The sequence below is a fragment of the Canis lupus genome, chromosome 4, assembly GCF_011100685.1.
Source record: "Canis lupus familiaris isolate Mischka breed German Shepherd chromosome 4, alternate assembly UU_Cfam_GSD_1.0, whole genome shotgun sequence".
NCBI classification, from domain to species: domain Eukaryota; kingdom Metazoa; phylum Chordata; class Mammalia; order Carnivora; family Canidae; genus Canis; species Canis lupus.
In genome coordinates this window covers 21,523,931-21,753,408 of record NC_049225.1, presented here as the reverse complement: position 1 = coordinate 21,753,408, position 229,478 = coordinate 21,523,931, and the positions used below count along the sequence as shown (strand labels likewise).

Here is a 229,478-nt window from a genome sequence, read left to right as displayed (position 1 = left end):
CGTAACTGCCAGATAGTAAGTATTGTAGGCTTCTGCATCAAAAGGCAAAACGGAGGTTAATATGTAGGTACTCATATAACAAGAGAAAAAGAAATTTCCATGACTGTTTTATTGATAAGCTTTTGACTATAATAGCAGTAGGATACAATTTTTTTGTTATACAAGTCTCCGAATGAGAAGAATAGAATTCTGCCTTAGGGGTGGTAACATTTCTCGTAACAGGGGTTCAAAGTTAGTGTTCCCCATCATCAAAGCCGGTTGCAAACGTTCATCTGTTAATATATCCTGACTAATCCACTGCATGTGTTCAAACTGACATATTTAACCGGAGGAGACCCTTCATTACATGTAGAAGCGATTTCTTTTCTTTTTCACATAAGGGGAACAAATGGCTCAGGGATGGTCAGCGGTTGGAGGAAGAAACACATCTCTCAGTTGGGCGAGGAGATGAACTGTTGGCATACCACCACACTTCCAACTTATTTTATTTGTGTCCACATCATTCATGGAAGGAAAATGAGCTTAGAGATGAAAGCTTTGGCCCAGTCCTAGCTCCTCCACTGTGTGACGCTGGGCAAGTGATAGAATGTCTTTGAGTCTTAGTTTCCTCATCTATAAAATGATAATAGCAGTTAATAATGGGGAGGGAGGGATGTGTTACCAAATTCTGCTTTTGTAATGATGTCTTTAAATATTTGCTCTAAAGTGAACTTGAGGGGCAGCCCGGATAGCTCAGTGGTTTGGCGCCTGCCTTTGGCCCAGGGCCTGATCCTGGACCCGGGATCGAGTCCCACATCGGGCTCCCTGCATGGAGCCTGCTTCTCCCTCTGCCTGTGTCTCTGCCTCTCTCTCTCTGTGTCTCTATGAATAAATAAATAAAATCTTTAAAAAAAAATAAAGTGAACTTGAGGATGAATCCTTAAAATGTTACTTAATGCGTAAGTGTAATGAATTATAATATCAATAGCTTTTATTTATTGAACACTTTCCACAGGCCTGGGACTGCGAAGCACTTCAATAATGGTAATGATGTTAATACTAATAAACCCGACTGCACGCTTATGATGCACCATGTACTACACTCACCGCTTTATGTGCACAGCTCATATAATAAACAGGACAGTTCCATGACCAGCCCACTTTACAGATGAGGACAGTGAGACGTGGGTGGTACCACAACTTGCCTAAGGCAACGGTTTAGGTCCATCTCTACTTGGACTCTGAAGTCTTTGCTTTTTGCTGTTTTTCATTCCTTTCCACCTTTTCATAAAATGTTATATTTGATTTTTAAAAAGATTTTATTTATTTATTTGACAGAGAGAGAGAACACAAGCAGGGGGAGGGACAGGCAGAGGGAGAAGGAGAAGCAGGGTCCTCACTGAGAAAGGATCCCTGATGGGGGGCTTGATTCCAGGACCCTGGGATGATGACCTGAGCCAAAGGCAGATGCTCAACCAGCTGAGCCACCCAGGCACCCCATTATATGAAAATTTTTTTTTAAGTAAGCTCTATGCCCAACCTGGGGCTTCAACTCACAACCCCGGTCATCAAGAGTCACGTGCTCCTCCAGCCGAGCCATCCTGGCGCACCCCCTGTGTCTGGGTTTTTAAACAAAAAATTAAAACCAAGCAGATGAGATTAGAGAACCACAACTGGACCTTAAGCAAAACCGGTCTCTAACTTGAAACTTAACTGGCTTGAACCCATGGCCACAACGCGGTTTAGGGTCACAGAAGAGGACTTGAGGTCATGCAGTCCAACCTCCCGCCCAGCATAGGAACTCCCAGTGTGACAGACGGGGCAGATGGTCACTCAGCCTCTGTTGTAACACCTCACTGGCTGAACTTTTACCGCTTCATGAGGCTGCCTCTGCCAGTGTTCAAGAATCTCAACAATGCGAGTTTGCATATGCTTGCCTTTGCAATGCTAAAGCCATCGAGTGCTGGCCATCTCTCTCTGGCTCTCATCTCCCTCCCTTCCCCTTTCCTCCAACAGCTTTGGTAAAGAATTTCATGAAAATGGCATTTGAGCTGAGTGAGAAGGGTTGTATGGGATGTCACCCGGTAGAGCTGAGGGGCAGAGGATCAGAGGCCGCTGGAGGTAAATGGGCCAGGTGGGATGTGGCCAGCGTCCCAGCTGGTGGGTCATTGGGTGTTCTCTCACAGCTTCACCAGAAGGGATCTCTGGATTGGCAGGTGGAGGCTCTAATATAGGGAGCCTTGGACACCGGGGGGAGGGCTTGGTCTTACTGTGCTAAGCAGTGAGATCCTGAAGCTTCTTATGAATAAGGGAATGGACGGTCTGAGAGCCATGCTTTGGGGATATCCCCCCCCCACCACCACCACAGTGGATGTCCTGGTGGGGAGACTCTGGAGCCAAGACAGGCCCTTCCTGGCATGCTGCAGCAGGTGCCACCCCCACCCTCTCACCTCTTTTTGCACAGCAGAATTTTCTACACCCTCCCTCCCACCTTATAGGACAGCTTATTACATTTTTAAAAACGAAGGGTGTACATTAAAGCAAGCATTTTGAATGAAAGAAGAGCAGCCTTTTCAACAACTCATTGCAGTTTATCTCCGGTACTTTCTTCCTTTCATCTTCCAGCCTTGCCTTCTCTGAGAATCTCTCTGGCAAGAGGCACGCTGAGTTCGTAGCCTCGGAGAGGATCTGTCTTCTAACCTTGTCTTGTGGTCCAAAGTCACACAGCCAGATAGTGGTCCAGCAGGCGCCAGAACTGGGGCTTTCTGATAGATTCCCAGGTTCTTTCCACTCCACCTAATGCCCCGCTTAATCTCACCAGCCATCATGATCTGCGTGTGTGTACGACATGTACCGAGTATCTTCTTACCACATCAAAGGCTAGAACAGACTCAAAATAATTCAACATAAGAATTTCTGCAGTTGGGTTTTATGCGGAGGAATGAAAACAGCCCAATCTCTTTACTCCTGCTTATTTTCACAAAAAGGGATTTTTCAAAGCAGCAGACAATAGATCTGAGACTCTTCTAGGATGGTCACAGACATAGGCTGACAGGTGCGTTGTCACCCATTTTCCCGAAGAAATGATCTTACCTGCACGTGGTTTCGCAGCAGCCTGGCCTTTGAGCCCAGTTTTGTCGGGAGGACCAGTTTTCCTTCCAGCACACCGCGCTGGCCCTCTGTCTGGTGGTGGTTCCTTGCATCTGGCTCATTAGATGGGGAGCATTCTCTATGTTCTGTTTGATGATCATGAAATTGAGTGCTCCCAAATAATATGACAAATGACTAGGAAGAGCCTTATTTGGAGCCAGAGGGGATGGTCACAATTAAGATCTTTAAGAACTTTCAAAAAAGACGTCCCTGCAGAGTGGATTTGACAGCTGCTGCTGGTTGAGATGAGAAACCATTGGCGCAGAACCAGCCAGTTCCGAACAGCAGGGTTTCCTGCTCTATTCCAAAATGTTTATTTCTTTCCACGGTGGCTGCTGAAATGCAGGCTCTAGGAATCCTGCTTTAAATGTGCCACCGGGGACCCTGGGTTATTAAGGGTTATTGCTAGTGGTCCTCTGTCTAGGAAATGACTCCAGTTCTACATTATGCATTTTTGAGTTTGCTCAAAGGACTGCATGTGTTACCATAGAGTGATGTGTATGTTTGCTCTGGTAACCCATATAGTCCTTTGTAATGAGAATTATGTTGAGGACATCGTTGTACATAACCCAAGGAAGCAAACGTTCAGGCACCAGATGCTCTTAGGTTTTTTTCTTAGAATAAATTCTATAGACTAAACCAAAAAAGCCAATGTTTCTACTTTCCCAGCAGAACAAGTGTGCAGATCACCTTAGCTCACGCTTTTAGACCCTTCAAAGGGTTACGTGTATTAATGATTCAATTGAATGTGTAGCCCCCAATGCCTCTTTGAGAACTATTTAAAGATTTCTTATATTGTCCAAGGTTAGATAAAAATCCCAATTAAAAAATATTTTATTTATTTATTTATTTGAGAGAGAGAGAGAGAGAGAAAGTCAAGCAAGGGGCGGGTCAGAGGAAGAAGCAAGCTCCTCACTCAGCAGGGAGCCCCATATGGGGTTTGATCTCAGGACCTTGAGATCATGACCCGAGCCAAAGGCAGACCCTTGACCGACTGAGCCAGGCGCCCCCAAATCCCAATTTTTGAAACAAATTCTGTGTTATGTGTAGTGAGAGCACATGACAACCCATGTGGCATCCCACATTCCTCTTCACAATTTGTGAACGTCTTTCTCTTTTTTAAATCCATAATCAAACTGGGCATCGTTTAAAAACAAAGTGCACTGTAGTCCCTTTGCTGGTCTTTTGAATGCGTGAGGAGTTTCCCTGGGAAATGCTATGAGGCTGATATTTTATGTGGCTAATCTTACTTGACTCAACCCTAGTCATTCACAAACAACAGATGTTCATGGTATATTTTTCACTTTCCTGCTTGCTCTGTGAGCAATTAAGTTTATAGTAGGCTGTGCCTTTGTCAGGTCCTCAGATTTCTAGACAAACCTGGTATTTTCCTCTTGCTGATTTTTTCCTCCCTCAGGATACAGTGTTTTGCTGAGGTTAGAGGCTTGCGGTAGTCTTCCTTTAGGTTTGTTCTTATTTTGGGGTACAACTAAGTCAGGCATTAGGTTTCTGTCAGGCGAAATTTAAAGGCACCCTGTATTTCTGTTTAAAATGCCGAAAACGCAGAATCTTTCCAGAGAATTTGTAAATGTGATATGCAGTCTCCTTGTTCACCACACCACCACAAGAGCTTTCACCACAAGATCAATGCCAGCACCTCCCAGAGAACCCTCGCCCGCCCGCCCACCCCAGGGAACTGATGGTCAACTCTGGTTTTGGAATAACTGTCCCTCATCCCTTGTCTCTCAGCCAAATACTATTATTAATTAGAATAACAGATTCATAAACATGTGATTTTTAACTATCTTTAATTCAGTTCTGTCCCTGAACGGTTTGGAAAGCCTACCTTTCACTAGATTCTGGTTGTTAGCACACAGCACAGTGCAGTCTGGGTAGGAATGGGGAGGGCTGATGTAATTTAAACAAAGAAGCAAAGATAGCGAAGGGAGTCTGAAGGTATGAATCTTGGTCCTAAGGACAATATACATAATTTGCGGATTAAGGATTTCCATTCTAAGTGTTTATTAATTTTATTTTTTTCCTTTTTAAAAAAAGATTTTATTTATTTATTTTGAGAGAGAGAGAGAGAGCACAAGCAGAGGGGAAGGGTAGAAGGAGAGGTAGATTCCCCACTGAGCAGAGAGCCCAACATGGGGCTCGATCCCAGGACCCTGGGATCATGACCAGAGCCTAAGGCAGTCGTTTACCTGACTGAGCCACCCAGGCACCCCAGTTTTTTCCCCCAATTACAAAGGTAAATCATATTTATTTTCAGCATTTTGGAAAAAACAGAAAAATAGTCATAATCTTTCATCTTAACATTCATAAAACAACCATCGCTGACACATTATTTCCTATCTTTCCTGTCTTTTTTCTAAGCATGTTTATATCGTTTATTAAAAAATTTACTTTAGGGGCACCCGGGTGGCTCAGTTGGTTGAGTATCTGACTCTTGGTTTCAGCTCAGGTCACGATCTCATGGGTTGTGGGACTGAGCCCATCGTGGGGGCCGTGCCCTCAGTGGGGAGCCTGCTTGAGATTCTCTCCCTCTGTACCCCCACCAGCTCGCTCTCTCTCAAATAAATAAATATATCTTTAAAAAAATAAAAAAATTATGTTGTTTTAAAAAACGTCTTGTTATAACAGAAAACCGATATTTAGAAGATGACACGAATGTATAGGTTCAGTATCAGTTATCACAAGGTGAACATTCTTGGAACCAGTATCCAATAAAGAAATAGACCTTTGCCCACACCGCCAGGAGTCCCTATCTCCACCCTATCACCATCTTAATCCTCTCACTTGCTAAAGTAACTACTATTCTAGTTTTTATCATGTATGACATTTTACCATTTATAGCTTGTACATATGTTATAAGCCCCATAATATATTGTTACTATTTTTCCATCAAACGCTCAATGATCTCTTTAAGAGATTTTAAAAAGGAAGAAAAAAACACTTCTTTTTGCCTAGGTATTTTACCATGTCTGGCGCTCTTCATTCCTTTGTCTTGAGGCAGATTTCCATCTGTTGTAATCGTCCTTCAGTCTGCAGAACTTCCTTAAACACTTCCTCAAGTGCACGTCTGTAGCCAATGCATTCTTTTAATCATTTTACGTTTGAAAATATCTTTACTTCACTTTTGTTTTTGAAAGACTTTTTTTTTTTTTTTTCTGGGTGCGATTTTATAGGATGATGACTGATGTTTAAAAGTGTTGCTCCATTTTTCTCTGGCTTGCATTGTTTTCATTCAGGAGTCAGTTTTGTTCTTATCTTCATTCTTCTGGCTGTTTATAAGATTTTTATCTTAATCACTGGTTTTAAGCAATTTGATTATGATATGCTTTGGTAATTTTCTTCTTGTTGCTTGAGTTTAAGTTCATTGAATTTCTTGGATCTACGGGTTTAATAATTCTGATAAAATTTGGAAAAAACTTCAGCCATATTTCTTCAATTACTTTTTGTTCCCCTCCTCCTTTAGGGGCTTCAATGGCTTATTTTATGCTGTGGGAAGTCGTCCCACTGCTCACTGATGCTCTGGAGTTTTTTTTTTTTATCAGTCTTTTCTTTACATGTTTCATTTTGGGTAATTTCTTTTCTTTTTTAAAGGATTTTATTTATTTATTCATGAAAGACACAAAGAGAGAGAGGCAGAGACACAGGCGGAGGGAGAAGCAGGCTCCATGCTGGGAGCCCGACGTGGGACTCGATCCTGGATCCCCAGGATCACACCCTGGGCTGAAGGTGGCGCTAAACCGCTGGGCCACCGGGGCTGCCCTCATTTTGGATAATTTCTATTGCTATGACTTGAAGCTCTTTTTTTCCTGCAATGTCTAATCTGCTGTTCCTCCTGTCCGGTGTGTTTTTAAAAATGTCTGATGTTGCAGTTTTCATCTCTAGAAGTTCATTTGGGTCTTTATGCTACTTTACTGAACAGAAGGGCTGTAATTATAATTGCTTTATGGTCTCGTCTACAAATTCTACTTGTATCATTGCTGCATCTCCATCATGGGTCATATTTTCCTGTCCCTTTTCATGCCTGGTAATTTTTTTTTTTTTTTATTTGCTGCGGAAACTGGCTCCAGACATTTTAGCATGTGGGGTGCTGGACATTTTGCATGCCTGCAAATATTCTTGAGTTTACTTGTGCGATCCAGTAAAGTTACTTGGAAACAGTTTGATCACTTTGAGGCTTGCTTTTAAGTGTTGTCAGGTGGGATCAGAGCAGCTTTTGTTTTAGGGCTGATCTTAGGGTGCTACTTAACGCCTCGTGAATTCCAGGGTTTTTCCACGCTGTTTGGTAAGACCATGGACTTTTTTTCCTATGTGAGCTCCAGAAATTGTTCACCTTGGTACTTTTGAGTGATTCTTTCACCAGATTTGGGTAGTTTCCTATGTCCATGTGCTGATCAGTTCACAAAGGTTGCCTCTGCAGACTTCTGGAGCTCTCTCTGGGTGTTCCTCTCTTCCCCTGCACTTTCCACCTGGCCTCCTTGAACTTCTCGCTTGGTCTGCTCAACTCAGGAAGACTGACTGGGGCTCCTCCTCTTTGCATTCTGGACTGGATCTTTTCTCCAGGCAGGAGGCTGGGGAATGGTAAAGCTCATCTCATTTGTTTCCCTCTCTCAGGGAATCACTGTTGTGCAGCCAGACAGCTGATGTCTAAAACCAGGTTTTTCTCTATATTTTGTCTCATATTTTAGTTATTTCAGGCAGGAGGGTAAATCTAGTCCCTGTGACTTCAGCTTGATGGGAAGCAGAAGTCCCTATCCTGACTTGCACAGTGATTGCTTCCTTATGCTACTTTGTAGTTTTATCACTCGTGTATATCTCTAGAAACTATACGCTAGTCTTCCTCATCAAAAAATTATCAGATATCTTTTAAGTCTCTTTTAATATAGAGAACCTTTCTCCATGCCTTTTTCTTCCCCCTTTCATTTTATCTGTGGAAGAACTGGACTATTTGACCTATACTGTCTCATGCTGTGGATGTTACTGGTGCTTAATGGTGGTGCAGTTCAACACATCGCTCTGGTCTTTTGCATTTCCTGCAAATGGGCAGCAGATCCAGAGGTCTGGTCAGATTTGAGCTCAGTGCCTTTGGCAAGATCACAGTGCCACTCTCTTTCACCAGGAGGTACATAATGTCTGGTTGTCTCTCTTTTTGTGATGTTACATTAATGCTTAATGCCTGAATTTATTCACTCACTGAGGATTGCAAAATGGTGATATTCTAATTCTTTAATTTCTTTTTCATTTTTTAGATGGAGTACCTTTATGAAGAGACTCATAGCCTCATTACTATTTGATTACCCATGGTACAGTTTATACGGGAAGGCTGAATAAATGATTCATTTAGGATAATGAATTGGTTTCATATCATTCTCTCAAGATGACCCATTAGTTTTTTAAAAATCATTTTTAATAACATTATTAACTCATTGATTGATGGGTTTTAATCAATTGCAATTATTATCCTTTCTGAAGCTTAAATTGTCCCATCTTTTGCCAGGGGAAGCCTCTTCAAGTTGGCTCTCAGGCCTTTTAACACCTTAGTAGCCTGGAAACCGCCTCACCAGTGAGTGTGAGGAGATGTTCGGGCCAAATCTTGCCCCAAACCAAGAAAAGCAACCCAAGAAGTACATACTTCTTTTTGTGGAAAATGGTGTTTCCAACAATCTGGGTGTAGGGATGGTCATTGCTATTAGGTCATTGTTTTTAAGCTTCTTTAGTGAATAGAGCTAAATTGTGTGTGTGTGTGTGTGTGTGTGTGTGTGTATGCCTTTAGGAGATTTAGATTGTTTCCAAACATCTCCCGGATTCCTACTGATACTTCTAGTTCATAACCACAGGGTTGTGAAATTTAACCTCTTCTGCATTACATCTGTTTCTCCTCTTTTTCACACCATGGATCCTGATTCTCAAGGACACAAGAGGTGATAGAATTAGAACATTCCACAATTACTCATTTGTTTTATCCTGCACTCAAACCAAACATCTTCAGAAAAGTGATTGTGATGCTTTTATAGACACTAGTGTTATTACCAAACGTAGCAAAAATACTTTTTTTTTGCCCAGTCTCGCCATTCTACCTGCATTTAAAAATAATTAATTGTATCTTGTTTGAACTTCAGCCACTGCATACTATAAACCTCTCTCTTTTAGGCCTCATTTAGTGTTATGTTTACAAATAACTACATGTTTACTATGATCACCATTCCTTATGTTCAATGTTTCTTTTGTCATTTTGCTGGACTAAAGTTGATTCATTTTTCTTATTTTATTTCTGTACATTGGTGTTACCTGAAGTTCATTCTTTAGTATATTTTTCAGGGAGGGCTTATGGGACCTGTATCCTCATGTTTTTGCACGTTGATAACATTTTTTTGCCCCTTTACACTTGAATGTCACTTTTGCTGACTCTCAGATCTTTGACTCATCTTTTCTTTCTCTGAGTATCTTAAAATTATCCTACGTTTGCTTCTGGAGAATTATTAGTGTAGAAGTGTTTCATGATAATCTAATTTTCTTTCTCTTATAATTCATCTGCTGTTTTGACTAGATGCCCAAAATAGTTTTTCTTTTTCTTTAAAGTTTAGTAATTGCATTACAGTATTTTGTGATCTGGGTCATTCTGAGTCAATAATCTTAGGTACATGGAATATGTTCTTTTCAAATGTAGTTTTGGAATCTTTTTTTATTTCAAGAAATTTTACTCTAGTCCCTTGTTTTAGTTTTCTTCCTTGGAGACTTCTATTATTCACATACTGAATCTTCTTTACCTATACAACATTCACCTCTTATCCACAGAGGATATGTTCCAAGACCCCCAGTGTATGTCTGAAACCATGGATAGTATCACACCCTATCTATACTATGTTTTTTCCTGTGTATACATACTTATGATAAGGTGTAATTTATAAATTAGGCACAGAAAGAGGTTAACAACAATAATTAATAATAAAATAGAACAATTGTAACAGAGTTACAATTTAGCTCTATTCACTAAAGAAGCTTAAAAACAACAATGTTACATGAATGTGGTCTCTCTCTCAAAAGATCTTATTGTACTATACTCATTCTTCTTGTGATGATGTGAGATGATAAAATGCCCATGTGATGAAATGATGTGAAGTGAATGACGTAGGCATTGTGACATAGTGGCAGGCTACTATGCTATAGCTTTAAAAAATTCCTTGTTTGATAATTCCAACAGTTCCTGTCCTATCTGATTCTGGTTCTGATGCTTGCTCAATCTCTTTATTGTTTAAATATTTTATTTAAATTCAATTTGCCAACATATAGTATAACACCCAGTGCTCATCCCATCAAGTGCCATCCCAGTGCCTGTCACCCAGTTACCCTATCCCCACCAAACTCCCCTTCTGCAACCCTTTGTTCATTTCCCAGAGTTTGGAGTCTCTCATGGTTTGTCTCCCTCTCTAATTTTTCCCCACTCAGTTTCCCTCCTTTCCCTTATGGTCCCTTTCACTGTTTCTTATATTCTACATATGAGTGAAACCATATGGTAATTGTCTTTCTCTGATTGACTTATTTTACTCAGCATAACACCCTCTGGTTCTATCCATATGGAAGCAAATGGTAGGTATTCATCCTTTCTGATGGGTGAGTAATATTTCATTGTGATCTTTATCCATTCATCAGTCGAAGGACATTGTGGCTCCTTCCATAGTTTGGCTACTGTGGACATTGCTGCTATGAACATTGGGGTGCAGACACAATCTCTTTAAACCAAGTGTTTTACCTTTTAATATGGCTTGCAGTTTTTTGCTGTAAAGGGAACATGATGTACTATTGAGTAAAAGAAAGTGCATTAAGAGGGTCTTTACTGATTTGGTGGGGAGATGGAGCAGGAAGGGAAGTGTTCTCTCATCTTATGACTAAGTCCCAGTCCTTTGGTGAGCGATGTCCCTGAACTGTGAACTTTACTAGTGCTCCTTGGTAACCTCATCCCCTCTAGGTGGGACAGGATGGCTGGACAGGGCTGGGAGTTGGGTATTTCCTTTCCTCCAGGCTGGTTTGGTGTTATAAAACTCCAGTTAGTTAGGCTTTGGCAGAGTGCTTTCTCCTGAGGGCGGGCCTTATTAAGAACAGAGTGCTCTGGCATATTTTAAAATGATTCTTTTCCAGGGTGCCTGGGTGGCTTAGTGGTTGAGCGTCTGCCTTTGGCTCAGGTCATGATCCCAGGGTCCTGGAATCGGGTCCCATATCGGGGTCCCCAGAGGGAGCCTGCTTCTCCCTCTGCCTATGTCTCTGCATCTCTCATGAATCAATCAATCAATCAATCAATCAATCAATCAATCTTTTTAAAAAAAGGTTCTTTGCCCCCTCCCCTGCCAGAAGCATGAAGGGGCTTTTCCCTGATATTCACTTTGAGGAGCTTCTCAGGCTCCTGGAGGAGGTAAAATGCACAAATGTGTAGGGGTTGCTCTGTGACCGGGTCCCCCTGGGGTTACTAATTCTCAGATTTGTCCACCCTGAGCCTTCACCAATTTATCAGTCATCGTTCACACTTTCCTGCCCTGGCTGGTTTCCACAGAAGTTTCTGCTCTGGTACATTTTGATTCTCTGTATCCACTTGTCTGTATTTTCAGTTTTGGGGGTTTGCTCTTCCATTGGCACCTTAGAGTCTCATTTGAAAGGTCTTATTTCCTTGGTGGGCCTGAAAACTCTGCTCCAATTCTCAGCTACTGTTTTCAAATCGGTAAATATGGAAGTGGGGAAAGATGGGCCCCAGGGTCATATTTCCCTTTCTGGGCTTTCCTTTGTTCTGAGTTGTTGGCTCTGTAAGTGCTGATATTTTAAAAAAGATTTTATTTTATTTTTTAAAGATTTTATTTATTTATTTGTCAGAGACACACACACACACACACAGACAGAGACAGATACATAGGCAGAGGGAGAAGCAGGCTCTCTGCAGGGAGCCTGATGCAGGACTCGATCCCAGGATTCTGGGATCATGACTTGAGCCAAAGGCAGACACTCAACCACTGAGCCACCCAGGTGCTCTAGGTGCTGACAACTTTGATAGCTCTCCAACACCTTCAAGTAGATTAAAAAATATTAGGCTAGCTTTTTTTTTTTTTGTAAAAAAGATTTATTTATTTGAGAGAGAAAAAGAGAAAGAGAGCATGAGTAAGCATGAGTTAGGGGGAGGGGCAGAGGGAGAGGGAGGGAGAGAATTCTAAGCAGACTCTTCGCTGAGCGAGGGGCCCAATGCAGGGTGAGATCGCACCATCGTGAGATCACAACCTGAGCGGAAATCAAGAGTTGGAGCTTACCCCACTGTGCCACCCAGGTGCCCCAGCCTCGCTTTCATAGCTGTTTTCAGTAGAAGAAAACAAGATAGCTTATTATTTTCAGAACAGAACCCACTTTTCTGAGTTGGAATTTTGGTGAATCTTTAAACTACATTTATAGTATTTCTAACGGCTTATTTGAAAAAAATAGTCTGATTTGTTTCGTAGTGTCTTATACTTTCACCATACTTTCTGCACTTAAAAATATCTAAGCATTTGAAGCCTATGCTTTTGTTTCACCTTTCAGTGACCTTGTGTCTTTGGTTCTTAGGATATTCTTTCTCCTTTATGGAGCTCTCTGCCTCACATGTTCTGTATTTTTTGATTGTGAGCTAATCTCCACCAAGAGTCATTTCTATTGGAGTTCTGGTAAGGTTTGCAGTAGTTTCCTCATGGAAAAGCTTGCATTATACTCTAGGGGTTTCATAATCTCTGGTCAATTATAATGTTAATTTTAGGTTTATAGGTGGAAGGGGGAATGGGAATTACTACTTCTAATAAAGGGGTGTCTTTTTGGGTGGCAGAAATGTTCTGGAAGAGAAAGTGATGATATTTACATAACTTTGTGAATACATGAAAGCCACTGAGCTGTATACTATAAAGTGGTGTGAATTTTACTCATGTGAAATGTACAACAAAAACGTGCAAAAAAATCCAAATTTCAGGGGCACCTGGGTGGCTCAGTTGGTTAAGCATCTGCCTTTGGCTGGGGTCGTGGTCCTGGAATCCTGGGATTGAGCCCCATGTCAAGGTCCCTGCTCAGCGAGGAATCTGCTTCTCCCTCTCCCTCTGCCCCTCCTCCTGCTTGTACTCTCTCTCCCAAATAAATAAATAAATAAACATCTACTTCTAAAAAAATCCACATTTTTGTACATGCAAGTAATATAAATTCAGACTACACATTCCCACTGAGGTCCAGGTAGACAAGAAATTTTGCTGCATCCTTGGGCCTATGAAGAGTGTTTTTTTAGTCTTTATTTAAAGACAGAGCAGCAGTTCAAGGGGTTTTTATTCTAGCTGTTGCCTCATATAAGCCTTAGGCCTTGTTCCTGCCTCTGGTGGGTATTAAAATCCCAACCTCAAACTTTTATGTCTTAAATTTAATACCTCTGTAAGTCACCAGGATTTTCTTTCTTCTTACCATTCTAATTTGAATTCTTTTTTCATTTTTGGGCCTGGGGATTTTTTTTTTCTCCTGCTTTAGGTTAGCTAATTATTTTGAAAAGTTGGTTAATGTATTGTCATGTCACTATAAAACATGGCTTTTAGCACTAGCCCCATTTTTGCTGCTATGTATAACACTCCAAGAAGCATTCTTGTATGTATATTCTTATGAGGTGATTCTTTTAGTTTATGTAAGGTGATAAGGAGCTGTTGCCTTTGTTGGGGAGGAAGATTTTCTTTGCTATTTAAAGTTCTCCTAGCCAGACTAAGAATTAAATTGACACGAGACAGATTAATAGGAGAAAAATCAAAATTTAATTTTGTACATATGAGGAATCCACATAGGCAGTCTTTGGAAAATTTGGAAATTCCAAAGAGTCAGGCGAAATGGGGTATATGTGTCATTCTGAACTAAGGAGAAGGGGTAAGGTCCTGGGACTTCAAAGGGAAGAAATGCAGTTCTCAAGAAGATGAAAAAGGGTATGTGTTTGGTAAACAAATATTTCCTGCCCCCTTTCCCTGAGAACAATGAGACATAGAGGACTTGGCTCAAACAGGTCTCTCTCTGTGGCCTCCCTTTCTGCCATACATACTTGATATTATAATGTAATTATCTATGGTGATAGCTTCTTCCTGGAGCAGATTCTCCATCTAAATTCTGTTTAGGAGGTTGAAGGAAAGGTAATGAGTTTTTCCTGAATATGCTGAGTTTTGATGCTTTCTAATTTGAAATAATCCCCATGCCAAAATGGCCCACACTGGGGGTGGTCCGCCCTTACATGTCAAGTGTATGTTCATTTTGAATATCCATAGCTACTGCCAGATAACTTTTAAGGGATGCTGGAGAATCTCCACTCCCACCAGTGATGTGTAAGACCACCCTAGCTAGGGCTGCAGAAGGCACAGCAGCCTCCCCAGCTTGGCATGAAAAGGAGCTTTGAGGAACCTTAACCGAAGTAAGCTTCCATGGAGTGTATGGGAGGCGGAGGTGGAGGAGATGGAGAGGATGCCTCTATCTTTGGAAGGATATGTTGGATGGCTTTTAACAGGGCAGGTGCTTGTTTGAATAATTAATTTTGCAAAGAGAGAGAGAGAAAATGTGTGAAGTGTATGAAGCAGATCTTATCAGTTGTGGAAGGTATAATTCATACTAAAGATTAAGCATGTCCGGGATCCCTGGGTGGCTCAGAGGTTTAGCGCCTGCCTTTGGCCCAGGGCGCGATCCTGGAGTCCCGGGATCGAGTCCCACTTCGGGCTCCCCGCATGGAGCCTGCTTCTCCCTCCTCCTGTGTCTCTGCCTCTCTCTCTCTCTCTCTCTCTCTCTCTCTATGTCTATCATAAATAAATAAATAAATAAATCTTTAAAAAAAGATTAAGCATGTCCATCTTTTAAATCATAAGCTTTTAAATCATACACCAAGCACCAACTGGCCCATAAAGACAATTCCCACGCTCCTGATAAAGTGGTTCTAGCATCTGCTCACTTGGACTGGAGTTACTGAAACTTCAGTTTTGTTCAGTCTTACTTTTTGGGTTCACCTCTCAATTTTTATGCCCTAAGGGATTCACTTTGGCAGTTGTTCTTTCTGACTTAGGCTTAAGACTCTCTCTTCCAGGATGCTGGCTTTCTTCTTCTCTCCCAGATTTTGACCCTCTTGACTGTATCTGCATATCCTCCCTCAGCCACTCCTAAGATCCACCCGTGGCCCACCTGTGATGGGCTGAAGTTGGAATAAAATAGCCATCTAGTCACTGAAACTTGGACTTCTTTTGCTATCATGGAAGATAGCATTGGGAGTTATGGAGAAGATGAATGCTATCTTAATAATCATATATACAACTGACGCTGACATTTTAATTTATTTTTTTCTAAAGATTTATTTATTTATTTATTTATTTATTTATTTATTTAGAAAGCAGGGGTGGGGAGAGACAGGGAGAGGAGAGAGAAAATCTCAATCCCTACTAAGCTCAGAGCCTGATGCGGGGCTTCATCTCATAACCCTGAAGATCATGACCTGAGCCAAAATCAAGAGTCAGACACTCAACCGACTGAGCCACTCAGGTGCCCCTGACTTTGGTAGTTTTATATGAATGGCAAGGAAATAGAACTGGCTGATGACCAGTATGATAGTAAAGCTGTGAGTTTTAAGCACAAAGGGTTTATTAGGAAAAAAAAGTTTTATCGGGCAACATTTTGCAGCTTATTTTGATAGTTTTTAAACTAGAAGAGATGCAGTAGATGTTATATGCATAAATGTTAGCAACACATTTCAGTGTTTGAAAATTTTGCTAGTAAAATTTAAGATGCCTTGGAATGAGAAACACAGTCACGTGGCTTGCAATCTGCTTGAAAGACTGTAAATTACAAATGGTATTGTTTAGTAGTTGGTTGGGAAGTCTAACAGAGGTTATAGAGTCTGAAAATTATTGCTGGAAACTCTAATTCTTAAAAATAATGTCAAGGAATTTCTGAAGTTTGGAGCAGGATATGAAGAGGAGGTCATTTCAATTCTCCCCCCTTACTGGAAGAATTGACTTTTCAACAAGGTGACAAGGATGTACAGCACCTTTTGGAAATAGGCATTTTATGTTGACTGGCTGTGGCAACGCACGTGGCCCAAGAATTTATTCTCTTTGTGGTGGTGGATGTTTTCTGCTCTAAGTGTTGTAGGGATTCAGAAAGATTTTTCTATAAGTTCCAAATCCTTATGGTTTATTTTATAAAATTTATTACATCCATTTTCTTGGATAACCTTTGGGATTGTTTGCCTGTTGTACTGATGTTATTTTCAAGGATTAAAAAAAAATGAGATTTTTGGGCACCTGGGTGGCTCAGTCAGTTAGTTAAGTATATGCTTTCTGTTCAGGTCATGGTCCCAGGGTCCTGGGATCAATCTCCACATTGGGGTCCCTGCTCAGCTGGGAGTCTGCTTCTCCTTCTTCCTCGGCCCCTCCCCGCCACTCATGCTCTCTCTTTCTCAAATAAATAAATAAATAAATAAATAAATAAATAAATAAAATCTTTTAAAAACTGAGATTTTGTTATTCAGGAGTGGACTGTCTTCTGTTTGTAATTTCTCCTGGAAATGGAAATGCAGGTTCCTTTTGGGAATGCAAATATCTAGTTAATCTTAGTGTGTTATAGAAGGAGATTACAAAGCTTTTTTAGATCTTTGTCTTGGGCTACTGTAACAAAATGCCATAGACTGGCTGCCTTAAATAATAGATTTTTATTTCTCATAGTCTGAAGGCTGGAAAGCCAAGATCAACATAATGGCAGATTTAGTTCCTGGTAGGAACCTCTTCCTGACTTGCGGTCAGCTTCCTTCTTGGAGGGTCCTTACATGGCAGAAGACAGAGTGGAGAGAGAGCTCTCTTCTTTTTGCAAGAACCCCCACCCCTGTCATGGGGGTCCCACCCTCATGACTTAATCTAAACCTTATTACCTCCCAAGGCCCTACCTCCAATACCATCACGTTCTTTTTTTTTTTTTTTTTTTAATACCGTCACATTCTAGGATAGAGCTTCAATCTAAGAATTTTGAGATGACACAAACATTCAGTCCATAACAGATCTCATGCCTCTAAATTTTATTCCAAGAAAGTGCCTCCCAACTCCACATTTCTGATAAAAATAATTATATATCTCGTATATACACACATATATAAGATATACAGAGTATATTGAAAAATATTTTCAAGTTGTGCAAAGGGCAATTTCTGGAACCACTGAAGTTTTTGTGTTTACTTGTAATAGACAATACTTGTCTTTCAGAAAAATGGTTTCCCATTGATTTTCTTCCTGTTTCCTTTTCTTCTCTTTGGTTTTTATCTATTGATAGAACAATTTTATTTTTTAACTTTTGTTTTTATTTTTTAAGATATATTTATTTATTTGAGAGAGAGAGTGTGTGTGAGTGGAGGGAGGGGCAGAAGGAGAGGGAGAAGCAGACACCAGCTGAGTGCAGAGCCTGAGGCAGGGCTGATGCTGAGACCTGGTCATAACCTGCAGAAACCAAGAGCCAGACGCTCAAGCTCAACCCACTGAGCCACCCAGGTGCACTTTCACAGAATGATTTTAAAAGAAATATTGAAAAAAAATCCAATCTTATCACCCTACAGAAGGTACTTTTTTTGTGTGAGTTTCATTTGTTAGTTTTGTCCTTACTTAATTAGAGTTTACAGTCTTGTTTTCTGCATATTTTTATTCCACTTACAACTGTCAAACACATTTCCCTAGTTACATCATGATCTTTATCATGTAGTTTTATGATTGCATGATAATGTGAAAAGATGAAATAGCACTTTACTGAACTGTTTTGATGGAAAGGTGCAATAGATTTAGTTCCTGTTGCAATAGAGAGAGTCCTCCCTCTCCCTTCAAAGATGCCAGGGTTTTTGGCCTGCATTCAGAAGTGCTAGGTTATTTTGGGGATCCCAGTCAGAGAAATTCCAGATACTCAGGTAATCTACAGTCCAGCTCAGAAACAAGTTTTTAAAAGTTTTTCATTATGTGGTGGTGATCTCAGGGTCATGAGAGCCAGCTGGCCTCCCGGTCCCCACTTAGCGGGGAGTCTGCTTGATTCTCTCTCCCTCTCCCTCTGTCCCTGGCTCTGGCTGACATGATTGCAAGAGCGTGGGCAGCTGTGCAAGCTCTCTCTCAAAAATAAACAAATAAATCTTAAAAAGTTTTACATTACAAAAGCAAATCGATCTTGTACAAAAAACTTAGAAAGGGAAAAAAGAAAACGAAAAACCAGCCTTAATTCCATCATTGATACTACCAGAGTAGTATTTCCTTCCATTTTTGTTTTGTATTAGTACATTCTCTGCCCCCCAATTTTTTTTTCATTCTTTGTCTTTTGCCTTAAAAAAGAAATACAGAATATATGAGTACATTCTTACTGTAAAAGATGAAAATAATTATTAAGTGGAGAGGAAGTTCCCTTTCATTCTAACATTCTAATCTCCCCTCCTTTTGGAGGTAAATTTCTATTCAGTATTTGGTGAGCCTGATTCCGGTTTTATTCTGTTGTAGCTGCATATACACAAGTCTATATACAGCTATTACTTTGTATCTTGCTTTTTCAGTTTACAAGGTATCTTAGAATTAGTTTCACATTATTCTTCTATATTCTCTTTAACAGCTGTTTCATATTCTATAGAAGGGATTATATCAGAATTTTAAAATGTTGCTTTTATTGATGGACATATAGGTTTGTTCAATTTTCTTCTGTAACAAAGTTACAGTGGATATTCTTGTACCTTTTTTTGGAACAATGTGTGAGAATTTCTTTGTGTGTGTGTGTGTGTGTGTGAGAATTTCTATGTGGTGGATTCCTTTAAGTTGAGTTTCAGCTTCACAAAGCAGACACATTAAAATTTTGAGAGTTTTGCCAAACTGAGTTGAATTTACACCTTTCTAATAGTATACTGAGGTGTCTGTTTCTTTTATTCTTATCAAATTTCACATTATAAAACAATTTTTTCATAACTTGGGAATGCTTTATATTGTCTTAATTTGTATTTCTTTGTATTATGATAGATTAGGCTTCTTTGATTTAGTGTAATGTTTTCCATATTCATTGATACTCTAACATGGACCAGTAATTTATTTCTTTTTTTGTTTTGTTTTTTGGCTGGATAGTGTTCTAGTGTATGGATATACTATATTTTATTTATCCATTATTCATCAGTTGATGGACATTTGGGTTGGTTATCCTTTTTTACTGTTATGAATAACGCTGCTATGAATATTAACATATGAGTGTTTGTGTGATATTTTCAGTTTTTTTTTAAAGATTTTATTTATTTATTCACGAGAGACCCACAGAGAGAGGCAGAGACACAGGCAGAGGGAGAAGCAGGCTCCATGCAGGGAGCCCGACATGGGACTCGATCTCGGGTCTCCAGGATCATGCCCCCGGCCCAAAGGCAGGTGCTAAACTGCTGATCCACCCAGGGATCCCCATATTTGCAGTTTTCTTGGTTATGATCCTGGGAGTGGAATTGCTGGGTCTATGGAAACTCTATGCTTAAATTTTTCAGCAAAACTGTATTACTAAGTGATGATACCATTTTACATTCCCATCAGCAGTTTATTAGGGATTCAGTGTTTCCACATCCTTGTCAACACTTATAATTATCTTTTTCTTTTTTTTTTTGTCTTTTTCATTATAGCTACCCTGGTGGATGTGAACTGCTATCTCACCGTTGATCATCTTTTTTGTCATAACTTGTTGATCATCTTTTTGTGCTGATTGGCCATTTGTATATCATCTTTGGAGTAATGTCTATTAAAATTCTATAACCATTTTTATTTTTTTGTAATTTATTTTTTTATAACCATTTTTAAACTGGGTTATTTGTCTTTTTATTGTGGAGATACAAGTCCTTTATCAGATGTATAATTTGCAAATATTTCCTTCCATTCTGTTGGTTGCCCTTTAACTTTCTTGATGGGGATGTTTGAAGCACAAAAGTTTTCAATTTTGTTAGAGTCCAATATATCTATTTTAAAAATTGTGTTGCTTGTGCTTTTAGATAGGAATCTAAAAGGTTTTACTTAACCCAAAGTCATGATGATTTAATCCTATATTTTCTTCTAAGAGATTTATATTCTATGATCCATTTTTCTTTTTTTATGATCCATTTTTCAATTAAATTTTGTAGATGGTGTGAAGTAGATGTTCAAATTCATTTTTCATGTGTATATATCCATTATTGCCACATTATTTGTTAAAAAAGATTATTTTCCCCATGGAATTGCCTTGATATCTTTGCTGAAAATCAGTTTATGTGAGGTTTTATTTCTGACTCTTACACTGATATGTCAATCTTTATGCCAGTACCATATAGTCTTTATTATTTTAGTTTTGTGGTGAATTCTGAAATTAGAAGGATGAGTTCAACTTTGTTCAACCAATTTTTTTTTGTTATTCTGTATCCCTTGGATTTCCATATGAATTTTAGTATCCATTTCTGAATTTCTGTAAAAGAAAAGCAACTGAAATTTTGACAAAGATTACACTGAATACACTGATCAATTTGGGGGGAGTATTGCTATTTTGACAATATTAAGGCTTCTAATCTATGAACATGGGATACTTTTCCATTTATGTAGGTCTTTAATTTTTTTCAATGATATTTTGCAGTTTTCTTTTCTTTTCTTTTTTTTTTTTTTTTTTAAAGATTTTACTTATTTATTTGAGAGAGAGAGAGCACAAGCAAGGGAGAAGGGCAGAGGAAGGGGGAGAAGCAGACATCCCACTGAGCAGGGAGCCCAATGTGGGGATGGAGTCCAGGACTCAGGATCATGACTCGAGCCGAAGGCAGATGTTTAACTGACTGAGCCACTCAGGCATCTTGTTTTGCAGTTTTCAACGCACAAATCTTGCATTTCTTTTTTTTTTAAGTTTTTTATTTATTTATGATAGACATAGGAGAGAGAGAGGCAGAGACAAGCAGAGGGAGAAGCAGAAATCTTGCATTTCTTTTGTTATATTTATTCCTAAGTATTTTATTGTTTTTAAGGGTATTGTAAATGTAGTTGTTTTCTTAATTTTATTTTTTGGGATGTATTCATTGCTAGTGTATAGAAATACAATTGATATTTTATATCTGTCTTGAACAAACTCAATGAACTCGTTTTTTTTTTTTTAAGATTTTATTTATTTATTCATGAGATACACAGAGAAAGAGAGACAGAGACATAGGCAGAGAGAGAAGCAGGCTCCATGCAGGGAGCCTGATGTGGGACTCCATGGATCCAGGATCGCGCTCTGGGGCTGAAGGCAGGCGCTGAAACGCTGAGCCACCCAGGTGTCCCTGAACTTATTTTTAAGTCAGTTTTTAACTCTAATAACTATTTTCTGAATATAAGTCATTTCCTCTTACACTTCTTCCCTTTCATTTCTTTTCCTGTCTAGCTGTTCTGGCAAGAACTCCCACAATAATGTTGAATAGAGGTGGTGAGAGCAGTAATCTTTGTTCTTGATCTTAGGGAGAAAGCTTTCAGTCTTTCATCATTAAGTATGATTTAACTGTGAGCTTTTCATAGAAGCTCTTTATTAGATTGAGGAAGTTCCCTTCTTATTAGGTTTTGAGTGTTTTTACCATGGAAAGGTGTTGGGCTTTGTAAATTGCTTTTTCTGTGTCTATTGAGATGCTCATTTTTTTTCTTTTTTGGTCTTTATCTATATTAACATAGTGTATTACATTGATTGATTTTCATATGTTAAACCAACCTTGTATTTCTGGGATAAATCCTCCCTGGTCATGTTATATAGTCCTTTTCACATGTTGCTGGATTCATTTTGCTAGTATCTTGTTGAGGATTTTTACATCAATATTTATAAGGGATATTGGTTTTCTTTTCCAGTGATATTTCTGTTGGATTTAGGTATCAGGGTAATACTGGTGTCATAAAATGAGCTTGGGAAGTGTTCCTTCTTCTTCTATGTCTCAGAAGGAAGAGTTTCTTAAGGATTGGTGTCAGTTTTAGTTGAAAAATCTGATAGAGGGATGCCTGGATAGCTCAGTCGGTTGAGCGTGTGACTCTTGATCTCAGGATTGTGAGTTTCAGCCCTACATTGATTGGGCGGAGAGCTTAATTTAAAAAACAGGGTTGGAGAAAAATAAAATAAAAATCTGATAGAATACACCAGTGAAGCTGTCTGGTTCTGGACTGTTCCTTGTGGGTAGTTTTAAAATTACTAATTTACTCTCTTGTAAGTATATTCAGATTTTTTATTTCTTATTTTGTCAGTTTTGATAGTTTATGCTTCTAGATTTGTCCATTTAATTTAGGGAATCTAATTTGTTGGCATACAATAGCTCATAAATATTCCTTTTATGTTGTGATCCCTTTTCTTTTTGATAATCTCTTATTTCTATAAGGTTGTTAATAATACCCCCTTTCATTCTGATTTTGCTAATTTTAGTTGTCTTTCTTTTTCAGTCTAGTCAAATCAATTTAAATTTTTTTAAAGGAACAGAATTTTGTTTTCAATGATTTTATCAATTTTGTCTTCTCTGTTGCATTGATTTTGTACTGAGTGTTTATTATTTCCTTTCTTCTGCTTTCTTGGGGTTTCATTTGTCTTCTTGTTCTATTTTCTTAATGCAAAATTTAGGTTAATATTTTGAGATTTTTTCCTTTTCTGTTTTTCTTTCTTTTCTCTCTCTCCTTCCCTCCCTCCCTCTTTTCCTTCTTTCCTTCCTTCTTTCCCTTCTTTAAAGTATAGGCATTTTCAACTATACATTTTTCTTCAAGCACTGCTTTAGCTGTTATGTTGTGTTTTCATTTTCATTCACTCAAAGTATTTTCTAATTTTCTTATAATTTCTTCTTTGATGCATTGTTTATTGAAGAGTGTGTTGTTTAATTACCTCATATTTGTGAATTTTCCAAATTTCCTTCTGTTATTCATCTCTAATTTAATTTCATTACAGTCAGAGAACATAATTTGTATCATTTCAATTTTTTTTTAAGTTTACTGATTCTTGTTTTCATTTTATGGTCTCACGGTCTATTCTCAAGAATGTTTCATGTGCATTGGAGAAGAATGTGCATTCTATTGGTTTTGGATAGAGTTTTCCATAGGCATCTGTCAGATCTAATTTGTTTATAGTATTGTTCAAGTCTTCTATTTTCTTATTGACCAGTTACCTTGTTTTAAGCATTATTGAAAGAGGGTGTTGATGTATCCAACTATTACTTTTTAATAGTCTGTTTTTCTCTTCAGTTCTGTCAGGTTTTACTTTATATATTCTGGGATCTGTTTTAGGGGCATACATGTTTATAATTTTTATATCTTCTTGATGAATTGACCCTTTTGTCATTATAAAATGTCCTTTTCTGGGGCACCTGGGTGGTTCACTGGTTGAGTGTCATCTCAGGGCATGATTCTGGGGTCCTGGGATCGAGTCCTGCATCAGGCTCCCCTCAGGGAGCCTGCTTTTCTCCCTCTGCTTATGTCTCTGCCTCTCTATGTCTCTCGTGAATAAATAAAAGCTTTAAAAAATGTCCTTTTCTGTTTCTAGTAGCAATTTTTGTCTTAAAATTAATTTTGTCTGATATTAGTATAGTCACTCCAGTACTCTTGATTACTGTTTGCATAGTATATTTTTTCCATTTTTTTTTACTTTCAATGTATTTATGTCTTTGTTTTTTTTTTTTTTGTATTTATGTCTTTGAATTGAAAAATGTGTCTCTTATAGATAGCATATATTTAGATCATTCTTTCTTTTCATTCATTCATTCTGGCAACTTTTGTATTTTGAATGGTAAGTTTAATTAACATTTAATAAAATTATTGGTAAGGTACTATTTATGTCTGCTCATTTGTCAATATTTCTTTAAATATTCTTTCTGTCCCTTTCACTCTGTCTTCTCCTTCTGAGACTCCTATTATGCACATGTTAGTATGGTAGATGGTATCACACATGTCCCTGAGGCTTGTTTACTTTATTCCTTGTTTTTCTTTTCTGTTTTTCATATGGGATAATCTCAATGGAACTATCTTCACATTGGCTAATTCTATTTTCTGTATGTTCAAATCTACTACTGAATCACTCTAGTGAATTTTTCATTTTGGTTGTATTTTTTAACCCCAGGATTTGTATTTGCTCTGTGTAGCTACTGAAGTCTGTGCTCAATTAGCTTAGACATCAGCTAATGATTAGACAGAGATTGCTCAAATGGCTAGAACCAATTCGTCTTTTATTCTTTGCCAAAAGTCCCTGTGTATGTGTTGGAGCATGCGTTTAACGCTGGGCCAGGTACTTTGCAACTCTGCCCTAGACCTCACTTACTGCTTATACAGGGTCTCATGGTCAACCAGAGGTAACAGCCAATACCTTCTCAGCTCTTTCCTAAGCATATGCACAGCCCCATGCACGCATTTGGCTTTTTAGATTACTAGAAATATGTTGGAGCTTTTAAAAGTCCCCCATGGACATTTCATTTCCCAATTTTTCCTTTCAAACTTTTTGGTTAGACTGTTGTTTGTCCTGACTGTTATCCACAGTCTTGCAGCCACAATGTTAAACAACCACCGCCAATGGTTTTTGAAAAAAAGCCCCTTGAGAAGAGATTGCAAACATTGGGATAACTCTGAACCATGTCAATTAAAGATAAATCTGTGAATAGGGGCTTCTTGAGAATACCAGGCAGGTCGGTAATGACAAGTCTCTCGAAATGTGGCCTTGAATGATTTCCAGTCTGGTTCTGTCTGCCAATCTCCCAACCTCACCCCAAATTTCTACTAGGCTTCTGGTTTTCACTAATTTCAGGCCGTCCACTGATGAGCTGTGGAGGGATGTATGGAAACAAGGCAAATCAAATGTAAGCCAGTTTTCTTGAATAAATGCTTTCTAGATTGCTGCAAACATATCATTAATTTCTAGAGTTCTGAAAAAGTTGATTCTGACATTTTTGCCATTGTTCTAGTTGCTTTTATGGGGGAGAGGATTTTCAGAACTTCTTAGTCTACCATTCTTACTGGTGGTCCCTGGGCATCGGATAACTTTCAGTTTTTAGCATTCCACATCTCCTTTGTATGTCCACGGTTTATTAGTATTTTTATTTTCCTCTTATTCAGGATAAAGAATAACGTGGAGATGAGTTTATTTCCTCTCTCCCCCGGTCTCTACCATTTTCTTTGTTGAGAGAGAAACTCTCAAAATTGAGAATTTCCTTTGTTCCAGATTGCTATCCATAAAACAACAACAACTATTTTGGCTTAACTATACATTTTCCTGATTTCTATGCACATACCAGTTTCTTATATCCCATGGTTTCCTTTTTACTGGAGTACAGTTTTTAGTAACAATTTTGGTGAGAATTCACAGTCTAAGAAAGATTGAGTCCTGCATATCTGAATATATCTTTATTTTGTATTAATAATTGGACACTAATTAGATATAGAATTTAGTTTCATAATTATTTTGTCTCAACTTTGAAGTTATTTTTACATTACTTTTAAATGTAAATGTATTTTTAAAAATAATTTCAAACAAAGAAAAATTATAATAGTATAAAGAACTCCTGCCTAATCTTCACCCAGATTTACCAATTGTTCACATTTTGTCACATATGTTTTATTATCTTATTTTTGTCTTTATGTCTTTCTACTTTTTTCTGAACTATTTGAGAGCAAGTTGTAGATATCCAAACCCTTTACTTCTAAATACTTAAGTGTGTATTTTCTAAGGGCAAGAACATTCATATATATATAGCTATAATACCATTATAAATGTGGGAAATCTAATATTGGCACAATCGTACTGGCTAATCCTCAAACTATACTCAAGTGTTTCCAGTTGCCTTATCATAAACTTGATAGTATTGTTTATGGCCCAGTATCCTGGCCCAGGATTCATTTAGTTCTCATGTCTCTTTAATATTTATTCTTTGTTAATCTGGATCAGTTCCTCAGTCTTTCTTTGTCTTTTCTGACATTGATATTTTAGAAGAGCACAGGCCAGTGTTTTTGTTGAATCTCCCTCCATTACATTGTATTCTTACACCCAATCTTACTAGAATTTGGAGGTAGAGAAACTGTTTTGCTACTTTTTTTTTTTTTTTTTTTTAAGTAAGTTCCATGCCCAGGACAGAGCTCAATATGGGGCTTGAACTCATGACCCCGAGATCAAGAGTAGGACACTTTACTGACTGAGCCACCCAGGCACCTGGAGGTAGAGAACCTGAATGAGAGTGTATTTAACTCAGCATAACTCACCCTTACTCTTGAAAAGCTAGGGAGATGCATAGTCTATTTTGGAAATATTCAATACCCAAACTACCCAAACTCCTCAAGGCCTATTAAAGCTCAGAATACCTGCAGATGCCATCTAATAGCTCATTTTTGGGAATTTACTGCTCTCTGAAATGGAGCATGAGTTGGAGAAGAGATCTCTGTAGGTTGGCAGTATCCAAACCAATGTCTCGCCAGTTTCCACATTACAAATCTACTCTCCAGGAGGCTGTACACTGACTTTGTTCAAGCACATGTACAGCTGTCAACAGCAGCTTTAGCCATATTGTATTGAAAATACCAATGGTTACAATGTATCTCCAGCTGTCACTATAGGCTGTGATAGTATCAGAAGAGATTTAGAGTCCAATGACATCATTTTATGAAGAAGTAGGGCCTTGGGAGATGAAGCACTGGGGATGGCCACATAGCTTGTTAGTGCCACAGCCACATCTTGAGTTAATATTCTGATTTATTATTTAAACTTGAAATGACCCAGCAATCCTAAGGAAACCACTGTTCAGCAGCGGCAAGAATACAGTGGCCACATTAATTGCATGAATACTGGGAAGAAGGGGGGTGGATATAGTTCATAACTCCAGGACTAATATGCTGTGCATTTGCCAGCCCGATTAAAAAGGTCAGGTGGATAATATGCATAAAGTGTCATTGGATGGGGCTCTATGAAGTCAAAAAGGAGAGACTGTGATTCATTATTCTAAGAGCATCTTCACTGTCAGCACATTGAATTAAAGAGGGCGCTAGCAAAGAGGTCCTTCCCAGTTAACAGCCACACATGTGAAGGGTCAGGGGTCTTTAATTCAGAGGAAAGACTCCAGCCGTATAAACGTGGAGATTTATTGCTCACCCAGCGATGAGTGTTATGAGATACAGGGTCAAAATCCTTCCCTACATCTGCTTTTGATAAGCTCTGCAGAGTTAGTTATTTATGTCAAGAGTTCTTAGCCCCAAGCAGAGTGGGGGTGGGGTGGGATGGAGAGACAGTGAGCAGAGGAGAGGAAGGGCACAGAACTCACAGGGATCAGAAGGTTAATACTCAAATACTGGGCTCCATCAGGATGTGCTCAAGGGTTTTCCTGATTATGCGCTTACCAGTGTCATGTAGGAGTTGAAAATGATGATAGGTTTTAATGACCGTGAAATAGGTGTGAGCAGGAAATAAAGCAAATATTTTTTTAAAGAAAAAATTTTAAAGAAAACATTTTTGTGTTTCAACAAAAAGGTGTGCTCCATCTGCGGTATATCCTTCCTAGGTTAGCGGATTCTAGATCTTTACATGTGTCTTCGAGCCATATATAAATTCTGTTGTGTCTGATAGTGAAAATTGGCCACCACCTCTTTACAATTCATCTCAGCATTTCAATACTCCATATAAATTTATGCTTTTTTGACTTTTATGCTGGGCTGGTTAAAACACTGTCTTGTTTCCTAATCACATGGGTCAACATCCTTAACAGGCATTCATTTTTACATCTATATGAGAATCATGATTTTATCTTTTTCTGAATATTGTCTTTTAACACAAAATCCTTCTGGAGGCTGATGGCTTGTGAAGAAGTTCAGTGACTCTCCTCTTCCCTGGCTCTCTAAGATTTGGTTATGCAGACCAGGTCTCTGGAGACTTCTTTACTGGAAATTTTAAACATCAGTATTTTATTTATTTTAAAGATTGTATTTATTTATTCATGAGAGACACACAGAGAGAGGCAGAGACATAGGCAGAGGGAGAGAGGCAGGCTCCCTGCAGGGATCCCAATGTGGAACTCGATCCCAGGGCCCCAGGATTACGACCTGAGCCAAGGCAGACACTCAACCACTGAGCCATCCAGGTGCCCCTGAAAATCAGTATTTTAAAACAACACACAGCTGAAATCAGAAAACTATGTATCTAAAATACTTATCTGTTTTACCAATTTTGCTTCAAAGCAGCTGAAAGAAGTTGATGGAGAATTGGGGAGGACAGTGGGAAAGGAAATGTCAAGAAACAGAAAACAGAAGAGATGCTTTTATATGCTTCATCCCAGTGCTATCATTTTAGAGCAGGAAGGGCTTCTGGTCACATCTAACAACAGACCCAGATCTGGAACCTGTTATCTCCTTGCAGGTCTGCACTGTTCTTTAGAAAAAGAGAAGTGGAAGCTTGTATTTCTAGAAGCCCCCTCCTCCCACACTCAGACCTGCACACTGTACAATGCAATGACTGGATTTCTGATGCCCCAATCTGAAGACAGAGGGCCCATGGATAACTGAAAAGTGAACACAGCAAGTTCCCCTCTGCTTGCCCTTCTTGAACAGCAGGCAGAGAGGGAAGGACCACAGCTCTGGAGAAGGGTCTTGATGGTTCCCTTATCCCTAGCTATTTTTCTCAAGAGCTGGAAAGACCATGGTGTCCAGTGGCTTTGGAGGGGTCACAAATATTCTCAGTCCCTCTTGTAGAGACAAGTGGGATGCTGATGATCTCGAAGGCTCATTTCTACTCTGACATGGTAGGAAGCCAAGGTCAAGCCTTGCGGTCTATTGAAGAGGGAAGCAACCTGCTATTCATCAAGGCTTTCTCTTGAATTCCATAGCTTCATATTGGTCATCCAGAAAGGATAAAATGGCATTTCTCAGTTCAGTGGGGTTACTGCAGGATTTCTTTGGCTCCACGGTGGAGCCTGCCTGAGATATTCCTTGTGATTCCTGCCCACTTTGGATGGATTGTCAGCTCCGGGTCATTTGATTACATTTCTGTCTCAGTACAAATTTTCTTCATGGGATGTTAGACACCAATGAAGAAATTTTGGTCAAACCAAGAACATATTCAAAGTATTTCATTAAAAATTATTGAAAATTGAGGCTCCTGGGTGGCTCAGGCCATTAAGTGTCCGACTCTTGATGTCAGCTCAGGTCATGATCTCAGGGTTGTGAGTCTGAGCCCCTCCTCAGACTCTGCACTGAGCATGGAGCCTGCTTAAGATCCTCTCTCTCCCTCTGCCCCTTCCCCCAACTCCTCCCCCTGCTCTCATTCTAAAAAAAAAAAAAAACTGTTGAAAACAATTTCTTCCCTCGATACTCTTGAAGCTAATACGATAATTACGGTTATTAATCATGGGTCTTTAGAAGTCTCAGTGGGAGAAGTTAACTTCACACTCAATTTCTTTTTGGTTTTATTCTAAAGTAGAATTCAAGCAAAATGAAATATCAAACAGAAGTTTCCCTTACATAAAATGTCCATCCTCCAACTAATCAACATAATGAAAATTAAAACTTAAGTCATTCTATGTGCATCTTTTGAATTTTAAGACAACTGTGGCAGCTGTTTTTATGTGTAGTTGAAGCTCTGGTCTTAAGTAACTTAGTCTCACATCTGTTAACAACAGAGTGAGAACTAAAACCCACTCTCCTGACCCCTAATCTTCCTTTTTGTGCAGCACCATCTTCCTTTCATTAGTTAGGAATGAAGGCTCCCTTTCATCATGAAACTCTCTTTTCCTTCTGAAAGTTATTAAAGTAAAGGTATATAATTTCTAAAAGAAAAAAGATAAAATACCATGACATACATGATTTATAATTTATTACTTAGATCAACTTCCATTTTAGAAAAGACAGAAATAAAATATATAATTTATATTTACATTTTTTACAGCAGAAAGTATTTACACCTTAGACATCAAGTACAAAATGATATAGAAAATCCAGGATGATACAGACAGTCAAGACCATAGTTTCAGGAGAGAATTTTCTGGCTACTTTTTTCCTTAACAAGAGGAAGTATTAAGCTAACTGTTGCCTAACTCTTTTGCTAATTTAGCCAGTTACTATTTTGCCTGTGGGTTTTTTTGTTTTTGTTTTTGTTTTTTTTTTTGTAGCTTGGTAGCCTCTCCTAAACAGCCTTTTCCCAGCGCAGTTAAACAGAGTCTCCGCACCACTCTTTTGGGTTTCATCCTTAGGATACCTATTCTATCACTGTGGTTCCGGCCACTGGCTTCTTGTGGGGTTCCCAAGGGCATAGAGCTTTCCACTTAAAACAGCAGCTATACCCATTTGCTAAACTTCTCCCCATCTGAGAGGAACAGGCTATTTTTCAAGGAATAGTCATTTTTTTTTTCAGCTATGTCTTCTACAGAATATTCACATTTCAAAAAAAATGTCCATCCCTATATTTTATGGGGCTGAGCACTATAAGGGACTGTCATTTAGTGCACCAGCGGCAGAAATGAGACTCGAGCCTGGGTCTTCTGACCCCCACGCAGCGCCCTGGTCACACTGTCACACTGGCTGGGGTAGAGTTCTTCAGTATTCCAGATTGTAGTCTACCTAGATGTGTTGAAGTAGGGGGCCAGAAGTTTCAAAGAGATGTGGGTATGGGTTAGCTCTGAGCTCTGCGTCTACCTCAGAAACACTTAAGAAGGCACTTGTGAAAACCCAGAGATCCTTAGGCAGACCCCAACCACTTGGGATGGTCTCCCTCAGTTCACGTTTGGCCTGGATGTTACTGACATGGAGCAAAAACTCTGCCAGAGGGAGCGAGGGAAGCTCTTTTTGGCCTGTATGTTCAGGCGTTGGGAAATTGAATCATGGCCAGCTGAGAATCAAAGTCAGAAACTGGAAGGACAGAATAACAAATTTCTCCAGCAGAGAAACAAGTGTTGTTGAAATAGCACCTGAAAATGGGAATAAAACCATATAGGTGGCATCTAAAAGGACCAATCTTCTAACATCCATACCTGCTTATCAAAAAGCTTGCTCACTGCTTAAGCGAAGTCCTTTCCTCTGTCTACTTATACAAATAACTAACAGACTTCCAAGTTATCAAAAGTGGTTAGAAAAAGAAATTCCATCAGAAAAAATACTCAAAATTATGAATGATAATAGAATAATAGCAATAATGATCGCCATAAGAGACAGTTCTTAAAATATCAAGATCTTACATATAAGAAGTTAGTGACAGCACAACGTATAAAATGGGTCTAAAAAATTGAAACATTTCTGAAATTACCTGAAGGCTGTGGGAAGCAAGAGAAACTGTTCCATTATCAAGCTCATCATAGAAATAAAACACTGTGCAGTTAAACATTGTACACCAAATGTACCAAATAACAAGAAAAAAAAAACATAAAGAAAAGGAAAAGTGGGGCTCCTGGTTGGCTCAGTTGGAATAGCATGTGACTCTTGATCTCAGGGTCATGAGTTTGAGCCCCACACATAGTTGTAGAGATTACTTAAATAAATAAAATAATAAAAAAAAGTAAAAGTAACAAATGCATGAAGTCCAATTGCTTCAATGAAAAGATCAACCCGGGATTGCTATGGAGACTTGCAGTGTCCAGTTGGGCTGAAGAGGGGGCTGCTGGCAATAAAGGAATCAGGTGCCTTTGCCCTTAGCATTGCTGTCCAAGTAGATGGCATTTTTACAAACTCGCTGGTAATAGGCTATGAGATTCTATACCTTTTCTTATAAAGGAAGCCCTCCGATTTATGGAGTAATTAAAATTATTTGGAGCCCCTCTTAAAATCATTAATGGGAGAAGCTACAGTGCTCAGTGGAGTCTGGGATAATGGACCAGTTACTGGAGAAAAGCTGTGGTCTGAGGGGACGGGATTCTGTCCAGAAGGGGTCCCTTTGATCAGTAACAAGAGGCCAAGTTTGAGGGTAAGGCCTTGAGAGGCCCACAAAGGCCATTGTGCTCTTGGGGGCACCACCATCCAGTGGAATGCCTTTCTGACGCCACAAATAGAGGCCCCAGGAGCACCAGATCTCCAGGCGCCCCAGAAAGGCTGCCTCTTCCTGTGGCCAGCAGCTTGGTGTGGACACTCAGAGAGCTGTGAGCACCACTCTTCAGAACCCCACTCATTGTGAAGAGCATGACATGACTACCCCAGGACTTGGTGAGGGAGACTTGCACAAAGTGGCTTTTTCAGAAGAGAAAACCTTGATGGAGAAACCACATTTCCTTCAGCAGCAGATGTCCTCCATTTATGATTAGGTCAGTGTTTGGACAGGGGGATTAGAGGTTGCACCCCAACACAGAACCAGTCCATTCTTCTGAGTCTGTATGTCAGGTGATAGCATATTTCTTGGCCAACTGGTATCGTGGAATGTTGCTCTGTTCTGCCTTTTCCCCTACTGGGTAAGGCTTGTATGACTTACGGTTTTACGTGGTCTATGCCCAGTCATATTCCCAGAACCATCTCTTTCTCTGCAGTGATGCTGTCCAGTAGCACATACAACACAGGAGCTAATTTCCTCTTAAACACAGTTATTACAAACCCATGACAGCAACAAAACCCCTTAGAGATTTATATTGATCATTCTAGAGTGTACGCATTGAACTCTAATGGCCATGGTGATGGGAACCCTGCAGACCCCCTGCTCCTTCATGGGATATCCTGATGGTCTCTCATGGAGGGACTTGGATGGCCATGGAATTGGCTTGCTTTCTCTGTTAAGCTATAGAACAAAGAGTTGGTTTTTACGAAAAGGATTAGCTCTTCTATTTTCTGCCACAAATACCTGGCACTGGGTTTTTCTGAACTTCTCATCACATGTTAGAAACCTCATCCCAGATTCCAACAGTCCATGCACAGAAGGAAACCCAGTGAGTTCCCACAGGACAAGGAAGGAACCACACAGGGAATTGTAGCCTTCCTTTGTTCACCGCAGCTCTGCATCCAGGCTTGGTGAGGAGGAAGCATTTACCAGCTCAGGCTGGAGCCAGAAAACCTCTTCACATTTAGAAAAAAAATAGACACTTTTGTCACTAAAAACCAAACCAAACCAAACCAATCCCTGATAGGCTTAAAGACAAATCATTTGACCCGATGAAATCAGCAAAAAAGCGATCGAATTCTAGAATGGCAAAATATTACATCGAGATTCACCCTTTCGAGGATGGGGAAGCTGAAAATCTTTGCTCTGTAGCCTGCTGCCTTCCCCTGGAGGTGTGGAGCGCCACAGGTCTGTACTGACAAGTTCACTGTAACATATTGAACTTAAAACCAATAGAAAACCCCAGAGATTTGCTTATGACCCTGACCAAACAACAGAGAAAACAAAGCATTTTTTCACCCGTAGGTCCTAATAACAATGTTTTATCAGAATAAACACCTGAAAAAAAAAAACACCTGAAATGAAGTAAAAGCATATATTTCCCCTACTTAAGGGGGACATAGGAAGATACATCTGTCAAAGACAACTGGATTGAAAGGCACCAGGAGTGTTTGGTAGGCAAACAAAACTGTCACACAACCTGACAAGAAGGCAGATCTTTCTCCCAGGAGACTTAGTTTTGTGAAGGTGAGCTAGAATGGGGGGAGTTCTGGGGGACAGGATGGGAATGCAGACACAAAGGGCTGAGGGCAGGGACACGGGGAGGGGGTGGAGGGGTGGTGGGTGGAGAGCCAAGGGAGCTGAGGGGGAGAGGTGAATGGAGAGAGATCTGAAAACAAAAGAAAACAGACTGAGGGCAGATGGCAGATAAGGAGGTGAGAGATCCACAGAGGGTGCCAGGAGACCACCTGAGCTGACGGGCAGGGGGTCTTAGCCCCAGAGGGAGGGTCAGAGATTAGTAAGGGGCTTTGGCAACTGTTGGGCAAAGTGCCACAAACCTCAAGCAGGTAAAAACCTCTGAGGCTCCCACCAATTGCTTTACCTGGTGAGGAGGAACAAGCCCCTAGGCACCGTATGGAGGTAATAATGGGGCCCCCTGGAAACCAGGGACCCACCTGCAGCCCAGGAAAGGTCTTGCTTGTTGAAAAATGACTTCTTTTTGGTATAAGACACTGGTGTGTGAAAGGGATTCCTGCAGGGGTCAGGATGGGACAGCTGTGCACATTGTTGGGGACACTTGGGATGAGGGGGGTGAGGGCGTGGGCGAGGGTGGCTCACTCCAGGGGGCTTAGCACCACTTTGCCTTCACAGGAGGCGCTTTTGACCCAAAGGAGAGCTCAGGGGAAATAACTTTTTGAAAGTCATAGGAAAAATACAATTAGTAAAAAGAAGACATCTTGCTTTAACATGAAAACAGAAATGATAGAAAAAGTTCAATCATTAGCAAACTATATACAGGTAAATGTTTTCTTCCAAAGAAAAGACCCACTGCCTGCAGTATGGATAGGTCCTTACCAAAAGAAAGTACAAGAAAAAATAGTAATGAATTAGTGCTTTTATCATCTAAGGATTACTCTTGAAAAGTTGTTTTTTTCCCCCTACTGTCTAAATCTATACAGTGGTCAAAAAAGCTGTTGACCTTCATTAGGCAATTCTGAAAATTACATTCTGACTCACTTTGAAAAAATGCACTAAAGCTCAATTATAACTGCACCGAGGAGTCCGGCAATAGAACTTCTCCTGAATTAGTGAGGTATGATTGTTAAACTTAAGACAACAGGTTGATGGCCAGGGAGTCTTGCCCACTGTGTGCAAGAGGGCCCTGGCGGGGAGCAGAGGGAGGGCAGGAGGCCGCTGGGGTAGGGAGAGGCCCGGCACCAATAAAACATCTTCTGTTGGGGTCCAAAAAAGAGGAGAATCCTCGTTCAACCAGGAATATGGGTAACAGGAATTTTAAAGAAGGATTAAAAAAAAAACGACCGATTTTTCCCTGAAAGGGAAAAGAAAAATGAAACCCTAGGAGGATTTATGGCATTTAGTTTTTAAAAAGCAACTTCCCAGGGGACCGTCTGCAGCCACGGCCCTGTCCCCCCAGACCCCCCATCATCAGCCACCATGTCTCCGACCCAGATTCAGCACCCTGGGTTTGTCCTCCAGGCCTTCTGGGTGGACGCAAGAGGGCCTGCTTTGAATCTGATTTTGTCGGAAATTTTAATGCATCCTTTTTCAAGTGACTCTAGTTGATTGAGGTCTGACTACAAAAAGCAAGATTTAAAAAACAAAAAACAAAAAACCAGTGAACACCAACCAGTGCATTGTCTAACCTTTACAGGGCGCTTTGCCGTGTGTTTCCCGATCCTTCTTCCCGACAGGCGCAACCTATCGGGGTCACAGCCGAGGGCCAGAGGCCGGCCTTGCCCACAGCCCTGCTGGCAGGTGGCAGGTGGCCCGGTACGCGCACCTCCTTCCTCGGCCGTGGCGCGATCCCTCCGGCCGTGGACTTGCAGGCGTGTTTATTTTGGCGGGCGCGTGCAATAAAACACTTGGTCTTTGGAATGAGCGGAGTGCAAGGAAAACGTCTGTGAGCAGGCGGTTTCGCGGTCTTTCCTACGGTGAAGAGAGCCCAGGGGCTGGCAGTGTCCACTCTTCCAAGGTGGCCGTGAGGAGGAGTCTTCCTCCACGACACTGGCTCAGAGCGGTTTGCGGGGAGGTGCTGGCACCCACTTGACCATCTACATGCATCCAGGATCCTGTGAGTCATCAAAAGTTCCTCGAACCCATTCACTTGTGTGTCATGTCCTATTGGGGATGCTTTTTATTTCTCCCATGCCCCCGCCTGCCCTCAGGATGGCAGGAGTGTTGGGTGGCTGGTTCACCTGGCTATAAACACCCAGCAGTACCCGCCGAGCCCCACGTCATGTCTAGATCACCGCCCGGGTCCATCAGCTTTGACTTTTGCCACATTCAGTTGTGCACAAGGGCCCCTGACCCCAAAGTGCTCCGTGCCTGGCCCATGCCGTCTGTCTGTAACCCTGGGTGTGCTCCTCCCACTCGGGTAAAGAGGCTGCTGTGCCCACTTAGGATCCAAAGGGGCAGGACTGACAGTTTGTGGGCCAGACACTGTGAATGGGAAAACCATACACTTGTTTTAATGTTTTTTTTTTTTTTTTTTTAAATCCGCGGGGCTGAGGAATGAGGTTACGGAATTAAGGTCAGAATGTGTGTGCCTGGTGACCCAGTCGTTCCATCTTGGAAATGCCTTGGGAAGGAATCCCTTGGAGCTGTTGGTTTATTCAAGAAGACTTCGCTTTGCTTTGAGGGCCCACCGCCCTTCTCTGGCCTGCCTCCCCTTCTGGTGTGGATGTCCTTTCAGTTCTGTGCTTACCTCAAACCAGGGGTGAGCGGAGGTGAGAACTGGGTGGTATCCTGGTGCTCTGCACCCAGGGGTCCACCTGGCCCCGACCCCTGAAGCCCTGGTGTCTGGTTGCAGCTCTAAGGAAACAGGAAGGGTGCAGTCCTTGTCAGAGCTTTCCCTGGGAGGGCTAGGGGGTGACTTGCATGTTGGGTGACGGTTCGTGTGGCCCCACGTCCTGGTCGGCCAGGTAGACTCTGCTGTCACGGCAGGATCATCAGCAGCGCCCTGCTTTACTTGTAGAAGGTCCTCGACTAAATGAGAGAACACAGCCACCCTGTTCACGGGAGAGGCAGGAGGCAAAGGTGGTCTGCGCACGGGTGACCGAGGGAGAAGGAAGGCAGCAGGTGGGTACTTTCCGAGTACTGTCCTTCCACAGTCTGGTGAAAGGAAGAGGCCTTGTTCCAGATCTTCTTGAAACTGTGTAGATTGCTGTCCCTCTCCGTCACTGTCAGCTTGGTACCTGCCGGAGCGTCTCAGGTCACTGGGCTGGCTGTGTGGGGCCCTTGGCTCTGAGGGCCAGCCCAGGCGTCCAACCGCATCGCCCGGTCTTGCTCAGGGGCTCCTCTGCCCTCTGACATCATTGCCCTTTCCTCTCGAAGACAGATGCTCTCTGCGTTGCCGGCCTGGCGTGCTCCTCAGCTTATGGCATTGGACAGAACCCAGGAAGTGTGAGGGTTCACAGTGATGCAGCGAAGGAGCTTAAAGGAAATGTGATGAGAAAGAGCTAGGAAGCGGACGGCCTCTGGCCCCGGCCTCCTGGGGAGGCTTTCCGAGGTCGGAGCATGACAAGCGGGCAGCGCCTCTGCGGAGAGGCTGCTCACGGAACTGCGAGTGCCCGGGAGAAAGGGGGGCCCGAGGGCCCTGCGAGGTGCAGGAGATGCAGGAGCAGCAGCGGGTCTGGCTGCGGGCTAAGCCAACGCCCAGCCGAGAGCTGGAGGAGACGCTCGCCCGGTGAATCTTCTGGTTGGGCTCTGGCCCTCAGGGAGGGCCCAGGGCCCATGGTCCTTGTGGAGACCTCATCAGCCCTCGAGCTGGTCCCCTGGGAAGGGTTTGGCCCGTGAGCCTCTGTCCAGGGGCAGCTCTGTCTTCTCCCTCCTCCTGGCCAAAGTGCTTTTCCCTGAGACTCGGGGCTGGCTGGCTTCACTTCTTGGCCACCAACCATGGACTCTGGCCCTTGAGGAGGCATAGAGAAGGGGATGTTTGAGAAGGAGGCTCACGGAGGATTGGCTTGCGGGGTCACCTCCGTGGGCCGCGGGATCCCCCAGATCTGGCCAACCCTGACGGACTCCCAGCATGGACCCCATCCTCCCTGCCCCCCTTCTTTTGCAGAAATCTCATCGGCCCATCCCTGATTGGAGAAGCAAGCGTGGCCCAGGCGGATGCTCCATGGAAGACTGTACCAGGGGACGGAGGACCGGGCAAGGGGGAGACTGTGTCCACGGCAGCCAGCTACTCCCTCTTTCCTCTGTAACCCCTTCCGGGCAAACTCTGTCCCTTCATTCTGGCCACACTGGCCACCACAGAGTCCCCCCCACTGTGCCTTCACTTAGCACTTAGCATCCCTGCTCCCTCTTAGAGGGCAGACTGGGCCTCATAGTCCACAGTAGCCCCAGCCTCCTTGCCCACTGCCTGCTTGTAGCAGTGCTTTGATCAAGTAGCCTGATGACTCATCAGGTGGTGGATGTTTCTGAGCCTTGACCATGGGAAGGAGACACTGAGCTAGGTCTCCAGGTGCCTATTTTTTTTTTTTAAAGATTTTATTTATTTATTCATGAGAGAGACACACACAGAGATAGAGGCAGAGACACAGGCAGAGGGAGAAGGAGTCTCCATGCAGGGAGCCTGAAGTGGGACTCGATCTCAAGACCCCAGGATCACGCCCTGAGCCAAAGGCAGACGCTCAACTGCTGAGCCACCCAGGTGCCCCTCCAAGTGCCTAATGGATCAGTAAGTCCCTTCCCCTCAAGAGCTCACTGTCTGGTGTGGAAGACAGACATTTCCTCCTCTATTAGAAGATGGAGGAAGAAAAGAACTCAGAGTTCCAGGTTGTTCCAAGGAGGGAGACTCACTCAACTTAGGAACCCAGAAAAGTCTTCCCAGGGCCCCGGTGGTCTGAGGTGAGCCTTGAAAGCAGGGTAGAGTTTTGACAGGTGAGAAAGAAGAGCCTGGGAGGCTAAGGGCCTGGCATGGGCCAAGGTGTGGAGGGGAAGTGGAGGGTGTGTGTTGGGACCTGTGAGCAGACCCGGGCAGGAAAAGGCCCCGCGGTGCCCAGGCTCGGCCTCAGTCCAGCTCTGCCTCTGTCTACGCTGTTCTTTGCGGATGCTTGGCTGTCCCCAAGAGGCAGGGCTTCCCCAGGGACGGGGGGTGGAGTAGGGTGGTGGTTGCTGTGCCTCAGCATATAAAACCCCTTTTCTGGGCACCTGGGTGGCTCAGAGGTTGAGGATCTGCCTTTGGTTCAGGGCGTGATCCTGGGTCCTGAGATCGAGTCCCACATTGGGCTCCCTGTGGGGAGCCTGCTTCTCCCTCTGCCTGTGTCTCTGCCTCTCTCTCTGTGTTTCTCATGAATAAATACATAAAATGTTAAGAAAAAAACCACAGCAACTCCCTTTCCCTGTGCGATCTCCCTGTCCTCCACCACAGTGGGAGCATGCCTCAAGGAAACTCCACCTCGAAAATGCACTCCTTGAAGAAATGGGCAGCTTGTCCCTCCCTGGTTCTTCTTTCCCTGCTCTTCCCCTTTGTGAGCACCTTCTTTCCAGATTCACTCACACTGGCCCACCCTTCCCTTCTTTTCAGTGGTGCGGAGCCGAGGCTGCTTGACTCTTGGGGTGTCTGAGGGGTGTCCAGGGGCCGGGCCAGGGTGGGTGGCCAGCCAGGCTGTGCTGTGAGGATGGTGCATGGGCAGGGGTGCAGGGAGCTGGAGATGTGGGAGGGTGGGGTGAACCTCACCACGGCAGCACAGTGTCCCTGAACACTTGTGAGGCTCTAGGGACTCCCCCTGTGTGCCAGGTGGTTAAACCTGTATCACTTTTCACTGATGAATTTAGCAGTATAGACACCAATGAGAGAAAGGCCGCCATCCTGCCCTAGGAGAGCTGACCCCACTCACTGAGCCCGTCGGCTCCGGCTACTTGGAGTTCTGTCCTTTGGGGTTACGGAGCACGCACATGCAGCACACGGTTTTGCAATGCCAACTCCATGCATCATACTGTCACAGCCAGGTAGCTCTAGCTAGAGGGGCAGGGAACGAATGCTCCAGTGTCCTGGTCCTCCCGGATGCCTCCTGGTCAGCAGAATCAGAGGGTTTCGGGTCGTTAGAGGTCACCCTGGAGGTTTGCAAGCCTCCAGGTAGGCAAACGAGGTCACTTCCTCATTTGACATCTGGGGAAACTGAGAGCTGGAATAAGTTGTCCCATGCCACATAGTTGACAACGGAGGCAGACTGGAAGCTGAGCCTCCTGACTTGATGGCGAGCGCCCCCCCCCCCCACCGTGGACTCACCAGAAGTCCCCCCACATCTGTGGCACCTCAGTCTGCCAGGTGAAGTGAGGGGCCCTGGAAGGGAGGCCGGCCCTCAGCCTGGCAGGGAGGAAGCAGTGCACGGGGCAGAGGCGTGGCGGTGTGGACACGTGTGGAGGGAGCCATTCCTTCCTAGGGAGTCTTCCTTTGGCCCACATGACTTCAGAGACACAAGTCACTGACCTTGGTGGGAGCAATTATTTGGGCCTAGACCACTTCGATCCACTGTCCCCGTTGGGGCACTGGCTCAGTCTTTTGTTCAGCCAGGTGTTCGCAAGCCTCCAGGTAGGCAGTGCTGGGCCATAACATGGTACCTGAGGCAGAGCGCAGGGCTGGACAGGGCAGTGAGCCACAGGTTACAGGGGTGGGGCTTGGGTGCATCATTGGCTTCCTGGGCGAGCAGTTCTCAGTAGAAGGGGCTGCAAAGTCCCAGGGAGGCAGTGAGGGTCCCTAACCTCTGTGAATGCTCTCTGGTACCAGCCCCTGGCACCTGGTACTCCTTGTGCTTCTGGTCTGCTGGCATTAGTACTGATCCCCAGCGACTCTGCAGACTTCTTGAGCATTGGGTTCCCTACTTCTTTTTTTTTTTTTTAATATTTATTTATTTATTTATTTATTTATTTATTTATTTATTTATGATAGACACGGAGGGGGGCAGAGACACAGGCAGAGGGAGAAGCAGGCTCCATGCACCAGGAGCCCGACGCGGGACTCGATCTCGGGACTCCAGGATCGCGTCCGGGGCCAAAGGCAGGCCCCAAACTGCTGAGCCACCCAGGGATCCCAGGGTTCCCTACTTCTAATCTCCCTGCATTCCATTTGACACAGGGACAAGCTGAGTGAAGGTCCCAGTTGGAGAGGCCCAAGAGGAGTCCTGAAGTCAGGAGTCCTCAGGTACACGCTCTCGGCCCCTGCAGAGGCGAGGTCCTGGCTGAGGATACACCAGGCACCAAAGCTCATGGAGAGACAACGAGGCTGCATACGCAGAGTCTGCCCCAATGAACGGCCACCCACTGGGCAGGGCCTCGTGGTCACTGAAACCAGGCCCTCTTTTAGTCTCCAACCACTAGGCAGCTTGAAGTGACATGTGTGGAGGACCCTCCCGAGCCCATCTGGGCCTGTCACCTCCTCTGTACTTATTTCTCCTTGGCACTGGCTTTTAAATTTTTCCTCAAATGTATTTCTGTGCTATTCTCTGCATTCCTGCGAGGGGCCTTGGATCCCTGAGGTGCTAGCTGGGGGGCGGGTAATAAGGAAATGAATTAACACCAGGACTGAAATCAAGTACAAGAGCCTTCTACTTGGCCAGTTTACCTGGGCATTCAGCTTGCACAGTGCCCGGGCTCTGGAGCCTTCCAGCTAATGTTTGACTCTAGTCTGAGGCCATCAGTGGGCTTGGATCACTCCAATGAGAGGCTGAAAGGGAGCAGGTCTACGAGACCCAGGTACCCTGATTCTTCAGGACCTCCATTGGGGTAGATGGAAGCAAAAGGAAGGGATGAGGAGGCGGCCCTGCAAATGGTGGAAATGGGCAAATCTCGGGGAGCAGGTGTGGGCAGGGCTGCATTGTGACTTTCGTGGGCTATAGACACTTTTGCCTTTGTGGCAAAAATTAGATTTTAGGACTGCTCTGGTAGAAAGATGAATATAACCCTGGTTGGATTCATTATTAGAGACTCATTTTTTTCTCCCCTGAATTTAAAAGAAATGAAAATGGAAGTATTTTCTTAGCCCCTGAAAATACTATGGGCCCGGGCCTGTGGCACTTTGTCTGATGAATCGGCCCTGCCTCGGGGTGAGAAGCATCCCTGGACTCAGGATTACTTGGAAAAGGCCACATCCTAGCGACCTCCCAGCATTGGAATAGCAAGCATGCCAGCTGGCAGCTTCTGCCCTGTGAGGGAGGGGACAGGTGAACTCTGTCCAATGACCAGAGAGGCCAGCTCCACTTTGCTTGTCAGACGAGGAAGCCGAGACCCAGAGGAGAAAGCCATCTGATTCCCCAAACATGGAGTGGTCGGCCATCTAGAGTGGGAATGTTGGGATGGTTGGTCCATGGGGTCTGGGCAGCCCGTGGTCCCATTACTGCAATGTGGCAAGGGTCTCACGAACGTGAAGGCCCCTCATATAGAGTTCGTGTGACTGTGTGTACAGAGTCTGAGCTTAAGTTTGCCATTGTCCTGTCTATGAAGAAAGGATATATTAAGAAAAATTAAAACTAAAATTAAATAAAAAGGGGGGATGTTTATAATACTCAAGCAGTTTGTTATTTTCAAGTCCTGAAGCAGCACCAACTTATGTTTTAAAACATCAAACAGGGGCACCTGGGTGGCTCAGCAGTTGAGCATCTGCCTTTGGCTCAGGTTGTGATCCCGGGGTCCTGGGATCGAGTCCCACAACAGGCTCACCATAGGGAGCCTGCTTCTCCCTCTGCCTATGTCTCTGCTTCTCTCTGTGTGTCTCTCATGAATAAATAAATCAAATCTAAAAAAAAAAAAACCCAAACAAAAAAACCATTGAACAGTAAACCTGTGTGCCACACCACAGGTAGTACTCATGTAGACTTTAAGGCAGGTTTCCTGAGACCTTTACTAAGCTGCGTGCTATGAATAGAACTCTATAAGACTCTATTTATTTATTTAAAAAAAATTTTTTTTAAAGATTTTGTGGAGCCCCATGCAGGACTTGATCCCAGGGCCTTGGATCACAACCTGAGCTAAAGGCAGATGCTCGACCACTGAGCCACCCAGGTGCCCTAAAACCCTATTTATTAAAAAATAACACAACTTCGGATTGCCAATCTGGCCCAGATCTGTGAGTATGTTCTGAATACTCTTGTTGGAGTGGAATGGGACTAGAGGCACACCTCTCAGCAGCTAGGGGGGAGTGGGCCTTGCAAATTTGCATTAAATGAACAGCCACCAGCAGCAATGGCTGTTACTACCAACTGCCTCTTAAAAGAGAGAAGAACACAACACTGAACGCAGTAACAAATAGCCCTTTGGGATTCTGGAGACCCAGCGGATTTCAGCAGAGCTGAACTGGAACTTGAAATGCTCCAAAGGCACCATAATGAACTTGGGATGTGTTACATACAAGAGGCCTTGCTTAAGTGACCCCCCTTCCCTCTGTTGGATCTCACATTTCCATACATTCCCCTATACCTCTGAAGACCTTTGCTTCTGGGACTTCCTGCTTTCACAAGAAAGAATGTATTTAATGTAATGATTGATCAGGATCATGAGTTGCCACGTTTCATTTTTTTTTTTAATAATAAGAGTTTAAAATATTCTTAGACACACCTAGTTGGCAAACACCACTGACGTCCACTATCCCGTGAGTTCACACATAAGCTAGCCAGCACCTGGGTGCCGGCTGGCCCCCTTTGGCACCAGAACACAATAATTTATTAAGCTTCAATACTTAATAAGTGTGCACAAATATCATGCAAACATATGCCCATACTCACAAACAAAAAGTGTATTAGAGTCGTAGACTTATACAAAACATCTTGTAAACAAAAGGAAAGAGGTTGGCATTTTCTGTACAAAATATGCAGGTTTTTCTTTTTCTTTTTTTTGATAATCTGTAAGATGCATCATACTTCTGGCATTTTCAAAAAGTGAAAACTGTATAAAAATAAATATTCTATGTACAAACACACACACAGGCCAATCCCAGGTTAGAGGCATCACTGCAAAACAAAAACACACAAAACGATGTAGAGTTAGTGTTCATGGGTCTGTGGGTGTCTATTTCCCTTGTGGGAAAGGAGGGTGCTCTTTGCAGGTTTGGGGTGGAGGGCAGCTCTGGATGGGGGAACCACGGCCCCCCGGGGGGAAGATCCTGGAGCTGTCTGCACCCCCAAAGCAGAAAATCATTTTTGCCTTCCTGTCACCCCCTTCTTGGACACTAGAGGGCACCTGCTCCCCATGTGGCCTTTGAAGGTGCCTCTTGATGAATTATTGCATCTTCACAGACTGAACCTATGGTGTGAACCAACAGACAGGAGGCTCTCTGGTTGCTCCCCCAAGACACTGTAGCTCTCGATAGTGGCTCTTCTTCCCCTCCTAAGCTCAACCACTTCCATCTCCTAACCATCAGCAGCAATTGTGAAGAAGGAAATCTTGGAAACACCTCATTCGATGAGCTTCTTCCCTGTGTTGGTGGAGTTTTAGCCAGGTCTAGGGGAACCCACCAAGGGGATGAGGCATGGCTGGAGGGGTGGGTTCTCAGGGCGCCATCTCCCTTGAGACTGAGCTTTCCCTTTCTCTGGTCAAGGATGTGTTGGGTACCTGGGTGCGTAGGGACTCCGCCTTGGGCCTGGTGGAGCCATCCTGGTGGCTTCACTACTTTTAACTCAGTCCTGTGAACTGATGAGACTCTGGGCATTTAGCACAGAGGAGCTCTTCGTCTGACTGTTAGTGTGCTCTGCTGTCACTGAGACAGGGCTAGATTAGCTAAGCACAAACTCTTGGACATGCTGGAGTCTCCAGCCCTTTCATGAGGACAAAGCAACACCTTGAGACCACGTAAGATTGTGAGCAATCTCAGCGGGAGCAGGGTGGAGGGAGGCCGCAGAGGGAGGGTGAGCAGCACGGCAGCTGCTACCTTTGCTTCGGACCTGACTGGGCTTCTGGATTAGCAAACTGATGGCCCTTGTCAAGTTGACACACAAGTCCTACAGCCCAGCTCCTCCTGAGGTCCCACTCAGTCAGAGCCCCCCTGTGCTTTGGGGGCTCTGACTGAGTGGGGTGATTTCATGCGGGGGCAAAGCCCTGTGTTGTCAGCTTTAATAATGGTGAAGCCAGGGGCAAAGAAATGAAACTCACTACTGGTAGGAATTCTGGGACCTCAGGAGAGGCTGGGCTGTAGGACTTGTGTGTGCAAGCATGAAGCTCTGGCAGCTTAAGTTCAAGGGAGAAGGGTAGAGTAATGGACCGGCCAGTCTCTACGAGGAGGTAGAGAAGCTGTGTGAGGGTACAGGTTAAGCAACACAGATTTCCTACATCTGGATAAATGTCACCATGTGGCTTAATGGCTTCAGTGACCACATATGAACGCTGTGAGAATTGCTACTGGTAACTAATTTTCAAATTAGTTGGTCCAGTAGTCCTTGGAGGAAAGGTGCTGAGCAGATTAACCACATCACGCATAAAGACGTCAGTTGTGTGGCTACATGGAAATTTCATACTCGAGGGTCTGCTGAGGCCTTAAAAGGCATTTTTTAAAAGTTCTCTGAGTGCAGTGTGTGGGATGTCTAATGGGCACCTTTGGGATTGTTCAAGGGGAAGGGTAAGTGGTGATTGTTCCTTTGGGATCGTTTCTTTCTCGACCTATGTCATTTGCAGAGAGGCCCAGGACGGAAATTGCATGTGCTTAATCACACTTGAGAATGGAGCCGCAAGTACACCTGTGCCCCCAAGAAGCCGCAAACCACTGGGCAGCCTTACCTTGTTCCAACAGCCCTGGACCGGTAAGCCGTCTTCACCCTGCAGTGAGGAAGGAAGGCAGACGGCTCAGACTCTGACACAGCTCCCCAGGCAAGTGGGACGGTGTGGGGTGGGGAGACAAGGGCCACAGATACTGTGGCAGCGGATCAGGACACAGCCCATCTGTTGTCTACTTCTCTGCTCCAGGGCAGAGCCTCGGAAGGGGGGAAGCAAGCCAGGCGGACTTCCCCTTGACTAGGGTCACCTGTAGTTACAGTGCAAGGCCAGGAGGGGCTGCCCCAGCCTGTGGGGTCAGCGGGCAGGGTGACCTGAGTGCCCTGTTAAGGACAGCCCTAAGCCCTGCGGGTCTCTGCTCTGGCTGGACTGAACGCCAGGTATTCTCGGGTAAGTCGCTCAGCACTTGGTGGCCTGTCTCTTCCTCTGCAAAACCTGGGGAAGGCATGGTGGTATGAAATGGTAGCTAAGATGCCCCCAGTCTTGGTTGCCTCTCTTCCTTAGCAGTAGGAGGAGGACGTGTAGGCAGGTCCCCTCTGATAATCAATAAGGAGGAAGACGGGACATGAAGGGGCAAGCATCCTCACAGGTATTGCAACGTGGTCCTGAGATACAAAATGGGGAAAATGGAGCTGAACCGGGACAAAGATCTGGTTCTCAGTGTGTGTCTACTAGAATCGCAGCCCAGATTCTAGAACTCACACTCCAGGGCACAGAAAGGATGGACACAGGGTTTCAGGGGACCGGAGCCAGTGGTCAGCCCAGAGCAGGTTGAATGGGAGCCCTCTGTGCCCCAGGCTGATTTCATCACCATGGCAGGTGCCTAAACCTCTCACCTGGCATTCCGCAGGCAGCCGGCCCGACCCAGAGGCCGAAGAAGCCTGGTTATCTTGTACTGAGATAGATCCCCCCGCCCCCCAAGTCCACGATAACACAGCGCAGGAGACCGGGAGAAGACCAACAATGAGAAACATGACAGGGAAGATATAGACACTTCTACAGCAAAATTAATAGACGAAGGACACATCGATATGGGATGTTACTGGAGAAAACCCCGTTTGCATGAAGGACCAAATAAAGATGACCTTCATTGTCCCCTCTGGGTCAGGGAGGGTCCGCAGGGGGAGGTGGTACATTCCAGGGCTTCATGAAGACCTTCTGCCCCTTTCCCCAGCCCGCCACGGTGCAGCACTTCACATGGACTCTGGAAGGGAGAGGAGCCTCCGAGGGCCACGGCGGCATTCCCATTGGCACATGATGGTGACAGGGGCACGGAGGGGTGTGAGGCAGGCAGAGGGAGGGTGGGAAAGAGGAGCAGGTGGCTGGGGCTGCAGCAAGCAGAACTCACGGAAGGCATGTGGCAGACGGGAGACCTGGCTGGTGGTTAGTGGAGGTGCTTTGGAGGGACCGGGAGTCCTGTGGTTGCATGCTCGGGTTGCATGCTTGGGTTGCATGCTTGGGTTCATCTGGCCAGGCGATGGGGAAGCGGGGTGGCGAGCAGGGATTTCAGAGATGGGGAAACAGAGAGCAAGCTACTCTGCGCTCTTCTTGTGTTGTGTATACTGGTCCTAAAATTCTCTTCATGGAGCTCTGTGGTCACGTCGCAGGGTCACACAGCATAGTTTCTCATAACTTGCCCTCTTGTCTTTAGAGAGAATTCCCATGTGACCTTGGGGCGGGATGTGGGACCCGGAGTCCTCATCTGGGGACATGCATGGAGAGGGTTCCTAAGTGCCTCCCCATCTTCTCCCTTCTTTTCCTCAATGACACCCCCAAACTTTCTATTCTCTTCCAGACTTGCCAGTGGTGAACCATTTAAAGATGAAAGGAAGGGAAACCAAGGGAGGATTTTCTAGTGTCTTCCAGGGTTTCAGCAAAAGGGATGAACCCTTTAGCATCTAAAAATCCTGATCTTGGACCATCCCCTGGTTCTGGGGGTATCACTGGGGCAGCTACCCCAGACCCAGCCTGGAAGAACAGGCAGGGTGGCCCCGTCCCCTACTTTAGTTCTAGAACTTCTCAGTCCACCTGTGTTTATGAATATGCTCGTCTGTCCTGTGCCACCTCCTGAGAGATGGTGGAGCAGGAAGGGGGGTGGGACCAGCTCAGGTATCTCATTCAAAGGTTTTGCCAGGTGCTCAGCTGATGCTTGCCGAACCAACCGCAGCGTGTGAAGGAAGAGAAGTCACAGTTGCTAAGAACCTGTCCAGAGAATCCGCTTCCCTAGGTTTCTATCTGGGGGCAGGTTTGGCTGGAAGCAGCTGTGAAAGGAGCTAATATTCCATTATATATATAATGTGATGTATATCACATCCTCTTTATCAGGTGCAGCCAAAGCTGGCTTTGGGGTCGAGTAGGATGGCTTGCATTCAGAGGATGTGCTTTTGAAGCAGCTGCAGGAAGAAGCCAAAAAACCATCCTGGCAAACTTTGCATGCTCAAGGGGGCATGGCAAGAGCCCTGGAGGACCAGCCAGGGCAGGGTGACCCTTAGAGAAAAGGGGCAGGAGGCGTGCGGTGATGGTGGGGGTGGGGGTAGGCATCTGGGGAGACATGCAGGCAAGAACCACACACGTGGGGAAGCCCGAATCGGCCATGCAGGCAGGGGATGGTGATGCCATACCAATGGGCATGGGGCATCCAGTCCGTCCAGCCCTGGTAACCCCGGCTCCCCTTTCTCTCCTTTAAAACCTCGGTGTCCCTGTTCACAAAACCAACCACGATGATTATTTAGGTGAAGGCTGGCCAGCTCCGACTGTGGAGTGGAGAGGCCTAAGTCCTATCCCAGCCAGGATGCAGGACCCTGCAGGTATCTACAAGTAGGGCCCAAATCTCAACTGACTCCCAGTTTCCAAACTCAGCTTTTGTGCATTCTTTGGCTTCCTCACGAGCTGAGCTTTGGAACATGTACAACCAGCCCCCTCTCCGTTTAAAGATTCACTTGGAATAATCACAGATGAACTTCAAATTTAGTGCATCATAATTTGCAGAACCTTCAAATGGATTGTGAAGGCAGTTGAGAAACCCAGCTCATGAGCCCCAGATCATTCCTAATAAGCATGTTTGGGGGTGCTTCCTGGGGGGTAGTCCATCTACTGACTTTGGTCTGCTGGCTAGTGGGCATTGGGAGGCCGTATATTAAAGGCATCCTTTCTGGCCTTGTTCTACCCCAGGGGCATAGATGGACACCCAGGTCCGAGTGTCCTGCATCCTGACAGAGGATTCCGACAGCTTGAACTGTTGGCCACAGAGGTGGTCACAAAACGAAGAAGGCAAATGTTTGGCTCACAAATGCTACACTGGCTTCCAAAGCCATCCTGGAGCAAAGAGTTGAAGCCTGCTCCAAAATCCCTTTCCTTGGGGAGAAAGTTCTTATTTCCATACACCAATTGTTCTGCATCTTCAAAGGAAAGGGATTTAGCCAGAATGACTTGCAGCTGTGGTTGGAGGGTACCACCAACAGCGCAGATTCTCCTTGGCCAAGTGAACAGACTTGGTAGCATCAGTGTAGACAGTCACTTGTCGTCTTAGCTTATTTGCCTTCTTCGTTTCGAACTTGCAAACCTCAAGGAAGAACACCAGAACAATGCAAGTGATAAATGAAGACATACCAACGGGCAGGGGGCATCTAATCCAGGCGCTCCTTGGTCTCCCTTATCCCCTTTGGGCCCTCTAGAGCCTTTCTTCCCCCTCTCCCCCTGCAAATAATGGTTTAGTCCGAGAGAAAAAAATAACATCAAAACTTTAGGATCATTCACGTGTTATGGTTAGAAACAGAAAAAGGAAAAAAAAAATAGCATCTCTTAATTAGGATATTCTTCCCAATTGGATTTGAGGCCAGCACCCCTCCCCATCTCTCTAGAAACTGGGAACTTTGGCTAAAGCTGGTGGGGGTGGGGAGAGGAGGAAATCGGACCTGGGGGTTCAGAGCTGGAAGGGGAGGGAAATGCAGTGGAAGTTATTTGGGGCCAGTTTTGCTTATTTGGAGCCCAAAGTGGGCCTGTGATCAACAGAGGGACCGATTTCCTTCTCTTGGAAGGATTCATTTTTGAAAGACTTTGAACTGACAACTTTTGTCCCAATAGGTTTTTTCTCTTTGATATTCTATTAGGAGGCAAGATCATTTTATTTAGAGCCGTGGTGTGTGTGTGTGTGTGTGTGTGCGTGCGTACACAAGTGTGTGTGAACACGGTCCATGTGAATGTGTGCACATACACGTCTGCACATATGGGTGTGTGATTGTGTGCTTGGGCAGGTGTCTACAAGTGTATGCATGTGCATGAGTGTACAAGTGTACTGGGTGACCCCTGGCTCTCAATCAGGTCCTCTCATCGTATATGTGTCTCTGGTCCACCCTGGTCTGAATCCGAGGCAGCTATTTGTATATACAGAAGCTGCTTCAAGGAACTCTTCTGTTTCTGAGAAACTTGGTAAGCATCATCTTTCTAAATCGAACCCCATTTTGTACATGTCAGGATCACTCTCTATTTCAAGAAGGGCTGTGGGGAATTGTTCGTGATGAATTTGAGTTTGGATTTTCATGTTGGGTCTCCTTGTAAAGGGGCCAAATGTGCCCATGGGGCGTCTTCTTGGGAATGGTTCTCCTCTACTACAGGAGGCTGACTGTCTAATGTTGGGGGGTTCCTCGTGCTACTCGAGGTGGACGAGGCCTTGAAGGCAGGTGGCACAGTGATCAGAAGAAAGCCTTGGAGCCAGAGCGGGTCCTGCCTCTTACCAGCAGTGTGTCTTTGGGAAGTTACTAAACCTCTCTGAGCCTTATTTTCTTCACCTATAGAATGTGGATAATAACACCTGCCTCAAAACTTTGTTGTGATGTCTTTGTGCACGTTAAGGACTTACTAGTGGCATAGAGTATGTGCTCGTAATGAGAGCTGCTTCATGATGATTACAGTAGTGATGACTACTTCTCACGAGCCAGTGCTGGAGCGAGGCTGCCGCCAGCCGTATGAGCTGGCATGACTACTGTGTTCCCGTAGTGGAAGGCTGCACAGTTCCTGAGGGGGAGGCCAAGGACAAGAATATTTTTTATGTTTCTCTGAACCTTTGGAAACTCCTCAAATGTCTTGATTCCAGAGGTTTTCTGTAATTGCCAGTGGCTTGTTCTGAGTGAATTTTCTAAAGTGCAAACGCTGACTTGGAAAATGATGCATTCAAGAGGAAATGTGTATATGCGTATTAGGTGTGAGGCTCTGAGCAACACCCACCAAGGGGAACGTGATGGCATGAATAGCCTCCGAGTAGGTGGGCCAGCAAAACCCCTAGCTGTTGGGCTGGGAAGCCCCATGTAAACCTTCCTAGCAATGTGGTCCCTCGTTCTCCTTGGGTCAGGCCAGTGTAGGAGTGAACACAGTTTTCCACGTCCAGAGGGTGGGCAAGGATCCTGAGCAAGGAATTGGTGGAGATGAGGTTTCAGGTCCTGGATGATTTGCCTATGGGCAACAGAGGGGAGGCGGTGGTCCTGACTTTCAGGGTGGGTAGCTGGCACCATGGGCCCATGTTCTAAGGGCCCAGGAAGAGGCTCTAAAGTGGGGGTCCTAGCTTCACCTACATCCTCCCTACCTCCCAGCCCCGAAGAGTGGCATGAAAGAGGCCCTGCAGAGAGGGGTTCTAGGTAGGGAAAGGGCAGATGAAAGTCAAGCAGCAGAGGTTTCTTTAAAAAATAGAGATATATTGATTTTAAGTTGAAGCTGGGAGAGTGGAGGGGGAAGATGGGAGGCTTGGGGTCTGGCAGTGGGGTGAGCGCGTCTGCAGGGAGAAGTATTGAAGGAGTGAAGGAAGGAAGAGTCCAGCCTCGGCCAAAGGAGATAACGGAGGGAGGAGAGGTAAGGAGGCCATGGGGGCCTGGCTGAGCAGGCGACTCATACATGCACCCCATGCACAGGCACCCCAGACGAGGCGTCTCACAGAGTGACAGCAACCGCCCTGCATGCATGCAGACCTTCCAGTTGGCTGGCTTGCAGGCAGCTCCACCGCTGCACCCTAACTTCCCGATGCCATGTGTCAAATTCATGCCACCCTTTATTTTTTCCCTCTCCCTTCCCCTTTTTAAAAGTAGGCTCTGTGCTTGAACTCACGACCTCGAGATCGAGACCTGAGCTGAGATCAAGAGTCTGATGCTTAACCCACTGGGACCCCCAGGAGCCCAGGGCCATCCTTTATCGGGTGATGAACTTTTTTATCCTAAACATGGCTTCCGGGCCAAAATCCCAGGGCTGTTAGGGGTCAGAGTGTCCCTTGTGATAAGGACAGGACATTCTTTCCACTGCTGTGTGTATCCTCTTAGAAAAACGGCCTGTTTGGAGCTCTGAGCCTTGTGGGCTACTACAAGGACCTTCTTCCTTTCGTGTCCCGCCTTCTGTTGCCTGGTGGGACACAGAGAAGGGTCATTTTGAGATGGTGTCCCCATTCACTGTAAGATGGAGCAATAGGCTTGTGGTGCACCCACCAGGGCCTCTCTGACGATGACGACAACAGGCCCAGGTGTGACACCCGGTGAAGTATGAGAGCTGTCTCAGGCAGCCACCTTCTCACACATGGTGGTGGGTTGGGGTTGGGGATTGGGACACCTGCAGCTTTGCCTTCACAAGTCACAGTGAGGCTTCTACCTAGAATGGCATCTAAGCCCTTCTGGCCTTCTCCCTTGACCAAAGTGTCATGAGCTTCCAGGCCTCAGAAAAATGACCTGTCCATGGCAAAGCACCGACTCTGCGCTTTGGAACTTCCTTTGTCGGGAAGGCTTTATTACTAAGCCGTCGCATCTCCCTGCAAAAGGTCTGTTAGGGCCAGCGGTATAAAGAGGTCTGTTTAAGGAGGCGAGATGCAGGATGGGGGGTCTTCCAGGACATTCTAACAACCCGAGAGTCAGATCTCTTGAGTGGAGAACACAAACTGTTCCTTGGTTCGGAAACCTGCTCTTTGGAGTAAGTCAATTATTCTTTATGGCTTACTCGAAAGTAGGTTCATGCAACTTGACTGTTTTCTGGACTTGAGTTTTACTAAGTGACATATTGGCCAATTTATAGTGGGGCGGGGGAAGGGTTGTAAAACTTCCTTAGGAAGGAGATGTGGAGAAGCAGCATTCTTCCACTGATTCCTGGGACCTTACTGGCTTATTTGATAACCCCAGATGCCTACCTCAGAGCCTCCAGGCCCTTGCCACCCCTCTACCTGTGACAAGGGCATTTGCCTGCCCTGCCTCCACCTCTAGGGCAACATGATCACCGCCACCCAAGGACTAGTTTCTCAGCTTTCCAATAACTCTCTGCCATAAGCCAACTGAAAAAGTCTTAAGAAATAGTTTAAAAATATTAATTGAATGTGATAAAGACAACCAGAACACTTTAGAAATAGATTAGAAAGGAGATTAGTATGCCAGTTAAGAGGTGGAATGATCAATTTTTTTTAGTGGCCTCAATTCTTTGATGGCACAGTAAGGAAGGTGAGCTTCCCAGCCTACCTTCCTAGCCAGCACCTTCCTGGAAATAGGTCTGATAATTCCGGTGGTTTCTAGACTTGGTCTTCCATTGAAAGTTTGGGAGGGGTCACTCTGCCTGCTTCTTATTTATAGAATATATGGAACATATTGAGTTACTTTCCACCAGCTGCCAAAAAAGGAGAATTTAGGGATATAAAGGAGTTCAATAAATATCTTAAATGGAAAAGCCTAGAATTGGTGCAAGATATAAGCATACAGATTCTGGCACTTTCTATTCATGATCATGGCTATCAGTGTTCAAAGATCATCTGGAAGACCTGGGATCTAGGAGCCACTTGCTCTGCCTCTAATGCTCTGTGTGAGCTCAGTATATTTTGTCGTGGTTCTGGCCTGCCTCTCCATCTGGTCTTCCACTTGTTCTCTTCTCCCTCTAAGACCCCGGGACACCATGACCTGCTAGTAGATGCACTGGGGTGTCTAGGCACTGTGGGTCACACTCTGGGGACTACTGTGATGAAGCAGCAGATGAGACATTTTGTGAACCGACCCACAGCTCATCTCTTGGTCAAATGCAGTTAAAAGGTCCCTGCAGGGCCCAGATGTGGCATGTGTCATATACATGGCGTGTGTCACATCCTACCACATGGCCATGGGTGCTGTGGACATTCAACAGCTGTGTCCTGGTGATGACAGCAGAAATCAAAGGGACAGCCAAGGACCTCAGAAGGTGCAATTCATTTCATGGTCCTGCGGACCCTTTCCAAGAGAAATGAGGGCTGTGACACTTTTTTAAAGGGTTGGCTGCTTACAACAGCTGTCTGCTTGTGCTTGGAACCGGAATTTATTTCTCTCTCACCAGTGGCCTGGGCTGCCTGGCGAAATGAAGTCTCAGAAGGCTACGACTAGGCAATGAGGGGTCTAAAAAAATACCATTCAGGGATCCATTAGCAGGGCACTGTAGAGAGAGTGGGCACGTGACTCCCGTTGCTGGATGGCAACGCTAATCTGATGGCCACCGTGGGATTTGATCTCCGCTTGTCATGTGGAAAAATCCATGCTTCCATTTCAGGATTAGGCCCCGGGCTGCCTGCACGCTACAGAGTAAGCTCCTCACTATAAAACCTTGTAATTTAGGATGATTTACCAGGAAGAAGTGTATTTGCCAATGTTGGGTCAGGAATCCCCAATTGATCATTCCACCACATCATGAAGGCATTAGTAAGCAGAGCCAAAGTGCAAGGGCTCAGACTCACCCGGTTTCCTTTGTCCCCGGGTGGTCCGTGTAAACCCTGCAATAAATCCCAGAAATGAAGACACATTAATGAGGAAAGACAGGATGGCCGTCCAGGCCTTCCTTCCAGGCTCATAAGGTCTTCACCGATGCCTAATTCACCAGAGACAGGCTTCGATATCCCCACTGTACTGAAGGGGGACAAAGGGACTTGACCTCAAGACACATCTGGGCTTTGCTCAGAACACGGTTCTGGTTTTCTCGCTCTGCAGCCAAGGCCCTGGACCGCAACCCCGTTCTAGCTCACAGATGCCAGTGAGCAGCAGGTGCGGAGGACATGGTCTGGGTGCAGAAAAGTCTCCTGCCAGAAGAGGTGTTTGCTTGGCTCTCCCGCCAGGCTCTTGCTAGAAAAGTAACCCCAAAGCTGTTCATACCCTCTTTGTAAGGTACGGGCTATTCTCCCTGTCTTCTGCTGGGGGAATGGCACAAGGCAAAGACTGGCCTGGGTTGGCTGGGGCAAAGCTGCTTGGGCAGCCAAGCATGGGACTGGTGAACAGATGTACAACCTCCAAGTGGGTGGGAGACAAAGGTCTTGGCTCTCTTAGGCCATCAGCTTTTATAACAACACAACAGAAAGTCTGCTGTAACTGGGAGGCAGTGTCTTGGGAAGGCTTCCCCTCTCATGAAACATCTCCTTCTTGCGTTTTAATGATCCGGATTTCCTTCTGCGTCTCCTTGATGGCAGGGGCCATAGCACATTCATCTGTGTGACCCCCACTGCGGTGGGAGGGGCCCATATGCCTCTGCTACATCCCATCAGATGGTCCTCATGGCTGAGGACCCGGTACCCCAAGGGGACCATGTGTCCTGACGTTTGCCTCGGGCAGTGCCCAGCAGGGAAGCCCCACCACCAGTTGGCTGTTGGCAGCTTCCTCTGTCCTGGGGATCAGCATTCTCACTTGGCTCTGGATGTTTGCTCCAGGCTCTGGATATTCTGTTTTGACAGGGTTTCTGGGGGGTGGGGGGATAGGTGGAGAGAAAGCTCCGGTCGCATGGCACTTACAGGAAGCCCAGCTGCTCCTGTTGGTCCTGTCATCCCAAGGTCACCTTTGCTGCCCTGAAACAGGAGAAAGAAACCCATGAGGCCTCCCTGACGTGGTGACCACCTCTCACCCACCGTTGTCTGTTTTTGTACGAAGCCCCGGGAAAGCTCTCTGGTCCCTCCAAAGAGCCCTCTATGATGCAAGGGCTCAGCAGAGGGTGTGGCTGGTGTGGGCGCCACCATGTCGAGGGGGCCGGGAGGCCCCTCACCCTCCCTCCACCAAGGCCCCCTGGAAAGACCGGACAGCGCCCCGAAGGTACGAGCTGGCCTCAAGCAGGAGCAGAGCGGGAGACAAGGAGCAGGAAATGAGCAGGGACAGGGAAGGTGGGGACGAGAGCAAGAGAACTTCGTTGAAGCACAACTGTCACCCCTGAGAGCAGCCATCCTGGTCCCCAAAGTGGCTGTCATCTTAGGGAGGGAAGCCCGTGCCCCTCTTCAGGAGCTCCCTAGCACCCATCCCGCAGGGGTGTGGGCTGTGAGCCAGGGGGTCAGGGCCTCCCCTGAGGCAGAGAGCTCGACAGGTGCCCCGAAGAGGTCCAGCGCCCCCAGCAGCCCTCTGGTGGTCTATGCCCCAAACGTGTGGAAACCGAGGTCTGGCTGGGAAGAGTGGACCCGGATGGGACGGGAAGCTCTCCTCCTTCACTGAGCCAGGCCCCCACCAGCACCGCACACACACATTCACTCCCTGGGCTGCCGCCGTGGGACATGGCCTAACACCCTGGCCTCCCGACTTCTCGATGATGCCAGGATTTTCTTACACTACTGTCACTGCATTCTATGCTGCCTCCCTAAATCGTCGCAAGGCTTAGGTGTGTCTGCCCCCAGTAGCGCCTGGGGCCTGGCCAGCCTGAGCCAGGCGACCAGGAGCTGAACACAAGAAGTCTTCTGTCTGCTCATAGCGATAGAGCGAGCACCCCAGGCGGCCAGCTTCCCCCCAGGCTGCTGTGAGGGTCAACAGGAGAGGACACGGATGGGGCACTGGCTTATTTAGGGGGAACGGGTTGGGGCTGAGGGCCTTCGGCTGGGCCGGGGCCCCGGCCCTGCTCCGGGTGTGCAGGCTCCTTGGTGACCGAGCACTCACCCTCTCGCCCTTTGGTCCTGCTGGGCCTGGAACTCCGATTGGTCCTGGAGTACCCTGGGGAGGTGAAAGAAAGCAGAGGTGAGGGGCCTGCTGCCGGAACTGGGGTGGGGAGCCCCGGAGCCCCGCCCGGCGCTGCAGATGAGCAAGGTCCAGAGGCCCATTTTCAGGGTTGGCGAGGCCAGGCTCGTTCAGGGCAGTCATTGGACTGGGGTGAGTTCCTGTTTGGGGTGGGGGCCTCGGGCGGAGAGGCCTCCCCCTGCCTCAGAGCCAGATTTGAGGAGGGAAACCCTTTTGCTTCACAACCAAGCTTGCCAAGGCTGAAAACGGTAGGAGAACTGCTGCTTCGTTGGCTCCCTGAAGCGCTTGGGAGGGGTGGATGCCATCCCGGGGTGGGGGCAGGGGCTGGCACCTGTTTGCTGTTGCAGCTTCACATGCAGCGGGGAGAGGGGGGCCTTCATGCCACAGAGACCGATGCAGATGCACACACACAGAGGCAGGCACAGGGGGTCAGCCAGCCGCCGCTCCCCCTGTGGTCCCACCCCCCACCCCACTGCGGTCCCTTCAGCCTCCAGTCCCACTCCCCGGCCCTATGGGGCAGGCTGGCCTGGACAGTGGCCGACTGAGCTTTGGGGGTCCGCTGGCACTGGCCTGGAGGCTCCTGTGTCCTACTGGCTCCTGACTCAGGGCTCTGGGGGAGTCAGGGTAGCTGGAGCCTTGGGGCCAAAGCCCAGGCTTGCTATGACACCATAAACACCTTCCCCCACCTTCACCTCCCCCAGATTCCCGATTTCCCCCTGGACTAGATAGTGTCTATGTTTCAGAGCTTCCACTGCTCTGCTTCAGTGGCTACATTTTCTGCACAGACGAGGACCTGGGGATGTGGGGCTGGGTCATGGGCAGTCCCTGGTGCTGCTCTGGGGCACGAGCAAGTGGGGAAGTGCTGATTTACTTTACAAGGGAAAAAAAGCAATAAGACATCCTCCATGCCCCCTTTGCAGCTACGAGGGAAGACTATGGGCATGAGTGACAAGAGCCTGTCAAAAATGAAAGAGGCTTGATCAAGGCCATGGCTGAGAACTCCAGAGTCACTGGCCAGCTTCAAGTCAAGCCTTGAAGGCCAATCAACACTGAGATATTGGAGAAGCTTCTTGGCTCTCTGAGGGTTCATTTCCCCCCCTGTAAAATGGGGATGATGACATGAGTGCTTTCGAGGCCGCTGCCTGGTTAAAATGGATGAACGCACATCACACATTTGGCACCAACAAAAGTTAGTATTGGCAGGGCAGGGTTATTCTTCCTGTAAAACTTTCCCTTTAAGGATGTGATATTGAGTCAATGAGAAAAATAAAAGCTGAGGTCCTAAGGGGGGCAAATTCTATGAATTTGCACTGCTCCCCTCTGTCCAGTAAGAATGGAGCATGTAGTGGAGAAGATAGTTTTGGTTTCCCTGATTCCAGCCACAGGTCATCCCCCTCGCCCTGACTGGCCACCTGGGGAAGGCACACTAGGTGTGGGGAGGGTGCTAAGGGAGGGGTTGAGGAGGAGCAAAGCCATAATAATTCCCAGAAAAGAGGTCTAGTCTCCGAATGGGAGATCTATGGTGTGGCCTCCACACACGCGAGTTGGTGGGGGGGACGCGGGAAAGGATGGGGTCTTGGGGGAGCCACGTCCTCTCCTCTGCTTTAGGAGGGCACCTGCAATAGAGTGAGACTCTGAGTGGGGTTGCTCTTGGTCTTCCCACTCTGAAAGCTCTAGGCTCCCGCTGGCTTCAGTGGTGAGGTCCACCCCCAGGGCCCAGGGAAGGCCTGCTGGCCTTGTGCTTTGACATCTCCCCGTACCCCAAGGGCACGACCTCCCTTCCACAAATGAAACCCTGCAAATTTATCTTCCCCACCGAATGTCATTCCAGCCAGTTCAGTAGAACCTGGTCTTCTAGGCAGATCATGCATCTGTAGCCTCAAAAACATCCTGCAAGGGCCGAGCTGGGACTCCCTGGCTGGAAGGGTCTGGGCACATACACAGCTCTGATTATGGCTCGTGGGCAGGGGAGTTCAGCCTCCTGGCCCCTGATGGTCAGTGATCCCTAGACCCAGTGGGAATGCCACTTCTCTAAAGACCTCATGGGGCACTCTGGGAGGGGCCTGGAAGGTGGAGAGGAGAAGAGACACTCTCTTTCTGATGCTTTAGTTGTTTGTCACAAGAAGGGCCAGATGCCTTCTAGTCATGAGTAGGTGATGCCTGTTTTCTGGAATCAGAAAGAATGGAGGAAGAGGGGACCCTTCCTCCTTTGTTCTGTATGAACTCCTGTTGAGTGGCAGGGCGGCCATGGCACCACAGGAGGTGGCTGTAACATGCCCACAGAACCCTGAGCTGGGCCTGTCCCATGTGATCCTAGATGCTACACCCGCTCTCACCCCCATACACACCAGAGGGGGCTACACAGGACTAGGAAGCCCTTGTGGGCAGACAGGAGATGGACAGAGCTCACAGCATGAAGACAACACAGCATGACAGGCACATACAGACACTGTCGTGTTTGGTGGGCATGAGTCATGGTCCCAACCCCTGGGGTTGAACTCCCAGGCCCCACTCCACCTTCTGTTGGGAACAGAGTCTGTGCTGCTGGAGCAGCCTTCCACCCCATGGCCAGCGGTCAGGAGATTCAGATTTGAGGCCCCTGGGTTCATACGATGGCCAGGGGAATTCAGATGAAGGCCATCCATCTTTGGCCAAGAGGCCTGGATGAGCACTTCTGACCTGAGCATAGACGGTACCTTTCTGGTGCTGGTGCTGGGATGAGGCATGACTCACTGGGAAAACGAGGCCACAGCGGGACAAGGACAGACGAGAAGGGTCACAGGCCGGGGGGTGGGGGATGGAGGGAGGGCGCTGAAGGGTAACAGAGATGTGACACTCACCGGTGGCCCAGGCCTGCCGTCCAAACCTGAAGCTCCCTGGACAAAGGGAACAGTTTGACCAAGAGAAGGGAAGGGGAGGAACGGGAGGGAGAGAAAGGGACCGGGGAGGGAAGAGGTGAGTGAAGCAGTGGCTCCGGACAGACACAAATGCTGGTCATCAAACAAAACGGGAGAAATAAGCTTGGGAGGACAGGTGATGGTATTCACACGGAAACCAACAAAAACGGACACTGAGTGCAGTGTGGCCAGCGGCGAGCAGGCCGGTGGAGAGCAGTGCAGACGGCCCTTCTGATCCTCTGTGCCCCGCCCCCTCCCTCCTGGTAGCCCCTCTCAGGAATCCTTCTCCCAGGGGGTCGCAGAGCTCCGGGGACACACGAAAGAGAGGTCACGGAAAGGTGTCTGGAACCAGAGGGGGTGCATCCTTCCCAGGACCAGTCTCACTGCCGAGGGACTAGCCTCCGTGGAAGGTGGGTTGTCTTCCCAGCCTCTCTGGCACAACCGTTGAGACCCGGCCAGGCCGGAGAACCAAGGTACTGGGGTACGGGACCTGGCCTGGGAACGTGGATAGACGCTGGCCCGCTTCTGCTCCAGCGGGGTGGTGGTGGCGGTGGTGGGGTAGGCCCTCGGGTGTTCGTACTCACGATGCCTGACCTTTCTCTGGCACTGTGTGGTTTGCAAAGCTCAGCACAAACTCAATTCATTCCTGTTCTCCCAGACAAGGGCCCTTTTATAGAAAAAGGCTTTGGGGGCTGCTGATGGGGACAGAGGTCTAAGGCCGTGTATGCTCTGGAATAAACTGGCTGGCAGGTAGGATGCTATTAAGACCCACTTGCTATGCAGGGTCCAGTGATATATGAGGTGGGGATAGGTGCTCTTGCTCTAATGCTGGGCTGGGAAGCTGCCCCCAGGGCCCACCTAGGGGAACCAGAGGGAAATTTATCTAGTGATTCCCATGTATCAAACCAGAGGGAAGGCAGTGGAGACACTCTAGCCCAGTAAGGATTGAGTTCTTAAGAACTGCTTCCAGCTGAGCCTCAGAAATGAGCCTAGGCCTCAGGATTTTAAAGGTGGGGGAATGCCCCCGAGCAAGGAAGGGTAGGGAATAAAGTAATGGGTAGTAGGATCCTACAGGGCCTTCCTTCTCCGTTTTAGAATCACAAAGTTCTGGGATGATCTTGACTCATGGCCTAGAGAGCTGTGGTTCTCAACCCCACGGCGACATCAGAATTTCCTGGGGGACACGTAAAATAATAGAGATGCTTGGGCCCTACCCCACCCCAATTCAACCAGAGTCTCCATGAGTGAGGCCAGGGTAATGGCGTGTTTGAAAAGCTCCAGGCAACTCCAATGTGCAGTCAGCACTGAGAACTGCTCCCATAGGGCAAACAGGAGGGACTCCATAGTATAGCCTGGAAAAACAGGCTGTTACTATATAACATAAAGTATTGGGGTGAAGCTGAAAATCAGAACTTTAACTAAATATCCACAACCTTTGTCTATGCAGTAACAATGGCGAGTTATCTTGAGGGATCTGGAGCAGAGGGCACAGACTGGCAGTTTCCAGGCCATATGTGGGCCACTGACGTATCTTGCATGGTCTACGGGTTGCAAGTAATTTTGATCTAACATTAGAAAATGGGGAGATATTGCATAAATTTCCAGATTGTCCAGCTTCCTTGGAAAAATGAGACTATCCAGAAATACTGGGCCCTCATTCCTCAGAGACAACCGTCTGCCGAGAGGGAGAGGGACTGCTCTCCTCAAGAAGGGACACATGATCTCCAGTGTGCCATAGTCCTCACTACTCTCTCTTGTCTCTCAGGTCCTCGTTCATTGCCATTGATAGATATGCTTGCTGTGTGGTTTTCTTAAGCTAGCAAAAGAATTTCTCTGTACCCATGTCCCTACTTGAATGTTGACACATTAAAGATAGACCGGGCACTTGGTCTTTCCTCTGGCACTTTCTTTGTTTTATATAACCTGGTTGGTCTCTGTGCCATTTGCATCTCGACCCCCTGACTAAATTCTCTGGTGTTCTCTAGGGCACTGGGGCCATGAAGGTGGACAAGGAGAGACTCGTGGTTGAGTCGGGGCAGGAAGGCCCTTTTCTAGTAAGGAGGACTTAAACATGTTGGATACAGCTTGAGACACGGGAAAATGTCTGCTAAAGTCATCAGTTTTCTATAGTCTGTAAGGCACATCAGCTCCTTAAATGTCCTACATTTGATGCACTAATGAGGGTGTAATCATACCTTTTGCTCTTGCTGTTTGGTTGCTGTGATTATATTAACCAGACCTTCAAGCTCTGCCAAGCTGGGGTAATTGGGCTTCTCTTTGTTCTCCTGCTCTTTATGGCTTCCCAGGGTGGGAACTGGCCTTGCGCCCAGGACAGAGGAAGCCCTCATGGCTGGAATGAGCCCCTTTGCAAGGCTGTGGTCTTAGCGAAGGAGCGGCCTCTGGCATGGCCTAACCACTGACTTCATGTGTGACCTCAAGTGACTCTTTCTTCTCTGGGCCCATCAGTAAAATGAGTAGATGGATCACTAATGTCCCTTCCAGCTCTTGAATGCCAAACCACAGAGTGCCAGCCCCACCAGGGTGTGAAGGAGGATGAAGCCCAGGGCTCCAGGGTGGTGTTAGAGGGCACTCACCTGGACACAGGCGAGGCAGTGATGAGGCCGTGAGCCCACTGGAGCTTGGGGCAAAAGATTCGCCCAGGCCAGGCCCCACATCTGGAAATGTAGATGCCTCCTGAGCAGGCCCTCGCCCTGACCTGGGGTCTGATCTCAGGGCTGGCTGAGATGAGAGATCTGAGTGGCCTTAGCCTGCTGGGACCAGAGAACCTGCCTTTATGCAAGCTTTTCTGCTGTGGCCAGTGCTTAGGAGCAGAGATCAGGGGCTCTGCTGGGTCTCAGTGGGAAAATAGGAGGGAGATGGAGAACATTTGACCCTCTCATTGCTCCCAGGTCTTCCAAGGTTGGCTCCCATAAGGGCAGATTTTACTGCCTCTGAATCAGGCACATGTAGGGCCTAAGGCTGTTCTCAGCCACGTGTGGCTCTCCAGCTGGGTGCTCCTTGCAGGGGGGCCCTGTCGGGATTTAGCTCTGCATCCTCCCCACACCCAGGCCAGGACTTGGCCCAGAGGAAGCCCTTGGTAAGGGAATTAGAGCCTATGTTCTTGCCCAGGTGGGAAGGCAAACTGCACGGAGTTCTGGAATGCTCAGAACTTTAGAATCTCCAGTTTGGCAGCAGCCTTCTCCCAGGGTCCTGCACCCTACCCTAGCCTCCTCGTGACCACCCAGCTGGGCTCCTCCGAGGTTTGCTGGCTCTGAGATACTTACGGGTAATCCCAGTGGCCCCCGATCTCCTTTCTCTCCCTGGGCACCCTTCTCTCCTTTTGCTCCATCAAGTCCTGCTTCCCCCTGAAGGAAAGGGAGGGGGGAGATCACAGAAAGGCATGTCTCAGACCACTTGTTCTTGCGTTCTGGGGTCCTGGAGTTGAGGATGGGTTGGGGAGACAGGGGCAGGTAGAGGATGAAGGAGGGGTGGGGGGAGGTGGCTGGCCCATGGATGGCAGGCTGGTCCACAAATCCTGGAATTCCTAGCCAGTTTCTTCCTCTGTTAGAGTTCTCAGTATTGCCATAGTTACTGTGAGGTCCCCAGAGGAAAAGGGGATGGGTGGAGCGGAGACAAACCCACAGGGCGGTTCCAGGTCAGGCTCAGGCATTTGCAGAGCTGGAAAATGGGCCTGCAGAGACTGGCTGGCAGGTGCCTGAAATGCCAGCATGGGGGGGTCCCGAGCTAATTGGGACAAAAAGTGCCCAAGAGTCCCCTGAAGAATACTGGAGCGGGAGGTACAGGCCTATATGCCATCAGCCCTCAGCCCTTCTTACCCAGTTGAAATGGTTTTGAAGGGGGAGATTGGGAGACATCCCCCCCTCCTGCCAGAGACCAGAGGGCTTGGACCTGGGGAGGGGGCCCACACTACATCCTCTCTGTGTCCCATCTTATACTTCAGGGTGAGTGAGAGGACTGGGGCAGGGTACTTGGAAAAGGATTTCATCATTTGCTAAGAATCCAACCTGTTACTCATAGGGTGGATTAATGGATGGGGGAAATTCTAAATCTGAAGCCTGCCCAGTATCAGTGATGGGTGTTAAAAGCACTGCAGGGCTTCATTATCTCCTGGGTGTAACCAGTGGCCAGCGTGTCACATGATTCCATGTAGGGAAGGGGCCTGGAGTACCTGTCTCTGAAGGACTTTCTTTTTGGTCCTCATTGACACCGCCCTTCCCCCCACCCCAGCACCTGTCCCAGGACCTCTTCTTACCTTTGGTCCAGGAACACCTTGGAGCCCCTGCATTTGGAATCAAAACACAGCACCTCAGAACTGCATTTCTAGTTAAGTCAAAAACACCTTGTCTGCAGGTTGGACCACAAAAGAGCAAGGGCCTGGGGTCCCTGCCCAGGGAAGGTGGAGGGAGTGCTAAGAGTGTTTGTGCTGGGGGCTCCCTGGGGTGGGGTCTGAGCCAGGCCTCCCCAGCCAGGGACTGACAGAGAGTCTCTCTGTGACCCCCACGGCTGACCCAGAGTCTCAGGAAGGGAAGCTTCAGAAGGAACACAGCAAAAGTTGATTAAATTACTATATGCAAAGTGCTTGGAGCAGTGTCTGATATGTGATAAGTCTTGGTAAATGCTGGCTACCATCATTATTAACTCCTGTTCTGCCAAAGACAATAGTTGACACAGTGCCATGAGTTCTGGGAATCCCACAGAGGAAGGACCAGCACCTATTGGTTTAGCTGCATGCATGGGAGCCCTATAAAGGTTTCATCTTATCGCCTGTAACCTGGAAAGGCCAATCCAGTGGGGCTGGTTTTAAAGCACTTTCCATCTTAATCCAGATCTTTTAGCTAGCTGATGAGTAGGAAGGAGGAAGGGGGAGAGCAGACATCTGATGGCAAAGGACAGAGCTTAGTGGCAGAGGGACTCCTGCAGGGCAATGGGACCAGACCCCAGGGCTGCCGTGCCAGTCAACTGTTTCCATGAAAGCTGGCAATGCCCAGGCTCCTTGGTGTCACTGAGATGGTGCCTGTTTCACACGGGAGGGAAAAGGAGTAGGGAGGGGTTTGTGCGTAAGAGATCCCACCCTGGGAGGAGGAGGTGACAGTGACCTGCGCTGAGATCAACCCCAGTGACCACCAGGGGCAGGGGATGTTAGGGACCCAGTCACAGTGGACTGAAATGCTGACAAGCCCTCCAAACTTACCTGGGGTCCGGGGGGCCCCTCTGGCCCTGGAGGCCCAGGAACCTAGAATCCAAAGGGAGATGATTAGCCTACCCGCTGGTACACTCCAAGAGGGCTCCCCTTCTGACATGGCCCCGGGTCCAGGTGGGGACAGCAAAGCCAGAGGGGGACAGAACTTCCCAGCATGTGGTCTCCCGAAAGGAGGCTGAGAACAGGGCAGAAACTCATAGCAACTCATTACTCCACACAATGTTGAAAGAAAAAGAAACCCCAAACATTGCCAGGAAATGCTGTCAAAATGTCCAGACTTCCAGATTTTCTTGGAAAAAAAAAAAAAAAAGAAAGAAGAAAAACCTGGCAGCCCGAGGCTCTTGTTCATGCATGGCAGTAATTGCCTGGAGCTGAATAAAAGCTTTCCCCTCCAGGTGGGACACGAGATCTTCAGATTACCCCAGTCCCCACCACTCCCTATCGTCTTTGACCTGGAACTTTGTGTTCATTTGTTACAGGCCTGGCCCTTGGAGGCGTTTGAACTTGAGACCTTTGGCTCACAGGAGCAGAGATTGGCTATGTGGAAGAGGCGGGGAGGCTGGGCAGCTTTTGAAGACTATCCCTCAAGTCCCCTCAGGTTTGTGACAAGACTGCTTGGTCTCTGCTTCCCTTAAAGGCAGAGTGAAGTGGAACAGATTCACGCAGGACGGGGAAGGCAGAGGGACTCAGGGGGTCTTCCCCTTTCTGGAGGATGGTGTTCATTGCAGATTCTGTTTCTGGTGAGGGTGGGCATCCATCTGCTTACACTCAGCCACCCAAGAGGCAGGAGGGATGCCTGAGCTGGTCACCCCATCTCAACTTTGGGGCTCTTCTCGCCTTCCCAGGTTAGAATCCCACGGAATGTGGCCAGGATGGTGACCCCTCTGCAAGGCCAACAAAGAGGAGCCCCTGCACCAGGTTGACCCGGTACCTCTAGAATCCGTGGACTCCTCAGCTCCATCTCTTGGAAACTCTATATTCTTTTTTTTTTTTTTTTAAGTTTACTACTTTCACCCCTCTTATTATAAATAAGTGATTCATGAATCCTAATTGTGGTGGTAGCTATGCAAACCTATGAATGTATTAAATAAAATCCACAGAACTATACACACTCCCCCCAAAAAAAGTCAATTTTACTGTATGATAATTTTGGAAATAAAAAAATTAAATAACAGACCCATTAAAAATTTTTATAAATTAAAGGGAGCTGAAAGAATGAAAAGAATAAGTATGTGATTACTCCTAATATTTTGCTTTGTTTCCTTCCACTCTTTTTGGACGCATAAAATGTACTTGAATGTATGTCCATACTTAATGATGATTATATATATATAATTTGTTTCTCTGCTGTTTTTCATTTAACCCGAAACCGGTTTTCTAATTTTTTTTTGTATGTTCCCCACAAGCCTCCTTTCCGTGTCGACTGAGCGGCATGAAATGAGTTCCTCCCGGGCCAGGGCTTGGAGCGGCGCTTGGCACAAGGAACGCTCCCAAACATGGGGACTATTATACCATTAGTATTATTACCATAAGTTATTGAATCATTTCCTTCTTGTTAGAAACGTAGGCTGTTTCCAATTTTTACTTTAAATACTTCTGGAGGGAACATTGCTGTGTGTAGTGGTTTTCCTGAATCTTGGAGCATTTCATCAGGAGGCCACCCGTCTCTAACTCAGGAACATACATGCCGTCTCATCACTTCCCCCAGAGCGGATGGGCCCTGGTGGCACCGAAGGCGACAGGGGCCTGGAGACCTCTCTGGGGGGCTGAGAAGGCTTGGCGGGCCCTCCCTTGGCTCTGTCTGGGTGGCACAGGCCCTCCCACCAGACATCCTCTCCCTCACATGCTGCTGAGCTCTTTTGCTTTCTTGGCTCTTTCCCTGAGCCGACACATACCCCGATGCCCTCTGACCTTATGAGAACCTGGCCTCCGTCCCGAGTACCTCTCTCCCCAGCGTCTCTCCTCTTCTCTTCACCACCGCACCTCCAGGGTATAATGTGTCTCTCTGGAAAGCCTACTTCTGGAGCTTCTAGGCAAACTCCTACAAAGGCTTCCAGATCCCGCTCAAAGGGCCCATCTTCTAGGATGCCCACCCAGCTTCTCGAGCCGCTAACTACTCTGGTGCTCGCTGCTGGGGGCTGTTCGCTGCACAGAGGTGCTTCTGTTTATTTTCCTTCTAGCACCGGGAACGAAACGTGGTGGGTGCTCTGTGAACACCAGTGGGGAGACCGTGAACTGGGGCTCTGAGGCCGAGCTACTGCGCTCAGCTTCTTGCTCGCTCCCCACATCAGGCAACCATGAGTTTCCTTCTAGAACACAGAAGTGCTGCATGTCCCGAGGGACTGTGGGCTGATGAGGTCCCTGTCAACTCCCTCCCCCATGACACAGAAGGCCGAACGGGCACCTACCTCCAGTCCTGGCTCACCCTTCTCCCCGGGCTCTCCTTTCTCTCCCTGTGGGCACAAAACACCAGGCTGTGGATGCCGGCGCTCAGGGAAGGCTGGGCACAGGGACCCCCTCACAGCTGTGGCAGACCAGACAGGGACTCCACTGGGCCGAGGTGTGGTCAGGGACCACCTGGGAGGCTGAGGGGGGCAGTCAGCCTGCAGTATGAAGACTGGACAAGGGACCCAAGGTCAGTCTTTAGGAACCTGTGGGCCCAGCCTGTGGGAGGAGAGGCTGATATTGTGTATGGAGCCCGCGCTGCACAGACCCTAGGGTGACCTGTGACCTGTTTCTACCCAGTAGAATATGGCACATGGCAGAGGTGATGGGAGGTCACTCTTGTGATTGTTACAAGCTTATATTACAAATTACAACATGCATGTGTTAAGGTTACGTAACACACACACACACACACACACACACACACACACACACGGCCCTGTGTTGGCAGCAGGCACTCAGAGGCTCCTGCCGGCCTTGGCTTTGGACAAGCATGTGACCTGCCTGACTTGGGGAAGAGCCCTTTGGCAAGGAACCGTGGGCAGCCCCTAGGAGCCGAGGGACGCCGTCCTGCTATGGCCAGGCACTAAGTCACGCCAACAGCAGTGAGTTTGGAAGACGATCCAGGTGAGTCAACAGCCTGCCTGCAGCCTCACGAGCCCCCGGGCAGAGGACCCCGTGATGCCGACTGAGCCTGGACCCCCGACCCTCAGAAATGGTGAGATCACATGTGCACATCATTTTAAGCTGCTGAATTTGCCATTTGTTATGTAGCTACAGAAATGACTATGGCTCTGGGAACAGGGCGAGGGCCAGCGGTGGGAGGTGGACGAGGAAGCTTCCACAACACATCCAGGAGCACGTCCTCCAGCCTGGAGCTGCTCCTCCTTGGAGGGGACACATCAGGAGGCCGGGAGCTGCCAGTCTGTCCGGGCTGCATGGGGCAGCCCCCGTTAGTGGCTCCTGAGGGACTCCTGCACTGGGTCAGAGGTGGGACTGGTTGACTCTGAGGTTCTTTATTATTCTAAGAGGAGGATTCTGAGGCCAAGATTCACACTCCAGTGCTCCTCACAGACTGGCTGTTCATCAAGAAGACCCTCCCCCCAAGAGGTCAGGCATGCCGGGGGGGTTAGTGCAGCCTCGTTGCAGTACCAGGCATCCGCTAGGCTGGTGACCACCGTGAGGGCACCCTTGCTTGTGTGCCCTCATTCACAGGGGCCTGCTGACAACCTTGATACCCCGCCCTCTCGCCTTACTGTAAATCCCGGGAGCCCGATAGGGCCGGGCAATCCTGTTGCTCCGGGTCTCCCTTGGCCACCTGGTTCTCCTTTCTCCCCAGTTGGGCCGTCTAGACCCTACAGATCGACAAAGATCTCTGTTAGTCAAGAGCGAGGTCATCATTTGAGCATCTGTGACCAACTGTGGCATGCACACGTGGCTCCCTTCGTCCAAGGGCGGGTGTCTAGGATGGTGCCCATTTCACAGATGACATGCCACTGAAGTCCAGAGAAGACTCCCAGGTCAAGTCAGCAGCCTTGTTGGACTGGGTAAGGTCTCCCCGCCTTTTTTTGTACATGCAGCCTCTCCTGGGTGTAGGGCTTTTGCATACTTTCTAAAGAGGCAGTTTTACACCTATGACCTCATCTCCTTCCCAACAAGCCAGTGAAGTATCCAGGGAGGGCATTACCACCCACATCTTAGAGATGAGAAAACAGAGGTCCTGCAAGGCCCAGTGACTTTCCGAAGGACACAGGAGATGACAGAGCAGGCCCAGTTCTCTTGAGGAGGGCAATTGGCCTCCATAAAGCAAGGGGCTTGAGGGAAACCCGGGTGAGTCTCCTGCCCCCAGCTCCAGGCTCCAGGCTTCTAGCTCAAGCTGCAGCAAGCACCCCGCAGAAGCCATGCTGGGGGTGCCCCGCGCAAGCGTGCATGCACCCCAGGGTGGAGTCCTGGACAGCCCACCCTGGCACTCACCGGTGCGCCTGCCTGTCCCGTCTCCCCTTTCTCCCCCTTCTCTCCTGGGCTCCCTGTGTGTCCGTCTTCTCCCTTCATTCCTGCCGGTCCAGACTTTCCTGGGGGGCCTTGGGGGCCGGGGGGGCCCATGTCTCCTGGTTTGCCTCGAGGTCCCTTTAGAAAACATTAGCAACACTTACTGTATACACCAATGGAGGAAAGAGAGAGAGAGCATGAAAGAATGGGAGGTCCAAAGGACATGGCTCTTCTGTGCTCACCTGGCCCGGGTGAAGAGCCTGTGCACCTCCCTCGGAATCGGAGAAGCCCCCCCAGCCCATCCCAGTCGGGTCTTCCTGGCTCCTTTGGGGCCAGCAGTGTGGGTGGGGCTCAGGCTTCTGCAGGGTTTGCCCCCACACTTCCGCACTCCTTTCCCCACAAGGCTCACATCTAGGCCTCTTCCAGAACCTTCTGCCCCCACTCCCCCCATCATCCCCGGTCAGCCCAGGTCAAGGTCCACCTTCGGAGGCTCGTCTCGGGGGAGCATCTGTTCTTACCTTTTCCCCATCGTGTCCTGGAGGGCCTGGGAGTCCGATCTCGCCCTGTGGCCAGAAGGACCGAAGGTCAGTCTCAGAGCAGAGAAGAATAACTGTCCCTCCTGGCACACTTTCTACATGCCAGGGTCACCCAGGAGCTGTGTAGTTGCACTGGCTCCATTTCAGGTGAGCACCCCAAGGCAGAGCTGTGTGCCCAAGGCCTGTGGTCAGTGCAGCGGGCAGCTGGATCCGAGTAGGGGCCTCCTGGTTTCCCAGTCCACATTTCCCAGTCCACACGCTGGCTCTGAGGACTCTGGGTATGCCAGGTGAAGGGTGTTGCCTCCCAGTCCACCTCCACGCCCCTGCCCTCCTGTCCTGCCTGCCCCACAGGGAGCTTCCTGCATCGTAGCATCAACCCAATCCCCTTCTTGAGGTCAGGGCGGGAGATAAAGGAGGCCTGTCCTCTGTCTTTGAGGCCAGTAAACAGCGAGCCACACCATCAAGGCAAGATGATGCTATGAGAGGAGCAGAGACGAAAGGGCAGTGAGTCCTGCCTGGTAGATCAGCAGAGGCTTCATGGAAGAGGTGGCCTGTGACTTGGGCTTGAAATATCAGGACTTGGAAAAGTAGGGAAGGGGGAAAGGAACTTCAGGGCAGGGGCCCTTGTGAGCAGAGGACAAAGGTGCAAACATGCAGGACCTTCTGAGAAAATCCCTGGGGTGGGTCAGAGTGTAAAGGGGAGCAGGGGCAGGAAGCCAGAGGGAAGAAGAGCTCAAGTGCTATGTTCCCTGATGGGCGGCTTGGGGTCTCCACAAGCACCGGCTTGTCTAGACCCAAGCTCCACCACCTCAGAAGAGCCTGTGAGTGACAGGAGCCCAAGTCAGACAGCAGAGGGAAAAATGGCAAAGCTGAGGCAGCAGGAGTGGGGGCGGGTGCGACGCGGGCAGGACAGAGCAGGAGGAGAAATCAGAGGCCAGGTGGCAGTGATGGCTCTGCAGGGACAATGGGAGGGTCACCCGCTGGCGCCCGCACTTGGGGACACACGCAGTGCCTCTGCAGGGTCTGCATCCTTGTCAAGACAAGTGTTACCTTCTGGCCTGGGATCCCTGGGACTCCGGGTGGGCCGATTTGCCCGGGAAGACCAGGGGGCCCCTACAAAATAATAAAAAAAAAAGTCCTGTGGAAGAATTTTCCAACCAAGGAGGGGCGGCCTATTGCCAGAGGGGTGTAAGTGGAGGCTGCTTTATGGAAGTTGATAATTTTCGAACATCTCATCAGTGGCAGAAACATTTTTTTTTTTTTTTTACAAAGGAAATAGCACGGGGTCCCCACAATGTAAAGCGGAGAAGCACTGAGGTGTCTGGGTTAGAGTGCAGGGGGCAGGGGGGCTCCTGGAGCCATGCCTACCAGCCTCTCCCTCCACCTCCCTCTGAGCACCCCTGGGCTCCAAGAAGATAAATCTCACCTTCCCTGACAGGGACTTAAAAATGCCTCCGGGAAACAATGCAAATATCCATCAACGGGTGCAGGTTGACTTGATGGGATGAGCACTGGGTGTTATACTATATGCTGGCAAATTGAATTTAAATTTAAAAAATGTAAAAGAAAAAACCAAAACAGGTGCAGGTTGGCTATATGGAATATTACTCAGCAGTACAAAAATGAACCAAGCACACGTGCATGACCTGCCACGGATGGAACCCAGATATTCTATGCTGAGCAAAAGAGGCCAGACACAGATGACTACACTGCATGATTCCACTCAGAGGACACTCCAGAAAATGCAGATCTAATCCACCAGGACAGAAAGATCAGTGGTGTCCAGGGGCCGAGGATAGGGGTGGGATGGACTCCTGATGCACATATGGGAACTTTCTGGAGTGCCCGGGGTCGTGGATACATGGGTATATACATTTGTCTAAGCTCATCAAAGTAGGTTTTACTTACAGCAGCTAAAGTATGTACATTTTACTGTATGTAAATTATACCTGGAGGTTGATTTCTAATTAATTAATTAATTAATTTGGAGGTTGATTTTAAAAGAAAGAAAATTCCATCAAAGTTTTGCTTCACATAGCTATTTCAAATAATATATTTTAATGACCCCCAATGAAGTTCATTGATTCCAGAATCATGTGATGTTAATATCAGCCTCTGGGGTTGGGGCATGATGTGACCGGCATTTGAGTCTGGGTTTGTACCTCCTGAGTGTTCTGTGGCACATGGCCACTAAAAATATTAAGTGAAATGAGGGGCACCTGGGTGGTTCAGTGGGTTAAGGGTCTGCCTTCGGCTCAGGTCATGATCCCAGGGTCCTGGGATGGAGCTCTGGGTAAGGCTCCCTGCTCAGCGGGGAGTCTGCTTCTCCCTCTCCCTCTGCCTCTCCCCCTTGCTCTTGCTCTCTCTCTCTCTCTCAAATGAATAAATAACCTCTTTATTTTGTACTTTTATTTTTAAATATTTAATTTATTTATTCATGAGAGACACACAGAGAGAGGCAGATACACAAGCAGAGGGAGAAGCAGGCTTCATGCATGGAGCCTGATGTGGTAATCGATCCTGGGACCCTGGGATCATGACCTGAGCCAAAGGCAGATGCTCAACCACTGAGCCACCCGGGTGCCCCTAAATAAAATCTTTTAAAAAATGAAAATAAAAATATTAAGTGAAATGAACTTCCAATAGTTTTGAGAACCTTGAGATCTCCTTTAAGCTCTCTGCCTGGAAGCTAAACCTCATGGTAGTGGTTTTAATCATAAATATTCACTACAAATATCCATAGGCCTGTCACTGGGAGTAGGTACACATGCAAAATCTGGGCTTGGAATTCATTGGTTTTCCAAGTGCAGAAGAGGAGACTGCTTTCCAGGAAAGGTGAAAAGTGCAGGTTAAGTAGTTACTAATTTTTTAGGGTTATGGATTTTATTAGCTGAAGGTTGAGTATAAGGAGAAACACAGAAGCGTCCTCCTCTGTACCTCCATCTTCTTGCTGCAGCTGTGTGGAGAACCAGCATTTACGCTGCGACAAGAGTCTGCAGTGGAGTGGGTGAAGAGCTGCTCCAGGGGACAGCCAGGACCCCGGGTTGGGGAGGCTCCGGAGAGCCCCTGCTCAGGCTCGGATCACCCTTTGCCCTGGCACTTCAGGGTCAGTCCTAACTCAGCAGCCCTGCACCTGCTTCTGGAGGCCGGACCTCAAGTCCTTGCCCAGCCCCAGCCTCCTGCTTCCGGCCCCCAGCCCCAGCCCTCCAGCCCTCAGCCCAATGCCCAAGGGAAGGAGGAAGACTTACCATCAAGGCCAGCGTTCGTATCTCCTAAAAACCAATGCCATGCAATCAGTTGAAGAACAAGTCAAGAACCATCTGGAGGGTCCCCTTGGCCCAGGCGTGGAAACATGGGAGCTGGGCCCCCCCTTAGGAGCACAGTAGGGGTAGGTCCTCTTGGTGGGCTCCTTGCCTCCCAACCCCATGCCGCCTCCACCTCTCCCCAGGCTTACAGTCACTGGACGAAGGACTCCCTACAGCTCACCAAGGCTGTCCTACAACAGACTCAGGCAAGCCCTGAAATGGACCGCTAACTTCCCTTCACTTGGCCAAAGAGGACACAACAGCTCTTCTCTCTAATCACTGACCGGGACCCTCCCCTGTTCTTCCCTCTTCCTCCCGAACCCAGATTCCAAGGCTCTGATGTTCTTCCTTGTAAATAACAAATGTGGAATAGGAGGATACGGAGCCACACAAGAAACCGGAGGGACCATGTCACGCAGACAGGATCGCACACTGTGTAAAGGGATTCATGGAGGTACAAAGTTTCCTTAAATGGGAGGTTCTCAACCCAGGGGTGGGGGTTGGCCCCCAGGGGACATTTGGTGATGCCTGGAGACATGTTTTGGTTGTCATAACCGGGGTTGGGGTGCTACTGGCAACTGGTGGCTAGAGACCAGGTATGCTGTGAGGCACCCCACAGCACAGGGCACCCTTCCCCTACAACTCCCAACAAGATGACCCAGCCTTAACTGGCAACAGTGCTGGCATGGAGTAGCCTTGTCGTAAAGGGTGGGCATCATACGAACTTGGAACATGACTGAACTGACATGAAAGGGAGACATGTTTCAGAAAGACAGATTCTATCTGCGAAAGGGGTATTGAAGACATGGGGCTCCAGAACCCTGGATGGGCCAGCACCCCACAGGGCGAAAGGATGTTCCAGTGATGGTGCCCAGCTCCCCAGAGCCAGGATAACCTGCTAGCCCGGCCAGACCAAGAGCCAGGCCACCTGGCTGCCAAATGAGGGGTGGGGGGCGCAGCATTTGCCTGGAAGCTAGAAGCAGAGGTCGAGGGAGAGAGAGCAAGGGGATTGCTCTCCTGGAAGCTCTGTCCAATAGCCTGCCCTCAAGGACACTAGTTGGGGTGTTGAAGTGGCCCCTCATCAGGGCCGTGGTGCAGCTCCCCCTGGAGCACCTCCCAATCTCCCGTCTCTGGGCTGGCTCCTGCTCACCTGGAGGGCCTCATTGATGTTCCCGTTGTAGTCCACCATCTCTCCTTTCCCTGGCTCCCCCTTGGTGCCCTGCAAGACAAGGGCGGTTAACTCCGGGCCAGGGCCTGTAGGGCCGGGAGGGCAACAGGTGCCCGCTCTCAGCTAGACGGGGCTGTAGGCAAGGGGGTGCTGTGCCCAGCCACATGCAGGTGCACCTAGAGCTGCGGGATGGGGGCCTGGCCGGGGATTCCCCACACCCAGAGGGGATGCCCAGAGGTTCTAGAACCAACACAGAGACTCTACGAGACAACTCTGGACTAGATGTGATGGCTGAGTCCCGTCACAGCTGCCACGTCTGCAGGAAGAAGACTCTTTCCCTTCCTTCCCCTAAGACCTGGAGTCCAGCCACTTCACGCTGTGTGCTCTGACTCCAGGTGAGACGCACGTACCTTGGGGCCAGCTGGTCCCTGTTCTCCAGCTGCTCCGGGCTCCCCCTGTTGCACGACAAAATTGGAGTGAAACGGGGACACAGCTGGGTACGAGAGAGCCTGATGTCCCCAGATGGGCCCGCGAGGCTCATCTTAGCTCAGGCCCAGAGGCTGCAGACCTTCTTGGGCATGACCTCCCCTTCGGGAAGCATCTCCCCCTGCTTGCCCTCCTCTGTGCCTCCCAGCACCTCTGGGCTCCTCTGGCTTCTCGCTGAAGGACATTCCTCTGTCCTGGGTTCCTTGTGCGGGACTCCACTGTGTCTGCCTGGCCACCTCTCCCCAGTCCCTACCGCAGCCTCCTCTTTGGGCACAGGGACCAGGCCCTTTGCTTCTCTTTATTTCCATTCAGCGCAAGGAGCAAGAAGAGCTCAGGAGCTTTTTGCCAATCGCCTGAATGTTCAATAATTGCCATGGAGGGACCACGGGCTCCTCAGGGGCCTCTCTGCGTGTGACAGCCCCAAACCGCAGGAAGGAAGGAGGGATGCGGCTGCATAAGGCAGTAGGAGACCTCGACCTCCCCACAGGGCGGGGCGGGGGTTGCTCCTGCTGGAAGCAGGACAGAGCTCGGGGGAATAAATGAAAACAAACCACAGTGCAGTTGTTTTGGGGCAATGTTAACAGTAAAGACAAATTTAAAAAATCAAGACAGAAAGTAAATGTAAAGGGTCAAGAGACCCTTAAAGTTTTGTTTGTCTTTTTTAAAGATTTTATTTATTTATTCATGAGACATACAGAAAGAGACAGACACAGGCAGAGGGAGAAGCAGGCTTCCTGCAAGGAGCGCGATGCGGGACTCGATCCCAGGGCCTCAGGATCACACCCTGAGCCGAAGGCAGTTGCTCAACCACTGAGCCCCCAGGCGCCCCAAGAGACCCTTTAATATAACTCCTCAGGACCCATGGCTGGCCTGCTCAGGGAGTGTCGAGCCACTGCCACCTGCAGGTAACCTGCCCCTCACCTCCCTGCCCCCACTGCACCTCCGAAAGCCAGGGCAGCACCAGCCTGACCCTCCCACGGGAAGTAGCTGGAGAGGAGTCGGAGCCCCACCTTTTCCAGTGGTGTGGAAGCTACCAGAAGCAGGGGCTCTGGGTCCGTCCCTGGGCCAGCGTTTGCATGACAGCTGACTCAGTGGAAGGCTCTCCCCAGCCGGCAGGAGCGACGGCCACCAGGAGCCATGGCCCGTCAGCTCTGCGCCCTGGGGGTCCCGCTGCAGGGACGGCCACCACTCTTGAGCACCCTGAGCTGCGGCTTGAACTCCCAAGCCGACCCTCATCTCAGAACTGGGAGCCCCTGTACCTTGTCTCCTTGCTGTCCTGGGGGGCCGGCCTGGCCATCAACACCAGCTTCTCCCTGGGGAAGAGGAGAGACACGGGCTGAGGGCATGCAGGGGAGCTCGGCCAGCTGTCTGAGGGGCCGGGGAATGGCTTTGCTGTTGTCGTCCCGGGCGGTAGGTGTCTTTGGGTCTCCGTCCTCGTCTGCACAGGCTTCTACTACCTCACCTCATTCTACTCATCTGACTCCCACCTACCTGTGGGCCCAGCCTGGGTCTCACCTCCTCCTGGAAGCCTTCCCTGTCTGCCCCTTTCCTCCTCTGTGTTCTGCCCCACTTTTTGGGGTTCACCTGCAGGGCCAGGCCCTCCTCAGTTGATTCACCCACATGTCAACCCTGTTGCAGCCCCCCCGGTGTGGACTGCCCCCCATCCCTAGCTACAGGGAGGCAGGAACACTTGGGAAGGCACACCTCATCAGGTCCTGCCTGGGAGACGGAGGGGACCGTGCAGGCTCTGGGCGAGTAGGGAGGGGCCCTGGGAAGCCTAGGAGGGTAGCAGGTCCCCTGCACATACTCCCCTTAGTCAGCACTGCCCGTGGCCCTGAAGGAGGACACGCACTTGGGAACGGCCTTCTAGCTTTCCTCTCTTGTGTCCCAGGGAGCAGGGATAGTAGTGACCAGGCTTCCCCAACCCCAAATCAAGACCCAAGATGTGCCAAGGTACCCATGCCCTGCGGGGACGGACTCCAACCCTGGGGATGGCCCAGAGCCCGGCTGGCAGGCCCACCCTGTGGCCAAGCTGGTGCTCAAGCCAGGGAGGCTCTGTTCCCACCACTGTCAGAGAGGTGGGCACGTGGGGGTTAGCTCGAGACCCTCCTGCCACGTCAGCTTGCGTCCTGTGGGCTTCCTTCTGGCTCCTGCCACTATGAATTGTGGGCCTGTTTCTCCTGCTGCTTGGTGAGCAAGCTGAGAGCAGGTTCTCTACGGCCTCACAGCCCCGGTGGGGCGCAGCCCACAGCAGCCCCTTGATATATGTCGGTGCAATGAATGTGTGTATTGTCTGCGATCTTATAACGAGTCCTTTCCTTATAAGCTAAGAAGGAGGCCCTCCTCACTTCTTGGAATAAAACCAAGCAGCGCAGGAGGCGTTTGCTTCGGGAAACCCACGTCTCATCCCAGCAGCTTTCCCCAGTTTAAGGACTGTGAGGGCAGCTGACCCCCTGCGGCTACCAGCCCCCTCCCCCGTGTGCCAGCAGGGGCCCAGCTGATCACTGATCTCGTATTCAGAGCCTGGGTGGGAGGCCCTTGTGGCTGTCCTAAGGCCCTGCGGCCATCTGTCCCTGACTTGGTTACCTTGTTGCTGTTTGAATCATTGGGACCATCCATCTGCCCTCTGACTGTTTCTCTTGGATAGTCAAACTGTCACCACTTAAAATCAGGAGCTCAGCCCAAATCGCCTTTCTAGAATCCACGGGAAAACCACACATCTGGAGCAGAATAGAAGGCAAGGTACCCAGAACAGAGTCCCCAAGAATGGGCTGAAGATAAAGGCCACAGTCAGCGTCCCCCTTGAGCGCAAACCCCAGGGAAACTCACCTTTGGGCCTGGGGGCCCCGGGAGCCCTGGGGGGCCCGGCTCCCCTCTGCTTCCACCAATGGAGTTGCCAGCATCACCTTTTTCTCCCTGGGGGTGGAAGTGTGGGAGAGTGGGAGAGTAACCGTCACTTTGGTCTGCCTAGCTCCAGAGGGGGATGGCCGATCCCTGCCTTCTCTCCCCTCCCAGTTCCAAGGAGTGGGGGCAGCAGACTGCCCCTCAGCCCAGGCTGGGCACAGAGGCCCTCAGAAGCCCGGCCTGGTCTCATTGGCCATGGGCACTGAGGAGAGAATGGACCTCTGGCTGTCGCTGGGGAACAGGAATGGAGCTGAAACCAGAGACCCATCATGCCTTGGGTCTAGACCCTGTTTCTCAAAGTGTGTCCACAGAACCCCTCCTTCAGTGGGTGGGAAACATTTGAAATGTGACAAAAAGGGTTTGGTGGCCAAAGGACTGTTAAGGAAGGCACAGTAAAATGAGGCAGGACAGGCTCCTTCACCGCAGGGTGCTCTGAGCCTCTGCCTGGCTAAAGTGCCCTGGGACCTTGCAAGGGGGCCTGCCTCATGCAGCTCTCCCCACGTTAATTTGACCTCAAGTGTTTTCTTTTCTCTCTTTTTTTAATGGAATGTCTTATGGAACTCAGGTACTAGGGAGCACATTTTCAGAGTTGGTGCAAAGAAATCTGACAAGGTACAGCTACTGGTCTTTGCATATGAGCATTTTTGCCCATCTGGGCCTCCCATGTGGTACCCCAGACACTAATCCGGCTGTGTTCTAGCTGCTTCCCCCCAGTCTGGAAGGGACACCTCCAGTGCTGGGGCCCATGTGAATGTTCAGGGTCGGGAATGTGGGTGCAGATGAACACAAGGCCTTTGCATAGAAGCCACCATTCAGAGCTTGCCAATACCCACCTTCTGCCCCAGGAGGCCGAGTAGCCCGGGGGGGCCTGCAGCCCCCTTCTCGCCCTGTGGGGGAAATGCAGATGGTGCAAGGTGAGGGTTTCTCCAGGCCGACTGGGAAGGCACCAGCCCCACCAGCATCTAGCCTTGGCTTCCTCTCTGCTGCCTCCCTGCCCCTCTGTGGGGCATTTCCTGAAAGACTCCGTTTCCCCCCAGACCCCCACCTGCACCCGACTCCTTCCTTGAGCCTCCCACTGATGAGGGAGGACCTGTATCGTTGTTCTGCTTCCATATCCTCATCATTTACGAAGCGAGAGGCGGCAAGAGCATTTAGCTCCTTTTGGGGATCTCCTGGAGAGAGGCGAGCAGTTTAGAAGGCCAGTAGCTGGGGGAAGCTTTTCCTTTTAACCGCTTTGCTCTTTTCATTTTTTTAAATGTCCAGCATTTAGAGGCTCCCGGTCTCTGCCTACCTCCTCCCCGCCTCCAGGGAAGACAAAACCCATCTAGCTAGACTTCTCCTTTGGAGGACTATTTTGAGGAGTTTGCTTCCTGTGATGGGTTAACTTGTGTCCTCCCAAAATTTGTATGTTGAAGTTCTAACTTCCAGTATCTCAGAGTGTGACCTTCTTGGGAAATAAGGTCATTACAGTTGTAATCAGCGGGGTCATGAGGTCCTACTGGAGTAGGGTGGGCCCTTAATCCCAGAGGATTGGTGTCCTCATAAAGGAGAAATTTGGACAAGGACATGGATACGGAGAGAACACCATGTTAAGATGAAGGCAGAGATTGGGGTGGCAGTTCTACAAGCCACAGGGCACCAAGGATGCCAGCAAACCACCAGACACGAGAAGAGAGGCGTGGAACAGCTGCTCTTTCATAACCTGCAGAAGGAACCGACCCTGCCCACACCTTGATCTCAGGTTTCCAGCCTCCAGATTCTGTTTGAGCCACATCCTCTGTGGTCCTTTGTTATGGAAGCTCCAGTAAACTAATACCCCCCCCCCCAACTATCCTCTTCTGCCCTGAAGAACTTTCCCCACCATGACATGCATCATGGAGCCCTGCTCTCACTGTACAGATGAAGGGGCTCTGTGGCTATGAGCCCCCCTCATCGCCTCAAGTGTTAGAGGCAGGTCTGCTTCCCAAGCCTCCTGAAGCTCCATCTTCAACACCGTGAAGATGGCACGTGCACTCACAGTGTCCCATATCAGGAGAGCGCTCCAAGAGTACCCCACCAGGTCAGCGCTAGAGCCCCTCTCCCTACAGCCTGATGGCTGCTGGTTCTTGTAGGTAATATTATAAATTGAGGGCTCCGGGGCATAATTTGCCACCTGGAGACACAGAGGGTGCCACACCAGGTCTTTAAGTGTCATCCCCTTGCCACCTGCCCTTGGGTAGAAGCTGAATGACAAAATAGCCTGAAGCTCGTCAAGGGAGGGGAGGAATCTAGGGGAGGCCCAGGTGACTGGAGGGAAGTGGGTCCTGGGGCCCCAGCAGGCCTGCCTGGGCTGTGCCTGGACTGTGCCTGCTGTGCCTTAGCTGGGCATGCCCTGAAACAGGCCAAGTCTAAAGGGAAGGGATGCAGGTGCTGCCCTACAGAGGCCCCCAGGGAGTGGGGATGGAGGGAAGGAAGGCCTTCCTTCTGCTGTTCTTTCCTCCTGGAAAGCAATGCTTCAGAGGAGGGAGGGTGTGCTCCCGAGCGCAGACTTTCTGAAGCTGTGCTAGGCCATATCGGCACTCCCCCCTTCCCAGGGACACACTGCAGGCGGCACTCCAACCTTGGGGGTAGGGCAGGGGGTGGGAGGACCAGCAGAGGCCCGTATGAAGGGGACACACAATCAGAGACACAGTATCCTACCCTCTGCCCCCTCTTTCCTGGCAAACCTTGGGGCCCCGGCTTCCCTGCTGCTCCTGGGTCTCCCTTTGGGGTAAGAAGAGAGAGTCACTGATAAGAGGATTAGGGGTGGTGGTGGTGAAGAGTACGGTGGACAGTGATTGTAAACCAGCATTTCCAGAATACTGGCCCCATGAAATGTTCCTCTTAAAAAAAGGATGCTCTAGTCAAGTAGTTTGAAAATGCTGCGTCAGAGATAACAGTTTTCGAGCTTCCCAATGTACACAGAGCATCTTAAAGGCTCTAAAAAGGCTTGCAGTGGGGGGGGGGGGGGGGAGAGGGGGAAAAACAACCCTGTGAAATATTTTTATCTCTGTATTTCCCAAACATAGTTGGCATGAAAACTTTTTTCATGTGACATCCCTTATAAAACTAGACAAGAGAGAGAGCCCTGCAGGCACAGGGGGCAACAGTTACGTGCTGGAGCTGGTGTGCAGGCAAACTGAGCGAGCTCCAGGCCAGGATCTGGGGAGGGGAAGGCATTCCTGACAAGCAAGCCCTGCCTGCGTGGGCCCTCCTCTGCTCAGTCAGGTCCCCAGCTCCGGGCCAGCCTCAGGGGGACGGAGAGCATAACGACAGCAGCCACTGCCACCTCCACCCCATGCGTGATGCTCCGTGTAGCCCAGAACATTCCCTCTGTATCGTACCTTGGCTCCTGGGGTCCCTGGCTCACCCTGTGTGGAAAAAAAGAAAACTCAGATAAAGAGGTGAGGGAGAGGGAGTAAGAGCCAGTGCAGGAGTAAATGAGCAAAGGTCCTCACGGGGTGGGTGAAGCATCTGGCCAGCCCAGGGCTTCCCTCTGCCTAGGCTTCAGGTCCCAGGCCAGAGGAGGCCTCTGGGCCTCAATTCCCTATAGTGAGGGATATGGCAAGGGTGAGGGCCAGTGAAGCACCCCACAAGGAGGGAGAGGAAGGAATAGCCATCTGCTTTGGACACAGTACAGTGGCCCCTGTCCACGGACCTGCCGGGAGATCTACATTTGTGCTTCTGGGGGTCCTCACCCATCTGCTTGCCAACCAAATGGGCGGTTAGGGTGGGGTTCAGGGGCAGGACTCCTGCTCTCTTCTTGGGAGCTTTGCAAGCACAGAGCTGCCGAATTCCGAAGCATAAAGGAAAGGGCTGGGTTCCCTTGCACACTGGCAGGGTGGTGAGCCCTTTCGTTGAGGCTCATAAATCTTTCCTACTTACTCTGCGAGGCTTAGTTAAATGTCTCTTGTTCAAGTTGTGCATAATGCCTTAAGAGGAAGGTTTCTGAATCCTGTCCCCTCCTTGGTCCAGTGACCACCCCACTGAGTCCCTGAAGCCCCAACTCTGTCTTCCTCTCCCCTTCCTCCTATCCTGCCCCTAATGTGTTGAGTGATAACGTTCTACTAACCTTCATCCCGGCCACAGCAATTCCAGGAGCTCCCTGGACAAGAGAAGAAAAAGGCATGGCGACTTTGTGCAGTTGGGGCAAAGCACCAGAGGGAGCGGCCAGCGTCCCAGGCTCCCCTCAAGGGGATGTGAGGTGCAATCCCTCAGCAAAGGTGGGTGGCTGAGTCTGGCACAGGGAGCGTGGGCCCAGAGGAAGGAAGAGGCTCTGAGCAGCACAGGTGAGTCCCTCAGGCTCCCTGCCCACATCCTCAGCATCCAGGCCCTCCTGGCGGGGAGCCCATGCGTGTCCAGGTGGGGGTGCATCTCTGGGGTGCAATGTTGGGAGGGCTTCAGTGGGATAGGAAAGGTGGAGGAGGAGATGGGAAGGGAAGGGGGTGGAAGGGAGAGCCGCGTGGACGGGGAGAATGGGAGATGGCTGACTTCTGGGTGTGCAGGTGGGATTCTTCTTATAGAGAATTCTCTGGACCTGTGCCCTCATGCACTAGGGAGCAGCTGGGAGTGAACCCGATTTTCACATCTTGAGCTCAAACCAACCACTTTGAGGCTGCCAAACGCACCACTTAATAAATCCCAAGTGGAGGTGATTTGTAGGGAGTCCCTACTCCCCGCAGGGGACTGCAGCCAGAGCTAGGCTTTACTGGAGAAACTATTGGATGACCCAGAGGTGCCCAGGAGGAGGAGGTCTGGCCACCAGGGGGGCGCCGGTGAATGTCACTGGTGAGCCAGACAGACGCACCCCTGCCTGGAAGAGCAGGCTGGCACGGCAAGGGGAGAGGGCGGGGGAGGAAATGTGTGCCCTGTCTTCATGGCTTCGCAGCGACATGGGAAGGAGAAGGAGCTGGGCTTCCAGAACTTGGCTGGGGCTCAGGGAGGGGCTGCGGGGGATGGGGTGAGGGGCAGGTACCTTCGCTCCTTGTTTGCCCGGCATCCCTGGCATGCCTCGTTCTCCCTGAAGGAAGAAAGAAAAGAAACGCTGAGAAGAGGACCCTACTTGCCCGAGGCCTTGGCCTGGGTGCACGTGACTGCTCAGCTGTGCACCCCTCCTTCTCATTGCCACCTAGCACCTCTTGCTCCATTATCACTCCAGTAGCTTTGCTCTAGTGGTACCTGCTGGTGGGGCCACAGGGCAGATTGCCCCCCTGCCTCTTCATCTGGGCTCCTCTTCCTCCCAGCTTCCTTGGATCTAACTCCTTCTGAGGGCATGTGGGTCTTGGCCCTATGTGGCAGAAGGCCAGCCGGTGCTTTGCGGGGTGGGGGGTGAGGGGTGGAGGCAGGGCGCTGCCTGGAACTCATCCAGAGGTACCAAGAGAGCTGGGCTTCAGGACATTGTGGGCTTTGCTCTCAACCTCAGCAGTGTCCCATCTTTCTCCTTGACCTCTTTTACCTCCTCGTGAAAATGCCAAATCTGTGGGGCGGAGGTGTGAGCTCAGGAAGGACAGCTGGTGACAAATGGAGGTCAAGTCGAGTCCAGACTAACCTACTGTGTCAGAGAAGGGGGTGGTGCACAGGAGAGGAAGGAGGGCAGCCCCCGTCTCCATGAGCTGAACCCCAGATAAGCCCCAGCCAGGGCTCTGAATGCCCTGCAGCGACAGGTGGCTGCCATCCGCTGCTGCAGCTCCCAGCATCTGAAGGCCTCTGAAGGCATCTGAAGGCTGGGGTTGGCAACGTGGGGTCCTGACAGAACGTGTCCCAGACCGGCCTCCCCACTCAGGACCCAAGAGCGGTGGCCTCAGGCCAGGCTGCAGTTGCCACAGGCTCACAGGCAGAGGGCGAGACAGGTCCCACCCGGCCTGCATCTTTTCCGCTGTCCTCATCCCTTCTCTGCCATCTTATGGGAAGTCCTATCCACCCTTCTGCCGGCCAAAGCTGGAACTTCTCCCAACCTCTCTCCTCCATGACTGGGTCTCCACGCTGGCACCCGGGTAAGCTCCCCAGGCCGGACAATAACACTCCCTTATTTCAAAACAGCCGCTCCTTGGCGTTGACTCTAGAAAGGGGGCCAGGCATTCCGTCCTCGCTTCCTTCCCAGCCTTCCTCACATCCTGATACCTATTCCCTGTTTCCCTGGAAACACCACTCATTTTCAGGATTATTGTGCTTTTTGATGGAGGGCAGAGGGAAAGGGAGAAAAAATCTCAAGTAGGCTCCACGCCCTGATGGGGGGCTGGACCTCACGACCCTCAGATCACGAGCTGAACTGAAACCAAGAGTTGGATGCTCGACCCACTGGGCCACGCAGGTGCCCCAGAATTCTATGCCTTTCTGATGTTCCCTCAACTCAACACCCTGTTCATTGTTGGGGGCCCTGGTCAAATATCATCCCCTCTGTGAAGCCTCTTGCTGTGCTCCATAACCAGTGCTGGTTCCGGGGCGCAGCAGGGACCACTTGGCATTTGTGATCTGCAGGCACGAACTAATGCCTGCCTGGGATGGTTCACCTCCATCCTCCTTGGGCTAAGTCTCTTAATTCTGCAAAAGGCCCAGAAGCTTTAGCTCCAAACACAGGAGCCCTTCCTCACCCTGGCCCACCAGGACCCCTGAGATACAGGCAAGGTTAGTGGAGCCGCCCTCAGGAAGTGAGCGCAGCAGACAAGTCAGGGCCTGAGGTCTGGCCCAGCTGCCAAATTCTGGGAAATGCCTCTTATAGGCCATTTACTGTGTCTGCCAGGGCCTGGCACAGGGCTAAAGCCTTTACATCTCTCTTCTATTCAGTCTCCAAGACTCCTCTCCAATGTGGCCATGGATTTTATCCCTGTTTCACAGGTGAGCAAACTGGCTCAGAGGGGCCAGGTACAACGGCCAAGGACATGCAGAGCAGGGATTTGAACACAGGTCTTTGCCAAAGCCCAAGTACCCATTTCTCTAAGCCGACCCCAAGCATCGGATGGGCTGATTCTAAAGCCCCTCTCTGCTGGAGGGCCCTCAGGTCCGTGCCCCACGAGGGTGAAGGGATCAGCATAGGAGGGCAGCTCTTGGGCAGACTGAGTCTTTAACCACAAGCGTGCCCTGTGCCAGGAGGAAGGAGCCGGGCAGGGCTCCGCCTGCCAGCCCAGGTCTCTCTGTGGCCAGCAGAGGGTGCCACAGGACCTCGGCAGAAGTCTGGCCAGTGTAGTGGATCCCTTAGAGCCCCCTCCTCAGAGGCGCCAGCTGAGGGCCACTCTCTCCTTCAGAGGACCAGGATCTCCTGCTGCCATTCCAGCTGGCCCAACCCAACTGACTTAGCCCCGAGGACAGAGTCCCCTGAGGTGGGGGGGTGCAGGGGGGAGCTCAGCCTGGCCCTTCCTCTTCCCCTTAGCCTTCTCTCGGTGCCCCGCCTTCCTCTTCTCGCCTCCAGCTGGGGGACCTGGCTGGGAGTCAGGAGAGGCCCTGTGACCCTAGGTAAGCCTCTTTCCCTCTCTGGGTGGAGACCAGAGAGCTCCCACCCACCCAGACGAGAGACCTCTGCTCCGACCCTCTCTCCAGCCACCCCCAGCCCCGCCTACCTGAGGCCTTTAGTGGGAAGAGAGGTCAGAGCTGGGGAGGGGACCCTGGGTCTGTGGGCAGCTCCAGAGCGAGGCCACTGAGGTGGGAGTTGAGCTTGTGAGGAAAATGCTGGTGTAGGAGGGGGTCTCAGTGGGTCTCTGCTTTCCTCCCCTTCACCCAGGGATGGCCACAGATGCTTTGGCAAGGGGGGTGGTGGAGTCTGCTGGAGCCCCATCTCTGGGCTTCTGTCTCCAGTCTCAGCAGGAGCAGTGCAGAGCGAACCCCGGGAGTGAGGGTTTCCCCGCTAATTGGAGTTGTCCTCAGTCCGGGCCGCTGGCTTGTGTGTAAAGACAAAACTACCCGCCCCAGGGAAATCGGGGCCCCTTGGAGCCTCCTAAGCAGGCAGCCCTCCTCGTTAGTGTGGCTGACCTTTGCCCTTTCCTTGCCCTCTGGGTCAAGTCTCTTAATTCTGCAGATGACCCAGGCTCTCTTGATCCCATCCCAGGCCTCCGTCACTCCCAGCCCTCTGTCGGGCAGGAAGCAGGGGTGCCCCAGGCTGACCCCACTCTGCAGGCTCATTCCACTCTCATCAGGCTGGGCTTACCCCAGCCTGACCTCTGACCTGGGGACCGGCCCGGTTCTACGCCAGGAAGCGCCAATGCCTGGATTTGTGAGGTGAGACAGAGCAGAGTCATTGTCAAGGACTTGAGGGTGGCGTGGGCAAGGGCACCTGTCTGCAGGGAACGAGAAGGGGCTTTCTGGTGGTTATTGCTAAAAGGGGGTCCATGATACTTCTGTTGTACAGGTTCCCCTCGGTTTGTCTTTGTGAGGGCATATGTACAGGCTCCTTTTTCCACATTTCCCTTCTTAAAAGTGTTCCTGTTTAAAAGTTTTAAGTTTGGAGGGGCACCTGGGTGGCTCAGTGGTTGACTGTCTGCCTTCGGATCAGGGCATGATCCTGGGGTCCTAGCATTGAGTCCTGCATCAGGCTCCCCACTCCGAGGGGACCCTGCTTCTCCCTCTGCCTATGTCTCTCCTCTGTCTGTCTCTCATGAATACATAAATAAAATCTTAAAAAGAAAGGTCTAAGTTTGGAATTGTGCTGAATTTAGATTCACTAACTGTCAAGTGTCTTCATCTTAGGTACAGAGGGCGTTCTCCTAGTCAGTCCAAGTCTGAGGTCTCCTATTTTTCCCCTCTATCTTTGCCTTTCCTTATCCTCCCAGTAGGACTCTGGGGCTCCCCCAGTGGGCCCCCAGTGATGCTATCTGGGCCACTCTGCAGCTGGGGAGGTGGGCACTCTGTGCACCTGCACGGTGCTCAGAGCATGGCTGGCACAGGCTGCAGTGGAATCAAGCCGGCGACCCCAGGCTGGGACATCCCACCACCGAGGAGCCTGGCTCTTTAGCCAAGAGGCTGCCAAGAACCTGTGCCTCGCTGCTGGCCAGGAAGGGGTAGATTCCAGTCATTGTGGCTCAGAGAGCACTGGGTGAGCACAGGTGGGTAGGGAGGGGGCTGCCTCCCATGACCTGGAAGGCCCCTCCCAGTCCTGACTTGTACCATGCCGGGGCCTCTCCAGCTGAGCCTGGCACAGGAGCGCCTTGCGGCCTCAGTACGTTGGCTATTCTGGTCCCCGCTTCCGTGGAGGGACCCACCGCTTACCAAGACCACAGGATGAAAGCCAGCTCCTTGGAGCACAAAATGGCCACACTCCTGTCCTGCGGGAGTGGCCTCTTAATTGGTGATTTACTGTTTGTTGAATGAGCAGGGCAGGGACTTGGCAAGAAGACGTAGTCTGGAGGAAGGTGGGGGGCTTCAAGGTCAGTTCCCCAGCTAAGCAGGGGTCAGGCCAGGGGAGTGTGGGGAGATGAATGGACCTCCCTCGTGTGGAGCTCCCGCTGCAGCCCTGCACCAGGGGAGGGCCCGGATGAAGCAGCTCCACACACAGACTCTTTGTTCTCTGCAGGGAGGAGGAAGGCCTGTCTGAGAGCTGGGCGCGCAGGGCTGCAGGGGGAGGCCAGCGGGCGGCTCTGGCCTCTGCCTGGACCAGGGCCCTTCCCTGGGCTGGGAAAGCAGGCAAGGCGGGCTCACGTCTCCTTCTGCCCTAAAGGGTTCCTAGGACTCCCTTCCAGGAAAAGGCAGCTCATTTCCTTCCTCGCTGCCCTAGCCAGCTTCAGACAGGAGAGGACTGGAACCAGGGAGATGCCAGGTCCTCTGGTAATTAGGACCGGCAGGAAGTAATCTGGGGAATTACCGGGGTCAGGCGCCCCATCGAAGGCCGGGGCTTTGGAAGGGCGGCTGGCTTGTAATCTCGATTTGAGATCGGTTGATTTTGTAGTTAGCTCCAAAAAGAAAAGTCAGCTCTAATTAATCCGTGGGCTTTGGAGTGTGGGAGAAACAGGGCCCAGAGAGCACAAGCTGGGGGCTGGAGGCCGGCAGGGTGAGACTCTCAGCCCCCACGAGGCCTCCGATCTGAGGCCCATGTCTCAGATCCCTGATCTGCTTTAATTGAAATGGTCTGCATGTCCCCGGTGGGATTTCATGGTTTTGAAAGAAAGTGCCGTCCGCACCCCAGAAGGCTCCTGCATCTACGGCTTCCGTCTGCATGGAGTGCTCTGCTGCATGCACGTGAATGCTGCGTGCAGCTTGGGGTTCCTCAGGCCCTCTGAGAGCCAGAGGGGTACGGGGGCCTCAGGAATGGCAGTGGTGGGGGCCTCATTCAGGCTGTCTTCTCCTGCCTTTAATGGAAGTCGCGGGACTATGCAAACTCCTTGGGGGAATAATTTGGGGGATCAGTGCCAATGAACAAAACACTCCACTTTCCAGATTCCTTGACTGAAATGCATCAAGGGCCCCAAGGTCTGCTCGCAGAGAGGCTAGGAAGCTCTGAGAAAGGCCCGAATCCAGCTACAGCCTCTTTTCTCTCAGGAACATCAGCTCAGCTTCCACCTTCTTTCTTTCTAGGGGAGGAGGGGCCTCCCGGAAATTGGAAATGATGGCATCTGCCCCTTCTCCTCGCTCATAAGGCCCACAGAGTAAAGTCCCTTGGGGTAAGGACTTGGTTTTGCTACTTCCTGGACTCACCTCTCTGGGCCTCAGTTTACTCATCTGTAAATTAGGTTTAGGAATGATCATGCCCCTTTGTAGAAGGATTGGGGAGGGGTGAGAAGGACCGGCATGGCTGTAGAGTCAGGGGGGCCTACTTGGGCTGGGTGGGCAAGCTTCTGGTCCTCTCGCCCTCACCCTGGTGCCCTAGACATCTGACCTTAGGGCCCATCTGACCTTCTCCCCTGGGAGCCCCATAGCCTCCAGTAAGTAACAGCAGAAGTAACCGCAGCTATAAGCAGCTCTGGCGTGAGGCTCTCACATCCTGCCTCCCCTGGCCTGAAAACGCATAGTCCCCAGCCTGCGGGAAGGGACTGTGTGCTTCAGTCACGGTCCTTCATGCGAACCCCAAGCCTTACCACCCAGACCGCCCGTGCGTCAATGCACCCCCCCGCTGCCATGTCAGATGGACCAGCTCCGACACGCTTGCAGATAAGCTCTCACCAGGTTTTGTGATCCACATATAGTCTGACAATACCCATCCATCCCCTTGAAAGAGAGCCAAGGTTGTAATGTTTTAAACACACTTTGCATCTTACAACATATTTAAAGTAGATCGGTGGCCATAAATTTGGATCAAATTGGTACCACATGGGTGTGCAACACTACTTGCAGTGTCTAGGCAGAAGGGCTGGTCCCAAGCAGGGCTGGGGGGCGGCATGGGGCCTGCTGGCCACACCGGGCTTTGATCCTAAGGATCTAGAGAAGAAGCTCCTGCTGGCCTGGCTGGCCTTTGAGAGGATGCTAGGCTGGGTCCAGCTGCCTGGGGGTGGGGGTGGTGATGGACGGAACTAATCATTAGCAAACTTTGCAGGCCAGGAAACATCTTTGCTAAGAGTAAAATTCCACCGATGCTGAAAGAAAGGCCTCCCTGCATGTGTATCAAGTCGCTGGGACAGAGCAATTGAAGCAGATGTGGAGGGTCTGTTGGTTACCCCATGAGCTCCCCTTACACCCTAAACACAGGCGACGGTCCCATGGCTTCTGTCCCAGCTTGGTGTCCTCACCGCCAGCCCTCCCTCCTCCCTGGGTGGTGGGGTGGGGGCAAACCCATCTGCCCAGCCTCCAGCTGTCTCTAGCTGTCCCCACCCCAGTGCCCCATCCCGAGCAGAGAGAGGAGGCGAGAGAAAAAGAACTGACGGACAGAGAAGGAGCTTGGGAGACAGGCCCCCACATCCTGGCCAAGGCACAGAGAGGATGGTCTGTGCACAGTTAGCTCAGGCTGGGCTGAGACCCTCTGAGTAGACGCTCACTTCTGTGCTTGGACAAGAAGACTGGCCTCTGGGCTTGGGCTCGCGAGACCTGGCTTCCAGTTCCAGCATGAACATTCGCCAGCTGTACAACCTTGGGCAAAGCATTAACTTCTCTGAACTTCTCATCTGTACCAGGGGGATAATGAGCTCTAATGGGCCGTGGTAAGGACCAGGTGGGACCGGGAGTGAGTGAACTTTGGCTGAACCAGAGATGAGAAGTATTGCTGCACTTGCCCCTGGGCATGAGCCTCTATCTCAGAGCTCCGATGGGAAGCAAACGTTTGCCTGCATATAGCGGTCACTGGCTCAAGACACCCACAGCTCCAGGGGGGCTGGGACAGTGGGACGGGTACTTGTAGCCTCCGGAGAGTCACATGACACCCCAGCCTCAAGCTGAGGCCTCCCATCCTCAGGACAACAGACCCCCAAGCTCCTTTCTGGATGAACCAGATTTCCAGTTGGCCCTCGAATGCAGATGCCCACCACAGTAGGGTGGCCAGCCACTGGGGGAACCTCTGCGCCTGCACTGCACCAGGAGGCAGTAAATTTTGAGTCTGTGTGCGTGGATGGAAGCAACCGCAAAGGCTATAATTTCCACTTCCTGACACCATACAAACTTCTCAGTTTATGCAGGACTAATTAAAGGTCTCTCCGGGCTTGCCATTCACCCCCCAAGCACCCATAAAACAATGCGGTGATGGCAGCCCCGGATTATAGAGTCCGAGGAATGTGCTTCTCCGGAGCAGTCTCTCCCTTTCCCAAATCCCTCCCCCTTCTTGTCCTCCCTTTCCTTCCTGCCTCCTTTCTTCTCCTGGTGCTGGGGTCTGGAGGTCTGCACAGGCTCCCTGCAGTGGGTGGTACCGCGGGAAGGACCCAGGCCTGGGCTTGAGTTCCTGCTCTGCCACTTAAGAGCCTCGAGACTTTAGGCAAGCCTCAAGTTCCTCAATTGTTGAATAGGAGAACAGTACTGGCCCCACAGCCCCACAGCTCGGTCACATCGAAGGACAGCCCGGGACACGGTAGGCATTTAGTAAGTGGTGACTACTGTTGAGATGATTTGCATGTTACTGTTACTGTAATGACCACCTCTGGGCTTTGCTCACACTGTTTCCCTGTCTGAAAGGCCAGGTCCCCTCAGATTTGCTGGTTGAAGGACCACAGTGGTGGCTTGGCAAAGGCCACTAATGTTTTGCTATTCCTCCTTCAAGAAGGGGAGGCTGAGTCCCCTCCCCTCCCCCCACTGACGTGCATGACTTGGCCATGTGACTTGTTTTGACCGATAGGACATCAGAAAGCATGATGCCCATGACCACTCTGGAAAAGCTCCTGTGCACTCAGACTTGGCAGGTTTGAACATTGCCCTGGGCCTACCATACTGTAGGAAACCCTGTACAGCCTACTGGGGGGCGCTGAGAGGGCCATGTTGGGGAGAACAGAGCCACCCAGCCCACAGCCTGCACCAGCCACCCAACATCTGGAGGCTTCTCCATCTGACATCTAATGCAACTGCATGAGTGAGTCCAGAGGAGAGTAGCAGCACTCCCGGATGGCCCATCCACAGAACCAGAATGGAAATAAATCCTCGTTTTAAGCCAGGAAGTTTGGGATGGTTTGTTACACAGCTTTAGATAACTGATACACCCACCCATTTGCCAGGATTGAGCTCACAGGTTGTCTTCTCCCAGAAGACTTCCCAAACTCCTCCCAACCTGGAATTAATCTGTCTACCTTCCGCCACCCATATTCACATGATGCTTTGTGATGAGAGCTTAGCACGATCTGCCTTCATAGGAATCTGTCTCTCTGGACCGTGAGTTGCCAGAAAGCAGGCCTGGGATCCCTATCTCGGAATCCCTCACCGTGCTTAGCATGGATCTCTGCCTAGGGCGGGGCCTGGTAATCTGCTCCCATTTACCAGGCCCTCGGGGGCCAGTGACAACCTGGCCTGCCTCAGTATAGATATAGCGACCCAGGTTGGAGGTAGGAGACTCACCTGGTCCTGAGGTCTGACTGGGCCCCTGATTGCCTAAGGCCCTGCCCCTCTGAGCCTTCTCCTTCCCCAAGTGGAGACATGAACTCTTGTCTGGCCAACCTCACAAATGTGAGGCTCACACTGGGCAAGTAAGTGTGTGTGCAAAAATACATGTGCATGACCAAGTCCTGACCCTGTATGCACTGTGGTGAAGCCCCATGTGGGTTACTACTGGGGGGTAGGGTCCTCCCCTCCCCTTCTTGCTTACCTTCCGGCCGTGGTAGCCTTGGATTCCTGGGTCTCCCTGGGGGAACAAAGAGAAGACCATTAGTGGGATTTTCCAAATGCCAAATTTTGGCTCGCACTCTTCCCCTCACATCGCCATTCCTCTTCTCAATGACTGCAAATCCCACCCCCCCCCCCCCCCCCCCCCCCCCGACTTCTGGCCCTCCCTGGAACAATAGCTCTGCTTCCTGTGTGGCCAGCAGAGACCATTCTCTTCAGAACAAGTCGCCAGCTTGCAGAGGCAGAGGGAGGTGGACAGGGTCAACTTGGCAGGGGCCCAGGAGACCCGAATGTTGGTTTTGATTCCATCAATGACTCTCTGTTGAGCCTGGACAAGTCACTCTTCCTGAGGGCTCTCAGCCTCCACATGTATAAAATGGTTGGGTAGGGGCAGTGCTTTGCAACTTTGTGTCCCCAGGGCCTCAGGGCCCCCAGCTTCAGAGAGACAGTCAGGTTAACACAGTGGGCTTACAAACAAGGTCTCACAAGAGACCAGATGATCCCAAAGGTCACCCTTCTAGCTCTGACTCTGTATGATACACCCTTTCATTGAGATGTTGTGACAGTGTCCTGGGCATCAACCTGGAGTCTCCAACCAGACCTTAAGCTCCTTGGAGTCTCCAACCAGACCTTAAGCTCCTTGGAGGATGGGACCATGGCTTCCATACTGGTCATATGGAAGTGTGCCTGGGGACACCAAAGTGCAATCTCTGGGGGACCCAGGTGGTTCCCCAGAGGACAATGGCACTTTGGAAGTGAGTCAAATGTGACCCATCTCTCACTGAGGTCACTCTCAGCTCCTCATCCAGTAGCCTGCAGTGCTGTCTCCCCTCCTTCCGCAGACAGCTCTCCCGCCCATGCAGCGCATCACCCGAAGGGCCCTCACCTTTGGTCCAGGAGGCCCGGGTAAGCCCTGTGGAGGCAAGAAGAAGGTGAGTGGAGATGGAAAGTTCTGGCAAACAGTGTGGTTAGGTGTGTTTACTGTGGAGGCTGGGAGCAGAGGAGTGCTCGAGTAGCTATAATGAGTTCTGGATATGCTAGAGACGAGATCTAGAAGATTCTGGAACGGTATCTGAAATCTGCTGAGGACATGTGGGGACAACAGGCTCACAGCTCCCTCTGGAGCCATGCAGGCGCTGTGGGCATCTCTGCTGTGCTCACCCGCTGGAAAATAGGTCAGCGGCAGCCTGTTAAACTGACAGTGTGGTTTGGTCCGGGTCCCCACCCTCCCACCTCCTGATTGGGACCCCTCCCTGGGAAGCCGACCTTGCTCAGCAGAGCGTCGGTTTTGCCTTTGGCCCTGCCAGCCTTCGAGGGAGCCTTCTGTCTCCTTCGGCCCAGGGTGCTGCGACCACAGCACTCAGCCATGGTGGGGGGATTGGGGGCAGGGGTGGGGGTGGCCCAGGGCCTGCGGGAGCCCAAGGGAGAGGCCAGGGCAGGCTGGCTCCACCGTGGTCTGGGGCAGAGGTCTGGGCAGCAAACACGGGCAGGAGAAAAGCAAGATGCCCAAGTCTGGGCTGTTTCAGTCGGCTTCAAAACATGCTTGCTGGTTTTTTTCTTTATAAACAACCTAACAAAGAAAACCACCTGGCTTGGGTTCAGTGCGTGGGAACCCAACATGTCTGGGCGGTAAGGGTCCTCAAAGAAGTGGATTTTGAGGAGTTTTTTTGGTTCTCTTGGTTTGGTTTGGTTTCATTCCCTAAATTTCACTTCCTTTCAGGTTTTCCACTTTCCCATCTACAAACCCATGGAAGTGAGACTAATCTTCCTCCTGGGATCCCACGACACAGCGATAGTTAACATCTATCACGGAGGTCAAGCTGGGCAGGAGGGCTGGCAAGTCAGGTTTCACACCGAGCTGAGCTGCCAAGCTGGGTGCCCCGGGTGGCCAGAGCTGTGGGCCAGCCTGGAGGGTCCCCGCACCGAGCCTCAGCATTGGCAGCTGGAGCAGCTGATGGGCCCAGGTGCGAGGCCGAGTGACCTGGAAGGTGGCCATCCTCGTGGAGGGCTGCCTGGCAGTGACATCGCTGACCTGGCCATTCCACCTCTGGGAATCTACTGCAGTGAAGGCATCAGAGATGCACACAAACATCTACGTTCAAGGATATATATTACAGAAGGGAGCTCATTACCTACTTGTAAATGGGCCCAGCAGCCCTACAATCCACACCATGGGAGACTCCTGCTCTAGGAAAGGGTGTGGTTTATGGTGTTGAGTGAAAAACATAACGGGACACAACCTGTTACCTTTTTCAGACTGTTACCAACCTGGAAGATGTTTACATGTGGATGTGTCTAAGGAGAAAAATGGAAGGGGGCCCTCCAAAATGTTAATGATGGTGAACTCTGGATATGGCAAAACAGACAATTTAAAGCTTTTTCTTTGTCTGTGTTCCAAATTTTTCATAATGCGTGGATGATGCTTTTGTCCTAAGAAAGAAAAACAGGGGGCGCCTGTGTGGCTCAGTGTCTGCCTTTGGCTCAGGTCGTGATCCCAGGATCCTGAGATTGAATCCCGCATTGGGCTCCCCCGAGGGAGCCTGCTTCTCCCTCTGCCTCTCTCTTTTTGTCTCTTATGAATAAATAAATAAAATCTTAAAAAAAAAGGAAAAATAGGTTTTTTTTTTTCAGCCCAGTGAAATAAACACTATTAAACAGACTTCCCCCTTAACCCTGTCCCTGCCCGTGTTTGCTGCCCAGACCTCTGCCCCAGACCACGGTGGAGCCAGCCTGCCCTGGCCTCTCCCTTGGGCTCCCGCAGGCCCTGGGCCACCCCCACCCCTGCCCCCAATCCCCCCACCATGGCTGAGTGCTGTGGTCGCAGCACCCTGGGCCGAAGGAGACAGAAGGCTCCCTCGAAGGCTGGCAGGGCCAAGGGCAAAACCGACGCTCTGCTGAGCAAGGTCGGCTTCCTTCAGGAACATAGGACATTGGTCTTGGCTCTAAGACTGATAGAACCCATTTTCGGCAAAGAGGTCCAGGTGCCTGCTGAGTGATTCCCCTGCTCTGTTGCACCAAGTAGGCCGAGAGCGTGGGTCTTGGCCAGAGCTTGGAAACCCGATGGCTTAGTGGACACCCGACCTGACCTACTATTGCCTGAGTGTGGTCTCGCCTGGAGGGGGCACCTGTCCGCCCCCCTTGGCCCACAGTAGCCATCCGATCCTCAGGCTTGATGCGGTATCTCCCTGGCTTACTAGACATGCAGATTGGCTGGAAGGTGGCCCAAGACTGTAAAGCGCACATACAGCAGCAAAGGCATGTTCGTTAGGATGCCAGGTGGTCAGGTGTGCCCTTGCTATCTGCCTCAGAACCCACTGCCCCCAGCTCAGGTTCTCCTACAGCTCAGGGGTCAGGGGACACCCATCAAAGGGTGGGCCCTGGGAACGTTCTTTCCGAGCTCCTTTCTGCTGAGGCTGAGAACGGGGCGGCCTCTGAAAGGCAATGACTGGACTTGAGGCCTGGCCCCAGAAGCTGGGTTTTCAGAACCAGAGCATAACAGGTGAACGGGGCCCAGTAACTTCTTGCAGGAGCCACCCATGTCCAGTGGCCTTGCCAAGGTGTGGACCCTTTAGTGGGGACCCAGGTTCTTATCAGTTATGCACAGTTTGGATGCTTCCAGAGAATTTTTGGATAACTCTTGGGAGAGGAGGTGGTAGAGAGAGAAAGGGAAAACTTACGGGTGGCCCCATGGGCCCTGGCAGTCCCGGGTACCCCAGAGGTCCGCTTGGTCCAGGGGGGCCTGGTGGCCCTGGTGGGCCTTGGATACCGGCCTGGCCCTGTTCACCCTGATGTTGGTGAAAACGAGAGTTAGAGGGAGAGCCCCAGGGCTGGGGAGTGGCTCCCACCCCAGTGCCATGCACCCAGTGAAGGCCCCATCAGGGGCTCTGGTGGGAAGGCGGTGTGGCGTGATGGTGATGATGCTGTGGTGGTGACTGCATGCAGGGACCAGTGGCAGCAAGGAGACGGCCAAGACATGAGGCCCCCGAGAGGAAGGGTCCAGGGAGGACCTGCTGCACAAGCAGCTGGCCCTAGAGCAAGAACCCTGCAGGGGGCAGGGGTAGAGGAGTGAGCAAGATGACCCTGCCCGACCGTGGGCATGCTCCGGGCCTGGTCAGATAGCCGGGGTCCAGTCCACGTGGTCCTCAGCCTGGCCTGCCTCGGCCCCTCCCTCCGCGTGGCCAGTCACATCCTCTCTCTGGGCCGGGCCTCCCAGGCTTTGAGTGAGAGCAGCGGTCCCCTATTTCCAGCCGCAGCATTTTGCTGTCTGATTCTCTGGCCCCGAGTGTCAAAGGAGGCCCTTGGGTCAGAGGCCACAGAAGTTGGTCTGGCTCACTAGACAATTGGGCAAGAGCTCTTGTGTAAAAACATTTGGACTGGGGGCTTCTGATGTCACACTGGGAGCCCTGGCACTCGAGGCCTGCATTCTGGCGGGGGCCACCCCCCCTCCCCGTAAGTGACAGAGGCAGGCTGACTCCCCGCTTCCCCATCCTCTTTGCAGGCTGCCTGCTTCTGTCACTTACGTCATCTGTGCTTGGCCTCAGACAACAATTGAGTTGGCAACCCTGAGCTGATTGAGTTTTGGGAACTATAAAGGGCTGTATGCCTGTCGGGGGTCCCCATTAGCATTCTTGTGCCCTGCCCCCACTCCTCAGGCAGCTGCTCTGAGCCCAGCCCCTGTCACCCACCGTGCCCGTGTCCAGGATGGGCCGAGGGCCCAGAGAGCTAGGGGTGGCATCGTGTTCCCTCAGGAAGAGGAGAGAGCCTGGTCCATGTGACCCACATTGTGGGGCCGGGGGCCAACCGGAGTCATCCTAGATCTGGACCAAAGCTTTCATGTTACTTTCTAAGTGACCTCTCCGGGGACCGTCTGGGCTCAGCTCCTATGAGAAGAGGCCCATCCCTGCAGACAGACTGAGGCAGAACCACCTGGCAGGCATGCGAGCTCCGGGCTGGGATGTGGGGGGACACAGGCGGCCGGAGCTGCAGGCCGGCCAGCCTTCTCGGTGTGCTCCCAGTGACCCTCTGTGACCCTCCTACCGTCTGTAGGAACGGGGGAGCCGAGGATGCCTGCTGCAACCCCACGGGAGGAAAAGATGAGGAGAAACAGGGGTGGGCAACCTCAGAACGAGAACTGTCGGGTTCCAGCAGCTGCTGCCTGAGCCTCCCTGGGCCGGGACATCCTCGCCCGGATGGCACCCAGCACGGTCATGCTGGGGCCCGGGCTTCATCCTGCCGTACCCTCTGAGAAGCCACGCGAGGGAGGGCACAGGGTGCCCGTGGTGGAGGAGGCAGGGGCAGCCTGGGTCACGAGTCCCATTTCACAGAAGAGAAAACGGGCTCAGAGAAGGTGAGCTCCCTGACTGAGGTCACATGGAGAATTTGTGGGGAGCCAGGTCCCAAACCCGGAACTCCACACTGTTCCTACTCGTTCCAAATAAGCCCCCAGAAAAAACTACTCACTGTCCAACTTTCTGCACTTTGGAAATGGCCTCCAACACCATCTGCTAAGTACATCATATTTCATATAGTTTCCTCTTTCAGCAAATGTTAGGCCAGTGTTTAAGCACCTTACAGAGCCTGTAAAATCAATATTGCTTTATTGATAGGAAATGGGCAGGCCTTTTTACGTCCTGTGATGGGCGACCGCAGAAAAACCCTTTTCTCCAGGCACGATCCACGGCGGGTGGGGAAGGGGCCCCTATGCTTCCCTCTCTACTTTGGAAACCAGATCAGGGCAGCACAGAAAGTTCTGGCGCTCCCACGCCCTGCCCTTGAAAAGGGAGACAGTGACGTGCAGTGGCCTGGATGGGATCTTGGGCACCCTCTCGATTTCTTCATCCGTAAGGTGGGCGTGATTATGATGGCACCTGCGCCGCCCGCTGGCCGGTGTGACATGACACCAGATAATCCATGTGGCATTCTTACCGCAGCGCCTGGAGCCCAGCGAGGCTTAACGAACAGCATCTAACGTAACTAAGGCCAGGAGGTGGCTCCTGGGGGCCGAGGTGAATGGCCAGTGTGAGGGCAAGGGCAGCTCTTCTGGAATGGGGTCTGACACAGGTAGGGGGGGTGACAGGGGGCTGCTGGTGCTTCTCTGAGCTGCCGGTGGGCCCCCTGAAGAGCCGTGCCTGGAGTAAGCCTTGGGAGCACATGGAGGCTCTCGAGGATTTGGCTGCTGTAATGGGATATGCAGGCTCGGGTGGCACACGCGTCACGTGGCCCTCTGTATTTTTAGCTGTTAATTGGAGTGATTCTTCAGCCTTGTTCAATCAGGTGCCTGAACCGCTGGCCCCTGGGCTCCTGACTCCTGAGTGTGGCCAGATGGTGGCTCCGGGCCCTGCCGTCGGGCTTTCAGAGAGCATCTCGGAGCCCTGCCCCTTCCAGCATCCCCTCGGCCCTGGGGGTCACCTAACTCCCGCACAGCGTGAGGAAGGCTGGGGTGTAAGTGGCGGCCGTGGGCTGCCCGGCCCAGAATCAAGCTGCAATGCCTGTGCCTGGGTCCCTGGCTCTGCGGTCTCTTGTTTTCTGTTCTTTGTAACCTGGCCCTACCCTAGCCTCCTTGGGTTCGTAAGGCAGGGAGAAGGAAGCAGTTGCTCACAACGATTACACCTGTTGGTTGTGGGCTACATTCCCTCGGCAAATTCCCTCACTCCTCAAACTCAGATTACAAGTGATCAAGTGCTAAGCAATCCATTTCTAAATATAAAGGGTGTAGTCCAATGGAGACCACAAATGTGGGGTCTGAAGACCTGGTTGCCGGGTTCCCATTCTGCCTCTCGCTGCTTGTGTGACCTTGGGCACAAATTCACTCCTCTGAGCCTCAATTTAATAATAGCAGGAGCTATCCCAAGTGCTTTGCACACACCGTAGCTCTTCGCAGCAGGGACCCTTAATGTCCCCATTTGACAAATGAAAAAGCGGAGGCACAGAGAGGTTAGGCAATTTGCTCCCAACCCCGCAGCTAATGAGAGTCACAGAAGCTGGGTGCTCTGCAGTGTACTGGGTGTGTGACCTCGGGCAACCGACTGGGTGTCTCTGAACTTTGCCTTTCTCATCTGCGAAATGAGCATGATCGTGCCTAAGCCATAAAGTGGTCGGAGGAATGAGGCGAGCTCGGCCCTGTGAGACCCGGCACCCTGCGCTGCTGTTGCTGCTGACGGCTCTGGGGAGCCGTGGCGTGTGCCAGTGGGGGGACCTCCTGGGCTCGGGCCTCGTGTGTTTCCACATCTGTGCCATTCACGGGGCCAGTTTTGTCTAATTGAATCGAACTGAAGTAGAGTGAGGTCCTGGCTTTCTCTCCAGCCCCAGCTGGCCCGTCGGGGCCCGGAGCCCTGCCAAGCCCCCGGGGAAGCCACGCGTGGTCCCGACAAAGGGACGGTGTCTACCTGGAAGGTCCGTCTTTTTATGACTGGGGGTGGAGCCAGTCGCACAGAATTGAGGAGAGGCAGCAGCTGAGGAGAAAGATGAGTTGGAAGGCCAGAGGGCAAAGGCCAAAGATCGCAGATGCTCAGAAGGATGCCGAATGTCGCCAGGAAGGCAGGGTGGCCAAGTGGGAGGGGAGGAGAGGAAGAGAAAAGAGTGATTAGCGAGCATGAGGCGCAGGGAGGGAAGGTGTGGGTGGGCCCTCTCGCCGTCTAGGGGCGCAGCGCCGAGCCTGCCCTTGGACGGCACACGGTCCCCTGGGGTGTTGGCCAGCAGCACCCCCGACTGGGAGAGTGGCCCCCCTCGGCTGGGCCACAGAGGCCCCTGGCACACAGCCCACCATTGCGCTGTCGGCCCCTCGTCTGTCCCTGGCGGTGGACGGGGGCAGCAGAGGCAGAGGCTCGGGAGGGACCCACAGGACCAGCTAAATTGGGACTTGAGGCCAGGCTGGTGTGTGGCAAACTCTGGGCTCTTTTTTTGGTTGAACGAGAAAGGCTAGCGTCAGCGAATCTGGGGAGGATGGTCACGGGCAGTGCCAAGTCGGGCTCCCGGGGGCTGAGCCGGCCGAGGGTGTGGCCAGTGTGGGCACGAGCTAAGTGCTTCTGAGGTCTCTCCGTGCACCCCCCCGCCACCCCCCCCTCCCCGGGGCTGGTGGGTTTGGAAAATAAAGGCTGGGCAAAGATGTCTCCAGCATGTTCAACCACTTTTTTGGGGCAGGCAACTTTCAATCACATTAGCTACTGTGATCTTCATTTCTGGACATTCTCGTTGCTTCCAGCCTCTCTGAGCACCCCAGGGCTTCAGGAAGCAGTTGGAGGCTGTGTGACAAGGGTGGCGTATCATTGACCCCTTGTTTTCGAAAGCATTTTACCTCACACGAGGCCCCTGGGATGAGTGTTAGGACCCAGGGGCCCACCTGGACTGAGACCTGGGAGCCTGCTGTGGCCTTTCCGGGTCCTGCTGCCTTGAGGGGCAGCGGCTGCCCCGAGAGCCCCACTGCTTCCCGCCGTGGGGCCTGGGGACGTGCAATGTTGGGTTCTGTGTCCAGGGAGCCTCTCAGCAGAGAGGGGCCCGCAGACCTTCCAGAAGCCACAAACCTTCAGGGTAATGATCTGGTTGGAGCGCAGAGCCGAAAGGGTGCTGCTCAGGTGCTCCTGGCATGGGAGGGGACGGAGGTGGCAGAGACAGGGCGACCGGGGCGTGAGTGCCAGAGCCCACAGACACCAGCTGCCTGTTCCCTGTCCCGGGGTACTCCACGCCCCACTCCCCCCTTCTTTCACCCCCTCCCTGGGATGCTACAGGCTGGAGCAGAGGCAGGATCTCTGGTTAGCTCTTGGAGCAGAGGCAGGATCCTGGAGGCCTGCCACCCCCGTCATGCCTGCAGACCCCTCAGAACACCAACAGACCATTCTCCCTAGATGCTCCCTGCTTTCCTACCCACTTCCAGATCAACAGGGGGTGCCAGCTGCCTTGCCCTGTCCAAATCGGCTCTCACCCCTGCCTGACTTGGTCTCTAACCCTGCCACAGTCATAGCTTTGCTGCACTCTGTGGCCAAGATGCTTCTGGAGGCTTCCATCACTGCTCTCTCTCTCTCTCTGTCTCTCGTTGAATCGAGGGGCAGAGAGCCTCCCCACCTCCACTCCTCCTCCCCCGCACTCACTAAGGACGGATGACACACCGCCAACATGTCTGCTGTCGTGTTGTCTTTTGTGCTGGGGGATGCTGTCTTTCTTTCGGGTAACATAACAATCCTGTGAGTCCATCGTTTCAAATAAACACAGCTGACCTTCTATTATTGTATCAGGATCAGGCTGGCCGGAACACCAGCGCCCCTGCGTTCCTGGAGCACATGTCGCTGACAGGCTAGCTCTGTCTGCGTGGCCACCGGCCTGCGCCCCCTGCCCAGAGCCCAACCCAGCTTTGGCCTCAACCCCCAATCCCCACTGCTTATGTTGAAGACCGCCTGCAGCCTCTCCCCAGGAGCCCAGGAACTCCGGGGTCAGAGTCCAAGTGGCTGGATGCTGCTGGCAAGGCCCTCCCAGTGGCCCTCTATAGCCAGGTCGACTCTAGGCCTGACTCTAGTCCCCTTGCCTGATGGGGGTGGCAGCCAGGGAAGCCACACTGTGCGTGTGTTTCTGGGCACAATGAGGCCCATGGTGTAGGGCTGGGCACCCAAAGATCCTAGGGTCTGAGAGCAATATGTTTCTGGTCCCAGGTCTTACTGGAAGGCCCACATCTTTGCCCTCTGTGTTCCAAGAATGCCCTCCTGCTATTATGTTTGTAGCTTCCTAATAGGACTACAGCAGGCTTTGGGCCCTATATCCTGGGGAAAAGCAAGGAAAAGGAAGGAGCTAGGGCATGGGGGTGACTGGGAGGCCATCCCAGCCCAGAGAGTCCCCACTCTGCTTGGAGAAGGCCTCCTCTATTCCTAAGGAGGCAAAGCAGAGACTTTATCCTTGAACTGATAGAGCCAGCCCCCAGTTATCTCCCACCATTGAGGTCTGGGTCATCTGCAACAATGACTAAGCTGAAAGTCCCTCTGATTCAGCCAGGGCAGGAAGCCAGGCATGCACACCCGGTCACACACACACACACACACACACACACACACACACGCGGGGCAGGGAGTCAGACTCACAGACTCACACAAGCTGCACAGCCCTACAGAGGGCGCGGTGTGCAGAGAGTCGCAGGACCAGATACCCGGAGTTCCAGTACGCACACGCTGGGAGGCTTGCGGGCCAGCCAGCACAGGGGCACATGCACAGAGACGTGCACGGGCGGGCGGACGTGAGCCCTGGAGACCAGCCCTGCACAAGCGCGCTGCTGACCACCAGGCACACTCCAGGGCTGGGGGACGGCCACCCCCACGGCCACTGCTCTGGCCAACCTCTGTGGGTGCTGGGGGCCCCAGGGAGACGAGGCTGAGCTGGGGGCTGTGCCCAGGGGATGGATCAGTGTCAGGGGTTCACTTACCCGATGTGGGTACTCTCCACACTGCCCCTGGGGAAGGGAGGGAAGCAGAGGACCGTGTTAGGCACTCTGGGGAAATTGTGCCTCAGAGGCATCCTCAGGACCTGGGGACATACCACACGTACTCATCCCCCCCCCCCCCCCCCCCCCCCCCCCCCCGCCCACCAGCCCTGCTCTGGTCCTGGACTAAACTCTCTGAGGCAGGAGATCAAACTCACTCCCTCCCGCTGGCTGGCAGCGGGGAAGACCCCTGAGGCCTGCCTGGACATGGTCCCGTGGGACGTGGGACACAGGGCAGGATTCTCCTGCCATATCCCACTTGCCATGACCGCATTCAGGAGTTATGTTCCATGCCTGGCTGGCGGTATCTTCCATAAAAGGTCAAACCTCTGGGTGGGTCCATCGCACTGCCCCAAGCAGGAGCCTCTGGATGGGAAGTGCAGACACGGAGGGGGGCTGTGGGCATGGACCCCTCGGAGATGCCTTCTCTGAGGTTGGGGGTGCCAGGTGCACCCAGCAGAGTGTGCAGGGTGAGCCCAGCAGAGTGTCCATGAGAAATTTAAGGAGATGGCAAATGTATGAGGCCAAGAAGGGAACCAGGTGAGTGGTTTACAAATGGACACCTCAAAATCCTAGAGGCCCGTGGGGATGCATCAGGGAGCACCCTGGGTGTACGTGCAGGAGGGGCAGAGAAGGAGTCTGAGGGGCCAGGCTCCTAGCCTCCCCTCCTCCCGAGGAGAGAACATCACCCAGAACACCCTCCCTCTTGTCTCTCATCCACCGCAGCATCACCAGGGATGCCCTGGTCCTGTTAATGAATACTAACATCCGAAAACCATCGCTTTGGACTGCTTTCTACATTTAGGGAGGCTGTTTCCTATGATGAAAATTCTAGAAAACCTCCATCAGGCTTACCTTTTCTCCTTTTTGTCCTGGAGGTCCCTATGAAGAGACAGAAAAGGCAGTTAGAAAGTGAAGCGAAGGCCACAGGGGCCCGAAACCTCCCTGCTGAGGAACATTAGGGCGAGGTACCAACCGGCTGTCCTCGGGGACCCGTCAGGCCCTGCAGGGAAGAAACACACAGAGGTCAGTGGGCGCGCAGAGGGCAGGCAGGATCAGAGATGCGCGGGGCGTGCTGGGGGCCGGGGCTTGCAGGGAATGCACGGAGTCCTGAAGGCTGGGCTCCTACCACCCATGGCCTGTGCTCCTGTGCCCAGGATGTTCTAGGTGATGTGGCCTGTACACCAAGTCTCAGCTTCTTCCTCCGTCAATGGGAGTGACTCAGGGTGCCCTGGGCCCCTGTGGGGAAGCCCAGGGGCCTTCCCTCCTCTTCCTCCTCTCCATCACCCTCTCATGGGCTGGCTGTGAAGGGGGCTGCATGTACACATCAAGTGGTGCTCTGCTGCTGTGGGCTGCCCTGCCTCATGCATGCCCATCTCCTCCCCTCATGGGGCCAAGAAGTAGAGGTCGAAAGCCTCTAGGAGACCCTGGCCCATTCTATCTTCTGCCTAGCACTGCCTCAGCAGGAAACCCACCGAGTCAGAAGGGCTTTGGGGTATGCGCAGTGGAGGGGGGTGCTGGGGGCGATGCTGCTGACACATGGGGCCTTTGGAGAAACCTTTGGTGAAGAGAGGGAGCAGGGAGCTGGTGACCTAAGCCATGTTCTGGGCCCCTGAGAGGAACACAAGGGGCCTTGGGGCACCCTCTGGGGTGTCTTGTCAAGTTTGTAGGGCTGAGAAAGAAGCCTGGGGTCAGGGTGGACCCTAGTACTTTGAGGAGGACACAGGGTTCAGCTGGCTGTCTCAGGAGCTGACCCGAGGCTGGTGTGGAGGAAGAGGGGATACTTTGAGGACGCGCTCTGAGGCAGGCTTTCAGTATGAGCCGAACCCACACCCGCACTGGCCCATGGAGAAGACGCTCGCGTCAGCTCCGCTTCCCAGACGAGGTGATGGAGACAGGGCCCTGCAGCCCAGTGAGTGGTGGCGCTGGGACGAAAGCCCAGGTTTGCTGACTGCAAAGGCCCAGCTGTTTCCTCTCACCCACACTCTCTGAACTGGGCCCCTGAAGGCAGGGCTTCTAGACTTGGCCGGAGCCACGGGCAGTGCTCTGCCCCTGGGGCCCTGAGGTCCCTTCCAGCCACCATCCTGGGCTCCTGTGAAGATCCATCTGCTGCACCAGCCTCTTTGGGGTTGAAAGAACTCAGGATCTCCTGGGAAGGGCCCATGTGGGTGGGAAAAGAGCCTCTCTTGTCCCTGACTTGTCAATGGGACCAACCAACAACCTGGGAAATTCTCACAATGGGAGGGGACAAGTGGCCTTTGGGACAATCCATGGGGCATCGCAGCCCATGTGGCTGACCATGTGTTCAGCGTAAGGCCAGCAGAGTGTGATGCATGGCAGGGAAGCAGCCTGCAGGTGACCGGCCACCCCTTCTCATGATGAACAGAGGCATATGATGAGGAGGGGAGGGCCCACGGCTGAAGAAAGCCATACAAAGGTTTGGGGCTGCAGGGACTTGCAGGATGCAATCCAGATGTCCCAGATGGTGGCCCGTGTCACAACAGTGGTCCCCAGAGGTATTATTGTGTTGCTGCCACGCAGTTTTATTTCAATGAATTGCCAACATTTAAGAGCAAGGAGAGTATGACACGAGTCTGGATTTCAAGTTTCTCTTAAATATTTCAAGGCCCAACCACACATGGCACCAATTAGCTCTTGCTGAATAGTGGCTGCCCCTTTAAGATAGGTCACGGGTGATGCGCTAGGGTGCTTGTCCTGCCTCCCGTCTGCTCTGCTGGGCACTGTTGTGAGCACTTGGTGTGAATGAACTCCTCCCACCCTTAGGGCAGCCCTGAGCAGTGGGAGAAGATGTGCATTCAGGGTCCCGGCTCTCCTTGATGGCACTTGTGGGATCCCCAATCCTGTCCACACCTTTCCTTAGGTTCTAGGGGCTCCTATGGGGTGGGAGGGCTGGGGGTGATCCCCTTTGGAAGTGAGGACAGAGGGTAAGCATGTGAGAGTGAGCCCCAGCCCCCCATGTTGGATGCCTAGCAGAGGGGGAGCCATCTGGGGATGGAGGTGAGTGGGAGAAAGACAGATGATAAGCAGGCCAAGATAATTACACTAGACAGGGTGTTGAATTAATAGCGCGGGGTCCCTGTGCCAAGCCAAACAGAAGCCTAATGGTTCCGTGGCCTGTCAGATTTTGACGGATGACTGAGAGGCAGACAGAGGATCTATCACACTGATGCGGGCTCACGGGACAAGGGATGGCCTCTCCCTTTCCCCCCTGAGTTAGCTCCGGACAGGGGGACACATGGGTCGTTCAGTGGGGTGGGGCAGACAGATGGCAGAGGAGGCCCCGTAGAAGCGTTCCTCTCCTTCAGGACAAAGGGCTCTGCAGCAGAAAGGAGGTGTGGTGCGATCCCACCACATGGGGCTCAATCCCAGCTCCGTCATTTAGAAGCTGGGTAGCCTTGGGCAACATACTCAGCCACTCTGTGCCTCCATCTCCCCTTTCGTCGAGTGGGGATAATAAGCTGCTGTGAGGATTACACAACAGTGCCTAGCTGACCGTTACTATTACTTCTGGGTTGCCACGGACTGTGTTATGGCAGGGCCAGGCCACTAGGAAGGGGAAGAAGGTGGCAGGGAAGGGTTGAGGGAACAAGGGCCCCAAACTCCTGGCATCTAAACCCCTGTGCCTCTAGAACAATGGCAGCATGGAAGTGTTCCTGTCTTAGTCTCCACCGCTTCGTGCATGTGCACTGCCATGCTGGGAACAGGGGAGGGGCAGCAGGACATGCACCTGCAGTGGGGGTGGCTGTGACGGGCAGGAAAGCTGGCTGGGCACCTGGATTCCAAAGCCAGCTCTTCTGCCCACGGCCTCCAGAACCCCACTACCCTTTTTCCAGTTCTGTGGATGTTTTCAGCACTTGCCTGCCCCAGGGCCTTTGCACATGCTGCTCTCCCATGTCCAGAATGCTCCTTCCCATTCCTTTTTCTCTTTGTGAAACCCTCATCCCTCGGGCCCCAGTTGAAGCCTTTGTCAGAAAGCCTCTCTGACCCTCAGCCTGGGTGAGGTGCTGTTACACGGAGGTTTCTCAGGCTAACCGGCACAGCACTGATTGCCAAGGCGGTTTGTTAATTATGTGAGTGGTTATTTAATACCTGCTCCCCCAGTAGACGGTGAGCTACAGGACGGCAAGGACAGTGTCTTTCTGACTCCTGTCTCTACCCCTGGCACCTGGCTCAGTGCCCAGCATAGAGCAGATACTCCCTAAGAATGTGTTAAGGGGAAGGCAGGAGGCAGGGAAATAGGGCAGGAGAGAGGGGAAAGAAGGAGGGAGAAAGGCAATGAAATGTGGAGGGAAGGACCTAGAGAATTGGGTTCGGATTCTGTTTCTGATGCTCTCTAGCTGTGTGACTTCAGGCAAGTTACTTAGACTCTCTGAACTTTCGTTTCTGCAGCTGTCAAGTGGCTACTTCTAGTAGGACCTGGGGCCCAGGCTTAGGCTGAGCATAGAGGAGGTTAGACATGCATAGTGCCCAGCCTCGTGCCCACCACATAGAAAACCCTCAATTATGTTAGCTGGGCCTGAGTCGACGGGACAGGTGGAAGCCCAGAGGGAGCTGAGCTTCCAAGGGTCCCACACAATTTAGGGGGAGCTAGGGTGAAGGCTGGGGCTCCCTTCCCATCCACAAAGTTGGCCACCTCTTGCAGCAGGCAGGGTTCTGGCCTCCTGCGCTGTGGCTGTGCCCCACTTGTGAGTGGAGAGTGTCCTCATGTCTGCCCTTGGAGCAGGACAGGCACTGAGCCGGGCTGGACGGGGAGCCGGGGAGCCTGCCGTGCCAGTCTCACCGCCCTGCACATTCCAGACCCTTCTGCAGGAGGTGGGACCTCACACTGTAGAGGTGACCACCCTGGAAGGCAGCCCAGGGAGCTGGCCCATCTACTCCTAATGGCCCATCTGTCCCCGTCCCCAGAGAACTGGCCGCCTCCCCTGCAGTGGGTGGCCCCTGACAAGGGGAGCCTTTCCCTTCTGGAAGGAGTAGCCTGGAGGAGTTGTAGGGACAGAAAATTTCTTTAAAAGGCTTTGCAGAGGTGAAAGGGGTTAGGGGGAAGGTGGGGGCAACCGTCCCCTTCTCCAAGTCTGCTTGATGCCCAGCAGGGACAGGAGTGCCTGGAGCCCTGGGGCCGCCCAGAGCGGGGTGCGGGTGTAGAGAAAGTGCTCAATGGGCTCCTCACACCCCCAGTGCGAGGACGGGGGACCGAATGTAAACTCAACCCCAAGGCAGAGGCAGAGACCTGTGGCAGTTTGGGAGCACCAGCCTCTTCCTCTGTGGAGCACTGGTGGTACTGAACTCTCTCTGGACCTCCTTTTCCTCATTTTTCAGGTGGAAAAGCCCCCTGCCCACCTCTCCTCCCTGTGTTGATGTGAGGACGCTAGGGAGTGACGATGGGGGCAGCCATAGGACTGTCCCTGTGGGTCCCCTGTGCCGGGTGGCGCTTGGCCGCGGCCCACGAGGGCCAGGCTGACCTCTCCACCCCTCAAGGGAAGGCAGGAAAGCTGGGGTCTTACCATCTCCCCTTTGGGTCCGGGGTGGCCCTGGAAGGAGAAGAGCGTGAGAGCCAGGTAGGCTGCAGCCCAGAAGCCCCTGCCTGCCCCCTTCCTCACCCGCCGCTCATTGTGCACACATCTTTCCTCCTCCTCAGTTCTCTGGCTCCCAGTCCTGGGCCCGCTGGCTCAGGTGGGGCATCTGCTTGTTGCCCTTCGCTGGGTCTTACTAGCAGCTGCCAGCCCCTGCAGAGCCCCTGCCCCAGGCGCACACCCGGGGGAGGTGGAGGGATGCCGGGGCCTGGGAGCTGAGTGCAAATGGCCTCCAGACCCCTCGTGGTGCTTAGCTCTGGTCTGCAGTGGGGGATGGACCAGACGGGTGACCAGGCCCTCATCTGGAGGATGCCAGCTGCTTGGGGGGAGAAGTGAGTGCATAGAGCTGGGCTTGGCACCCCCTGCCTTCCCTTGTAATCTCTGAGGGCATCAGAGGGGTCGAGCTCTCCCCAGCTCACTCTTTCCTAGGAGTGGGCAGGGGTCTCCTTTCCCCCATGAACATTGGGGTCTAGGGTCCAAGTCCAAAGGATTAAAATGGACAGAGACAGGAGCTGTGGATGGGGACCCAGACTCCATGTGGACTTGGGTGTACATGGGTCCCAACAGGGATGGGAGACCCGAGGAGACAGGGAGGGGCAGGCGACCTGGTGGTGCTAGGGGGCAGGTGTGAGCGGGTGCCCAGGCTCCAGTTAGAGCCAGCAGCCTGAGCCCTCCACCCCTCTTCCCTCCAGGCTGCGTCCTTGCCTCACTCCCTAACATAGCCCCTTCCAAGGGCACCTCAGAAACACCAGCTTCTAGGGGTGGCTCTTGCCCAGGATGTTGAGAGCCCAGCTTGACGGTCATGGACTTGTGCCCAGGGGAGGCCCACTGGGGTCGGGGGGCCCTTCCCGCCTCCCACTGATGACAATATCCCACCCCAGGAACTTGTCATTCCATCTGGAGCTTCTCTCATGGAGTTAGGGTCTTGCAGAGGGCTAAGGACCCAGGGTTAGTGACCTGGGTTAAGTCAGGGAGAAGAGCTTACAGCCCCAGAGGGTCTACTCACCGGTTTGCCGTCTAGCCCAATGGGACCCTGAAAGAGGAAAGAAGCCACATTAAAGACAGCATCACAGGTGTCCTGCCGTAGAGGCAGCCTGGGCAGTGGTCAAGGACACAGGCTCTGGACTCCCAAGAAAAGTTCAAGTGTCTGCTTGACCACTTACTGGTTATGTGACCACGGGTAAACTTAGGCCTCAATTTCTTATCCTAAAATGGGGAAAATAGAGTCTTCCATGAAGGGAGAGTGTCTTTGTGAGGAGTGAACGAAATGCCACCTGTCCAGTGCCCGGCACGAGAGACAAGCTGATGGATGAGAGTCACTGTGGCAATCACAGACCTCCTCCTCATTCCGAGTGGCAAGTGAGCTGGATGTTTCTAGAAAGCCTGGGGCTGGCCAGCACCAGGGCCTGCAGAAAAGGAGAGCTAGCCGCTCCCCTGCCTTCCCTCTCAGAGCCGGGCTTAGATCCCTGGGGCAGGGGTCACAGGACATCCAGGGGGCCGCCTCACTGTCTCCTGTAGGTGGATCTCTCCAGACCAGCTTGGGGGTTGCTTCCCGGAGGTGCATCATCTCTTTCACGTTCCAGTGTCCTGCTGGGTTTACCTAGCCTGTGACTTCGCTCACTTGTCCCCGTCCTACTGTCTCTTCATTTCCCTAAGGGTTTCCCTGTCCTCTCTTGCACTCTGGGCCAAGTGCCAGCTACTCTCAGTTGCTCTCTGTGAGAGGCTGCAGGAAAGGGTCCTTACTGACCCGAGTTTGGAAGGTCAAGAGCAGTTCGAAGGCTGGCCCCACATGAAGTTTAACCCAGTCAGGCCCAGGGGTCACCGGGGACACAGCTAACCTCAGCCCTCCCGACTTACCGGAAATCCAGGAAAACCTCGAGTGCCCGGCTGACCCTGGAAAGAGCGGGAGAAGAGTGAGGATGGGTGAAGAGGGGATGAAGCGAATCTGAGTCCCCAGGTTCGCCTCTGCCCCCAGCGGGCAGGTGGTTTCTGTCCCCCTCTCCTGGGGTCCTCCATGGGAGATACTTCGCACAGCGAGCTGGCTAGCAGGGAGGATGGAGAAGGATGGACACGAACACCAGGGAAACGTCCTCCAGGGGCTGGGGGGTGGGGGGGAGAAAGGGAGGAGGGGCCCAGCATCCTTCAGGTCTTCCTGGGAAGTAGCCCCAAGAGCTCCTGCCTGCCTCCCTGCCCTGAACCCCACGTGTGAACAGGTGGCTGGACAGCAGGACAGCGGGGACTGGCCTGCTGCACCCTGAGCTCCTGGGCTGCGATCTCCTGAGTCCTTTATATTGACGCAGAAGCCGACCTGCACAGTGTGCGTTCGCAGGCCACACGGGTCAGATGGCTTGTTTTTTTCTCACCCTGGCCAGCCCCTTGGGTTGGACAATCTCTGTGCCCACTCACACCCGTTCTCCTGCAGGTGCAGAGTGCCACGCAGTAGGAGTTTAGGCTGGAGGCTAGACGCCGCTGGTCACACCCCGGTGGCCTCTGCTCCAGCCTCGGGACAACAGAGATGTGCTGAGACGTCAGAAGAAGGGTGGGGCCGTGGGGACCCAGGGCTGGCGGGGCTGAGCGGGAGGTCAGGCTGGTGGTCCCCTCGCCTCATGGGTCATTCACCGTGTAAGCCCTGATCCCGCCGCATCTCCCCCATGCCTTGCTCGTGCACATGGCTCCCCTGCTTTCCCTGGACACACACCCCATCTTCCCCACGGTCAGCCCTCAGCTTGGAGTCTGGCTTTGACGGAGACGGTCACAACGTCCTCCCAAGCTTGGGCCTCCGAGTCTGGCAGGCGGAGCTGCAGTCCCACCTCCTGCAGCCGTGGCTGGGGGCTAAGTCCTTAGGCTTCCCTCTACTGATCCCTACGGGATGGGGACAACAGCGTACCCACACAGGGTCATTCCATCGCATCCGATCGTATTTGTAAAGGCTCCCTCAGTGGCAGCTGTCACCATCGAACCTATGGACGATTGTCCCTGCCCATCCGGAGGGGTCTTCCTTGAGGCCCAAGCAGGCAGTGTCCCAAAGCCTCTGCTCAGGGGACATGGCTGAGTGGGTTGGGGACTCTGCCGTCCGGGTGGGGGGATCGAAGTGGGGAGCGAGCCGTGGTGGCCCACGGGGTCGGGATGGGCTTGTGGCAGCAGCCCGGGGGGGGGGGGGGGGAGGGAGGAGATGCCACTCACATGTCAGAGGGCCCCGGGCTTCGCTCTTCTCAAAGGTAAGTGATGCTAAGAATAGAACTAAGGAGAGAACCCTGAAACCGTGCGATGTGGCCTCTGGAACCTCGCAGTGTAAACTTCCAACTACTCTGCCGAGAGGCCTGAGGAAAAAGGTCAGCAGGAGAGGATTCCAAGAAACATCTTCAAGTCCCACTCCGGATAATGTTTACACAGTAGGGATAATCACATGGTTTACTAATTACAGAGCCTGCCCGGGAGCAGAATGCATCTCCCCGGCTCAGAGCCAAATCCAGAGCCAACCAGGGCTTTTTCGGGATCTTGGGAAGAATGTTGTCATTGACCGAGTGGAAACTGGGACTCTGCTTCCTGGAGATGCTGGGCTGCGGAAGGCACTCTCGGAGGCCTGGAACTGGATTTTAATTTACATCTCTTCAATCACACGCTGAAGCTGGACATCTCTGCCAGTGTTTATGGGCCCGTCATTTACTTGCGAACCGCCTGTTTGTGTTCCTTACCGACAATCTGCCCTCGCTTGTTTGTCTCCCACTAACCTGAGGACAGAGCTCTTTGTCCAGGTTGGTAACTCTTTGAGAGTCGCGTGTGTCGCCAATATTCCTTCCACTTTGGCATTTGTCTTTTTCATGCTGTATTTCCTGCCTGATGGAAGTTTTACGTTTATGTCGACAGACTTATCGATCTTTTCCTAAGGCTCCTGGGTCTTATGCCATGTTTCCGAGGGCCTTCCCTGGTGAGGACTTCATAAATGTTTGCTCACGCTTTGTCCTCATATTTTATGGTTTCATGTTTTACATCCATTTGATATTTATTCTGATATAACAAGTGAGGCACAGATGCAGCTTTTTTTTTTTTTTTTTTTTGGCTTTACCTTTTGGTGAATGGCTTGTCCCCTATCCCAGCATCATCTCCTAAACAATCTATTTTTTTCTTCCTCCTGTGAAACAAAACTTTGCCATAGACTAACTTCCCAGATGAGTTTGGTTTTATATCTGGCCTCCTCGTTCTGTTCCATAGAGCTGCTCTGTTTTTATAATACATTTATATTTATTACATTTATTATTTTACTTTTGATATCTAGTAGAACAATTGGTCCTGTCCTCCCCTCTTCCCCTTGCTCTATTTTTCAGAATTTTCCTGACATCCTTATGAAAGCTAACTTTTTTCCCAAATGAAATGAATATTATTCAGTTGGACTCCCCATCTGCCCATTCCAAGTCAATGCTGGGATAAATGGTAAAAAATGAAGAAACATTCAACAGATATATCCCATTCCCCCGGCCTCCCATTCCAAGTCAATGCTGACTATCTTTCAAACAAGACCCCATGCCGGTCAGTGTTTAATCGCCAGCTGAGGTGACAGTGAGAGGGAGAGAAGAGTCTTGATTTGTACAGCATTTGCCAGTCTCTGGGGTGTAAATATACCTCCTACCCTGGGTGATTTTAAGCTATCAACATGATGCCACCGAACACAGAGTTGGTAGGGGGTGTTCTTGTGAGCTGAGTGAGCCAGCTCCAGCTCTGACCTCCAGCAGCAAATGGGATGTCCCTTTGGACATTACAAGGACATCCAATTCATCATGTTCCAGCTAGACTCATGTTCCCCAGCAAAATCTGCTCCCCTCTCTGGAGAAGGGCAGTTAATTGGCCAATTCCACCTACGAGAGGTCCTACCAGACCAGCCCTTGCTAAATGCATGTGCCTACCAGCCAGTCCCTGACCTGCAGCCGCTTCTAAACATGCTTCACGCCCGAGCAGGGAGGGGCAGGAGATCTTTTTAAACTGCAAATCTGCGGGATGCCTGAGTGGTTCAGTGGTTGAACATCTGCCTTTGGCTCAGGTCATGATCCCGGGGTCCTGAGATTGAGTCCTGCACTGGGCTCCCTGCCTGGAGCCTGCTTCTCCCTCTGCCTTTGTCTCTATCTCTCCCTGTGTGTCTCTCATGAATAAATAAATAAAATCTTAAAAAAATAAATAAACTACAAATCTGATCATGTCCATCCTCAGCTGAACACAAGCCAAGTGTTCTCCCCTGCCCTCAGGATAAAGTCCCGACTCCTGAAGACCCTGTCCAAGTACTTTCCAACTGGGCCCTTGCTCACCTCGTTGGCCTCACCCGATAACTTATAAGGAACTCTCTTACCTCAGGGTCTCCTCCCTCGCCTTACTAACTGGGCACTTCTACTCATTCTTGATCACAGTTTAGTTATCCTGCCTTCCTGGAAGCCTTCTCTGTCACCTCCACTCCAACTCAGGTCCCTCTTCCCTGTCTGCCCAGATCCCTAACCATCACGGCTGAGCATGGTCTATATTATAATCACTATGGGATTGCTCGTCTCTCTGCACAGGGACAAGCAGGCTGTGGTCCGATTTTCATTGTCTACTCAGCACCTAGCCTCCAGTTGGTGCCTAAAAAATATTAATGGGATGAAAAAATGAAGAAACATTCAACAGATATATCAACCCAGCATGGAGCACCTCCTTGTGAATGAGGGCTGGAAGTTCAGATGGCTCCTCCCAGACCCTGAAGACAAGCTGGGGGGCTCAGGGAGGGAGTGAGCTCCCCTTGAGATGGGGGGGGGGTGTTTCCTAGCTTGGAAGATGACCTGCCCAGTGTCTGCTGGGCCAGCCAGTGTTCCGGCCTCCCCTTGCTTTAATGGGGCACACCACTCTAGCATCTTGCCTCATTGGAATGTGAACTATCCTTTTCCAAAGTTCCTGGCTGGTTCCCCCTTGGCTCAGACTATTTCAGAAGAAGCTCCAAGAGAGGAGGCAGGTGGCCCCTGAGAGTGGCAAGGCTGGTTCTTATTAGGAGCATTTCTTCTTTTTTTTTAATTTTGATTTTTTAAAATTTAAATTCAATTGGCCAACATATAGTACATCATTAATTTCAGATGTAGTTTTCAATAATTCATTAGTTGCAAATAACACCCATTGCATTTATTCTGAGCCCCTTCTGGCTGAATGGAAAGCCACATGTTCCCTATAATCCTTGGCCACAGAGGGCTTGCCCACTTGACCTCTCTCCCTTAGTGACAGACGTCCCCTTTGTCTTCCCCTCACCCTCTGTTTTCACCAGCTCTGGGTGGCTTCCCGGGAGGAGTTGAGGTGGTCTCCCTGGTCTTTCGAGAGGACTCAGCAGGGACGCCCCAGTCACCTGGGTGATGGTCACCCACAAAGGCCAAAGTAGAAGCAGGCTGGGCTTAACCCAGCCCTATACACTTCTCCTACCACCAAGTCTGTACCCACATGGAGAACTGTTTCTTCTCCTGAAGGTAAATATCTCTTTTAAACAGTAGAGCTTGAAACCTGGAAGGAAGGGTTGCAGCAAGAATGCTGGCTTTGGAATGAGATGGACCTGGCCCAACCCCAGCTCCAGCATTGGCTAGCTGAGTGAGCTCAGGTGAGTTATGAAACTCTCATCTCCTTCTCTGGGAGATGGGTTGGCGGGCCTGCCCCACAGCTTTGTTGGGAGGGCTGATGGAGGCCCGGGCACAGGTGGGCTCTCAGCGCAGGACGGGTGCCCAGGGGATGGAATTTATCACCAGTATCTAAACAGAAGGTACTTTTCACCACTAGAGTCAAACCCAGTGGAGGGGCTATGGTTCCTGATTGGGCCCACTGGGCTGGAGCCAAGGGCACTGAGGCAGACCGCTGCCCCTGAGTATGTTCTCCACGGGGGGCCTTTCCAACAACTCTTAGGTAGCTCATTGGCATCATACCACCGAGAGGGTATTGGAGGACCAGCGTGAGCCACACAATGGAATCTGGGGTCAGCCTGGGCGGCAATCAGAGGCGGTGGCCAAGGGGTAGGGCCTGTGTTCTGCTGCTCTTCTGTTCACCCAACAGGCCTGCCCACACTTGGTCCTGGCCTTTAGAACCTGGGGACTGGCTCTCTCTGTGACCTTCTCTGAGACCTTCTCTGAGACCTGCTCCTCTCTAGAGGCCCCCTGGCTGAGTACCACCGTTGTCCGGAATGGCTGGGCTTGGGGCATCCACAGGGTGGCTCCTCTAACACACACAGAAGCTACAGCCCATCGGTGCAGTGGCCACATGGGCTCAGAAACACAGATGCTGGTAAGCAAGCGGCCTGGGGGTCTGCTACGGCAGTGAGGGTCCAAGGAGCAGACTCTGAACCACACGGCCTGGCTGAATCACTGAATCTCAGCGTGGCCACACTCTAGTGAAGGATCCTGGGCAAGTCACTCAGCCTCTCTGTGCCGGGCTTTTCTCATCCATGAAACAGAGGTGCTGATCATACCTACCGGTGGGGTTGGTGTGAGGATTCAGTGAGTTGCAGTGTGTAATGGTCTTAGGATGCTGCCTGCCAGATTCACTGCCAAGGGTGACCCTAATCAGAGGAAATCTTGCCTAGGAGGCTGGATCTCTGCAGCCCACAGCCCTTCCAAGCCTGCCTCCAGCCTTTGCCCTTGACCTGCCTGCCAGCCCTGCTCCCCAGCCCCTAGCCCTGCCCTTTGGCTCCCCGCTTTGACCCGCCCTCCACCTCCAAGCAGCCCTGAAGGGTTGACCCTCTGCTCCTCGCTCTCAGCACAGCCCCTCTTTTGGGTGTGACTTAGCAATGTGCTCTCTGAACCCTATCCCTAGACTAGGGGTAGGAGATGCTCCTGCTTCCCACTGGCTCCCTCTGGTGAAGGCAGGGGAATGGGCAGGCTGGACTCCACACTTCCGTTGGGCTAGCCTCACACTCCCAGAGGGTAGCTGTCTGCTTCCCTCACCCTCTCACTGTGTAGGGAAGGAAAAGTGCACAGCAGAGCATGGTGATGATGGCCTGATCTATGGTGGAAGCCCTGGATGTCAAGCATTTAGGTTCTAGTCCTGCCCCAGTCTCTGTGTGTGAGCCTCTGGCCCCTCTCTGGGCCTCAGTTTCCCCTTCTGAGGGGGCTGTGCTAGATCATCACTGAGGTCCTTTCTACCTGACATTTGGTGATTGTACCGAAGCCCTGTGGTTTGGGCTCTTCCCATAGTCATGATATCTTCCCACATCATCACCTATGTTCCCTTTTGGTCCCTAAGGAAACCTATCTGAGGGGAAGCCTCTGATTTCTGGGCCACTGGATAGAGGCTACTAAGAATCAGGACCCAGCAGTGTACATAGGAAGGAGACTTTGAAGACGAGTGGTGGGTCGGGCCTCTGCTGACACCAGGAGTGGGTGCTTGGGGCAACGGATCTGGATGCTGGATATCTGCTCCAGGGGCTTCTGGAAGCAAGACTTGTCCCCTGGAAAGCTGGAGCATGCCATCTGGGGAGGAACAAGTGCTTTCTCCCCTGCCTGTAAACAGCAAGGCCACCTCATAGCTGCCGGTTTCCTGGCCAAAGGGTGGCCCTCGCGAACCCTCCTGAGAGGGTGTAATTTAGGTCTATTTAGGCAGGCCTGGCCTGGCTGACCACATCACAGGCGGTGGCCACCAGGCCCAGAGGCACAGCCAGGACTTGCCCCTCCACCGGAGCCCTTGTCATTAACTGGCCCATCCCCCACCCTGAAGAAGAGAAAAACCACTTACAGGGGGGCCGCGGGGGCCGATGATGGACATGCCGGCATCTCCTGGGGCCCCCTGTGGGAGAGAGAGAGACAGGAGAGGGAGAGGGAGAGGGGTAGGGATGGGAGGGGAGAGGAAGGAGCTGGCAGGTGGGGAAGGGGTGCAGGGTGGGTGGGGTACCCAGCCAGAGGCAAGGTGAACAGGGGGGCAGAGGGTATGGAGGGAGGTGGGAGGATCCGAGGAGAGGAGGCACAGGGTGCATGGAGCATCCGGGAGGGAGAGAGAAGGGCAGCAGGAAGCAGGAGGAATGAAGAGGGAAGAGCAGTGAGCGGTAGCATAAGATGCGGGACCAGGGACAGAGGGAGGTGAGACCCCAGGCAGAGGAGGGAGGAAGGGGTGCAGCGCAGGGATGAGCAACAGGTAGCACAGGGAGGGGGAGGCACGCAGCTCAGCCACACCGCTCGGGCCCCAGAGGCCTCCCCCTTGCCCTGCCCTGCGCCCTCCAACCTGCCCCGGCCCCACCCAAGCTCAGAGCCCCTGAGGCCTTTGTCTCCACCCCAGCCCCCAAATGCCTGTGTGGCGCACACCAGGCAACAGGTGAACCCGGCTGCCCCATGGATGGCATTGCTCAGAACAGAGGGGGGGGGGCAAGACACACACTTTCAGCCCCGAGAGGATGGCGGCCACTGCTGAGCTGGGAGCTCCCAGTGCCATCCGAGGGTGGCCGAGCTGCCCAGATATCTACACCGTGTGCAGGCACGCATGTGGGTGCTGGGGGCAGGAGGGGCGACACAAAGATGAAGGTGTATGGGATGCAGATGGGGGTCGGAGATGATGCTCTGGCGGAAGGACCTGGACCCGGCCCTGCTGGGAGGAGGGCTGGATGCTGCTTCCCACCAGGAATCCCCCCTCCTGGCAGAGGAAACGCCCGGGACCTCACTCCCAGGTCTCCCAGGCAAGTCCCAGACCCTCTCCCAGCCCCCAGCCGTCCTCTGTGAACTGGGTGCTGAGGGCTGCTCTGCTGCTACCTTTGGAAGCAAAGGACCTAAATGCATTTGTGACTGTCATGCCTCACACGTAGGTGAGCAGTGATCTCGAATTTGTAACTGTCTGTACCACGGCAATGATACAGCAATTGTTACACAAGGCAGGATAGTGTAATGAAGCCTAGCTCTGCTCCCTCCCGCTATGTCACCTTGGGCTACTTAACCTCCTTCTGCCTCAGTTTCCTTATCTGTGCAAGGAGAGGGATAATAGCACCTGTCTCATAGGATGGCTGTGCAAGTTTCACGAGATAATGTTGTAAAGGGCTTAAGACTGTGCCTGGCGCATGATGGGGCCAGCAAATGTTTGCAATTATCCCTTTGCAATGATCGATCGATCATGTCCCTCGTCTTTCTCCCAGGCAGCCTGGAGCCCCAGGAGGGGACCCTCTGGGGTGGGACCGAGCGACAGCCTTTGTCCCGTTTGGAGGACAGCATAGCGCAATGGTGAGGAACCCCAGCCTTGGAGTCAGACACGCCGGGGCTCTTCTCTGGCTCTGTCACTTGCTGCTGTGTGACCCTGGATCTGTGAAGCTGCCTCTCTGTGCTTCAGTTCTCCTTCATGTGAAGAAGAATATCAAAGCCTCCGTAGACGGGCTGTATCTGTGTTAGTTGGGAGAACAGAGGCAAAACCTCTGCACCTGGCAGTTTGTGCTTAGTACATCATAGTGCTAGTGTTTCACCGCCACTGTCATTATTTGGGAGATAGGGAGACGCTCAAGAAACACGCACTGCCACGTACAGGCAAGGAAGTACCCAGCTGGGCATCAGGAGGCCTGGCTTCCAGCCCGTGCTTGCCGTCATTATTGTTGTGGGATCTCCAGCAAGCCCCACCTCCTCTCTTGGCCTCAGTTTCCTTCTCTGTAAAGTGAACTGGTTAGACCCATGCAGCAGGGAAGCTGGGGCCTTGGCCAGGAGTCAGGGGCCTGGACGCTGGGCCAGGAGAGCCTGTGAGGGCAGAGTGCTGGGGCCTGCCGGCTGGGGGAAGGCTGAAATGGGGGCCTCTGAAAGCACCCCCAAGAGTCCAAGGGGAAGACACTGGGGCCGAAGGGTGGTGGGCAGAGTGAGGACTCACCTTCTCGCCTGGTTGGCCCTTTACTCCCTGGGGCAGCCACATGCAACACAGAGTGTAGAGGAGAGAGGGGGAGAGAAAAAAGAAAGGGTAAGAGAGAGGCACACACACAGGAGTCTGTGCTCATGGCACAGTGACCAAACGAAAGAAATCGCCGTGAGATAAGAAACAGAACAAAACACAACATAGGTGTTGACACGTGACAGGTCCCATGTCCGACAAGCACAGTGCACGATGGCTGTTGCCTCTCCCTGGGGCCTGGCCCCAGCCACCAGCTGTCCCAGATAACAGAGAGAAACAGTGGCAGGAGCCTTAAGAGACCCTCTCGAAGTGTGTGTGTGTGTGTGTGTGTGTGTGAGAGAGAGAGAGAGAGAGACCCACCCAGGTCAGAAAATCTTCCTGAGAAGCCATGTCGCCAGCTGACTGGGTCACTTGAGGTGTTGGGGGTGGTGAGGGTAAGGGGCACTTGCCCAAGGACTGTGCTGTGAGGTGGAGTTTAGTTGGTTTGAAGGTCCAGCTGAGAGCCAAGCACAAAGTTTTGCCGAGCTACACACGCCGGGAGACATCGGGGTGGGCCAGGCAAGGTGGTAGGGGAGGGAAGACAGGAATACGGGATGGACAGTAGGGCATAGACACTTGGGAGGATGGAGGATGGGGGGATGGGTCTGGGGTGCAATCAGCAGACAGACAGCTCCAATCTACCCGAATCCACTGAAGCCAGTGGGGCCAACTCTGCTGAACCACAGGAGCAATTCATGCATTTCACACCCACTGACCACCCTAGGCCTTATCAGAAGGCTCAGGGCCAGGACTCCTGCTGGGCAGCCAAATGGGTCCATTGTCACATTTAAAATAGCACAAGCAGCGTGAAAACCCCCAAGTGGCTTGAAAACAGCCTTGTGTCAAAAAATGGGGGACCTCCTGTGCTCCCACCCCATGCCCCCACCGCTGAGGGTGAGAACTCAGCTCAGATGGACACTTCCCGAAGACCCACGTCCACAAGAGTCCAAGAAGGAGGGCAGGAGGGGGCAGGCCTTTGCATTTTGCAGCTGTCCCTGTGGGCTGGCAGCGACACTCAGGGTGGAGAGTCCCGGAGCCTACTTGTTAGGAACCAGGACCTTGGCCTCTGACAGTCAGCTTGGGTACAACGTCCAGCTCCACAACACGCCCCCAACCCAGGCCGACTGAGTCTCAACATGGAAGGCTACAGTGGAGAACGTGCCCGGCCCAGGCCTCCGCACGGCGAGCCCCTGAGAAGGGCTGGCTGGCTGCTTTCTCTCTGCTCCACATGGGAAAGGACCAGGGATGGCTTGGGAGACCCGGGGTTTGGAATTAGAGACCTGAAGCAGAGGGACAGGGTCACTTAGCATCTGAGCCTCGGGGGTCCCATCTGAAAAATGGGGGTGGAAGCTGTGCCTGCTGCGGGCAGTTCTGGGGACCCTGAACCCGCTAATCTAATGCATGTGAGGCTCTGAGCACAACACCCAGCATGTAGTGAGCGCTCTCCAGTGTTAGCTGAGATCTGGGTGCCTTCTCTCCAAGCACGGGGCTCACCCCAGGCAAGCAAACCCACACCAGGTTTAAGGCCAACCCATGAGGAGGTGAGGTCAAGAGGCAAGACATGTGAGTGGCATGGAAGGATGATGTGGGGGGCATTCGGGCCACCCGGGAGCCAGGGTGCAGGATGAGGCTGATGGCTGGCAGGGTGTCAGGGGTAGACGGGGAGAGTAGCTTGGGCACATCCTAGACTCACTGGGTGCTGGTGAGGCCAGTGTGTGGCCAGCACTCCATTGGGCCACCATCAGTGCCTGGGCTGCCCTTTCTAGTTCCTTGGAGGGCTAGCAGCCACCCCGGGACATGCCTGGTGCTGGGGCCCCAAGGCCGAGTGCCAGCCTCCCCATTTCTGAGCTGTACCCTCCCTGTGGAACATTCCTGTTTCCCTGTCTTCATCTTAAGTTTTCAGCAGGAAACATTCAGTGTCTAACTTCCAGCCTCTTGGTGAGGATTTGGAGGCACCACCTGGGAGCCAGCCCTGTCTCCAGAAGCTTCTGGCCTCTGCCTACGGAGGATGTTTCTGGAAGCCAGCCCCACTGCAGCTTCCATAGGGCATCTTGAGGCTGCATTTCTCACCATCTGTTGCTGCCCTTGCTGGGGGGTGGTGGTGGTGGTTGCAGAGCAGCTGGAGATCTGAGGGTGATGGGGGCGGGGGTGGGGGGGATGGAGGGGGTGGGAGTCCTCCTGACGTCAGGAGCGGCTTGGGCCTCATCCTGTCACCCGGTGGGTGATCGACAAAGAACTTTCTCAGTGCCATTTCTTGGATTTTCCCTCTGCCATGGCAGCTGTCTGGAGAGTAAAGTCATACTGCAAGATCTGAAGGACCGGAATAAAGCTTCTTCCCTCCTGTCCCTCTCTGAAGCTGACTTGGGTAGGGGGAAGAGAGAGGTCTGACCACTCCTTGGGGCTGGGGAGGTTGCCATAGTTTGGAGGACAAGCCAGCACGAAGAAGCAAGCAGTGGTCACCCAAGCAGGTGCAAATGTACCAACTCACCACACGTCCAGGCATCCCAATGGCACCTTTGTCCCCCTGATGAAGGAGGCAGAAACAATTAGATGTGGCAGGAGCAGGGCCAGCACGTGAAGGACCCCATGGGCTGGCTACGTACCCAAGACCTGCTTTGCGTGGGCAGTCGGGACGGAGCCCAGGTGTCATGTGGAAGAAGCTGCCCACTCAGCCCCCAAGGACTGTTAGGCAAGCAGCCACCCTGTGACGACCTGCACTCAGTGGTGCTGAGGAAAATGCACTAACATAGGAGTCTGGTTCCCAGCCTGAGCCTCGGTTGTCCTGTGTGTTTCATACGGGGTCCAAGGCCCTTCCTTCCTTAGACTTCTGCTGTCACAGTCTAGGCCAGCTGTCGCCAGGATGTGCTGGATCCTCAACCGGCTCAACTCCGAGGCAGAGCCGGGGGTGTGGTGGCCCCACGTGACAGGCGAGTGGTCTATGTGTGCCAGAGCCGAGGTGCAGTGCCCATGTCCCCCTGCTCCTCGCCAGGCCCTCCGTCTGAGAAGGCTACGACAGTCCTTTTCCCCGGCCCTCCTCTCGGCCACCCCCCTGCACCGACAGGAAGGATGGGGAGCCATGTGGATGCGGCTGCATCATGAGGTTCAGCTGCTCAGAGGGAACCACTTTGTTTTGTAGCCAGGGGTTACATTTTCTCACTCTGGAAATCTGTTTAGTAAGTTTTGTTCCTCTCGCTTTTGGTAGAAAATATTTTTTTGCAATCATACGTGTGCAGACATCATAAAATCTGGGGTGGGGTCTGGGGTTTGCTAGGAGTCTAGAAGGACGGAAAGCAAACGGGGCCAAAAATCAGACAGTGTTTGTCCCGGCTTCCTGGGCAGGAGGGAGATGGGCTTGTGGGTTCCCCTGAAGGGTGTGGGCATTTCTGGGGGGCAATTCTGTGACTGCTGACCCCACTGAAGCAACCTTGAGGGACAGTTAGCATCTCAAGATGTACGTAGATGTACGCGAGAACAGCAAGTAGCTTTGAAATTAGGTTCTTGTTACACACACAGGCCAGTGGTGTCTCTAGTTCACCCTTTGCAAAAAAGTAAACGGGGGTAGCAGCGTTGATCGTAAGCCCACATCTGTTTCTGTACCTTGCTGAGCCCCCACGTCTCTCTCAAGGGGCAGCTGGGAGGATGCTATGAGAAGGTGGGCCTGGAAAGCCTTCTCCTGGGGCTTGGCACCTGGTGAGTGTTGCATAAACTGTGTCTACAGGTAGTGAGCCCAGCACGGCCACGGGCAAGTGAATTTTACAAGCATGTTTGTACTTCACACGTTTTGCACTTCACAAGGGGCTGCCAGCAGCAGATCTTGCAGGTCACTCCCAGGTCCCCCCACGTAGAAGCACAAGGGGGACGGGACCATGACCTGTGGACCAGTGGTCTGCCCTTCCTGCTGGGGACACCAGGCCTGCCGCACACTGGCTGTGACACCCCCAACGGCCCACGCACTCTTGGGCTTTTGAATGATATTGCAGCATGTGTGTTTTGGTTTCTCTTTGGGTTCTTTTTAAAAACTAATGTTCTTTGCAGTCCTGGCCGTAAAATGCTCGGGTTAGGGACAGGCATGGAATGGCCAGAGACTGGGAACTCTGTGCAGCAGCCCCTGCTCTGTGAATTGCCCCCAAATGCTTTTAAAAGGTGGACGTTGTCAGAAAAACAAAAACAAAAACAAAAAAAAACAAAAAACAAAAAACAAAAAACAAAAAAAACCCCAAAGTCTGCCCACGTTCTCCCCAGTCATCTGATTTTTCCCCTCCTTGGATTTCATGGGACCGATTTGCCCATCCTCCTTTGCTCCGGGGCTCATCCTTACCGGGAGAGTTTCCAGTTTCGAGGCTAAACACCCTCCCACATGCATTTCATTAAGAAAGTCACTGCTGGACATGAATTCTAGAAGCTGCTAGATTAGTCAAGAGGTTACGGTATAATTCATGTCTAAAAGAAGAGTAGCTGGGATGCCCAGAAGGGTCTGGCATCCAGTGGATGTGGCCCTGGGTGCCGGAAGGGTAGCCCGGTGCCAGTCCTGGCTCACGCTCCATACCTGGCCTCGCCCTCAGCCTGGCTACCACATCTTGCCTGACTCGCCAGCCATCCCAGGGCCCACAGTATCTAGCACTCAGTGCATCTATGCCCCAGGCTACATCCCACAGAGCCATGTCTTTGAAGACTTTAAAGACTGTTCTCAGGTGTCAAGCACGGACCACAGGAAACAGAGGTACGAAATGTGTGTGACAGCATGGGCCCCTCCATAGGTCTAAACTGAAGCTTGGACAATTGGACAAGGTATTTTACCTCTGTGGGCCTCAGTGTCCTCATCCATAAAATGGGTATGATAATAGCCATTTCACTGAGTCGTCAAACAAATCAAATATATGAAGAGCGATTAGCATAGTGCCTGGCCTATCGTAGGGTTGCAATAAGAGGTGGCTCTTAGTCTATTAGTATTACTTCTACTTTCAATCCAAAGTCTCCATGGTTACTGGACTCAGCCTCTCTAGCATCCAGAAATGGTAACTAGGCCGGGTGGTTGGGGGGATGACAAAGTTTTTGTGTCTCTTCTTACCAGATGTCATAGGACAAAGGAAGGACAGTGGTCTTAGGCTAAGCTGGTAGGTAGGAGGATAGCCAGTGAAGGTCAGTGGGCTGCCTCCCCTTCCAGCCCCCCCTTAGAGGACCTTCAGTCTAGAGGTCAGGTCCAGCCTTGGAAGGGCCTGTGTGCTGTCATCTGCCTGCCTGGGGCCCCAGAGGGGCTACCCAGGAGCTTCCCTCTCAGCTGGAGGTTAGAGGTGCTAGAGCGAGGCCTTTCACCCAGACACGCCTGAAGGAAAGCAGCCACCCAACCTAGCCAGCCCTGGGGTCGAGGAGAGCAGACAAGAGAGACACGAAGGAAGGAAGAAACGAAAGCTACTTACTGGGAGGCCAGGTCTTCCAGCGGGACCCTGAAATTGAGGGAGAGAGAGAGAGATTTATGAAGGTCAAGGTATTAACACCTGAGCATTCCACACTGCCCAACTAGCTATGTGGCCTGATGTCACTTGTGCTCTAGGAGCCTCTGTTATTTTATGAATGAAAAGAAGGCAGGACCTTGATCACTAAGCTTCCTTTCAGTTTTAGCATTCACTCATTCATTTATTCATTCAGAAAAGCAGTTAGTGGGGGGTCTCCTCTGTGTCAGACCCAGGGAAGGTGCAAGGAAAAGAAAGACAAGAATGTCCCCTCCCATGTCTCTGCTCCTCATAACTCAAGGATCACTAGGGCCGTGGGCCTCACCAACACCTCCCCTTCCTTGAAGCCTGTCCGTCTCAGTCAGTGCGATAGTCTGTCCACCATGCGTGCATGCTGGCGCTGGCCTGGAAAGGGCCTGAGGGGGCTGGGTCTTCCCTGTCCTACCATGCAGAAGTCAGATGCCCACTCTGGCGAAGCACATCTGCCAGGAGATGCTTCTGCTGGACAAGCTGTGCCCTTGGAACATGGCTGTGGGGCCAGGGGAAGGGGGGCACCCCAGAGGGCCTCTTCCCCTTTCTTGGGTTGGTGAGGGAGGCAGTGGGACGTCCCTCCTCTAATGCCTCCAACCAGCTTCAGACCTCTCCACGATGAGCCAGTGCTGGGCACGAGGCAGGAACCTGGTTCCCATCATATGTGGGGCCCGGCCCTGTGTGGTTCCAGAAGCCTGTCTTCATGGACCACAGCAGTGTCTTTCAGCCCTATCCCCATTATCCCAGTACTCTTGCCTGGCACAGTTCTGGGCACAGACTAAAGGCTCCGTGTGATGGATCTGAAATCCCAGTGGAAAAGGAAGACCTTTAACAAAATGTACGTTAGTGCTGGTAACGACCACGGAGCAACGTGCAGAGCCGATGGCTTGAGAACCAAGCAAATCCCAAGAAAATCATGTCTTTTTAGGTCTGGCACTCAACTTCCAGGTGGCTCTGCTACAAGAGGGTAGCTGAGAAACTGCTCAGAAGGGGCCTTGGGGGCATCAGGGAGCACCTGGTGAAGGGGAGGAAACACCTGGAGAGAGCTTTTGGCGCAGAGATGCTGCACTGGCAGGGCTGGGGCACGGGTCCCGGGGACATGGTAACAGAGACAGCAGGAAGGATTTAGTGACAAACACGGGCTCGGAGTCAGCCTGCCTGTGCTCGTTCCCAGCTCTGTCACTTCCTCCTTGGTACCTTAACAAGCTGCTAGGCCTCCCTGTATCTCAGTTTCCTCATCTCGTAAATGGGAGAACAGTTAGAGCTGTCCCTGAGGATCCCGTGAGACAGCGTATGTGGGCCACACGGAGCGGGGGCTGGCATACGGCAAACGCCACATAAATGCTAGCTGTTAGGGTTGTTGGAGAAGAGCACTGGCTGGAGGTGTGTGGAGCTGGCCTCGGTTTCTCCCTTCGGAGACTTTGCCAGCGGATGTGGTTTCTCTCCTTCCAGACTTCCTGCTCTTCCTGTAAAACCCAAGGCAGAACCAGGAGCGGGTCCAAGGTGCTCACTGGAAGACAAGGCCGTCTGCGGCAAGGCTGCTCGGACAAACCCAGGCAGCACCGGAATAAGTCGCCCCCTCTGTCCCTTATCCCTGAGGACATCCCGGAGACGGTGGCGCAGAGAGCCCAGGTCGGGCCCAGGGAGGGAGTCCTTGGGGAATGCGGGGTAATGGCTCTCATGGGTACATGACTGGTCCCCGTCTCTTCACTCTGCTTGATTTTGCCTCCACGGCACTAAACTGTGAGCTCCCACGGCAGGGATTGTTTGGGTTTTGCTCATGAATGTGCCTCCCGTGCCTTGCAGAGTGCTGAGCAATTAGTGGGTTCTTAATTCCTATTTGTGCATAAATGAACCTGAGGGCGGATGCCCTGAGCCTGGGAGCTCAGCCTCCTTTCCCAGGTCCCCACAAAGACAGCTCAGGCACCAAGCATCCTCCTTAACCCAGAGCTTTTAGCACCGAGCCAATGCCGCCTTCTGTCACTTCTACATTGCCTGGCCCTGATGCCACCAAGGAGTGGGGTAAGAGGTAGGGCAGCCACCTTCTCCACATCCCCGGGAAGGGAGACGCACACAGTGGGTCTGCCCCAAAGAGGGACAGAGGGACAGATTACCTACAGCTCCTGTGGACCAACCACCTATACTCATCCTACCTCATCTGCACCCAGGAGGGACTTCTCTTGGGTCTCAGTACCAGGAAAAGCTGTGTTCCACTCAAGTGGCAGGGGTGCTCCTACCCTACCGCAGCCTGACTTGAACAACTCTGCTTTCCTTTTTGCTCCGACCACCAAGAAGCTCGGAGCCAAGTCAGTGGCTCGTCTTGCATGGAATGTTGTAATGTCATCAGCTCTGGATCCCTCTGCTTTCCTGCCTCTGCTCTCCACTCTCCTCCACTGTTTCCATATCTAGTTTGTAAATCACCCCACAATGTATTTTAAAATAAGGTGGGTAGAAATAGATGAAATAATAAATTAATGAAAACGCACAGAATCATAATTTCCTCCTTAAAATTAAAGGCTTATCAGAATCTTTTAAATCTAGGATTTAAATGGATTAATATATTCTAACCGGAAATGTGTTCTAACACACATTTGTGTGTTTATGTATATAAATGCAGAGATATACACTCATATATGCATATAATTACATATTTATATATTTCTCACAACTCTTGGAAAAGACAGACGCTAGGGGCACCTGGTGGCTAGTTGGTTAAGCATCTGCCTTTGACTCAGATTGTGATCCCAGAGGGATCCAGCCCCACATCGGGCTCCCTGCTCGGTTGAAAGTCTGCTTCTCCCTCTCCCTCTGCTTCTGCCCCTGCTCATGCTCACTTTCTCTCTCTCAAATAAAGAGCATCTTAAAAAAAAACAACAACAACAGGCAGACAGTATTACTATCCCCATTTTACAGATGAGGCAACCGAGGTATAGAGAGGCAAAGCAACCTGCCCAAGCTGACACAGCTAGAAGTGGCAGGGCCGGGATTCGGACCCAGGCAGCCTGGCTCCACAGCCCGAGCTTGGAGTCACTATGCTACACTGCCTCCACGCAGACACAACAGTGCCTAACACACAGCGAGTGCGAGCTAGGATTTCAGTAAGGATCACCTTCAGCCACAGTGGCAGCTGGACATCACGTTTTCCCTTGTATTCCTCCGGAGAAAGATGCTTCCCCACCTCCCTCCGCCATCTGTTTCAGCCTTACATTTCCCATTAAGTTTTCTCTGGGGACGCCTGAGTGGCTCAGTGGTTGAGCACCTGCTTTTGGCTCAGGGTGTGATCCCGGATTCCTGGGTTCGAGTCCCACATCGGGCTCCTTGCATGGAGCCTGCTTTTCCTTCTGCCTGTGTTTCTGCCTTTCTCTCTGTGTGTCTCAAATAAATAAATAAAATCTTTTTTTTTTTTTTAAAGAAGTTCTCTCTGAAATCTAAGGCAGACATGGGCCGCAGGTGCCACCGCCAATGCACAGACTCCAATGGGTTGGTAGCCGCTGAGTAAAGCATTATGGCAAGAAGCCTCCTGATTGATTAGCAATGTCTGCCACGGGTGCAGTATGTGGGGCAGTGGTGATTCCTGCTGCTACTTAAATCCATCCTCCTGGGCAGTGGCCATCCTGTATCCATGGGAACCTGGGTCTTCCAACTGGACTACAGAGCTACCCCAGGAGGGTTTCCTAAGAGACACTCAGGGGTGGGGACAGGCCCTGCCACCAGCTGCCATCTCTCTATCCCTGGCCTCCCTCCGCAGCATTGTTCCTTTGCAGGAAGCTGATAGAACGGGGCTAGGAGGTGACTCCCACCCCAGCCAGCTTCCCCTTTCCTCCCTGTGGTTTCAACCAGGGTAAGGTGAGAGTGCAGGACACACACGGAGGCTGTGTCGGGGAGCCACCTGGGCTCTCCGCCTTACGCTGGGCTCAGGTGGTAGCCAGGTGGGCAGGGACACCGAGGGAGACCCATATCCATCCCCCTCACTCGCTCCTGCACTGCACAGCCCCCAGAGGCAGCAGCACCTTCTCTGGCTGGGAACCCCCTGGGGGTGAGGCTCTCAGAAGGCTACATTCCGGGGGTGGGGGGCAGGCCCTGGTCAGGCCGACCCGGGGCAGGTTGGCCCAGCAGCCTGGCCGTGGGGGGGCCGGGCGTATGGGGGAGATCCCAGGCGTGGGAGGAAGTGAGGAGGGCTCTTTTTGGCTTTGTCAGGAAAGAAGGGGAAAAGCAGCCCATTTCCAGCAGGTGGTCTGTTGAAATCTCTCCTATGGCGGAGTTTATTTTGGAAGATTGATGACAGGAATTGAGATCTGACATCTAAAACATGCCACGATAAATCATCCCCCTGCTTTCAGGGACTGACACGATTTTCCTCTCCCTGTAACCGGGCGGCCAGAGAGCTGGGCTGGGCCGGCTGCACGGCCTCAGTGAGCCTCTCAGGACCAGACCGAGTGGTAAGTACTGATCTGACGGCAAACTGGGCCGGCTGCTCTCGAAGGACAGGCCAAGAGGGGACCCGCCGTGCGATGGCAGCTCTGAGCAAGGCTTGGGATAGCGCTGCTGTCAGGAACCCTGGCAAGATCTGCTGTGAGCGCTCCGCCCTTCCCACTCCCATCCCCAGCCCTCCTGGCAACCTCTGGGGCCTTTTGTTGGGGTATCAAATGCTGTCCTCAAAGAAGACGAGCTCCTATTCTCTGGATCCATTACTTCGGGGAGACAGTCTCCGTGGGCTCTTCTCAGGTTCTCTGGAACTGACTGGGCTCCCGTGCCCCGCCCTGGGCCGGGGAAGGAGCCTGACCTGCTCTAATCTGTGCTGTCTCCCGCTGTCTAGCCCACTGAAACCGATCCCTCACATCAATACCCCCCCCACTACCACCCCCCCCCCCCACTACCACCACCAGCCACGACCACCGGCCTCAAGTAGGTTGGCTGGAATGGAGCTGCGCACACAGCCGTGTGGACAGCACGGCCTTGGGAGCAGCCCTCACTCAGAGCAGCGCACTGGCCGACCTGTTTACTGAAAGGCCAGGAGAACTTTCGGGACCAGAAGTGAGTAGAGATGATCTCTTTCTTCTTTCTAATACCTGGAGCTTCTGTGAGTCCAGTTGCTTCCTCTGGGGACACAGGAGCTGGCCTGACAATGGGGCAAGCCAGCCTTTCAGATTGAAATTGGGACCTGCTGTGCCCCGGGGGCAGTCATTAGTCATTGTCTTGTCCCCTTCCAAGAGAGGAGAGGCACAGAGGTGGTTGGAAAGCAAAATGGAAGTCTCCTCCCCTGTGTCAACATCCTGGAGGGACCCCGCAGAACTTCTGCAGAGAGTACAGGGGCTCCCCCGGAAGACCCCCACCCGGGGCCCGGTTACCAGCAGGGAGCAAGGCCTTTCAGAGGTGTGAGCCTGGGCTGCGGCCGGAGTTACTTACAGGAGGTCCTGAAAGAGACAGAGAAAATGCCAGGGTCAGTGTCACCGCGGGGAGGACACGCAGAGCTGCCTTAGAAACTGAGTCCAAGAATTCCTCGGCTGAGGGGTTTCCATCTGGTCTTCGAAGTTTGTATTTTCCTGGCCCACTTTCCCCAATATAATCTCTTCCCCTTTATTTCATCTCCATATTTCCATTATTGGATGAGAAATCCAGAGGTCTGGGCCCCAGGCGGAGCCCGGCTAGGGCCCTAACTGCCCGAGGATGGTCCCTTCTCACTTCCCGCCCCAGGAGATGGGCTCCTTGGGGGGCCCCGCCCTGACTTAGGGACACGGTGGTGGTTGCTTTCCAGAGCGCAGGTGTCCCGAGCACCAAGGCCACCTTGCAAAATGTGAACCGTGTGATAGAACCTCAAGAGAGGGCGGTTATTAGCTCACTTGTCCCCTCCAGGCTTCCAACGCCGGCCAGCAGCAGGGGCGACCGGACACTCCTCACCAGGCTCCCCCCATGTCTCTGGCCTGTCCTGATTTCTGTTGAGCGGTGAGTCAGGCGTTTCTACCCCCTGGGTCTGTTGCCCACTCACTCCTTCCTCCTCCTCCCTGCCCTCCTGTGCCCAGGGGTTCCCCGCTCCCTGGGCGCTTCTCTCCTTCTCCTCTCTTATTTCTGTCTACCTTGCCCCCCTCTAGGTCTCAGCAACGCCCAATCTCATTGCCCACGACAGCCAAGAATCACAGATTCAAATGCTCCGTGAAGGCGGCAGGACGATGGGTGCAGAGGGAAGGTGCCGAAGGAGCAGAGGCTGCAGGAGAGTGAACTGAAAGCATTTCTGCCCCCACGTGAGTCATGAAACCCCCAGGGCCCGTGGGATTCCCAGCTGGGCCTGGTGCGTCTGCCGGGCCCCCGGTGACCTGGCCACGTTAACACAGCTGCTACTCCTGTTGCTTCTTTCATGCTCGGCCAAGAAAGACTCCTTATGTTCCCCTGACTCCTCGCGTTCCCCAGGCCGCCTTCCTTCTCTCTGCCTTCACCTGCCTGCTTCTCCGTCCGGCCAAGAGGAAACAGCCCCTTTCATGCTGGCCCCTGTCAAGCCATCAGTGTTAAGGGGGAACAAAATGTTTTAAATTAAGAAAATAATAAGTCAAGAGGAGTAGTGACTGGGTAGGGAGGCCCGAGGCAGCCTGGCACGGTTGCAGAACAGCGAGAGGGAGGGAGCTTGACGGAGGAGGGGAGCATCTGGGACCTATTAGGTGGAGGGGCAGGGGAATGTCACCCAGAATCTGAAAATATCCCCTGAGTGCAGCTTGCCAGAGGGGCCAGCCCAGCTGGAAAGTCCATACCTCCCGCCTCGGGGAAGCGTCCTCATGAGAAACAGGCTGGTGACAAAGTTCAGTACACGACAAGTTTGGGACGGTTGAGCCACATGGAGGACAGATGCCCTGCACCCTCCGGGCCTGCCAGAGCCGGTGGCTCTGGAGGAACCTCTGGTGACATGGCCTTGCTTCGGCGATGGCCTGGCCTGCTGTTAGCTGTCCCCGCTGCCTGGGTGAGCTGGATGGGGCTGGGCAGCTGACACCGGACTGGCGCTTAGCCGGCTCCCAGGAGAGCCGTTTGTTGGGTCCACCCCAGAGTGAAAAAAATTCTACCGAAGATGTCAAGGGTTTCCACATGATCATCACCACCATTGTCACTGCACACACCTCCGTGGTCCTTACCAGGTGCTGGGCATCGTTCTAAGTGTTTCTCATTATGGAGAAGGTTCTATTATCCCCATTTTGCAGATGAAGACTCTGGGGCACAGCAAACCTGGGCTACCGTCCCCAGGCCCTCGCTACGATGCCTCCCTCCATGCCTACCCCCAAACTGCCCACAGATCTGCTCCCTTGCCTGCATGCCCAGCTTTTCAGCCTCTGGCTCCTCTCTCTAGATCCTCCCTTCCCTCTGTCTCTCTCTGTTATGGGCTCCTTTTTCTTATGCAAGGGAATCTGGCTGTGTCAATCTCTTCCAGCCACCACTTCCCCACCCAGACTTGAGGAATGAGGAGAGCCCCGGTTTGTTACTTGATTCTGTAACTTAGGAAGGGAAAGAAGGCTAGAGGAATTATTTAAAAAAAAAAAAAAAAAGACTTTCTGTCATAAACATGTTTCCCCATCACTGATGATCCTCAAGCGTTCCCCTGGAAAATCCTCAGGCCCTAACTGCTGCCCTACCCCTGTCAGCACTGGACTCCTTTACCCACAACGCTGGATTCAAGGCCCAGCAGCTCAGAGGTGGCTTGGAGCTCATGGCTTTGTGAAACCCAGCAGTGCCTTGATGTTGCAGACGGGTCTCCCATGTGGTCACTTGGCCATCCTCAGTACCACGACCGCTGACCAGCCTGTCCCACGGCCAGGCACCGAAGGATAGGGTCACCCCAATGCAGCACCAAGTCCTCATTGTACAGAGGGGAAAACAGAGGCCCAGGGAGGGTAGTGACCATGTTGTCGTGGTGTGGGTGGGTGACAGGGATGGGGTCAGAACCCAGGGCTACTGGGGCTTCCTAACCAACCCATGCCCATGCTGCCACAGCCCGAAGGAGGAAAGAGGAGAAAGCCACCTGACTCCACCCTTGGCCTGCCCAGCAGTGCCCTGGGGCGAGCAGAGCAGGGTGTAGCAGCATCCACAGCAGAGGTTCTGCTTGAGACCCTCCTCCCTCTGTCTGTCTGTCAACTGTCATCTCAGTGAGGACGCTGCTGTCTTCTCCAGGGTTTGGCTGACCTCCAGGGAAGCAGCGATGTTCCTCCTGAATGGACATGGAGGAATGGACTTCTAGGAAGGATCTTGGGGTAGCATTCTGGATCATACTTTTCTTCAACCATTCTTTTTATTCATTCATTCATTCATTCATTCATTCAACATACACCTGACGATCGCCTGCCGTGTGTCATTCGCGGTGCCAGGCTGTGGCTATACAGAGAAGCGTAAGGCGCAGTCGTTGCCCTTCGAGAAAGGAAGACTTCATTATTTAAGCACCTAATACCTACCCGGCCCCAGGCTAAGCTCTAGTGACACAGAGATGAATAACTCATTTCCTCCCCTTGAGAAATCAACAGTTTTGCTCTGTTAGAAAGCTGGAGAATTTCCAGAGAAGGGAATGAACTGAACAAAAGGATTTAGGGAGAAAGGCTTGCGCAGGAGGATGCACCCATTCAATCAACAGCATTTACTGAGCGCCTACTATGTGGCAGGCATCCCACTGAGGACGGTCATTAAAGTAGCACATTTAACCCTAGCAACAACTCTCTGAGGTCACCACCCTCATCCTCACATCAAACACGAGGAACCTGAGGTGTAGAGATTAAGCAACCAGCCTAAGGTGGTCTCCTTATCTTAAGTGGTTGAGTCTGGGTTTTATGTGTGTAGGTTTTGTTTTTTGTTAGGCTGAATTTCCATATAGCAGAGCCTGGATTTGAACCAGGTCTCTCTTACCCAGAAGCCTGTGCTGTTGAGTTAGAAGTCACGAAAGTCATAAGGGGTGGGAGGGGAGGCTTGGCCCTGAGCCTCACACCTTTCTGATGCGGGCAGGTAAGCCTCCTGCCCCACTCTGGGGGTTTGGCCCTGCCTAGACCCTGGATCCAGTCCTGGTCCTGGAGGGGGAAGCAAAGAGCCATAGGGTTTAATGTCATATGAGCTGCGATCTGACCCTGCTTGACCGCTGGGCTCCCAGCAGCTGGGGTCCTAGCCTCGACCCATGCCTCCTGGTGCCTGCTGCCAGCCGCCTGCAGCTGACCACCTGCCACTTGGCTCTGCCACGTGCCGACCCACCCATTCTGCTGGGACAAATGCTTTGCCTCCGGCTCTCCTTGGAGCTGGGGTGACGGACAGTGCTGGTCATGCTGTGCCTGCTGGAGCACGGTTTCTCAAGCGAGGGCAATTTTGCACCCCAGGGGATAGTTAGTTGGCAATATCTGGAGACCTTTTGATTGTTATGACTGGGAGGCTGCTTCTGGTCTCCAGTAGGTAGAGGCCAGGGTTGCTGCTAAACGTCCCGTGATGCACAGGCTACCACTTCCTACAACAAAGAATGGGGTGGTCCCAAATGTCAACTCTACTGGGGGTGACAAGCCCTGCCCTAGACTAATGGGACCAGTCCTGCCTTGGGGCTCCCCGTGCACCTACAGTCCTGTCTGTGCCCTTGAGTTGAGGCCCCAGCCTTCGCTCAACCCTATGGTTTGCCAACATTGGGGATCCCATTCCTCTATAGGTTGGCCTGTCCTACCTCCATTCAAGACCCTGTTTGGACAAATAATAATTCATGTAGTGAGTATCTAGTCTGCCTGGCACTATGCAAAGAACCGTAATGTATTTTATGTCACTCAGTCCACCCGAAAGCCCGGTGAAGTAGTTACTATCATTATTGTTATTCCCATTCTACAGATGAAAAGGCATGGCCCAGGAAGAGTTTAAGACATATGCTCATGGTTGGGAGCTCATGCATGCCTGAGCTGGCACTTGAACCCAGATCTGCCTTGACGTCACCATGGCATGGACACAGCGTGGCACAGCCTTCCAGGACTGTGGGGTCCCTGAAGCTTGAAGAAGTTACGTGCATGAGAAATAAATGGAGCCCCCTCTCTCCTAAGGAGCGGTGAAGGAGAAAAACAAGAGTAGCTTAAAAAATGCTCAGGGCGTGATCCTGGAGACCCAGGATCGAGTCCCACATTGGGCTCCCTGCATGGAACCTGCTTCTCCCTCTGCCTGTGTCTCTGCCTCTCTCTCTTTCTCTCTGTGTGTCTCTCACGAATAAATAAATGAAATCTTTAAAAAAAAAAAAAAACATCGTGAGAAATTCATCAGTGACAGGCATGATGGCCTTTTAAGGGAAACTGAATGAGCTCCCAGGCAGCCTCTGTCCTTTGAGGTTGACATCAAAGAGAACAACAAGCCCTTCTCCCTTACACCCCGAGGCAGGAACACTTGCTCTGAAGGGAGGGCCAGGGCAGATTTCTGGGCAGACCCCCTGGATGTGGTGCTCTGGGAGCCCACCTGACAAATCAAGCTTTCTGACCTCATTGAGCTTCACCACAACCCAACTCCCATTTTATAGATGAGGACACTGAGGCTCAGAAGGGACACACTTGCCTATGGTCCATGGCTGGTACGTGATTCCGATTCCTAGTTCAGTGCTCTTCCCAGAGCAGCCTCCCATTGGCAGAGATTTGAGGGGAGGATGGGGGCTTTACATTTCTGAGAAAAAAATACACAACTACTCAGAGAGTGGTGTGCTGAAGCCAGCTTGTCCATAGCCTCGCGAGAGTCGATTTTACGCATCTCTTTCCAGCTCTGTGTTCAGTGACTTCACATTGGCAGCTGGAAATTAGCCATTATGGGAGTATTCGCACCACAGAAATTGGCAAAAGCTACAAAGTCACCCCACCCCCACCCCAGGAGCCATGTGTTAATCATTTCCCAGCACGGTGCAGCTTAGATCTGTCCCATGATGATGTCTCTTGGCCACGAGACATCCACAGACCTTTCCAGTTTGGGCTGGTGGAGAGTAACAGGTCCTGAGAGGAGTGGGCAGCAGTTAAAATCACACACACCACATGCTCTCCTTCTGCACTCACTGCAGACATTGCTAATCAATCACAGCTAGTCTTTCCCCAACGAGCCTTGACAAGGCTTCATAATTCTTTCCAACACATCCACTATAAATCAGCAGGAACTGGCATGTGAGGTGGAACCTATTAGTCATCTTAGAACTAGAGCCACCCGGGGGCTGAGACACGGGGAAACAAGTGGGAGAAGCACGAGGGTCCTTTTCTGACTTATCAGGAGGGCTGGGTCTAGCCTTGGGGCACAGCAGAGATGGAGGGGGGGAGGCTGGGTACCCAGGACCCCCCAGATACACCACCTCACACCAGGGGTAGAGATTAACATTCACGGCAGGCCTCTCCCCCATCCCCATCCAGCTGTCTAGAATGGCAGAGGGCATGGGAGGCGTGAGCAGGGAAGGGAGCAGCTATCAAGATGCCCCTCCAGTTCCCTTCTTGCTCTGGCCACAGGAGGTCCTTAGGGGACCTATCGCTGCCCCATCTGGGGTCATCAGCACAACTCAAGTGGCCACCTTCCTGCAAACACCATGGAAGTGGCCTTTGTCCCTGGGGGGGGGGTGGGGGTGGGGCTGGGGCCAGTTCCAGTGGGTTCTGGAGCACTCTGCCCCTGGCAAACCCTTCCCTTCAATCTGGAGATAATCCCATTTTGTGTCCTTGCTTTCCATCTTCCTGGGGAGTTCCCGGGGATAGGCAGAGGGTGGTGGGACAAGGGGAGGCTCGACACCTTGCCTGGTGTTTATGGATACAGAGGGCATGCCGGGGTAGCAGATTCTCCTCGGCTGCCTCCCCGGCACCTGGTTCTCCTCGCATCCTTCCTAATGTGACCCCGATTCTATTCAGGTCTCCACCGTGCTCCACGTGGCCCCATGTCTGCAGGGAAGCCCCCCTCCCCCCACACCGAGCTAGGAAGGGGTGAGGGTGAAGTGCCCAGGGCCGGGATGCTGGTGGAGATGGCCCTGGTGGGGTCAGCTTGAGCAGGCCCGGGGGAAAGCCTGCAGCTGAGGACACCAAGGGACGGGGGATCTGTTCTCCAGGGAATGACCGCAGCTCTCTCCACCACACCCTGTCCCCGGGGAAGCAGCCCTGAGGCCCCGGGAAGCCACTGGGAGGCTGCAGGAGGCCACAGGCAGGGAGGAGAAGGAGCCTGGGGACCTGGCCGTGGGGGCCCTACCCAGGGGACAGAGGGCCAGGCCCAGCCCCCGCAGGATGGACAACAGTTCAGACCAGAGGTGGCCACCCGCCACCCCCGTGTCCCCTCAGCTGCAGCCCCGGGAGCCCGGGGGAACAGGGGGCCTGGAAGGCTGAGTAGCAGGCAGGCAGCGGCTGAGTCAGCTGGCCGCCCTCGGCGGAGGCAGGGGCTTGAGGGCGGCCCCGAGCGCAGCACTAGGAGGGGGAGGAGTGTGTCCTGGCATCCTTAGCTGCGTCCCCAGCATGCTCACTGTGCACATGTTTCTTATTGCGAACATCTGCTCGATGCCAGCCATGTGGCCAGCTGTGCTGGATGGGGTGAAAATCAGGCACCGTGGCTGTTCTTGAGGGGCTGCTTCTCCAGCTCAGGGGATGCCTCCCCACCCCCAAGTGACCCCCCGACACTCTGTCCCTGGGCTTGAGCTTCCAACCAGCTTCTCCCTCCAGCAAAGCTCAGCTGCTAGTCACCCTACCTACTGCCTCCCACAGTCCTCCCAGACACCCCAGTCAGCCCGGGGCCCGCACCCTGATCCCCGGGGTTCAGCCCCAGACCCTGAGCGCTATCTGGGCCAGGTTTGCTGTGGGTCTCGCAGTGAAGCTGTCCCTTCCCCCTCACGGCCTTCAAGCTCCCACCTGGGGTGCTATGGGGCTGGATCCTGCCTTTTCAAGGCTCTTGTTTTATATTTCTTCATTTGACCCACCAAAAAAATCCCCAATAGGTGGGAGCAGGTAAAAGCAGCCCCACTATGGGTGGCGAAATAGGCTAGAGGCAGGGGACGTGTTGCCCACAGCCTCTTGGGGCTGCCCAGCCAGCGAAACTCTCCCCTGGTCCCCGCTGCAGACCCGTGTTGAGACAGCACCGCAGGGGCAGGGGGTCCCCATGAGACCCTCCACTGCCACTCCCAGCCCCCAGCCAGGCTTCACTTTCTTCCGCAGGCTGTCACATCGGTCCCTGCAGGAGGATAAGCCTCCGAGACACCAACGTCTGACCCTGTCCTTCCTGACACCGGATCTTGCCGCCTTGCCGCCGTATCCGATGTTCCCGTGGAAGGCCCTGCCTGGGGCAGCTCACACGTCACCTCTCTGCTGGCAGGGCCCCACCGGGCAAGCGCTAGAAGGAGAGGGGGTGGGGGCGGGCAGCCAGGGGTCGCGGCCCTGGGCAGACCCACACAGGACATTATCCCTCAGGCCCTAGGACAGGCCCTAGGCTTTGTCGCCTTATCTTTACAAACAGGCCTCTACCTCCAGGGGGAGGGCTTTTTATTTTCAAGTCACATTTATTGATGACCCAGGAGGGGCTGGCATCCTGAGTCTTCTGTTTCTGCATGGTTGTAAACACTAACAGGTACTGAGTACTCCCCAACCTCCAGCAAGGGCCAGGTGTGCTACACATCGTCTCGTCTACACTAGTCCTACAGGTCACACTACTATCATCCACACCCAACAGAGATGGGAATTGAGGCACACAGGCAAAGTTACAGGCCCACAGTCAGACGGGGGCACACAAGCATATCCTTAGCCCCAGAGCGAGGCAGTACCTCACCCAAGAGCCACACCACAATCCTGGCAGGCAGGTGCAGTCCTATTACTGTTCCATTTTACAGATGGGGCTCTTGAGGCCCAGAGAAGTCACATAATTTTTCCAAGGTCAAACAGCTGGTAAGGGACAGAGCTGGCATTCAAAATTAGCTACTCCCAAAAGCTTTTCTTTTTAACCTGTGCATTAATTGCTTCAACTGTGGAAGCCAGTAAGAGTCAACAAAGCTTAGATGGTGGGGCAAGGGGGTCAGACTGTAGAGAAAGAAAATCTGTGTATGTTTTTTTTGTCCCTTTGAGGACTGCGAGACCTCATCTATGGGCTCACTTCAGACTGCCTTCATCTCTTTCTTGCAGTGAGCGCCCCGAGAGCCCCCACTGAGGACTGGCTGCTAACCCCACACGGACAGGAGCGCATCTGAGCAGGAGCTCCAGCCAGCCACATGCATACGTGGTCTCATGGTTTCATTGAGAACCATTCATCCTTTCCTTTATGCAGAAGTAACGGAATAGAAATGTGACTTGACAACTTGGGACTTTTGCACATCACATGGGGCTCTGGCCCAGAACCATGGGTAAGAGCATCGGTTTGGGCGAGACAGCCACTGGTTCAAATCCCAATTTTGCTGCTTGCTGGCTGTGTGACCTTGAGCAAGTTGCTTAACTTCTCTGAGGTCCAGTGTCCTTTTCTGTAAAACAGGGTGACAAGAGTATCAACCTCATTGGGTTACAGGGAGCAGATGAGAGAATACTGGTAAAGGGTTTAGCACGGTTCCTGGCTTAGAGCGAGCGCTCAGCAGATGATAGGTCTGATGGTTATTCTGGTTCTGAATACGATGTCCTGTCCCAGAAGGACGTGCTACCTTCCTCTGTGTTCTTTTTTTTTTTTTTTAATAAATTTTTATTTATTTATGACAGTCACACAGAGAGAGACAGAGAGACAGGCAGAGGGAGAAGCAGGCTCCATGTACCGGGAGCCCGAAGTGGGATTCGATCCCAGGTCTCCAGGATCGCGCCCTGGGCCAAAGGCAGGTGCCAAACCGCTGCACCACCCAGGGATCCCCTTCCTCTGTGTTCTAACCAGAAGGACAACTGATACTCAGCTCTTTCCATGTGCCCAGCGTCGTTCTTTGTGATTTAGAGACACTACCTTATTCAACCCTTCCTAAGCCTTATCAGGTGGCACCTTTATCGCTTTCATTCTATAGATGAGTAAGTAGAGGCGCAGCGCGGTGCATCCCCTTGCTCAGGGCCACAGGCTGCAGGGTGCTGGCTGTTCATCTCTCTCCTGGACTGCCTCCCTGATGAGCCCCTGAATCCCTGGAAACCAGGGAGACCAAACAGGCAGGGGTCAGAGCAAGCTGAGATCAGTAGAGCAGGATGGGGCTGGGTGACCGTTTGACTAAAATAGTACAGATGACAGTCGCCAGCTTTGAACCAGTGGGACAAATTACGCATTTTCTCACTTCCTTGGGCCCCTGACACTTCCAAGTTGGGGTCAGAATCAGAAGTCCTGAGTGAGGAAGTCTGGGGGGCAGGTCTTGCTGGTGGAGATTACAGGCCCAATTTTGCAGATTTGGGCCAAGGGCCGCCAGCATTGTTCTCCGTGGCCCGTTTCCCAGAACAGCCTCGGGCTCAGGGCAGAGGGGCTGAGCTGCCTGAAGACCCATGCGGACAGTGGGCCGGGTGCTGGGGAGAGAGTCCCCATCAAGGCACCCCCTGTGTAGTCGGGGTGGAAAGCAATCAAGGACGGGGTGCCCATCAAGCTCTGCTGGCTCTACCTCCCCCCCCTCGACCCTATTTCAATAAGGATCTGGAGTCTCACTTGAACTTGTCACCTTTGACAAGTTTGTCACCGTATCTCTAAGAAGCAGTGAGGTCCTCCCAAGTGACCTGGAGATAGCTCTCAAGGAGAGTTACTTCCCACCCCACCCCCACGCCTTTCCTCAGGTCCTTCCCAGGAAGTGAGCAGCTGAGGAAGTCAGCAGTTGAGCAAATGTTGCTCCCTTGCCACATCTAAAACTCACAACCAGTTCTCCAGCAAAGGCCGCAGCATAAACACGGCAGCTGCACACCACCTCTTCCAAGCAGTTGGCTTTGATTTACCAAGGCCCCGTGGTCCCATGCTCAATTCTCTCCCAAGCCCTCCAAATATTCAGTTAGTTGTTGTTCTCATTTCTATGTACAGATGCCAATTCTGTTTTCCTTCCTTGCCTTTTCTGTTAGAATGTAAGATTTCTTATTTATTTATTTATTTATTTATTTATTTATTTATTTATTTATGATAGTCACAGAGAGAGAGAGAGGCAGAGACATAGGCAGAGGGAGAAGCAGGCTCCATGCACCAGGAACCCGATGTGGGATTCGATCCTGGGTCTCCAGGATCGCGCCCTGGGCCAAAGGCAGGCGCCAAACCGCTGCGCCATCCAGGGATCCCTAGAATGTAAGATTTCTGATGGGTGTACTCATTTATTTTTTAGTCCCAAGTCCAAGAAGAGCTGAGGGAGATTAGATGCTGCAAACCCCAGTGCCCGCAAGAAGCCAGATAAGTAATAAATAAATGAAACAGCCCAACTGTAGTGCCACAGGGCAGGATAGGAACTGTAGCAAAGTTCTAAGGGCTAACCTGTGTGCCTACAATGGAATTACCACTCATCAGCTCCAACCAAATACTGCCAGGGTGGGAAGGCGACTCACTATTGTCAGATCTTGAAAATATTCCAGAAAAATGGGATATTTTATGCAAAATTTTCTAGTTTCTAAATGTTGATATTAATTTAAGAAAATAGAGGGAGGAGGAGGCAAGATAGTGGAAGAGGAGGGGTCCTCGTTTTATCTGGTCCTACAAACTTAGATAACTTTCAAACCATGCTGAACATTTATGAATTATTTAAGAAATAGAAAAAAGCTACTCTGCAAGCGAAAAAGGAGGTGTATTTGGACCGCAAGTCGCCAATAATATGCAGTCCTCATAATATGACCTCATAATACGCAGTCTCTGGGGGAGGCCTTCCAGGCCCGACATGTTCTAATTCCACAGAAGGTGTGCTCGGTAAATCCTTGCTGAATTCATGAATGAGCATGTGGGCAGGTCCATTGGCTGACACCTGAACTAAGGATCTATGAAAAAACAATGCCATCACAGTGCTTGGAAACTGACTTGTGTTTGAGCATGAGCTTTAACCCTGTGCAGAGTTGTTTGGTTATGTCACCTTCGAGAGCGCTTACCTCTCTCCCCTCTGGCCCTCTCCTTGCACTAGGCATGGAAGCCCAGAGCTGAAGACCAGCAACAAAGAAGGCTCAAACCTCAGGATGTCAGGTGAGTAAGACAGCGGAGCTTTACTCAGGCCTGGAGGGGAAGCTGGGTTATGTGGAGGAGTGGTTGGGATATATTAACAATCAGTTAGGAACCTAACTGCCCCTGGCTATCTATTTTTCTTAAATCTTACTTTAAATTATACACAATTAAAAACATGTACCATGATTAGTCATTAATAAATGTTAACGCTTGGCTCAGAATACAGAGTGTTTTCATTTATAATAGCATAATCAAGTGAAAAATTTGGTTGCCTTTGTCTCTCAATGAGTTATGTCTTAAGCAGCTGTGTTATTTGCCCACAAGGCCGTGGTTAAAGCGTGCGTGCATGCGTAGCTGTGGGCGAGGGAGCCATAAGGAAATACATGGACCCGGGGGCAGCAGCCCAGAGCTCCTGAGTGGCCCTTCTGGCACACCGCCTGCCTGAACAGCCCCACCACAACCCTGAACCCCATCATAGCCACAGAAACGCCTACTGTGTGTCGGGCAGCAGACTGGGTACTTTCTAGTCATGATTTCTAATTTTTATAACACAACCTTTCTGCAAATATGTTCACTTATGGGGCAGATTTGAAGGTTCTATAAAGGTAAGTTGATTGTCTAAGGTCAAATAGCTAATAAATGGTGGAGCTGGGATTCCCATCTGGGTCTGTCAGACTGCAAAGCCCATCCTCTTTCCACACCAGCGTACTGCCTGGAGCATTGGGTGCTTCCACTCTTCCTTACACAGGACAAAGGTGTACATACAGCAGCTGCCATGCTCCAGAGAACCACTAAACAGGGTTGAGATGAAACCCAGATGTCAGAGCCCTATTTTTAGTACCAGACTACTCTGGGATGGCAAATACCTGAGACACATACCACTACCCTCTATCCGGGGCCCATCGCAGACATAACTAGTCGATTTCAGCTCCGCTTCTTATACTTTTGGCAGCTACAACCAATTAGTTGGAGCTGGCACCCATGAGGAAACATATTCGCCTTCCTTGGCCAGGGACTCAGTGCAGCTGTGAGTGAAGGAACTTTCATAGCAGAGGATGCAGAAGCTCCAGCCAGAGTCCAATGGCCAGCAGAGATAGATGGAAACTGCTATCTGAGACACGTGAAGGAAAAGGGACAGAGGAAGAGGAGAGGATGAGGTGAGGCCCTGTAGGCTGTGTGCCAGGCCAGACAGGCCTGGGATGGACCGGCACATGACCTCACGTGTATGTGTCTGGGCTGTGGGGTGCTGGGGTGAAGGTGGAGCCAAGGAACTGGAGACATCTGAGCGCAGAAGAGTGAAAACACTTTGGATCTTACATTTGGCTTTGCTTTCTAAAAAAAAGTTTGGTTTGTTTTTCTGACATTTATTTATTGTTCAAACAGCTCTTTAAGAACATTAAAGGACATTTTGTGAAAGAAAAGCATCGTCCGTCACCCCCCGAGCCCCCCGCTCTCCCACAACTGTTTCCAGTTTCTCTTCTCGCCTCTGATCCTCCTCCACACACATACCTACGCTTGCAGAGTGGAAACGAGCATGCACGTAATATGGCGCACTGCCTCTTTCGCTTAACGTGACAAGGTAAACACATTCCCACATTGTGCAGCCTTCCAAATGCCATTTTTCAAATGGCTGCACAGTGTATCATGATTTAACTAGATTTGTTGGCTGCTAGATCTGGAAGTTTCTATGTTTTTTATATTTTATGCTACAATGAATACCTTTGTGCATTTAGCACCTTTGATAAATTATTTTCTTAGGCTAAGGAAGCGGATGGTTGGGTCAACATGCAAACTTTGTATGAGCATCGTTGGGACTTTTTGCGCTTATTTTGGTCCTCACACGTGTTCACTCTCAAGAATTTTCGGAGCATTGGACTTCGGGCTTGGAAGTTAGGAAGCTTACTCCAGGTCACCCCGCAGAAGAGAGGCTCTGCTGGAACTAGCCCTTGTACCTCACGCTTCTTGTCCAAAGCTCCTGCACACCCGTGAGCCCTGCCTGTGGAGTGGGAGTGGGGCATGGGGCGGTTCAGGGAGAGGGCGTGCTGTGCAGACCCTACAGGAAACATCAAGAGGGTGAGGCCTCTCTGAATTGTGCCACCAGCATCCCCTCCTCATGGAATGTGCCTTCCCCACAGGAGGCCCCATCTGACTTATCAATTAAGGGAAGATGCTGTTTGGTCGGGGGTGGGAGTGTGGGCCGGGCAGGTCACCCCAGGACACCAGGTTGTGTTATCAGGTGCTGATTCGAATGAAGGAGCTCCTGGCAGAGAAGCCTCTTCCCACTGCAGCTCTGCACAGAGCCCCTCCACCCCACCTTCCTGCAGCTGGACAGCCCCAGGCTCGGGCCTTGGTGGGGAGGGCAGGAGAGTGTGAGAGCTCTCTGCGGAGGAAAAAGCTGGGTGGTCTCCAAAGTTCTGGTCCTTTTCTGCCCGAGGCACCGGGAAAGCATAATAAACACAGACTGAGCAACCTCTGCCCCAGTCCAACCCCTGCTCCTGCTTCATCCCCAGCCCATACCCAGCCTCTGCCTCTGCCCCAGCCCAGTCCAGCCCCTTCCTCTGCTCCAGCCCCAGCCCTGCCTCTGCCCCAGTCCCAGTCCCTGCCCTTGCCTCATCCTCAGCCCAGACTTGGCGTCCGCCTCTGCCTCTGCCTCTGCCTCTGCCTCTGCCCCTGCCTCTGCCCCAGCCCAGCCAAGCCTCTGCCCTAGCCCTGCCTCTGCCCCAGTCCCAGCCCCAGGCCAGCCTTAGCCACTGAGAGTCAACCTTGGCTGAGAGCACACATCACTGCCCAAGAGAAAAAAATCTGTCAGTTTAGCCCAGCCAGGCCCACTCCTCTCTCCACTCAGCCTGCCAGAGACTCCTAGGATTGAACGGGTGACTCTAGGTCAGACTCAGTGCCACCCTGGACTTCACCCCCAGCTCACTGTTCCAGCCTGGCGGTCCACGGAGCTACAGGGCTGGTGCCCATGCCCAGCCCCGGGGCCTTCCTGGGCCTCCTCACCCAGCAGAGTCCTAGCCAGAGCCCTTGCCCTCAGGGTCTGGCACTGTTCAAAGCTGCTGCTGGGGTTACAGAGCTGGAAAAGATAGAGTGGGTCCTGGCACGTGACCTTGGGTAAGTCAACCTCCGAGCTTTGCTGTCCTCATGGGTAAAGTGAGGAAGAAGCAGCACCTACCTCATAGGGATGGGTGTGGTGAGTGAGAATTACCTGAGACAATGTATGTGAGGTGCTCAAACCAGTACCCAACATACGATATGTCCATGTTAATTATTATATTGTTATTATTCTCTCTAGTTGCAAGCAACATTAACCAAAAATAATTAAGTGAGAAAATTTAGGCATTGATAACTACTATGAAGTTGCATATGGCAATGCACCGAAGGTGCCTGGGACCGGGGAAAATACTGTAGCCTTGGGGGTAGAGAAAAGCCTTTCTGAGGAAGCGATTGGACTGAAACTTAAAAAATGACAAGCAGCCGGTGTGAGATGATCTAAGGGCTGATCATTCCACATAAGTCATGGCAGGTACAAAGGTCCTGAGATAGGAATGAGCTTGGGTCTCCAGGAAATAGAGAAAAAGGCCTATGTGGCTGGAACTGTGATGTCTAATACGGTAGCCAGTAGCTACCTGTGGCCATTTATATGAAAACTGAATAAAATTAAAATTCAGTTCCTCCGTCTTAGTAACCCCACTTCAAGTATTAAAGAGCCACATAAAACTAATGGCTCATGTATCAGACAGCATAGGTATAAAATATGTTCATGGTTGTAGAAAGTTCTAGTAAATGGCTCTGCCTTAGAGCTTTGGGAGAAAAGAAGAGATGGACACAAGATTTGGCAGGAAGGCCGGGCAGGGATCTTGGAGGCCAGACTAAGAAGCTTGGTATCCTCCCAAGTGCACTGGGAGACTTTTGGGGTGTCCAGACTTTGGCTTAGGGGTAGAGGAGGAGCTCCCTCTGGTTTTCTGGCTTGTCTGAGCCTGAGGAATCCTCAAAAGTCAGAGCTGCAGGGGAACAGATGTGTTCACCAAGTCTGATAAACGTCCATGCTCTGAAGAGTAAACAGGAATGCTGCAGAAACTTCCAGAGACCTGGCCCTTCCCCAATGGATGCGTGTCTCCCCCTCCCAACTTAGTGAAGACCAAGGTGGAGCTCCTGGTCCTGGCTGTGTCCTGGCACCTGTACAAAGGCCCCAGTGGTGGAAGCTGTGCTGTGCCCCCCGAGCTCCCCTTCAGAGAGTGAAGGACAGGCCCCAGACTCTGAAAGTGCTGCCACTGTCCATTGTCTTCAGGAACTGCCTTGGCGAAGAGAACCACCTTGTCTAAGGGCCCCCTCAGTGGCCTGGCCCCCCGTGCCCAATGTGGGACAGCCCTGAAGGGCCTTCCCAGCTCCAGAGCTACGTGGGGTCGGCGAGGCCTTCCTTGAGACCACAGCACAGCCTCTCCCTTCACCCGCTCCTGCTTCCTTCTCTTGCCCTCCCATGTGGGACACAGGCTTGCCAGAGCACCCAGGCCGCTTCAGCACCTCAGCTCACAGGAGAACTGTCTTTTAGCGCGTGGGTGGGAGACAGATGAGGAGTCGGACAGCTCAGTAGTCACCACGAGGGCAGCACTAAGTCCAGCATAGCCCTGAGCAGAGGCAGCTTCCTCTTCTGCACAGGGATGGCCACTGCAAGGTCCCCACAGGGCCCAGGGGTGAGAAATCCTATCCACCAAGTGCCCCCAGCCACACAGTTTACACATGTGGGCCATGTCCTCCGCAGGCCTCTTCCAGGAGCAGTATTGTGATCCATATCTGGCTGGAAGCAAGGCCCAGGCTGCGAGAGAGTCCACAATGAGCCCAATTTCCCAAAGCTCCCGGAAGCCAGAACTGGGATTTGAACTCAGATCTTGCAGATTCCAGAATCCACTCTTTTTGCCTACACTGCACTGTGCAGCCTAGACTCACAGAGTTCCACACCCAAGGGTTTGTGCAGTGGGGGACGAACTCATGTTAAGGAACGTGGGCCTTTGGATTTATCTTAGCCAAGAACCAAAGTGTTGTAGCCAAGAACCAAAGTGACATCCCCTTCCCTCCACCCCCTGCTCAACGAGTGGGCTTGATGGCATGGTCAGGGCTACCGTCCATCATGTCATGGTCACTACTTTTCCAGGCTCTACAAATATGGCTTTGATGTGCTAACAGCCCCTAATGGAGAGAGTGGCTCATAAATCATTCAGTGGAGCCCAGGGTGGTCAACCCAAGCTACTCTCCTGACCCCTGACCTCAGTCAGGAGCTGGCTGTGGGACCAGTGCATAACCCGGGCATGAGAGCAGGACAATTCAGGGAAGCCACAATCCTCTAGGCAGCCCACAGTGGGCAAGGCCTGGAAAGAGGCCAAGAACATTGTGACTTCAGCAGATGGGAAAAAACACCCATAAAAGAGTCACTTGGGGATGACAGCGGTGACCTGCCCTGGGGACAAGATGAGGCAGCCTGGGAAGATGTCAGGAGATACTCTCCTTGTTGCCAGTCCCTGAACACGACACAGGACTGTACAAGACTACACAAGACTTCTGAAAAGCCAGTTTCCCTACGCAACTAGGGTCAGAAAGTCCTCAGAATGGGGGCCCAGGGTGGGGGAGGACTGGGGTCAGGATCAAATAGAAATGGGAAAAAAAAAAGAGAAACACCATCCTCTCCTCTTATTATAAGGAAATAAGAATAGAAAGTTGTCATCAGGAGGGACTTAACCCCCAGCCCTTCCCGTAGCGCAGAGCAGGGAACTGACCTGGCTGCTGAATCTGGTCCCAACCGTGGGCCTCCGTGGTGGGGTGGGGGGACAGGACGAGAGTGCCCTTGCCTTCAAGGGCCTAGCTAGGGCATCAGGGCATCTATGTCAGCCTCCAGCTGCCCTCCTGGAGGAAGTACAAAAGGAATTCCAGGGGAGAGAAACTCTATCTTGTCTTTGGTGGGACCAGAGAATGGGGCTGAGGCCTGGAAGTGATCTTCCTTTGGTTTAGGGCCAGAAACCTATGGCTCGAGTCTATGGCCCTATAACCCTGAACACACCTGATCTCAGAAGCCAAGCAGGGTGGGGACCTGGTTGGTACTTGCCTGGGAGAAACCTATTGCTTGTAAGCATTGGCGATTCAAAATGCTTTTAAATTTCAAAGACATAAAAAAAAAAAAAGGATTTTGATATTTCTCCATGTTTTTGGCAAAACCGTTAAGGCAATTCCAGTCCATCTGAGCTGGAGGGTGGCTATGGAGACAAACTGCCCTCATGGCTCAGGCAGAGAAGGGTGTCAAGGTATCTTGGGCAGTGGGGCACGGTGACAACAGCAGGAAATCCCACAGGGACAGCGTTGCAGGAGCAAATGTTGGCTGGATGTGTCAGTCCTTGGCTGCACCAATGTGCAGACTGCCTGTGAGGCAGGCACAGGAGAAGGCGAGCTGTCAGAGGGGGGCTCTCAGGGGTGACGGTGTCACCTGGCTTGTCCTCAAGCTCCCCCAGAGTGCCAGGGGTTTCTTCGGTGTGTGTGTAAGGTGCTTTGTTCTGTTTCCATTAGGGGATGGGGATCCCTTTCCCATACACTGAACCATCCTTGCCCATGTGGCTCCAGAAAGACACACCAGAAGCCTGGGGCAGGGAGGACGGGAGACTCACACACCGTCTAAGAGGCACACAAGTCCGTGTGCACCTGCCGGCAACCTCTCTTCCAGGGAGCACAGTTTTGTTTACACTCGGACGTTCCTTAAGGACACCAGATCAGAGGTTTCCTCATTTCCTCAGAAGTACCTGAGCTGTGGAGTCAAACCGACCTGGGTTCTAATCTCAGTGACTCTCAGTAGCTCTGGAGCCCCCAGCAAGTTTCTTTTCATTTCTCTGAGCCCCCGTCTCATTATTTATACAATGAGACTAAGAGTAATCAGCTTGCAAGATTATTGTGAGGGCAGGATCCATGGAGGCAAAGGTCACGCACTTAATAAGTGCTCAGTAAACTCCAGCGTTGCTTCTGGTTCCTAAAGCCATCATGTGGGTTTAGGGTGTTTTGCCGTAGGGTGATTTTAATTTATATCAGGCACGGTTTGCTCGCCCTTTGTCAGTATTGGTGACCCTCGTGCAGCATGGCACCTCCTCCCCTGGAGCCCCTCATCTCTGATTCCAACGGGCCCAGACAACCCACAGTAGGACCCAGACAAGCCGCAGAGGAAGCAGGGTGGAGCCACGGGGCTAGAAGGGCTGTGCAAGAATTCTTGCACACTGACTTCTGAGCACAGGAGCATGTGCACTCTCATGCCTCTGGGTGAGGATCTTGTCTTGTGCAGGGAGAGGGCCCCCTTCCCCTTCCCTCTCTCCCAGTGGGCCAGCCCCATCCCCACTGAGGACCTTGATGGGGAAAACCTATCGAATGTTCTTTAAGTTTCTCAGCTGATTTTGTGGGACCTGCCACATTGCTTTTGTGGGTCACTGATGGGGAGGGTAGAGGGGAGTAAGAGCCCCTCCCCCACCTTGGCCAAAAGGCCCCTGTCCCTCCTTCCCCCGGCTCCTAATCCCTCCCCTGCAAACGCCTGTCCTCACAGGCTGAGATGCTGCAGAGCCAGTGGTTTATACACAGACTCATTATTTATTGAGAGGCTTAGGGCCAGAATGAGATTGTGGTCACATTCTCTTCTGTCCTGGCTCTTCTCACCTGGGTTGTAAGCAGGGAGGGAAGGAGAAAGGGCAGAGAGAGACAGAGAGAGATGCGGGGATGGGATGGGGGAGGGGCGCTCCTATGTTGACCTACTCTGTGCCTGGTCTTGGATGAGGCGGTCACAGGTGTTTACACTGAGCAGACTGCGGTAGGTCACTAATCCACGTGCATGCGTGAGCAGTGCAGACGTGTGCTGGGAGATAGGGTGGTGTTGCGGTCAACGACAGCATGGCTTTTGAGTCAGGCTGGGGTCCCAATACTGGCCTTGACTCTTAAGGGATGACTTGGATACAGACAGCTTCCTTCACTTCTCTGAGCCTTAGTTTTGTCATTTGCAAAATGGGAGAATTTCTACTTCCCAGAGTTCTAGAGAAGCTGGAATCAAGACCCCAGCATGGTGCGTGGCACACTGAGAAACGTGCAAGAGATGGTGGCTGTCATGGGGAGGAGGGGGAGTGGCCAGGAAAGACAGGGGATAGAAAAGGGGGAAAAATAGGAGAAGGTAAGGTGGTGTATTGGAGCGTGAGAACTCATCGCCTGTCTCCACCTGGGATTTGGGCAGCTTCTTTTTTCTTGCAGCACCATGGTGAGGAGCCCCTAAAGGATGATGGCGGATGGCGGATGGCGGATGGTGATGGAGGATGGAGGGTGGTGGAGGTTAGATGGAGGATGGAGGATGGAGGATGGAGAAGGGCAGATGGAGGATGGAGGATGGAGGATGGTAAATGGCAGATGGTGGATGGAGGATGGAGGAGGGCAGATGGAGGATGGTAGGTGGCGGATGGCGGATGGAGGATGGAGGGGGGCAGATAGAGATGGAAGATGGAGGATGGCGGATGGAAGATGGAGGATGGAGGTTGGAGGATGGAGGATGGTGGATGGCGGATGGAGGATGGAGGATAGAGGAGGGCAGATGGCAGCTCCCGCTGGGAAGGCCCAGCTAAGAATAATGGAGGAGGAACTAGAGAATTCCTGCACAGCTTGCTCACTGCTGAGGGACCTCAGGGGGTGGGAATCTGGCGCCCCTGCCCCCCCCCGGGGCTCCCTGCCGAGAATCAAAAAAGCCCCCTGTGTCTTTAAGGAGGCGCCTATTGGGAGTGCAAGAGGGAGGAAGGTTAAGATGATTAGCTGGTGCTAACAAATTTAGGATGTGGAAGAAGTCTTTTCTTGGCTGTCCATCAAAGGAAGGATTGAATGTCCCTGGGCTTGGAGAGAGCAGAGGAGGGGAGGGGAGCTCTGGGGGAGGGGACCGGCGGGGCAGTAAGTGTTTACCAGCCCAGCCTTCTCCCTGGACTGGCCTCCCGGGCACTGGGGGGTGTGGGAGCCGGGCAGGCGTGCGGGGCCCTCGGCCATGTGTCCAGATGCTGGCCTTCCCTCCAGCCTGTCTGTCTGTCGTCGCCCCTCCCCCACTGCCCCAACCCCAGCTCAGGTTATGTCCAAGCAGCTGGGCTGAAAAGTGATCCTGGAGGGAAGAAGGCCCTTCCTGTTGATTGGGAACCGGGACGCCTTCCCCTAGTCCCCCTCCAGCCTGACCAGACCCCCTCCTCATCCAGGCTCCCTGTCCCAGGGCCACCCCGAGCCCCTTGTCACCAAGGGCTGGGCCACTCTTCATCTAGGTTCCCCTGTAACCAAGGGAAACGTGCCCGGCCTCCCAGAGAGATCTCAAACCACTCAGGAAAGCCTTCATAAAAGGTTATTTCCGGCACAGGCGGGAAGGGGGGTCTGGAACCGCGCCACGTCCAGGAATGGTTCATTCAGAACTGCGTGGGCACGGCGCTGTGCCAGGGCTTGTGTCGGGTACTGGGAAACGGAGAGCAAGGCACTGTGTCTGTCCCTGCCTCGGGACCTGGCCCCAGGACCTCACCGTCCAGTGCGGGGGAAAGAGAGGGGCAAACAGAATTTGAGAAAATGAGATGTATATATAATAGGGCTTTCCAGGGTTCAACAGGGGAAGGATGACCCAGAAGGCTTACCCAAATGCAGATTTCTAGGGGATTCTGAGGCTGCAGGTCTGGTGTGGGACCTGGGCATCTGCATTTGTAAGCAGAGCGGGTGATTCTGCTGCAGGTGGATGTTGGCATCGATTTGGAAGAAGGCTGAAATGTAGGGGACAAGGAGGGTGCCAGGCAGGGGTGTGGGGCCAGCTGCAGGAGGCGGGAAGAGCCTTCAAGATCTGGTGGCCTGAGCAGATTCCTGCTGGGGAAGGAGGGTGGGCTGAGGGAGAAGAAGGGTGAAGCAGGCTGGTGGGTTGCAGAAGGTCGAGTGTGGCGTGGCTGAAACACGGGCCAAGACCGGACTGAACCAGAAGTGAAATCATGGAAGCACCCCAGGGGAGTTTGGTGTCTTTAGAAAGGGAGGTCTTGCTTGGGTTTGCAGTTTGGAGAGACCTTTCTAGCTGCAAAGTTGAGTGGGTGGAGGGGACCAGAGCGGAGGAGGGGGCAGAGATTAGGAGGTGGTGGCAAGAAGCCCAACAAGGGCCCAGGGTAGGGTGCAGTAGGATGGTGGCAGGAAGTGGGGAGGGGCAGCCAGCCATGGGGAGTGCCAAGGAGGCTGAGTCCACTGGGACATGGTACCTGGTGGACAGAGCAGGGAGGGCCAGGGAGGAAGCTGCAGAGACTCTCAAGTTTCTAGTCTTGGAGGTGGGTGGAGAGGGCTGCTTCTCCCCGAGGCTGGAGATACAAGACGGATGGGCTGACTCAGGGGGAGGATAGAATAAGGGCCTTTGGTTCTGGACCTGGTAACTGCGAGCTCCCTGGGGGGCCATCCCAGGAGAGACGGGCAGCGGGCAGGCGGCTGGACATATAGATCCAGATGGAGGGAAGAAAAGCAGGGTGAAGATGTGGATTGGGGAGATAGCAGAGACCAAGGCTTCGTGGCTTCCAAATTTTCGACTGACCTAGTATAAGAAGGTCAGTTACCCGCAGAAGCAAAAAGCTTCCTGAAACAGTAGTTCCTCTACCAGCTGCGATGCACTTATTATTTTCTACTTCACTTGTCTTTATTTGATTTCATTTAATTAAAAAAAAAAATGCCGGTCACAACCCCCTAAATTGATTTTACGCTGATAGGCTGTGACTTGCCATTTGAGAAACACTGACCCCCACGGAAAAGGGAGTCATTGGAGTGAATGAGGTCCCTGGGGGGGGGGGGTTAGGGGGCCAGGGTGGGCTTGAGGAGCCCCGACACTGCAAGGAGATGAGGAGGTAGCAAAGGGGACCAGGCAGGGAGGTACGAGCAAACCAAGGAGAAACAGGGTCCTGGAAGAGAGGGGAACATTTTGAGAAGAGAGGAGGTGGCAGAGAGATGTCACAGAGCGTGAAGTTTGAAGAGCACATGGGTCCCAGCGGGGCATGGCTAAGGGGAGCCCAGAGCCCTGGCCCTGGCCCAGACTCAGGGAAGGGCAGCACAGGACGAGGCCGCAGCGGCACTCTGAGCATGCTACAGGTAGGGAAACTGAGGCCTGAGGGGGTGTGGGGCCTCACCCAAGGAGACCTGGAACTCTCTCTCCTCCCTTTCTCTGCTCCTCACCCCCTGGCTTGTTACCCCATCTCTATACAGTGCTTGTGGCCTCTTGGGGGTGTTAGATGTGTGTCCTCATTTCTTGCTCATGTTCAAGGCCTGCTTGCAGCTGGGGGGACACGTGTGCTGAGGACCAAGAGCCTTGCTCTCAGCTGAAGCACTTATCATGTGCTGAGGGCCTGCTACGTGCCAGACACTATGCCAGGCCCAGAACCTAGGGGGACCCAAACTAATCAGGGTGAGGCTTCGAGACAGCTCCCCTTGCATGGCACTTGTCCTCTCAGGCCTGAGGAGCGAGTAGGAGCGAGCTTGGCCATGATACAGAACAGACTGTCTCAGGAGCCTGGGGAGGTGGGCCATCCATTTCCCACGGATCCTCTGGGACTGAGGGTACAGAAATCAGGGACTCTGTCCTGGGCTCTGAATGTAGGAAAGGTGAGGGGAGCTGGAGGCTGGAGATGCCTGGTGGCTTAGACACCGCCAGAGCCCCAGAGACCTGGCCAGTGGCCCCTTCTGCACCAGCCACTTCCTTTGCGACTCAGGCCCACACTGACCCTCCTGTGACTTCTCCATCCTCCCTGATGCCTGTATACCGCCAGATACGGAAGTTATGGGAGGTGGGAGAGTGCCTGTGGCTCGCCCCAGGCTGCCACCATCCAGGAGAGGACCTCCAGAGAAGTGCCAAGCCTTCCACCGAACAAATCAGAAGATGCTATTCAGGAAGGGATCTTAGGCATCATCCAACCAAACATATTTTGCAAATAAAGAAACTGAGGGACAGAGAATCAAATGACTAATTAGGTGACATGGTTCTCTTTGAAGTCCTCTCCGACAAACTCCTACTCATCTCTCAAAACCCATATGAAGTCACCTCCCCTGGGATTCCCCAAATGGAACCCAGGCCCTCCAGAACAAAACCAGCACTCCCGCTCAGGAACTGAGACTGAATCCGCCTGCTTCCCCAGCACGGCCGTAACTGACAGTGTGGGGCACCCGTCTCTCCAGTGTGCATTCACCTGACATATGTATTTTATGGTCTCAAACACCTTTAAGGTAAGAACCTTTAAGTCCTGCTCAAATGATCAGGTAGGTCGGCCAACACTTCTCTTCTCCAAGACAAAAATGACAATCTCTGTTGTCATCAAGCCAACGTTGACAGCTGACCCTTCTATAGCGTTCCCTCTGTGTCTGCTACCGTGCCAAGCCCGCCACATGCATTAACTCACTCAATCTGAGCAACAAGCCAACAAATACTATTGTTTCCCTATTTTACAGATGAGGACCAAAGCACAAGGTTCAGACCGCCTTGTCTTTGCCATGGGGCCGATCTTGAGGCAAGATGTTCTCCTCTTCCTTCGCAGGGCATTGCCACTATGTCCTTGTGGGCATCTCTCCTGGAGGATGAGCATGTGTCTTGTTTAAGTTTGGGATCCATCACAGACCTACCACGTTGCCTGGCCCAGAGTAGATGGTCACAACTTTTTTTCCTGACAAAGCAGTCCGGGTTTACCGACGCCTAGCTCCTGCACGTTTTTATTCATTGGAGGCACCTCTCCTGGTGGAAGCAGCAGGACACTGAGAGTGTGTGTGGAAGTGAATGCACAGCCACCAATCTCATCCCAGTAAACATTAGTTGAGCATTTACTATATGCCCGGAGCCATGCGGCTGGCTGTGCGTCCATTGCCTCATGGAATCATGTCCCGATCGGCAGAGTGAGCCTTCTTTCTCATTGTCTTTCCAGATCAAAGCTGTCCAATAGAACATTCTGCAGTAACGGAATGTTCTACGCCTGTGCTAGTTCAATACCATTTCCACGCAAGTACCTGAAATATGGCTGTTGTGACCCAGGAACTAAATTTTAAATTTTATTTAATTTGAATGAACTTAAATATAGACTCCTATGTAGCCAGTGGTGGTCATAATGGACATGGGAGTGTATGTAGATGAAGGAAGACCCAAGAGGTTAGGTGATTTGTCCAAGAGTCTGCATCTGATGAATGATAAAGGGGTGACTCACAGACCCTGACATCCAGACATGGGCAACCCCCGTGCTGTAACTCCAACTCCTTGCCTCATCCCTAGATTGCGGGTGCAGTGGGGAAGAGTCAGCATCATCACCCCAGCTCCACTGCGGGCTGGTGACCTCTGCAGCCCTTGGACACTTTGTGTTGTGTGGCCAAAGGATGTGAGACTATGGCCCTCCCTGGGCCCCCTTCCTGCTCTGATAGTGGTTACTGGAGGGAGATCCCACATCCTCCCACACTGACATCCCAAAAAGCACAGCTTTTTTGCAAGAGGCTTTTGGCCACAGGCTCTGCAGCCCGAGAACATAAACAGTTTACTCTCACTGCATTTCTGTGGCCCAGGCAACAGGGAAGATGTCCCCATGCTTGGTCCTGGTACCAACATCCACAATTGTAGACCTGAAGCACGTGAGGGCCACTGCTGGGCCCGTGTCTCATGCAGTCAAGCCCAACAGGTGTGGCAGGAGGCTGGGATCCCTGCTCCCCGGAGGACCAAACCAGAGTGAAGCAGTGCTCACCCAGTGGGTACTGCCACTGCCACTGGCCCGTGGCAGCACCTAGGGGTCAGCCTCTGGGCACCCACAGCCTGTCCTGACTGCTGGAAACAAGGATGTAGAGAAGACTACGGCATCATCGAAAGCCCGTGTTTGGGGTGGGGACAATGTTAGTGCCCTGTGATCCTGGACAGATGAATGCTGTGGGGGTGGGTATGGGGGGTAGGGGAGGTGGGATGCACCCTTAGAGATGCAGTGACCTGGGGGCAGGGGGAGGCCTCAGAATATGCACATCACGTGAGGACTGGGTACAAGGACACCTGGCTTCTCATCTCTGTTCTGCACAGAAGCCAGGGAGCTTTTCACACCAGCCTGATCGGGTCACAGTTCTGCTCACTACACGTCATTGCTCCCTGTTGCTCTTAAGATAAAGACCAAAACCTTGACCTAGTCCGCAGAGCCCCGTGTAGTCTGACGACCGCTGGCCTTCCAAACCTGTCTCATACCTCTCTGTCTCCCAAACTCCCTGCTCTGGCCACCCTGCTCTTCCTTCCGTTCCTCATTCCTGCCATATTCCTTCTCACCCCAGGGCCCTTGCATAAGCTGTTCCTCTTTGCCCGGTCAGTTCTACTCCTTAAGGATCACTGCCTCGAGGGAGCCTTCTTAGACCTCTCTGACCATTAAGGATTTTTCCAGTTTTTCACGAAAACCTCTGTATATCCCTCTGGTAGGGCTGGTCCTCGTTGCAATTTTACATTTGCTAGTGCAATTGATGGAAATTGCCTTCCTCACAAAACTTAAGTTCCATGGCAGGTGCCATGGCTTGTTCACCCTTGGGTCCCCAGCACCTAGCAAAGACCTGGCATGGAGTGAGTGCTCAACAGCATGAGTGGAATGCACGAAGGCGCACACGGATGAAAGGATGCTTTGTGATTCTGTGCAAGGCAATTCTGTTCTCTGGGCCTGATACCTTAAATGATGGCATGTCGAGAATCTTCTCCATGCCAAGTGCTGGGAAGGGCACAGAATGACTGTCTAGAGGGGAGACAGCCATGCAAACAGGACATGATGACACAGCAGCATAAGGCTTTGCCCGGAAGACCCGCAAGCACTTAGTAGAGGCATTCGGTGGGTGTACGGCTGGGACCCAGGGAGGGCTTCCCTGGATGAGGTTATGTGGGGGGACCTGCCGGCCAAAGGCAGAGCAGGGGCAAAGGCCTGGCAGTGAGAGAGCCCAAGGAGGGCCAAGCAGCAGCCGGGCACGAAGTGGTGGGGGGCAGCGGGGAGAGAAGGGGCCAGGCGGCCCAGTGAGACTTTGTTGTGAAGGCGCCGGCGCCACTGTGGGGTTTCAGGCAGGGGGGCGACAGACGAGTGTCCTGCGTAAAAGGAGAAGACTGAGTGAGCGGTTTCGGGGGCCCTCCAGCTCCGGCGCCCGGGGGTATGAGGCCCATGGGGCTAGGTTGGGAAGGTTCCGGAGTCCACTGCCAGCAGGAGCCTCAGGGGACTGGTTTCCTCTCTGACGTCAACATAAAGGTCACACAGATCCCAGGTCTCCTCTCAGGAGCCAGTAAGGGCTCCAATTTGTCTTTTTACCCAGATCCCGTTGGGATCCCGTGACATTCCCAGCCTGGACCACCTCATGGGGTAACCAGTCCCCTGAGCTCCTGAGTCATTGTGAGAAGCAGGACTTCCTCTAATCTGTCCTAAACTTACCTCGCTCAAGTTTCAAAGGGGGGCCCATGATCCTAGTATTTCGGGAGTCAGTGGGGGAGGAAACGCACTAGGAGCTGCCCGGTGGGAAGGGGAACTCGGGACATCTTTGACTCTGGGGCCGTTGCATCTCATCAGTGAACATGCTGTACTCCCACAACCGTAAGGACGGGCCACTGGTCTCTTCCAGTCCCCCCACAAACCCAGGCCCCCTCTGTGGGGTCTAAGCCCGGCAAGCCTGATGAACCAGAGGTGAAACTAGGCCGTTCAACTGACTTCTCGCTCTGGCAAAGGGCTGCCACTGCTGGGGGACGTGTCAGTTTCAGGACCCCTCCTTCCATGTCACCCACTGTCCTGCCCACCCCGCCTGTTCTTCCAGTCCTGTCCCATCCCTCCAGGACACCGTCCCCACCCCCAGTGCCTTGGGCTGCAGCCCCTCTTCATTGCCCTTCATGACCCAGCTGCACGCTGGCACCCCACAGGCAGCCCAGCAGCAAGGCGGGCCAGCATCATCTCCGAAACAACTCCTCTGTCACCTCTCACCTGGCACCCACAACGGGCTCTCCTCTCCCTTGCTTTTACACCTCTTTAATCCATTCTCTACCCCAGGGCCAAGAGGAATGTAAAATGTAAAGCTGAGTGTGTGGCTCCCCTTCTTAAAACCCTCCAATAGCTTCCTGGTTCATTGAGGGTAAAATTTACAAACCCACTGCCAGAGGCGTGCAAAGTGCCAGTGGGCTGGTCCCATGACCCCTCTGAACACCCTGTCTTCTCTCTCCTTTTCCCTCATTCCATCAGGCCACTCTGACTTTTCTCTTCTTTAGACACATCAAGCTCATTTCTCCACCTCAGGGCCTTTGCACATGCTGTTCCCGCTTCTCAGAACGCTCACCCCATCCTCTGATTTAGCTATTTAATTAATTTATTCAATTGACACGTTTATTGTGCTTTATTTGATGCCAGGCCTGTTCTAAGCACTTTTTGAGTTCTGAATCAAGAGTTTGTTAACTCTTTGCATGACTGGTTCCCTCCTGTCAGGTCAAATACCCCCTTCTTGTGAGGGCCTCCTCTGACACAGATAGACTGCTCCCTGCAGACCAGACCCTATAGAAAATATGTCTTGATTCACTTGCATCATAACAACCAATGATATTTTCTTATTTATTTCCTTATGTTCTCATTGGCTATCTCTTCCACTGGACTAGAAGCTCCAGGAGGAGCTGTCGGTCGGGTTGATCCTTGTGTCCCTAAAGCCTCGCACGGTGTGTGTCCATGAGAATGAATGAATCAAGGGGTCACTTCTCCCCAGGAGGCTTCTAAGACCACCAGGCTTTCTAAACCCTACGGCTGGCCTGTACAAATTACAGGATCTAAGTGGGAAATGTTTCCTGTGGATGCTGCTTGGAGACCCCGTGAGGAGATGGGCTTCTAGAAGGAGGGGATCAGGTCTTGTCCACCTTCACGTAAATGTGAAAACAGCAGTCGGCGGGTTCACAGCAAATGGCAATGCACTGTAGAACTTCCAAAGGATCTTCCCAGGTAGGAACTCATGGGTCTCTCCCAGCTACTCAGTGAGGTTGTCATAGCCCCATTTTACAGATGCAGGAGCTGAGGCAGAGAAAGTCTGGGCCACGCAGTGCACACAAAAGCCAGGGCTCACCCCCATCTCTCAATGCAGATCTCAAGCCTTTCCCAAGGGCTGTGCCCACCTGAGCTCGGGTGCCCTGTATACAGCATGGGGCTCAGTGGAGACACCCCCATTTGCTGCGGCCACTAGGCAGCCCTGAGGGGCTCCTGCTCACAGCCCACTGGACGGTCTGGTCCCCGGGGCACTAGGGAGGAGAGGTGAGGTGAGCAGTCAAAAGGATGCTGGGCTGGGGTTCAGGAGCACGGGGTGACAGCAGCTCAACAGCATTTATTAGGCATCTCCCCTGTGCCGGGCGCTGCACCAAGTGCTTTACACACATTTCCTTAATGCCCACAACAGTGCAACGTAAATGTTGTCATTGTGCTCATCTTACAGATGAGAAAGCTGAGGCTCTGAGAACCTAAGTCACTTTCCCAGCACACAGTCGTGCCACTGCTTAGGGCCCTTCCAGAAACGGCTGGGTGACCCTGAAAGAACCTCTCGTCTTCTCTGGGTTTTAGAGCCTATCTGTACAGCCCCAGCTCACACAAGATCTTGTCTAGGCCTGTCCCACTCTAACAAGAGTCAGGGAGGTGACAAGACAAGATGTGTGGCCACTGGTGTTTCCTGTGCGCCCCCCACCCCCGCCCCTGCAAGCTGAGGAAGGGCCTGCTGGTTGGCTTGGAGCAGGGGCAGACCGTGCTCTGCGCAGGGCACCATGGGTGGACTGGCCAGGGACAATCATCCACAGGGCCCCAGGCTCGTGTGCTGGCTGGGTGACAGAGGCCAGGGGGACCCAGGAACGGAGGAGGGCTGGGAGGCCTTGGAGCTACCAACAAAGTGACTCCTCACATCCATGGGGGCGGGGAGGGTGTTACGGTGGGCAAGTGCTACGAGGAACATGCTCCCCACTGCAGAGCTGCTCAAATGAATGTCAGAAATGGGCTCCCAGCCTGGGCTTCCTCCGGATAAGAAAACCTTCTCTGTATCTTCCTTCCTGCCTTCCTGCCTTCCTTTCTCTCTCCTTCTTTCCTTCCCTCTTTCCTTTCTACCTTTCTCTTTCTCTCTTTCCCCCTCTTCCCTCCCTCCTTCCTCCCTCCCCCTCCCTTCCCTCCTTCCTTTCTCCTTCCTCCCTTTTTCCTTCCTTCCCTCCTTCCTCCTCCCCTTCCTTCCATCCCTCCTCCTTCCTTCCCTCCCTCCCTTCCCCCTTCCTCCCTTTCTTCCTTTCTCCTTCCTCTCTTTCTTCCTTCCATCCTCCCTCCCTCCCTCCCTGAGTGTGTGTCTGTCGCCCTATGGAAACAGGACTATACCGCTTGAGTGTCCTCCCCACGGGGGGGATGGGCGTGGAGGACAGAGAAGGGAGAGCCAGGCCTCATCCTGACTCATCCGGGATAGTTACCCTCCGCGGAGGCCACGGAGGCCGTAGGAGGGTGAGTGAGAAGGCGCCCCAGGGAGAGCAGAGGAGGCTGGACCTGACTTCATTCCTAGAAATAGTTGCGCGGGGTGGTGGCTGCAGGGGCCAGCCAGTTTCGGGGATGTGGTGATATGTCTTGTTCTGTCAGGAGGAACAGGCTGTCTGCTGGCATCCGGAACCAGACACCCCGTTTGGCTGGAGCCCTCGGCTCGGGAGGTGCAAGGATGCGGTGCTGGCTGACACTGGCCACACGCTGTTGAACAGCCCTTGGCCTTGCCTTCCTTTCTGAAAAACCCCTGCCTCCCCGTGACCCCAGCAGTGGCTCTGGGGACCATCTGGGGGACAGGATGCAGTGGGACAAGCCCAGCAGGAATGGAGGATGCCTCCAGTCCCCAACTGGCTGCGCAGGTTAAGACAAGTTCTTTTTGTCCTCTCGGGGGCCTCCTTTTGTCCAACTGCAAATGAACAAGGGGACACCAATGGATTTTCCATCCTGAAGGGGCACTTGCATCCCCTGTACAGCTGCCCAGTCCACACCAAGAGGATGTTGGAGCTCACCTTGGGTGGAACGGGACAGGGGCAAACCCTTTCTTTTCAGTCCCCTCCACACCTGCTCAGAGGCCTGGTCTGGATGCAGAATTAGGCCACCCCTCTCCCCAGAGGAAAGGCTCCTTGCTCCCCCTCCCCTAGGCCGGGGCTTGCTCCTCCTACCTCTCCCTCAGCTAAATTGGGGAGCACGTTGGCAGCTGCCAACATCATAACTGCGAGTCTTGGGAGCTGTGTTCTAGAGTTGGGCACACTTTCCAAAGTCAAGTTCTCTCTCATGGTTGGTGGAGAAGAAACAAAGAGCTGAAGTGGAGACGGGAAGCGAATGATCTGTGTCTACAAAAAAGTAGGCGAGTGGGCATCAAACACACCACGTTGACTAAGCAGAAAGGAAACTCAATTATCCAGAATGCTACCCTTTTAGGAGACAGGGGTGCATAACTTCAAAATAGTAACATAATAGCGATGAAAGAAAGGTGTCCGTGGACTTCCAGCGCGGTGTCTCACAAGCAGGGCACCTTCGGCCCGGTGAATCCTCTACCCCTTCCTCACCCGCCTCCTTAAGCTAAAGACAGAGCACCGCGTGCTGGTCGTTGCCTCTGAGTGCCGACTGGCAAACAACAGCAGCGCCAGGGCCGATGTTGTCAAGTATCTGGAACTATAAGAATGCGGGACCCATCAGTCCGAACCAATGCCAGCGTGATTAATGGGTAAGACCATCACGTCCAGACTCCTGAGCACCATGTGGGAACGGAAATTCTTCATTTGAGAGGGACTGGCACCAGGTTCCAGGCTGAAAGGGCAACGAGGGAGGGATTTCAGTTGCCAAAGCCCTCGAGCCCGGGTGCCCTGGAGCCTGGGGACACAGACTGACGGGTCAGCCCTCTGTGCCCACACGCGGGCGGCTCTCGGAACACACAGCCACTCTGCCCCCTACACGCTGCTCCCAGGATATCTGGGGCCTGCCTCGCCCTCCCTGCTAGCTTGTCGCCGTGTGCCAGCCCGCTGTGACAACTTGCATAACTATGCGGAGAGCCAGCATCCACTTATATACCCATGCCTGCTGGGCATCTTTCTAGGGCTCCACGCCAGGCTGGCTCATCGCATTTCCTCCCCACTTGGGTGGACTGAAGTGGCAGGCAGGCTTTGCTGGAGCCCTCTGCCCATGCTCGACCCCCATCCCCGCCTCCAGGAGCCTCCTCAGGGCCTCCCAGAGGATGGGGCCCGGCATGCGCCAGCCCAGCCCTGCCCAGCCACCTCCAGCTCTTTCAGCCGCACCCCCGCCCCACTGGAGACACCCCCCAGGGCTGGCGGGGATGGCAAGAAGTCCGAAAACAAGTCTGTGAAGTGAGCTGGAAAGAATGACAGGCAGGCCCCAGGCCAGCCCCCCTGCCACTCAGCTTCTGGAGGGTCTGATCCTTTTGTAATCCTCTCCCTTTTCTTTGTCTGCCCTGCCCCCACCAACCTCTGCCACAGCCCCACGCGCCCAGCCAGCTCCCTTCTGTGCTGGGGGCCTCTCCTGCTTCTCACCCAGCCCCAGTGGCCTTCAGTTAAATGCCAGCTGTGCAGGCCACCAACAACCGTGTGGGTCTCCACAGCGTCCCTGCCTTGGTGTCTGCCTTGCCCCGGGCCCACCTCGCAGGAGCTGGGATCCCAGGGCTCGGCCCAGGACTGCCCAGGACTGCCGCTGGACGGCTCGCAAAGCATGCACCTGCCACCACCTGTGGGGCCTGCCCCGCTGCACCCCGGGGCTCTGTGGTAGCTGCTGCTCAGCCCCTGCATCTCTTCACCTGGACTGTGAGCTCTTCTTAGTCTCCCGAGGACAGGATGGGGGCTAGAGCCGGTGCTCAAGACCAGTTTGTTGAGTGAGTCACTGAAAGTCGTGGAGACAGAGAGAGAAAGCAAGTCTGCCTTCTGACGGTCCTGGTTCCCTCTGAGCGAGAGAGCTGCGGCTTCAGCACATACCAGCTCTGCGACCTTGGCCACATCGCACCCATCTTTGGGCCTCAGTTTTCTCACATGCGAAATGAAGATAATCATAGTATCTGTCTATAGAGTACATGTGAGGATTAAATGAGATAAGGCGCTAACAGTACCTACAACAGTGCCTGGCACTGTGCTGTGGCCACTTTTAAGGAGCATCCTCCCCAGCCTCATCTGGCACTGCCTCCCTGGACGAGCAAGGCCTTGCTTGCCTGCCGGGCCCCAGGGCAGCCCTCTGCTCGCTGGAGGGGGTACCCTGCAGGACGTGCATCAGAAGCATGTATCTTCTGATGTTTTGGGCTTGGATTTCAGTGCCATCTCCGCCACTTCCCGGCCCCGTATCCTTGAACGAAGCCCTCCGTGCTTCAGGGTCTGTGTCGGAAAATGTGATCATGGGAGCCTTCACATCAGAGAGGTGTGGGGAGGAGAAGGTGACTTATGCAAGGCTCAAGGCAGGCAATCACGCTACTATCTAGGCCGCCCTGATGGTGGAACAGGAACTCGCCAGGGAGTCACTGAGGTAAGAGGCTGGCTGGGGTGTGACAAGGTGTGGGGTTGGTCAGTGATGGAGAGGGTTGCCCGGAAACTCCAGAAAGAAGAACTGAAGGCTGCATCCACGTGCCCTACCTTATAAGGCCCTATCTTATATATCCTATCTTATAAGGGTCACAGGCCTTCCTGGTTACTGTCCCCTTTCTATAAAGTGGCATGGATACTCCTTTAGTGACACTATGGTAGAGTCTTCTCTTGGGACCCTGTGGGTCATAGTGGGCAGAGGCCAGACCTGGGGATCCTCCATGGAGTCTGAGGCAGGGAGCCCCTCTGCCCTTAGCAGCCTGAGACAAGCCCTTAGCTCCACGGCACACATGGAATTGGAGCTGGTGTGGGACGAGTGACTCTCCAGCAAAACCTGCCCCGTCCTCTCTGTGCCCTGAGCAGTGACCTCAGCAGCCAGCCAGATGAAGCCCTTTTTCTAAGGCTAAAGGATCAGAGGTTTCCTTACCCGACTGTCTCTAAGAGACGAGCCCTCCCAGGGCCCTCAGCACTTCCCCAGGGACATCCTGCCTCCCCTCCCACCCCACCCCACTCTCAGATGATCCACAATAGAGCTCTGCATCCTTCGTCTCTATCTGACGGCCCTCTGCCCTGTCCCTAGGGCAAAGGCACTACCATTAGAAGCCTTGGGCTGAAGGCCTGGCTCTGTCTCCCTGCATCCGAACCTGTGTGATCCCTAGACATTGGAGCCTCAGTGGCCTCAGCTTCGAACTGGAGATGACCACAGCCCCATGTCACAGACTGCTTGGACTGTGTTTAAGGCACGAGGTAAGATGCTCTCTCCTAATGTAAATACCTGCAGGATCGTCAGTGGTTACCTGGGCCCACGGGCTCGCCACTGCCGTGCACTGTCCCTTGCCCACCATTTAACAAGTGGCCAACACTTGCGTGTTTTACTACTGTGATTTTACCCCCTCTCTTCGCCCCTTCCGCATGCCACTCCATGTCTTCTCTCAGTGGGGCCATGCAGCCTCTTCCTGGCTCCTTCCTTGGCTCTAGTTCATCCTCAGCTGCAGCTTCGCAGCTGGATCATGTCACATCCTTTCCTGGACACCCTCACGGCATCTTCAGGGTGATGTCCAACCCCCTCCGTGGCTACCTCCCCTACCCCAACTTTTCTTTTCAGCCTTATCTCTTACTCCATTCCTCCACGGGAGCTTGCTACCATCATTCTGGATCATTCAGAGTGGGGAGGGAGAGAAAAAGCCGGTTCCTTAAGTCTCGACACCTTTTCTACCCTGTTTCCTTAGTGCACAATGTCTTATTTATGTTTTTATTTACTGACAATCTACTTGTCTTTCAAGGCTTGCTTCAAATGTTCCTTCTTCCGTGAAGCCTTTCTTGACTCCTCCTTTTAAAAGTAACCACTCCTTCTTTTGCATTTTCCAACTCCGTTTAGCATTTACCTGACTCTGGACAGGAGGGACTGTAATTCACCTGGTATTGCCAGGGCACTGAGCGGCTGATACCCGTCTGTGAGTCAAGGTCACTTGCTGATGCAGCCCACGGCAGCCTAGAGCTCGTAAAGAGTATATGGCCAGCCCAGAAGTCTGGCCACTGGGGTGTAGCCTGCCTCTGCTAGGTTGGGGTTAGGAGGTGGAAGGTGGGGGTTCACTTAACTCCTCTGGCCACAGTTTCTTCCCTCACAGGGCAGGTTGTAAGGAAAAGACAGCTGAGCGTCTGATACAAACATGCGGAATCATCACAAGAGTGGATGGCCCTCTGGGACCTCGGGCAGTATGGTTTCTTCTTTCTCCTGATCTCCTCTGCTGATCTCTCTGAGATAGGGAAGTAGACAGACAAGGAGAAATGCACACACAGAGAGTGCTGCTGCCTACCTGGGAGTCCCCCCTGCCAGACAGCTGTCCCTGATTCTTTGGAGTTTTTGCAAAATTCCAGAGTCACCCACATCCCAAGCAACACAGCTGCTACAAGTGTGGCTTGTTTCTCTCTCCGGACAGAGAGTGAAGCTGACAGCCTGCCTCCATATGGGTAAGAAGTGTGAACACGACCTTTCAGAAAAGTCCCATTGCCCGGTGGTTCCCACTCCAGGCTGTGGCTGGAGACAGTGGAATGCAGGGAGGGTGAGTCTCTTCATAAACCGCAGTTGCCAGGTCCCCTGACCCACAGTATCAGCAGTGATCTCAAACACCCTGTCAAAGGAGCCAACTATCACCCCACTTGTGATCACCCCTCCCTCTGCCACAGTCCATGGCTCTCTGTGGCCCCCAGCACTCACACAGCCTACATTCTGCTAAGTAACTGTGCTGTGGCCAAGCCTAGCTGCTTTTCCTCTTGTATCTTTCATGGTGTAGGACTCCACAGTTGACCGAGCGCTCTTGCGGTAACCCTGTGAGATCATTATTTATATGCAAGGGATGAGCTAATGGAAACTCAGAGAGGTTAGTGGCTTTTTCAATGCTGAAGAGCTAGGCATGGAGAGCTGGGGTTCACACCCAGGGGCTCCTGCCCCATTGGAAAGGCCATTGTCACCTCTCAAGGCGTGGGGGCAGGCCTGCAGCTCACCCATCTTGGGTCCTTTGCTGTGCATTGCATGGTGTCCTGCAGATAGAGGCATCCAGAGTTTTTCAGTGTTGGAAGGACTTTGTCTCTAGTAGGGCAGAGAGGAAGGTAGGAGTGAGCTGACACTTTCTGCAGCCTGAGCTACGTTTCCCCACCACGATCAGTGGCATGACGTGGCACTCTCCTCCAGGACCTCACGTGGTTGGATGCAGCTGCGTGGAGACCATAACTTCTCCTCGTGACCTCATTTCACCAGAACCCTTTCCCACCCGACACAACCATCCTCATCACGGCAGCTAACAATTGCTTGGAGCCAAGTTTGCGTCAGGTCCCGCATGGAGCCCCGTAAGGTGGATGCTAGCATGTTACATGAGATGGAGGTGAAGAGAGTAACTCATCCATAGTCCCATGACTGATACAGAGGAGAAGAGGACTACTGGGATTTGAACCCAGGGTTGCTGAAAGTCAGCTCATGCTTAAAGCTGCAGGGGGGTTAGCCTGCCTCCTCGGGCAGGTGCCCTGGATACCACTGCTCCTGAAGCTGGATGAGTGCTTCTCCCAACTGATGGCACAGCACTGCCCAGACCATTTCCCGCGGTGCAGGGGTCGGAGTTGGAAAAGCCCATCCTGAACGAGATAAGACGAGGTATAACGGACACATAACTTATTTCATGGAACCTTCCTCTCCAGCCTAGCAGGTGGGCTCAGGCACATTCAGTTTATAGTAGCAGAGCAGATACACAAGTGAAGGATCTGGCTAGCAGGGCTGCCCGTTGCCCCTTCACCACGGGGCCAAACAGCTGTCAGAACACAGCTCTGGGGGAAGCTCAGAAGACAAGGCCATCAGCCATGCCGGAGAGAGTCCCGGGAGATGTCTCGGAGGTGGTGACACAGAACGGGGCAGAGGAGGGGAAAGGGGGCAGCACAGCATCGAGGGGGATTGGGTGTCAGAGTCCAGCTGAGCCGGCTTTGGCCTTGTGGATGTGGGTCCTGGCAGGGCCGGCATTATTGCTGCCAGCCCGGAGGTAGCAGAGGGCCCCACACACGGGATCTCAGCCCCGAGCAGTGTCATATCCTTATTGGTGACGAATGCCAATTTGTTACAGAGCCCAGCCTGAAGGGCTCCTCCCACTTCCTCTAATCCAACAACATCCTCTATTCAGCCTTATGATTAAATAATGTTTTATCTTGAAATATTTCAGACACTCAAAGAGCTATAAACACGATGTCTTATTGGGCAAATAAAAAGGCATGAAGGATTGATACATGTTACAGCCTGGATGAACCTTGAAAACATTACACTAAATCCATAGAACCAGAGAGTAGGTTAGTGGTCGTCTGGGGCTGGGAGGGTTTATGGAGGGACACAGGGGTGATGGCTAAAAAGTGGTGGTTTCCTTTTGGGGTGATGAAATGTTCTAAACTTGATTGTGGTGACGGTTGCACGGCTCTGTGAGCAGATCGGAAACCACTGAATTGTACACTTTAAAGGGACAGACTGTACATGCAAGTGATATCTCAGTGAAACTGTTACCAAGAGATAGCACCAACCTGGCATACCTACCATCCAGCTCAAAAGTTACCAATACAAAAAAAAAAAAAAAAGTTACCAATACAGGGGCTCCTGGGTGACTCCGTGGGTTAAGCATCTGACCCTTGATTTCAGCTTGGGTGGTGATCTCGGGATTGTGAGATCGAACCCAGGGTTGGGCTCCGCACTCAGCGTGGGGAGGGGTCTGCTTGAGATTCTTTCTCCCCCTCCCCTGCTCCTCCCCCACTCGGGCACACTCGCTAAATAAATAAATAAAATCTTTAAAAAGAAATCACAAAGAGTCTCCAATATAGCCAGACCCTCAGGGATCCTGGCCTCGCCTTGTCCCTCCTCCCTCCAGAATGTGATGTTTCTCACTCCCACACATTTCTCTGTACACTTTTTACTTAGCCCTATATGCCCTGAATAATGTGGCCTGTTGGTTTTTTTTTTTTTTTACATGTTTTTTTGACTTTATAGGGATGAATTATATTGTACATATTTCTCTTGCAATTTGCTTTTTTCCCCTCGACAGGATGAGATTGATCTGTGCTATGGCTTGGCCAGGATGTCAAGTTCATGCACACTCCCCGTGTGCGGTATTTCATTGGTGAAACTACCGCAGTTTCACATCCCATGATGTGTCTCCACTCGGCTGCAGACAAATATTTAGGTTTTCTTTGCCCTTTCCCCAAAGTGCGGATGGTGCCCCAGGGAACACCCTTTCCTCCCTTATGCACGAGTGAGTGTTTCGGAAGAGGCGGCTCTGTCGGGACCCTCCCACACTTCGCCAAATACTGCCCCACTATTCCTCAAAGTCATTAAACCTCTCTTTACACGCGAGGAAACTGAGGCCCAGGGACAGGACAGTGACCTGCTCACACTCCCTCCAGGTCCGGGACCGATTCCCGGTCCACAGCTCTTCTGGCCACAGCACACTGCCTTTCCAGAAGCCTCCATTTCCTTATTTTTATTTCTCTGCAAATCCCAGCGACCACCCAGCGGAGCCTTATCAGAGCCGATCTAGGAGAAACACATTATCAGTGTTGTCCAGGAGGGCTGGGGATCTATCTGGCAGTGCTTTTGGGAGGAAAAGGAAGAAATGGACTTTGGAGAATGCCCCAGGCGGCAGAGAGGGCAGCCCTGGAGCAGAGGCCCTTCCCATGCGGGCTCCCCGTGCCCCCACCCCCCTTCCTTACCTCTGTAAGGTAACAGCCAGCCTCCCACCAGGCGAGCCGCTTGCTTTCCTGAAACAGAGCCACAAAGGCCTGCGCTTGCAGTCCAGGGTCTGAGCTTTACTGACTGGCTGGCTGATTTCTAAAGCACAACTTCCTGGCTCCCTTTACCTACCGCCTGGGCTCTAGCACATGGGTGTCACTTGGGAGACTGCTGGGCATGCAGAAGGGATGCTGGCAGGAGGGGAGGTCTGAGGGGGCAGCAGGCCACATTAGGGATTGGGACCTTCAATCTAAGGGCAAATAAAAGGACGAAGTGCTTTAAGCAGGGCTGTGCATTTGTTTTTCAAAGACCATTCAGGCTTCTGGATGAAGAAGGGATGGATCCAAAGAGGTCAGTTAGGGGCTCCTGCAGTAAGGTGAGAGATGGTGACAGCTCAAACAGGTGTGTGGGGTGGAGAGGCTGGAGGCAATCAGCGGGTGGGATCAGGGGGCTTGGTGGTGGGTGGGATATGAGGGAAAAGGCAGGGACTGGGCTGATTCCCAGGCTCCAGCCTAGGTGCTAGGCCTGTGCGGCGGTGGCGCCATTCCCCAGGACTGGGAATGCTGGCTACGGGCCAGGTTTGGGAGAAAGACGCTGGCTTCAGCTGTGTGCACTTTGAGGATGGGTGGCTTGTGACACATGTAGGGGGAGATGTTGCAGAGGCTGCCTGGTGTGATTCAAAGGTGGGGAAATTTCTCCCTGCCTGGAAACCCGCAAAGGCTCCTCTTGCTATAGAAGAGCCTTGCTGAGTTTTGTTGTCAAGCACCTGTAGAATCTAAATCGATTGGTCAGTGATCACAGCCAAAGAGAAACCTTCACAGGTGTGTACATCCTGGTCTGTTTTCACTTCCCATTTGCAGACAAATTACTTGTCCCAGTAGGTGGTTTAGCCTGGATTATACACTGAGTGTGCACGAGGCATTATGTTAGCACGGTAACCAAATAGCAGAACCAAGGGACAAGGCTCTGGTAGGAGTGAAGGATGGAAGGAGCTTCAGGGATGCTGTAGCAGAACTGGACGGGTTAAGAGTTTGTCAGGTAGAAACAGAACAAAGACATCGGAACAGCATGAGCGGATGTGGACGGGTGAGACACTAGTGTAGGGGCAGGGCAGGTGAGTGGTCCAGTTTTAACTAAAAGAAAAGGAGTACAGCATAATAGGAGACCAGTCGGAGCCTAGGCTTGAGAGACAATGGCCTTATCACCGGGGGGGCTGTGTGTGAGCACTAGGGAGCCATGGATGGTTTTTGAGCAGTTGAGTGGAATTGATAGGATGCTGTGAGGATGGAGCATGTGGGGGAAGGAGAAGGAGGCATTGATGCTGCCACTGGGTTGGAGCCTGGGTGTCTGGGAGGTCAGATGGGCCATGAGACGGGACTGCAAAGGCCGGAGGATGTGGGGGTGGCAGAGAGGGAAGGAAGCTGACCCAGCACAAAAGCCTGGCTGAAGCAGAAATGGGGAGCTGGAATCCAACAGGAGGGTCTCTTATCAGGCTGGCCCTCAGGGATGTGCTCTGAGGATTAGCCAGGAATGACTCAGAATTAACCCATTAGTTATTTGCATATAGAGCAGAGTTTACCCCAAAACAGTTATTTCTTTAGTGTAAATGTTCAGCCTCATATAACCATCAGCTCTGCAATCTTTTTCTCTGTTAATGGCACCTGAGGACAGTTTAGTCTAAACTCTCCCTTTTCTGGGTTAGCTGAGTCTCGAATGAGGAGACCCACAGGGGAGGGGGGCCGTGGGTCTGCTCTGCTGCGGTCCAAGAGAGGTGAGGGGGGCCCAGGCTAGGATGGAAGCTCCGGCCAGGGTCCCTGCCCACGAAAATGCCCCGAGACTGGTGGGGGTGGGGGTTGGGTCTGCCACCAGGGCAAACAGGACAAGGCTAGACAGAGAAAGGGTTTTGGAACATGTGGACACCAGCTCTTAGCACCTGTGGAAAACAACCAGGCCCAGGGAGGCAGCTCTGACTTGAACACCAATCGCCAACCTTCGTCGCCGGAAGGGGCTTCTCTGCCGCCGAGCCACCCTCCGCATCCGCATCATTGCTAGTTATTTGCTCTAGGATACAGGTTGGGTCAGTCACAGCCAATCTTCTCCGACACCACATCACCCCCCAAGGGGTAACAGAGCCAGTGCCTAGGTGTTAGTGCTCGCCATTCCTGCCCCCACGATGACCACATCTTCCACTGAGCCAGGACGGAGGCTCAGCATCTGGCTCTGCACCCTCAGGATGAAAAGCGTTTCCCTCTCTGAGGGGGGGGAGGTGGAGCTCCTCGGCCTCGCCCTTTGCTGACTTTCCCCACCCTCATTTCAGATTTGGCTCCTGTGCTCCAGCTTCCTTCGAGGGCTTACCATTCCCAAACATTCTGCTTTTTTCTTGTTCTCAGAGCTTCTGTCCACGCGGGTGCCCCAGCCTGGAGTGACCTCCATGCTGCCCTCCCCCCCACAGCAAGAGGCTTGTGCCCCACAGAAGAACCTCTGCTTGGCCTCCCCTGGGACCTGGGAACCATGGACTAAGGGCTGGCCAGTGGCATACGAGCAGAAGGGATGCATGTCGGGATTTTCTTTTCCCAACATGCTAGTTTTGCTCTGAAGGGCATATAACCCCCCAGCCTCTTCGTCTTCCATGCGAACAAGGGAGGTGCGAACAAGGCAATGGGCAGCGTCGTGCCACATGACGAGGATGGCAAGGCCGCCTTCCCAGCCCGGCACCACTGTCCTCTGACCTGCTTCAGGACGAGATTTCCCCTCTGCCTTGTCGGAGTCTCTCACTGGGAGCTCTGGTGTTACGGTGGTGAATCTCTAGCCATCTGCCCTCCTGCCAACATCCAGCTCCCCCCCCCCCCCGCCCCAGTGAGGTTCTCTCTGAGCCCAAGCTCCTCCGGGGTCCCTGGCAATTTGTACACCTCTCACGAGCACGCTGTAAAACAGTGGATGGCCACGGTCTCTCCCACAAGCAGGCCTGAGGGCAACTTCTCTCCCGATCATCCATCCTCTCCGCCGGACCTGGCTGAGGTGCTAACGCACACACCCCATAGCACCCCTCAGCCCTGCTTCCGCAGTCCAAACCTCTTGGCCTAGTGCTCAACTAATGACTCTGGCCTACTCTCTCCCCTCGGAGATGAGGCCCTGAGTGTGAACCACCTACCCCAGCAGCTCAGCACACCGGCTCCTCTCGTGTGAAAGCCCTCACGCTGCCCGCCCTGCCCAGCCCCAGGGTGGTGGGCCTGAAGGAGCTGCTTCCTTGCTGGCTGGAGCCTACACTGTCCCCCGCCTCGTTTGTTACTGAGACTAGGGATTGGGATGGGAGTTTCCCTAATCTTTGTGTTCTTCTCAAGTGGCCCAGGAAGTCTCACGGTGTGTATCTCTGTGCCCAAGGCCCTCCTCCTGTCCCACCAGGCTGTGTGCTTTGCAAAGGGCCCACGTTCACTCCTCCCAACTTCTGGTGGCTGCGACTGTCCTAGTGAGGCCCACCCTTCAGCATCCTGGCCCAGGCCTGCAAGTCCATCACAACCCTGGGAAACAGTGCCTGTGGCCCTGGAGCGGCCAGATCTAAGCTAGTGCATGGCTATTTTGGGACAGGGAGGATCCTGGGAGGATGCTGGCGAGGTCAGAGTAGGAAGGGAAGGAGGTGGGTTTTCTGCCCATGATTATGTATCTCGAGCCCTCTGGAGTCCATCCAGGGGCCCAAGGCTGCCCTAGGAAGAACACACCCGGGGCTCCACCTTAGCCAAGCCAGCCACAGAGGCGGACTGGGGGCAGGCATGGGCTCAAGATTCTAGGCTCGGATCCCAGTGGCCACGGTCGGCAGAAAGAGTGTGTGTTTATGTGTTGTGTCCCAACAGCGGTGGCTTCGGCATCAGGCAAGATGCAGGGCAGTCTTGGGGTGGGGTGGGGTGGGGTATGTGGTGTGTGAAGGCGGGGGAGGTGTCAGAAACCAACCAGAGGGCAGCCGGAGGACCCGGGGAAGAATCCAGTCGCTCGGCAATGATAACTGATGGCAATTTATTAGAGATGCATTGAGCATCTACTATGTTATCAGATGCTGGCAAAACAAAAATGATAATACTCTGACTTTGTGGGTAGCACTCTCCAGTTGTATAAGCCCTTCTGCAAATATCAGGAACCTCAAAGTGGTTCATAAAGTGGTTTATAAACTCTGACCTTAAGGAAATAATCTGAGGTGCATCATTTAGGCCCAAGCATGAGAGTGGCCTTCCACTCCTGAGTTTGGAGATTTGCAACTATTTTAGAACATCAAAAATCCACTCTGCCTGTTTGGAGTGTTCTGGGGAAGGTCATCCATCAGTATGAAGTGCTCGGTACTGGTCCTGGCACACATCAGGGACTCGGTTAGGGGCTGTGGCCGTAAGTGCAGCCACGTGGTGGGCCATCCTCAGTGCAGAAGGTGGCCAGAACCCTCAGGTTGGCCCGAAGGGGCAGGTGCAGGGACCCTCCCAACAGGACCTAGCCCGTCCTAGCAGATGTGTTGTACTCCGTGATTCCATCCATAGTCTGAGATGCCTCTATGTGGCCCTTCCAGACCCTTCCTGCTGCCTCTCCAAAAAGCTGAGAGAGCATCTTAGACTTCTTATGATTTTTGTCTCAATTTTAGGTTCTCTTATTAAACTCTCCTGGTGCTGGGAAACCTGAGTCGCTTAGTGGTCAAGTGTCCACTTTTGGCTCAGGGTGTGACCCTGGAGTCCTGGGATCAAGTCCCACATTGGGCTCCCTGCGGGAAGCCTGCTTCTTCCTCTGCCTGTGTTTCTCTCTGTGTGTGTCTCTCATGAATAAATAAATAAAATCTTTAAAAAATAAAAAATAACTTCTCCTGGTGCTACCCACCTGGCGCTGATCTATCATTTGAGCCAAACTGCCCTCTGGGTGATTCTTTAACACCTGGGACACTCCTCCCCAGAGCCCTTGCTCTCTCCTCCCATCTCCTGCCAGCTGCGTCCTGTCCCCGCTGGTGGCTCCTCCCCACAGAGGACCTGCGTTGTCTTTTCTCCTTCCCACTGCATCCCTCCTTCCCACCACTTCTGAGCTGCACACCATGGCTTCAGGGCTTCCTCCTCCCTGTCTCAGACCCCTGGGTTGCCCACAGACTTCTAGAAGTGAAGGGAGATGAAGCAGCTTTGGAAACATCCTCCTTTCCACCACATGCCTCCCCGGCCCCCAGCCTCCCAGGACCACCCGAGCCAGACTCTCCTCAGTGCAAACTTGACGCCTGTTGGTTAGACACCCACTTGGAAGGGGGACAGAACACGTGAAGCCCAATCAGGAAGGAGAGGGAGAGGGCAAGCCTCTGCCCTGCCATAAATGCGTGTCCTGCACGCCAGGACGTGGTGTTGGATCGGGATTTTTGTACATCCTTAAGTACAAGAGGAAGTGAGGAAATAATGGTAATAGCGCTTCCTAGGAATCAGGAATGGTACTAAGTGCTTTCCATGACTATCTCACTGGATCTCCACACCACACCTGCAAGGTGGCTATTATCTCCCCCTTTCCACACTAGGAAACTGAGGCAGACAGGTTACATCATTCCCTAATTATTCTACACCACTGGTAAACATCAGAGCTGGACCTCAAGCCTCTATTTTCTGCGGCTCCTAATGGCCTGCCCTTCAGCAACCTTCTAGACTTTGAGCAAAAGATAATGGCAGTTTGGCTGAGAGCTATGGGGCGGTCTTATCTGAGGCGTGGGCTGCCCTAGAAGCCCTGATCCTGCAGGTGCTCTGCCAAGGCCCCGCCACCCTTCCCTCACCCTCATCCCATCTCATTAACCTCGGCATTCTTCTCCCAAAAGCTTTCCCAGATGCCAGGGCTCAATCTCCTGGGCCCCGAGGGAGGGAGGAAGCTTCCCAGGACTCGGACACCCTTTTAATTAACCCAGGTGACCCTCTCCCAACGGGCCAGCAGAATCCCATCATGGCCCCACTGTTTCCCGTGGCAGCACCCTGAACTGTCACTCCCACCCCAGCTCCCTCACTCTTCTGAGAATGTGGGCCCTCTGTTTCCCATATGCTCACCACCCACTGGCTTCCATTCCTGGCCTGGGGACCCTGGGTGAGGACCACCAGGGTCCTGTGGGTGTCCTGCCAGTGTCCCCTGCCCACAGAGGCTCTCAAGGGGCCTCCTTGGAGTTGGCAGCGGCCCTCTGTGATTACTCCGAAGTGCCCCCCTCCCCAAGTCCTTTCTGGGAGCTTCCTTCCTCACCCCCAAAGAAGGACAGCCCACTCATTCCAGTTACTCATGGGAACAGGGAGACTTGCCTCATAGGTTACCCATAATGGTCAGCAACCTACAAAAGTCCTCACGAGCTATGACTTGACACCATTATTAACAGTGGACAGTGCCGTTGAACCCAACACCCAGCAGGGCGCCCAGCACAGAGCAGGAGCTCTGGGTGAGAAGCAGAGGAAAGTACTCGAACAGGCATCCTCACTAGTGATCTGGTCCATGGCAAAGTGGAATCTCAGTCCAGATGACCCCCCACGTCCCCTTGCAGCTTTAGCTTGCGCGTGAGTGTGTGTATGCAGCGAACGCACAGCACCTGAGCCATCTAGCTAGGGCAGGCAGGTTTTACAGGGTGGAGTAATCCATTTGTCCGTGTAACACTTTTAAACACCTACCATGTGTTGGGAGTTGGGGGGCACAACAATAAACTTGAGAAACCAGGTCCCTGCCCTTACAGGTTTACATTTTCTTCAACCCTACATAATACTTAAAGATTTTCTGAACATGGCCATGCGCATCATCATATACCATTTCACAACCTGGCGCACACACCCTCATAGAAGAATTGACAAATGAATGAATACTTGAATGAGTGAATGACAAGTGGGGGGGTGGGCATGCCAAGCCACTAGTAGAGGGAAGGTAAGCATCATAGATTTTGTCATTCCCGTCTTTCACATGAGAAGCAGCGCTCTGAGCAGGGGTGGCTACAGCACACCCACTAAGAGGGTCTCTGGTGTGTGTCCCCATCCTAGGCACCTACTCGCAGGGCTCCTTACCTGGCGGGCAGTGACATCCTGGAGACGTCTTCGGGAAGGCCTCCCTGCGCCTCCGAGAGTGGAGCTTCCATTTCTGCAAAAAGGAGACAGAGAAGAGGAGTCATGGAATCGTAAGGCCAAGCCCTGGGAAGGGTCTGCGGGTGGTGGGGACAGAGCGGGGGAGGGGGCTGCCTGGGGGCTGGCAGGGGGACTGTTTCTGGATCAAAGACTGGCCACGGGCGTCTGTGTAATAAGAAGCAGATGGAGAAGGTCCCATCTAGGGAATCTCAGTGTCTGATGTCTTCGGAGTGCTCTTAAAGAAATTAACCCCAACCCCAGGGCCCTATAAACCAGTTGTGGCCTTCCTGCACCCCACAATCATGGGCACAATGACCTGTTTTTCTCGGCTCTCTGCTAATTGTTTCCTGTCTAGGTCTGGGCTCCTGATTGATCCCAGCATCAGGGACAGTGACTGTTCTCCTGATGTCCCTCACAGCCAGGCACAGGCAGGTCTGGGTAGGGGTAGGGATGGGGGCTGAGGGCCGGCCACCTGCCTCTCCATCGAACCTCTTCTTTGCAAATCACTGGACCCATCAGAAAGGCCCTAAGGAAGCATAAACAAGTAGACCAGAGCATCTCCTGCTTTCCAGGAGCTGCCATTATCCTGGTGGCGAACGGACAGACACACGGCTGTAAGCACCAGCGCCCGGGCCCCCTGCCTTTCAAAGGGCAGTGCACTGAGCCACCCAGGGAGGGCCACGCTGGCACGGGGGCTGCAAGGGACACTTCTGGGGAGAGGCTGCCTGGGTTCATAGGCAGTTCTCAGACCCTGGGCAGATTAAAGTCCCTGCCTCACTGGGCTAACGGGGGGACTGGAAAGGTCGATGCACAGAAGGAAAAGTGTCTGACACCGGGGAGGCACACAACAGATGTTAGCTCTTGTGATACTCGTGTTACAGGTGAGGAACCCGAGGTGCAAGGCGGGGGCAGGGGTGCAGGGAGACTAACCTGGCCAGGGTCAGACGTAGGTACAACACCTCACTCTCAGGTGCTAGAGTCACAATTAGAACCTGGGAGCTCTAGGGCCAAACTGGCCTTTCGATAGATTTTATTTGCTTCCTACGGTGATTTTTTTTGTTTCCATTGAATTTCTTTCCAGCATTTTGAAGTGAGTGATTTCACAGGTAAACCTGGCCATGGTGGGGGGTGGGAGGGGGAGCGGTCCCGCGGCTCACGGTTATTGACCTCAACCAGAATGCTGAAGTCCCTGGCGTGTGCAGCGGTTAGGAGGCCAGCTTCCCCCCACGTCCCCCCTCCCCATAAATATTTCTCCATCATTGTCCTCCTCTCTGGCAGAGCCTGAATTTATAGTGACACAGACCCTTGACATTTCCATGGCTTCTCGACAGCCATAAAGCTCTAGCACCAGGTAGGTGCTGGGGTGACCATGCAGGCCTTGCCAACGGGCCTCGCTTTCATTCACCACCATGATCCCGAGGAGAGCCCAGCAGGCAGGCACCCAGTGTCTCCCTGGTCCCATCAGCTCAGCTCACTGCCCCTGCTTCTCCCACTTTCCACCCTCCCAACCCCAGTGCTCCTCCCCCCACGTCCCTGTCAGCTGATGGCCCTGAGAAAAAAGCAAGCAGACGAGGTCTGCCAGGGGCTCCTGCACCAGGCAAAGCGGCCCTGTGACCGCACCTGCCCCTTCTCTCCGCTCCTCCCCGTTGGCCAGCCGTCCACCTGCGCGCAGGCCTTCCCCACAGGCCTGCAGCAGCAGTGGCCTCCTCTGGACTCCATCCTCCTCTAGGCTCGCATCAGGCTCAGTCTTCTCTGTAAAGGGCCAGCTAGTGAATATTTCAGGCCATGCGAGCCACAGGGCGACACAACCCCTCAGCTCTACCGTTGGGGTGAGAGGCAGCCACAGAAAACATGAAAACCAGGGGCTCCTGGGTGGCTCAGTCGGTGAAGCGTCTGCCTTTGGCTCAGGTCATGATCTCGGGGTCCTGGGATCGAGCCCCATGTCGGGGTCCCCGCTCAGCGGGGAACCTGCTTCTCCCTCTGCGTCTGCCTGCCCCCCACCCCCCGCTCGTGCTCTCTTGCTCTTTCTCTCTCAAATAAATGAATAAAATCTTAAAAAAAAAAAAAAAAGAAAGACAAGAAAAAACACAAACTGAACAAGCACAGCTGTGTTCCCATAAAGACATATTTACACAAACAGGCTTCGGGGTGGGGGGTGTAGCGGCGGCTCACCCACTCCTGACAGAGTCATGGGGCAAACACGCTGGTGATCCTCCCACCATGCAAGAGAAAGGAAAAGGAAAATCCTGTCTTGATCAGGCTCTCTCCCAGGCCGACTCCTCCCGTCTCTGTGGGAGCACTCCCGCCAGGCTCTTCCCAGCCCTCGGCCAAGTGCTACCCCCCAGGTCACGGGCAACCTCGGTGTCACTAAGCCCAGGGGACGGTCCCTCTCATCTCAGCCTGGTCCCTCCTTTCCCTGACCCACTCTCTTCACTTGGCAGCCAGGAAGCCCCTGGCTCAGTTTCCCTCGCCTTCTCCCCCGGTTCCTTTTTATCCATGCGGAGACCGCAGGGCCCAGCCTCACCACTCTCCTCCCTGCTCTGGCTCCCGGGGGCTCTCACCCTGCCTCATGTCTTCAGCACCATCTGTACAGGACGATGCCACCCTTCCTGCACCTCTAACCTGGATCTTCCTCCACAACCAGATGCACGGAGCCAGCTGCCTGCTTGACATCTCTGCTGATAGGATCTCAAAATTAGCTCGGCCAAACCAGGCCCCTCATGTTCTGTGCCCAGTCCCCCGGGCCTGCCCCCTCTGCTGTCTTCCTCGCCACTCTTCCATCTTGCCAGACCCTCGAGACCCTCCGTGATGCCTCCTTCTCTCTCATTCCATGCCCATTTGGTCAGCAACTCCTGCTCTCTACTTTCTGGACACATCCAGAAAGTCTGACTCCTTCAGATCTGACTCCTTCCCACTACCCACCTCCCCATCACACCCAGTGCAAGCCTGGTCATCTCTGGCCCAGTCACGGCCACAATCTTCTGATGGGTCCCCCTGCCTTTGCCCCACAGAACATACCCACTACGACCGCCAGGGGGCCCACACAGGCCTCCTAGATACTCCTGCACATGCCAGGCTTCCTCCTACCTCAGGGCCTTTGAACGTGCTGGCCTGGCTGCCCAGGGTGTTCTTTTCCTGGCTAACCACCGACTCGCTCTCAGGGAGGCCTCCTCTGCCCTGGTGCCCTCCTGCAATATACTTACTATCCCTCCTCCCTGTTTTACCTTTTTTCCCTCTGGATTTTGTTTTGTTGGCTCATTTATCGTGCTTACTATCCACCCCGATCTCTAGAAGGCAAGCTCCACAAGGAGATGGATATTTTGGTCTGTTTTATTCACTGCCGTATCCCCAGTGCCTAGAACAAGGCCTGGCATATGGTAGGTGCTCAATGAATGGCAGTTGCTTACAGATTGGGAGATTTCACATAAAGATCTGGATTTCTGGTTCCTCTTGTACAGTGGGGGGTTCTGGGAACACCGGGCCATAGTGATGCCTGGGCACAGGTGCTGAGTGTTGGCTGCCCCTTTTAGGTGGGCATGTGCTGCCCCGTCCCCCTGGCCAGCTTCACCTACTGGGGCCACCAGCCTGGCCCCCTTAGGTGTCTGAGTTTGAGACTCCTGGTGAGACATGCCCAGGCTGAGGCTCAGGGGTGGGTGGAAAACCTTCTAAGGCCCCCGGTGCGGACCCCTAGCCGCCTTCCTGCTCCACCCCTGCTGGCGGCCGGGGCCTCCTGGAATGCCCCACATGGCCAGAGCCGAAACAGCACCCGCCTGCTCTTCGCAGCTATTAAAATGCCTGTATCAGTATCAAAGAGAAAATGCCAGGCGGCTACTCACTTCCCCCAGAGAATGCAGAGAGGCCTGGCCTTAGGTTTCGGGGCCACTCCCTCCCTGTGCTTGGTCCTGGGGCTCTTAAAGGGCTCAGGCTCTACCTGGGTCTCTGTAGTATGTGGGTGGGCCAAGTCCCGGTGTGGAGGATGGAGTCCAGAGCAGGTGAGCTCTGTACTCCACACTGTGACCTTGACTCCGGTACCTCCCTTCTGGGACAATCTGTAAAATGGGGCTGTTGTCCCCCCTCCCCCCCCACCGCCAACTGCCTACGTGTTGCTGTAGAAAGGGCCTTGGAAACCATAAAGCATTTACCAGGAGGAATTATACAATAAGTTAATGTTAATAATAGCTACACGTATTGAGCAGCATATGTCAGGGACTGTGCTAAGTATTTTGGTGGAAAATGTCCTTTAATAAGTAATTTTTTAAAGGATTTTATTTGGGTTGCCTGAGTGGCTCAGTTGGCTAAGCATCTGACTCAGCTCAGTTCTTGATCTCAGGGTCACAAGTTCAAGCCCCATGTTGTTGGGCTCCATGCTCCATGTGGAGACTACTTAAAAAAAAAAAAGATTTTATTTATTTATTCATGAGGGACACAGAGAGAGGCAGAGACAGGCAGAGGGAGAAGCAGGTTTCCTGTGGGGAGCCCGATGTGGGACTCGATCCCGGGATCCAGGGATCACAGCCTAAGCTGAAGGCAGACACTCAACCACTGAGCACCCAAGTGCCCCTAATAATTAATTTTTGATATTAGCATATGACTCCTATTAGAACCCACCTGCCCTTGGTGACTGTGGTAGGACTCTATCTTAGGTTAGCACAGATGGCCTCAAACTCTGCTGAGGCGTCCACTACACGCAGAGCATGGCTGTGTCAATATGGGCTTGCACTGCATTAGGGAGTGCCAGGACCTTGGGGTCTAGTTCCCAGCCCTCCCACTGAGTACTGAGCAAGAGATACAATCCCTCTGGACTTCGATTTCGTCATCTACAAAATGGGACTAATATTGGGTTATCCACTGGACTACACAGGATGGGATAAAATGAAATGAGATCAAAAAGCAAGAGAGAGTGTCCAGATGTGAAGAACAGTGAGCAGCTGCTATGCTAGCTTGTTTTTCATGGTGGTGGCCAGGCGAAGGCCACTTCTCTCTTGAGCTGGTGGCAGGACTGTCTCCCCACATCTGCCCCGTGAGGCCGGCCAGGCCCCGGGCACTGCTGCAGAGAGGTGGTCAAGTTTCCTGCCATGGCCCTGTTCCTGGGAAACTCTGAACCCCTTTCCTGGGAAGAGGGAGGGTGAGTGAGGGTCCTGTCCGCAGCCCACCCTTTGACCTTGATGACTAGAAGTCAAAGAAGGATCTGCCCCCTGCAATGACCCCACTGAGCAAAGCTCCAGTCCCTACGCCAGTGTCTGGTTACAATGCCTGGCACAGAGTGGTGCTTGATCCCATCTGCTCGAGCCCTTTTCATTACCCTGGGCCATCCTGCTACTGGGCTGGTGCCCTGGTAGAGACTGAGCCAGTTTTTGGAGGGCAGGGCCTGGTCTGCTGTTTTGATCCACACTTGAACTGAATTAATCACTTTGAGGTCTGCCTCCCAGCACCCATCTCTGTGGTGCTAAGGGGGACGTGGGCTTGGGCCTGGGCTTCGCCAGCATTTGGATAGATGGAGATGGGAGAGGAGGGCATTCAGGTGAGGAGCAAAGGCGCAGACGCAGGACAGAAGCTGTGGGGAGCCGGCCCATGGGCCTAATCGCAGGGATGGAAGGAGGGGGCTGGCCCCACAGATGGGCTTTGTTGAGGGGTCAGGCCCATGGGCGGCTGCACGCCCCGGAGCACAGGCAGATCAGTGTGGGGAAATCAAAACGGAGGAAATTGAGACGCTCAACCCACATCCACCCAAACTGGACTCGCCCCTTCTGCTCTGGGGGCCGGGCGGGGGTGCCATGGGGTGTGCCTGGGGAGCTGTCTTCTTCCTCCCTCCACAATTCTCTTTGTGCAACAGACCTGGCATCCGATCACAGACTCCCAGGACTATGAAACAGGGGCCCAAAGGGCCGCCAGATGCCACGGGCTCCCTCTGCCCCCCTCTTTCACCAGAACCACAGAGCAGTGTTGCTCCAGGCTCTGCGGATCAGAAAAAGCCAGGGGAAGGAGGTGAATGCCCCTGTGTGAGCTTCCAGCCTTCATATGAGAAAGTCCCTCCTTTCAGCTACTCTCCGCCCTGCTGCTGCCTCAGGGAGTCAAGCAGGGGGGCCCTGGAACTATGTAGACGTGAGGGGGAGCCAGGTGGTCATGGGGCCTATAGCCAAAGGTTCAAGGGGCCTGGGATTGTCTCCGGGTCTGGTGCAGGATGAAGCAGGGTCCCCTACACAGAGCAGGATGGGCCGGGGTGAGAGTGCTGGAGTGGAAGCCAGGAGCCTCTTCCCTCCTTCCCTCCTTTCAGCAAGTGGCTGTTGAGCATCCTCGCATGCCAGGGCCACGCAAATGCCAGGACACGCGGGACCAGACTCTGGAGCTTATTTGCCAGGCCGGCGGACAACAGTCTACAAACCGCACACAGCAACGAGAACTCTGCAGCCACTGTCATCAGGCTCTGGGCGGGCAGGGGTGAGGCTGTCCAGGCTGGTTCATTGTGGGGAAGTGACGGCAGGGCTGAGACCTGAGAGTCACCAGCAACTAACCAAGGTGAGAGCCCAGGTGCAGGGAAACAGCTGAGCCCTGACACCGTAATGCGCTTCTTATGGACAGGCAGGGGTCCAGCATCGAGGAATCCATACAGCACTCGCAGCAACTCACTCATGAACGAGGAACCCGAGACAGAGAGAGCAGGGGCTGACTTGCAGCCAGGAGGGGCAGAGGCCGGGTCTGAACCAGGAAGCCCGGTCCCTGCACTGCACACCTGTGATGGGCGCGAGGGGATGGCTCTGGCCCTTTCCAGGAGACTGCCGTACCTATTACTAGAAGGCCGGGCTCTGCTCAAAGCACTTGTTTTACCTTTTTAAATTCTAAGAACAACACTCAATCAGAGGGAGGCACTCTTTACTATCATCACCCCATTTTTTAGAGGTACAACCCAAAGCACAGAGAGGTTAAACAACTCGCCCAACATCACATGGCCAGTAACTTAGAGCGGCAATCTGGCTCCAGAGCCTGTGCTCCTAGGTCTGACTGCATAGGGCCGTGTGGCTGGACTCGGAACATGAGGGAAGGGGAGCCATGAGGCAAGAGAGGGGGGCAAGGGCTGAGCCCTTCAGGCCTCCGGGACCGCATTAAGCAATTTGGTCTCTGGCCTGAGAACAATGGAAAGTTACTGAAGACTTGTAATTAGGGGGTTGTGGTGATTGTATTTAGAGCTTTTAAAAGGATCACCCCGGCTGCTGTGCAGATGCTGAAAGGGATGGGGCAGGGTGAGGGGGAGCAGGTGTGTTAGGAGGCTCTTGCCACGGCCCAGGTGACTGTGGGCAGCCCCACTGGGGTAGGGCAAGCAGTGATGGAGAGAAGGGGACAGGTCCGCAGGCAGCGGGGCCTGGAGTAGGTATAGCCAGGGGCCAATGCCTCCTCAAATGAAGGGGTGCCGGGGAGGGGAGGGCTTCCTGCATATTGAGTTTGAGGTGCTTTCAAGACATACTGAAGGGGTGGGATGGTGGGTGTAGAGATGGGCCTGCTGCTCTGACAAGATGAAGAACACAGCCATTGCAGCCAGAACAGTCAGTTGCAGCAGGCAGTGAGCTCCCTGTCACTGTGGGTATGTAAGCCTGAGAACCAAGGATATTGTCAGGGCGATTCCCGGGTATAGTTCATAGCTCCCTTTCTCCCAACACTCTGGTTCTACAGAGTGGGGAGAGGCTGGAGGTGGCAGGACCATCCTCTCACCTCCCACATCGCGGAGTCTCCCTCTACCCTTAGGAAACTGCAAATGGCAGCTCATGGGGACCAAGCTCTTCCTGGAAGAGCCCTAGCTAATGCCCCTTGAACCAGCCCCCTCTCTGCAACCTTGTCCCCAGAGGTCCCCCCTCCCGTCCTGCCCCACGGGCCACCTTGCCAGAGTGTGACCTGATGCGGAACACCTCGCAGTGATGGCTTAAGAGGCACCTTCCCGGGGCATCTGCAGCAGAACAAGCACCTGCAGGACTGCAGACCCCTGGACCCTGCAACAGCCTTCTTGGGGAAGATGTGTCCTCAGGGGGCCCTAAGGCCTCCCCGTAACTTAACAGAGAGGCGTGAGCCCCGTGCAGGAGGGCGGGGTGGACAGGAGAGGGGCTGAGTGAAGGGGAGACCAAGGCTGGGCCAGGGCGCTGGGAAGGCCAGAGGCTGGGGTGGGCGTGAGTGGGGAGGAGAGGAAGGGAGGCTGACAAAGCCCAGGCCATGTGGACTCTAGCCATGTGGCTTCAGGAAGACCCACAACAGGCTCTAGCACAGGAGACAGGGGCTCCGTGTGCCCCTGGAAGGCTGTGCCCAGCCTCTCAGGCAGGCAGTTCCTCCCCTTCGTGTGTGGCTTGCCCTTTGAAGGGGAGCCCCTGCTGCCAGCAGCCTGATCCCCACCCTTTCGGCCACCAAGAATCTTCTGCAGGGAGGCCCCCACCCGGGGGCAAGGGGCATTTGGTGTGCAGATGGGTGGGGGGCGTGTCCACAGGGAGCTGCTGCCAGGGTCTGCTGGCGGCACAGACAACACCCAAGAGAGCCAGGGACCCCTGTCTGCCCCAGCCTTCCCAGGCCCTCCTGAGATCCTGGCCTCAGTTTCCCTTGAAGAAGCCTGCTGACTTCCTTTATTTACTGAGGACTCAACAAGCTGCTTCTGAAAGGGACATCATGCAACTAAAAGACATGAGAAGATTCCTGAGACTTCTGAAACCTTCCTCCTGGAGGGCAAACCCTCAGTTGATTTTATTTTTCAAAACCAAAACAAACTCCAAACCCCAAACCCCAAACCCCAAATCCCAAACCAACCTCCTTCTTTAAGCTCCCTAGACTTTCAATCTGTGCATTGTGTGGTAGCACTTTTACGGACACCTCATCGTGACCCTCATTCCTGCCGGCACCAGCTTCTCGGCACTGTCTGGGACCCAGGTGAGGGGTCTGGGTTCAGTCGCGTGGGATGCCCCTAAAGTCTGTCTTTCTCTGTCTCAGGGGCTTCCAGCCATGCTTGTTAAACACCCCACTGCAAGACCCTACCCATGGCATTCACTTCGGGATTTAGGGGAGGGGGTCAGCCTCGGTGTGTTGCTCCCAGCTGACACTCTGTAGCCAGGGCCAGGTCTTCGAGCGTGTGCAGATATGAGAGTAACTTTAAAGAGTCCAGTTGTGGATGCCTGGGTAGTTCAGTCAGTTAAGCATCTGCCTGAGGCCCAGGTCACAATCCTGGGGTCCTGGGATCGAGCCACGCTTCAAGCATCCTGCTCAGCGAGGAGTCTGCTTCTCTCTCTCCACCCTGCTCATGGTCTATCACTCCCCCGCCCCTCTCTCTCTCTGTCTCTTTCAAATAAATACAAATCTTTAAAGAGTTCAGTTGCTACAGAGCTTCTACCCCTGTCTTTCTCCAAAAAGAGACATTCAGGTGGCTGCACAGACAGGCAGCCAGACACGTATTACACCGTAAAGCGGCTGCAAGTAAGGGGAACAACGAATAAGCTAGGGCAGGGTGATAAACAGGAACTGGGATTGGCGCTTACACAGAAACTTCTGCTGGAGGACTAGCCGGTATCACGGGCTGAAACCCAGATTTGGTGCTAAGCTTTAAGTGCCCGAGAGACAAGAGCCGATCCATCCCTCCTGGGAAGTCAAGCATTCTGGAAACCAAGGCTGGACGGGGATTTCCCTGACTCCTCCTCACCGAGGCCTGATGTCACAAGCAGTATCCTCTGTGTCATCTTACAGCAAAGATGGTAACGCAGGCCTGATCCCAAGTCAGTTTAGTCAACACCACCCCTGAGGGAGCTGAACCAGACTGAACAGGTCCCTAGCCCCTGGTCTGTATGACCTGCCTCAGCTGACTTAGTAGGGTTTGGCACTTTATACAGATGGTGTATACTAGTGGCTTTAGAGTGCCAGCTCTGGGGCCACACTGCTTGGGTTCAAGGCCTGGCTCTGCTACTCACTAGCTGTGTGACCTGGGGAAAGTCTCTTAACTTCTCTGGGCCTCCATTTGTCTCTTCTGTAGGAATATAAAATATAAAATTGAAAAAAATTATAAATCTTTAACCACTTCAGAGGATCATTTTGAGAATTAAATGAATTAAAAGATGGTAGAAATCTTTGAACAGTGCTCCATAAATACTAGTAAATACTAGCTAATAATAAAACTTAGGGGCAAGGTACAACCCCGTCTTACCTCCTCCTCTGATGCTGAGGCAGGTGGTCATGATTGTAGCTGCTAATAACTGAATGATTTCATTTAATCCCGCAACCACCTGTGAGGAGGATGTTGCGGTCCTCATTTTCCAGATCGGGACGCTGAAGCTCAGGTCACACAACCAGTGAGTGGCAGAGGTTCAAGTGACAACACATGCCGTGGACTTGCCCAATTCACTGTTTTGCCCAAACCAGGAATGTGCCGGGCAGCCTGGGCAGGTGAAGAGGAAGCTCCTGACCGTGGGGAGGAGGGGATGGGAGGGGACGGGAGGGGATGGACGCCCTCAGCTGCTCTGTCCAGGTGGGGACACAGCACACTGAACCAGCCCCACTCTCCCAGCCTGCCCCAGGAGGCAGCCCTGACTTAGGAGGAGCTAATCATTTCCTCTTCTGCTGGTCGCTGTGAGACACCCACCTCCAGGGCGCACCCCTGAGCAGACGCTGAGCACACCGCAGGGTCTGGGGCTGGGGGTGTGAGCAGGGCAGCCAACTGAGCCGGCTTCACCAGCCTCTAGCAGAGGGACCTTAAGCCAGCGACGAAGTACTAAGGGTGGTCTACACGCTGCGCTTAGGCTCAGTCCAGGTCCTGGAGGCAGTGAGCCCTTAACCCCGCCATGGGATCGTGTGTGATCCATTGCAGAGACAGGATATTTAAAAGCAATGGAGAGAATTGGCTGCACGATGCACTTGGGGCCGAGCCACGGATGGCAAATAGATGCTCCCCGCACACTGACTCTAATAGACGGGGCGGGGCAGTCTGGAGTGCTGTGTTGAGAAGGATCCTGAGGCCCACCTAGGCTCACGGGGAATGTGTTCAGGGGTTAGGAATGACTGCCGTGGTTCTGGGACAAGAGAAGGCAGCACAGACCACGTCTACACTTACTTTGCAAGTTCTGCAGGAAGTCAGAGCAGGGAGAGAGCCCATTTTGGGTTGGAGTGGTCTGAGGAAGGCTTTCCAGAGGGCACCGGGGCAAGCTGAAGATGATTAGGAGTAAGGGAAAAAAGACATCTTTCTGAGAGCGTCAAATGGTGAGACATTACTCAAGGCAGACGGCATCTTGTCTCAGATGCTTTGACTTTCCCGCCACCCTCCTAGGAGGGTTGGCGACTTAATGAGGTCCTCAGTCTGGTCCGGAGCTACCTGCTAGTTTTAAGATCTTTGGAGAACCTGTAAAACATTAACAACTCTCCCTGGCATTATCTGTAATAAATATCGCTCTGTATTTTTCTTTTAACTGAGAGTCAAGATCAAGAACACCAACTCTCACAAGTTAATGGTCGTTTCCCGGAGAAGTGTTGAGAAGGATTCTGAAGCCGCACTAGACTTTCAATCTGTGCATTGTGTGGTAGCACGAGCTTAAAGAGAAAGTGTGCCGCAATTGATTAACAATGCCTGCTGAGGCCAGGGACTGGGGAGTGGAGAGCACGCAAGCAGCGTCTTTGCCACCACTTGATCAGACAATTAATTATAGTCTGGAAGGGAGAAGGTGTGGTGTGGAACCTGGTTTCGGAGCCTCCAGACCTGTTTTCTTATCTGTAAGAGAGGGGGCTGGGACTGAGAGGCTCTGAGGATCTTCCCTCCCTTAACTCCCACAAGACCGCTCATGCACTTACTGCATGCGGAGTCAGACACAGTGGCTGGCTGCATGGCTGGCTGCATGTGAGGGCACCTGGACTCGGGGTTTGTCTGATGACTGAGGCCCAGGCTGCTGTGATCTACAGGCTACGCCCCCAGGAGCACATACGTCCCCTGGAAGACCCCGCTCCTGTCCTCTTTCCAGCATTTCAACCATAGGAGACTGAGATGGGACTCCCCCATCCGGAGCCCCAGTCTTGCAGACACTGCTTTGATCTCTCCCCTGAATGCTCCTCTGGAAAAAAAAACACACAATAAAAGGCCCCTGTCTACACCCTATAAATGTGAGCCATTCCTGTTACAGTGGTTGGCATTGTTATGTTTAGGGATGAGAGAGTCTGCCTGGGGTTCCTCAACATTTTAGCCTGGAAGTTTCAGCCCCCACCCCACCCCCACACCACCATCAGGAAATTCCTAGAGGTGGAAAATGCCCTTAACACCCAAAGGATTGGATCATAGAGAGCGGAGTGGGAGGGTGGGGTGGTACAGTGACATCAGTCTTCTCATCCGTAAAATGGGACAATGAGAGCATCAGTCCCTTAGGGAGGCTGTGAGGACTGAAAGAGGCCTCGCACACAGCACCGGCTGCTGTATGTACCACATAAACACGAGCCGTTCCCATGGGGGGGGCGTTACTCCTACTGTCAGGGAAGGGGAATCTGCTCAGCACCCCCCAATGCCCAACGGCTGCTGACACCATTGCTCCCGCTTGGCCTGGATTTGGCTATTTTAACCTCCAGTCCCTTCTCTTTCATGCACACCCTCTGCCCAGCCCCGGGTGACATCTGATTTCCTCCATTTGGGACATACCAGTTTCTTTCTTTACAGCAAGCAAATCAAGCAACAGGCAGCTGGAGCGCTCATTAAGGGTCCCAGCCCAGGAGAGAGGCACCAACAGGGGAAGAGTTGGGGCCTGAGGTCTGGAAGCCACACTACCAGCTCCCCATAAGCTGGCGCCCCGCCCCCATGCTCCTCTCTCCCCTCTGAGCCTCCGCTGGGTGGCCAGGCCCCTCAGATCCAGGCCTTCTGCCGGCATCTGCCTCTGGCCGGCCTCCTTTCCAGCTCCTCTCCCACTGGGTTCCCTCGGCCTGGCCTTCCGCCTGCTTCTCAGATTCGTCTCTGCCCAGCAGGCCGCATTCCCCGCTGGGATGGGTGGCGTGCACGTGCCCCTGGGTTCCTGCCTCCAGGCCGACGCCTGGGCTGCATGTCTCACCAGGACGGCCCTGTTCAATGCCCTTCCTCCTCTGCTCCAAGACAGCTTGCCTGCTCCAGAGCCCAGGGAGCCTTCTGGAAGCCCTCATATGGGCCTGGGACCGGGGCAGGGCCTTTGGTGGCGGCACTTCCTAGGGCATCCTCCCATCTGCCATCTCCCCAGACTCTCCTGTGCGCACCCAAGAGGGGGTCAGAGAAGGAGCCTGAGGTTCAGGGGAATGGCGTGGCTTGCTGAAGGCCACACGGCTGCCAAAGCCCTGCTGGCATCCTGGGTTTGGGGCGCCTACACTCACGGGGTGTCTGTGTGCCCTTTGGAGCAGGAATTGTCTGTATGTAATGTCACGGAATCACGCTGCTAAGGAAACCACTTCCCCGGCTCTCCTCTGCCTTTTCTTCTCACTGGGGGCCCCGGTCCCACTTCTCGGCTTCTCCCCATCCGCACCTTTGCCCTTTGCTCAGACCTGGAGGAGCACACCTTTCCTGGCCCAGAAGTAGCTCCCTCCTAGGGCAGAGCTGTCCCACAGAACTTTCTCTGATGATGTGTATGCTCTATATCTGCACTGCCCAACTGGTAGCCACTAGCCTTGGGCGTCTCTTGAGCACCGACCTGAAATGTGGCTAGTGCGACATTTTTCAATTTTATTGAAATCAACTGAACTTTCAATTTTATTTGATTTTAGTTACTATAATGAGTCACGGTGGAACTGTACTGGATGGTGCAGCCCTTAGAGTGTCCCTCCCTGAAGCCTGGGCCCGTAGGCCCCACCCAGGGGGGTGCCTTCCAGGGCCACCTCCCCACAGAGGAGGCTGCCCACACCTCCACCCACAGGACCAGACCTCCCTCTGGCTCCAGGGCCCTCTGCTACTGCCCCCAGTGACCCCCCTGCAGCCATCGTCCCTGTTCACCCCATCCTGTCCCTCCCTGCAGTCCAGTCCCAGCCTCAGCCCCCTGTGGCCTGTGCCAGCCTCTTGTTTGGCCTTCCTGCTCTGCCCTGCTCTCCCTCCCACTCCAGGGACACAGCCGCCCCCCCTCCAGCCCTTCCATGGCTCCCCAGTGCTCTCACATAGACCTAACCGTCTCTAAGGGGCCCTGGGTCTCTCCAGCCAGACTTTCCACCTCAGTTCCCCAAGGCAAACCCCTCCCTCTGGCTTCCAACCTTCAGAAGCCGTTCCCTTTGCCCCTTGGAACAAGGCCCCTCCACTCATCCCCTTCTGCCTGGAAGTCTCCGAGTCTCCCTTTAAGACTTCGCTTGAAAATCACTTTCCCAGGAAGCCACTGCTGTCAGGTACGCTGCATGTTAATACGTTCCCCAGACCTCCTCTGCTCCCATCACCCTAGCATTTTTCATATGACATGGTCACTGCCCGGTGACCTATTTGTGCCCTATTTGCCTGCGAGTGTAGGAGAGCAGAAGAGTCCCCCCACCCCTCCACACATGCACACACAGTGCCTGAACCACAGCTGGCTCTCAGGAAGCGTTTGCTGACTGACTGACTGACTGAGAATGGACAAAGGAAGGTGGCAGGACACAGTGAAGAGCACTGGAAGTGGGGTCAGGAACTTTGGCTCTAGTTCTGGATCTTGCCATGTGACCGGGGTAACCTACTGCCCCTCCATGGGTCTTAGTTTCCCCATCTGTCAGATGGGGGTCAGTTCAGATGCTCTGGCAGATGAGAGGTCTAGAAGTCAGCGGGTGCACAGGAAGCCACAGTTTGCAGAGGAGGAATCACACTGCCCAGCCCCCAGGCCCCGCGGGCATGAGACATGACATGGCTAAATCTCAGGGCGAGGAAGCCACGCTCTGGGGCATGCCCTGGCCAGCAGCAGGGGACAGGGAGGGAAGAGGATGGAGAGAGGCACTGAGCTGAGCTTCCAGGGTCAGATCCTTGCCCCTCAGCAGCCAGGGCCCCTGAGATACATGGGGGGAGCCCTCACTGCCCCGACACCATCTCCACCACCCAGCCAGCCCTGCGTGCATTCTCAGACAGCTGACAGAGGCCGCTGGCTCAGGCAGTTGAGCCCAGACACTTCCCAGGGGACTTGTGGGTGGCCCGCCAGAGTCCTGGGTCCCCTGGGTTCTGGCAGGGCATGGGAATGAGCTGCTGGCAGCAGCCATGGGTGCACGTCTGGTATCAGTAAACTTGCACTGGGGCCACCCTCTCTGGTCCTGTGACCTTCATCTCCTTGACCACACCAGAGACCTGCTTTGGCAACTCTCAGCCTTCGCCTGGTAGTGGAACCGCAGAGGAGCCGGCTGTAGGGAACTGGAGCGTCATGCCAGAATGGCCACGACCCCAAGCTGGGTTCCAATGCTTGCCACCTGCCATTTCAGGAGCTCAAAGGGGTGAGGGTATTTGCTCCAGGTCACACAGGCTCTAAGTAGCAGTATAGGGATGAAACCACCTCCCTGCTCTTTACTGTTCCACACCACCTCCCAGTAAGTAAGAGGTCCCCTCCAGTTTCTCCCACAGGGAAACCCTCCATGGCCAGCCCGTTCCAGGACCTCTTCCCAGACCACTGCAGCTGTCACCTGTGGATGCTCTCCTTCATTTGAGCCCTGCATCCCTTGTGCCGTCCAGAGCCTCCTAAGTCACCAGGAGTCACCCTCCCACTGGCAGGCTCTTCCTCGGGTGGCACCAGTGAGCCTGCAGGTCCCTCGTTCCTGGGGAGGGTGAGCTCTCTTCATGTCCTCCTAAGAGTGCCATGGCTAAGAAACGCTAATGGCTTTTAATCCACTTAGGTTCAAGGACATTTCAGATTTCAGAAGGGGGTTAAACTCAGCATCCTTTCCCCAGAAAAAAAACACACAAACATAAGATGATGGGGACCATGGATAAGAAACCCGGCTTAGAAACAAGAAGGTGTTTGAGCCCAAGGACTGCTGAACCAGGGAGAGCCACACTTGGGTCCCCTAGCGGCCTGGGGCAGTGGGCAGGGACCAGGACACCAGTCCCTGCAAGGACGGCCCCTTCTGTCCCCCTCAGCCCCTTGGATGACTCACTCCCTCACCCACTCTTCCCGGCTGAACGTGGCAATAAAAATCAGGCAGCGCTGATCCTCAAGGGATGGACGGGGAGGGCCGCGGGGGCCCGGCAAGGCTCAGCCCGGGCCACCGGGCACACATCCCGCCGCGTGGGCGCTGGGCGGCTCTCGCACCGCCTGGCGGGGCGCCGGGAGGGGGAAGTGGGGCCGGGCAGCCTCCGCGCGCCCTGCCTTCCTCCACCTGCCCCGCGCGCCAGGCTCTCTCAGCGCGGGACGCGGGGGGCGCCTGCCGGCGGCGGGGGCGCGAGGATGCCGAGTGCCCGGCAGGGCAGCGTCGGTCCCCGGTCCCCGCCCCCCCTCCCCGCCGGCAGACAGCTCCTGCGGGCCCCGCGCGCACCGCACCGCCTGGAGAGCAAGCGCCCGGCCGCGCCCCGGGCTCGAGTTTGGAGGCTGCGCGAGGGGGCGCCGCGGGAGGGCCGCAAGCCAGCAACAAAGAGCACAGACCTCGTCCAGCAGTTGGTTGACTCGTCCCAAAATAGCCGTCTCCATTTGCTGCTCCCCACGCTCCGCTTCCAGGCGCAGCACCCGGGCCTGCAGCTCGGCCGTCCGAAAGTGGGCGAGCAGGCTGAGCGCCAGCGAGCACAGGGCCAGCGCCAGCAGCCCGCACGCCCCCGCGCTGGGCAGCCGCGCGCAGCGCTCCGCCGGCGCCACCGCCAGCGCCCCCGTCGCGGGCGCGCCCGGCTCCCCCGGGCCGCGGGCACCCGCTGCGGCCGCCTTGCGGGCGCGCTCCGCTGCCATGCCCCCGCGTCTTGAGAACCAATAAATAAATAAATAGAATAAATAAAGGCTGGAGCCGCTGCCCAGAGGCGCGATCCGAGCTGCGGGCAGGGGCGGGGGGGAAATGTCCCTTCCCTTGGCTCCCGGCAGAGGATGGAAAACTGAGCGGCAGGAGGGGGAGAGCCGGGAAGAACCCGCAGCCGGCGGGAATCGGGGTGCAGCCAGGTGCGCAGAAAGTTCCTTCGCAGAAGGTTCCAAGTCCAGGAAGGTTGGGGGAACGGGGAGGCGCTCCCTCTCCGCCCGGTCTCCCCCTGCGGGCGTCTGCGGCGTCCCGGGGCCGGCGCTGCGCCCTCCGTCCTTCTCGGGGTCTCGCGTCTCGGCGGCGCGCGGGTCTCAGTCCCGGGGCGCAGGGGCGCGCGCGGAGGGCCCCATGGGCAGAGGTGGGTCGTGGCCGCGGCCGAGGAGCGCTGGGGCCGATTCCGGCGCCTCTGTAACTTGACACACGAGCTGCGGCTGAACGGATCGGATGAGCAATCCGTGCTACTTCCCAAACTAATCTCTCCCACCCCCCTCCCTCCTCCTCCTCCTCCTCCCCTCCTCTCCTCCACCTCCTGCGGGGCCGACGGCTTGGATTTATTTATTTATGCAAACTCGCCCGGGGTGGGGGGCGTGGTGTGCTGGGCCCCGCCGCCCCAACCGGCCGGCCCGGGAGCCCCTCTCCCGCGCTCCCTGTCCCCTTTGAAGTGACACTCGGGGTTATTTATAGGCAGGAAGGGGGTGTGGAGTGGAGCGGGGGCTTTACTTCTCGCCCTTTCTCCGGATTCACACCGAGGGCCCTCTCCGCCTTCCACCCAAGTCATGGGGCCGGGCATCACTCTGCTTTCTGAAAAGTTGTTGAAAGGCAGCCTTCCCGCCGGATCCTCCGAGGAGCCTGGCTGTCTTATTGTGGGGCACCTGGATGGATCTCCAGATCCTGAGCAGGACGATCTAAATCCCTTGGGTCACTATTGCTCCCACGTCCACGTGCCTCGGTCCCATCCCCTCCCTCCCATCCCAAGCCAGTTTCGCGCTGGGTTCTGAACCTCCTGAGTCCTGCAGCTGCCCCCACCCCCAGCCTTTGGTGGGGCTCATTCCGCCCACCACATCTTTAACATCTTTCTCTGGGGTGAAAAGTCAGTCCTCCAGGGGGCAGCGGAACTGGCCTTCTGTTGTTTTCTTCAGGACCCAGACCTAAGGAGGAGACTAAAACTGAGCAGAAAGGTTCATTCCAAGGTACCTGAGAGTCAGGTCCTGATCCTTCCCCTTCCTGCCCGCCACTGATCTGAGACCCCTCCCAAGCCTCTGCTGTCAGAGCAGCCGCCCAAACACCCCGGCCATCAGAGGTAAGCAATGCTGACAGGGGCACTCGGACTCCCTCCCTGTGCAAGAGTCCTTTAGAGCTAACCTCGCTCCCTCCTGCTGTCATTTCTTTGGCTCCAGTAGAGAATAACTGGTGGTCAGAGGGCATTTTGTAGTTTCCTCTCTTGTCACCTCCCCCACTTTGAGTGATATTGTATCCCAAAAGAACTTATCTCCCTGCACCTCTTGACATTCCTGCAAATGAGGTGGTGGGATTGACTTCCCGGAGAAAGCCTGCGTCCCAGTGACAGTGGGCAGGGGGTGAAAGGCTGGCCTTGGGGATGTGAAATTGCAGGTGGGGGTGACAGGAGTGTTGCGATTCCGTTTTAGAAGAACATGTGTGCCAACTTCACATTGCATATTGACTTGGTGGGGCCTGATAGCTCATAGAGAGTATCGAGGCACACCTAACAGTGGGGCACATATGACAGTAGCGTGGTGACCCAGCGCTCATACTGAATCAAGGCTGTACTGTAGCGTTGTGGCTGGGTCACTCAGCCCCATGGGGGACCACGGGGATAGAGAGTGATGCTGCGGAAAGCGCCGGTGGCCAGGGGTTCCAGGTTAGTGCCAGCTCTAGCATTTCCTTCCTGTGGGGAACCCCGAGTTTCCCCACTCCTGTTGGAGGTCTCTCCACCGGGCTGTACAGACAACCCCGGGGCGAACACGCGCGTGTGGGTGACCAGCAGGGGGCGCCAGAGAATTTCTGCACTAAGATAACAGGGATTTGGATCCAGAGATTCAGGGGCTTGGATCCTCTACCTTCTCCCCCTTCCCACTCCCCAGGCTGGTAAGAATGGAGGGACTGAACTGCGGGGCTAGTTCCATTCCTCTTGCATTCCGCAGGCTGATCTTTCCCCCTTTCTGGACGTTCGGAGCCCTCAGGAATGCCAGGGTGGTGAAACCCTTGATTTGGGGCTGGAGCATCCTCTGTGGCTGGAAACAAGGAGGAGGTCCAGGGCAAGACTGACACCAGCATCACAAACGTCATGGCTGAGTCTTGGAGGCCTCCAGGGGACTCTAGAGCCCGAGAAACCTGAGTCTAAATCACAGTTGTGTCAAGCTTGGGGGAGTGCAGGTAAAGTGCTCAACACCCCACCTGGCACCCAGCAGGCCCTCAGCAATGGTACCTACTACTTCTTTAGGATTCAGGGTTGCTAGTGCCAGCCAACATGTAGCCACTTCTAGGCTCCGGGTTGGGAAACAGAAAGAAACGTCAGTTCCAAGAGGAAGCAAATGAGTCACAGCCTCTATTTCCCATGACTGAGAGCTGAGGGTAGCCGCTGAGTGGGGGACCCTATCCCCAGATGTCCCTTCCCTTCTCTGTGCATGTTCTGGAAAATTCTGCTTTCTAGGGAAGCACTGCTCACCACAGGCTCAGACTAACCGGGCTTATCTAGAATGCTCTTTCCGCAGAAGTGGGGACTGGGACCCAGGGGCACGGGGCTGAAAAGACTACTTTCCAGGAGCTCAGAATCCAGGGGAGAAGATTGGATGTGTTTAAAAACAACTGCCACATGAGGCCCAACAGTGAGAATACACAGAACAGGGCACGGGCCACAGGAAAGTAATTTGGGGATTCCCAGGAAGAAGGGCAGGGATCCCGTGGCTCAAGAAGAATTTCTTGTTTGTAGCAAGAAGAAGGCTTTCAACGTTAACCCAAAGAGTTTGACTTTGCTCTGCGGCCACACTTATACTCCCGGAGAAAAACAGATATGCTGGGTATTGGGATGGAAAGCTAAGAAAAAATGCCCCTATGCAGGTGGGCCATGCAGTTCCTAAAGTATTTTCTGTGTTTTTCTGTCTCCACGTATTTGCTCCTGCTAGACTCCCTGCCAGAAAGTCACCCCTTCCCTCACCAGCCCTCTGCACCTGAAAGTCCTGTCATTCACTCCAAGGCCGATTTTAGTGCACAAACCCCACTCCTCTTCTCGCTTGTTGGCTTTGACAGCATTGACCTCTCCCTTCCTGAGACCCTTATCCCCCTGGCTTCTGGGACCCTGCTGTCTCACCTGCTCTTGTCTCTCCAGCTTGCTTTTTATTCCTTCCTAAAGATCCTTTTTCCTCTCCCCGGGTGGGTCAACAATGGTGGCAGTCGCAGAGCCTCCACTGGGCTGTGCTCCCCACAGCTCTTAACCTGACTGCACATCAGAAATCACCTGTAGAGGCCATGGGAGTCTGGACACCTGTGGTTTTATCTCCTGAACTTATTCTCACTTCTCTCCATAACTATGACTCGGTTTCCCCTGGGGGATCCCTTTACTCTCTTCTCTGTCCATGTGGCTCCGATGATATTGACCCCATGCCTGGCTCTTATCTTCTAAGATCGGGAAGGACCAGCTACAGGGGATTTTTTTTTTTTTAAGATTTTATTATTTATTCATGAGAGACACAGAGAGAGAGGCAGAGACACAGGCAGAGGGAGAAGCGGGCTCCACGCAGGAAGCCTGATGCAGGACTCCATCTCAGAACTCCGGGATCATGCCCCAAGCCAAAGGCAGATGCTCAACTGCTGAACCACCCAGGCATCTACAAGGGGATTTCTAAGAGAGTACCAGCCAGAGCTGCAGGAGGCATCATGCCACAATCCATAAAGACCTTGCCTAAAAATGAAGCAAGCATGGAGACGAGCCGAGACTCAGAGAAACTGAGTCCCGAAGGTGTTATTTAAACTCTTGGGTCCACTGTGCCTGAAGCTTGTCCATACCTGCATTTTTCAATTACAGGAATTGTTGCTACTCAAGCTAGTTTGAGTTGGGTTTCTTCTCTCGAATTCTTCTCTCGAACGTAAAAGAACTGAGAGTCACAGATAGGGGCTCCCCACCTTAGAGAGTCAGAAGCCCTTTGTGGTCAGGGTAGGGGCACAGGAAATCCCAGGCTCCCATCCTGTTTATAGAAGTTCCCTGACACTTTGGGATGTGTGTCTGTCCAAGATAGAAAGTCACTGTGCTGAGCACTTCGCTTGGGACAGACGTGTCCCTCCCCAGCTTTGGTTTCAGTGTCAGCTCCCGGATGATGATGACTCTCCAGCACAAACCCCTAGCCCACTCCCAGCACTACTCACCCACCTCCAGCTGCTTCCTGGCAGCTCCATGAAGAGCTCCCCTCCACCCCAGCTCACCTCACACTCAGTGTCTCCTGTTCTTCCTCCCTGTCATTCCCCTGGCATGTGGCATTGGCATCATCCTGCGGCTCAGGCTGGGTGAGTGCCTTCTCCTCCTTCATTCATTTGGGACCAAGTCCTGTTGATTCCATCTGCTTAATTTCTTTCAGATCTGTTCCTCCTTTTGGATTCCTCCGCTCCCACAGGCTGTCCCATGCCTGACATCCAAACCAATCCAACTTTCTCATATAGTAGTGAGACCGAACCCAGGGAGGCCTGGCCCAGGGCCTGCAAGGATATCCCCCACTCACTACACACTCCCTGCTCCTTATTTCTCTCCCAGACTTTATGATCACTGGCATAGACAGTGCTTCTCCTGGCTCCATTTCTGACTCTTGCATGTAGTGAGCAAAAATATAGAAGGGGCCTGGGCCCCTGGTAGCTTTGTGGGATTGAGTTGTCAGACAAGCCTAGACTTCTTGTGAAGGAGAAGTAACCTGTCTCATTTGAGCCATTGTTATTCAGGCCTGTGTTGTGTAGCCTAAACCATGTCCTTGTGCTATCTTCTCCCCTAGGCTGTGAGTTTCTAGAGAGCAGGGGTCAACTGTGGACTGTGTATATCTCTGAATGTTCAGCGCTTGGTGCAGCATAAATGCCCAAGAACTGTTGTTTGAGTGAATGTGTGAATGAGTGGTCAGATGAATGAACTCTTGTTCCTGCCCTCTCCCAGCTGTATTGCTAAACTGTGCTTCTACTTCTTCTTATGTAAGAGAGGTTGATGGGCAAGGAAGGGAAAGGAGAACTGGGATGTATAAAGGCCTTCCCAGCTAAATAACCCATCCATCCAGCGAATATTTATGGAGTGCTTTCTATTGTCAGGCCCCAAGCTGGTGTTGGAGACACCCCTGGGCAATACGGCAGGCTCATGGTGGAGGTGCACAAGCACAGTGCTACAATGCAGGTCATGGGGGGTGCTTGGGGAGCACAGAAGAAAAGCCCCTACTAGGCTTGGGGAGGTGGAGCCTGAAGGATGAGCAGCTAGTCAGATAACTCAGTGTTGTGAGGGCTTGCCCAACGTAAGCAAAGGCCGAGGGGTAAGAAGTAGCATGGTGCTTTGGGGAAGCACCTGAAAATCACAGTGCAGAGGAGTGAGGGCTTAGGGTGAAGAGGTGGGCAAGTGCCAGGCAAGGTAAGAGGGCGAAGGGAAGCGGTGTGGGGGCTGTGCCCCTGTGCCTGGTATGGGAGCTACTGGGAGCTACTGACCCAGCTCCCAAAGAGCATGAACTGAGCTCAGGCTCAGGGGAGAGAGAAGGTGAGCAAGGCAGTTCTCTCGGGCTCTGGCTGTCAATCCTTTGTATAAACTTCGACTGAAGTGTTTGCCCCGATTAGAGTACAGTAGCATGCAGTGTCTCTGGGGAGAACGCTTTGGGGTTTGGGGGCCAGCCCAGGGCCCCTGCTTGGAGCTGCAGATCAGACACTTGGAAATGTCTTTTCCTGAGTCCCCACTTCCTTCCCACACAGCCACGCCAATCAGTTCACCGGCTGTGGCTGCAGAGCAGGGGATGGGGGTCAAGGGGCAGGGGCTGCAGATGTGCGGGGGCGGGCTAGCCTGCCCAGGGGGCCCCCGGGAGCCCTGTTAACTAGGGCCAAAACAAACTCTCTCATTAAGTAGAGAGCAGAGCCAGGTGCGGAGGCTGCGCTGATGACATCGCCAGGGGCCCCTTCAAGCTGGCTGAATGGTTTGGAGGCGTTTGGGCACATGTGCTTTCAGACCATGATCGACTGTGCGCATGTATGGAGGGAGCGTGACCCCCAGCTGCCATCTATCTAGGCTTCTCACTGCGTGTACTCACCTTTGTCTTCTCTTGTGTTTTGGTGCATGTGATGTCATGCTCATTTCTGCAGACACGCACCAGAGGGCATGTGTAGTGCAGTGCAAATGCCGTGGCTGACCAGAGCTGCCCCACTGTGCTGATGGGTTGTCTCCAAGCCACTCACTCTCCGTGGGTGTGTGTTGGTGTGCACTTGTGCAGGTGCCCACAGAGGGGTGTGTGGTGACCTCTATATGCACAATCGGCTTTGGTCCAGATGTGTGTATAGGAACACGTGTGTGCTTCTGAGCAGTTGGGATCCCGGCCAGGTCTCAGAGTGAGAATGGCAGTAACAGAGGACAGTACTAGAGTCATCTATAGCTGCAGAACAAACCACCCCGAAATTTACTGCCTTCAACAGAGTGATTGACTATTGCTCATGATTCTGTGAGTTGATAGGGTTCAGCCGAGTGGTTCTTCTGTTCCATGTGGTTGTGGCTGTGTGGTGGGAGCTTGCCACGAGCTCGGTTGGGGCTGCAACATTTTGCATGGCCTCTCCTTCTCCAGGAACCACTCTAGGTGGCTTCTCATCATTCCAAAGTCTATCCTGATCTTCTTCACAACACTGTGGCTGTCTTTCAAAGGGAGTTCCAATAGGACAAGCCCCAGGGAGCAAGTGCTTATGATGACTCTGCTTGTATAATACTTGCTCATGTCCCTGTGACCAAACAAGTCATATGGTCAAGGCCAAATTCGTGTGGGAGGGACCTACCCAAGAACTTGACCCAGGATGTGTGCTCCCTTGGAAGCCACAGATATAACTGTCTCCCCCAGTCCAAGAAGAATCCTTGGTAAACCTGTCTATAAGTTCATTTGACCCTAAAAAGTAGGATTGGGGGCAAATTGCGTTAGCAAAGGCTATACACAGCTGTCCACCCTAGTGCCCAGACCCTTCCTAGACCAATAGCTGGAGGCCCCATACAGCCCACATCCCTCTGGTCTCAAATGGTCCAAGAATAACTTAGCAGACGTCTCCTACCTCTTCTTATTCTGTCACTAGGCACACATAACTCTGGGACCCTGGGAGGCTGTTCTGAGTGGTTTTAGGACCTGGCTGCTCTGTTTATTGGCTGTGTGACCTTGGGCAAAAAAGTAGCCTCTTTGCACTTGGGTTTCAAATCTGAAATATGGGGAGAACAAGTCCTATCTTGTAGGGCCATTGTGAGGATTTGATGCAGTGGTGCATGCTAAGTGCCATGTCAGCACTCAACACGAGACTATCATTTGCAACTATAATAACTGCAGAGATTTGGGGACATATGGCAAAGACACTTTCCCTCAAACCCTGTGTTCTTGTCACTGAGAAGGAGGGATGGTAGGTCACTGATCCATCAATCAGTCCACACTGATGACTGAGCTCCTAGTAGAAGCAAAACCCAAAGTAAGTGCTCACAGAGTTTGCAATCCCATGGGGCCTCTGTAGGGGTCTACGTGCAGTGCCAGGCAACATGAGCAGAAGGCCAAAAATACAGGCAGATGAGTGACTTGGGATTTGGGGAAGAGGAGATGGATGGAGACTTGGAATTGGCGTGAAGATGCAGGAAGGCTTCCTGGAGGAAGTGAGTCCTGAGCAGGGTTCTGGAGTATGGCAGGATCCGTATTTTAAAAAGGGCTGAGAGAATAGAGCAGAACTTCCAAACTTTTGTGGTTTCTTTTTGCCAGGGATGTATCATGTGATCACCTGACCCCCAACATTCCCAACCATCTGTCTCTTTCATTCCCTTCTCCGATGGCAGGGGCAGTTTATGTTTGTTATACATACCAACACTCCCATTCCCACACCATGGGTAGATGTCACTAATCAAGTACAGAACACGACTACACACACACACACACACACACACACACACACACTACTTAGGCTTCTCAAAGGAGGAAGCTATTATCAGCCAGTCGAGGTTAGTACTTGGGGTGAAACCATTTTGCTGACTCAGGTCAAGCTGAAATAAAGCACCATCTTTGAAACCTCAAAACTCTGAGTCCTGGCCTCTCCGTTGTGCACACAGTGTCTACCTCTCTGGATCTCAGCCTCCCGCCAGGGGCAGGGGAATAGTAAGTCCTACTCAAAGGAACCTGGGAGCCTCAAATTAGATCACGTGTGTGAGGCTCTAATACAGTCCAAAATCCAGAAGAGATGATGATGATGGGCCTGCTGCAGACAGACATCAGAAACCATGAGCAAAGGCATCCATTCGCAAAGAGCAGAAGTTGCAGCTTTTTGGAGTAAGTAGAGGAGTGGGAATGAGGGGCAGAGCCCCTGAACTCTCAGCTGTGGACACAGGGCTTGGAATCTGGGCCTCAGCACAGAGAGGGTGGAAGGGCATCCCAAGCATGTGCTCAGAGGAGCAGCCCAGGTTTTGGGCTCTCCCTGATGGTGCGGGTGGGTGGGGGGAGAGCTGTCAGAAAGGCAGGCAACCTTGGGTTAAGAGACAGATGTTTCTGGTTGATGACAGATGGATAAGGAAGAGCACAGTTAGTTTACTGAAGCCAATCCCCGTTTCCCAGCATCTGGGAACTGCAAGTTATGGTGTCCTGTCTCCTTGCTCTCCTGTTCCTTGCCCTCTGCCCACCCCCACCCGCCACCACGGACGTCTTCGTCTTGACCCTGGAGCTCAGTTGTCAATTCTCCCCTTAGGAGGAACTCTCCTGGTTTTGGAGTGGGGAGGGTCCCTGCCCCTTGCTCAGAAGAAACTTGATAAATTCCCTCAAGCCTTCACTAGCATATGGCACCTGCAGAAGCTGCACAAAGGGGTCAGGGTGCGGTCCAAGTCACACAGCACATGAGTGTAGGGCCAGAACTGGGCCAGGACTCTTCTCCACCAGGCATCGCACAGCCCGTGAGTCCAAGCTTAACCCGGTGTCTGGACTGCAGCTAATGGCCAGTAAATCCAGAGGACACTTTGCCCTCCCTACGCTTTGCCCTCCCATTCCTTCTCCAGCAGTAGCTGCGAAATCAAAACTGCTTGGAACATTTGTTCCTGCAAACCTCATTTACAAAGGCCTTTTTTCCTAAAGATTGTTGTTTGTTAAGGTTATTTCTGAAGTTGGAGAGAGAAATGCCCTGTTTGTCTTTCCTCTATCAGGAAATGAGGGGTCTTGCTTTCTTTGAGCAATCCATTCCTGATAGGAGCTCGTGGCTGACAGTCGGGTCTGCTGTGGTTGCATGAACTTTAGTCTTCCTTCAGCTCTATAAGGCTCTGGGACAACATCTGGAAACAGATGTTTGCTTGGAGATGGAGCAGGAACAGGAGGCACTGGGCCAAAAGTAAGGCCCAGCCCCCAGGGCAGGGGGCAGATGTGTTGAAGGCTGTGGCAGGCTTGTGGGTGATGGGCTAGAGGTGGAGCCTGGCACATCTGAAGGAGTGGCTCCCCCTCTGGGTTGGGCATAGGCACCTGTCACGCTGGGCCTGCCCAGAGATTAGGGACAGTGCTGCAGAGGTGCTGGCCTCTGTTTGCACAACTTCCCTTGTTGTTCCCATCCCGTGGCCATGGACTAGGAGTAGAGCTCCTTGAACATGTCACCTTTCTTGTTTCCCAGAGATGGAAAATACCTGAAAGACTGGAGACTTCATCAAATTCAAATTTCTTGAGGCTCCAAATGTGAAGTTCAGGGCTCAGCACATTACAATTCTCAGGAAAAGAGTAGTAATGGTGGTGATAGTAGTGGTGGTGGTGGTGGTGGTGGTGGTGGTGGTGGTGGTGAAGGTGATGGTGGAGGTGATGGTAGTGATGATGGTGGTTGTGGTGGTAGAGGTGATAGTGGTGATGGTAGAGGTAATGGTGATGGTAGTGGTAGTGGTGCTGGTGGAGGTGATAGTGGTGATGGTGGTGGTGGTGGTGGTGGTGGTGGTGGAGGTGGTGGTAGAGGTGATAGTGGTGATGGTAGAAGTGATGGTGGTGGTAGTGGTAGTGGTGGTAGTGGAGGTAATTGTGGTGATGGTCGTGGTAGAGGTGATGGTGGTAGTGACGGTGATAGTGGAGGTGGTGGTGATAGTGGTGATGGTGGTGGTACAGGTGATGGTGGTGGTGGTGGTACAGTTGATGGTAATGGTGGTAATGATGGTGGTGGTGGTAGAGGTGGTGGCAGAGGTGATAGTGGTGATGGTGGTAGTGGCAGAGGTGATAATGGTGATGGTGGTGGTAGAGGTGATGGTGGTGATGGTGGTGGTAGAGGTGATGGCGGTGATGGTGGTGATGGAGGTGATGGTGGTGATGGTGGTGGTAGAGGTGATGGTGGTGATGGTGGTGGTAGAGGTGATGGCAGTGATGGTGGTGATGGAGGTGATGGTGGTGATGGTGGTGGTAGAGGTGATGGCGGTGATGGTGGTGGTGGAGGTGATGGTGGTGATGGTGGTGGAGGTATGGTGGTAATGGTGGTAGTGATGGTGATGGTGGTGAAGATGGTGGTAGTAAACTGGGTAGGTGAATATGGATACAAACCAGGATACCCACCTGCTCACCACTTTTCTCTCAGTTGCGGTGTCTATGCTCAGCACATGACCAAGCTGGATCGATTGCAAGAACACATGTATCTTGCCTTCGTGACTGGCCCAAAGGATGATTGAGTAGCACCAATCAGGGACTTTGCTCAGAATTTTCCAATCTGAGGTTAGAAAATGGAAATTCTTTTCTTTGGAGTCACTATGCAGTAAGGATGTAAATCCCTGGCTCACTTGGATAGGGGTCTGTCTGCAGAAGGAGAGAATTGAGCGAATGGCAGAGAGAAGCAGGAATAAGAGATGGAGAGAAGAAAAGCCTCCTTTTGGTGTTTGGATGTTTGAGTCCTCTGGGCATAGTCATCCCTGGAATGGTCTTGCCCTTTTGATTTTAGGTGTGTGAATTCCCATCTCTCTGTCTTTTGTATTTCTCTCTCTCTTTAAGCTACTTGACTTGGGTTTCTGTCACTTGCTACCAGAGGGCTCTGACTGACCGTGAGCAGAAGGTGATTGTGGAGGTGTTAAGATGATTACATGAGAGGAAGCCTAACAGTGATGACAGTAGAGACAAAAATGAAAACAGCAAAGACAACATCAGTGTTGGAGGTGGCTATGGTGACAAACTGGTGCTGCCAACATCAGAGGTAGAGGTGAATGTGGCTTACATCAGATGGTGACACTGATGGGGATGATATTGGTGATGATGGCGGTGGTCATGTGATCAATCATGAGAATCATTGTGAAGATGCCAAGGCTTTACCAGCCTAATCTGGGTATTTGTCTGAGAAACACAGGTCTAAAAGATCCACGAAGCAACCATAAAGAAAGGATGGGTGAAGGGGAGCACATTTTTCCAGAATGGCAGGTTCTGTCCTTTTTCTTTTTAAGATTTTATTTATTTATTCATGAGAAACAGAGAGAGAGGCAGAGACACAGGCAGAGGGAGAAGCAGGCTCCATGCAGGGAGCCCGATGCGGGACTCGATCCTGGGTCTCCAGGATCACACCCTCAGCTGAAGGTGGCACTAAATCGCTGAGCCACCCAGGTTGCCCCGTCCTTTTTCTTTTTCTTTTCTTCCCCCCCATCCCCCATCCTTTTTCTTAACTCAAAAAATCCTATCTGGGTTTGGATCTGGAGAGGAGGGTCGCAGGTGGTACCTCACAGAACTTCATAACCATATTAGAACCTTCTGGAATAGAAAGGCCCAGGGTCCTTTTGAGAATGCCAGGTGCCAGGATCCCTGGGTGGCGCAGCGGTTTAGCGCCTGCCTTTGGCCCAGGGCGCGATCCTGGAGACCCAGGATCGAATCCCATGTCGGGCTCCCTGCATGGAGCCTGCTTCTCCCTCTGCCTGTGTCTCTGCCTCTCTCTCTCTCTGTGTGTGACTATCATAAAAAAAAAAAAAAAAGAAAAAAGAGAATGCCAGGTGCCTCCAGGACTCCAGACATCAGGCAAGATGAACTTGGGCTGGGATGGCAAACATTGAAGGACACTGCATCTGGTGTTGGACCATTTATAGTTTTTATTTTTTATTTATTTATTTTACATTTCTAAAAATTTTTTTTAAATTTTTTTTAATAAATTTTTATTTATTTATGATAGTCACACACACACACACAGAGAGAGAGAGGCAGAGACACAGGCAGAGGGAGAGAAGCAGGCTCCATGCACTGGGAGCCCGACGTGGGATTCGATCCCGGGTCTCCAGGATCGCGCCCTGGGCCAAAGGCAGGCGTCAAACCGCTGCGCCACCCAGGGATCCCCATTTCTAAAAATTTAAATTCAATTTGCCAACATAGAGTATAATACCCAGTGCTCATCCCATCAATGCCATTCATAGTTTTTAACTGTGACTATCTGGGACTATTTGTTCATCATGGTCTACTTGGTGAAAATGAATTACTTCTGGAGAATAATAGCAGCTAATTTTGTTAAGCATTTACTATGTGCCAAGGACTGTTCTAAGTGCTTTATATAGATCATCTTGCAGGATGAAATCCTCACAACTGTACATATTTCTATTTTCCATGTAACAAATGAGGACACTGAGATGCAGAGAGCTTATGTAGCTTACCCAAAGCCATGTTGTTAAGGAAGGCTGGGTGGGAAGCCAGGCCGTCTGGGCTCTGGGCCCCATCCCCTGACTCCCACCCCTCTCGGAAATAAATGTGCTCAGGGTGGGTAGGAGCACCAGGAATGTTTCTGATCCAATCCCTTCTCCAGCGCCTCCCCTTCTGTCCCATTCTACCCAAGCAAGTGTTTTCCAGAGGGAGGGCCTAGGGCCAACAGGGACAAAGTGAAGTTCTGTAGGTCCCATGGACCAAGCAACCTGCTTTAGAGGGCTGCCTGGTGGTGCCATTTCCCATGTAGGGAGGAGCTCTGATGGAGGAGGGCTGGGTTATTGGGAAGATGCCACCTCTTCCTTGGGGTTTAGTTTCTTCTCCCAAATAGAAGGCTCTTGCCAACAGTAGTGAGCTCTACTTTTCTGCCTGAGGCATAAGACTGTGGCTTTGGGGGTCAGACCTTGGGGTATGCAATTCTCACTTCACCACTTTGGGCTGGTAACTACTCTTCTGAGACTTGATTTTCCTTCTTGTAAGGGGTAGACAATAACCCTTATTTCCCATGGTTATAGGGAGCATTCAGTGTGTAAAGCGCCTAGCCCAGTGCCTGGCATACAGTAAGCACTCAATCAATGTCTGCCGGTTCTTATACCGATATTTCAATTCCCTGGACTTCAGTTTTCTTCTTTTGCATTCTCCTCCTCACTCATGAGCAAGATTCCTGTGGCCCAAAAGGCCCAGACCTAACTTTAATACAAGAGGGTCAGTACTGGCCCCGGAGCCATCGCCCTCCCTGAGAAATTATAGATTCCTGTAGCTGTGCTTTTAAAAATAAACACATGCCATTTCCACAATGGAAAATTTTCTTTAAAAAATAAAGATAAAAAAGAAAGTACAACACTCTCCTGTCATTTCCCTTGGCCAAGCAGAACTTCAGAAAGATAAATGAAGCCTTTTGCACAGACGTAGCAGGTTCCAGGTCTGGCCCCCACCCTGATGTGGTTGGCGTTTTGTTGGAGGCTACACCAGGCTCAGGAGGGAGCACCCATCTTCAGTGCCCCCAGGGGGCCTTTGAGGGGTTCTGCAGAGGTTATATCCTCTTTAGGGGGAGGAGGAATGGGTCACTCCCTTCCTTTTAGTTTTCTTCCCCTTCTCAGCAATGCCCCCTGCAGGCAGCCAGAGCCACTGCACTCCTTCACCCTATCCAGTTAGCACCGGTGACCACGTGTCAGGAACCCCACATAGAAGCCTGGTCAGAGGAAAATACTGGTCCCAGATCACCCAGCCAGTAAATGGCAGAGCGAGAGCTAGAAGGAAGGCTCTGATACCCTGATCTAACTTCCTCCTCTACCTGCCACTCTCTGACCCCTCGAAGCACCAACTCCACAAACTCTGACATCAATTTGTTGGTCTGGGTGTAGTAAGGAGACTTGAATCTGTAGTTAGAAGTCACAGGCTCTCTTGGGTAGCACTTTCCACCCTCCACATCCCCCCCCTACAGGTTACTACCCCCCCGATTCTCTGATTCTCCGTCATCTTTTCTGCTGAAAGGGGAAAGGCGGCCCTACCACTTGGGGTTGTTGCTTGAAGGTCCCAGTACATAGCAAGGACTCAATACATATTTTCAAATGCACACTCAAGAAACCATCATTGTTTCACATGGAAGGATTTGGGGGTAAGAATGGATCTGCCTATTCTGAATTTTCCACTTTTTTTTTTAGTAATGAACATATATTGCTTCTCTAAAAAAAAGTGTTTTTTTAAAAATAAAAAAATAAAATGCAAACAAGATGTCTGTGCTTTCCCACTACATTTCCTTTCCTAGCACTATTATATGGACACTTCCCACTGGCTGGCCAGCCAGACTTGGAAGCAGCTCAAAAATATTTTGGTGAATCAGTTAGAATGCTTTGGGTTGCAAATAATAGACAGTCTCACCTATGGGGTAATGTAACCCATCCCAGAGAAGCTAGCCTGAGCCCCAGGGAGAGTTCACTTTTCTTTGTCAAGGGTAGGCACCTTGGAATGGGCTCAACCTAGAGTGGGGGGAGGCGTAGGGAATGTTGCACCCAAATTGAGCAGAACAATAAAGTTGACTCACATAATTGAAAAATCCATAGGTAGGTCTGAAGGTGATGCTTGATCTAAAGTTTAACAGTGTCACCAAGGACTCCGTTTCTTTCTTTCCTCTTTCCCTCCTTCCCTCCCTCCATTTCTTCCCCTCTCTCCTTCTCTCTCTTCTTCCTTCCCTCTATCCCTTTTTTTCTCCCTCTCTTCCTTTTCTCTTTCTCCCTTCCACCCCTACCCCTGCTTCTTCTGCTATGGTGCCCTCAACTTCACTTTCCTTGTGGTCCTAAGATGGGTGCCCACAGCTCCTAGGGCTACATGCTTTCCCATTCATATCCTGCCAAAAGGAAAGAGCATCTTACCTTAGCATTATCAGCAAGAGTTCTGAGGTCCATTCTAACTGGACTAGCTCAGGTCACATGCTCATCTTTGACCCAGTCCCGGTGGGCAGGAGGATGGCAGGTGCTAACTCCAAGTGTGGAGCGAGGATGGAGTCCACTTTCCTGAATCACTATCCCCAAACAGGGCTACTAGGAGGAACAACTGGGCCCTGGGAGGCAAACAACATGTGTTCACATGGTTCATGGTCTGGATCCCACAACCTGTTTATCATTTTTTAAAAAACTAAATAATAGCAAACTAAGGTTTGTGATTCTCACGACTGATGTAGAGATGTGGGTGTTTCTAGGACTATTCTCTCACGTAACAAGGATTATGGGCTGGCTATTGCTTGTGTGATTCTCTCTTTAGTTGTATGATGGATACTTGTTTTTATTACAGCTTATGATATCTTTACCCTATGCATGACCAGCACCCCAGATTTCCTTTGGGCAACAATCTGTTTTTCCCACTCTCTGTTCATGTGATTTGGATGGGATATGTGACCCAGGTTGACCTGGTGGGACCATGTGACCTAGAATTAGCAGAGTAGCGCAGTGCCACCTTCTTGGCTTCAGTGATTGGCTCAAGGATAGACATATGACCCAACCTGGGCCAGCGATGGCTAGGCTGAGGAGCTGGTTTCCCACAATTAGGGGAGGAAAAGCTCCTTTTTTTCTGTTGAGTTTGTATCTAGGAGCATGTCTCCTGGTGCCGACAGCCATCTTACCACAACTTGGAGCCTAAGAACAAAGACAATGAGAAAATGGTAAGTCTAAGAAATGGAAGTGGACCACACCTGCTTCTTAGTGACAGTTTGAAACCCTGGAACAAGCTGCACCTGAAGCTGGAGCTCTCTTGGATTTTTCAGGAATATGTTCCAAAACTTCTCTTTTTTGCTCAAGGCTAATGTGCTGGGTTTTCTGTCACTGGGACCCCAAAGTGTCCTAACTGGTAGAGCATGTGTTTGACTTTCCCTACCCCTACCGACCTTGGGCTAAAAGCCTCTGGTTTATTTTGTGCAGAACCCAGACTTTCAATGAGGAAACTGTTTCCTTGCCAAACGCTTCCTTCTGGGGGTGTCGAAACATGAGGTTTGTTACAAAGAAAAAATATTTGTCTACAGTGGGTCAAAGTCATGTGGTCAGACCACCATTGCTGTGGTCACTACTGTGAAGTGTTGAAGAGAGAGGTACTCTAGAGGGAGCAGAAGAGAGGCAGACACAGGCCACCCTGACAAAGGCATTGCTGGGGCAACTATAGGCCACTCCCTGGGGAAATTAAGCCTGGCTGTTAAGGAATGTTTCCCAAGAGAATGTGCCTGGCTTTGCTGCAAATTCCTACACAAGCCCTTCCTCAAATGGCTAAATAATCTGAAGAGCTTTGCTATGTATTTTTCATTCCACGTACTATTTGCTCTGCCTGCCTGTCCCAAGCAGCCAAGTTTAACCCGATGGAGACTTTCTTCTTGCAGAATTCAAGTTAACAGACTTCCATAACTAGAGGGACTGTGTGTCCATTGTCCCTCTGTGTAGCTTTCATTGTGTCCAATTTAGCAGATGTCCCCGAGCATCTTCCCCTGCCAGGACTGGGTTTGGTGGGGTCCTCCATGAGCACTGGTGTGAGTTAGATGCAACCCCTGTGCCTCAGAGAGCTCAAAGCTGGGGGAGGGAGGACATGCGGGCAGCAAGACCAGCTATTACGCCAGGCTGAAAGAAATAAGGGCACATGAGGGCTGGGGTTGAATCATGGGAATGTTGATTTGGGGGGGAGAGGGTGGATGCAGGCATGGCAGGATTCATAGCCTCTGCCTTGGCACTTACCCTGCAATGGTGGGAGAGCCTCATTCCAGGGAGAGCGGGGAGGCTTTCCAGGCCAAGGGAACAGTGGAGCAGAGACACAAATAATGCGAAGCCACATATTCATCCTTCCTCCCATCGTCCTTAGGCTGTGTTTCTGCATCTAAAGCTCAAAGGAGGTTATGAAAATATCACGCTCAAGGGGTTAACTGTCAAAACTGAGACTTCACGGTCACATTATGGCTCCTATCCTTAATTAAGTTCTTGCTTTTTTGGCCAGGATTCTCCTTTCTTTGAGCCAATCCGACAAGCTCAAAGCAAAGCCAAGAATTGTATGTCTTATGGCATCATGGTGGTTTCTAAACCCAGACTACTGCATGAGAACCCACTGGCAGATATTATGGCTCCTACCTCTGTCTGTCACAAATTTGGCCACATGAGATCATGAGCTGGTGGTGGTGGTGGTGGTGGTGGTTACCATTTCTGCACTGTAGGGGGTTGGCTTTTGAGCACAAAGGATTTGAGAAGAGGGAAGGACCGAATCTGCTTCCAAAAGGTGAAGATGGGGTAGGGATGGGAGCATGGGCTGAATGAAGATGTGGCCCAGAAAGAAGAAGGGGAGTTGAGAGGGTGGGGCAGATACAGGAGCCCTATCTGGAAGCATAGACCCGGACGATTTATTGGAGTTTAGTATCTCTACTCTGGGGCTTGGGAACACCATTCAACCTCCCTGTGCCTCCCTTAGGAGCGATAAAAACAATTGGGGGGTGCCTGGGTGGTTCTGTCGGTCGAGCATCTGACTCTTGGTTTTGGCTTGGATCATGTTTTCAGGGTCCCCACGTCCAGCACCACACTCAGTGGGGAGTCTGCTTAGGATTCTCTCTCTCCTTCTCCCTCTGCCCCTCCCCCCACTCATGTGGTCTTTCTCAAATAATAAATAAAATCTTTAAAAAATAATTGGAACTTTTGACAGTGAGAAATGATGTATCAGTGATCAAATACTGCATAACAAATCGTGTAAAACTTAGTGGTTTAAGACAGCAAAAACTGATGATCTCTGACAGTGTCTGTGGTTCCAGAATTCAGGAGTGGCTTGGCTAGGCAGGTCTAACTTGGGGTCTCTGGTGAGGTCACAGATGTTGGTCGGGGTTGTACTCATCTGAAAGCTTGAGGATCCACTTCCAAGGTATTAAGGGCTTTTGGTGGCAGGACTCAGCTCCTCTCCATGTGGCATCTCCATGAGGCTGCTACAGTGTTCACATGGCATGGCTGCTGGCTTCCCCCAGTGTAAGGGATCCAAGAGACCAAGATGGAAGCTGTAGTGCCTTTTACGATCTACCCTTAGAAGTCACATACTGTCACTTCTGCTGTGTTCTATTTGCCTCACAAATCAGTCCTAATTCCATGGGGGAGGGGCCTATCAAAGGAGTCGAGAGGCTAGCTGGCATGGTGTTCTCACCACCCTCATGATGCATGACCCCCCCACATGCAAAAGTAACTCACCCCTTCCCAGCACCCCTCAAAGCATCAGCTCAAAGTCCAGAATCTCATCATCTAAAGCAAATACAGGTGTGGTTAAGGCTCGTCGGGTGTAGTTCTGCATTCAGTTTAGTTGATGATGAAGGGAATTGAGGAGCCAGGAGGGACCTGGAGTATGGTGGGGTGGGGAGCAAAGGATGCAGTAATTATAGTCAAAGGAGCAAGGGAAGTGCTAGAGGGGGGAAAACACTGGTTGATATTTCAGAACATTAACCTGAGGTAAATGTCAAGGGTCCCCCGAAATTTAGAGAGGTTTGAGTGACCTGTAAAGGTGATGCCACTGGGCACAGACAGATTCAAAATGAGAATCTGGAACCTCCTTCTGGTCCAAATACAGTATTTGGTCATGCTTAGGGACGGTGAGAAAACTTGTGTAACTGCCAGTTTGGTTGGACCATCCTGGGAGAGGAAGAACACAAGACTTTCCATCACTTGCCCACAAGCTGCCTGGCATGCTTCTAAGCACTTTGAGGACAAAGCTGCTGACCCAGGTCACAGCTGACTCTTGAGGAGCATTATTTTCTTGGAGGAAATTTGAAGTAGGTGGCTCTGGTGAGAGGTCAGAGAACATTGCCATATGAGATAGGGTGAAGAAACAAAGAAGATTTCTTCTAGAAGAGAAACATCTCTGAAAGCTGTTGGGGAGTGGCGGGGAGGGGGAACACTTTTCTAGGACTCCCTTTGGGACTCAGGGAAGGCAGGGAGTTGGACTTCATCCCTGCTGAAGGGAAGGCCTAAGGGTTTGTCTGAAGATGGAAAGACTCTTCCTAAAGGTGGTGAGTTCCCCGTCAGTGTGATGATGAAGCAGAGGATGGATGAACCTTTGAGAGTAAGACAGACCCTTGGATAGAACATCCAGTGAGACCTTGAAGGTGCCTTCCCACTACTCCCTACCCCAAGATGTCATGATTCTTCACTCCCACCAACTTCTGGTACCTTCCATTTTCATCCCACTAATCCATACCTCGTGGTAAATAGATAGGTGCTGTCTGAAGACATCAGCAACTGTGGAAAATGAGAGCTAGAACACAAAACTAGATCACAAGGGAGGGGCCTGTCTATGAGAGCAGGCTGTTTCTAAGCCTTCCTTCATATGTAAGCAATCACCCTGGTAATTGACATCATTGTTCACTCCCCGCTCGTTGTTCACCAAGACCTTGCCTCCCAGTCTTCCTGAGAAAATTGAGGCCATCAAGTATGAGTTCTCAATTCCCAGGCATCCTCACCCCCCAGCCCTTGCACCAGCCAGACTCATCCTGCTTTCCTCATTGCAGTCTCAGAGGATGAGTTATCTTTCTGTTCAAAGCCAACCTCCCCACCTGTGTCTTTGACCTCTGATTCTCCTGCCTCTTCTGAGAGGCTATCCCATCAGTCATCCTTCCCTCTCTTGGATCTTTACATCTTCCAGCCGCTGGCTGCTTCTCTTCTGCCTAAAAATATACTCAGGCCTCTCATATGCCAAAATCCCCTAAACCCTGCCGTATGCTTTGCTAGCTTCTGTCTAAATCTCTCCTCTCCCCTTCTCATCCAACCTTCTCAAAAAAGTAGTCCACACTGGCTGTTTTTCCATTACACAGTACCCATATCACACTTCAGTCCACTGCCAACTGGTCAATTGAAGTTGCCCTTAATTACTCTTCATATTTTAATGACCCCTGATTGATCAATCAAATGGACATTTCTTGATCCTTAACTATCAAACACAACTCTTCTGGAACTTTCTACCTTGGCCTCTGTGATGTCACCTCGTATCTCTTGCTGTCTTATCTCTTTCAAGAGCTCTATGGTAGCCTGTGTCCAAGATGGCCCCCAGAGAGTCTCACTGCCTGGAATTTATCTTGCAGAGTCACCTCTCCCATTGGACCAGAGATGGACAGCATGACTAATAGAATACAACTGAAGTGATGCTCCCTTCAAGATTAGGTCACAAAAAACTGTGTGGCTTCCATTTTGGTCTTTCTCTCATTCTCTGTCTTGGCTCACTTAACTTTGAAAAAATCCAGTGACCATATACTGAGGCCCCTCAGATAGCCTGTGGAGAAGCCCAGTTGGCAAGGAACTGAGGATCCAACCAATAGCCATATGATTGGGTCTTCCTGGAAGCAAATCCCCCAGCCCAAACCAAGGCTCTAGATAATGCAGATCTAGCCAACAGCTTGACTGCAGCCTCACGAGAAATCGTAAGTCAGAACCACCCAGCTAAGCTGTTCCCAGGTTCTTGACCCTCAGAAACTATGAGAAAATAAATGTTTGTTTCTTTACAAACATTTAGGGAAACTACAAAGTTTTAGGGAAACTTGCTACTCAGAAATTAATAAGAGTCCTTTTCTTTGACCCCATAATGGAGCTCCATGAAATGTTGATGTTCTGTGGGATTCCACTCTGGATGACCTCATTTCATTGGCCCTGCTTGGGTGGGGCAAACACTATGGGTTGCCTATCTGGCATTCAATCTCACACCCCCTACTTCTTTCCTGCTGGCAGACTCCATTTCCCATAATTGGTGTTGAAAACACCAGAGACTTGCTTTACCAGCCTCCCTTGCAGCTAGAGTATGGGTATAAGATCCAAGCTTAGAGACCTGCTGTGTGCTCTGAGAAAGGTTTCTCTTCCTAATAAAAAGAGGGAAATTAACAAGAGGCTCTCCTTTAGCCTTACAGCTTTTAAATGTCATGTGAAGCATGATGCTTGGAGCTATAACATCTGCTATTCTGGGAAGTGCATTTTTTCCCATTATTCTCCTTGGCCACATCGACAGCAAGCACTGAAGAAGATGCCCTCCTTGGGGGCTAAGCAGTTTTATTAGTCTGTTTCCTCCCTGCAGAATTTTGCAAGCCCAAGAGTTCAACCATGAATAGTCATAGACATTCTAAGTCCAGGACTGTTGTTGTTGTTGTTTCCAGTACCAATCACATAAAGATGTAGCAATCTTTTTATTAGATTCTGGACAACATCATGTACCAATAGCCACATCATAAGTTTTTATTCTAGATATTCATTTAAAATTTGCTGAATTTCTTTCCTCTCTTGTCCCCATTGGCCCCATTTCCTTGGAGTCATTAAGTTTGAGGGTAATTTGGTAAGTCGAGTTTGGCAGACTTAGAATAAAAGAGCCCTCCTTCCAGTTTCTTCCCCTGAGTCAGATGGTCCAGCTCAAAAGTTGGCCTCTTAGTCTCTTCAGAGTTTCAACAATGGAGATGCAGCCATGCCATCCATTTGAGAGTTGCCGGGACTACGATTTTTCTCTGGCTGCAGATAAGGGGATTATTGCCTCGTGATCAGTTTTAGCAATTTGATCGTGATGTGCCTTGGTGTGGTTTTCTTTGTGTTTATCCTGATTGAAATTCACTGAATTTCTTGAATCTGTGGGTTTTTATTTTTCATCAAAGTTGGAAACTAGTTGTTCATTAATTTTTTTCAAATACCCACACTCTTCTCCTGGGACTCTTACTACATGTGTGTATGACCACTTGTCCAACAGGTCATTGAAGCTCTGTTAATGCTTTTCTCAGATTTTTTTTCTCTGTGTGCTTCAATCTAACCTGTCTTCAGGTTTCATTGATCTTTTTAATGTCATGTCTAATTTGCTTTGTAGTCCATCTGGTGAATTTTTCACTTCATATATTGTATGTGTTAGCATTCTCCAGAGAGACAGCACCAACAGAATCTCTCTCTATATAGATATCCATCTATCTAGAATGAGATTTATTAAAAGGAATTGGCTCACACAATTATGGATGCTGACAAGTCCTATGATCTGCCATCTGCAAGCTTGGAAAACCCACTGGCCTGAGAACCAGGAGTGCTGATAATAGAAGCCTCAGTCCAAGCACGGGAAAAGACCAATGTCTTAGCTTAAGCAGTCAGGTGGTGAGAGACGATTCAATGATTTTTCATCTTTTTGCTCTATTGGGGCTCTCAATGGATTGGATGATGCCCCACCCACCTGGGGGGGGGGAACTATCTGCTTTACTCAATTCATGAATTCAAATACTAATCTCTTCTGGAAACACACCCACACTAACATACACAGAAGTAATGTTTAGGGAGACATCCGACCACCTTCTGGCCTCTATAAAGTTGACACATAAAATTTACCCTCACCCTGTATTTTTCAGTTCTAAAGTTGCATTTGGTGTTTCTTAAAAATATGTTCTTTATTTTCTCATTATTTTCATATTTTCCTTTACATACTTGAATCTATTTATAATGGCTATTTAAAATTCTTGTCTGCTAATTTTATCATGTCTGTCATGGCTGAGTTCATTTCTTTTGATTGTTTTTTTTTTCTTTTGGTTGTGAGTGTCATTTCTTTCCCTCTTATATCTAGTGATTTTTGATTGGAAGATAAACATTTTGAACACTACCTTCTCGAGTGCTGAATTTTGCTATCATTCTTTAAAAAGTGTTGAGCTTTATTCTCACAGTTCACTTGGGGATCAGCTTGATCCTTTCAAAGCTTGTCTGTAAGCTTTGTTAGGATGGGTCTGTAATATGTCTTCACTCTAGGGCTTGCTAATTTAGCTTTATTCCTTAGGTGTGACCTTTTGGAAGTTTCCACTAAATACCTTGGGTGCTTAATGAGGTTTCTCCACCTTGGTTGGCCTGAACCTGAACATCTCCCAACTCCGTTTGAGCCCAGACAGTTGTTTAGTTTACAACACCCTGGAAATTATTCTTTCTCTGAAGTTTGTTCTTGACCAAACTCACGGAGACTCATAGTAGATGTATGGAGTGTAGTATTTAACCAAAGACTCCAAATGACTCCTATGCAACCTTCTGAAGGTCTTGCTCTGTATAGCTTCCTCCTCTCTAGTATTCTGCTCTGAAAATCCCAGCTGCATCTGTCAGAAAACAGAAAACTTCTGATCTCTGTCTTTCCAAAACAGTGAGACTTCTGTGCTCCACTAGGGCTTCCCCTCCCAGGCCCTGGTTTGGTAAATGCCTCTAGGCAGAAAGTTAGATTGATCATAGAGTTTATCTTATTTGTTTTCCTTCCCTCAAGGAATACAGTCTTGTTCTGATTGTTATCCGGTGTCTGGAAACAGATGTTTCATGTATTTTATCCATTTTTCTACTTGTTTATGGTGGGCAGGGGTTACTCCAGAATCTGTGACTCCATCATCGCCCCGAGCAGAAGTCCACACAGGGTAAGTTTTCATCAGCCTTGCTGACTGAAAGCATTTCTCAATTTTACATTTTACTATGTAGGGTTGAGAAACCGTTGCCTTTTCCAACCCCACAAGCACTAATTAGTGGACATTTAATTCCCTCTTATTCCTGCTAGTCAACCAGCCAGTTCTTTCCTGAGTCTATTCCTTTCTGTCTCCTGCCAATCACAGCCAAAGGCAAGCATCACATCACTAACCAAGTGTTTTCTATCCTCTGTCCTGAGGGTTGCAAGTCCTTTGGATACCGCCTCTATCTTCATGTTATTGCAGGGCATACAGTTACACATGATGGAAGTGGCAGAGCTAAAATACATAAAGATCTGAGTCCTTGATAACATACTGAGATGACAAAGGAGACCGGGACTTATGAAGTGAAATAAATAGATGCTCTATTTGTCTTAGGCATCTTTATTTTTTTTAATTTATTTTTTATTGGTGTTCAATTTACTAACATACAGAATAACCCCCAGTGCCCGTCACCCATTCACTCCCACCCCCCGCCCTCCTCCCCTTCTACCACCCCCAGTTCGTTTCCCAGAGTTAGCAGTCTTTACGTTCTGTCTCCCTTTCTGATACTTCCCACACATTTCTTCTCCCTTCCCTTATATTCCCTTTCACTATTATTTATATTCCCCAAATGAATGAGAACATATAATGTTTGTCCTTCTCCGACTGGCTTACTTCACTCAGCATAATACCCTCCAGTTCCATCCACGTTGAAGCAAATGGTGGGTATTTGTCATTTCTAATAGCTGAGTAATATTCCATTGTATACATAAACCACATCTTCTTTATCCATTCATCTACGGCCATACCACCCTGAACGCGCCCGATCTCGTCTTAGGCATCTTTAAATGTGCATCTTTAAATGTGCATTCTGTTCCCTGCAGCCTAGGGCTGATGGACATAGGTTGGTCCCACCTCCTTCCATGGTTTCTAAGCTCATGTCCTCAGGCCACTGTTGCCAGCGTAGATCTTCCCCCACAGGGGCAAGCTCAGACTTCCACCTGCCTGTGGTCCTCTCCACAGGACATCATGCCCTGCTCTTTAAACTCAACATCTAAAATTAATCTGATTTTCCTCTCCTAAACTGTCTTCCCTCAGGATTCTCATCTGCTTTGTAACGCCATCTGTAAGCCTGGCTGTCATTCTGGAATTCCCCTTTCCCTCTCCTGTTGATATCCATAAATCATCAGGTCCTACTAATTTTGTTCTCTCAGCATTTCTCAGATACATCCCCTCCTCTCCATTTTTCCTACTGCTACTGAGGACAGGCCCCTGGCATCTGTCTCCTGGGCTACTCCCAGCCACTCCCCTGCTTCCAGTACATCCTCTGCCTTCCATCTGTCTTTCTGAAACTTGAATTTATCTGTATCATTCTCTTGTTTGGGACCTTTTAATGCCCCTCCCCTTATTTATACGTTGAAATCCAAACCCTTATCAAGGCTCCAGGTTCTGGCCTCTGCTGACTTCTGTCCCATCTTGCCACTCCCTGTCTTCATGTTACATCCCAGTAACACTAATTTGTGGCTGGTCTCCCTAGTCACCCTGCTTCTTCTCCGCTGTGAGATTTTGTGCATGCTGTGCCCTCCCTGAGATGCCTCCTGCCAATTCTACCTACCCCACCCCCCAGCTTTTTCCTTGCAAGCACCTGTTTATCCTACTGAGTAAGGAGTCCCCTTTTCCTTCATCTAGAATCTTCCCTGGTGACACCAACCTCCAATCTTGTACAGTTACCCTTTTCTGTGTCCCAGTAATCTTCATACACATCACTCCTACCCTGCCTACCACTTTGCTTTGTAACGTGGAAGTGTGTCTATCTCTTTCTCCAGACTGAGTACCTTGAAGACAGACACTTAGTCTTGAGTCTTACTTAGTCTTGAGTCCCCAGGCTGTGGCCTATAGGAGCTGTGCAATGAGTGTTTAACAACTAAGTGAATCATTCAATAAATCTCCTACAGCAGGTCTCCTACAGACCATCTCTGTGGAATGCTTGGTGGTTAGCTCACTCAAGTAAGTAGATTAACTTAAAAATAATAAAACTGTGTTCCCTTAAAATCATTTTTCCACCAGCACTTTCCTTAATTAGTACAATCAGGAACAAGAGTGTATTTGTGGTGAAGTTTCCATAGCACTTCTCTCGGAAGGAGTATTATGTTTCCAGAAGCAAAGAATCATGGCTTAGGAAGAAAAAAAAAATGTGAACAGAGATGGCATGGATCTGAGAAGCTGCTGGAAAACTTTTCTAGGCCATGGAAATCAGGATGTGCCTTGAGCATCCATAAGGGGGCGTGACTGTGGATGTGGGCAACTTGGTGGGTGTCAGACTGTCCCTTTCTGCCAGTTGCCACACTTAACCAAATTCCACCATTAGATAGTCACCCCTTTTGACTATCCATCACCTCTCTGGTGAAACTCTTACAAGCCAAACTTCCTGTGGAAGGAAGTCTCTCTCTCTCCTTACTTTCTTCTGCCTGAAAAGCTTTCACCTCCTCCTCTGTCTACCCTGGTTTTCCCTGTTTTTAAAATGTAGATTCAATCCCTTGCCTCCCACAGAGCCTCTCCAGATCTTTCTTTTAAGATTGTAAGTGCCTCAAGAACGGAAATCATTCAACGTTGTCTCCTGGGTGCCTGTTACAGAGCCTAGCACATGGTAGATGTTGAACAGAGGAGGAGTGAATTACTCTGAACTCATTCATACAGTCATTTTTCCGTCTTTGTGCCTACACCCTGGGGACCTCTATCAATGCTGGTTTTCTGGCACTCTGGTGATCACTTATGGCTTATGGAAGGTCTTTTTGTCTTCTAATGAGACATTCTTTTTGAGGTGGCTTTTTAAAAATAACACTTCCTGAATATAGGCTAGTTTTCTCGCCTGGGCTTTCTCTGTGGGTAGGGACTGGGGGCCCCTTGTTTCCCAGCTTAGAGAAGATGGTGAGGAGAACACTTCTGGCATATAGTATGTGGGATATCATTTGTACTCCTATTCTAGACCCCCCAAAATCATGGGATACCTGCTTGTGGGTACGTTGGGGAAGGTGGTGAGAATTTTCATACAGGATCATCAGACAGGGGCTCAGCAAAGTTCAGTGGCCTGAGTGGCTGCTTCTCTTTGGCCTGATGATTAAAGTGAAGTCTTGCGTCAAATAGTATCCGCCTGTGTACATGTGATGGGAATTTCTTGCTCTTGGGTCAGCGGATGGAGACTCAGAGTCCTTGTGGCTCCTAGGCCCTCAAACATGACTCTTCCATGAGGGTCTCTTGCTAGGGTGGCTCACTTGACTCTTCTTGGGCCCCGTTCCCACACTCTGGTCCCATACCTCATCTCATCTATACCTTTCCCCTCACCTCACCCCAGACTTTGAGGAAGACTCTCACACCTTCACCCTCCTGGTCTTAGACCTTATTTCTTTCAGGTTCTTTCACCTAATGACCCATTCAAGCTCCCAGCAACTGAGAAACCAGCTTCCTTTGCCTGATGATAGGGAGGGCTTCATATTCAAATCTCCAATCCTCAAATAAGGAAGTGAGAGGAAATATTTATACCTAATCTTTTCCAGGGTGATGGAGAACAAGGGAGAAAAGAACAGTTTACCTTCCAGATTAAAGAAGCTGAGTCTTGGTGCAGCCACTGTGGAAAAACAGTATGGAGGCCCCTCAAAGAATTAAAAATAGAACTACTATGTGATCCAATGATTGTGCTTCTGGGCATATATCTGAAGGAGAAAAAAAAAAACACTATGTGGAAGAGAGATCTTCACCCCCCACTTTCACTGCAGCATTGTCGACAATAGCCAACATGTGGATGCAGCCCACATGTCCACTAATAGACGAATGGATGAAGAAGACAAGATATGTATATACACCAGAATATCATTCAGCCACAAAAAAGAAGGAAATCCTGCCATTTGCAACAATGCGGGTAGACTCTGAGGGCATTATGCTAAGAGATAAGTCAGACAGAGAAAGACAAATATTGTATAATCTGATTTATTTGTGGATTATCTAAAAAAAAAAAAAAACCCAGTCATAAAAAACCAAACTCAGAAAAAGTGATCAGATTTGTGGTGACCAGAGGCAGGGGGCTGAGGGGGCGGAAATTGGAGGAAGGTGGTCAAAGGGTACAAACTTCCAGCCGTAAGATAAATAAGTACTGGGGACACAATGTACAATGTGATGACTATTGTTTAAAAAAAAAAAGGCTGAATCATTCTTGTGTCGGATTGGATGATAAACCTCCATTCTCCACTCCTTTTGGCAGCCATGCCTTGTCATGGCCCCATTACAGTTGAGTGTGTTTCTCTGCCTCTTTCCTCCAGGCTAGGCCATATGACAATGGCCTAGGGCAGAACTGAAAATGCACCTGCTCCTTAGGAGACCGCATGTGTTTCTGCTTCCCCCTTGTGCTTCTGTCACAACTATGTGGGGAACATGCCCTGGCTACCCCCTTGTCCTGGGAGGATAAGAGAGATAAGGAGTAGAACCTCTCCAACTGACCCACAGACCTGTGATGAGAAGTAGTGCAAGGCAGAGCCCTTGGTCTAGCCCAGCCTGGATATCAGCTGAGCCTCAGCCTATCTCCCTGAGCATAAAGGATTATTGTGTTAAGCCACTGAGTTTTGGGGTCTTTTGTTATACACCATCATTGTGGCAGTAACTAGCCAATATAGATCTCTTGCTAGAAAACCAGGGCAGACCAATAAGCACTTAGTATGAACGCTTAGTATTTCATTATCAGTTGAGCCTTGATGGCAGGCCTCAGAACAGAACGTGAGAACATCAGACCTGGAAGAGCCATTAAAGGAGCTCTGGATGAAGAAACAAGATCGAGTGGAGCCATGACTTGCCCAAGATCACACAGGGAATCGTGGCTGATCTTGGGCAGCACACAGGGCCAGAGCTCCCCAACATAGTGAGCTGACTCCCTAGCTTCCTATGGGCCAGCCCGATGGGCGTCGTGGCTTCATCCTGCTTCTTCCTTGGCCTCTCATGTGAGCTTCATGTCGTTGTGCTGGGATTTTGATGAATGGGAAGTGGCGGCGAGGGAGAAGAGGCAGGAAGAACGTCCAGCCAGAGACAAGACTCCGGATGCAAGCAGGGATGTTCCATCTGCACCCTGTCTCCCTCTGGTGCCAAATGCCCTGAGCTGGGACCTCCAGCCCAGACCCCAGGCTGTGGGCCAGCTTTCACAGCCTGGTCTCAGGAGACACACTTGCTCTCAGGTGCTAGGGGCCAGATGACTGGCTCACCTGTCATCATGAACCTCTGGCCCCCCCCTGAGGCCCCCTGGGAGCCCAGTACAGACAGCCACAGGGATGAGCAAGAGAGAGTCTGGGAAGGAGTGGGAACCAGGGTTCCAGGGGGAAGCCTGCTGTTCTTGCTGTTGTGTCCCAGGGCTGTCGCTCCAGCTCCAAGGCCTGGAGAGGCACCTCTGCACACTCCAGGCCCTGTGGCTCGGAGTGGGACCAGCTTCTGAGACTCTTGCTGGGGGACAGCCCATTAATCTCCCTGTGTGCAGTTGCTGGAAAAGGGAGCCCTGGGTCAGGCATTTCGGGGGCTTCCATGAGTTCACTCCACTAAAAAAGCTGAGCAAAAGAGAGTGAAAACTGTATCAGTTGGGGAATCAGAGACTAGGGTTTGGGCTTCAACTTTGCATCTCATCAGAACCCTATGTGACCTTAGGCAAGTCACTTCCCCTATCTGTCAAATGACTGTGTTGGAAGAACTGGCTTAGAGGGTGCCCTCAGCCCTACTATCTTGTGACAGTGTTGGGGTTGAAGTGGCTCCTCCATTCCTATGGAATAATAATAGTAATAACGCATATTCATCCCATCCTCAACATGTGCAAGACACTGAACCAAGCACTTGCATGTGGTAGCTCGGTTCAGGCTCACAGTGATCCTATGAGGCAGGTATTCTTACTTTCTCCATTTTACAGATGGGGAAACTGAGGCTCTTCAAGGCTCAGTCATTCATTTACGTCCACCTTGCTCGTTCATGCAGAGCTTGAGCCTGGGCTACCTGACTCCAGAGCCATGCCTCCTGCCTCCCTGCTGTGTCTCTGCTGATAGATACAACTCTTCCCCTGGTCTTTCCTTCAAGATCGCCTCTTCCTCCCAAGGCCCTCTCCTTGTACACTTCCACAGTCAGAGAACTCTGGGATCCAGTCTGGAAGAGTCCAGGGTGCCTGAAAGAAATCCCTTCAACCACAGGGATGAATGCAATGTAACCATCACCCTCTCCGTGCTGCCTCTGCCACCAGGCCAGCCCAGCCCTGGTGCAGGTGCCAGGAGAAATGCAGGCCCTGCCGTCGGGATGAGGTACGGAAACTGGCCCGGGACCTAAGATTGACTCAGAGCAGCCTGCTGCCTGCTTCCTTCCTGCACCACTGGGGCCTAACAGTGCCTGGTGTGCAGGAGACACAGTGAGTGCTTGCTGATTGCATGCTGGGGTGATGGAGTCAGCAGCACGGGCTACCGCAGGTGGAGGCTCGGAGCTGCTCTGTTGCTGTCCCTGAGCTCCCATAACCTAGGAGGGAGGGAGGTGCCAAGACGCAGAAGATGAAATACCTCTGGGCCTCCAACTCACTGGAGGTTAACACTCAGGGGTGCAGGGGGCACAAATCTACCCACCAGCACATACCCTCCCTGGAAAGTCCTCTGCTTACCTCTCCCTTGAGGCCACAGGGCCCTTGCACCGATAGCCCCTTAATGAGCCAGCCACAGGTTTGGGTGTGCAACACTAAAATGACTGCTCAGGAAGGAGGCACAGCATGGAGATGCTGACCCGTCTCTGGGGCTCCTGCCCTGAAACGCCCTGTGATTCCACGGGCCGTGCTTGGTGGGGCTGGTGCAGAGACCAGCCCCCGCTCCGTGTGATGGCTGGAGTGGAGGCCTGAGTCACAGCATCAGCTCCGCTGCTGATGAGATGAATAGCCTCTCAGAGCTGCAGTGAGAGGTGGGCACAGTAAGCCCGGCCCCTGCATCGCTCCCAGGGAGGCCCCAAACGCACATGTGACAAAACGTGGGAAAGTGCTTGAGGAAGTCTCGGGCTGCAGAAAGGCTGGAGAGTGGGGCGAGGGTTCTGAGGAGGGTTGCCCTGAGAGTCCTAATCCCTTGGGCAAACATGGAGCTTCCCTAAGCCTCGGTTCCCCTTCTTTTATTCACCAGTTCAGGGCCATCCGTGACCCTGGTACCCACGCAGGCAGAGGGCAGACTGCAGGACTGACCAGGGCTGATACTTTGCCTGCTGTGTGATCTTGGTCAGGTCATTTCCCATCTCCAAGCCTTAGGGCCTCTGGCCTTGCAGGTCAGTAATATCTCGAGCCTGGGAATCGGCCCGGCTGTGTCACACACGGCCTGCTGCAGGGGGCCGCAGGGGGCTGCAGGATGGCAGGAGGGGCAAGCCCACTGCACACCTGTAGACGTGACTCCACCCCCAGCTCTGCCCTGCTCCAGCTGCTTCTCTGACCCATGGGCTGGGTCGTCCTGGCCTCACAAATGTGTCGTGAGGGTTACATGACATACCACAGCTGCGGGACTCGGCGTGTGCCTAGGAACAGGTACTTGGTAGGTGTGAGCTCTGCCTTTCTCAAAATTCACCATCCATGAGAAAATAGACTTTCTGAACTCCGGTTTATCATGACCTTGCAAAGCTTTCATTTTATTCAGGGAGGTGTTGGTCCCACCTGGAGGTACAAGGCTGAGAAGACTTTCTCCAGCAACTCATCCACCTTTGCTGGGTCTTTCCCTGTCACATGACTCTGTAGCCCCCATGAAAGTCATGTCCTTTCTCTTTGAAACCCAGCATTCTCATGCTCTTTCCCCCTTCCTATCCAAACCCTGCCCTTGGAAATGGGCCAGACGACTCATTTATATTAAAGTGTAAATGACTGACATGCCTGGGGTTTTGCCTCTTGTCGGGGGTTGGGGGAGGAAGCAAAGCCATCTGTGGGCTGAGTGATTAGAAGTTCCTTGGGGCGTCAATGTACACATGAGTTATTTGTGGGTTGGAGGGACCTCCCCGGAGGGGGCCCAGGATTCTGCTAACACCAAGGCTCTTCTGCTCTTTGAGCGAATCGGTTCCACAGGGTGCCCGGGCTCTGGGGTCTTAGATCCTCTTTCTGGTAGCACATCTGGACCCCAAGAGGCAGCTGTTTCCGGGACTCCCAAGGACCCCCCAGAGAACCCGAGACCCCCCCCCCCAACTCCCAGCCAGACTTTCACCCCAGCTGGCCTTGCAGACCCTTTGTCCCTCTGCTCAGATCCCAGCTTCCAGGGAGACACACTCGTCCTGGGGTTTGGGAACAAGACGGCCTGATTCATGCCAGGCCTCTTTTGTTTACATTCCTCTGGTCTTTCTCCTCCTTAAAAAAGAAAAGAAAGGAGAAGGAAGGAAAAGAAGAGAACAGAAAAAAGAAAAGGAAAGAAGGAAGGAAAGAAGAAAGGAAGCAAGGAAAGGAAGGGAGGGAGGGAAGAAGGGAAAAAAAAAAAAGCTTTGGCCAAAAAAGTTTAAAATGGAGTTTTGCCTCTTTCTTCTCCTTCCTTTTTCCCCCAGCAGCAAGTGAGCAGACTCTGAAAGGAAAGGGTAGGGGTGCCTCTGGCTGTCGGAAGGGAGCCACAGGCCAGCCGTGCCCGGGGCCTCCGACAGGCCCCAGCCTCCTGCCCTCCCAGGATCGCCCCGCGGCTGATTTGGAGGTGCGGACACGGCCCAGGGAGGTCACCTGCCCCCTGCCCCCAGCATTTTCACAACCTTCCTGCCACCTCTCACTTGTCATTCCCTGCTGCCCTAAAATCAGAGGAGGGAGAGGACAGTGAGCTTGGCGGTCCTCAGCACCGCCCCAGGTACTGGCCCATTTTCTTGCTGTCGTGCCCTGTTCTCTGAGCTCGTCTTGTAGGTTTACTGCTGTGTCACCACGGGACTGGGAGTTTCCTGAAAGAAGAAACGGGTCTTTCTGGTTCACGGGACTAGGTAGACGGAAGGAGCGGGGAGGAAGCCAGCTCACCCCATGCCCCTCGGCCTGTTGCTGCTGACACCTACCCTGGAAGTTCTGGTGTCCAGACCTCTCCCCACACATGTTCACACACACGTGCTCATGCACACACTCAGGTGAGCACACACGCGTGCATGCACACACACATATGCTTGTGCACACGCACCCTCACACAGACTCCGATGAGCACACACCTAAGCATGCACACCCACAAGCACACACTGATGCACCTGCATGGAGACGGTCTCCCTTCCTCAGAACCTCTGGGCTGCGGAGGGGGCAGCAGGTTTCTCTGCACCTTGGGAACGACCCTGAGGCCAGAGCCCACTGTGCCAGGCCTTCGCCTGAGGAAGAGGAAGGCAAGTCCGTTGCGTCTCCCTTGGGATCCCTTAGCTCAAGGACAGAGGTGCGGAGCCACCTGAGCTGCTGTGCACCCTCTTCTGAGAAGCTGACAGGCCGAGGGCCGAGCTAGTGTGGGGGATGCATAAATCCACCCCGCTTCGCAGACGGCAAGCCCTTGGCGCGGAGGCTGAGGATGTACCCAAACGTGGAGAGCCGGAGAAGGGCAGGCAGGAGCCAGGAAGTCTCCCTGGCGCTGTCAGCTCCCTGGCCTACCTCTTGCTGCCCTTGGCTGGGAGGATGACATTGTTCAGAGAAGAAAACAGGGTCTCTGCCAGAACCCTTCTGGCCCGGGCCCCCGGGAGCACCCCGCCAAGAGGTGTCTGGGTGGCTGCCAGCTTTCACCATGAGGGTGCTGGGGAGACTGCACACGCCCTGCCCCCTGCTCCCCGGCCCTGTTCCCAGCCGTCCTCTGTTCCCTCCCGGGCGGGTCCAACCACAGCCCGCTGTCCCGCGGTCCAGGGCCTCTACCTTAGCTCGGGCTCCCTGAGTGTCCACTGCACCAGGGAGAGATTTCAAATCCCCCCAATGGGAGTGAGAAGCGTGGGTTGTTTTACCGACAGGGAAGCTGAGACTTAGGGATGTTATATTGTGTCCAGGGTGGCAGAGCTAGGGAACGATGGGGTCAGGAGTCAAACCTGAGCTGGTGATGCCCCTGGGTCTGTCCTCCTCCTGCGTAAATGCCCCTGCCCCTGGGGACTTCACAGCAGACGCTAACCTGAGACCTCACCAGCCTGCCTTGACACGAGCTCACAGCCCTTGGACCCCATCCCAGCCACACTGGGCCCAGCAAACCTCTGTAACCTGCCTCTCACCCAACCAGACCCCAAGGTCCACACCCCAAGGTGTGACCCTTTTCCTCCTATGTCTACAAAGTATACATTTCCTCTTTTTTATGCCCAGAAAAAAACAAACAAACAAACAAACAAACAAACAAACAAACATTGTTTAAGCAAATAGATTCTGACACACATAGCCCACCATTCCTGCTGAATCTCGTTCCTGCCGAATGCCACTAACGCCCTCCCCATAAGGCTTACCGGACGTGCCCCATGGAGAGCTCTAAGGCTAGGGTCTGGCACACACATGCTCTAGAAGTGACTCTATAAGTGTATCTCAGCATCATCATCAGATGGCAAGGTGGTGCCGTGGAAAGGCCAAGCTTCCAATCCCAGCTTTCTCTGTCATGGCCTGGGTCTCAGTTTCCCCACTTTTAATGTGAGACAGGTTCATTGGATGCTCCTGAGCACCCATTCGGTTCTATGCTTCAGCATGCTCTGAGCTGCCCAAGGCCTGACCCTCCCAGATAACACGTGTTCCAGGCCCTGCGAGTGAGCATCTGTTTTCCCACGTCAATGTTTTCCAGACACGCTTTCCTCATCTCCACGAAGTAGGGGGGAGGCGGGGCCCAGGAGTTCCTGCTGACAAACAAAACAGACGGATGCCCAGAGAGGTGATGTGACCTGCCTAAAGTCACACAGCAAACTCAACACCGGGACCGGGTTTCCTTTCATTGCCTTCCAAGGGACGTAGTGGCTCCTTTCAAATTGAGCAGTAGGAGAGGGAAGCATGGGGAGAGGAGCGAAATCGAGCTGGCGAAAGGGAGCAATGTTGGAGGGCCGAACAACATTCCTGTCCCCTCTCCCCATAAGACCTGCCAGCTGTTTGAAGTAATGAGAGAAAGACGGGCAGCAGGAGAAGCCCCCAGGGTCTGAAACCCAGCTTTCACCGCAAACAGTGAGCAGAGAGCGCCTAATGACTCCAAGCTGTCCTGGAACATTCCCTTGGCCCCAGGGAGCTGCCTTGGAGTCTGGCTGCTGTGTGCGGCAGCTGTGTGAGCTGCTTGCCGGCAGCGAGCCTGGCCACCAGCGACCACTGGCGACCGCAGCCACGGGGCCACTGGCTGGGGGGGCGGGGGGGGTGGAGCAGTTGGGTCTTTACTCCGCATAGGTCTCCAGAGTCCCTGAGTTAGCAAGGGACAAGGTGATGTGGCCAAGAAGGGTTAGGCCCCGGCTCCCCTCCTTTCCTTCGAGCTGAGAGAATGGACCCAGCCTAGGGTCAGAAGGACACTCAGGCCACATCTCCCATCCCTGCCAGGGGGTGCCCAGGACCCAGGCAAGAAAAGCTCGGGCCGAGAAGAGCCAAAGGTTCCAGTCTCTGAATGCACCTCCCTGCCCTTTCCTCCCGCCAGTGGCTGAGAGCTTAGGCCTCCGTGCTGACCCGAGCCCTGTCATTAATGAGCTGTGTGACCCTGGACAAGTTACTTAACCTCTGAGGCACATCCTTATCTCATAGGGTTCTTGTGAGGAGAAGTTAAGTAAAGGCTTAAGACAGTCCTGGGCACTGGATAAATGGCTCTTGTTGGTATTATTCCCACCAGCCGCCTACCTGGCCTGCTCTCCTCCGCTTTAGCCCACCTTCCCTGGTCTTGCTGTCAACTCATTTCCTCCTGGCCTTGCAGAACGGGTGAAACTGAGGCCTGACTGGTTCAGCCAGTAAAGGGACAACAAACCACCTCTGAATCGACCCTTTAGCATTCCCATTGACAGCATGTGGGGGATTGGCCACAGGTGCCAGCTCCCTGGGTCCTTGTCCCACACACAGGAGGATGACATCAAAACAAAAGGGGCCCGATGAGTGCAAGGGGAGCCGTGAGATACCCCGCTGCTGAGGAGCCCCTTCTAGACGCCCCCTGTGTAGGTTTATCATGTGCAGCTCCCCCGGAGGGCAGCACCCAGCCCCCAGGCAGTGGTGAGAACTGGCCTGTGGCAGCCACCCCTGGGGGACAGGGAGGTGAGCGGGGCAAGGCCTTGGACTGACTCCCAGGAAAGGAGGTTTCCAGGAGGATCGCAAGTATCTCCGACACTTGAGCGATGGGTTCGAGCCTTCACAGATTCACAGTCTGCCATCTCCCTTGCTTCTCTGCGGCAGGGGGGCCCCGGGGGAGCCCAGGTCCCTCTCTCTGCCTGTGGCATTCCTGCGGATGACGATGGCAGCCAGCCTTCATCGGCTGCACTCCGCCAAGCCTTGTGCTGAGTGTTTCGTGTGTGACTTAAATGGACTCAAACCACTCCTGAGATGCTGCTACTTTCATCATCTCATCATTCTCATCTCATAGAGGAGGAAACTGAGCCCCAGGAATGCTAAGTAACATGCTCAAAACCAGTGGTAGACCTGGGATTCCAGGTCTGACCCCAGAGCCATGAACTTTTCCTTTGGCTTCTTTATACTGGTATCTGTTCTGCAGTATTTCACTACCATCTGTCTCCCCTGTGAGGTTATGAGGGTGATGCCAGTGGAGACCTGCTCTTCCTCCTTCACTGCTGTGTTGCCAGGAGCCTGGTGCATGCAGGTGCTTGTAACGGAGGCTGCCAGTGCCCCCCCCCCCCCCGCCGTAGCTCCCCATGCCTTCCAGCTCCTGTATCTCTTTGCCTGGGGCTTCTCTCTGGTTACTGGAGTCCACTCTGCCTGGAAGTAACCCTCAGCCACTGATGGACAGGAGCTAGAACCCCAGGTCCCTTGCCTTTGGAGGAAAGATGACTCTGTGTCATGGGTTGTACACTGGCTCCCAGAGTCCTCCAGCAAGAAGGAATCCCATTGACCATAGTGGTGACTTGCTGGAAACACACATTTTCTTTGTTTTTTCTTTTTTTTAAGATTTTATTTATTTATTCATGAGAGACACAGAGAGAGGCAGAGACCAGGCAGAGGGAAAAGCAGGCTCCATGCAGGGAGCCCGATATGTGACTTGATCCCGAGCCTCCAGGATCACACCCTGGGCCAAAGGCAGGCACTAAACTGCTGAGCCACCCAGGGATCCTTTGGAAACACACATTTTCTTGGCTACTTCTGTTACCCATCCTACTTCCCCATTCAACTACCAACTAATCCCAAATAAACCTCACAAATAGGTTACTTATTTGTCCTTACAGCTTTATGTCAGAGTCAGCTTCTAGGGGAGCCCAGACCCAGACAGTGCTTCGTGTTTGTAGAAGACACTGGGGTTATAAAGAGGTAAACCACTATCACGATAGTCCTCCACAGTTTTCATTGTTATGATAAACATTTATTTCTTTTGCCATTGCATTAAAAATATATTTATTTAGGGGCGCCTGGTTGGCTCAGTCACTAAAGCATGTGACTCTTGATCTTGGGGTTGTAAGTTCAAGCCCCACATTGGGTGTAGAGATTACTTAAAAATAAAAAATAAAATAAAAAATAAAATATTTAGAAAACTGTAAACCCACATTGGAAAGACAAACTCAAGCCACAGAGGAGGAGAAGCCCTTTCTTGCCCAGGGGAGCAAGCCCTGGATGACCAAGCCATGGGTGTGTGCACGGGAAAGAGGATAGCACAACTGCCTGGGAGCTGCAGGAGTGGTCAGGGAGAGCTTCCTGGAGGAGGGAGCCTGGGATCTGGGCCTTGAGGATGGTTTGGAAGGAAATAGATGGTGAATGGAGCTGTCAGGTGTCATTGAGTGCGAGCTCCCTCTCCAGGCAGAGGCAAAGGAGGGTTGAGTTTTGCTTCTGGGGTGCTGGGAAGTCCAGCTCTGCTATTATTGTTGGGCAATAACTCAGCCTCTCTGGGCCTCCCCTCCTCATCTGTACAGTGGGCATCACAACCGTGCTTACCTCGGGGCGGAGGTGGTGGGGGGTTGCCACAAGAATTAGACAAGATGATGTGGGCAAAGAGCCTGACACGGAGCGTGTGACCAGGGTCCAACCACCGCTGGTGGG

General features: G+C 52.0%; 1 protein-coding gene and 2 long non-coding RNA genes across 19 annotated transcripts; 2 read left to right on the top strand and 1 right to left on the bottom strand.

The window, feature by feature from the left end:
• Positions 1 to 43,381: 43,381 nt before the first annotated feature.
• Positions 43,382 to 192,030, bottom strand: COL13A1 (collagen type XIII alpha 1 chain). Of its 17 annotated transcripts, none has more exons than XM_038534171.1 (41): positions 191,254 to 192,029; positions 174,683 to 174,755; positions 135,268 to 135,275; positions 123,763 to 123,789; positions 120,834 to 120,869; positions 118,289 to 118,315; positions 116,195 to 116,245; positions 109,334 to 109,369; positions 108,483 to 108,509; positions 107,408 to 107,434; positions 102,862 to 102,888; positions 102,741 to 102,767; positions 101,829 to 101,855; positions 98,815 to 98,880; positions 95,107 to 95,214; positions 92,316 to 92,342; positions 91,413 to 91,448; positions 82,257 to 82,301; positions 81,354 to 81,386; positions 80,626 to 80,652; positions 78,097 to 78,150; positions 77,189 to 77,275; positions 75,619 to 75,672; positions 74,284 to 74,328; positions 73,856 to 73,924; positions 72,649 to 72,672; positions 70,451 to 70,513; positions 69,383 to 69,427; positions 68,850 to 69,002; positions 68,132 to 68,230; positions 66,839 to 66,883; positions 64,422 to 64,463; positions 63,483 to 63,509; positions 62,494 to 62,574; positions 59,153 to 59,188; positions 56,235 to 56,288; positions 55,115 to 55,168; positions 54,074 to 54,109; positions 48,976 to 49,062; positions 45,373 to 45,411; positions 43,382 to 43,613 (listed from the first exon to the last, which is right to left on the bottom strand). In XM_038534171.1, exons 1-41 carry the CDS (start codon positions 191,545 to 191,547, stop codon positions 43,611 to 43,613), a joined length of 2,226 nt encoding a protein of 741 aa, XP_038390099.1. In that variant the 5' UTR covers positions 191,548 to 192,029; the 3' UTR covers positions 43,382 to 43,610. The 17 variants fall into 17 exon arrangements, with proteins under 17 accessions (XP_038390099.1, XP_038390100.1, XP_038390101.1 ...); XM_038534172.1 differs by lacking the exon at positions 98,815 to 98,880 and adding an exon at positions 99,949 to 100,005 and having other exon boundaries at positions 191,254 to 192,028; XM_038534173.1 differs by lacking the exon at positions 48,976 to 49,062 and adding an exon at positions 47,988 to 48,065 and having other exon boundaries at positions 191,254 to 191,547.
• LOC102157087 lies at positions 56,344 to 65,606 on the top strand. Its single transcript, XR_005357922.1, has 3 exons — positions 56,344 to 56,560; positions 64,910 to 65,028; positions 65,276 to 65,606. It is a non-coding gene; the product is annotated as an uncharacterized LOC102157087 (long non-coding RNA).
• Positions 128,722 to 133,965, top strand: LOC111095470. The gene is made up of 3 exons (XR_005357923.1): positions 128,722 to 128,859; positions 129,915 to 130,064; positions 133,642 to 133,965. It is a non-coding gene; the product is annotated as an uncharacterized LOC111095470 (long non-coding RNA).
• Positions 192,031 to 229,478: the final 37,448 nt, after the last annotated feature.

Bases quoted from the DNA above. Each gene is read 5' to 3' on its own strand.
- COL13A1 (XM_038534171.1), bottom strand. From the start codon at position 191,547: ATGGCAGCGGAGCGCGCCCGCAAGGCGGCCGCAGCGGGTGCCCGCGGC. The intron at 91,449-92,315 runs GTGAGGGCCCTT...TTGTTCCCCCAG, and splicing joins CCGGGCCTCCTGGACCAAAG to GGAGACCCAGGAATCCAAGG. The intron at 82,302-91,412 runs GTAAGCAAGAAG...TTCTTCCTTCAG, and splicing joins AAGGCTACCACGGCCGGAAG to GGAGAACGAGGCATGCCAGG.